We start from the raw sequence: 288,358 nt of genomic DNA on the forward strand, positions 1-288,358 counted from the left end.
TACACTATTTATTATTAACTATACCAATTAATCATATTTAAATATTATAATTCCTGGCGTGAAATAAGGTAACTGTATCCCACAACGATCTAAATGGTATGAAAAGATTTAAGGCAGATGTCATCCAAATCAGAAGTTATCTTTATAGTCATTACAAAAGTAAGCAAAGGATTTCAGACTGTCCGTACAAATTTGCAGTCAATTACATATCTCCCAAAGCAAATCAGATTAATCTTGTACCGTTGATTAGAAGAAACATCTGGTCCCGGACACGCCGCCTACTTCGCCTTGCCGTTGTTACTTTTATTGTTGGTCATCATCTTCTTGAACTCTTCGAAACTCACGTAGCCGTCCCCGTTGGCATCGATGGGCTTGATCATCCCGGCACAGTCCTCGATGGAGCAGTGCTCCCCGAGGCGCAGAAGGGTCTTCTGGAGCTCCGCCGCCGAGATCTTGCCGTCGTGGTTCTGGTCGTAGAGCTCGAACGCCTCTCTCAGCTCCTTCTCAGCCGAGTGGTAGGGGTCCGCTTCGGCGCTGCAGAAGGCGGCGAACTCTTGGAGGTTGATGTTGCCGTCCTTGTCGGTGTCAATCTCCCCCATCATCCGGGCGACTTCATCGGGCGAGCTTTCGGATCCCAGAGCCTTCAACACGCCACCGAGCTCGCCGGGGGAGATCTTGCCGTCGTTATTGGTGTCGAAGCGGTCGAAAACTTTCTGTACCTCGGCCATATCTTCGAGGTACATTGAGGGCGTGGAAGTGGGAGTGGGATCCGTCGCCATTCTTCCTCAGATTGGCTTTTTCCTTGATTTTTATGAGTTGAGAGAGGGGCGGAGATGAAGAAATAGAGGGGGGGAGGGAAGAGTGGGGGACCTCAAAAGAGAGAAATGCCCACTATGGCTATGGCTACAGTTGAAAAGCAAAGAGAGGAATAAATTTATTTCAACCATTTTTCGGTTATGTCAACACATAGAAGAGGTGCTAAAACATCTCATATATATTAATAGGGTGAATTACACTTCAATTTCTTTTAAAATATAAAATTATATTTTTTTTTAAATAAATTTTAAAATTATATCTACACCTCATTCAAAATTTCTCTATATACGCATTAGAGTTTTTACGAAAAATACTGATATCACGAAGAAAAATACATCAATTTTAATTTTTGCTCATTATTTATCATTTTTATGTATATTTTTGTACTTATAAGGAGATAAATATAATATACATATACTGACTGAGGTTAATATTATTATAATTTTCTTCTTATAAGTATAAAATTATTAAATGAGAATGTTAAGTTAGGGATAAAACTAAAATTTTACGTATTTTTTGCCAATGTAGGCATTTTTTGCCTAAATCATAACAATATGAGATCAGATGTAGATGGTGAGTTTTCGGAAGGAGTGTATGAGTAATTTTGAAACTTCTCTAGAAGAAAGTATTATTTCGTATTTTTAGCGAGCGTCTAAGTATAATTAACTTTATATTAATATTATATCTATGTTATGTTGTATATTAAATCGTTTTCAAATTATAATTCAAGTAATGAATATTTGTAATTTGAAAAAGATTACTACTAAAATTCATTGATATAATGTCAATTTCTAATACAAAAATGTGACAGAAAATTCGACACGTCCAAAAAAGGGTTTTTTAATAGTCCTACTTGACTAGTCAACAAACATATATTATTCTAAAAATAGAATTTTTAATGACATCTTATCTCTGTTCTCTAATTTGTTTTATTATTTATATAAGTCAACTAAGTACTTTATTTCATACTTTGAAAAATCAAGTTGATTGTTTTAAATAGTATCAGAGCATTTAAGACAAATTAATTGTGAAGATAATAGTAAGAAACGTATAAATTGTCTTAAAGCAAGAATTAGTGCAGACCAATTTATGTGTGTAAACACACACCAAGTATGGTTAATTATTTACTATGACCTTATGTTTAGTTAGTACTATTGAAAAAATTAACAATTATTGTAGCCTACTTAAAGGTCGAACATTGTCGTACCCGTGATTTGAGTTTTAGTTATTGTTAAAAGCTTTTAATGGTGCTGAATGTATGTCTTGACCCGTGTGTTGATTCTCTTAATTTTCGTTCTCGATGGAGCTAAACGTATGTGCCGACTTGTGTGTTGATGATTCTCTTAACTTTCGTGTCCGATGGAGCTAAACGTATGTCCTGACCTGTGTGTTGATTTTCTTAATTTTCGTCCCAATGGAGCTGAACGTATATCCTGACCTGTGAGTTGATTCTCTTAATTTTTATTTGGAGTAAATCAGATATAAGGATTCTAATTGATATATGTATATGGCATTGGCACAATCCTCTTTGATGGGTCCGTCAGGTCTCATTTTTGCTTTCCCGTTCATAAAACTAAAAGAAATACTATTGAAAAAACTCCAAATTTTTGAAAAAAAAAAATTAGCGGAATAGATATCCAATAAATAATAATAGTTAAAAATAATTAAATTATTTAAACCACGCGAAAAAAGAAGTTTATAACTAACAAAATGAGGTTCTACAAAAAAATGAGTACATAAACTTTTGTTGAATACTTTTGAAAATACTTCTAAAATAAAAATTAGATACGTTATTTATCTTTATCTCAAAATGTCTACTTTATTTAGATAATAATAACTTAATTTTAGAACAAAAAGAATACTAAGAATAACTTTTTATATTGAATATTTTTGTATATTTGTTATACTCATTTATGGTTTAGCCTATAGTCTTGAAAATTAAATTACTTAAGTACCTGATTATTATTTTGCAAAGTTTATTTTATACTTACGAAAATTGTTTTGTGACAAAATAATAAACAGATTTTTAAAATGTCAAAATCACCATTTGTCTAGTTTTTTACATTCACTTGTTCATCGAACTCTTTTTATTTTGTAATCTGAAAGTACTTATGGCTCATTTTATTTAAGTTTTCTTATTTATCAAACCAAGTTAAAGTTAAATTTATAAATGCATAAAATTACCATATTTATATAATTATATATATATATATAGTAATACATTATAAATGTATATTAATTCTATATTTTTTATTAGTTCATCAGACTTTTTGGTTTTATTAATTGTATATTTGTTTAAGTAAACATGTAAATATATATATATATATATGCTTGTATAAGTTTATTTTTAATTTGGTTTTACAAGTAAGTAAAACTAAAATAAAATGAGCTAGACAAATAATAATTTTGGCATTTTAAAAATCTTTTTAATTTTTGTTTCACAAAGTAATTTTTATAAGGGTAAAATAATTTTTTTAAATTTGAAAAGTAAAGGCTAGAGAGGTTTTTGAAGGTTCGAAAAAAATTATTATTTATTTTTTTTTTAATTTTTTTCTCACTTGAACCATATGAATCCTGCCGTCAACAGATGCATCTTGAACAAATAGATCATATAATAGAAAAAGTGTGAGAATATGTCGACAAAAATGAATAAGTAACCAAAAAAGGAGAAAAAGAAAAAAAGCATGAGAGATAATGTGTGGGAAAAGAGAGAGATAAGAGAAGGCCACAAAGCAGCGAAAATGACATATGAAGTGAGAGAAATTGAGATATATCTATTCTAATTTTAAGAAAAGGAGAAAATAATTATTCAAGAAATATAAGAAAGGAAACATAGATATCTTCTGTATATAACGTGGAAATCGTGTGCCCACCGAAATGTAGTGGCGCTGTGGGTTCCCGACACGTGGTATTATGCCATGCAGACTACTCGGACAAGAAAATTTAATTATTTTATTATTCTTAAAATAAATTATATTTATAATATATACTAAAAGTATGTCAGAGTCATGGATTACATTCGCGACTCGACATTAAAAATATTTTTTTTAGAAAAAAGAGGCATGTCGTGGATCTGTCCACGACATGAATGAATTCATGAATTTTTGTTATGAATGCCATAGGTAAGCATACGAAAAACAGTGTACAGTTGCTTACAACATGATGAAGATATAATCAAGGAAAAGTGGAAGAATTTTTGTTATGAATGCCTCAGGTAAGCACAAATCCACAGAAAAAGACAGATTGGATCAGGGAAAGATAGACATTTTTTAACAAGAAATTCAGCATGCATTTTCTCACATTTCCCAATGGCTAAATAGATGTTTTGCTACAACCATTTTCCTTGATTTCCGAATCCTACGACAAGTGTCCAAACACTAGTACTAAGAATCTCCAAGCTGCAACCTTGCTGCAGATTTTAATATCTGCTTACAAAGGGATGAAAGCAAACATAAGCTAGCATAAATATAAATAAAGGCTAATATACTGTGGAACTTTAGCTAGGTTTCATAAGGAACGGGCTGGCCTTGGAATCTCTCGTCTAGGCTGATTGTGAGATTCTTGTGCCCTATATATCATTATCCCACCCTTCAAAAAGGGTTTTGTCCGCAAGGCAAGAAGTAGAATGAGCAGTCACAAAATCCCCCAATAATTCCCAAGTGGCTTTAGTTTCAAGCTAGCCTTTGTTGAGTACCTGTTGTTGTTGGCAATGATCGGCGACTTTGAATTCTTGCAGGTGCAAGTTAGTGAGGAGGAGGCACAAGATATCCTCCTAATGGGAAATTATGATTACAGGGTGCACCACGGGAAGGTTTAAGTATTGACACATGCAAAAAGTGAAAAGGGGCCATAAAACCGTTTAGCAAGTTTCTAGGAAAGTCGAGATTGAATGGATGTTAGACAGTAAGGTTGACCAGAAAGCCAATCATGGTGCAATTGGAACACTTTATTCCCGCATTGTGGTGCAATAGGAGCACTCGAAGTGTAAGAATAAGTGATCATAAAGCCAATTAAATTGATTATTTGTAATCTATCTAAGCAATTTCTTCTCACTTTGTAATATTGAGTTAAACAAATAACAGTAAGTACTCATTTGGCTTTACTTTGTCGTTTTTACTCCTGCATTTTTCATGCATTGCAACAAAGCCCACAAATCACTAATCAATTAATGAAGTTGAATTACGCATTTGATGGCAACTATAAAGCCAACTTATGAAGGTTGGATCTGAAATGTTCCAAGTCAAAAACGCCGAAAATAGGCATCGAGTGTTCTATTGAGACTTACACTAAATATTACACCCATATGAGGGGTTTTGAATTTCATAGGCGACATACATATGATGTTTATGCAATTTTAATTGATGGTTTACAAATGTTGTCAAACTGACTGAATTGACTCATGGGGGTCGTCATATGGAAGCTGGTGTGCTTGGTTAGTATGACTTAAACTCGTTGGCTACAGTAGTGTGGGTTTAGCCCTCATATTTGAGGATCTACACAGTTCATAAATGGGAAAACTGTATCCAAGGTCTGATAAAAGATGACTCTGTTTTGATATGGTTATTATAATTTTTGTTCCAGTGCAGTAAAAACATGTATGAAGACTGGTAAGTTCCAAGGGGAATTCGTCGCCTATCATGAGATGATGACGATCTCCTATTCGTTGTGCTCCCGGGAGTCTATGGCCACAACTAGTCATCAAGGAGGAAAGTAATTTTCTATGTTGAACAAGTGGAGAAACACAATCAGACTATTAAGCATAGATGTCTAGTTCAGGATGAGAATCGATGACCAATTCCATGCCCTAGACTAAAATCGAGATATGACAGATGGAAGAATCGTTCCCGTATGGCACTTGGTAGCGCTAAAATTCACGCCATTCTCATCTATTCTCTAATCCATAAACCGTTGCTAAATGGTCACCCATGGTGAGGGTGCTTTCAGATTAAGTGTTAATCGAAAGTGATTAATTAAATATGATTAATTAATCTAATGCAAAAATATTTGTCAATGAAATTAAGGGTGAACTTGCAAAGTCACACAAAACACCACTCAAGAAAGTAGTAGAATTTATTATGAATTAATTCTAGAGGAATAAATTAATTTAACGACTTTAAATTAATGCAAAAGATTAAATGATTTTATTTAAATAGGAGAATCCATGTGATGGGAAGCCCAAGATTTAATTAATAAGATTAATTAAATTTGGTTGAGGTTCTATCCATTTAATTGGATCGGATGAATTAATTAATATGAGCAGCAAATTAGAGCTTAGACTTGATAAATTAATGAGATTAAATAAATCGAGTTAGGCTCAATTATTTGATTGAATTAATTAGGCAAAATTGCAAAATTAGTCCTGTATATTAGGGGGGTGGCAAAATTGGTCCCCTAGCTATGAGACTGGCAATTTTAGTCCTTTATGTTTAAAATTTGTAGCAATTTCGGTCCTTCTGGCCAAAAGTGATCGAAAATTAACAAATCAAATTGGGGATTAGGGTTTCGGCGACAAATGGACATTACTACACAGGTAGCATCCTACGTGGATGCTGACGTAATAAAAGAAAGATTAACCATCACCCACCACCACCAAGCCGGTCGCCGGAATTTTTTTTTCGGCGCGTCTCCGGCCACGCGTACCACCACTAAACTCACCATCCTACGCTGATTCCAACCCTATAGCATGTGTTTCAATCAGAGTTCAAACATGCCCCCAATTGTTGATTATAGTCTTATCCTAAAACCTAGATTTATTTTCTTTCTCTTCTCGATTCACCGCCGTCCGACCTACCCACTGTTCGAGACCACCACCAATCAACTCCCCATCCTCCGGCGAGTTGATTGCACCCAAGCCCATCCATTTTCATCAACTATTCGGTCGGTTCTCTTCATTTTTATTTTCGTCACTTTTTCTCCGCGCCCACCATTGATTTTTCCGTCATATCTCCGTCACCAGCGATTATCTGGTTGGCGGACCAACACCTTTGTGTTCGCTCCCCATGGCGCACACATTCCTCCGATCAGTTTCCGTCAACGTTACATCCACGACTTCTCCTTAATGTTTTATTTTAGTGGCAATTTTAGTCCTATATGTTTTAATTTAGTAGCAATTTTGGTCCTTCCGACCAGAATTACCAGTCAGCAGCCATGTAAGATGTCACGTGTTTAAGTAGAGACTAGTTGGCAACTGAAACCCTAAGCCCCAATTTTTCCGGCTAATTTTTGGGTAATTTTGGCCGGAAGGACCAAAATTGTCACTAAATGAAAACATATAGGACTAAAATTGCCAGTTCAGTAGTTGCAGGATTAATTTTGCCACCCCCCTATACTTACAGGACTAATTTTGCAATTTTGCCAATTAATTAATTAGCCTATGGGCTAGGATTTATTTGATGAAATCAAATAAATCCCACTTGGGCTTTGAAATTAATTCTATAGAGACCCAATAGGGTTTAATTTATTTTGAATTAAGCTGAGTAAGCTATATATATATGTAGCCCTAACTTGAATATATATATATATATACTTATATAATATATATATATATATATATGTATATATATATGAGGGTGTAAGGATGAAGGAGTTATTACTTGAATACTTGTAGTACTAGTAGGTAATGTACTATGGGGAAACCCATTATACCTATTTTTTTTACTACACATGCAGTATATACATGTATAATACAACAAGCACATGAGATATTTCTTGTTTGTGCATATACTGTATAGGCTTGTGTATATGTTATTCTGGATATGATACAAAAGACAAAAATCCTCATTATCTCGACAACTCTCTTCTTCCCATCTTTTATCTCTATTCTCTCGTTCTTCTTAAATTAGTTTTAAGTTAGGTCAAGGTTCTCTTAAATTTGATATAGTATGCTAATAGTATAATAAAGTCTCTTATACTACATACGTCTTACGTCTAGTAAGTTCTTTTGTACACCACATTGTGTAGTGAGTGTTCAACATAGAGAAAACTCCATTGATCTTTTCGTGGCATACTGTTGGAGTAGAAAAACTTGAAGAAAGTGTTCAAATCGATAAGATAAAATTTCGTGATTATATTTTCGTCACTCTATGTCACAATAGGCATTTGTTTTGTTTCAAGCTTCCTCTCTACTTGTTGAGTGCCAAACGCCAGGGATTAAGGGACTAATTCTCTTTAATTTAGAATTTAACTATGCTTATTTCATGGTTTGTTTGGAATCCTTGATTGTCGAACCTCTTCCTCTTTCCTTTACCCTCGTCTTGCGGTGTAATAGTACTCAAAGTGCTAGCAATAGTTGACGATGTCTTAGCTTTCTTCCTCTCCTGTTGTCTGGCTACCTTGCCTTTCGCTATTAAGGTCGAACCCTCTTATATTGATACTGATGATGCAGACTTTACAAGTATTATCTCATACTGAACCAACATATTTATCAACTTATGAAAGTCTTTATTCAGCCTATCATGTTAAAGTTAACAATAAATGGGTCAAAGGAGGGATGAAGAAACTGTGGGGTCATGTCGATGTGCGTCTCCTTCTCGAGATCAGCCTCGTGGCCCTTAAGTTTCCCCACAAGGGATAATATCTTGACCCCATGCTCTTGGACAAATGATCCCTCACTCATGTAAGCATTGAAAAATGCAAAGACTCCAAATAATAAGGACTATTTATTTCAACTCCAGTAGTCCAACACAAACCTTGCACTATTGGAGTGGGAGTGGGAGAGTGATGATGCTTTCATTTCCAAGCCCAAGATCCAATACAGCCAAAGCCCAAACGGAGACGAGGCTCCCATTCATTCAACCCAACATGCCCAATACCCTACTCCATGGCAAAATCGCAGACAACAAAGGCTCCAATCCTTCCTACTGCCCGACTGACGAGGCAACGCCCATAACAAAAGGCCCACTCAACAAACCCAAATACCAAAAAATAAATTTATAAGTATCTCTCATTACAAACATGGAAATGCACTTGATCATATTATCAGAAGATTAAAAGTGAATTTGCATCTATCTTCAAGCCACATTGGCAAAAACCGAAACTGACTGTGTACTATACGTAGTAAATTAAGTTACTGTAGTATTTAATTGTTTTATTTTAATAATTAATTTTCCTAGTGTTTAAGAGTAAATTACTGTATTTTCCTAAAAGAATTAACGGACAACAGAGAAGATTTGGTATACTACTATCGAAATGAGATGATCAAGAAGGCAAAGGGATCCGTGGCGCAATGGTAGCGCGTCTGACTCCAGATCAGAAGGTTGCGTGTTCGATTCACGTCGGGTTCAAATCCCCTAACCATTACCCTTGATTTTTGTTGTGCTTACTACTTGGTACTTGAGCAAATCTCAGACGAAGACTCGGACAACTCTGTCCCAAAAAAATAATCATCGAAAAACCATTTCAAACCAAATTCCTAACGAAAATCGACTCTATATATGGGACGATTTTAAATGTCATTCCAAATTTTATGACGCATTTCCAAATTGTTGAAGCCTAGAAAAATGTATGTCCAATAAAACTAACAACGTCCGGAAAGCCGATGGAAAATTGCAATTTCGTTAATCATCTATTGGATGCATTTTTCCACTACTTCTGTGTCCGTCAGAAAACTTTTCTAACGAATTGATTTTCTATTGGTAAACCGTCGGGAATTCCATTGGAGAAATTGTCAGATAGAATAATAATTAAACTTAAATGCACAATAGTATAAATTCTAATACAACTAAAAGTTTCTTATATTATTATGAATGCCAAGTTCCAACCACAACAACATTTAAAGAAAAACGCAATAGAAAGGGAGAGGGAAAAGGGGGGGTTGCTCGGTGATGCCCGGGTGTCACTGTCGGGCATGCCATGCAGGATCAAGGCAGGATGTTAGCATATCGAATGGGCCTCGGACTTATGATGCGGTCCTACTCGGGCAAGGCATAAAAGACGGTCACGACGAAGGCGTGCGCCGAGTGAGCATTGGGCATGAAACGGGTGTTACGGGTGCATGGGGAGCGCCGTAATGTCGAGGCGGAGCAAGGATGCTCCTTGCCATCGAGGAATGCATCGGCGGGTTCCGAAATTGTGGGCGAGACGCATGGTGGCAAACTAACTAGTCGGGTTCGGCTGCTAAGAGACACTAAGGCGTGCGTGCCTAGAACCTCGACGAATATGGGCATTTTGGATAGGCAAGCGCAAGGGTAGTCGATGCCGCGCAGAGATGCGTTCAGTTATCATGCTAGCGAGCTTCAGTGTCGAAGACACGCAACGGACAGTCGGTAAACTCTAAGATGTGCGAAGGCTGGTCGAAGGTTGGGTGTAACCTGAGACACCACACGGGCGAAAAGTATGTTCCGCTGCGAGACAGAAGAGTCCGCCCGTGACAGTTGCTATCAAAGCCCTGATAATCCCGGGCTCTTGAAGGAGAGTTATGCCCAGTTGAAGATCTGGCACATCAGCACTACGTCAGGTAGAGGCGAGTTAGGTTGAGACCGTCAGTTGAGACAAGATCAGACCGAATTATGGCATAGTTGTATTGGTTTGTTGCCATGGGCTTTAAAATGCTTCAGTGAGCCGATTGTGAAACGGTATGATTTTGGGGATGTCTACCACAGAGATTATGTTGGGTAGAGTTTTTTTGTGCCCGTTTGGGCTGCTTCAGAGAGCAAGCGGCTACGGTGCAACTTCGTTATTATTGGTTGGGTGTGTGTCGCAGATATGTTGAGCGAGCTGTCAACCGTGGTCCGAAAAATTTTTTCTGGGCTAAATGATAATCCAATTTTCAGAATTCATCTTGGCGTCCCTGAGCGAGAAGGGGACATGCCAATGCGTCGGGTGGACTGCGAGAGCCACGATTGCGAGATAAGCAACCATGTGTTTGGAACTACCGCAAGTCAGGAGGTGATCAAGGCGTTGAGGCCGTTTCGGGTGGGTGAAATGCCACCTTGTGTGGAGAGTGGTGGATGAAGGGTCACTTCTCGTTCAAGTTTGAGGAATCTTCCAAGGGGAAGTATGAGCTTAATGTTGAGGTGCTAAGGCACAATTGCACATGTGATGCTTGCAACAAGCTACCCTTGGGGGTGTGAGGAATGAATGTTGAGACCCCTTCCTTTTGTGGGTTGTCAGAATGAGCCGTATTTGGCCGAGCAGAATTGTGCGATGAAGTGTTGTTTTGATAGATGATGGTGCGTCTAGAGGAAAAATGGCACGCTTCAAGAACCAAGGGGGATAAGCATCGATTATGTGAAGATATTTATAACAAATCATCAGAGACTTTGCTTATTTAAGACACCTTCAAGATATTTAAGACACCTTCAAGAATTGCTTATTCAAGATCTCCTCAAAGACCTTGATGTTTTATCATCCAAACTAAATATCCAAGGTTTTGGATGGGGATCTCCATACCACCTGCGGGGACCTTGTTTGTCACTATCAAGTACTAACATGTATGGCACACTGCTCAATCCAAATTACATTTAGATAAAGGGTGCACATGAACTCATAAAATTAGACCGACAACTACAAAATATTAGCTCCTCAGTTAAGTACAACTTTTGCTACCCCATTATTACATTTCTCTCTTTGAGAACTCTAATCCTAACACTGACTTGAGCACCGAAAATCCCTCTAACTTGGCCCTCATGCAATCTTCGTTTTAAAGAATTTGCAACATTATAGAGAGATTACATGTGCGATGGGAGTAGAAGAAACCCCATACACTTTACTAAAATACGTTGAACACGCATCACTGTTTTTCTGGAACATATTACCAAATGGCATATCATGCATATGAAACATTTCAACCAAACACAATTATAAATCTTAAATACCTAAATCTTCATAAACAATCCCTTTGTTACATATCACCCCATATCCTATCCATTAAGCAAACTAGGCATCGTATAGCTTTTTTCCGGAGCCTTACTTTTATCCAGGATTATAACTAGACAAACCAAATAGTTAATTATGCATGATAGTATTCTTACGCATGAACACTTGAATCGAATGGAGTCCCAGAAGAAAAGCTTTTTCACATCATAAGATTGACAGAAAAGTTGCGCACATTATGATCCAAGCAAGTCTTTATGGATCACACAAGCTACTAGAAAAACCGTCATTTAATTGGTCTTATCATCGATAGCCAACTTTATTCTACAGAAGCAACTTAATTAGCACAGAACACACAAAATGAACTATTCCCACTATAATACTAGCAGGCATATCTCACGAGAGTTCACTTTTTCTTGGCAATGAACAGACCCCATCTCTGCTCGCCCGATGAACTCCTCACAAGTTTGGCCTTCCAACCTCCAACTATGTCACTGTAGTCCTCCTGCAAAGCAAGAAACGAAAAATAGAACATTTTCAGTGTCAAGATAAAAGAAATAGCAAGTAGAAGACAGGCGAATAAGAACGCACTTCAGAGAAGTCCTGTATGAATGCCTCCTTCTCCTTCTCCACTGCATTTAATTCCTTCTCAAGAACTTTTATGAACTGGAAATAAGAAAGAAACCGTCAATCTTAGCTATTGCAGAAAATACCCATAACTGACACGAAAGAAACAGCCAACGAGCACCTGATCAGTTCGATCTTCAGCAATGACCTCATCAAAACCAGCATCACGAAGCATCTGTAGAAGAGCAAATACATGAAGAACTGGCTATGACAGAATCATAAACATTGGTGAAGCATGCAGAGAATGAACATTTCCAATGTTACCTGGCCGTAAGCCTTGACATCATGTAAATCATATCCCCTTTGCTTAATGTACTCAGCAAATTCAGTAGATGGAGTTCCATCATTTCTGCAGTAGTCACTTATAAGGACTTTGCCTCCTGGCTTCAGCCACTTGTAGAATGATCTAAACAGTGCAGGTTTGTCCTGAAAATAAGTCCAAGGTATTTGTGTTAGCACAGATAGAAGCACATGAAAAGACTGATAAAAACATTTCTAATAATGCATATCCAAGTATAAGGATCTTAAGACAGATTAGGGATCAACAGAAAATCAGTACCCTTGTAAAAATTTACATGGTAAGCTATGAAGATATTACAATAAAAGAAGCTGACAGTAGTCATGTCGTGTGTTTGTGTAAGTGTAACTTTTACAGTCTTCTCTGGTTCCAGAAAAATCAAAGCCCATTAATAGAAGTTAAGAAAAGATACCAAGGAAATATGAGCGAAAAATTCATTTAAATAAGAAATATTTGAACTTGGACTTGAAAAATTAAACAGAACGAACTAGATGGTGAGAAATTAAGTAAGAAAATTACTTGAATATGAAGAATGGTGTCACGACTATAAATCACATCGAATGTGCCATCAGGATATTCTTTCTTGGTACAGTCAGCAACCTCAAATTCAACAGCACACTTGAGACCAATTGCACGTTCAAGAGCAAAAGATATCATATTGACGGAGAGATCAATGCCAACGACATGAACATCATACTTCTCAGCCATGTAGAAATCACCGCCTCCAATGCCACACCCAACATCTAGGACTTTCTGTCCAGGCTGGAGATCCAGTTTAGCTACAAATTCTCTGGTTGTATCTGCTCATAAACAGAAGATCACTCGATGAGAACAAAAGCATAGAAACAAATCTGAATTTCATGAAATCCCATAACCTTATTATAGGATATTTTGGTCAGAAAATGTTCTGTAAATAATCATGCTGATAAGTTCATAAGGATACGGTGCAAAGATCTAAGTTAAAACTTTAATAGAACAGCATCAATGAAGAAACTAGAAAACAACTGGTGACAGGCTCAGCAGAGAGAACACATTATCTGTGATAGTAATTCTTAGCGCACAATTCAGATGTAATTTATCTTCCAGAATTCCTGCTTTTACATTGAACAGCAGTATTTGACAAGCAGAAATGTTAACTCACGCTGTATTAGTGGAGCAAAGTGGTTTATTTTTATGTGCAGTGCGAAAAAAGGCCAGGGGTCAAATCGCGGTAGGAGAAACATACCTATCCCTCCTGTGCTCACGAACCCCTGTCCAAAGACACGCTCATAGCGCAATATGCCACTACTTTTATACTGGACATTATCCAAGAACTTCTGAAATCCTCTGTCATCATCTGAGCCAATCTTTCGCCAGATCCAGCAAATCTGTAAAAACGGCATTCGTACATTATACATAATATTCTTCTGGGTTGATTAGAATTTGAAATAGATATTGACTGTACCCCTCCCTCATTTAATATTAACAAAACCTTACTTTGAGATTCTACCTCTTAAAATGCCCAAACAGCTGTGACAAGATGAGCCACTACCATCACACAATTCACTAAAAACAAAACAAGAAAAGCTTAAAATTTTCTGAAATACCGATAACTTTTTACCCTAAATTGATACTTTTATGATGGATATGAATTGCAATTGCCTTTTCGTATTAATTTCAAGTTAATGTAGATTTAATCCAGTAGGCCCAATTTCATATCAACTTGAAACCCTAAATCCTCACCTACTCCACCCACATATTTGGACGTTATCCTTTTTCATGTAAAGTCCAACAGAAGTGGCAGATGGGTAAATAGCCTAACTTGGAGGGAAGGTTTTAATGTTAGAAAAGAGGTAAATAGTCCATAATTATGTTATGAACAGATCCATGTAACTAGTCCTTTCTTTCTCATTTTTTGATTAAGAAACAGAATTGGAAATGCAGTGAAGGGCAGCAATGCCTCAGTTCTTAAAAAACCCCAATAAAATTACAACCAATTTTGGCAGAGACTTTGACTTAGCCAGACAGGATAGTTTACGATTTAGAGTATTAACACTTTCAACCCCTCTCCTGTCAAAGTTACAATGTAGAAAGCAATCAAGTAATGGCACAGATCTAGATCCGTAGCACCCCAAGCAACTTACAAATAAGTGCGTCAACATTTAACACACTTTCGATTCTGGTGCACTGAATAACAAAGATACAACATGACAAACACTATAAAGGAAAAAAAGAATACAACTTTGTTACCTGATTCTGATTCTTCTTGTTTTTTACGTAAGCTCCGATACATTTGCAACTCATAAGAGAAAGTTCAAATGAATTTCCAGCTTTATCGTAGGAATGACATTCTTTAAACACCTGCACGTTCAAATTGAGGAATCACAATACATAATTGAACAGAACCAAAAAGAATCATCAAAATAAGTATAAGGTGGCTCCATATCAAGATGTAATATGAAGCTCATAATATTTGTCCTGTCTATAAGAAATCAATAACTTTCCTAGAGCATGCAAGTAGAGAGTATGACTGGGCAATAGCAATTGCCAGTGAACAATTTCCAAACTTGACTTAGATCAAAATCAACAAGTCATATTCAGTTTGCCAACTTCACTATTACATGAAAACATAAAATTTCTCGTTTTCCCAAATTCTGAGTTCTTGGACAAAATAACTACTAATATCATAAACTTAAAGAAATAGAGAGATAAATGCACAGCATGTTACATATTTTATGGAGACACTAACATTAGCAAACAATAAGTATAGACACTTGCAAGGATATAATAGCTATGCTATACAAAAATAATGGCTATGTACAAGCCTCAAACCTTGGTATAGTATCTTGGTTCACGGTAATGAGTTGGGTTACTCTTTCGCTTGTGGTCTCCAGACTGATGAAAACATGATTCTCTGAAAAATATGTAGCCACCAACTTTTAACCATTTGACCATTCTCTGGGCAAGGTCCTCAACCTAAGACAGGGAAATAATATAAATTGCTCATTACAGTACAATAAATGAAACATGAAGTGACACGTACATTTGTAAATAATACAAGCCCATGCAATTGGTTTGAAATAGATGAAGACTAGGGATTACCTCCTTGTCTGAAAGGTACATCAACAGCCAGTTTGAAAATATTAAGTCCAAAGATCCTTCTGGAAAGTTCAAATCCGGGGATGTGACATCAGCGCACATAAACTTGACATTCTTATTATGTCCGTTGATAGTCTCATTCTGCAAAGGCATATCAAATAACTACCAGGCAATTTAATATGAAAAAACACCAAAACTCAAAATACCCTGAACAAGGTCACAAACCTTCTTTATTACACTTTCAATAAAGTCCAAAGCCACAAGTTCGCCTGCCTTTTTGGCTAATTCACCAGTGAAACGGCCAATACCTGCTCCAAGCTCTAGAACTGACTTTCCTTCATATGGTGGAAGCAGAGAGAGCACCTAAGCAGATTTATTATAAAGATGGGTTGCATAATTAGGTCTCCATTTCCAGGGAATAAGCATCACCACTCACTTATTGTCCCAAAACAGGTCTTATTTAATAACCAAATTAAAGAGAAAAAAGATAATCATAGTTCCCCAAAAAAGAAAACTATTTTGACAGTTTTACCTAGGGATACAAGGAATTGTACGAGTATGATGGATTTAAAATAGTTAAGATCTGAAAAAAGAAAAAAACTAGCATAATTACAATAAAACAAAATTCCAAAACAAGGTATGTGCTTTAAAGAGATGTGTACCGAAAGACAAACATTTGATAGGTAGTACACAAATACTTAGATAGCTTAAGAGAAAATAAAGATATAACAATAAGCAAGGTAATTTGAAAACTTAATCAGTCATTTATATTTCTTACACGACAGTTTTGCAGACAATTTAACAGTGGGGTACTAAATCGACAACCATAATGTTGGGAATTTAGTGTAGGTCTGGAAAGTTGTGGATTTCATTTTAGGTGATAAATTATTGGAAAGGAGTTAGTTCTTGCTGGCCTGCAATGTATGTCAACTATATAACGATATTTTTTCCAGGTTTGGATGCAAAGGCTAAATTGAACCCATCAAAATCAAGAACAGGTGGAATCGGATAGCTCAATGTCAGATCTAAACCTAGACCAGACAGTGTAAGCATAGATAGAATAGAGTCTTCAGTGAGAAAAACAACTTATATCTTGAGAATACTTATACAAGGAGCAAGATACCTTTGGATTAACATCTTCTCTCTTTATTTACCTTTTTTTTCCCTGTCGATCTTCCTTTGTTTTTCCTGTTCTTCCTCTACCTTTTCATTTCTTTTCTCCTGCATTTATATTCTTTCTTTGCTTTTTGCTTGTTTTTCAGCCTTCTTTTCTTTTTCTTAAACCTACGCCTTACCACCTCAAGCTAGTGCGGTGATACCTTGCTGCCCAACCGTCCCCTTCAACTCCAACTTGACACTGGACCCCAAAGCCTAAATTACCCGTGTGCACAGTATAGGGAAATGCTCGTTCACACACACATATGTATAAATCTATATACATGTAATATAAGTACACTGTACACATGCAGATTTATATAGATGTGTACATATTGTACTTATGCATACACATGTATAAATTTTAATATAGGTATATATAACTTGTTGGTGGTGGCTGTGTCAAATCAGGTGAGGTGATGGTTGTGGTTAGAGTAGGAAATAGATTCGTGATTGATTGAGCTTTCTTATGTTAAGGGCAAATTGGGTTTATAGAGAAATGAAGAGGATGAAAGGTCAATAATAATTTTGAGCATGTTTACTGAAAATAGTAGCAGTCAAAAAGCCCCATGTGCGGATGCTCTGGAGTTCCAGCTGCTTTTAGCTTTTTCTAAGATAAGCAGAAACAAAAAAGTAATAAAACACTCTTCATTTTATGCTTTTAAGCCTAGCTGAGACGCAGCTTTTGGAAAAATTGCAAACACCAGACATATCACGCCAGAACTTACAACATGTCCAAGTCATGGAAGAACTGGTCTCTAAACAACTAATTGGGAGATCACACCATATTTTCACTCAAAACTACTTTTAGCTAGAAGGAACATCCTATTTGACCAAGTAGGCCCTTTATTTTATTTTTGTAAATTGACAAGATAATGAAAATGACACTGAAAGCTAAAAGAAAAGATATGCATAGCACTTTTAGTTAGCATGAACCAAAATATCATCTAAAGCCCTTCATAAACTCCAAACTCAAAAACATGCACTGAATCCTCAAAACATCCAATTAATATGGAGATATCAGGAAAAAGAAAAAAGATCCACCTGATTTTGATGCAAAACCACATAAAAAGTTAAGAAACCATATAGCGTCTCAAGCATAAACGAGAAAACAGTGAAGGTTACATTACATCCTTATACAAATCATAAATAACATGAAATAATCATAAAGGTCTTAGTGTTATTTTTCTGAATTCAACATCAACACACACCAACTACCTAGAAAATTATAAACAACAAAAGGAAAGTTAAATATATCCAATCTTCATGCCGAAGTCAGATAGAAATTAGAATGAGTTTCCATTACCGACTACATAAATGCCGTATACCAAAGACAAAAACCGAAAAAAATCACATACATGAATTCTATACTTATCTCTTATCATATTTCATTTTAACACCAAATAGACGTTTAATCCGTATACCTCAGGCCTTTCTTCTTTGTCAAGATCGCATGCGTTGGAATCAAGCATCATAGCCTCCAGAGTAAGGTCAACGGAATGCTCCATCCAGTAACTCTTTTGAACCTCACGCTCTTGCTCTGCGCATTATATTCTAGAACAATTATTTTTATATTATAAACCGTCCCATTTAATTATTGGGATAATTATATGGTGCACCAGCGGTCTATCTACACAATGTCCGTTTTGGGCAATTACAGAAATCACTAAGAAACAAAAAATGATCTGTGCAAAGATGATATTTGACGTATCATAAGAATATATTCCTAACTTTTCAAAAAGTACGAATAATTTGTGTAAATAAACCAATGTTGGTTTATGTAATTCTCCCTTAATTATATTACATATAGAAAAGCAAGGAAAAATATCAAAACATCTTGAGTTTAGTGAACCTTGATTGGCAGCCATGGCAAAAGGACAATTAGGAACAGCAGTAACAATGCAAGGGGTTTATCTTGGTGAAGATGGACTGCTGACAAAGATGGGATTTCAGAGAGGACTGAAAAATTGGAATGTTTTTCTGCTGGAAGAACTAACAACCCTCAACTGCAATGCGGGATCTTGAAAATGTCCTGGATCTTCTGTTGAAGGATCTCCCCTTTTGCTGCATTAGCTAGACCTAGAAACAGGGCATATATACGCGAAAATACTGGAATAAGATGGTACTTGTTAGAGAAAAAGAGTAAAATGATTGCAGTAGTAATCTGGAGTGATGCTGGTTGTGGTGGTGTTTGTGTGAGGGATGAGAAGAAAGAGGGGCTTATTATAGATGGAGGAGTGGGGAGTGGGGAGTGGGGAAGCGAGAGAGGGGGAGACGGTGAGGTTGGTGAAAACTGCAATTAATAAATAATGATGTGGGCCTGTTCCAAATAATGCACACTTTCACTCTCTCTGTTAACTATCTACTATCTATTTGGATGAGTAGTTGCTATGACTAGTCGGTTTTATGTGTACGTAAAATTCTTTTGTGTTTTAAAAAGTTTGTAATAAAAATTTATCTATTATGATAATAGGTTAAAAGCTTTCTTGAATTTTGTAAAACTCAACTCAATCTTCCCCTCTCCATTAAATCTAACTAACGGTATTAAAATTTTAGAAAATAATGTAATACCTTTATTTAATATATATTATTTCTTATTTTAATGACTGTTTGGATTTATTTTTATCAAATATTAATTGTTAGATTTAATAAATTAATTTCAATCTTTAGATTTTAAAAAATAAAAGGTTTAGATTCAACAAATTATTTAACTTATATTATATATAAATAATTTAAAATTTTAAAAATATATTATTATTATTATATATAAAAAAATGATTATCCCACCCACCCCTTACCTCCTGCTACCCCCCAACCACCCCACCCCCTTAACCCCCACTGCCCCCTCCCCTTCCACCACCCCACCACCATCTCCTTGTGGCGATGCAATTTATTAAAAATCATCGTATTTTTGTAAATTTTTTATCAAATTGAGTGAGAACGGTCTCGTTAGAATCGTCTCAAATAGACAAGACTGATGGTGGTGGTTTGAGATCGAGATTCGATCGGAATAAGATGAATCAATGGCAAACATGTTCGACGATCGTGGCTTGGGCCCAATCTCTCTAATGGACGAAAACTCAAATTGAAGGTAAGAAAATATTCGTCTTGACAAAAGAATTTGAATGGTACCATTGGCCATCGAAAACTCGTTCTAACGGGGCCAAAAACTTAGAAATAAGTTTCCGGCGAAAGAGGGGCGAAATTGTTCATATTTTTTTTTTATTTTTAATTAATTTTAATTATATTAATTAAAATATATTTTAGTTAATTAAGAATATTTTAAATAATTATAAATATTAAATATTTTTAGCTAATTAAGAATAATTATAATAATAATTATTGTAATTAAATATATATTTTAATTAATTAAAAATAACTTTAGATTTAACAATTAACAATTATAAAATTATTTGAATTTAAATATAATTTAATTTAATATTTAATATTAAATAAAAGTAATATAATTTAATATTTTAATTTAAAGTATAAAAAAATACAAAAACAAAGCAAAAATAAAAAAAGCATTTTAATAAAAAAACACCTAAGAAAAAGGTAAAAAACAGTTAAAAAATACCCCTACATGCACAAAAAGCGTGTGTAACGCACCTTCCATTAATTACTAACGAAATGGGTGTTTGTTGCTGAGTTTTACAAAACACATGAGGGTTTTTAACCTATTCTCATATTAGACTGATTTTTTTTGCTGACATTTTAAAACACAGGAGGGTTTTATGCATTTTGTCTGTACGCTTTCACTCTCTCACCTCTCTCTGTTAACTATCTATCATCTATTTGGATTAGTAGTTGTTATGGCTCGTCGTTTTTTTGTGTATATAATAAATAATAATTTATATTTTAAAATATATTAGAAATAATAATAAAATTATAAATTAATACATCATATTTAATAAATAAATAAATAAATAAAATAAAATTAATTTAGGGATATTATAAAAAAAATTTGTCTGGGGGCAATTTTCATATTAATATAAATGGATAGTATAAATCATATACATAATATTCGAATTTGAGTAGCAGTGGTTGAAAATACATAAGGACATTTTTTTGGTAATTTGAAAACTTAGTGTGGCAGTGTAAGTAACCGCTATTTTTAAGTGAAAAAGTGATTTATATATATAGAGAGATAATATATATATATATAGATATTGCTATTAAAGTAGTGTTAATTGCACTTAAACCTCCTCTCAAAATATTAAATTATTTTTTAAAAAATCTAAAATTATATTGATACATCCTCGAAAAAAAATTTATATACGCTCGACTTCTTTTCATTAGGTTTGGACGAAAAATATTGATTTACGTAAAGAAAAATACACAAATATTTTATTTTTCCTTCATTTAACATTCTCATGTATATTTTTATATTCATAAAGGAATAAATATAATATTGACGCACATGGTTGAAGGAGGTCTAGTCCAAGAAGAGAAACAAAGCTTGAGGATCGCCCGACATATTTGCCCTAGCGTGCTCGGAGACCTACTAGCCCAGGACGAAGGCCCAATGTACCCCTAACTCAACCTACGAACGTGGCCCAATAAGGATAACCAGCCCAAGGGCCCACATTGCGTAATTTTCCCATGGCGTACAACTAGCTTGCTAGTTGGTTGCCATATCAAACCACGTTAGCCTTGAGGAGGCAGCTCAAGTAAAGAAGGACTCCTTAGAAACCAGGACTCCTTGACGGCTGAAATTCTATTTCAATGAATGGTCTCCCCCAATAAAAGGATACTCATTGTGGACTTATCCAAAAAATGGATAAAGACAACTAACTGTTTATCCAACCACCCAAACCCCTCTCCCAAAAGATTAAGGCAGGAGGATAGACCCTCGGCTGATGGGAGATGTCCCCTCTATAAATACAGGTTCGATCCCTCAGGCGGGGGGACAGTTCTTTTTTATGCTCCAAGCACTCTTTCAAGCACTCATCGAGCATTCTTTTGTGAATTTGCAGATTGCTTTCGATTTTATCAATATTTTTTTATTCCTTATTATGTTTGTTTATTTTTTTTTGTTGTATCAGATCTTGAATTCAATACTAACTTGGGTGCCAGAGTGCTAACGTGTTGTTTTGCAGGTTTCTTTCCTCAGATTATACATGCTCCACTCCAACTTTAGCAATAGCCTAAGCCAATCGGACTTGTGCTATTTTTGCACACATCAATTAACGTCATCTATGGAACACAGAATTGAAGACGTGAGTAACGATGGAAGCACCCAACAATGCATTGAGCAAGCAGAAGGAAACTGAACCTTTTAAGGAATACTCACAGAGATTCAATGCAGCTACACTGGAGGTGCCCTCAGTGACTCAAGAGGTTAAAGCCAGCGTCTTCTCCCAAGGACTCCTGGATGGGGACTTCTTCAAGTCCCTAGCCAAGAAGCCCGTCTCCAAGTTCGAAGCTCTCCTGGCTCGTGCTGCCAAATACATCAACATAGAGGATGCCCAAGCCTCCAAGAGGGAAAGCCATGGAGAAGGAAGAGGTTCCCTCCTAGAAGCCCCAACTGATTTTCGGATAGGAAGCCACTTTTCGAGAAAGTAAACATTGTGTACACTCCGTTGATTGGCCCCGTAACTCAAGCCTTCATGGCGGTGGAAGAAAAAGGTGTATCTGCGCGCCCCAAGTCCTCTAAGGATGGACCCCATCGTCCCAAATCTAATAAATTTGTCGTTTTTACAATGACTGTGGTCATAGTACGAAAAGATACCGACACCTAAAGAATGAGATCAAACGACTTATTCAAAATGAATATTTGCACGAGTATGTGTGTTGAGAGAAAGCTCGAGGCACAAGTCCATATCGAAAGTAAGAGGCTGATAAGTCAAAGGCGACGAAAGATTCCAACCTAGAGCCCCTCTCAAAGGAGGTGCCCAAGATCATGCTTGGAGGTAGGATCGAAACTAATGACCCCCTGCAAGAGAGTCATATGGATGATCGCAAGAGGGCCTATTTCGGGCGATTCACACCATGCTAGAAAAGTACAAGTAAAGGAGGCACATGATATAATTGTGAGTGAGGTCCTGAATGTGGAAGCATTGGAGGACACCCCTTTCATTCAGTTCGGGTGAGTAGAGCGGTCCGGGCCTAAGGTCTCCCATAATGATGATTTGATCATCACAACACTATTGGCCAATTATGAGATGAGACGGATCTTCATAGATTCAGGCAGCTCAGCAGATATATTATTCGACAAAGCTTATAATCAAATGCAGTTGGGGGACTTCCCCCTGAAAACAGTAAATACCTCCCTGTATAGTTTCGCGGGCGAGGTGGTGCACTTTAAGCTTTAATAATTTTTGATAATTTATAAAAGTGTGATAATTTTTTAATATTAAACTTATTATGGAGTAATTAATTTTATTAATATATTAATAAAATAATTTAATATTTTAATTATTAAAAGGTGTAATTTTATTAAGAGATTCATTTTAAAAAAAAGTTAATAAAATAATTTAACTTAAATTAAAAATTATTATAAATAACAAAATGATTTATTGGGGTCATATTACTCATCTTTATATACATTACTTTAGCACCCTCTCTATCTTTTGGTAATTACAAGAATACCCCTGCGGGCATTCTGTCTTTGCAAAAATTATATTACAATTTGACCAGGTCAATAGAGGCATTTTTCAGTTTTAAAAGCTGTCAGGGTTAGTTTCTGTTATTTTATAAAAAGTAAGGGTAATTTATACATAAAAAAAAAACAATAAGTGAGGGGTGTAAATTTAATCATCCCAATTAAATATTGAGAACTAAAATGAATTTTAGCCCAAACAATACCATTAAAGGATAATTTCACTTAAAAGTTTAAATTATTATAAAGAAAATATAATATAATATTAATACATATCTTCAGCCGTGGATCACATGCTTGTTCCTACAAAAAAGGTTCAGTTAATCTTGGGGGATTTGATCGTGTGGTGCAGATTGATTGAGGGACCAAATAGAGAGCCAACACAAATTTGTATTTTGTACTATGAGACTGTTCTGTCCCACTGGTAAATGTTAGGTGGATGTACTTTTCTATATGGAAATGTTAGGTGGACTTCTTTTACTCTCTGTCCCATGTGTTAGAAAATTTAAAAGACCATTTTTACCTCTTAGCACTCAAAGATTCCGATCGAATTGTTCACGAGGCCTTGTTTGATTGGTGACGTCAAATTTTATAATTAAAATATCATTAGAAAAGTAAATATTATTATTGTCTATATTTTAATTGCTATGGAGTCAAAGTTATGGTAAATAATAATTATTAATTATGATTAAATAAAGTCGATATAGAAACTTATTTTATTTACTATGTAAATAATAATTATTAATCATAATTAAATAAATTCGATAAAAAAACTCACCTTATTCATCACGACGACAACATTCGCCATGGATTTTAGTCACGACAAACGCTTCAGCAACTCTACCAAAAATCAGGCCCAATAAACATTGAGTAGTCATGGTCAGTAACTATTTACTATGGTTATTTCTTTTAAATCATGACAATTAACTTTGGTTGAAAGTTATATTTCTTCTAATATATAGTGAATCGTATTTGAATATATTGAATGATATAATGAATAACATATTATGGGAAAAAAAATTCTGATTGAACGTGGGACATTTTAATTCTCTAATAAATTACTCAATAATATAAACAAATTAGTTAATAAATTATGAAGGCAAATTCTTAAAAAAAAAAAAAAAGAATTTACCCTTAGAAAAGTGAGTAAACAAAAACGTCCTAATACAACGCCGTCGTGGTTTTTTTTATCACAATTTGACGTCACATCCACGTTGATTGATATATATATATTTATATATGTTCTGAGAATTGAAAAATATAATTAAATTAAAATTTGATTCATAGTTTGATGCATACCAATTATAAATTGACAGAATTAAATACAATTTATTTCCATGTGATATTATAAATAAATAATTTATTCTCTTCTGAAAAAAATAGCGACTTATCCCCTATGTTCTAAAAAATAAAGCAAAAAATCCACTCATAGGGTTGCTTGTTTGCACACATTTTTCTATATTTTTGAAATGTTCTTTTTTTTATAAAATGATATTTGCATTATTTACAAACATTTGATTTGATTTGAATCTAAGATCGAAATTTAATTGACTGATCAATGGTCTAAATTTTACTTAATCCAATCAATGGTATAGATTTAATGTACATTTAAATAATATATATTTACATAAAATTTAATTTAAAATATATATGTAATATATTTATACATATAATTTTAATTATATATATAGAGACAGAGGAGAGAGTGAGGGAGGAGGGCTTGAGGGCGGGGGTTGGCAGCGATTGCAACGGGCTGGAGGGAGAGGGCGGCTACTGGAAGGGGGGAATTGGGGGTGGTGACGACGCGGCGACGGGAATTGAGGAAAAGGGAGGCGGGGGCAATGGTGGAAGGGCTGGTGGGTGAGTAAGGGTTGGGGGGAAAGGTTTTGATGGATCCAAGAAATTGTTTGTTTATAGCTACCTACCAAAGAGAAATCAGTCTGTACAGTGTGATAAACCTTGGATTGGGTGAATACTATTTTTCTATTCTGCACACTGTCAGTTTACCTATTTTGCACTTAACTCCCTTACCACTAAATTTGCATAGATGAATTTGAAGTTGTAATGTCCGAACTAAGATTTTTCGATACTTACGTAAGTTCAGAATTAAGATACAAGACTTTGATCCGAGTGTATTTAATACCAGTTTGAGTGTAATAAATATCTTACCATAAATAAAGTATAAATGTCGTATTTATAAGGTAAAAAATGACCACTTTCCTAAGCCACGTGTTGTGATCTCTCGTTTGGTGGTCTCAGGCGGATCAATAGCTTCAATTAAAGACCTGATTTCCTGAGCGGGGTCACTGGAGCAGGTCGGATCTTTGGTATAAACTATAATGAACACTCCTTTGTGGGAGTATTTTCGTCATTTTCTTAATAATAACAATAATTCCGATCAATATTGATAAATTTTAAATTATGTTTTCATGAAGTTATTCAAAATACTTTTTTCAAATCTTTTTACCAATTTCAAAAATTCATCCATCCACACACAACATTAAACAAATAATTGAATTTACTCGTCTTGGACCCTTGGCAAAACTGCATCCTCCCTCATATTCAAGTAAAATTCCTTATATGAAGCGAGGGTAAAATTGTCAAAAGAAAAAGTTAGTGCTAATTGAGGTGCTTTAAACGCAAGATTTGTCATAAAACACTTTTCGTGTGATAGAATTAGGCATAATGAAATTTGATGGAATGATAATAAATCCAATAGTTTATTATATAGTGTTTGATTTGACGTATTATATGTGCGATATCACATTTGATAATATAATACAATGTTTAGTTGGAAAAATACAAAATATAAATAAATATAAAAAGACCACTACGGATATCATTTCTTAAATTATTTTTATTCTAACATTAGAGCTTCTAAATAATTACAAAAGAAAAAAAATCTCTCAATAATTATTGAAATGTAATTTTTAAAATAATAATTCCTATGGAATTTTTTTATTTTTTTTCCACGTTCGTATGAAGCAGAAGTCCAAAATAGACATTCAATAATTTAACAAAAAAAGAGAGAAAAAGGTTTATTTTTTTTCAAAAAAAAATTATAAAAATATTGCAAAAATTCTACTTTTTGAAATTTAATAACTAATCAAAACTCAAGTATTTTTCAAAAATCACCCAAAAAAAGAAAATGAAGTAATGTTTTTTTTTCCTATTATACTTTATTATAAAATTATTATGATTTAAGGTACATTCTTATAAGCATATATGTATTTTACACATAAGGAAAAAGCCAAAGTGGAAAAAAAAATAATTTTCATGAAGAAGTGAAAAATAATTAGCCAATTTAATAATGAGTGAACATATGGATCACAAAAATTATACATTAAGTGGAAGGGCATACAACGAGAAAAAAAAAAAATTAATCCCAACTTAGACTAATTAATGGGATAGTGTATTCCAGTTTTTAAATAGGATATATTATTTCATAAATTAAAATTGTAAGACCGGACTCAGAATTAATACCAAGCTCTAATAATGCAAATTAAATATGTAATTATGCATGATGAACAATCTTATCATGCCTAATCACACGAACCAAATGCGGGCGAATCTGGGCGCGGGTATTTCTATTTTTTGTGGGTTCACACAAATATGCCACTAGAAAAAAAATGACTATTGGTTACCATTTTAATAGCTATGAACTAAAAATCATAGTAAATAATTTTTATTGACCACGGTATTAAAATTGATAAAAACAAACATAGATTTTTCAATAAGAAAAAGTTATTCGGCATAGCTAAAAATCATGGTAATAATATTTGCCATAATTTTTAGCCACCCTCACAAATACCACGGCCAACAACCGTTGCATGGTCATAATCAATGACTATTTGCTACTGTTATTTTATTTTTAATCATGGGTAATGTTGTATTTTTTGTAGTGCGTGAATTAATAAATTCTGAACAGTGTAATCTTATTTTCGAATTAAATTCATTCATGCAATGCAATTTTTTTTTTTTTTTTTAAGATTTGGAAAGCTCAAGAAATTTCATGGGACCCATTTGTGGAGCATATAAACAGCAAAGTAGTCTTAAGAGGAAGAAGAGAAGGCTTGTGTTGTATTGGCTCAAGATTTGACATGTTCTTTGGTCTTATTATAGGGCAGAAATATAAATGAACCACACTATTAATGTATTATTCAAAAGCAAGTAAATATTGAACTAAAATAAATATGGAGATTATAAAAATAGTAAATAAGTTATTAATTAATTATATTTCAATTGTCGTCTTTACAATTACAAATTAATATTTGGGCCATTTATCCTATATTGCGACGTAAACATGACCTAAGTTTATTAAGCTATAACTCCTAATATAAGAAAAACAAAATATGTATTCGCCGTAAATCTCTTTTCTTATTCTTCTAAAAATTTATTTACAAATTACATAATAATTACATAGTAGTAGAAGTGGGGCCGGTGGCAATGGAGGAGGAAGAAGGAAGGGGAGAGGTCAAACAAGGCGGTGGCCATGGAAGAGGAAGAAGGGAGGTGACATGAGAAAACAGGGGTCGGGGAAGAAGGTAGGGTGTGGTGGGCGAGGAAGAAGGAAGGAGGGGGCGGTGGACGACGAGGAGACGGGAAGGAAGAAAGAATGGGGAAAGTGGGGAAGAATGAAGGGGGCAAGGGGTAATTTTACTGATTGTACTGTCGTGCTGATTAGGATGGTGAATTGAGTTATTCAAGTTGAACAGTAATTAGTATAGGACTTGGTCTCCAAATCCCGGCCCCCATCCCTCAAAGTAAACAACCTATTTATTTGTGTAATTCATCTTATTCAAGCTAATCAATTGGAGTGAATTGGGCCTTAATGATTATAATTACAAATATTATGCAGATACAAAAAAATTATAAGTATTATAAAAGAATACCAAAAGATATATGCACTCATACATAATAATTACAATACTTTGCGTACTTTGTCGGAGTTGTAGAGAGGTTTTCTCTCTTTGAAAATTGAATTTGGATTAACTTAGCTTTTATTAACATAAATTGTGTTAGGGTCATAAATCTGTCTGATTCTTGCCTGGAAGCTCAATATGCTAAATCAACTCCATGCAGGGTTTTCCAATTCACCCCCTAAACAGGGGTGTAAATTGCATCATTTCATAAAATATAATGGGATCAATTGTTAATTTTTTTTTTATAAAAAGATAATTTAATCATTTACAATATCATATGGGATAAATTACACTATACCCAAAAAAAAATATCCGATCATAATGTTTCATTGGGAACAGGAAAAGCAAATGTAGAATAGAACTTATGCGAGAATTATTTTTGCAAACCAAAAATTAGTTGATGTAAGAAATCAGAAAAATGATGTCTTCAGTTAAGTAATACCGGCAACGCATATGACGTTACCAAAGAGTGAGGATCCTCACGACATTTGCAGAAAGTGATAGCTGAGGTATTGGTTACCTACCAAAGAATGTTACTTAGTAAAAAGCCTACTTTCCCCATAGCTGGAAGTCATACGTATGTTGTGTTTATTCTTGATATATCGAAAGGCCTTTTCTTGTTATTTTACAAAGTGACAGGGAATAAAAGGGGAGCTTGTGATCTAAACACACTTCACGAACCAAAAAATCTCTCTTCTTCTCAATTATCCAAAGTCCCCTCTATTCTGATGATTCTGAGGGAATATTTAGAAGGGAGAAATGTAATTTACCCTTTGTGATATGAAATGAGAAAAAAATCTAATGTGAAACGTGTTTTGAAAAATGAAGCAAATTAGGCTCTTATATAAATTATTGATAAATTAATCCAAATTATAGCCTATTGTTTTCAAGCCCAATAAAAGCCCTTATTCATTCTTACAAAAAAAAGGCCTTCAGGACACACTACAAGACATACAACAAATCCGCAGTGACTCAAGTCGAAAACTCTCTAGCATAACAAAGTGTTACAACCATGAGGTTTCACATCATCCTTGGCATCAAAATATTGAGGAACTAATTGTTGGATTTATTAATCCAATAATGTTGGATCATTAATCCAACATTGGGCTTATATGTAAAATAATTATATATTATGGACTATCGAAGTTTAGGCCCAATAAAGTGATCAAATAAGGTTTCAGAAATTTGAGTCTTAATGTATCTGATAGGATGTGGGGTTTTAATAAGTAAAAACTTATGGTAATTTTAATTTTAGTTATGGGCTGAAATTGAAATACTTATTATTATAGATATATGTCAAGTCCTCATATCACACGGTACTTCATTATATCTTTTGACATCCCATTATCAGAGAAATTAGATATAAAAGAAAATAAAGGAAACTCTGTGAAAACGTATTGATTTGGAATATTACTGACACGATTCCATTGAGATTCCTAGGGCTATGCATTCAGGTATGCTTCCGCATTTACGTTCATCGTATTTCTTAATAATTTAGCATGATCAGTTTTAGGATTGATAGTGATTGTTGTTTCACTAATAAATATTTAAAATTCTAACACTAATGTCATATTTCAAGGTGATCCATAGTTTGATCCATAAAGCCCGAAGAGATTACATATCAAGTTTTTAAGAACAAACTTCCAACCCTTAAATCCCAATTCAAAAAGAGGAATTAGAGGACAATCGCCACTTCCCAAAAATTGTAACCTTTTTATTTACATTCATAAAAAATTTTATTTGTCCATACTTTTTTAGTCCCGCAATTCTTTTTCATAGACCCGAAATTTGTATTAACATGTCCTATATATTTGTGCACCAATTGGCACAAGGCATATGAGGTCTATCGTCAATGATCTTGAAGATGGCAATGGACATGTTCATGATTCTATCAGAACAACAAGACGAGTCTGATCCGAATATGTGCATCAACATATTTTTATTGCATATAATCATTTCAACCCACATTATGTGTATATAAGTAGAGTAATATTTTTGTACACATAGTTTATATTGTGAGGTTAATTATATCTTATTTCCTACTATAAGAAAATAGAATCTAAGTACAACTCAAAAGTTGGAAGTTCTTACATGCTTTTGGTGCAGCTTTTGTACCAAAGATTCCAACTCTTACAAACCTAAAGCCAAATGATGTAAAGATTTGCTATTCGCCGGACAGAATATTTGCATAGATAAACGAGAATGCATCATGTAGCCCACCTCTTCCATCCTCAATTGTAATTTGATTTTTTATATTTCATATTTTATTTTAAAATTATTGATATTTTTTAGATTCGGTAAAATTCTACAAATATTTCCTGTATTTTATAAAATTATAATTATATCCCCTAAGGGTGTAAGTGTAATATTTTTTAGAAAGTATTTATATAAGTTTTGCTTTTGAATAGGATGTGTAGTTGTAATTACAACTATAGCCTCAAGAAGTATAACTGTAATTTAACAAAAAATAGAGAGTATTTGTATATTTTGATTTAATTTTAAAAGGTGTCAACGTAAATTACTCTTTTTTTTTATATCGTATGCTCATGTAAGAAAAATCCAAAACTACTTGATTCATAACACTCATCTATGACATAGAATATAAATATACATTAAAATAAAATACACCAAACATTATCTTAAAAGAAAATAGAGAACCATACTTTCTATTTCTTCTTGCAAGCATTAGTTAATTTCTTAAAACAAAAATAAAATAATACAGCGATCCACTATAAATATCATTTTACAACTTTTACTACAAAAACTAGCGATTGATACGCACTCGATTGCCTCTCTTATGATTAGACCTTAAAAATCTTTACCGTCTGCAATAATACAAACTTCCAACGAGTTTTTCACCTTCGTTTACCTATCAAATGATCGATTCCACCTTCATAGCCCCAACAAAATGTAGTAGACTAGTGTTATGGGCAATGCGATCAACATTCCGAAAATGACACTACCATATAAAAATCATAGATTATAATTAATTCAAAAATCGAAGTACATGAATTTTATTCGAAAAAATATACATAAATAGCTATATATATATATGCAAATATATTCTTACCCTGTACTGAGAATATCCGGATGGACGTTGTACTCCTTGGCGAAAACAAAGGGGACTATTCCCTGAGGCAGAGCAGCCTGTTTGCCAACGCCAACACCATCAATATTTTCAATGCGAATCTTTTATCACATTTTTATAAACAATGTCACATTAATAAGTAATTGGTATGTGATTATGTGTTCGGTTTTAGATTTAAAAAATATGATTAAATTAAATTAAACATTGAAAGTAGAGCCGTATACAATACACGCACAATAAAAAAAATAAACATATAGTCTACATTGCAACAACCACAACTTAAAATTTATGGTAAATCAATACTATCTACCACAATCAAATAAGATCAATACAAAAAAAAAAATAAATTTTGACCATGATTAATGAATATTTCCCGTAGTTTTAATTATAACCAAAACATATGTTACGATTTTTAGTTGCGACTAATGTTTTGGGCTCGTAGAAGACAACAGGTTAATAGCCATTGTGGGGCCATAGTTAATTACTGAGAAAATTGCAATATTGGTCCCAAAGTATAACGTGGTTTATAATATTATTCCCATACTTTCTAAAACAGCCGATATTAGTCCGATTTTAGGAAAACATTGCAAAGTTGGTCCCAAATTCAAATTTGCAAACTTTACAACATTTTTCTAAAATGTGGAATTGATATTGCAACGATGATACTAATATGGCAACATTTTCTGATATGTCGAACGAATATTTACAATACCAAAAGACATAAAATTAATACTGCAAACCACCTTATATTTTAGAATCAGAATTATAAATTTTTCGTTAAATAATATTTTATACACCTTTTTATTTTAATCATAATAATTAATCATCATCACTTTTTTAATTTTTTTTTTCTAGATTTCCGTTGACTGTGAAATTGTCGTGTTGTGTTTGAAAGTAATTGACAGTACATTCCTTTTCTAAATTGATAATGATAATTAGTGTGGGTGTTTGTGTTTTTTTCAAATTATAAGCCAAAAGAAGTTAGATTCACGTGTTGGCTGTCATGTGTTGGTATTTTTTAGTGAGATTCTCAGGGGAATATTTTTAATAATTATTTTAAAATTATTACTTGAAATAAATTAATAATATTTGATATAATTGAAATATTGGAGAAAGTAAAAGTGACCTGAACAATAGCAACGCGGAGGAGAACGCCACGAAGGCCAACAGCAATGGAAGCAGCAGCCATGACAGCTGGTCCTGTAAGGAATCTCACAGCCATAGCAAAAGCTGCCACGGAATTACCACATGCTATGATCCTCGGCTGCAATGCCATGAACAGACCTGCAGTACGTACTCAACCAGTCAACATATCAAATCCCCAACATCAGCATGCACCTCTCATCATCATCATCATCACTACCGCATGTTTATACTGTCTATAATATTTTTCTTTTTCTTTTTTTTTTGGTACATTATATCCACACTCTTTATAATTAAATTTAATTATACAAATATGTTTTATCATTTATAAAATTATAAATATATTATTAAAATTATAATTGTAATTATAAATATTCCTTCTATTCAATGACGAACTCTTATACAAATACCCATAAAATATATTATACTAACACTCTTTCTGGGATTTGTTTATAATTTTATAAAAGATAAAATGCGTTTTTATAATTAAACCTAACTATAACAGAAAAAAATTAATATAATTTACTTTTTTTAATGTTAATTATAATTAAACCCTCTATAAAAATGCAAAATTACACTTTCTCTCGTAGAAAAATTGAAATTACACTCAACAGTCCCTTCGAAAATTTTTCATTTACACCTGACCCCATTTCTATTAGGGTTTGGACGACAAATATTGAAGTTAGCAAAAAATATTTGAAATTTTTTTTATTTTGTCCCTCATTTAGTATTTCTCATGTATATTATTGTACTTTTAAAGAGATAAATAAAATATATATAGAGTAAGGTTAACATCACTTCAAATTTTTTATAAATATAAAATTATACATGATAATGTTGAATGAAGGATAAAAATTAAATTTTTCTTTTTTTTTTTGCTAATAATGTCAGTATTTTTTTGTCTAAATCCTAACAAAATGAAAAAAAAAATGTAAACAATAAATTTTTCAAAGAGAGTGTAAGTATCATTTCAATTTTTTTTAAAATAAGTGTAATTTCACATATTTACAGGGATTTTACATATAATTTACCCTTTTTTTTTAAGCAGAAAAAGGGAAATAAAGAGGGAGACATGCATCATGAATCTCAACTTTGGCTTTAATATAGGCGTGCTTTGCTTTTACCATTTTTCACGCTCATATATAATAATTAAAAGCGGGGTTTAATGATGATGATTAATGTCATTTAAAGAACACAGTTGTCAAGGGAAATTCTACTTGGAAAAATTTCGATTAAACTTAAATTAATTATATGATAAATATAATATACTTACTGTATAATTAGTGTACAGTTTAAAAAAAAATATAACAAATCATATCACACTTACTCTGTAGTTGATTTAATTTAACTAAACTTGGTTCGAATAAGAATCTTAACCAATTGTCAATTGTTCCTAGAAAACTCCCCCAACAACAATTCTTCGACACAAGTTGTGGGATGTACCTACATTTATTTATTTACTGTGTATAACACGATATTTCAGGGAATATTGGGTGCAATATTTCAGGGAATATTGCGACTAGTTTAATTAAGTGTATTTTTTAATAATTTAAACAAATTCCGACAACTTTTGTTTTTAATGTAATTTTTAAAAAAATATATACGAAAAAGTAACAATTGAGATAAAAAAAATGAATACAAACATTTCTAGCGAGAATATTAAAAACAGACATGTTTTCATTTTCATCAATGTTTCAAAAAAAGAAAAAAAAAAAGCTGAAAGTGAAACCAAACAAGATAAAAATTTTCAAATATATTCTTTAGAATTTATATTGCATACGATAATTTTTTTAAATAAATCAAAAAATTAAAACTTTTTAATTTTTTTTTATAAAAAATAAAGAGTTGCTAACTTACTATCAAAAAATTTAACAAATTACTTTTAAATTCATTACAAAACTAACGTATTCTGAAATCTTTCATCTTATTTTTTATTCAAATATTTTTAAAATAAATAGTTTATAAGATTTAAAAGTATTTTTGTAAGATATACGAATTCATAAAATATTTGGAATAAATTTACCTAAATATAAGAAATAATGGTTGTGAGGAAGAAGAGAAGAGAAGAGAACTGACCAAGGCTAAACATGGCCATGCCAAGTCCCGCATCAGACAGTATAGAAATGGATTTTGCTATTATAGCAGGCATCTCAACATGCCACCTGCAAACACCCAACATGCACATTTCGTCAATCTATCAAAATTAATTACATACATTTGCCTCAATTAACTCTGTCTTTCCATTTTTCTTTTTCGAAAAAATTATAATTTTACTCCTAAAATATACAGTGGTTTTTAATATTAATCCCGTAATTTTCAACGTTAGTTTCGAAGTTTAGAAAAACGTTGCAAAGTTAATTCTATCTTTGTAATATTAGTCCCACAGTTTGAAAGATTGTTGCAAAGTTTTAGTCCCAAATGTTGCAATATTATTATAGTTTGCAACGTTTTCCTAAAGTGTAGGACCAATACTGACTATTTCAGAAAGTATGGGACTAATATTGCAATCCATCCTATACTTTCGAACCAAAATTGTAATTTCTTTAAAAAATGTGTATTTGATTAATATTTATTTTTCTCTCTCTTCTCGACTTCCACATCCCTTTTTCTTCTCACACTCTTTTTTCAATAATTTTTCATAGCTTTCTTCTATTTTCAATATTTTTATTTATCCAAACAAACATATATATATATATATATCTAAAATAATACTTTTTAAAAAAAATTAATATTAATTATACAAACACATTTGAGCGTGTCACATATACTAATTTATAACTGCGAAAATTTAAAATAAAGAAGAGAATGTATACCATGAATATCTTATTTTATCAATTCTTTTTATAAATCTCATATATATATATATATTAATATATAAAAAATACAAATATTTTAATTTAAATAATATTTGAAAGAACTATGCGGGGGGTTTACCTGAAGGAAACAAGAGACCAAGTGAGGCCAAGTAAGCTGGAGTAGGTGTTGGGGTTTCTGATGAGTTTCCTCCAAACCATTATCAAAATAAGCCTTGTCATTACACTTGCTGGAGGCATTGCTTTCCCATTCCCATTCCCTTTCTTCTCCCCTTCATTCTCTCTCTTTCTAAAGCTCAAGTCCTCTCTCTCCATATACTCTTCTTCATTCTCTCTATGCCCCTCCACTACATAACAACAAAAAACAAACCCCATTAATCAACAAAACAGATTCAAATTTGTCAACTTGTTCTATTATAAGGATAATTTTATCAAGAAAAATGAAATTATTTTCGACGCATTAGGAATAGCTAATACCGTATTGGAGGACAGGACTGTTAATTCTTGATTTACCGAAATATGTATTTTTAAATTTAAATCATACCTATTATGGATACAGGAAGTGACTTGAAAATGCCCATTCTATTTCTCTTCCGACCCTACATACCAATAAAACCTCTAAATAGGGTAAATTCTAACCCGAACAGGGATTGGTCGAACCTAAACCATTTATATGGCATGTGCAACACACTTGCCATATTAGTGTGCAGTTCAGAGAAAGTGACCAATAACATAACAAGCGTATTATACTTGCTCTATGATTGATTTGGTTCAGCCAAACCTAGTTTGGGTAAAAAAAATTTCCTAAATAGTTGTAAGATTTATAGTTAAATCCAATTTCTCTCTTTGTATCATAAGGGTGGTATGAAAAATACCCCTAATTCTGAAAATTCTATCTAAATAGACAAAAATAGCGTTATACCTGTTATTTTTTTAATAAAAAATCCGGTATATATCATTTTGGGTCCTATAAATTAGAATTTAGTAAACCAACATAAAAAATTTAAAGAATATATTGCTTAATTTTACTTAAGTTGAGAAAAATAAATAAGACATCAATCAAAAGTATAGTATTCATATTGGGAATACACTTGCAAGAATATTTCAAATTTGAAAGTTTAAATAAAAAATGTTTAAAAATATCAAAGGGAAAAAAAGAAAAAAGGAAAACAATCACAATTCAACAATTTTTCTTCGTCACCTCTATGCCCCTCCATAAAAGAATTCAACAACAATAAAAATAAAATAAAATGGCATTCATCAACAAAACAATATTCAAGTTAATTGCGTTTTATTTATGAAAAATACCAATAATTATAAATTTAGCTATGGTAAAAATTTGGACTATTTAAAAATAAAAATGAAAAGTAGTAAACATGCTGAAATTGAAGTGCTTAAAAATATAATATAAATTTAAAAATTTAGATTATCAATAAAAATAATAATATTTTGAACTTATCTTTTTAGAGGTAATTACAAGAGACTTTCTTAAAGATTTATCATAATTAAAAATACTTATTTGTTGTTTGAAAAATTACATATTCCGAATTACAAATACCCTCGTAACAGCTCATTAGAAAGGTCTTTGTTAGGGTATTTATAATTTTTCAAATATAGAATAGTATTTATAATTAAGATAAATATTAAAGGAGCCTCTATTAATTTATCCTATTTTTATTAAAATTTTTAATAATATCATAAAATATACTTAGACAAACAGTCCTTTATGGAAAGACAAACTGAAAACAGAGAATTAGAGCAAAAAGAAAAAGAGATAAGTAGCTAAGTTGGCACCTTTGGCAGGAGAAAGAGCGACTCTGACTTCCTTGCCATTAGCAGCATGGTGTTCCGAAGCTCCGTAGTCATGGCCTCCGAAGACATCCGAAACAGGAGAGGCACTTGAGCTCCAAACAAACATGTGAAGATCTTTCCCCCCGCCTTCCTCGCCGCTCTTGTGCTGCGCATTTTGCTTCTTCGCCAGTTTGGATGCAGCTGTGGGTGAAAACATACCAGGATTGGGTGCTGGGTAATGGTTTGGATAGAATCTTGATTTGTTCCCAGTTTCCTCCTCGAAGTTGGAGGGCCTTGGAGTTGGCCCTCTTGATGCTGAGAGCCCATAAACGTCGTTTGCGCCGAAGTTTGAATTCCTTCCACCCCCCATCATGGAGTAGAAGTCTGTGTGGTTGAAGCTGGACCCTCTTGGAGTAGGGTTTCTTGAGGACTGGAGGGAGTAAATCTCTGCGTTGGTGAGGTTCGATGCCCTCGGAGTGTTTGATGAAAAGCCTTTTGAGAAGATGTCGGATCTTGAGGCATTGGATTTCCTCACAGTCACATGGAGTTTCCCATCTTCTTTGATTTCTGCTTCAGTCTCGAGAGGCTGCCTCCCGTCCAGGGACATCACATCAGAGTCAACATGGATGGAGACAATAGAGCCTGCTGTGTCTGGAAACTGCTCAGAAATCAACATCCTTGCTCCTCTGAACTCAAACATGAACAGCATCAGGGTGTACCAAATGATGCATTGAAGAACAACAATTTGCACCATTAGATCACCGGAGAACTCCCCATACATTCCCTTCAACAAAGGGATGCCCATAACTAGAGTGTTTGGGAGAGTTGAGAGTGAGAAAAGTGTGATTGTCCATTCCAAGCAACCCCTTTTGCTCAAGTTAGCCCACACCGCTAAAACTGCAAGAACAATGAGCTTCTGAAGAGTGTCAGCAGCAATGAACCTGAAGTTCATAGTGTAAGGATCATTTTTAGCAATAAAGTGGAAAGAAAGAAGAGGGACAGCAAATAGCGCCACAAAGCGGTTGATGCCTGAGCACTGATCTGGTGTGAAAATTTTCCACCACTTCACCGAGCCGTAGGCTAATGTCATGGCCACATAGAGTGGCACCATTGCAGTCATAACATGGTAAAAATCAGACAAAGTTATCATCTTTGCCTAGTTTCTTGAGAAGCCCAGATCAAGAAAACAAGCACAGAAGATGAAATATGACTGAAAGTTGAAGGAAACAGAAGTTTTTCCTTAATTCTTTTCCTCTCTTGTTTGAAGATGACGAGTAGGTTAAGGGGCATGCGCTTTGGTTTATGGGGTTGTGAGTATTTAGCAGTAGAACAATTCTTTATTGGGCTATACTGATGCAGAATGCAGCTTTGAGAGTTGCAAGGCAGCGCTTGCAGTCCCCAAAGCAAAGGGGGTGGGGGAGTTTACTAATTATATTTCACTTGCTTTGTTCTTTTCCTCCTCGAAAGACAGAGTGGTGGGTATGTGTGTGTGTGTTAATATGATAATGAGTTGCTATGTGGCTTATATAAAGTTTGGGAAAAGGGAATTTGGTTGGAGGTGGAGTTCGTAGTGTGTGTGCGTTCGTCTTCCTTGAAGCAGCCTTTTAGTGCTCTTCCCTTCTTTTCCATCAACTTTCTTTCTCCCTTCACTTTTGGGCTTGTGGGCTGAAGATCGGCTACGCCTCTACTTATATATGTAGTAGTTCAGTATGTAGGACGGATTTACACAAATTAATTTGACGTTACGGTTAAGTAGATGTAGGTAAGTTTATAACTGTAATTTCATTCAAATCATAGTAACTACCAACATTTTTTTCGGGGATAATTATCTTTCCTACCCTGAGGTTTGGTATAATTATATGTAAAATTTTTGTGATTTAAAAAATTACATTTAGAACTCTGAGTTTTGCTTTCGTCTAACAAATAAGTACATTTATTAGTCAAAATTAACTGAATTTGCTTATATTAATAAAAAAGGAGAACAAAAATTGATATTTACTATCGATTGACTTATTACTAATTTATTGCAGGTCAAACAATTTTTTCGACTAAACTACTCTTATAACATTGAATGCATTAACGCATAAAAATGCATAAGGGTAATTTGATCATAAAAAGATTTATTTGATATACAATAAATTATTAATTATTTTTTTTTAGTTTTTCGTTAATATCAACAAACCTCAAGGATGCTAGATGTAATTTTTCAAATTATAGGGGGTTTACGTGTAATTACACCAAACATCATAGAAGATGAGTGTAATTATCGTTGTTTTATTGATTCTTATTTTCTTTAAAGTATAAGTAAATTACAAGGGGCCCTCCTAAGGTTTGCTTTAATTACAAATACATTCTCGTTGTTTGAAAAATTATAAATACTCTCTTGAAATAAAAAAATATCCTAATAAGTATACTCCTACAATAAGTTGTAACAAGGAGTATTTGTTATGGTATTGTAATTTCAATAGGGTATTTTTAATTTTTCAAACAATGAGTAGATATTTTAATTATGGCAAATCTCAAAAGAGCCTATTGTAATTTACCCTAAAAATATTTGTATGGTTTACCGTCATGTGGTTTAATGAAAAAATTTTACCCAAATCGAGTTTGACCGAACCAAACCAATTGCAGAACAAGTATAATACACATCTCATGCTATTAACCACTTTCACTAAATTGTACATCAATAATACGCTAAATATATCTAAAAAAAATTATACGATAAATATATTATAATTACCATATAATTAATTTAAATTAAACTAAACTCGACTAAAATTTTCGATAACATAATCTAAGTAACACTTGCCACCCTATACTTCATAAACAAGCAATTACCCCTTTCACATTGTCGGTGAATGGAGCCGACTTCTAGCATGCTAGTTTTGGAGTTAATTACCATTTTGTGACATATATTTTAAGAGTGTTTTGTAAAAATAGTTCTATACTTTTATAAATAGTCGTTTTTGGTCTTATATCTTAAATTTTTATTGTATTTTTTATTTTATTTTTGAAATTTAGATAAATTGACTATATGTAAAGCACATCGTTGTGATCGTTAAGCGATCGACTGTTAAAGGGTAGTGTATATTTAGTTTAAGAGGGTGGAGAGGTGCAGACGTTGTCCTCTCTAGCAAGTCTATCACCCGTACTTTCTCATTCGATCTATCAGAAAAAAATAAATAAATAAATAAAAACCTTTCTCAACTAAGACACAGGGCAAATATTTGTAAGATATATGTAATGTGAGATATATAGTAAATATAAGAGTAAATTACAACAATCTCCCATGACATTTTATATAATTACGAATACCCTCTAATTGTTTGAAAAATTACAAATACCTCCCTGATATTTGATGAAATTATATATTCATTTGGATGGATGTATGAAGTTGTTTGTATATTTTTTTTTTAAACAAAATTAAAAGTTGGTAAAAGAAATCGAGCGGAGTGCATAAATTTTTTTCAAAAAACTATAAAAAAAAATTATCCACTTAGTCAATACAAAAACTCATAAAATTTTAAAAATCACGTAAAACTATAATACTTAGTCCATAAGGGCATTTTGGTCAGTTTACTATAAAAAATGGATGAAAACCTAACGAAAACTAACAGAACGGGCTAATTGTTAGACGACTGTTAAAATCAGGGGGTCATTTTTCAAACAATGAGTGAGATTCGTAATTATACCAAACTTCGGGAGAAGTCGTTGTAATTTATCCTAAATTTAATTTCAAAACGACATGAAGTGTTTATTTTTATAATTAGAGCTAATTTTAGAAAACGTCAAAATTATTTTATTATAAGAAGAAAGAAATTTAAAAGGGGATTTCGAAGTAGTAAAGTAAAATTGATGAAACACCAAACATGATGTTGTTTAATTAGGACTCATTATTGGTGGAATATAATGAGGCATGGGTAGAAATGCATCTCATGCTTTCTTAATTGTCATCATTTTTTGTGATCATGTTTTTTTTTTTTTGAATTTATTTTGATATTCTAATTTCAAAGGATTTTTAAATTTTTCGATTCTAATTTTAAACTATATTTTATTAAATATTGATGGATATATACTTATGATTTTAGAAATGATAAGGAATATTGGGTGTTTGTGTAATAAATCTAACATGATGGGGTTTCGATGTAATTTATATTTTTTTTCAAATGGATCGATCAAATTACATAATTTGTTGTTGAGTAAATTAGATTGACATCCCTTGAGATGAGGTCTAATAACAAACACATTCGACCTTTGTAAAATTATAACTACACCCCGTAAGACGTGTTTGTTTGAACTTTTGCTACTAATCAGGAATATACTTATAGATACAACTATAATTTTGATGGGTGTATTTATAATTTTATAAAAAATATAGGGTATATATGTACTTAAATCTAATTTATGAGGGTATCAATATAATTGAACAATATTAAGATTAGCTCAAGAGATTCTAAATTGAACATAATATATATATTTATATTATATTATTTTAAAATTGAAGTACTTTATTAAAATTATTTAAATTTATGATTTTTCTTATAAAATAATAAATTAAATCAAATAAAAATTTCTAATAAAAGATTTATAACTAGAACAAGAAATAGTTAAGACTACTTAATGAAATTGAATAATAATTTGACTAATAAGTTTACAATAATATAAAGCCAAAAGACACTTAAAATAATCATTGGAAAAAAAAATCAGTAAAGAGCATTAATAAATTAATGTACTAAAAATTTCGAAGTAGGAAAATAAAGATAAAAGCTTTTTTAGTTTCAAAAGAATAAAAAATATATTAGAATAGTCTACTTAGAAGAATAAAATAAAAATTAAAATAATCCATTATAAAAAAAAAAAACAATTGGCCCTGCTGGACTAGCCTAGGACCAGGCGGCCCTAGGCCACTAGGTTGAGCTTGTCCCAAGTATTAACATATAAAATTCGTCCAAGACTCGCCCAATTTCAATTGGATTTGGACCAAACAAATTCTCTTTTTTTATTGGGCCAATCCGATTCTAAATTGAACTGACCTAACGTGGCCCCACTCGATGTGCATCTTGAGTTGAAAGCGTCAAATTTACCTATATAGAAAGCCTCAAAAGCCAAATTCACTGTTCAACTCGACGAGTGCAATTTAACTCGCGTTGTAAAAGGTTTTTATGATTTTCTAAACAAACAACAATACATCGATTCAATTAATAAATTAAAAAGTAAATTACAATAAATTCGTATTAAGTGAGACAAATATGCATTATAATAAATTTACATTAAGTGAGATAATACAAATATTCACACATTTGGTGGAACTCGAACTTATTCATGAAATTCCAATTTTAACCACTAAGACGAAGACATCACTATTAAAAGTTTCCGTGATCATCGAAATAGTTAAAATGAACCTTTTAATAAGAAATTTAAAAACCTAAAAGTTTTAAGCTGGTGAAAAAGCGAATTTTTGTATGACTTTTTCGTCCTATCTACTCTTTATATATTATGAAAATACCTCATCCCAGTAATGACTAAAATCTACCTACTTATTAGATAGTCAGATAATTTTCAAAATAAATTGGTAATACACTAACTTTTTTATCAAACACTTCCACATCAGCTATTTTGTTGCTTATAGTTATTATTTCCAACCACTCAGCTTTTACATCTTAATCACTTATTCACTTTCATTATTATTATTATTATTATTATTTTTAAATTAAGCACTTATGAAAAAGTATAAATTTTACAAACACCCTCTAATGCGGTTTGACGAAATCAGTCCTGTTAAAAAAAACCCTATTGTTACACGTAATATTTTTCAGACTAGAAGATTTATATTATGATGGGATAAAAAATACTACGAATTCCATGTAACGGGATTAAAATAATTGATTTTTTTTTAAGTAGAATTAATTTCCTCATACTCTAAATTGTGGTACTAAAAATGTGTTATGAGATGAAAAAAAAAAAAAAAAGACATATAGAGCCCCTTAAACAAGTCATGACTGTGAAGGCTAATATATTTTCGACGTACTCTTAGATATCGAATGGGAAAAATATAAGCAATATTTGTAATATTATAAATGAGCAAATTACCCCTTATATATATATAAAAAAATAATTTATCTTCTTGTATTTTCTAAAATACAATAATTTACTTTTCTGTATTTTTTTAAAATAAAATAATTTACCTTCTAAGACAGTGAATAAATAGTTCTACTTTAAAAAATACAATAGATAAATTACAATATATTTTTTATAAAAAAATAATTTAGTCATTTATAATATTATAAGGGATAAATTACCATTGACAAGATAGATATAAAATTGAATATCCATAAACATGTGAAAAATTGATGATTTGCGGCTAAGAGTAGGTTGACAGGTATGATACAAATTGTCCACCAAAGTGAGGAACAAGAATGAAAACCACAGAGGGACAGCATTGCATGCTTTCATTTGAATCACCGAAAAGGAATACAATACACAACCCACTACTTATTCGGGTCAAATCCATGTTATAATCCATTTTGTATGTATTGGGTGTACATATATATATATATATACAGTAAAATCTCTATAAATTAATACTTTATAAATTAATAAACTCTCTAAAATAATAAAATCCTCCGGTCCCGACTTGGGCCTTTGTAAAAAATCATCAAATTCGATAAGATAATAAAATAATAATTTTTCAGAAAATTCCTTTATAAATATTAGGTCCCATTAAAACTCTAAATTAATAATTCATAAATATTACAATTATAAATATTATGATAATTTACTAAAATATGAAATCTGTAATGCTTTACGCATTTGATCATTCATGGATGATTTTGCGATGCCTTTTAGATGAGAAGACATGGTTGGGTGTTATGAACTATTTTATTATCATATTGAGATTTATGTAGTATATGTTTCATTCATCATGCATGAATATATTTAATTGGTTATAATAGTTATTTAAGTGCAATGAATTAATATAAACATGTATATTTAAGTAATTCCAATGAATTGATACATGTGTCTATGAATATAATAGTTCATTGTTGCATGAATATAATCAATGAAACATATATGAATTTATTTATTTTCAATACATATGTACTAAATTTGCTGAATTTAAAAAGTCTCTCTTTTAATTAATAAAATATTAATTTATCGATAATTTAATATCTCTCTAAATTAATAAAATTTCATGGTCCCAAAGTTATTAATTTATAGAGGTTTTACTGTATATGGGGTAAAATATATTTTGTCGACTGAATTATTTTTGATGTAATAATTATCTTTCTAAATTAATAAATATAATATTTATATTTTTAGTCAGACAAAAATGCTCCTCATGTCTTGACAATTATATGATTTTTTATATATTTTAGTATTTTACACATTATATTATTTTTTTAATAAATCAAGAATTTTAATTAAAAATGGAGAATAAATTAATATACATAATGGTACATAATAAATATGATATAACCAACAACTCATATATTTTTTTTTATTAAAAAAATTGACAAATATGTATGCTTAATCAAAAGTTCAATATTTCAATAAATAAATATATGTTATAATATTTTTTCAAGAAAATATATTCAGAAAAACGATATGTAATTACTTATTTCTATCCGAAAGAATAAATAGTTAATAACTTGATTTTATAACCAAATTAATAAAAACTTTTTATGACTGTTTTTGTGTAATTATTGTACTAATTCATTACATAACTTTGAATCTGTAAAATATAACAAAACTCGAACTATTTAATTCACTGGTTATAATTTACTTTATTATAATTAAAAGATACTATTTTCTAATTAAACTTAAAATACAAAATTGTATAAAAAAAATCTTTGAACTCTCTATATATATAATATAAGGACAATATTATCTAAAAATTTAATTTTAGGGGGTAATGTTATAATTTATAATTTTCGAGAGTAAATATTATATTAAGAATAATTTAGGAGAGCAAAATATTTTTACCATATATATATATATAATTACAATATATTTCTTATTTTCAAAAAATAAATTCTACGATAATCATTTAATACGAAAAATAGTAACAAACCCAAAGCCCCGTTTTACATTGTATTTGGGGCCCTATTATATCATAATAGTACAAAAATTCAATTTTACCCTGTAATTAAGTAATTAAGTATTTGCTTAGACCATATTTGTTTTGTAGGGCTTAATAGATGAGTGGTAGATAAATTGCATTATTAAATGAGGTACATTGGGTGATAGGTTGTAAATAGTTTGTGATAATTTAATTTTATATTTACTTCAATGGTTAAAGTTTGAGATAAATTTATGATTTTTCAAAAATATCCCATAATAAGATAAAGTCCACAGAATTATATTTTTAGTCCCACATGATAAGGGATCGACATTTCTAGTTCCTTGCTTTTTACGAAATTATAAAGAATGTTGTAAAAATTGAACACATGTAGTTCTATACTAATTTTACCATTAAAAAACTAACAGCAGGTGCATTCTTGCACACGCCTATTAGTCGAAAGTGGCATTGACGTTGGTAAAAATTATGGTTCTAAATGGATTCAATTTTTGATAATCTATGAAGTAAGAGACTAAAAATGTCGACCCCTATTCTCGCTATTATCCATGGAAATGAATATTATACAAGGGAAATAGTTTTTTCCTACAAAGAGAAGAAAGAATTCGAGCAGTCAACTTATACAAATCAGTCTAATAAAAAAGAAAAGAAAGAAAGGTTGCAGGCAAAATGTCAAAAACTTGATGACTAAGATCAGAGGCTGCCTTTTCAGCAAAAATATCTTTTATAGTACTAGCTAGTATCTTGTGTAATAATATTACATCTTGGCTTCTTTGAACCTAGTTTGTTTTCCAACCATGGACATGAAGATTCACCAGATTCTTGCTGGGTAGTGGTGGAGGTCTGTCTGTCGTAATATTACATTAGGAGCATAGAATCAGTTTCAATATTTATATGTTTTTTTCAATATCTTGTTGTGCACCAATTTTGATACCATTCTAATGCCAATAGTTTTAGCAAAGTCTGAGACGAAATTATCTTTCCAATTACGGATTATACCCACAGGTCCCCTATGCGCCATCAATAATACCAATAGTTTTAGCAAAGCCCGTGACAGATTTATCTTTCCGATCACGGATTAGACCACCGGTACAGTCTGTCTGGATTAGCTTTGGATGTGCCATCAATACGCAGTTTGAAGAATGGCATAGGGGGTGGGGAATTATATGGCACTATACAAAGAGTGTAGTGTTTTATATAAGATCCGCGTATAATCTCACATGTAATGCCCATGCCATGCCAACCCCGGGCATCATCTTCAGCACACAGTCTGAGTCTCAGACTCAGATTGCAGGTTGGAAGAGCATTTGGAACGCAAAAGACCCGAGTAAGGTAAGTTAAATTAATTTAAGACTTGGAAAGTAGTTATCAGGACGCTTTTGGGATTACAAAAATTTAGTGCGGCAGTGTCAAAACTGCCGCACCTCTTTTCTTTATAATAGTATAGATACACGCCAAACAATTACAGAACCATTCAAGAATAGTAATACAAGATCGTCACTCTGTGATTATGATAATAGGAGGCCTGAAGTTGCCCTTCTTACAATCTAAGTAGTGAATCTAGTACATTTACGCCACGATTCCAAGGAATACCTGTAAATTTTACCTACTGAAAGAAATCCCTTGGAAATACGGAGCTAAACTCCAAGATAACAAGAAGCAGCAGCACGTTGTCTATAAACCTTTAGAGCCCGGAAGCTCAATCCACTGCAGTTGAATTTCGACTTCACCACACTCGACGTTTTTCAATCGGAGACACATGTCTTGCACCACCCGTCCATCTTTCCAGACCACAGTACTCTCTTCAGAGAGGCAATTGTTCCTTGAAGGTTGTATTTTGGTGATTACTGTACCATCTGGAAGTCCCTCAAGTTTCATCCTCACCGCTTCGATAAATGGTTCAATGTCGAACTGAGCCTCTCCCATCTTGTCATCTTTGCTGAATGTGTCGTGGTCGAACACAGTCTGAAATCATACCACCGAGGAGCAAGCACACCACAGTTACTAATCTCCATAGAGATCATAGAACAATATAGCAGAATTAGAAAGATCAAATGATAACGCCGCATGTTGCTATTTTCCTCAACATAGTCTTCTTTCAAAGATCGACAGTTCATTACATCATTCGGTACAATCACATTAAAAGAATGACCAAATGCATTAGACATATACCTACATTCATGAGACCCGTTAACATACAATCTCTTGACTGTGAGCCCTCAATCTTACCATAATGGAAAATATTTAAAATGATTTTGGAAAAAAGAAGAGTACTGCCAAGAAACACATTGCCACGTGATCAGACTGATGTCTAAATGAAATAAATTCTTATAATTTCAACTCGTCTCATCATCTCCTCATTCGATTAAAACCTTCACAACTAGCTCAAACTGCCAGCCTGAGAAAGTATGGAAGGAGACAGAATTTATGACCCCAATGTTTTCGAACATGCATTGTTTGTCCAGAATGCTGTGAAAACCACTATAACATTTTTGGGTACAACAAATAAAAACCTCATTTATTTAGTACTAAAACTCAGAAAAACAAAAATAGCAGGAGTGAATTTCTCCAAATTCCAAATGGTGGAATTTCTTTACGTGAATTGATTTAGAATCAGAAAAAGAAATCGTAACGGAACACAGGTAGAGATTACTACTTTCCAAGCTTCGGAAAGCAGATATCTGGCATTTGCGGCCGATAGAACCAGAAAAGCATTAACACATGAGACAATTTCGTTTCACTCGTTTTTAACCCATAGGATCCAAAGAATGACAATGCAGAAGCGACAATTCTATACATAGCCTCACCAGAGAAATTGGGCGACCGGGATCTGAAACAGAAAGTGTCAAGTCTTCATTCCATTCAGGATTAACATCCTTTCTGATAACACGGGTCTTCAACTTCTGCACCAAGAAAGTGTTTTCTCGATTAAGATTTGATTAATCGCAAAGGCCAATTCGGAAGTTGCAACTTGCAAAGCAGGTACATAGTGAATAAAATGAGAAAAGTCAATAGCTATGCTCTCCCAAACTGATTGCTCCATTGGATAAAAAAAGAAAAAGAAGAAGAAGAAAAGAGCTCTACGACGTCCTTGTTAGATGAAAAACAGAAGTTCCTATGAAGAATTATGCTGTAGAATTTCCAGTTGCTGATAGTGAAAAGTGGGAAGTGATAACTGGAAGCAAAAACAAGACGTTCCGTTGGCTACTAATATATGCTTTTGCAGCTCAAGCTTCAATGCTAATACCGTTAGAATTTCAATTTTCTTTGTTAGGTGAACTCATAGCTGCCTAATTTGATCATCGAAATGGTTACTTTCAAGAACGAAAATGGTTTGGAAGGGCATTTGATTGGTATCAATTGACCATATTAAACCAATTGATAATCTTAGCATCGTTAGTGACTTGTAAGATTCGAGATAAATATATCTTCAATAGATTTAAGGGATCATCTGCAAATATTCATCATCATAAATCCGGCCTATCTAACAACAAAACTGATACTGTATAACAAAAACATCAATTAAAGCATTCCATTTCGACTGAAAAGATGACGTTTCAATGCTTTAATTACACAGAATATATAAAATCCAGTGGAAAATCTCTAAAGATGCATCATTCATGAAGCAAATTTTGAAGAAAACAGAAATCAGTCCGCCCCCATCTTCACCAATACACATCAGAAAAGTAAAAGAGAAAAAAGAAAACAACCCAGAAAAGAACTAAATGCGGAAGATATCCCAATGATAACTGATAATCAAGAAACAGAAATTGTTTGAAAACAAAAACAGACATAATTAGTGAAGGATAGGAAAACATTTCAGAGCAAAGCAAAATGCGAACATACAAGGAATTAAATCTAAGGAAACACAAACGTTGACCCACCTAATGTTATAAAGATCATCATTCAAAAGGCATAAGGACCAAACCTTCTCAAAGAAATCAAGAATACAGCATATCACATAAAACACAAGAACAGGCAGGAATGCCAAATGCCATAGATTATACACATGAAGAAGATGATCAAGAACCCAATTAAAACTCACCGGAACAATTAACATTACCAAACGGAAAAGCAAAAATGACGAGAACCCACATAAAAAACCTCGACAAAAACAAGATATAGGTAACCAAAAACATAAAACATGCAGGCAATAACACCAAGAGCCACATATGTGTGTGTGTGTGCGCCTGTCTCTCTTTCTCTCAACAAGAGAAGAAATGTGGGAAAACAAGAACCTGCTTTCCCATCTTGATAACAACGTATGGATCACTGCTGCGGACATCACGAACAGCAAGATTGATGCCTCTCTTGACCCGAATCCTCAGCAGCCCCAAAAGATTATCCATTACAGAAGTAGAAGCAGCACTTTCTGATTATCAGGTGGGTGGCAAGAAATTTTTCCTTCAATTTTATAGTCACAACTTACCTTCCCCTCCCTTGAGATTAAAATAATATTCCACCCCAGGTGGGGTCCCACCTCTACATATACAAGAATGAACAACTCTCCTAATTTCTTGTATCCCTTTTATTATTTTGTGGGTCTCTTTCTTCAGGACACCCTTTTGCCAAAGTCAAAATTTCTTCTTGATTCTCTCTGCACAAAATAGAAAATTGTAGTATCAGGCCGTTAACACTATATTTGGGACCCACAATTGATGCTGCTCCGTAGGACCCCATTGAAGGGAATCTTTTAACCTGTCAAGCATGCATCTCATGTCTTATAAAATCAAAGTCACACATCACACACAAAGTCACGAAACTACGAAGTTATGAACCTAATCAATTTTGATACGCGAGGATTTTTTCTTTTTTTATTAAGTTTTTTATTATCATTTGTCTTATTTAACTTTCCATCTTCCATACATGCCACCATAACGTGCTGTGTTATCTTTTAAATATATATCTCACTATTATTATTATTTAATAATTAAATAATAATAAATTTTAAAAAAGGATAGATATTTCATCAATAAATAGTGAGACTGAAAAAAAAGTGGTCTCTATGAAAACTACTTTTATAACATTTGCATCGATACTATATATTTATTTTTTATTGACGTTTGTTTCTTGTGTATTTGCAGACACTCAAGATGCTCAATGAATTGGTTAGACCAGAATCGGATTGGCCCAAATTAAAGAGCAGACTCGTTTGGCCCAAGTCCCCCCCCCCACTCCCGGGCTAGTCCCAAGTATTAATTCATTGCACCAGCTCGGTCCAGTGGCCTAAGATCAAGTTTATTGGGCCAATTTCTTTTCTTTTAATAATGAAAGGTTTATAATTTTTTTTATTCTTTTATGTTGACTTTTTAAATATGTCTTTATACTTTTGAAACTCTAAAATTTTATCTTCATTGTTCTACTCTAAATTTTTTTTGTACATTTAACACTCTTTGTTTATTTTCTTCAAAGTTTATTAGTCATTTTTGGACTTGTTATTTCATAAATTTACTATTATAAACTTATTAGTCAAATTATTATTAAATTCATTATATTGTCTAACTTTTTTCTAGTTATAAGTTTTTTTTGATTTAATTTATTTAAAAAACAATCATAAATTTAATAAGGGTTCAAAAGAACACCTCAATTTCATAAAAGAATAAATAAAATATGCACAATTAGGCTTGGTCCAGGCCTCAACTGCGTGGGTCTATGGGTTGGGCCTGGGTTTAAAAATGGATCTAATAGAACACATTTAAAGACCCAACACCATCCCAAGATCGGTCATAACTAGTAGTAGGTTAGTCCTAGGCCAAACTTTTTCGGACCGATCCATGCTAAACCTGGGCTGACTTGATCGGACCCACTGTGCAGCTAGAGCAGTCACCAAATTGAGGGTGAGTGATGATGATTTGTCTACATCTTCAAGTTTTCTTCTCTTTTCAGACTTTTTCTTTCTCTATCTTTAAAGGTATTTTCCTTCATTAATGAATATTTCATGTTATCCTTCCTTCCTTCAATAAAAAAACTATATGCAATCTTTTTCCCTTCCTAGTTTTCTTTTACCATGTTCTCGATTGATAGCATTGATGAGAGAGCTATAAAATATGCCATATTAGACTTAGGCCATATTCCTGTGAGAAGTGGTTACTTCATAATCCCTTCTCTTATCACTAGTAGGCCATATTCTAGGTTCATGTATTTCTCTACCCTTACTAGTATGTCATGGAAGTGGCAATCATGCTTCTTAGCCAATCATTGAAAGAGAGGTTCGACTGTGAATCCCTACGTGAGAGCGTTGATTAGCACCTCCTAGTAGGTAGTTGAGACTTCTAGAATGGAGTTGTTGAAATATTGGACATATGCCCTCAAAGTCTCATTCTCTTCCTGTTTTACCGCAAAAAGGTTGATAATTGATTTTCGATATTTCTTGCTACTAGTGAACTGGTACATAAAAAGAAAGCTAAACTCTACAAAAAAAATGTATTGACCCAGTTGGGAGCTGGTCTAACCATTGTTGGATAGAGTCAGTTAGCGTAGTATGAAGTCCGTTGCATTTAAAACTATTAGTATACTTGTGCAACAAGGTTGCATTCTCAATCTTATGGATGTGCTCAACAGGATCTGTGATGCCATTGTAAGTAGGTATGTGGAGCCGTCCTAAAGTGAGCAGGGTGCTGCTCTTCATGATGCATGCGCTGAAAAGTATACCACATTCCAATAGCAGGGTTGGTGGAGTTCCACCAATTCCTCCTACGAGAACGTCAGATTTATGGATGTTCCTAGTTGGCCCTCTCCTTGCTAGTGGTAGGTCCACCCTACTGTAGCACAAGTAATTGGTTCCTCAGCTCCTAACTCTCCTTGAGTGCTGAGTTTCTCCTACTGAGATGATTGTCTTGCTCTGCTGGCAAGGGAGCCCTGAAGGGTTGAGTTGATGGTCTCAAAGATGAATTGGCAGAGCTGTTCATAGAAGAGCGAGTTGGCGGCAGCAGGCAGGGCTGTTGAATCAAGAGCCCGAGTGGGGTGTTGAGATCTCCAGTGTCTATTTTGTAGGTGGAACTGCAAAACCTGGCTCAGCAAGGAAGGAAGTGTTTCCTTCAGACCAGTTATCGTCACCCCTATTGTTTGATATAACCATTTCTCACGTCTCTAGCTGAGATTTCCCACAGAGGGCGCCAATAATGAGTATTGGATTCCAATAGCACCACAATAATTGAACAATCTTAAAGGAAAATCCTAAGGTCAAAGGAGGACTAACTTGCAAAATATGGGCTAACACTATACTATTTAAGTCAGTAATGAATTTACTGGAAGAATAGTCAGAAAACTTGGAATAATGTAAGCATATCAATAATATAATTGAAGTGGCTTAACAAAGTATTGAGATAAACTGAAAAAAATCATGTGGAGTGCAAAACAATGAAAACAACTTGTTGAAAATCGAGAGAAAAGAGTGTTAGGGAAGGAATAACACTCGATGTTATGTGATTGCACATTGACCTCTATGAGTATGCCGATGGAGAGAAAACTCTAAAAGTGGTTGTAGCTTGTGATACACAATTGGAAAGTTGCATGAGTTAGAATAAGGCCTGCTCGGTTATTTAGTGGAGTTTGTCTCCTTTGCTTTAGGTTTGAGAAAGAATGTATGAGGCAGTATCGTCATATTGTAAAAACGTAAACACCGTTAGATGTATTTAACGGGTAAGAGAACAGTGAGCTATGTTTGAGATAACAAAGAGGGTTTTTAGCTAAATTTTCAAAACATAAGGCGTTTTCTACTATTCGGTCTTTTTTCTCTTTTTCTTTTCTTTTTGGGTAAATTACAATTACCCCTCATGAGTTTGACATAATTATAAATATCACTTCATTATTCGAGACATTATAAATACCTCATGATTTAATATTTATTTAACAACAAGGTCACTAGTTTTCTATCTAATTTTTTTGTTCAATTGGCCAAAATACAATTTTAAATAATAAATTATAATTTTATTTATAAGTTAATATTCATTATAGATTATTTGTTTTATCCATGCTTAAATATTGTTATTTATTTTCAAACAATTTTTTTAATTTTGAAAACTTTTTAATAAAAATAAGGGTAAGATACACTTTGTCCCAGAATTATCACTGATGTAAAGGGATAATATCCACTTCTACTCATAATTAATCTTGACTTGGCAGAGGTATTTGTAAATTTATCTTTTTTGGTTACAAGATTAAGACTTCCATTTTCCACTCTCCATAACTCACAACTAAAACCCTAATCTAAAACCTCACAGATTTCTCGTGGTCCGAAGAGCTAGAGGAGATAAGAACTAAAAATGGCATCTTCAAGGTTGTTCACTCTTCTAGGGCCCTCAATTCTACGCAGTTCCCGCAATGTTTCTCCGATGCTATCCCTTAAATTCAATACATTCTGCCTTCTTCCTCCCCGGCCCTTCAAGCAATTCAGTTCCTCCGCGCTGACATTCGATTCCGGTGATTCTATTCTCACTAGTGATGATTCTTCTGCAGTCTCTGTTCACCCCTGGCCTGAATGGGTTAATTTTATTGACCGGCTGAAGGCCAAAGGATACATTACTCAAAATGCGGCGGCTTTGGAAAATGGTGGAAGTGATGAAGAAGGGGTAGTTGCTTACACAGACATGAAGTTCGTTAAGGACGCGTGTCTGAGCTTCGGACGTGACCGTTTTGACATTTTCAAGTACTGACATTGCACCTTCTTACTTCTCGTTTACCAGTATTTATTATTAATTTTCTTGGTGAACTTGTTAAATGAAGCGTGTTTTTATGTATAGAGAACGTTTAGTTAATTTTTGTACTTCTGTATGCTTTTTCTTTTGCCTTGAGGGGAAGTCTCTTTGGATTTAAGTTGGGTTCATTTGCAATTTTACTATTGTCTTGGATAAGTGTAATTGCTAAATACTGATCATCTTCCTGAAGAAAATTATGATACTCGTACTGGGGCTCATCAACGGTTACGTTATGATTCCAAAGAGTACAAGAATTGAGAATACTTGGTGCTGCTATTTTGCCATTATTTATGAGATGAGCTGATAATTTGATTTTCTATATAAGCTACAGTTAAATTCACCTTACCCCTTGTACTATTGAATTAATATCGGTTACCCTCTTCTATTAAAACCTTCAAACACTGCAGCCTAGATAGACCGAGATATCCTTAATATCAGTAGAAGGATACACCCACTTTAAACTCTTTATTATTTGTATATCAACCTTTTTCCATCACAATCAAATAAATATGACCAATTTGAACACCAAATTTACTTGAAACATGAGTACTGAGTAATTTTAAACTTATGAGGTGATGTATGAAATGTGAATTCTTAAGAACTTTTTAAAAGGTCTCATTTTGCTTGGACATACTTCTAGACTTTTTACTTTTGTAACTTTTTGCATATTTTGAACTTCTTTTATTTCTTTTCAACTTTTTGAATTTTTGTTTCGTAGAAAAGACCAAGTTTAAGTGTAAATCATGTGAAGGAAATAGAACAAAAGTGATATAGTAGCATGGCGCAGTGTAAAACTGTTATGTGCTTATACTTTCCATGTTCATGTTCAGTAAAATTTAGATAACTTCATTGATGTTTTGGTTGTTAAAAATTGTCTTATCTTTCGATCTTTCCTTAAGAATTCATAATTCTTGAATATTTTCCTGGTTGGGGTCTTGACTTCTTTTCTAGAGCTTCATCATTTGAAGTTTCCTATACATATATTTAATATAACAGATATATTTATTTTAATTTGTTTGCATTAAACTTTACTAATAATTTTGTGTTTGTTTAAACTAATACAAAGCCAAAATATACCTTATTAAATTAGTCATCATGTGTAATTACATTTTTAGTTGATATATTTGGTTGTGCAATATGTTTTCTCCTTAAGAATTCATTGGGAAATTGTATCTGTCTAGACTTACAAATATTCTTTTTTGTTTGTTTTTTGTATGAATGATCATGTTTAGTTTTTATATGGTTTCTTGCTAGTACTATGTAAATATATTTATTTAAACTTATGTGAAATGAAAATGACACATCTTTTTGATTAGCTTATTTGTTGAATAACATTTGAGGTCAAATTGGTTGATATTTGATAATGGAGAGGGCAAAAACCTATATAGACTGTAGATAGAGGGTGAAGTGAGTTTGTTCTTTTACCAAAGGGACAACGGTGCTTTGTCCATGCAGCTGAACATTTTTAAGATTGAGGGGATAGGTAAAACTTTTATGTGTGTGGGAGGTGATTGTTACCAACCCTTTAGCATGGGTTCAAGTTCATTTTAACCCTATACTTTATATTTAGGAGAGAATTGGAGATACTACTAAATACAATGTGTGATGTTCGTCCGACAAATTTCAAGGAAATTTTGCAGAAAAGACGATCCTGAAGTCCACGTGTTAATGCAAAAATTGATTGATTAATTCTGCAAGATTAGTATGTTGGATGACATGACTTCGAAGAGGTGCTACATCATTGTCAAGTATATTGATCTGTATGATTCGAGATTTATATATTTGTATTGTAGGTCATTGTCCAGACAAGATATTCAAACGATTGTAGAGAAAGGTTGTCCTAGTCTATTCAGAAAGGCAGTGAACTCAGCGAAAAGGTTGAGAGCATATCTAGGACTTGACGAAGGAGACGTGAGTTTAGCTTTGATGTCATGTATACTTTATTTATAATTGGTGATGAAATGGCTTACACATTTTTATAATATGATACATCATGTGATTTGATTAACTGCAGGTTTGCGGTTCGTGTGATCTCCGTGGATCATGTGATAGAGCATATATTATGCTAAATGACTCTGAAGCTGCTGCACGTACAGTAGATGTAGTTCGTATAATATTACTCTATGCCTTGGATCCCCTTCTTATTTCTGGTGAAAATAAGCTTCCAGGTCACGTGCTTGTTGAATCATCTGCAAGGAAATTGCTCTCAGAGTTGATTGAGCTTGGCGACACACCTCCTGACCCTGATCTTCCAAAGCCTGTTGCCGTGACTTCTCAAAGAAGGAAGCAGTCTGTTGATTTATTGGACAATGAAACCTCAAAAAATGTGGACATGAAGCCAGGAGATTGGGTGTGTGCCAAGTAAGGAAGAAACAATATGTTGTGGTTTTCTTTTGTCCATTCTTAAAATTGCATTGGAGTAATTATTTCTTTTTCACATAAAGTTTAAACTGCATAGTCTTACTTTTATTCATGGATACATTCATCTAGAGTTGCAGGTTTTTAGTTGTGGCGGACATTGTCCATTTCACCTGGGTATTAAGCAGAATTGTGGGTTTCAAAGGCTGAGACTGTTACTGTGATACGTACATATGCAACATCATTATATTAACAAACATATGTACATTATATCTGATGCTTAACTTTCTGTTTGATGATATGTGTATCTTCAATTATCTGTTGGTTGAACTGTGTCAATGACTCCTACTTTTGCCTGACAACTTTCTGAGCAATTTCCAAGATTTCTTATTTACTGCAACTTCATGAACTTTGGGAGAAACAGACAATACCATAATTGTAGATGTGATGCACCTAGAGCTCATGTGTTCATTGGTGAAATGAAAAGGGGAGATTGTTTTTTCCTGGGTACCATAATTTTCTTATGTATCCTGAAGATTTTGTGGAACTTCCCCTTAAATGTAAAATGCATTTCTGGTACGGTAGAAAAACATCATATATTTATTGTGTAAGTGGTGCAGTCTTTATTAACTGCTGGCAGTTTAAATAATCAATTGAACATGAAGTCTGGTTTGGAATTTCTACGATGGCCTTTAGACCAGGTCCTTGTCCTGGAGGCCAGAAACCTGTATTAATGAACATGAGCTGTTTGATAAGTTTTAAACTGGTTTGTCTATGGGCTTCATGTTCTGGTCTATGAGACGGCTTGTCCTTATTAAGTGATTTGATCTGGAACTAGTGACTATTGTGTTCTAAAGATAAAGCTTTAGTATCAGGATTACCCCGAGAACAGCAATTTTTAGAAGAGAAAGAAAGGAAATATGAGAACAAGTAGGGGAAGTTATGGATCATTCAATGTGTTGAAGAGTTTATGAGAACCAGCACTTTAAGTTGAGCAGCTTGCTAACTGCTTACCCTCACCACCCCCAGTTCAAATGGGAGGAAGGTGGATTGTGCATGCTTAAAGACACACCGGCACAAATTAACTATAAGAAAACACGTAACTGTCTCTTTATCTGTTCTTTGCAGATGCTAAGCTTACCAATTGGAACTAAATGATGTCTTATTGTATCTATTAGATTTTATCTAACTTGGGGTTTTTTGGAACAAATGAAGTACAAAGACAAATTGCCAATCTAAAAGAAAAATTAAATGATAAATGATTGTTACCAACATATGTAAGAAATGGATGTCTGTAAGTGGTTCTTCATGCAGTATGTAGCAGTTGAGAAGGATTTCTCCTTCAGAGAGATGACAAGTTGAACACCAGATAAATTGTTTAGGTTTGAACCTTTTGTTTTCAACTTTATTGGTTCATACATAATGTTCTTTGCATTGTATGTAATAAGAGCAGCCTATGCTACGCTTCAAAATCCTTGACCTAGATGTTACATGTATTTTTATGACCTGATTTAGTTGTTAATCACGACCAGTATTCATTTGTGCTCCATAAAATGGTCTTCCTAAGTCAGTTTTCTTGTGGTATCATGTGCAGTTTCGCAAATGGTGTGTCTTCTCTTTGTGCATAAATTGTATCCATATAATGTTGACGAAGAAACTTATGTTGCACATAATAAAGAGGAATTCAGAATTCCTTTGATAGTATGGTGTTGGGCTTCTAACCTGCAGTTGTAAATATGATATTTCGATGTTATTTGAATCCTTTCTTGCAGTTCGTACATCTGTTTCTAATATGTTGATGGCTAACATTTTTTATTCTTCATCAACAACTTCCAAGTCTCTTGTATTTGTTAGGAGTGTTGACAACAATGTGAAACTTTTCTGCACTTTTTTCTGGTCAAAGCTTCATTTTTCAATAAATCCTTATTGCCCACTGCTGACTTTTCTACAAGTTTCTCAAACAATAAGTGGATTTTTTTTTTCACCTCTGTATTATACCTGTTCAACTTCTTAGAGATGTATCACTTAATGGGTAAACCTTCTATTCTGAAGAGTTATCATTTATATATATACTAAAATGCATTGTCTTTGCAATAATTTACTCAACAAATTCTTCTTTAGTAATATTTTGATATGTTTTATGAATTAAGTATGATTTTATGCATATCCAATTTGCTACAGGTGCAAATTTATGAACTTCTCCAGAAATATAAGATGCCTAAAATGTAAAGCAGAGGGACCAAATCGCGTACCTGTTGATGGAGTTGAAAAGAAAAAGGGGGATTGGGACTGCCCTCAGTAAGTTGAATAAATTTCAGTTGCTGGTGTTCAAATGACAGGATAGCCGTCCTTTCATAATAGGAACTAACACTCGTGAGATTCAAATTTTTACATATAATATAGCTTGACCTTTGCATTTCATTATTACTAAAGTAATAAATTCTTTACAGATTATTAGTTAATTTATAATCAATTAATTAGCAAAACAACAATTAATCAATTATGTAAAAAAATAAAATCACTAATTATTTTGTTATTCATACTCCAATAAAAATTTTACATAAGGAAACAAGAGAGCAGATGGTAAGTAACCAAATATAAGAAAACCAAAAAAAATTCTTTTAATGTTAAAAACTAAGATATATTGTTTAATATATGAAAAAATTGCTCATTTGGTTAACCTTAATTATCATTCTCTTTGTTTCATATGAAAACACTGCAACTTGGAAATATTTCAATATTGAAAAGGTATATTATTATTTGAAAATATACTTCAACTAAAAACTAGTAAAATAATTAAAGAAAATATAGGTCCTTGATAACTAAACAAATGAATGAAATTTAAATCTGGTGAAATTAATATTTAAAACCTGAGTTATATAACAATATCAAATTCACTCATTTCATATGGAAAGGTCCTTTACTACTTTTGTCCAAAACTATTTGTCAAACTATGAACTATCCACGAGTTATATTGCTTTTACCTATTTGCATGAAGACGCACGCATTTTCTAAAATTGAATTGTTTTTGTTTTGTTTTTTGTGGGGGTGAAAATGTTAAGGCAATTGCTTTTCTTTTTTTCATGAAGACACAACATTTTGAAATGGGAGGCAATTTGAGTACTAGCAGTCATAGTTATAATTATTCAAAGTATATGGATGGTTTCTGTAATTTGATAATTTTCAGTTGTGTTAATGTGATTGTTGCTTATTTTAGTGTAATGTCATGCAGATGTGCATGCTGATTGTAGATCATTGCTTCTAATCTTAGTTGTATAATTATCTGCTCTTTCTTCTGATGACCTCCCATCTTCTTGGCCTTTAGGTGTTCCTATATGAATTTTGCAAGCAACAGGCAGTGTTTCCGCTGCCAAGGGCCACGGCCCCAGAGACAACTAAAACCTGGGGATTGGGAGTGCCCCAGGTAAGTTACATAGCTTTTGTGGCTGGTTTTGCAAATCAATTTAATATTTTCTGACTGATTAAACTTCAGTAACAATTACACATTGTTTTCTACTTGCAGTTGTGATTTTATGAATTTTAGTCGTAATACTGTCTGCAAAAGATGCAATCTCGATCGCCCTCAAGAGTCTACATTCCAGATTAACGAACATACTTGGAGGAAGCCTTATTAAGTTGCTTACTTTATAAGTCAAACCTTTTAAGTTGCCTATGAAATTATGCTTGCACAGGAGTGGGAACTCAAATATTTGAAGATCGATTGGCGTGAAGTGGAAGGATGATAAATTGGGTGATTTGACTTGGTTTTGAGCTGATTTTCGGGTAGAGGTTTTCTGTGTAATATTTCTTTTGAATTTGCTTGTTCTTACACTGTATCTTTCTTGAAGGAATTTAGTTTACTATGGGAAAACGTTTCGTCGTATGAGAAAGATATAAATAATTGTAGGTAATAGTATGGAATTTTGAAGCCGCTCTTGGCTAGGTCCAGTGCCGCAAGTAACTACTTGGGATTTGTACAGCCATAGGTTCAGAATTCTGCAGTGCTAAAGTGGTACTCGGGGTTCATCTTGACCACAGTCTCGTATCACTGCTATTCTAAGGCCATGTTTACTAGTCATTTTGGGATAATGTTGAATTATATTAGTTGATGATAATTTTGGTGATTGGTTGGGATGAGACTAATATAAAACACTTTTAACTAGTACAAAATCACTTTGATTTGTTGTGGTTGATTGTTACAGGCACTTGTTTCCTAGATTGGGGATTATTATTGATTAACATCTTCTTTCACTGTTTTGCCCCCTATATCAGACAAAGCAGGTTTTCGTTGCTGTCTACTCAACGTTTTCTTCTTTTAACAATCTCACTGTTTGTTTTTTTTTTGATTGAGTAAATTGCATATCAGCTCCTTGTGAAATACGAAATTTGCTCAAACACTTATCTGTGTTAGATAAATAGTCTAAAAAAAAGGGCCCGTTAAGTTTAACACCTTACAGAGAACCCCCTCCTTCATGAATAACGGAGAGTGAGGAGTTATTCGCCCAAATTGAGAGTTCATCTATTTTCTCATTAAATAGCGTCGCCCTCGCCCCTGGAATGGAGGGCGTCGGCGGAATTTATAGAGGGCCAGGCAAGACAGTGTTGGGGTGAAGGCGAGATGAGGTTTTGCCTTCGCCCCTGCCCCAGAAAGGGGGTGATGGCCGCTGTCCTTGCCAAATATGTGTATGTGTGTATAATATTTGATATATATTTATATATATATATATGTTGAATATACTTAAAATACATATTTGTATATTTAACTATATATTATACTGATTTATTTGTATTATATTTCACATATTTATATATTTATATGTATTAAACATATAATATTTATGTAAATGTAGTATTTAGTTTAATTTTTTCTTTCATTTATGCATGACTTATTAATTTATATTAATAAACTTTGTATTTTATACATATTTATTATTTATTTAATAATATATATTGTACATGTAATAAATATTCAAAATAATGATAATATATAACAAATGAGGGCAAATAGTCAATTAAATATATATATATATATATATTAATAGTGTAAGTGATAGTTAATGGAAAGAGCAAGTGAGCAATATTCTAAAAGCAAGGGGTCTTTTAGGTCACTTAATTATTATAAGAGGGGGTTTTGCAGAAAAATAAAAACACTGGGAATTTTATGCAATTTTTCCTTTATAATTCTTCATTTGGGCTGAAGAAGACGGCAACTGATTCTGCCGCATATATTTGAAAATGTTATAGTATCGTTTCAACCTGCAGGCAGCATCGACATTTTCATTTGGTTCTTCTTTATTTGTGCAATTCTATATTTTGAACATTAGTTTACCAAATATTTTTTTCTTCAGGTTTCGCTTAAATCACCGACATTGAAATAACAAGTGTCATGAGAAGTCTAATTGAAAAACGATAATATTAAATAAATTTTAATATCATAGCAATGTCTTGTTTATGCTGAGGATAATGTTTTATATATATATATATATATATTATTGTATTTAACACCATGGTAGATAATTTTGATTTTTTTTTAGTTGAAATTTTTGCCAAAGTTAGGAGTCCTACCTCTGGATTAACTAGAAGGGTTAAAGGTAATTTTCGTCCTCTAACTATAGGCTATTCTCATTTTAGTTCCGTAAGTTTATTGGATGGAGAAGTTGATGTGGCGCAGACGTGGTGCCCAAATGGAAATTAAAAAAAAAAAGCTGACTGATGTGGATTTTTAATCCACGTCAGCTGCTGATATGGATTTAAAGGGAAAAGAAGCACAAATAGACGGGAAATCAAAGTCGCGAAATCACCCACCAGTCGCTGCCACCTTCTCTCTTCAATTCCGCCGCCGTTACTTGGGATTTCTGGCCACCACATATACCATTCGATTCCCCATAGCAAGGAGAACAAAACCCCTCAACCAATTTTGAGATCCGACCACGACAGCGACTGGGTTTTGAAATTGACTGCCGCGGACAATTCCCGTCGATTCGCCGGCGACCGGACGACCCACGATCGCGAATTGGTACCATTGGATTCGTCTCCTCATTGTTGTTCTAATGGGACTAGTCTCATCCATTTTCATCAACTAGGTGCAAAGATCCATCGTTTTGAAGATCTCGGTCGTCGTCCGCCACGACTGCACCTTCTGCCGGCGTTTTCTCCTTCGTTTGAATGAACCACCGGCTCGGAAGACCATCGTTGAACGCCTCTCGTTCTAGCGAATCTTTTGAGACCAGTCCCATCGATTTTGGTCACCTCTGTGAAAAGATCCGACAAAAGCCGTCCTCCGCCTTTGCGATGGTCGCACGCTCGATTCTCCACCGTATGACAGCGGGTTTCAAGCAGAGAACCACCACTGAACTCGCCCTATAATGGCGGGCCTTCCTCTCTGATCAGGAGTGGCCACTGGAGCCTCGATGGAGTCAGCTTCCTTGGAAGCTAACACGGTCAACTCAGCCAACTCGACTGAGTTGACTTACCCGATCATGCAACAGGAATAGCAACAACGCAAACAGCTGACGTGGATTTTTAATCCACGTCAGTTAGTTTTTTTTTTTTAATTTTTATTTGGGTGCCACGTATGCGCCATGTCTACGCCACATCAACTTCTCTAGCCAATCACGATCCAGCCCCCAATTTAAAAAGTCACGTGCCTCGCATGTGACTTTTTCCGGCGACCCACGCATTTTTCCGACCAAATTTGTACTAAAATTAAGATTTTTCAGTTTTACGGGACCAAAATGAAATCCTAGTAACTTACTGGACTAAAACGAGAATGGCATATAGTTAAGAGACTAAAATTACCTAAAACCCTTAACTAGAATTTTCATTGGTTATTTGAAAAATTGTTCTTCATTTTGTCGTACTTCAGCTCTGCGGTCCCATTCCCTTATATCCAACACCTCTATATGCGGACAAGATGATGTCCTTATTGATATAGCCATTATCACACAAACAAAATTACCCACGAGTTTAATGAAGAAATTGTATCAAATGTGAAGTTTACCCCATTTCTTTTCAACACATGTATTGAGATTTTCTTTAGATTAAAACCATTTACAAATTAGTACTGTTAATATGTTAGGACTGCTGATGGCATCCTGTAATATAGACTGCCAGCAACACTACCTTCTCATCTCGTGAGTATGTAGATAAATTGCATGTTTAAATTGCAAACACCAACATATTGACAGTGATATCTTCTCCGCCTCTGGGACCCTAACATCAATTAATGTATGTTCCATCAAAGACCCAGTGATAATAATTTGAAACCATACATGATTATTTCATTTTCAATGGTTTGACTCCGAAATTCTATAAACTGATATTAAAAGTAATAATAACGTCACCAATAACAATTAATCACAATTAGAATCGTTTGGGCTACATTAAGCCGAATACAATTTGTTTTTTTAGAATATAATAAGGGTTGTAACACCTGAATTTGAACTCAAGACAGTCTTCTTTAACAAGGAGAGTGATGTCAACTCAACTAATTGATCAATAGTAGCACAGTGCAATTATTGCCATCATCCTAAAATTGTTTCAAGATTTACATTGTTTAAAGATATCCATTTATACCAAACGTACATTAAAAAGAAATAATTATGATCTCCTCAAAGCAGGAGTAGAAGTTGTTGGGGAAAAACACAAAAACAGGTACACGAGTGCAAGTATAGTAATTTGGTTTGAAGTGTAGAATATTAAAATAGGGAAAAAAGTAGTGACAACCAAATTATGTAATGGTAAGTAGGTGAAAATTATCTTTGATTGCATTTGAATTGATGGATTTGAAGTTAAAGTTCAAAATTTCTGATGGTAAGTCCTTTAGACTTGTTTGGTTTTTATATTACAATGGATGATATCGCTAGAGAGAAGCACGACGTATTGCACGTAATTCATATTATCTCAATAAAATTATTATATTATAATAATATAAACTAATTGTCTTTCTTATTTTTCTTCTTTTTTTTTTCCCTAAATTTGTATATCTAAAAATAAAATTTTAAAAAAATAATTTTGATATCATATAATATGCGGGCCCAAGAAGACGTGAAGATCAGATAATTAAAGCTGGGTAGAGGTTTCAGAAGTGTATGCGGCCCCAGGGGAGAAGGAACCTCTGCCTAAGCTCCCTAGCATGGTTCTTGAGGGAACTGTGCTGTAATGAAGGACAACATATTTCCGTAGAAGAAGATGAGTCGACACCCACCGGGGTGCCCAGGTGGCCGCACATGCAGATGGCAGAAGAGCATTTACCCACATGGAGGCAGGAGGGCCACGTAATCGCTGACTCGGCCCAAAAATTTAGGACGAACTCGAACATCTTTAGGAATTTGGGGTAATTCTATGTGAAGGCGCATATCCCTCAACAGAAGCAATTTTTAGGATTTTTCTCCAAATTCTCTAAAGACCTATCCAGGATAACTGTCTACCCGAATCCCAAGGGAGCTATACTTCTTCAAAGAAAAGGGGACTACGACTGTAAAAACAAGCATCGTCCTTTTGGTAATGGTTAACGAATTTCTACAGCACATATACACACATAGCACTCATCTTTATGATCACTTGCTATTATACCATCCTATATCGCTCTATTTCTACGCAATTTCTATTTTTCATAATAGTTTATTTGGGCGTCGGAGTGCTTAATGTATTTTTGCAGGTTCTAGTTTCAAGATTTGTGAAAAAGAAGGCCAAAAGATGTCAAGTCGAATACAACCGCAAAGAGCAACTTTTTGCTCGCATTAAGTGGCGGCATTTGCAAAAAAATACCAAACTAAGATGTGAGATCAATAGAAGCACAAAATAATGGAATGGTGAAGCAGAAGGCTATTGATGCCTCAAGGGAAGACACTCCTGCTTTGCAGGTGGTACCAGGAGCACCTGTGGCCCCAGCGTATTGTGCATTTGGAGGTTCTCTTAGCCCCACCAAACCAGTGGATTCCCGTACAATAATACCTCATCAGACACTTTCTTGAGGAGGTTGTCCCCGCGGTTGTTGGAGACCATGCAACAGATGATTGACTTGGTAGTACGAGTGCAGCTGCCAGCCATACCTCAAGTGCCTCTCGCCGCTGAAGGGAGATATGCCCCCCACCCCCCAAAGTGCCACTAGGCCACCCCCTCAAAGAGCAAAGACTACACCTCAACCACAAGAAGAGATCCTGCATCGATAGGTAGCTCATCTAGAGTGTTTGCACAAGGTACTTCAGGATATACAATATCGAAAGTTGGGTGTTCAGTTGGAGGAGCAAGGTGGCATCCTTTTCAATGAGGAAGTCATGGCTAATGAGCTTCCTCCCAACTGCAGAACCCCGACTATAGCGGAGTAGAATTCGTGAATGCAACTCTCTTACATCATTATACTGATGGGATAAAATGTCAGGTTCTTGTCACCACATTCTCCTAAGTGGCCCAGCAATGATTTAACCAATTTCACCTTGGCTCAATCAGGAGCTTTCAGGTGTTCCGTTCTCTATTCCTACACCAATTTGCCAGCAGTAAACGGCAGAAGATGGCTTTGAGCCTCTTCGCTATCCGATAGAAGGAATCAGAGCCTTTGAGGGACTACTTGCAACACTTCAATACCGTCGTTTTGGAGGTCCCTCGACAACCCTAAAAGTTAAAGGCAACACATTTTCCCAGGGGTTGTTAGATAAAAATCCCTGGCCAAGAAACCAGCTTCAGATGTTAACAACCTCTTGGCGTGAATGAAAAAGTACATCAACATGGAAGAAGCTCAATGTAACACCCCTTACTTTTTATATTAATATTAGTATCGTTTCTAACAAATTAATTTAATATTATACCCTTAAGATTTTTTTCCGCATATTCCTAGTAAAGGTTAATTACTGAGAGTTATTTGAGCTAATTTATATAAAAAAAATAAATTATATGAGACTTGGTTGTTTATTTTTTTAGAGTTAGACATTAGAAATTAAATAGAAAATATGTTCTGGGGTATTATTCAGAAGTATCAAAATTATTAGGGATTAAACTAAAATCTTATAAAGTTTTTGCGATTAAATTAAAACAAAAGTTGTGATGACCTCTGTACATATTACCAAATCGAACACCGTCAAGAAGAAAAAAATAATAATAACAAAATGTAATACAAGACATGACAAGGAATTTATGGAGCAATAAAACTATTGGTGAACTCCCATTTCGAAAAATAAAGGAGTGTTTGCGAAACTTTTTACTTTTAGAAAAGTAATTTTTGTAAAAAAATATTAAAAGTTGTAGCAAAATCAAAAGTTAATAGTGTTTGTAAAAAAGTGCAAAACAGATAAACTAAATTGAATAGTGCTTCGGGAAAATCACTTATACACAAACTTAATTTATTAAAGACCATTTTATCTTCATGTCATAAGAATATTCAATTTTTGCATATATTTGTACTTATTGTTTGTCAATAATAATTATCTTCTCATAAATAATAAATTTTATTTCGATTAGTATATTTCATATTTAAATTTGTAAAAATATTAATAAAAAAGTGAATGTTTTATTTAATAATGTTCATACTAAGTAATATAACTATTGATTCACACAGAATAATTGAACTTTTATGATTGAAAAAAATTAATTAATCATAGCCACTTAGTTTATATTAGTTAATGATATAGGAATAATAAAATTAGACAATATAGCAAATAAAACAACAAAAATCTGAAATATTAAATATGTGAATTAAAGTATAAATTTGATTATTATTAAATTATTCAAATTATTTAAAAATTTCAACAAACTTTAGATATCATCTTAAAAAGAAATTAAAAATAATAAAATTGAATTAGAATTATTATATAAATGTAAAGTAGGAAAAAATAAAATTGAATTTGTTCACAAAAAAACCAAAACAACTATAAGCACCCTTAATATGCTTCTAACTTTAACGTTTTTCTTGACAGTTTTAGAAGCAGAAATCGGCATCTCAAATACCATAAAAGTGTTTTTTAAGAGATAAAAATTGAAAAGCGATTCTCCTAAACTGTCCTAAATCCCGTTTCTTATTTAAGTGCAAAGGTGCACTCTAAATCATCATGCTTTAAAGCAAGAAAGGGAGACTAATATCTTGTTCAAGAAGTGCATATCTCTCTAAAACAAGACCGACCAGAGATACGGCCAACAAAATATAATTGCTCCTTCAACAAAACAAAGGCCACAGAATTCCTTGACAGTCTTAAAAAATTCCAGTCCTGGGCATATAATAAATGATAAGTTACCAATATTACTATCCCTTTAACTATACCACCTTCTCCTGCAGTAAATTTATAATAAATCAATGAAGGATAATAATAAATTTTCCATCAGCATCATGCAAACAAATCCATTATCACATCATGCAAACAAATTCCATGAGTTTTACATAAACAAACACCACCATTTATAATTTCTTGAATCATAGAAAATCTACTTATAACATCGCCAAAATTTAGGAAAAAACAATGTAATCATCCCTTATTTATCGTATTCAAATAGACACAAATACTCCAGACACTTATTCTAAAAAAAATACATTAGCCCCATTCCGATGACCAGTCAGAATGCACCAAAATCATGAGCTCTTAATACTTCCCGGTCCAACTTAACACAGGTATGCTCTGAAACTATTTTGAGCATTGAAAGTGACGAGCAAAACAAAGTACTATAAAAATCTGATTCTTTCTCATTTGTTAGTTTTTGTTCATTTGTACAAATGATAAATGTGTCCTTATCTGCCAGATTACATTGCATCTATAACAAAAATTCTACATTTGTTTCCATCTCGTTGAAAGCCTTCTATTTACCACATGGATGCAGATTACTCTTTTAACCAAGCTCATGAATATCACACACTATACATCTTCCTGCAGACAAATCTCAACTCTTGGAAAGAGAAGACACATCCCTCTCTACATGGAAAAGGCAAAAAGTAGTGATTGATGAGGTCACATAACTAGAGGTGCAGCCTGCTCAACAGGCTGCTGCGGGGGCACCATGTCACCAGCAACAGCATGTCTCCTCTGCCGCTCCCGTAGGTAAAGAACGGTAAGGAGGCAGAGGAAAAGCGTCAGAATTGTTGCATTTCCTTCCTCCATTATCACATCCTCCACCCAAGCCTCCACTTTCGGATAAACTTCAGGAAGTGAGTCGATCATATCAACCTACACCCAATGAAGTTAATAAACAAATATCAGGCAGATCCAAAGAACTACCATCCTTAATGTTCAAATTTCCTCTAAAATAAACCACACAACCCACAATGCTGAAAAAAGGTCAAATTCATTAGAGAAAAACAAAAGCCGCTGCGTATTCACACATATCACATGTATGCAAACATTGGAACTGTAAACTTTAGTTAGCCCCAGCATTGTCATAAAAATACTGGACTAACTCAAGTAGCATCACCATAGTCTCTTAAGGTAAACTGTTTCAAATTGGGACCCAAATTCGTAGTCTCAGCAAAAACTAAAAAACTAAAGTTCTGTTTCACAGATATGTTTGTAAGCTATGTCATTACATCAAACAGTTCTGTCCAGAAAGGGGAAAAATAAGAAAGGTTCTTTCTGCTCATATGGCATGAGGGCATTTAGCCAGTAAATATCAGTTTTACTACAAATAGACAACATGATCATGACAAATAGGAATCTCCCTTGCAAAGAGTTTAACATCCATAATATTAGAACTGGCAATATAAGGGCCTGTTTGATATAGATTATCATTCTGATTAGTTTCAAAGTCGAAAGCATTACTAGTTTGACACTGAGCCACAATTAAAAAGAACTCTTCCAAGACTCGAATATTAAGAAATAAAAATCATAACAGATAATTGAGAAAAGGCAAAATCATGATTTAACCAAAATGCATTAAAAACTAAAAATGTAGCAGGATAGGGAAAATTTGAGAGAATATAGGTCAGTAAACTGTCATTTTATCTGATAAAAAATGACTTCAAGAAATTGAATTAATCACAATTAATTAAAGATGAAATATGATCTCAATGAAGCAGCCCCTAAAATCATGGCAAACCCTGTCCCCGGAATATATTTGGCAAGTCCAGAAGGTAAATTATCCATATCCTTTCACAGATAAAGGTTCACCCCCTCATCACAAAATAAAAATATAGAAACAAAGTAACACAAGGAAAGAGTTGAGGTGAACCTTCAGACATCACCTCCAACTTACACACAGAAACTCATGCGAAGCAGAGTATCTTTCTCCAAACATCAGACATAGAACAAGGGAAAAATGTCGAACCAATTCCATCATGTCATACCACATTTTCAAGCATTAAACAAAGAAACATAAAGGCATATTCACCTAAAAGTAACACAGACAAAAACTAACAGATGCAACACAAGAAGATACACTCACAAGGAAACTGTTGGCATAATTTCTTCGTAACCACAAGCTGGCAAGGGCTAGTGATACAGGTAACTTTGCAGCAGGATCAACTGCTAGGGCTTGATCATAGTAACGTTTGGCAAGGTGTAGATCCAATGGTAGCCCTTGCCCATGCTCATGCATGTATCCAAGGTTGAACATGGCTTGCGCATTGGACTGGGATTTAGCATGCATGTATGCCTCAGCTGCACGATCATAATCACGTTCTGTCCCCTACATAGTAGAAGAGCAAGAGAAGTTAAGTGTAGATGAACTCTTCAACAGCAATGTCTGAAAAAGGTTTATCATCAGAACAAGAAGCTTATGTGTTTCACATCATCAACGAAGGAAACCATATCAAGGACATATTTAGAATGGTCAATGCAGGTAACATACCCGACCATAGTAATATGCATCTCCTATCAGCAAAGCAGCATGTTCATTACCCTGCTCAGAAGCTTTCCACCACAAGGCATGCACACGCTGATGCCTCTCAGCATCAGTGCAGAGTCCAGACTCCCCCATGCACATGCTACGTTCCCCATATTTGTCAAGAATCCAGGCAGCATTACTTTGTGCCACCTCATACCCTATCTCTGCCATTCTTGAATACAAAAGGAATGACTTGCCAATATCACCTTTCAGATATGCCTCTAATGCCCATCTAGACAAGGAACTCCATGGTCCACGCTCCGCCACTAGTTTATATAGTGCTGTTGCCTAAAATGAAGTGAACCAAATGATCAGCAGATTGATGAATAATATATCCTTAAAATATCAAAATTCATAAAAGGCAAAATGCCAAGCACCAATCAGGATTAACAGAACACCCCACCAAAAATAGGAAGCAATGAGATAGAAAGAACAATCTGAAGATGAAAACAATCAGAGTGACATCTTGCAATAAGTTAATGATACAAACATACTATCCACAATTGTCCAAGCAGAGAGTTGGGCTAAAAGGGCAGCCCATAATTAATCACTCAGAGTGATAGAAAATATTCAAGTATGAGCAATGGTAATTTTTCATTTTTGAGAAAAGCTATGAGAATAAGAAAATACAGACTTACCATAGGCAGATTTTTCTTGAGCCCCACTCCAGTATGAAACATCTTTGCTAATTGGTAGAATGCTTTTGGTTGGCCTGCATTAGCAGCCAGCGCAAAGTAGTTGGTCGCTATTTTCAAGTCCCGCTTCACCCCAAGTCCCTTGAGATACATCACCCCCAGGTTGTAGAACCCACCAGGTTCTTCATTGTCGGCAGCTTTCTCAAAGTATTCTTTTGCCTGTGACAGAATAGATATCATCAGGCCATGCTTAACATGTCATACCATTTTAAAGACTGGAATATCTGAAAAATATAGAGGAAAAGAAATAGTGAGAAAAAAATAACATAGTACATGGAAAATTAATAGAGAACCAAAGAGCAAGAAAGAAGCAGGGAGAGGAAAGGTAACCAATATGAGCCAAAAGAAAATGATACCTTAGTGTAGTTCTTTTTCTCCACTCCATAACCCTTTACATATAAATATCCCATGCCATTGTAGGCTGAATAAAGTTCTTGTCGCGATGCAAGCGTAAGCCATTCTAGAGCCTTAGAATAGTTCCTTTCAACCCCAGCACCTCTTGCATATATCTCTCCAAGAAGTTCCATTGCCCTAGCCTCACCCTTCTCTACTGCCTTCGAGAACCACCGCAGTGCCTTACCATGATCACGCCTCAGACCTCTCAAACCAAAGTAATAAAATATTCCAATTTTATACATAGCTCCTGCATTCCCTTTTTGTGCCTGGTATTCCAGAATCTGGAAATCTTCATCCTCCTCACCTCTGGACTTTCTAAGAGCTTCTTTATTCTCCTCTGCACCATTGTGGATTCTAATTGGTTCAATCACAGGTGAATCTTTTGAGATAAGGAAACTATTCACCGCCACCTCTGCCAATTCAGCATACAGCTTAACTGCTTTGTCATGCATCTGCACCAAAAAAACATAGATCAACAACATGACAAATACATCAAACAATTAGCTCCTTATGAATTTGTTTCAATAGCTCTTTCCTGCCTTGGACTCAGCAGAATAGTCACCAAGTAGTAAGTAGTTATTTGATTTAAGTATCTTTCTTTCCTTTTTCCCTCTTCTCTCCATAATCTTGTCTCATTCATTATTTGCTTTCTTCCTTAAGAGCTAAATCCTGTTTCCATCAATGGATAACTAGCTCCATGACTTAATTCCTGCATGTCCTTAAGCTTTGTCAAACAAATTTTTCAAATGAAAAGTAAGATCTATTCAATTATAAATTCTACTTTATCTAATGACTCCATTGGCAGATAAAAAAATGTGAATATTTGATAGAACCAATTGCAGAAATGTAATTAACAAGGATTCTCCATTTTACAGGGAGAATACAACTGAATACATTCTTACTTTGGGGCAAAGCAAAGATCTATATGCTTCCAAGTTCCACAACCTATAGATAGGACGACTTCAAAGTAATTTGTTATCCCGTCACAGCAAGACAACTTATCCGAACTTCTCCAGTTCGAAGAATAGTTAAAATTTGTTTATCCATCGTCAAGTGATAACAACTATGGAACTATAGCAATAGACATGGGCTTACTTATTTTAATACTATATTGAAAAATTGCAAAACCCATGTGTTTTTCAAACCTTTACAAAATTAAGACAAGTCTTTACTTCAAGTAACTTCTTGCCATGTCTCATTTTTTATTTTTTCAAAAATTGCTTGGGCTTGTTACTAAGTAACAACCCCAAGCAATTTTCCTTTTTTTTTCTCTTTTAGCTCATAATTTTTTTTAAACTGGTTATCTAATAATTGGATAATAGATTTTTAATCATATAAATAAATAACATTTGATAATATACCTTTAATTATGTAAATAAAGAACTAGTTATAATATAAATAAATAAATATTATCAAATTACTAAATAACTGGTTTTAAAAAATTAACTTAAAAGCAAAAACTTAAAGAAGAAAAAAAGAGAAAATTGCTAGGAGAGTCCAAGAGTGGCAACTCCAAATCTTACTTGGAGACTCGGAGTAACAACTCCAAATCATTCTTAAAAAATAAAAAATGGCAAGCCGTTACTTGAAATGACGACTTGCCTTAATTTTGTAAAAGTTTGAAAACCACGTGGGGGTTGCAATTTCGTATATAATATTAGACACGCCAATGCAGTAAATCTATCTCAAGAACAGATATTCTAAACATTGATTTTGCAATCACCTTTGTCTTTCACATTTCTAAAATCTCATGTGTGCATCAGCACCTAAAAACAGAAAAGAAAATGTATCATAGTACTCCCCGACCTAGTCTTCTTAAAACCTTTTATGAGTACAAATAAGAACCATTATGTGATATGTAGAATTTATGCTCCACCCAAAATAGAACCTTTTCTCATAAGCAATAACCCAGTTTAAGTAATGATGTGACCAGTGTCCCTGAATAACTCTCATGATTACCTTACAAGGGAAAAATGTAAAGATACCAAATCTTCATTTTTCAATTCTGACTCAATTTTTTTGGCAATAAAGTAGCATAATCCAAATTGAGGAGACCCTCAATCGGGACATAAAAATATCTAACAAGATATAACATGAGACTTGTAAGGCAATATATCTCCAATTAATACCGTGATTATTTGATAATTTCTTGTCATTAATCATTGTACATATTACTTGATCCTCAATTCAATATCTATGGTATTCTATTTCATGCATGTAAAAGACACAAGGGTAAATTATGCCTAATTAGGGGCACATTTGTTAACTCATACAATATGGTTTGTATTTGTTGATGTGTGTAGAACAAGGTTATTAAAGGTGAGCAATAACAGAACACTCATGCCTAGTGCCTTTTTGGACAAGTCACGGTTCTTGAATATCATACACACCTTGGCTACACCTAGTGCACCTGATCAAGAGAGGTGGTTCCTGACCTTTGACCATCTCTGCCTTCTTCCTTTCATTTTTCCTATCCTCTTCCTTCATGATATTTTCCTTATCTTCGCTCTTCCTCTTGTTCTTTTTCCATAATTCTCCCCTCTATTCATGTTAGTCTTCTTCTTCAGCACCAGACATGCCAAATGGATTAAAGATATGGGTCTTTCCTCGTCTTCTTTTTTCTTTCTTCTTCATTTCTTCATTTCTGTTTTCAGTTTTGGCTTTTTCTTCATTTTTTGGCCAAAGTCAGTTGCAACTTGAACACTCCATAAATATGTCAAGAAATCTACTAAAATACTCAAAACATTCTATAGTTGAGTGATAAAATCTACAGATTTTCAATAACAATGTTCCAAAACAAGTGGAATTTTCTGCCTTAATTATACTCCGATAGCAATTTCCAAAATATGATGCAAATGTGCTGAGACTAAGAAAATTTCGGGGATTAAGTAGTCAACTAATATACCTACACTATTTATTAAGTGGGAGTATCATAGAATAACTACCTTGGTATGCATCTTAAGGTATTGACTAAATTAACTCCATATGAAGAGAAATATCTCTAAAATTTTGTCATACCTCTCTCTTTTATAATGTATTGGATATTTAGGCTCTCTATTTTTCCTCCAACCTATAACTCTTCATTTTTCTCCAACTTTACTTCATTATATTTTTTTCTAAAACCATATTTTTCAAATAACTAACTCAAACAAGAGCAACTGAATAATGAAACAAATACTTATGACACAAAACTAAGTACCTCTTTTTAATTTAATGCGGCACACACATCTAATCTGTCACTACTGCTAGTTGTATTTATGTACTAAAATTCATGAAATTTATCTCTTTAAGTGTTAGATTTATTATATTACATGAATAATATACAATGTGAACATGTATATTTTGAGCCTTATAACAATAAAGCCACGGGCAAGCGCTTTGTGTGTCGGCACTCATGATACTTTAGTGCCTCGATGTACCTTGGCATTTAAAAACTTGGTTTAGATTAATCAACACTAAAAAGCAATTTGCATTTCATCCTCAGCCAAGTTCCTTGTCCGCTGTAAATGAAATTATAATCTATATTTCACTTCCCAAATGTAGTGCTTCATAATTTCTGAACGAATATCATTTATGGAAAGCACAACCTCATATCAACTTCAACACAAGAGTTATGAGCACATCAAAATAAATTCAGTTTTCCCAATAATGGCTGCTTCTAATGTCTCATATTCCATGGCTGTCTAAATTGTGAAATACTCTATTCAAGGTTAGCATCAGGAAATAAAACAATTTTCATACATGACACTCGTCACACTCCTAGAATTATTAAGGGCACACCACCAGGAGAAAAGACATTTCAATCTCCTTAGATTACAGGGGAAAAAAAACAATCTCCGATAACGAAAGGCAACCAATGCAAAAGTAATTATGCTGATGACACCATACTATGCTCGCAAAGAATTAAGCAATTAACTTAACGTCCACAAACTTACTTCTTGCCGATAGAAAGTGTAAGCTAGGGCCATCTTCGACTGCATATTCCCACCTTGTGCCGCAAAGTAATGATGCAAAAACGCCTTCCCTTCACTCCTTTCCCTCCCAATTCCCATACTAAACAAAAATCCCATCACCGACTGCCCGTGTGGCTGGCCCACCGCGGCCGCCGCCTCGATCTCGGCCACCGCCTCTTCCATAACCCTGAAATCCCCTCTGCTCGCCGCCTCCACCATCTTTCTCACCCCATTGTAATAAATAACCTCATTATCATCACTTGGATTAGGGTTTTTGAAATTCAGATCAGGTTCGAAGAGTGGGGACCAGGAACCCGGGTCGAGGACAGAGTCAGGCTTTGATTCGGACTCCGGAAAGTCGTCGAAATCGGCGACGTCTTCGGCCGGGGAGGGGTGATTGGGTACGGCGGCAGGGTCGGACAAGTCGTCTTGGGAGAAAACAAGGACGAAGGGGCGTGCGAGAGATGGACGGGGTAGAAGGGCTAGAAGCAGTAGAGCGCAGCTCAGATGGTGGATTCCCCGTTGGAGCATTTCCGGCCTCAGACTTGTACACTTCTCGCTCTCGAATTTGTTCGTCGCCGAAATCGAAAATGGCGACCGACATGAGATCAGACTTATATGTAATGTTTCTGCCACGTCAATGGCGACACATCCACCATTTGGAATTTGCCACGTCAACAGTTGGAGTTATTTTAGGGATAATTATTTTACAAAAAAAATTAAAAAATTAACTCAGTCATCTCAAGCTAAAATTTTTTAGTAGAAATTACTAAAAATTCGAAAGATTGTCATAATAAATTAATTAATTTAAATATTAAAAACTTTTCACTGTATACTTTTTAAAAATAAATTAATTATATATATATTTTTAACCCAAATTTGGTTAAAAATACAAATATAAGACATACTTATTTTATATTTTATCTTGATTTGTTCATGTTGCATATTTTAATTTTATAAAAAATCGATAATATATATAATAAAAAATATATATTTATATATTACCATATCAGTATGATATCATGTCCTAATTTTTTTATATTTTTCATATCACTGTGTCCATATCCGTGTCCATGCTTTGTAAAAAACATCTAATCAAATTAATGGGTATTTTCAATACTAACTACTCATCATTTAATACCGTCATATTAATTACAAGGGAGAAGATCTATATATCAATAGAATTTTTCTTTTTTGATATACATTGGTAAAAATTATTAACTTATAAAGATAAAAATATAATTTATTATATAGGAAGCATACACTAAACATATAGAACCCACCACACCATATAATTTACAACACTACTATAAATATTAAAATATTAATTTTTTATGCAAGTGACTATTCATTGATTGAGACCCCATTTTCTTGAAAGGAGCACCACATTCTGAAATAGCAATTCACCTGGTGCTCAATATTGTCGAGGTAAAATTCTCTATTTTATCTCTTAGTAGAAAAATCTTAACCATATCATTCTTCATTTGTTCATTGGGTTTCATAATGTCATGTACATGTTTAAGTATGTTCGGCGGCGAAGTCAGAAATTTGACTTAGTCCTGTCAAAATTTTATAAATATTGCAAACTTATTCAAAAAATAAATTATTATAATTTATGATTACAAGTTAAAATATATATTGTGAGATAAATACAACTAATTCCTATCACTATTACTCCGAGAATGGGGGCAAATTGAAAAATCAAAAACTATATTTATATCAATTATAATCATAAATTTCATAAATAATTTTTATGTTTAAACCTGTTTATTTGTTCTGAGATATTTAGATTAAATAATATAAAGAAAATATAAATATAAAAGTAATAGAAATTCTGGGTATATTACAACCCGATGTTGAGAAAATCACGAAATTGAACAAACTTTTTTTGTACAAGAGAAATTGTGATTTTCTTTTCCTTATACAACAGCCGCTCGCGTGTTAATGAGAAAGATTAGATGACAATTTATATTTTCTTGTACAAACATGACTTGGGCTACAATAAATTTATTTTGATTTTTCTCCTTATGCACATCCGATTTTTACGTCTTAATTTTATTTATTTATTTGAATATATTAATTAATGGGCTAAAAACATACAATAATTGATGGGCTTATGAAAAAAAGTTCAAGAGCTTAGTCTAAGCTAAGCCATGTCAAATAAGCCAACTTTACATATATATCTTATTAAAAAAAAAAACCCTAATGGACGTATAGCCCAAAATGTAGCCCAAGGCCAAGCCCACTCGGGCTCGCCCCTAATTATGTTTCCACGCATGGAAGAATAATGTATGTTGGTCGACATTCTTGTCGTGGAATCAATGAGTGGAAACTTTTGGAGTAGTGTTAGGAGGAATCATCCTACAAGTTTGAAAAATTTCGCATGGAATATGACCGCATCTATTGAGAAAATTGGACAAAATGCTTTTTTAGTATCGGTAGAATTTGTTTTGATACCACAACTATGCACGTGTGGCTTTTAATTTCATAAAATTTATAATCACATTTGTTCATATTTGTTGGACACATGAGCGAAACATTTGAGAACTGTGAACTTCTTGCAGTTGAATGCCATCCTCAACTTATGCCTAAAGTTATCGTAGTAGATGATTATGTGGAAAGTCGGGATGAAGACGTGGTTGTTGTTTTACAAGAGAATAATGAAAAACAAGTCGATGGCACTGACATAGAGGATTCAGAAACACAACATGCTTATGTTGCTTCTAGCATGGTGGTTCGTGAAGGAGAAAGAGAAAGATATGGCTTCTAATGGACTATTAGGGACTGCCTTTAAGAACTCACAGACCCATGCATAGTCTATCTTTGAGCAGGCTTGAGTTACCGCATCAGAATAGAGAGGCTTTCCGACCCCATAGGCCATCGCACTGAGGCTATCTTCCATCCAATACTCAACCGGTAGATTGTGGAGCTTAACCCAAACTGGCATGAGTTGGTGTTGCTGCCTTTGCAACATCATTCTTGGTTTCACTTTTGCAACAAATAGGTTGCCGGCCCTGGAATATCCAAGGGCTGCCCTCAATAGCCTCCTTCATTGCCGCCACCAACTTAAACCCAAAGAAATAAAACCCGACCGACGGTGCCACCACCGATCGTAACCCGGTCCATGTATTGCGTACATACGCCTTAAGAGGAGGGAAGTACAATTTTGGACAAACAAAATAGCCTATCGCAGTAACATGCCACTGTCTAGCCCCTTTTTCTACCATTACTGACTATCGTAACACTATTCTCAACCTCAGTAACCACATACCTCGTCGAAGCCCTCAACAAAGGATCGATTCGTATAAGAGGTATCCAACTTCACCGAACCACGCCAATAAATATCTCTGAAGTATCACGCGGACCACAATCAATCATCTTTTATGTTCAAACTCACTTTGTTCTTAATAAATTTCTTTCCAGTTTTAGCATTTCAACTTATACTAAAGATATAACATTAACATTATTCAATATCATTATTGTATGTGTGACTTCAGTTTGCATGCAACACAACAAAAGGAAAGCATGGAAAAAATATACATTTTAATATTACTTTAGTTTTCATTGAACTAAGTTTTCATTAATATATTTATGAAATAGACAATATTTTATTATTTTTTTTACATGATCCATTGAGGGACAAAAGAGAAATAAGTTTTGGAAAGTAAACTATATTACTTCTTATTCGAAATCTTTCATTTAAAATAATATGAACATTTCAAATATTAAAAATGACATTTTAATTTTAACAATTTTTTAAGTTAAGTTAAAGTTGCAAAACTAATATTTCTCATTATTTTTATCTTTTCAAGAAATTAACTGAGATACATAAAATTTTGGGTAAATTACAACGATCTCCCCTAAGATCGACATAATTACGAATACCTTCTCGTTGTTTGAAAACTTATCAATATCCCCCTTATTGTAACGGTTGTTAAAAAATTAACTCAACCTGTTAGGTTTTTATCCATTTTGCGGTGAACTAACCAAAACGCCCTTGTGGATTAAAAATAATAATCTTATTTTATTTTTTAAATTTTTTGATCTTTTTATGGACTAATGGATAATTTTTTTAAAAAAATCATCCACCAAATTCGATTTTTTTATAAGTTTTAATTTTTCTTAAAAAAGTAAAATATATAGTGAGGATAAAGTTGACAATTTCATCCTCCGTTCAAGAATCATATAATTTCATCAAACATCAAGGGGGTATTTATAATTTTCAAACAATAAAAATATTAGTAATTATGACAAACCTCAAAAGAAGTCGTTGTAATTTACCCTAAAATTTTCAAACCTATTCGTACTTTTATAATAGTATATATATATTTTCTGAAGTATATATTTCTAAAATACATATTTTCTAAAGTATATATTTTCTAAAGATGTTGATAAGAGGTATATATTTTCTAAAGTACATGCATCAAGAGATGTAAAACTTAATTAGGAATATTCACACAGTTATATATATAATATAATATAATATATATAGATATAGATATAAATATTATTCTTAAAAATATATTTTTAATATTTTAAAAAGAGTAAATCAAGTCTAGTTCCTCCAACCCCTGGACCAAATCTGTAACGAGTTGGCTCCCATGTAAATAAATAAATAAAATAACAAAAAAAAATTGAATTTTGGCAAACCTACCCAAATTTGACCCATTGTCATCCCTAAGGGTGTGTTTAGTTGGGCAAGAAAATAGAAGTATAAGAGAAATGGAAGTAAAAATAAATGTATAAAAAATAATTTTGTGTTTGATTGGGGAAAGAGATGTCGGTGAAGTAAAACTCGATGTACATGAAATCCTTCCGGAGTCTAAATTTTTTTCCATCCAAAATTGAGCAAAAAAATGAAAGTATAAGGCCCAAAAGACAAAAAACTTCAATTTTTATTTTTATTTACTCTATTACTCATATATATCTATATATATAATTTTCCTCCATAATTATTTTTGGTATCAACAAAGGCACTGATGTTTTTGAACTCGAATTATTTAGTTGACATTGTTAGCAATTTTTATCTTATTTAAACTAACAGTTTAAAATAAATAAATAATACTCATTTTGATGAATATTTTTATTAATAAAAAATATTCTTATTTTTATTTGATAAAATATTTTTATTTATAAAGTTTTAAAACATTTTATATACCAAAATTATATTAGTATAATATTAATTTATTTATTTTCTAAAACAAAATGAAGAGAATGGTTATTCAGTAAAATTACAAAATTAGTCTTTTTTTCTCAATCTGTTTTCCTTGTACCGAACAAGAGAAAATATTTGAAATTTACTTTATTTCCAATAATTCCAAACAACATGAAGGAAAATTCTAATTCATAGGCTTTAGTAGCAGGTTTGTTTATGCTGTAGCAGTACGCAGGAAATGCAATTATAAACAGGATCTCTTCCGTATCTGAGAACACATTACCATGAAAAAATGCAAGCACACAAGCAATATACGCGGCAAAAATGCAAGACGAGGAGGAAATAATACTAGCGAACGTGTAATTTATCATCCCGAAAGAAAATGGGACAACTTAATAGGGTAGGCAAGAGTTGCAGTTCAAGATGTTTATTAGTTTCACTCAACCTACATAAGAAAGTAGTTGGCCAAATCCAAGTTGGAACCAAGAGATCGACGATATTGTTAAGATAGACATTTGTTGTTATTTACCATAAAAGGCGAAAAATATACCCTACTCAGCTGAAAACTCAAACAACATGCTGTGCTTGTATGTCCCGCCTGGTTGAACAACAACAGACGGAAAGTTTGGTTGGTTGATGGCATTAGGAAATCCCTGCGTCTCTAGACACGCAGCAGATTGCTTTCCATATTGGACACCACCTTTACCGACGATTCCATTTACATAGTTTGCAGTGTAAAACTGCATACCAGGAGCGTTGGTCCATAAATTCAGGGTTCTTGAGCTAGTTGGATCCTTCAATTTCGCAGCATGCTTCAGGCCTGATTTTTCGTCTCCACAGTCAAGCACGTAATTATGGTCATATCCAAGGCCGACCTCCTGGATGCGACTACCAATCTTACTTTCAGTGGTGAAGTCAAATGGAGTGCCTTTAACAGGCATGATCTCACCAGTAGGGACGGTGTTCTGATCTACAGGAGTGATATGATTTGCCCATATCTGAATCGTATGGTCAAGAATGCTCCCTGAATCATGACCTGCTAAGTTCCAGTAAGTGTGTTGCGCTAAACTGATCGGTGTTGGCTTATTTTCTGGCACGCCTTCCATGTCAAGTCTCATTGTTGTCTTAGAAGTAAGGGTATAAGTTGCAGTGAAAGAAACATCACCTGGATAGCCTGGTTTTGACAATCAAAATAAGAGGTCATAATATACATGTATGACATCAGAAAGACCTAGTGTCCTTGTGCTAATAAGTGATGTAATTGAGTACCTTCTTCTCCATCACGACTACGATATTTAAAGGTAATAGATGGATTATCGCCCTGCTTATATTCAGCAACTTCCCAGATGACCTTATCATATCCCTTGTGCCCGCCTTTAGGGACATAAGTTCGGAAGAGGTCAGATAAAAAGTAAAGATAGTTGAAAATTCTCAGGTACATCATGCACTATTAGAAAAATGCATAAGCATGCTTTTCGAAGATGCAGCTTTTTCTTCTTATTTTTCAGTGCATCTTAGTCAACAGTAAAGCAAAATGCATCTCCACCTTCTTTGAGCAAGTGTAAGGAACAAATAACAGTTCAACAGTCAAGAAGATATTACATTTTTATAGAAAACAGAAGCAGTGAAGAAGAGGGGATTGGAGCGGATAAGACAAAGCAATGGAGATATAGAATTCTGATAAGAGATAATCCACTTAGATAAGAGTCATCATGTGAAAATGACAAAAGAAAGGACCTCAGAGAAAAAGATGCTCACTCGAGTATTCACACTTCATAGTGAAACATCACACTATTCATGCATGCAAACAAAGCACTGCCTAGACAGCATGAGAAACTAACTGGTTGTGCAAAGTCATTCGATTATAGGTAAAGAGGCTCGCATTGATTTTAAAACTTACAAACCTTTTTCCTAGAAGTAAAGACCAATTTCCAATATATAAGCCAAATTAACTCCTAGATCTGAGCTCTTGTCGGTAACACGAGGTAGTAATGGCACATAGGCTTGGCAGCTGGGACACTAAAACACTGGGAATTATAGTGATTAAAGATAGGAAAGACTTTCAAGAAGAAACAAGATAGTGCAGGTTTAAGAAAAAGACAGAGTACATTGTTTCAAGAAGTGAACATTATTCTCAGTTTATTTCTTGCCTTAATTTTCAGCTTTAGTAAAAAGTTGGAAGACCATATTCTCAGTTCTTGAAGCAGTCTAAAACATTAAAAGAAGTTTCCCCACAATGTTTTGCAGCATCATCAAAGATATTCCGCTTGGGTGATTCAGGCAGCTGTTCATTGTGGTTGCTTGACCATTCTTTTCTCAAACGAACTTCACCAATCCACACCAAAGATGCATAAGAACCATACAACACTACGACGTGAATAAAGTAACCGTAAGAACCCTGATCAAATTAGTGAGATATTTTCATGAGTAGGAAAAAGACTCAAGAAGACAAATCAATTTCCTTCCACTAATTACATGCAAAAGAAATTTTTACTTCTGAAATCCTCAACTCTTTTCATTTTTACTACATATGATACGACAAAGGGAAACTGATGCAAAGTCAAAATGTAGATCACCAAAGATCCAAGAAACATTACACCCACAATCAAGAAAACTTTATTGCCTAAATGACATGAATACATAATAAAGATTTCACAAAATATATACTAAAGGATTTCAGAAAATCTTCAGTAGTATACCATGGAGACTGTTTGGTGGCTTGTTGATAGGCAAAGCGTACTCCACACCATTGAGTGTGAACTTCCCATCTTTGATCCTGTTTGCCACTCTACCCACAATGCATCCAAAATAAGGAGCAGCACCTTTCTGCACACAAAGCACTCAAAACATATTACAAAATTATAGAACAAACAGATCCTTAAAAAGGCATAAATCCTTCACAGCAACCCCAAGATTCAATGTTTCCATCGTTAGAACACAAAATCAAGGCTAAATTCAAAATGGGTTTTTAACACTATTTAACTGTAGAACTATCACTCACCATATATGGCTCAAGAGTGTCAAATCCAAGAACAACATCAGCCAATTTCCCTTCAAAAATGAGTAAATAAACAATCATATAAGCATATTTACACTTAAATCCAAAGAGAGGGAGAGAACTTGTTGATGAATGCGGTAGATAATTTTACCATCTTTGTCTGGCACAAGCAAGGAGGTGATGGTGCAACCATAATTGGAGACTTTGACTTGCATGGTGCCATTGTTGAGTTCAAAGATCTTCGCCTCAGCCATTGAATTGCTGACAAACTTTCCCTTTTTGTTTCTCAATGGTCCCTTGTCGAAAGAGATAGAAATGGAGGAGAGGGAGGGGATGGGGTTGTAGTTTTTGTAGTGCGTCAGCAATGGGCCAAAGGGATTTAACAGATAAGAACGGTGTTAAGATCTGATTAATTTCTTGATTTGGAGTTTGGCGTCCCGCATCCTCTCCTTAAATTTGTTATCTACTATTACGAGGTCAATTACACTTTTCAAACAAATCAGTCACGTTTACCACTACATAAATTTTATAATTAATAATTATATTCATCACAATAATTAATTTTTTCTATAAAATGCAATTAATTACGTCATTCATTTAATATAAATTAAAAATTTAATCAAATTTATCAATAATTTTAAAGGTAAATTAATTAACACCCCCTAAATTTACGTCCAAATATATAAACACACCATGTCTTTACGAAATTACATGGTAAACCCCCTCATGGGTGTTAGGATATGATTGGTACCAGAAAATACGTTAGGAATGGAATAAAAGTTTTTAAACTTATTTCAAATACATGTGATACGTATCAAAAATTTGGCCATGCCACACGAATTGAAGAATTTTTTAGAGTGATGTGTACGGATGTGTTAGCAAGTTATATGACATGTCCTCCCAACCGTATGGTGACGTGTTCGGTTGAAATGGGCATAATTCTTGGGTCTGTCAGTTCAGTAAAGTAATAAGTAAGTTTTTTCCTGCTGATGGACTTTATCCATCCTGCTGGTGGGCCCTTATTCATCCTGTTGATAAGCCAACTAGACTAGTATGTCTAGCTTGTGGCCTTAGCCTAATAATTTGAGGAATACCAACATCTTTATATGCATTTACCAAATTATAAGTTATTAACATCTTTATATGCATTTACCAAATATTACTAATAAGTATAAATATTATATAATAACATATATACTATATATTGTTGTATTCTATATTTTTTATATATATGTTAAATATGTAAATAATAAGTATTTATTTAAAACTTTAAATATATGAAAACATCCAACAATGTATATTATAAATTTATAATTAATTTAATAGTTTTAAATAATATTTCTTATGTATTGAGACATTGCCTAACTATTCTTTTTCTTAATTTTTAAATTTCATAATTTACAAAAAATATAAATAATATTTAAAAAGTTTTGATTTAATTATTTTTTCATTCATTTGGTATATGAAATATAAGAATGATATACAAAAATCACTTCGTTACTACTTTTATCCCATTTCTAAGTTTATTCTTTTCCCTCTAAATTCATTCTTACATACCAATCACCCCCTTAATATAATGTATCCTATGGGATTTTTGTTTAAACTTTTATCACTGAATAAAGGCATACATGTAATTATAATTACAACCTCAAAAAGTATAACTGTAATTTTTCAAACGACAAAAATTTTATATATTTAAACATATTCTTAAAGGGTGATAATGTAATTTAACTTAATTTTAAACAACAAAAAGTACATTCAAAGGAAGCAATATCCTATAATACTTCAATTTTAGCACTTTATTAAGATTTAAGGGCCGTTTACTTCTGCATGCACGAAAAATGTTGTTTAGGACCTGAATGGATTATTTGTAGTGATGCCCCCAACATAAATTCTTCCAAGCCTAACTGTCAATTCAGCCCAAATCTAAAACAAATGGGCAGCCTCCAAACCACTCAACCCAACAGGCTCAAACCTTGTTGGGCCAAGCATAATTTCTAGGCAACAAGAGCTTCAGGTCTATCCGCCAGTTTAACTACCCTACTGATGCGCAATACCCACAAACAGGGCCCATATCGACCACTACTGTTAAAATAGATAACTAGAAGGCTAATTAAGTTGGTTGTTTTATAATTTATTCATCAAACTTTTTTAAGTAATATTGAATAAAGATGAATGAAATGCATATTTGGCCAACTTTGTTGTGTATTTAATTGCTTTATAATTATTATAACTACATGTAATGGAAAAAGCCCTTAGGAAACTAATCAATGAAGTGTGCATATGATGGAACTCATGAATCCAACTTATGAAGGCTGGTTTGAAACATTTCAAGTCGAGAGTCTCAAGAAAGGGTATCAAGTGTTCTATTAAAATTTACACTAATGAATATATCCATATGATGAGTATCGCATTTTATTGGCAAAAAGTTGTCAAGTCGACTAAACTGATTCGCAAGGAGTTGTCATATGGAAGTCCAAGTGGCATATCTGCATGACTTGAACTTCTCGGTTCCAATAGGGAATTAACCCTTAAACTTGAAGATTCACAGTAGCCTCCTGCGTGGAATGGTTGTATCTTGGTCTTGAGAAAAGTGATTCTGTTTCTAGGTGGTCACTATAAGCCAGGTTCCAATTGTGTCGAACCAAGTAGGGTGGCTAGTGAGCTCCAGGGTAGGATTCATCGTCTATCATGAGATGATAACAATCTCTTGTGTTTTCTGTATTGTGTCTAACCCCATTAAGATTGTAGCCACAACTGTCGGTCAAATAGAAAAAGGTGTTTTCAATGCGGATTTAAGGAGTGACACGAATTAGAGTTAATACACAGATGTCTGGTCCAAAATGAGAATCGATATTTAATTCAATTTCCTAAACTAAGACTATAGATGGATGATGAAAGAATCGTATTTGTATGCACTTGGGAAATAACAGTTCATGCTATCTTCACATATTCTCTACTGCTATAAATTGTTGCTAGACGACTATCCATGGTAACAGATACTTTTAGATTAAATGTTAATTAGAAATAATTAATTAAACATGATTTAATTAATCTAGTGTAAAATGTTTACCAATTAAATTGTGTATTGACACAATCAAAGTCTCGTTGAAGGTAATATGGAGTTACACACAAATCACTATGAATATAATAAAATCAATTAATGAATTAATTTTAGAATAAATACATAAATTTGAAATGTTCAAATTAATTCTAGAGAGTTAAATGAGGGATAAATGCATTTTTGGTCCTCAAATATAGTCACTAATGCGATTTTGGTCCTCAAACAATTTAAGGTTGTAATTTTGATCCTCAAACTTTAACTTTTTTTGCACTTTTGTCCCTTTCATTAATTTTTCCGTTAAACTTAATGAAAATTTGATTTAAAGTAGAAAAACTGCTATTTTCCTCCCATTTTGTGATGTTTTCAAACTGTAATCCAATACATCAATTTTTTTTATTTTTCTTCAAACTTTAAAAGAGAATAAACCAAAAAAAATAAATTTATGCAACAAATTTTCTAAAACGTTTGATTTAGAACTGGTAAGCACTTGGAGCTTCCAACCTGAATTCCGTGGAAGCAAATCCATAGGTATGGTGTGGATGAAGTTGATGAGATTTCCAGTAATCTCTGCATGGAAAAAATGAAGAAATGAAGAACGTTTGTAGTCGGTGTTCAAATTTGGGACCCTAAATCCCAATTAATTTTTAATTCCTTTTTGTTTTTGAATCTAGCCACATTTAGTATTTGTTCTAATAAGTGCTGAATGACTGGAAAAAGGGATTTGATCACTTTGGTTTAATTATTTATAATTTTATTTTTTATCGATTTTGATTTTTTGGACCATACTGTACCTTTTAGTGGCATTAAAGCCCGATTCAACATTTTGTGGCTTGGTTGGATCCATGTGTTTTAACATGATAAATTATGGTGTAAATGTATATATGGCATGTTTTTTAATATGTGATGTTATAAATGCAATGTGAATTTATTTATGTGATAAATAAATTAAGATAATCACAAATACTGTTATACAATTAATTATATTTTGTTGGGTTCGAGGCATGTGGGCCTTTTTATTTCTCTTTTCCTATCGTTTTTAGTCTTGAAATAATAAGGCGTTTTTTCCTTTCTCCATTATACTTCCCCAACTTCTAATTAGAGTTTCTATAGTTCTGTGAGTGTAGCATTGAGGTGGAGTTTTATTTTTTAAAAAGTATAAAGAAGGCCTAATTCATGAGACGGATTCCAAAGTAGGTTCATAGATACGAAGCCCGTTCATGGATACGAAGCCCACAAGGAGGAGCCATAAGAGGAATGGAGAGCTCTCCTGGAGCATTCTAGCAAAAGACCTCCGGGATGTGCAGCACCGACTCCTTAGAGTCTCGTTAGAGGAACATGGAGGTATCCCTTTCAATGAAGCAGTCTTGGCACTCTACCAATTGCCGACTGTACGAATGTATTAAACATTAAAAAACTAGAAAATGGCACTCTTCATATTTACAAAAGGCGATTAATGACACCTCTACACCAATTCTTTGTTAAGTCGAAAATTCCGTTCAACTAATAAGATAACTAACTTATTCGATTTTTTAAACTTTATATTACCTGATAAATTAGATTTTTTTCTTAATATAATATATTAATTTATATCTTTTAGTTTTATTTATACATAAAAAATTATTTATTATATACACACAAAAATGACGTGCCACAGCGATTAATTGGGTTGAAAAGTGCAGCACTAAGATTTGAATGGTAAGGCCAAAATTCACCAACTAATAAAATTCAATTTCAATTAAATTCATATAAATAAAGTATTATGGGAGTGAACTACAAGAGATAAAAACAAAATTTGCAGTAAAAAAGAAAAAAAGAAAAAGGCAACAATTACTTAGAACTTTATTGAACAAATCAAAATTTTAAATATTATTATTATTTTAATATATATTATAACCTAGATACGTGATCAAAGTAATAATATCTATTTATGTAAAACATCTGCTATAAGTCAAATTAGCCCTAAATTATAGGTACAAATTCATTTAGAATAGCAAATAATTGGAGTTGAGTTAAACACATTATTATCAAATTTATTTAAATTACAGTTAAGTTTCAAAAATTACATTTGACTTTGATTTGATTATTGATCTAATTGAGTTCAGACGAATTTTAATTGAATCAAACATAAACCGAATTTGAATAATTTAATATTCTTAAAAATATATTTTCACTAATCAAATTGAGTTTGAACTGAACTCGAAAATTTATTGAACAAAAGTTTTTGTTAATTTTAATAAATTGAGTTCAAACGAGATTTTATCGATCAATTTGAATCACGTGTAGAATAATTTAATTTATTTTTCAACCATAAATTCATTACGGATGCTTTATGTGATTTTATTTATGGAAACATTTACATCTATGCTTTTAGAAATAACATTTTCATGTTTATACTTTGAAGAGAAAAAAACACAAATATATAAACAATCTAACATTTAAGAAGTTACAATTCCACTAAAATGAATAAAAACACTTAACAACATCCATGTCCATCAATTTAAGAAGATAAATAAGAAACAATTTTCTGATCCGAAATATTGTGTAATTAAATTATCATATTACCTCACCAACTCAAATAAATAAAGTACATTATTTACCTGCTAAATTATAGTAGATTAGTACTTGTCACATTTGCTTAGAAATATTAGAATGGTTGTATATAATAAAAATATATAACAAGGGTTAATTACACTTAGACCTCCTCTAAAAATTCTTTCTTTATACCTGACACATTATGTTAGAATGTGGATAAAAAATGTTAATAACTATAAAATTATTACATGGGAATGTTAAATGAAGGGCAAAATTGAAACTTTATGAAACTTTTTTGCTAACGTTGGCATTTTTCATTCAAACTCTAACAAAAAGAGGTTAAGTGTAGGCAGTGAATTTTCGGAGGAGGTGTAAGTATAATTTTACAACTTTTTCAGGAGAAAGTGTAATTCCATATTTCCAGAGAAGGTATAAGTGTAATTAACCCGATATAACAATTAGGATCATGATACTAATACGTGCTACATCCAAACATATATTTTTTCACATGCATAATACATGATATTTTTTCTATCGGTTATATGAATCTACCGTTACCTGTTGTATAAAGCATTGAATATTTCGCTACGTAATGTTTGGTTCTTCAAACTTGATGACTGAAATTGACTTAGTGCGATAAGTTGCATAATCTCAGGTCATTACAATAGAGAAAGGGAATGAATTTGCTGCCGGAGAAACAATGCAGACTTTATTTTGTTTAACAGAAATGTAGCGAAGAACACATAAAGCCAACCGCTGATAGTTCATGGAAATATTCGACAAGGTCCACAATGATCGTACCTATGTATAGAACGTCAGCAGTGTATCGGAAAAGAAGAGAGAAATGTGAGCAAACCAGGGTGTGGACCGGTGATTTCACCGTCAGTGTTGTTAATATGCTTTCCCAGCTGAGCCAAAGAGTTGCATCTTCTCAGCAACAACAGCTTTCATGGCTTCCTTTGCTGATTGCATGACGTGGACGAGATCTTTATGGGTGTTCGTTAAAGAGTCCATATAAGCCCTGCGGACCTCAGTGTTCACATTGAATTTCCGTACTCCAAGCTTTATACATTCCTGTTTGTGTGGCGGTCGAGCAGTTAAATTCAGATGATGAAGCTCGCATGCATTTAGCAGTAAAGTTATAGGCTCCAAAAGTAAGACTTTAGGAACTTATAGAATCCAAAAGTAAGATTGTAGCAGCTTATAAGTTCCTTTAGAAAAAAAGTAAGGAGCAACGTAATATTAAAATCTCAAAAATTCCCTTCAAGTTTGATCATAAGATCTTATATGTTTCATGTCATATTTTATGCAAACACTCAAAAGTTTATTTTTAAAATAAGATCAAACAGTGTACATTTTATTAAGATATATGAGTTTATAAGATATTTTAAATAAATTTAGCCAAACAACGCGGAAGCTTCAATGGTTATATGCAGGAATCTATCAGCAAAGTGTTGTTACCTCGATGATATCCTTTGGCAAGCCAGAAGCGCCATGAAGAACGAGGTAAACTCCTTTCCTTAAACACAAATCATACAGATCCTGGAAAGGAGAAAAATTATAACAATCTAGAATCTGCCCCTTGTTGAATATGATAACAGGTCGCCAATCTTTACTCATAAAGGAGTGTATAGAAAGAATAAGATTACATGACAATGGAACCATCAACAGAAGATACCATGAATCACCTGAGTCACTTAGCAAGACTACAGATGCTGCAAAACTTGAATAAATTCAAGGAACTCAAGGAGAAATATCAGAGAATCAACCATATCTTTGAGATGACTAGAAATTAGTAGGAAATAACACTTTGACTGAGCCAAGCAAAAGTCTACCAAACATAAGAGTCTTTCACATATTAAGAGGCAGTTTGCAAAAGGAAGTAATCATTTACAGCCAGCAAGAATGATTAGAGTGGAAATTGAGCTACTGTCCCTCTGATTAGGCAGATCAACTTATCATTCTGATGCATTTACAACAGCAAAAAGTGGACATGTGTTTAAGTTCAAAATATTCAAGAGGTTACAAAGACAACCTGTTTGATACCTAAATTAATAATCCCTGACAGAATATAATGATTAAAAACCATTGGTCACTGTCCCATCCCTCTAAATTGGTTAGAGACAACTGCACGTTTTCAAGTCTGTTCATTGTTAGAGATATTATGCAAGATTCATATATTAAATCATTGATTTGCAGATATACTAATTGAGTGTAACTCCAGAATGATGAAGATGCAAGGGCTAAAGGGGGTTGGTTGTTTATGCTCGTAGAATGTGATTGCTTCTGAGAATTTATTTCATTTCTAAGACTGCAAAGTATACTGTGTGTGTTCAATTGCAAATCAGCTGTTGGCTTAGCAGAAAGTTTTTGTAGCTAGACTATGGCACATATGATGGGCCATAACTGTTTCTTATTCAGACCTAAATCTTTTTTATGAAACACATTAGACCGTGTCCAGGGGGACAGGGCAGGGAGTTTCCACAAGGTTTAAGCCTCCAAATTAGCCATCCTTGCAGATAAAGATGGACCAACTGACCAAGTAGTTGCTTTATATAGTGACATGGTGCCTGATTTAAGTGTTTGCCAAAGATTAACCATGCATTTGCATAATGTCCTAAGCCTGCAATGTTAGCTAACGAAAGCAGCCAAACCTCCACAGACTAGAATCTATAACAAGTTAATATCTTTTCCCTGTAGTAGCTAACTTAAAAGAGATATTACAGGAAGAAAATGCTTGAGATCTAGATATTTAACCTTAAGCAAATCAAGTCTTAGATTTGGGCCACTTGCAGGGTATTTTCCATGAACATTTCCAACGCAAACAGCCAAAGCATCTATACCCGTTGCATCAATGAACTCATGAGCCTGAAATTTAAAATAGGCAATCGTTTTTAGTATGCAATAGAAGACCATTCAACAAGCTAGAGGAAGGATTCCTTTTTAATTTTTCTTTCATCTGGATCTACTGAACCTGGTTGACATCAGTTAGTCTCGCTTCGTAATCTTCCACAGTCAAGTCATCTTCTGTCCCAGACAATCTTCCCAGCTCAGCTTCCACCATTAACTTTTTTGAATGTGCTAAGACTGAAATGTACTTAGTGTATGCAACATTTTCCTCAAAAGGTAGGTGTGAACCATCAACCATGAGTGAGTCAAATCCCTGCCATTATTGGATTTTCACATTCCAAAACAACATATCACACATATGTAAGGTGCTTCTCCAAAAGGGTAGCACAGGGCAGGCATATCTCTGTTGACATAAGAAAATTTTGTACAATTAGAAAACGGAACAGAGAACACTTGGAAGTAGAAGCTTACCAATTCCAGATTTTCCAGCAATTCTTGCTTGACACTTCCATGGTCAAAGTGAACTGTAATAGGAACCTGTCATAGAAGTTACCAGTTTACCATTTGGAAAGTCCACAGAAAAACTTAGCATTGATAAAGTACAAATTTTACATAAATTCCATGTCAAAAATCCATCTCTCAGATAACTATTCAAAAGAGGTGGCTGTTACAGTCTATCTGTCAGAAATTAATACTTCTAAGTATAGGGGACAAGGAATGGTTGCTACATGGATCAATACAATTACAAGTATAATATTACGAATCAGAACAAAATATTGATATGATTAAATGAATACTGAATGGAGCTGCAAGGACGCAAAGACAAGAAGATTTGGCCCTTCATAAGTTTAACTGGTAATTTGGCAGATAGCGTCCCACAAAAGACATGGCACCAAGATATGGTTTCTGCAGTTCTGTATTCATTATAGAAATTTGAGAAGGATCTCTGGATTCAACAGATTAATATAGTAGTGAAGATACTTGACCAATGTGATACTAGTGGTAAAAGACCATCTTGACCAATAATAGTAAGAATTTCTCTAACAATAATACTTGGGATAACACTGAAAAAATGTAATGCACTATATGCCATTTATTTAATTTAGACAAAGTTTTTCCAAATTCTCGAGCGCCACTTACACTTGCTTGTTCAGCAGCAGAGATACAGCAGGCTACCAAAGGGACCCCTCCTTGCTTCAGGGCACTAGGATGGATCTGGTCATAGGAATAAAACCAATATATTGTCAAACTATTTTTTCAGTAGAAGTTAGTTGAAGTTTTGATCTACATATAGCCAAAAGAAACTGACACAAACTTATGATCATAAGAGAACTTGAATTAGTTGCATTTTACTTGCCACATAAAAGCTAGCTGCAGTAACTGGCCATTGCTAGCTCCAACTCTTGTTTGTGTCAATGTTGCATTATTCTGTCCAAAATTTCTACGTATCTGGCTACTATACCATAGATAAGTATAGTTCGAAAACAATTTTTTGTAATTCTGAAGTAAGTTCTGGTGGAGTATGTCAACTCATATCCATGAAATTGCCATTGAAGAAGACTACATATAAGAACAGGGAAGTTGATCTATCTGAATCTAATAGTGACTAGACCTGATATCTTATTTGCAGTAGAAGTGTTTAGTCAGATTGTGAATAAGCCTAAATCTATATATTAGGAAGCTACTGTCAGGATTATGAAACGCATCAAAAGTGTTCCTGGTAAACGCTTATTCTTCCAGAAGCATGGACATTTTGAAGATTGAAGCTTATTCTAATACTAATTATGTGAATTCGAGATAATAGAAAATCGACCTCCAGTTGTTAGACCTTTGTTCGAGGGAATCTAGTAACCTGGTGCAGTACGAAGCAAACTATAGTTGCTAGATCTAGTGTAAAAGTTGAATAAGGGCTATGACACACACAACTACAGAGATGCTATGGTTAAAGAATTCACAGATAGAATTGGGTTTTGGTAATAAAAAACCATTGTCTATGTATTTGCAATCAAGGAGCAATTCAAATCGCTAGCTGTCCCATCTTTCAGGAGAGAAGTAAACATATAGGATTAGTTGCTGCTTTATTTGCAAAACATTGATGAGCCAGAAAATTATTACTCCATTTACTCCTTCAAAACAGGTTGCAGAAGTCTTCACCAAAGCTTTAATGGAAAAGCTATCAGAGCTTTGTAACAAGCTGATCATGGTTGCATTATGCTCCAACTCGAGGGACAGTTTTAGAATATATAATTGCCTGCGTTACTCCATTATTTTCAGTATGTAGATCAATAGTTTCTTTACCGGTTATCTGTATTTCAACTCAATCTCCATACTCTATATTTGAGCTTGGGTTCTTGAATAAATTAAGCCATTTGTTTTTCCATTGAACAGTTTAATCCTGAAAAAGATACCACTCTTTCAGTCTGTCAGGGAACCATACATATGTTCACACAATAATGCTTAAAACAAACACCGATTTTCAACATGCCATATAATATTAGCTCAGAGCTCTGCATGCATATTGGATGCCAGAACATCTTTGTAGAAGATGGATGGATATTAAAACTTTCAAAATGTGACTAAAACAAAAGCAGACCTGCAAGATAGCAGGACTTTCTTGTTCCTCTGCTGCAGCAACAACTGCCTCAACTCCTTCCAGATTGTAGACATTAAAGGCTCCAACAGCATATCCACCATTTTCTGCATTCTTTTATATGTAACAAATTGTCAGTGTTTGATGCAAAGGAGACTGGAACCACTCTAGATGAATATATCTTACAAGAAGAAGTTCCTTAGTTGAAGGCCTGCTTGGACGCGCCCAGCGTTTCACGACTTCGGCAACAGCTTTACTGTCACCGACATTTCCTAAGAGTTGACTGTTTTAGGTCAATGATGAAATATTAAAACATATAGCAGGAATTAATGATGTGGTTTCCAATTACTCACCAGGAAAAACAATATAGGGAACGCCTGGATGTCGGCTTTCAGGACCAAGCTGCCACAAGGGTACCCCAGCCATAGCTTGGCCCACTACTTCCGCTCGTTTTGCTCCTAGAGCTTTTGTCGCAAGGTCTGAAGAGGTAATTCCACCCTATAATAGAATGTGTCTTTACTATTGACCTATATGGATACCATTTCTCTCTCGAAAGAAATCTATATAAATTGATAGTAAACTGGTAAACACAGCAAATCAACGTCATTAAAGAAGATTCAGGGACAGTAAATGGTGAACTGTGCATAATCACAAAATATAAGCATACAAAGACATAGATTCAAGATTAGAATAATTGCAGTGCCTCAAAGAAACGAATATAAATATATATTGAAGTCTAAGATAGTACTAATTTGACCAATATGAGATAGAATTGAAGCACAATCATAAAAATATTTTAATAGACAAAGAAGTAACAGAAATATCATTGTCTTTATAAGGTGAATCTCGTGAAGCATAAGGTGTATGAAGCCATGAACTGCTGGAACTTGCAAATCTATCAAACACGGCTCAAAACACAAAGGGTTGGAGAAAGGGACATACATGTGCGAGATCACATTACAAGGCATGAAATAGCAATTTCAAAGGCCACAGAATTTAATTTAATAGGGAAGTAGGCTACCGGACATGCTAAGGATTCCAGGAGTTATTACTGTAGGCAAAGGGTGCATGTGTGTATGTGTGTCTGGAGTGGAGACAATTGTTCCTTTGTTTCCCAACCCAGTTTGGAATTTTTGTTGCTGAAACCATGTTCCTTTTGTTGTAGGATTAATTTTGAATAGAACGAAAAAAGCACCAGAAGATATGTGTAGCAAACTTAGCCTCTATTAAGTGTATGCTGGGAAAAATATTTTTTCATCAAATATAATATAGTCCAAGTATCTTCTAACTTCTCCTCACATTCCAATATGGACTGTTGCATCCCTTCACTTAAATGGCACTCTATAGGTGACAGAATATTCAGCAATTGGACTCTTCAGATGAAATATAAAACTCAGTCACTGAACTGAGAAATAAAGTCCATAAATGTGAAAGCACAAACATATGCTATTTAATCCTGTAAGCTAGATCCGCCAACCCATACACAGATAAACTGATGCAGGGTAGGAATAAAGAAATGTTGCATTAAGTGTCATAGTAAAGAGGGCATCTAGGACCTTTCTGTAGAGCATATTGTTTAAGAAATGTGGGAGCACTACACAGGCCTCGATACATCCAGGAATTACCTTTGCAAGGATGTAACGTGGTCTTGTACTTATACGGCGCACTATTTCCACAAGTGCAGAGCTTACTTTGAAGTTGATCTCTAAACTTTCGGAAGCAGCTGTTCACACGTAGAGGTTTGTTAGCAGTATCTAAAGATAGAAAAAATAATTGAGATTGCTATGCCGTGCCTCACAATTAGAAATGAAGAAATCATAAACTTCAATGAAAAGGACTCACTTTTTCCTACAACAAGTTGTCGACTAGTCATTACAAGAGTGTCTTTCCCACTTTTTATGTATACATCAGCAACCTCGGCAGTGTGATTGATCTCTTCCTCTCTTTCTTCTACTGATTTTAGGGCAATTTTGTCAACAGAAACCTGTAGAAAGAATGTGAGTACAAGATACAAGTATTAAATTGAAAACACATCTCACACTCTCATTCTTTTATTTATAGTTTCCACTTTTCTTAACTTAATTGTACTTCACACCAGAAAAAAATCCAGAATACCTCAATCTGTTTCAAAGCATGACCTCTTTGCGATAGTAGCTCTTCAACCTGCAGGTAACCCCAAACTTTGCTCACATGGAAAACTCAAGGCTTGTAAATTCCTTCATTATGTTAGCAACTCAAACCTGTTTCGTTGTTTTGGGAACATAAGAACCCACAACTATAAGTCCACCAATAACCTTCCTGGATATCCGCAGATCACTGGGCAGCAATGGAGCTTTTGGTATAATTCCAACTCGAGCAGAAACAAAACTAGCCGCACTGCGGCACAGGAAGCTCTTGCCCTTCAGTTCCGCCTATAAGGGAGGGAATGCAGGCTAATTAAAATTAGCCTTCATTATTGCAAATATAGCTGTGATTTAATCCTTTCGAGCAGAGTACATAAAAGGAAAAAGATGAACCTGAATCATCCCTGCGGCAAATACCGCCATGTCTCTTTCACTAGCAGCATTAACTATACATGTAGACCCCTGTTTCAGTCAATAGCATATAAGCTGAGATGAAAGTGATTTGGAAACAATGCAACAAAGCATTTTCAATTGTTTACATTGAACAATGTAAACCCTTAAGTGTTAACTACTTTTCTTGGTTGACCCCACAGAGAAAGAGCTAGCGTATTGATGACCTGGAGCAAGATCCCTTATCTTTAGGGAAAGATAAAAGAAATAAACAGTACCAGTAGGCTGTATCAAGTGTTGATACAAATCCTTGCCAAAATGTAAAATACTGAGTTTTGTTATCGGTAACATTACTCTTGTTAGTTTAGAATATTTCCTATTATTCTTAGTTAAAATATAGACATGCTCAGATCCCACTGTTGTCATGTCAACGTACTGGGAAGCACTTAAGGAAGATTTTCGGATTGCTAAGCTTATAATTATCCTTGATAACATGGTGATCAAGTTTATTATTTTGTAATGAAATGACTGTTGCTCCTCATAAGCTAGTGAGTAGCCTTCATAGATCAATTAAGTCCTTAAATCCCGCTCTCACGCGCATACACACCCTCGCGAAAAAAAACAACCTATCCTCCAGCATATGTGCACTTGTTCTAACATGTCTTTGAATATACTCTTGATTAACAGGACAAGTATTAGTATAATTCCTTGCATAAGTTTATCTTCAAGAGCCATTGCTAGGTTCTGATATAACATTTAAAAAATTTAAAGCTGCTATACCACAAATTTGAGACAAAAAATTTTTTTCTCCTCATTATCTATCTATCCACCCCTGCATTGGTCCCTCCTCCATATGCCACTTGGGACCAAATGAGAAGAATAACCGGAAAGATTGAATTGACAAGAAGTAAAAAGAAAGTTGAAAGCATTACCCATTGACTATAAACCTTCTCAATTAGTGCTCTATTAATCTGTACCTTTTTCAAGCTGCAGAGAAGTTCACAAACAGCTCTAGGTCCACCCTTTCTTAGTAGTTGGATAGAAATGGATGCAATACTGCTTGCTGGTATGCGACCGCTCGTTTTCTCCTCCACCCACTGAAGTCTCAAACAAACAGCTTATTAAACTCTTAGTTAAAACATGTTTAACTTGCTATTGATTTCATAAATATTATAAGAAGTACTAAACCTCCCGCAGATTAGAAGATTTATAGCCAAACGAAGCATCTTTTGCAAACTCTGTTTCACCTGCAGGGATGAGCCTGCAGATACTATGCTTCTCAGACTATGTTAATTCTTTGACAATATTATGTAGCATAAGTGACAGAATAATGCCTTTCAGAATCTGCAACATAGTGTATGTCTCCAATAGTGTAGCGGCCGCCTTGTAAAAAGAAGGGGCAAATTATCCACACATCCACCTCACCAATTACAGAAATAGCTGCATCTGCTTCCTAGACATATAAAAAAGCATACCATCAAGCATTTGAAAAAATATAGAGGTTCAAAAGTAATTAACTCTGCATGATCATGTCCTTGCCTCTGGGAAATGACCTCGTAATGTTGAATCCCCCCTCAGAACCACAGTGTAATCAGTGTTCTCCACTGTCTTTGAAGCAGCAGACAAGTTACGGCAGATCTCCGTTATTAGAGCACTAGCCTGTACCACAGCTCTAATTAGTAATCACAGATATCACATGGACCAACTGACCTGCTTGAGAAAAACTGACTTCCATCTATTAACAGGGAAAGAAAAACAAAATGTGAAAATAGTTCAACTACTTCACCTTCTCAGAACTTAGTGATCGTGAATTTGTCAAAATGAAAAAGCATTTACGCTTTTTCCTGAACTGTGCAACAAGTGACTCGATACTCCTGAAATTAAAGCAAAAAGTCATTGACCAGTTTATTCACATAACGAAATCTGACCTTTTGTCACATTATAGACTAAGTTGGCCTTTTTCCCCCCATTCTTTTTGCTTTGCCTTTCTCTTTCCATCATTAAACCCTAGATCCAGTGGAACCTTAGATATTCAATGGGTAATAGATCTTATGTGGATTGCAGAGCATCTTTTTGTTAAAAGAGACTTCAACATCAACAAGCGTGAAACTAATGCAAGACCTAGAAAATCCATTCTCCGTGAATACTGCAGACTGAAAACTCATCAGGAGGAATCAAATATGAATTTCTCTTGATCCGGTCCTTAAGTACTCGTCCATCTCTTCTTCCTTCTTTATATTTTTTTCCATGTCCCAGTACAACTGATTCATTTGTCACATGAACCAAATCAACGATTTTGGTCAAGAGATTCTTACCCCATATTTCTAGGTTTTGAAATGTGGAAAAAAATAATACAGCTATTCCTCCACTGTGGAGGACATGGTATAAAGTAGATAAGCATATTATACTTGATGCATGGATGCTTCATCTTAACTAATGCAAATCCAATTACCAGACTGTAGGAAAAGACCCAAAGATTCATGTCTATATCACTTGTTATACTCAGTCAACTGGACTAGCATGGAATATTGGGAATAGAATGGTTGATCTGAATTGGCCTACACCACTTTGATCAAATGAGATGTAAATGATCTTTCAATGCGACAAACTTACAAATTCAAGTTCCTCTAGTTAATATTATTCAAGACAGAGCCTAGCCAAAAGTGCTACAGTTGAAGTGCTGTGATTCCATTTATCATTATAGGTTTAGAAGACATCATTTAGTCACATTTCTGGAATCCCAGAATTGTCCTCCACCAATCTTATAGTCCACGCAAAATCTGGCTTTCGTTCCTCCCTGATCAACTATTTAAGACAAACACAAATAGATTATACATAATAAGATTAGCTGTTCATTCTTTCATAGACATATTATTCTTACTACAACTTGTTAGTATTATATTCATTTGTCCTATTGAAGGACCCGATCATTGTCCACTTACATGAAGGATACTTAACATAAGAAGTGAGTAGACTCACCATTCTGTCAACACTACAATGTCATGAACTGTTTGAGTGCCAGTTGGGTCGTCATCCAAAACAACCAATGTTTTTGAAATTTTTTGGGTAAGGCTAATTATATCATCGATAGGATCGGTCGGCCACTCGGGCGGAAGAGAGCGAAGTACAGATTCTTTATTCAAAGCATGGGGCTTTCCTTCAACTTTGACTCCTGTAAGTGTCTCATAAACCTGTAGAACTATTGCAGTTTAGAGAAACAAACCAAAAAAGTAGTTGGCATTACTGCTTGCATGGCCATATAATTAAATCAGTAGAACTTTCAAATGGTAAGGCAGGTAATTTAACTAAACTTAAAAGTAGAATCAGGAGCCAAACCTTTACTACAGCAGAATCATCTATTCGGCCCCACCCAGCAGCTGAACCTGATCCACAAAACTTCCTAAGTTGCATTAAATTCGTCATCTAAGGTCACAAGATGGATCATGTACTTCATGCAGTTCAATTTCTACAACTAAACACTGTACGATATATATGCTTTGCCCAGGGCCTAACATTTTCAGCTAGTGTCCATCTAATGCTGAAAAGATAATCAACAGTTGCAAAGCTGGTAATTCATTTATCAAGTTCAGGTGAGACTAGTATGCAACCACTTCTATCACATTTTTTAGGCTGCTCAGGCAAATGATATCAAGACTTCTGGATCGAGTTACCCAAATCCATCTCCATTCCCTAATTTTCAAGGTTGTCATTTCTGGCCTCAGAGAATGGATTATTCCATGAAATGGAATCATTGCATACATGCTTGACACTTTGACATTGTCCATTATGAAACGACTTTTTGTTTGTACTAGCAAAATGAACAAGCATTGCATCTGTCGCAAATAACTTTTTAAAAATATTAAGTCTTATATATGTAATATAATTTAAGATATTTTGATTATTGTGACTGAAAAATATAAATAAATGACAATAAATTTCAGTAGTATTGCTAGTGCTTTTAGGAATCTAGATTAATATATTTTTTTATTTTCTATGGCAATATTTGTATTCTTCTTCCACATAATTCATGGATATTCTTATCCTAATACAACAATGCATTACATAATTATTTTAGAAGTATAATTGAGAATTAAAAATTTATGTAGTCGACACATTTTATACTTATTTTAAATTTTCCTTAGAAATGGCTGTACTCTATGTTCCAGCCTTGATTCATATGTAAACAGATGTATTGCATGTATAGATATAAAAGTACTACAATTAGCATAACTGGTCATTAATTATGGGTATGAGATTAAACTTGTAGGTACCACTACAATGCAGATGGAGCGAGTACCACTACCATGCAATGGAACTTGTCATCAATCAAAATGATAGGGAAAAAATATATGAACCTAAAAACTAAGCTCATTCTTCCCACCTGACAAGAACAGTTGATGTGCAATATTTGACACATGAAGTGGAACCTTGCGAGATGCACATTCACGAGAAACAATGCCCTGTAAAAGAATTATGCTCATATAAACTTGCATACAAACTGTACATAAGCCAGAAACAGAAACCTTTCAGGCGAAATCATAAAACAGCATGCTGTGGTACATATTGGTCTTACCAGATCCTTCACGAAGATATCAAGTGCAGATAATGGTGTATAATCACTCTCTACCATATGTGGACCACGATTCTCAAACATCCTGAGGCAGATAAACCACTTGCAAATTGTTTCAATTTGAGAATAACTTCTATTATAATAAGGAAATTAAATGCCTGAAACTGTATATGAACAATAATATTGGTCAATTTCCAATATAATGACGTGTATGGCATAAAGTCGGATCCAGACTGATCTTGAAACGAGCCCAGAAATCATACATATTGAGAAGGATAAAAGACTTTTCTGCAGGACTCTAATTTGAGGTTATTGACTACAGATTAAGCTTTACAAGCAATTTTTCTGGAAGCTGAAGCTGAGGACGAGACTAGCAAGCATGTAAGCAAACTTCCTTCAATCACGAGCACACATGTCTAACAACAATTTTAGTTGTGCATATGCAAGTTGAAAGTCAAGGTAAGTGTGATATTCTTTCCTTTAAAAAAGGCAACACAAGATCCCTATCCTTCTACTCTAACAGTGGAAAATCCACCTAGCAAAAGCTAGACTTGTACAGAACTTTCACCAATATCTGCATTGCACATAAGAAAACCCAGAAGCAGAAATCAAATAAAAAAACCTGGAGTAAGAGCAACATTTTCAAAATCCTCCTAATAGAGGATTGCTGTGTTTTGAAGTGCGTCAGACGTACCATGATGTTCCAGCACTATTTGTAATGACATCAAATAACAATCTTGTATTAAGACCCAATCGAGCCCCGAATGCCAATGCCTCTGCTGCTGATGCAATATGAACTCCAGCAAGCAGTTGATTGATCATTTTTACACCACTTGAGAACATTATATGAAAGAAATGTAATAAGCATTTAGTATGAAAAGAAACTAAGAATAAGAATAATAATTGTACCTTAAGAAAATCAACAAATATGTACACTATTACGCATTTATGCTAAGAAAGTCCCTATGATTTCTTGAAAAGCTGAAGGAGGAAAAACCAAGTTTCTAACTTAGATATACCTTCCAGCTCCACAACCTCCATTTATGATATAAAGCTTCTCACTTAATGCTGCACCGACAAAACAAATAACTTCAGTTTTAAAATGACATTCTAGAATTGACGAACCAAAATCTACCACTCCTTCATCTTTTTCAAGCACATTTCATCAACCTGAAAGGATTTGACCAGCGTGTTCCAGTGCTTCATCTGCACCTGATGCCATTATCTGAAATAAACATTTATATTTTCAGTTGCCATTCAAGGAACATCAACCCAGTATACAAGGCAACCATTCAAGGTCATTTTTTCCTCCATATCAAGATATGAATAAAGATTAATATTCATACAGTAAGTGTTCCATCGGCAGCTCTCTTCACACCACCAGAGACAGGAGCATCCACCAACTTCAAATTCTTTTGTTCATCTGTAAAAGATAGAGATGGTCACAATGACATAAGTACAGATAGAAACAATATGCTGTTTCCTTGAGTTATTGGAGATGACCAAGTTCGATCAACCAAAATTCAGAAGTTGAATCAAACTCTCTTAGACACTGTTTATTTTAAATCTCGCCTGATACATTAATAAAGTATGAAAGCAGCTACAAGGAATTTCAGGTCTTATTTACTGGCAAACACTTTCGTCTGCTCTTAAAAGTGATCAGTGTTTTTTTCTAATTTATAGTATAATGTGAAATAAACAGGACCTTGCTCTTGGAACTACTATTAATATTTTACTATATTTCATTTAATTGACATCGAACCACTTCTATTAGGACCGCGGTTCTCATGGCTCCTGTTTGCCAGCCTCTTGATACATCTTTCAGAAAAGAAATTCCATTTGAACAGCAAACATCTAACTCTACATACTTCCTGTTAAAAGTGGAACTCATCTACTGCCAACTTTTTAAGCAATGACAATCCAGCGGAAGAACATAAAAAATTTAAGTGCCATAACATTAATTCAAAGACGAATAGGAGAAGAAAGCAATGGCTGCAATGGAATTACCACCTTGTAAACTTCAGGTCACATTAGTATTAGCAACAAAAACACACTCAACCTGTATGCCACCTTCAGCATCATTATTACTACGACTCAATCATCTTTAATTTTGTCATCACCTCTAGCAACACAACACCCAAACTCATGATAACTGCCATTGCCAAACACAATCTTAATCCCAGCTCTACAATGCACGCTTTAATCAGCAGAACTCAATCGTGACACCTCTTTCCACCCAAGACCAACTAATGCCTAGACTCCACGCCCTTCTTTTGTATATTCTTACAATTTCTCAACTGTCCCATTATTCTAGATTACTATAGGCAATTTGTGCTGTTAGATTAGTTGACCTCTTTATACTGTAACTTAGAATCTACTCAGGCTGAAAAGGTAAACATGGTCGCACTAGCTTGGTTTCAGAGTCAAAAATCAAATGGAAAAATCCAAGCTAAACCCTTCTGTAAAAATCACCAAATAGTGAGTTTCAGACCTGAAACTCGCCATATGAAAATAAGACAGCCGCCATATCAAGTGCCAAAATTAATATTGACAAACGTTCCATTTTAGATGTCAATTTATAATATATAACTGGACATGGATGGTTTTACAGCTTTTGCACCATATACAGTCAAAATTTAAACAGCATCAGCAACACAACTTTTGAACTAGTACTAATCTTTTATGCAGGGAGAGCCTCCACATGACCTTTACCTTGAGCAACAAAGCTTTTCATGCTCTATACCAAGAGTAAAAGTATTGCCCCAGCTGAGCCAGCAATGTTGGCACCAAAACTTAGCATCAATGGCGACCAAACATTTTCTTATTGTAAAAGCATTTAATGAATTTTGTTGTCTACGGGCTAAATGTGCAGCCAAAACATAGTCACCATCCAATAGCTAGCAGCATATTTTTCAGGATCTCATGGCTCTCGTCGAGGATAGTTGGCCTAATATGCATTTAACACTTCTAACTTTTGCACTAATTTTTTGCATAATAACATTGTTGCTGATTGCCCTTCTATTGGATTGAAAGGAAAATTTGCCTTTTTATCACTTCCAGTGCATCAATTTAGATGACTTCAACTTGATTCTTGAAAAATCAACTTATGTACAGTCGACACTATTACATCTGAAACAGAGATAAATTTTCTACACATGAAAATTTTCAGAAAGTATTTCAAGTCCACCAAGGTTTTTAGAGTTCACCAAAACATAAATAAACACATATAGACATATTGTATATACACACATGCATAACCAGGCATGCTTGCATATTAATAAGTTAATAGATATCATCTTGGTGCTTCAGATCTTTCAATCTCTACTTGGTCATTAACCTACCATCAAACAGGTAACTCTAAAGAAGGTTTGCAAGGCCTTCTTGAGCATGTGATCAGAACCACATATATTTGGGGGGAAAAAAATAAAAATTACAATCAATCAGGAAAAATTGTGTGCTTATTGAGTATATGTCACCAAACTTCAACTTAAAATCCAAATCATTTTTTCATCGCTTGGAAGGATGCAGTATAATCCATTCACTGAAAGGATAACATAGGAAATATGATAGGACCTACTTTGCAACCTTCGCTCTAGCTGGCTGACAAATGCTGGAGATACAGTCGACGAGAGGATAATAGATGCTCCAGATGGAAGGGCTGCAACTTCAACAGACAAGTCAGTCCTGTTCATTTTATATATAAGAACCAAAGACTCATACCTGCCACCGCGCCATTATCCCCATATAGAACACTTTCAGCTTGGTATTCATTTGTCACCATTATGACCAATACATCCACATCTGGAGATAATGATATGTTAGCCATAGAAAAGTTGAAGTATTCCTGCTCACAGCCATCAAAGGGTATTCTAATAAGATAATATAAGAAACCATTTTTGTTAATAGAAAGCTTGTGTCCAGAATATTTGGAACCTCACTGACTCGTGTTTTGGCATGCCAATATGATGAAGGATTTCTTTGGGGAACAAATAAAGTTGTAACCTTTAGATTACACTTCCATTATCCTTGAAATGAAATTGAGAATGATGTAATGGTGGATGGTAGTCACTTAGGTTGCCATGTTTACAAGAAAGAAAGTGTCTCCAGGTAATTATGTATCTTGCATGCCACATTAGTATGAATACAGAGGAGAAGCCATTATACAGAATGTTAAAGAATGGCAATTAGCAACATTTTCTGAGAAATTAATGCTTCATGCTTGCAGCAGTTCCCCTCATTGAGTAGCGGATTTACCTTTGCATACTTCAGCTGGACTGCTCCCTGCAATTCCACCTTCACTTTCAAATCGGGAAACGGTTGGTTTATACACCTACTCACCAAAGATGAAATATCATTAGTAACTAATCTCTACTTACTATAGAAAATTTTTTAATTTAAAAACTTTAAAATATAAAAAATTACAAGTTATCGAACTTTTACTTAAATTAAAAATGAGTACAATAAATAGAAAATGAATACTGATCTAAGAAATAAAAAGTTCTTCTAATGTTAAAAATTTAAAATAATGGGTATGAGATAAAATTTGAATTTTAAACTTATAATACAATAATCAATCTCATTAACAAATGAAAATTTTGTAAATTAATTGAAAGAGTAATTCCAAGTATTGTTTTATTTAACTAGCACATAATAAGATACACAATAGAAAGTAGTAACTAATTTCTTTTAATACAAAAATCTTAATTGGAAAATGTTTCAAGATTAAAAAGTATAATATTATCAAATTTTGACTTAAACTAAAAATTGAAATAATGAATAAAAGTATATTTACTTTAATTAAAGTCAATTTAATAGGAAACAGACATCCCTTTTCATGTTTCGTACTTACAGATACACCACCTAGGGGCATTATGGTCCATAAAAGGATGAAGGATGAAGAACAGGCAACACGGACAAAGATGAATTTTTAAAGCAACTTTTGGCTGATGTATAATATAAAAATAATTATAACTAAAACATATTTAATATATTTAATGTATAATTACATATAAATATATGGTTATACTCATACATATAATATAGAAAAAGTATTAGTTTGATAATATATATGTATTTTTATGTTTATCTATATGTATATCACATTGCATGCATGTTCAAATACTAGCATATATGCATGTTACAAATTTTTGTTGTATACTATTTATATATAAATATATAGTTTATAGTTTTGTATTATATATATTTTTATACTATGAAGAAATATATTTTGTATTTTTCATGTAGTCAAAAGTTCTTGTTATAGTTTTTCAAAATTTTCATATATTTTATATTTGTTGAATAAATAGATGTTGTATATTATATATATATATATATATTCATATTTTTATATTTAGGATAAATTACATCTACACCCGCTAAAGTTTGCCCTTATTACTAATTATAAATACATCCATGTCACATTAAAAATTACAGTTATCCCACCTAAGGTTTATCCCCCAGCTCACATGTAACTTATCCATCCAGTGAGGTTTTGGCTGGTGACCAATTGCATCACCAACGCAATCTTTGATGATTATCATCCAATAAAGAAAGGAAAGATGAGACAGAACACATAGAGAGAAGAATATACAAGAGCGCACTAAATGAAAAAAAATGACATTGGACGATAAAGAGAAGTTATGCACCGAGGCCGAAGATAATCGCAAGGTCAACGACCAACGATGAGGATTTGAATGGGCAAACTCATGAAGAGAGAAAAGTGAATTGAAGGGCAAGAGACTAGATACGAGAATGAGGGTTTGTTTAGGACAGCAACAGTGTGATAGCTATGTTTGGATGTCAATTCTTGAAATTTCACCAAGAGTCTTTTTGGTCTTTTCTTTTTTGTACTTGCACTTGCACACTTCACGCACTGTAAGGTTTTCCAGACCACAAATGGTGCAATTGTAAATTTCAGTCTAAAAGGGAGTGTATTTGTAATGAGGGCAACACTCAAAGAGTGGGTACGTAATTTACCCTTTTATTTATTATATATTTATAAACATTCTTATATATCTTATAACATGTCAAATTTGAAGCATTAAATTTCAAATGAACGAAACATAAACTAATGATTTATATCAATAAAAATATCGATCATTACAAATATTACAAAGACCCCTTGTATTGTTTATTAATTACAAATACTCCCATTTCAAATACAAGAAACTTACAATTAAGTTTAGAGGGCATTTTTTGTCGATAAAAATTTGTCAAAATTGGTCACATATTGAGGGAAATTACATAATTTTTTTGTTGGAAACCTAACAAAAGGAGACAAATGTAAGATGGAGCAAATCTCAAATAGTTTAAATGTAATTCTGATCTAACAAGGAGCTTTTGCAGGGGATGTGTAATTTACCCTCTAAGTTTTAGGGTGTAAGCAAATTGTATCTTTACCATTATCACCTTAATCTCAATACTATATTTTTGCGGTCGAGCTCTTGAATTAAGACTTTTTTTGTATGAGCATGAAAGAGGAAGTTATCAGTTGTGTAGAAAAGGTAATAATAAGACATCCTAAGCATAAACCTGGACATATGGTAACAGAACTACTTGAAATGTGGAATGAAGAATATTTTCATTTTATCCCGATAAGTTTTTCTGGCCTGAGCAAGGATTATAAGAAGAATGTCCCGGGAGTTGAAGACTTACATCATAACCAAGAACAGTGAAATTTGATTTCAGTAAATGTGTTGCCATGCCAAATCCCATTGCTCCTAACCCAATAAATCCAATTCGCTTTACAGTTTTTGACTTGGTAGATAATTTACTGGCCAGTTCCTCTGGATTGTAAGCTTTGGCATTGGCTGCATCTATGATGTTCACTCCAGATAACTTTTCCCAGACCTGTTCACAAATTTGTAGTTGAGATAAGTGACACGAGGTCTGAGAAAAGAAGATTGGAAGAACATCAAGAAGTTCTAATATTATTTTACTTTGAGAAATGCAGTATCCTCACCATCCTTCACACCATGTGAATATCCTGTTAAAAAGACAAAGAAGCTAAGCAAAAATCAGATTGCCTTAGGCCACAGGTAATTGTTGCCTAACACATCATAGTGCGAGTCTAAACTAACTTTAACTTAAGATATGTATGCCATACCTGCAAGGATTTGTTGGTGAGCAACAGTTAAAAGTGGAAGAGGAAATATTAGTGTTTTTGCCATCTCCAAAACTATTCCCTTAAACACACATGAAAGTTAATTAGAACTAAATGAAGTTCGGAAAATCAAAGGAAGCCAAGCAACACCAAACATCAGGATGATGGTAAAGTATAATCATCCAGGATGTGTATAACCAAAGATTCTTAGTTCTATTGGTGAATTTCTTATTCATTCATATTTGGGCTAGAAAGATGAGAAAACTTGAATGAAGGTGTTGAACCAGTCTCAAAATTCTCGTTGATTCAGCATGGAGTGGAATACCAATCCTTTTATGCCATATCAAAATCAAGGTTAAAATTAGCAAGCCTTCTGTCAATTAACTGAAACTATGCACTTCTAGGAGCAGATACAATTGTTTCAAAAATGAAATTATTGAATTTTCAATTTTATGTTTGTTCCCCTATATTCTGGATCTAGCAATAGCATTCAATAGTTTCAGGTTTCAAAGAGAATCTATGACAGTTTAAACAGTTGCATAAATTGCAGAATTGAAGAAAATCAAAAGCCAAATATCTTTCCTGAGGAAGCACCCTTCTCTCTTCTTTCTTAAATCTAACTATTCCAAGTTACTGTTCACAGTTCCGTAAGAAAGCCCTAAAATTCTTCTCCCTGAATCTATTTCAAGCTTCAAATTTTTAGCCAGCTTTGACCCATCATGAACCCCAAATTAAGATGCTTAAAATTTTAGATTATTCAGTCACGAAGATTTATAAAAATGCACTCAAACTCTTGTTCTTCCACCACCAGTTGCAGGAAAGTATTCATGATATACTAGTACAAACGACACTTTCACGACTTAAGATCTTTACCCTACTTTCTTTTCAACTGACTATAACTATTATGATATTTACCCTACTTTCTTGTTTACTGATTAAAACTCTCTATTTCGTTAATGTTCCAGCTACAACTCCTTATTAAATCCATCCTAAATCTAACACTTCTACTCCATCAGACACTAAAACTTCATTAAGGTATGCTTCATCTCCCAAACTTTATAAGTGGGATGAATAACTTCCCAAAACTGAATATCAGTTGTTTGAAATAGGAATAGACAAATATTGTCCTGAGTGGAAAGCAAAAGTTTCATAAACCTTTTTTCGCATCCTCTGTCCCCCCCCCCCTCTCTGTACACATCCGTGTAAGTGAATGCGAGATGAAAGAAAACAGGTACATTATGTTAAGTAATATAAAGAACACTACTTCCACAAGTTAAGGTTCAGGAAACAGTTCTAGTTAAGTGTTCCATCAAGTCATGGAAGGCAATTGAATAATAAGAAACAACATGAGATAGAAGAGAAATCATCACATCTAGAACAACGTGGAGAAACATCAATATGAAATACAATATGAACCATTGCGTCTAACTTTGCAGTGGCAGTGCCAGAATACCACCGCATTCTATATAGTCTGATATCTTACCAAGTTCTGGTTGAAAGCACTGAGGAGATGATGAGTGGATTGGTTACCCCTTAACAAATGGGGAACATAATTTTTGAAAACCCTGCAAAACATTGGAAAGATTGGAAAAAAAAAAAGACACTAAACCAATTAGGTCAGGCTGTCACGCCCAATCATTGAAAAAATTTACTGTATTGTAACTTCAAATAAACAAGGATAGATACTGATACTCTCTCTAGGATTTGTTGTAAATATAGGTCAACCTCTCAGGTTTATATAATATATCAAGTACCCGTAATTGTTGTGTCTGGCAATTAAACCTAGACACTAAATCAGTATCTATCCTAGCCACTTAGCGTTATATCCCTGGTCTAATTTCTTTCCCACGAAATACGCATTATATACCTATTCTTACAGCAAGGACATAGAAAACCATAACTTACTGAACAATCTCCAGAAAAGCCAAGTGTTAGCCTCAATATAAATTGCAATCTTATCAACATTCACAATAAGACGTTAACCACTAGAACTCAGTTTGCATCTAAGATCAATAAAGCGTTCTGTTCCATCTTGCTCCTGAACCTCCATCACTTTGTTTTTAACGCTACACTAGTTAATGCCAACAAGTCAAGAATTATTCTGAAAGCTTCATAACAGATGATATTCATATGCTTAGAGTATGGCACTGTGAACTATATAAGTCCACCAAATAAGTTTTAAATGTTAAGCAAAATGATAAGATAGAAACAAGTTAGAGTCACATGTTCAGATTAATCTAGTTCAGAATGCTACTCAAGATGACTATGTAAACATGTAAATCATCCATAAAAGGATGCAGACAAGTAGCAGTTGCAGCTTAATTTTCTACACAAAGTGACACCAATCCATCAAAAGAGAACGAGACGATCAAATAAGTTCGTTCCTGCATGATGCTCGAAAGGATTTATATGGTTATAACAAAAGAAAATGGAGCAATCATATCTTAGCTACCATGAATTTCCAGCTGCATTAGAGATGATATCGTATATTATCCTGGGATGAATTCCAGCTTGAGCACCAAGAGACATGGCTTCAAGTGAAGCTACAAAGTGAATTTCTTCAAGAAGCTCAATTACCATTTTACTTTTGCTGCAAGGAAACCAGAAAAAGTAAAGTGTTGAGGATCATGTGATTCTCAACATCAAGAAACACAGCATCGCATGCAATCTATCAATAAACTGTGAGCATTTTCTATTTTTGGTTGCTCTATCAATTGATCTGTGCAAATTGAATGTGGAACCTGTACTTTATTGCATGAGTATATAACAAACATGGACTTTTTACCCTAATTAGAAGCTAATTGTCTATGAACATGAAAAAGTTCTTGTTTTTAACAGGGTATGGAGATCTATGAGCCAAGAAGATAGCACACCTGCCTGCACCTATATCACCCTCAAATAAAAAAAGTTTATCTCCCATGGCTGCCACAGAGCAAAAGTTGAACTCAGCAGTGTGAACAATAAATATAACATATAATTTCCGAGTAATCTGCAAACAGGAATTGCTTAAAAAGAAACGAAAAGAGAAGGAAAGTGGACCAGAAAGAAAGGGTTGCGCCCTAGAGATAGATTCCGCTTGTCCAGATGAAATAATCTGAAAGATCAATGACAAAACCAAAGAAAAAAGAATTTTCCATGTGAGGGCATGGACAGCAAGATAAATTTAATATATAAAACATCATAATCCCACAGTTTTACCATGACTTTTCCATTCAAAACTTCAGACACTGCCTTTGAAGCATGCATATCAACAATGATTTCCATCTGATAATCCTCTGCAAGTACATGTGAAACTATGTGATTTGGGGGAAAGTAAAATAGGCATACACAACATACAGCAACGGGTCCTTGTCATCCACACAATTCCATCTTCAAGTAGAGACCTTTATTTCCTTCCCCAATCTCCATGGATGGGGGTAAATAATACCAATAATTTCACATATGTGCAATTCAAATTGTTGAATTTCTAGGTTCATTTATCACTCAAAATATTATAGATGAAATATAAAATGATAATAAAACTAGGGTTGGCGTGCCTGCATGGGGAGATAAACATAGAATAAAGGAGATGAAATGAAATGGTAATATAGAAACTTCGGACTTCAGAGCAATATGATGCATGTGCGTAAGGATTACGAAATGTACCGTGCTTAATTATAATGAAACACAGAAAATATAGGCAAAACATGGCTATGCCAAGACAGATTGGGAGCAAGCATGCAACTGGAGAAGAAAATTAGTATAACATGACAATTAGAAGCTATATAACTCATTTGTTTTAATAATATCAAATAAACCATTGGATTTAATGATTATACTTATCCTCACAGCAGGTAGTTCTCCCATTTCTCTGTATATAACCTCATGATATGTGGTTTTCCAGTAATTCAGACCAGATACAATTGGATAATTGATAAATAAGATACTGAAATCTCACTCATTCCATGTAATATCTACAATCATCACATAAACTAACCTCGTAATCAAATTTTTGGGAAAAAAGAAAACACTTTTGTACACTAAGGCAGTCACCATCCTAATATTCTAACATACTTTGAACAAAATGGAGAAAGCATTTGACAAAATGCAAACTAAACTTAACTATGCTCATTTCGTGATGGTCCAATAGGATTAGTGAAAGATCCAAAAGCAAACTTAAATAGGAGTTGTAAAATAGATTTTTCATGTAAATAAATGGTTCTTTCTTAGTCCCATAAAAAATGTGTCTCCTCAATTTCAAATGAATGCAATGGTAAGGTTTAGATCGACCAAGCACATTAGCCACCTTAACGATGTAGTTGGAACTGAGATCTAAAGATAAAAAGTTTTGGTTGATTTCGCTGCATAAACATAATATGGTTTTTATACGTAAACAAATTAATATGAAGTTTCAAAAGGAAATTTTCTTGAATGTGAGTTGTGAAACAATACCTATTTTGTTTTGAAATGAGAGTGTCTATCACAGTAAGACAGAAAATATTAGCATGCATATGCATACTCGTGACAACAGAATCTGCTTGGAAATTACAAACTAGGCAGCACAGATATATTTTCCATAGAACAAATATTTATGGACAACATTTCATTCATTTAGAAGAATAATAAGCTAATAAACCGAAACTTGCCCGTAAGAGTTTTCTCCAGCTTCTGTAAATGTGCAGGGAGTATGGTTGAATGAACAATGATGATTACATCTTTCGGCAATCCTGGAAATTCAGGGGGCGGGGGAGGAGACATTAGTACACTTCAAACGCAAGGAGTCACAAGTAATAAAGAATCTCCATTTCGCAAGCCTGAGAAGACCTCTTAGAACACCCTTATCAGCAAAAAAGAGGTCATTTATTTGATCAACATGAGATACAAGTATGACCAAAGCATTAACACCTGCATGCCCAAACAAAAAAAAAAATGTCAAATGTCAACAAGGAATACGCACGAGATAGATATCAGATATTTAAGCTATTAAGCCTCAAACTAACAAACAGAAGAGCAGTCTGCTCCATTTGAACCCCAGCAGAATAGGTTTAAATAACTAGCTTATAACACAATTTTAATTAAGGAATGTCCTTGTCACAAATTCTTTTCTGAGGGTCTTCAAAAGTAAGAGCATCTATGCAATATGAATGGATTTTCCAGGTATAAACCAACAAACAACATTAAATACAAGGACCTTCCATTTCTTGATCTCCTTTTTACATTTACATCTTGTGTTTGTCCTTTCGTTTTGTTCCTGTTACTTTGGACATGGTCAAGCTAGTCTATTTACAGCAAGAACATATCCAATTTACTATATCTACTTGTTTTCAACTGTACAATTATTATAGGTACATACCGCGTCGTAAGATGGAACATCATAGAATCAATGAGGAAAAAAACAAAGTTTTGCCAGCTACTGATGCAAAACAATTTGGTATGATACTTAAACCACTTCAAGTTCAGTTTTATTTCAACAACAAGAAAAATGATAACAGGAACCCTGCAAAAGGTAGATATATCTTCACCTTGCCCTGACTCCATCAGATTGGTACACCTTTTACCTCCTTGTTTTGAGAAATCATCCAACAGTTGACCGGATGCCTGCAATGTATAAGTTTCAAGCACAAGTCAGCAATGTATAAGTTTAAAGCACAAGTCAGACAAACAGAGAAACAAAGTAAAACAAAGTCCGGAACCTAAATATTAAATTATTTCAGGTACTTTTACATGAATGCCAGAATTTTGACAAGAAAATTGGCTGCGGATGTATTCTTGAAGTGGGTCTCATAAGCTTTGCAGTCTAAATGGATGCCGATGCCCTGTATGTTCATCCAGGACATATAATTTTATGTTCATTATGCATAGGAAAAGTGCTTAACATCTTTTAAGGTGGTATTGCTTTTGTCGTATCATTTCTTTCCGTAGATTTATTTTGCTAAGTCCTTTATATCACATAGAATATCAAATATATTCCAGTATCACATATATAATTCTGGACTCAGAATCAACTGCCAAAGCAGACCACCACAATGAATGCGCCAAGGATCATAAATTCGAGAACATCATAATAGCATTGGCAGCTAATAATGTGCAATGGCCGTTCATCCATGCATAAAGTTGCATCTACCTATATAAATTTACATGGAATCAATACCCAATTTTGTTTTCACAAGTAAGAACTGGCTCTTGACTTGAGCTCATGATCTCGTGGGTGTGGATCTTCACTACTCTTGACTTGATTCCCTCAATAAATATGGTTAGCAATTGTTTTCACCTCAAAACTTCACCAGGATTGAAGTTCACTGATTAACTCTACCAGTAGCAACAAACATACTGATGCAACTTGTCTTTTCTTTGATACCAGACATATTTCCAGTTTAGCAGAACAAGACATGACAAAGAAGAACACCACAAAAATGACAAAACAGAGAAATAAAGAGGAAGACCATACGTTGACCATCTTGATCAGACTTTCCATCTTCAGTTCTTCTCAGATAATAAGCAAAACACAAGACTTGTACATATGAAAAAAAAAAAAAAAGAAATGATAATTCTGAAATGGGCAAACCTCAAATGCCTGAACTGCATACCCAGACTGCAGAAGAGAGGCAGCTAGTTTCAAGGAGACCTCGTCCAAACCCACAAACCCCACTGCAGTCCGAGCCATTTCTTGCAGAAATTCTTGCAGGAGTAGCAAAATCTTCTCAGAAAGGGGTTATGTATTTGAATGCGTATCAACTTTTCCCTTCTCTCACTCTAAACCACAAGATAAGATTTTTCTTGAAAAAGGAATCGTGCTGACGCAATTCGGAGTGTACGAGTACAAAGCAGGTGGCGATGTAATCACTCTACCTGTTACTACTGCTTGCTACTATTAAAATAGTGGGGAAGAGTTGGCACAGCGATGGTGCTTACTTTTCACATGGATGAATTAATGCAGAAATCAGAGACTTAAAATAATAACTCTCCTTCAACCTGATTGAATCTTTTCTTATCTGATTGATTGATGATCGTCACTGCGGTCGGAAGTATTACCTCACGTGGCTCTTATTCTTGAATTGTTCCACCTGTAGTTTCCATCAAATTGTACTATACTTTCTCCCATTTTTGGAAATTTATACCTTTTCTGAAAGTGTTTGATTTTAATAAAAATGGACAAATGATCAAATGTAAAAATTGCGAAGTTGGAAAGTAATAATCATAAGTAGAAAACCTTTGTAGAAGAGTTTGGTTTAAAGGTTGGTGTATTATCAATTTACTTGTTAAATTATCTAACTATTTTGGCAAGTGGATAAATTTTACGTGAAATTTTAGTTTAAATCCTACTCGATCAAATTTAAACTAATTATATAGTAAGTGTAATATACTTATAGTATGATTTGTGCATTTCACAGGACACGTGTATTACACTTATTTTGAAATTGATTTGGTACTAGACGTAGTTCGAGCACAAATTTACCAAATTTTAATCATTGTGGGGAGTAATTTTTGCAAATTATACGAGGGGGTATTATGCTATTTTTTCTTAATTTTCATGCTTTTTTTTATGCATTTCACTTTCTTGGGCGATACATTCCTTTCACTCAGAATATCCCAAAAAACCTCATTGGTACTCATATTATCGGGTTCGGGATGGGTCCGGGTTCTAAAATATTGGACCCGATCGGGTTCGGGCGGGTTACGAGTTTTATATTAGAACATCTCCAATCTATTTTTTAGTACTTTTTATTATTTATTTATTCATATATAATATATTATTAATAAATATTATAGATAAATTTTTAAATAAATAAATAAATAAACTACCAGGACCTGATCAGATCGATTTAGAACTCGAAATACTCGATCCGAATGTCCACCCTAAAAACAAGTGTGTCATTGGCAACAAGATGAGAAACTCTCAAGGCATTCCTTGCCACATCTACTCCATGAATCTCCCCCACGCTTCTCTATCTTATAGAAGACAATTAAATGCATCTGCACATAGCATAAATAGACAAGGGGAAAGAGATCTCCTCCATGGATTTCTCTCCCCAAGCAAAGAAAATCGAATTACAAACCATTAAGTATTAAGGAATAGGTAACTGAAAAATCACACTTTAGAAACATGATTGATTATAGAATTTTAACTTAGACAATAATACCTAAATATAAATCCACCTTATTATACGCCTTATTCATATCAAATTTTATTGGCCGGTGAACCTTTCCGTCGTCGATTCGCCGTCATCGAAGCGCCTCTTGATCGCGGACCACCACCATTTAAACCTAAAAAAATAATTTAACTCAAAAATCACTAATACATTATCAGTAGATAATAGAATGAAGAAAAGTTTCTACGTATTAGCAATTGTTTTAGATGCAAGTTTGAAAGTAACGTCATACAAACTAATAAATCGAAATTGAGACATAATTGAAGTGTTTTTGCATTTATATATTTTTTCTTATTTTTAATATTAAACTATTTCATTTTGCATTTTATTTGCTTCTGTTTTAAATAATACTATATTTTTAAATAATAATTACTTTATATTTTATCAAGAACTGCAATAATTTCATAAAATAAAAGAGACAAATCTTCTCGTTCAAACCTACTCAATTTATATTTTATATTATACATTTGAATAAATTACGAGGAACTCTTTTGAAATTTGCCATAACGACAAATATTTTTTCGTTGTTTAAAAAATTATAAATACCTTATAAAATTATAAACATGCTAACAAGTACTCGTCGTGACATCTAATTGTAAGGAATATTTATTATAATATTCATAATTTTAAAAATATATTTATAATTTTTTAAATAATAAAAGATTATTTATAATTGAAACAAATGTCAAAACAACTCCTCCTAATTTACCCTATACTGTATATTTTAAAAATATGCACGCAGAAGGAGTAGGTAATCTCATCCGAGGGGTCATTTAAGTCTTCACTGGGCAGCAGAGGAGGAGAGTGGGGATTGAGGGACAAAAATGGATGCTGTGGCCGTGTTAGGTGGAGCAACTCCGACTCCCTATGCTTCTTCCTCACTGGCTAGAAATGGCCGCTTATCCCACAGACCCACCCGCAGGCTTAATCTACGCACCACCCACCTCGCCGCTTTCCAACCTTCGTCAACTCTCTTCACGTATTCCCTATCTCGTCCGTATGCTTCCAAGAACCTCCACAAAGCCCACATCTTCCTTCCCCACTTAGTTGCTTCAATGGTATTGTAACTTCAATTTTTTTTTCCATGGTTTTTCAAGAATTCTTTTCCTATTGTTCGTTTACTTCCGTCGTTGTGTTTCTTGTTTGTACAGGAAGATGTGGAAGAGAGTTATATTATGATTAAGCCAGACGGGGTTCAGCGTGGGCTTGTAAGATTTCATTTGTTAATCAATAATGTGATTGAATTAGTTGTAAAGTTGAGTTGTTGGCGAATTTTCTGTATTCATGACTTATTACATTGTTTTGTTTTTTTTTTTTGGCTTTTCTCCTTTTATTTTGGTTGTTTTTTTTGGTAGGTTGGAGAGATAATTTCCAGGTTTGAGAAAAAGGGGTTTAAGTTGAAAGGATTGAAGCTCTTCCAGTGCCCCAAAGAACTAGCACAGGTCTGTTTTTTTTTTTTTTTTTTTTTTTGAGAATTTAGTTGAATATTTACTTGCTTAGTAATGTTTTTTCTTTTTCATGGATTTTGAGAAGGGTCGGGCTGAATCATGTTTGGCAATTGTGTTAAATTTTGATAATGTATTTCTATCTTTCTTCTTTAGTTCATTTTTCATTGCTTTGAGCACCGAATTTATACATGGTTGCAGGAGCATTATAAAGATTTGCAGTCCAAACCATTTTTCCCCAAACTGATTGACTACATTACATCCGGTCCTGTTGTTTGTATGGTATGCTTCCCCTAACTTATGATTGTCTTTTCAGTCAACTCGTGACTGTCGTAAATTATACTCTTATCTTCTTATTTCTTGACTTGTTTCTTACAAATGTGTTATAATGTCTCTTGGCAAGGCCTGGGAGGGTGTCGGAGTTGTTGCCTCGGCCCGGAAGTTAATTGGAGCAACAAATCCACTTAATGCAGAGCCAGGCACTATTAGAGGAGATCTTGCTGTTCAAACTGGAAGGTCAAAACTTATCTTACAGACATGCTTTCGTCATTACTTCTGCATCACAGCAGAAATCCATGGACTTAAATTGATTATTTTTTTCTTTTCAATTATTGCGTCTCAAGATTTTATGCTATTATATGGCAGGAATGTGGTTCATGGGAGTGACAGTCCTGATAACGGCAAAAGGGAAATAGGTAAAAGTTCATAACTTCTTTGTTGAATGGTGGGTTTTTTGGAATCATATGTATGAGGTTGTGAAGGATCAGACATTGGAGTTCTATGGTAACATCTTGATGTACTACTTGGAATTTAACACACAAAGAATAAGCAAAAACTGGTGGAAATCTAAATTCATTTGGAATCTTTGATTACATCTCCAGAAAAAGAAATGAACAAGACTTGGACAGTAAAATGAAATCTATATTTGCACAAACATATGTAGCAAGAAGATGCATGAATTAAAGATCATGCATTAGGAAAAAACTCTAGGTGATGATGCCTCTTGAATATGTAATGCTCTTGTTTGTATACTCTTTTGACAAAAAGTGACGGCATAGTGAAATCCTGAAGAGGGTTCCCTTCTTTTTGAAACCTCAAAACCCGCAGATGATACTTCCTACTTTGTACAACTTTTAGGGATTTGTACCATGAATATGATATATTGTGACTACACAAAGTGTTTATATTATGGAACTTTGTTCATAATACATCCCTTGTCACAACTGATTTGTATTTACTTTCTTGCTGAAGCTCTGTGGTTCAAAGAAGGAGAACTATGCGAGTGGACTCCAGTTCTAGAGCCATGGCTGAAGGAATAATCTTCTTATGTTGCAACTGTTAGTTTGGGCCACCTCAAATGCAGTTCGTACTTCATTTTTGTATTCTAACTTATGAGAAATGTAACGACGCTGTTTAATTTTCTGACTTCTGTCATTTGCATTCTACCATGGTTAAAGAAATTGTTTATTCTTTATTTGTGAATCACTGATATTTTTTTTTCTATCTGTTAATTGATTAGGGCTCACATGAAAGGTGTATTCCAACTAGAGTACAACCATCTCTCTTAAAAGGCATATGGTAAAAGAATGTTGTGTTTTCTTCTTTTTGGGTTTCAAGAAAATTGGGTTAGGAAATGCTTGTATGAAAACTAAATTAAGTTAGTTGATTGAAACGGATAGATAAAAGTTTGTTTGAATTCAATTTATTCAACTTAATAAATCAAACTCAAATAAATATTTTTGTTCGATAAGCTTTGAAGTTCAATATAAATTTGATTCGATTAGTATAAAAATATTAAAATGTATTTTAAAAAATATTAAATTGGTCGAATTTAATTCATGTTTGATTCCACGTTTGTTTGAACTCGATTAGAGCAATAACACAAATTCTCAAGCTTAATATTAATTCAAACAAATTTAAATAATAATATATTCAACTTGACTCGAATTATTTAGAGCCCTGCATGATTATTGTTTATAAAGTAGATTTCATCAGGCATGTATTCTATCTGTTTCCTTGTGATACTCAGATAGATTCAATTAACATTAGAAACTGAGATTTGTTTTTATCTCAAACGAGTATTATTAATTTGCTTTTCCTCATTTATCTATTTCAGTTTTCTACCCTCCCACTCAAATTCCAGATACAAACATAACTTTGCCCTAAATGGTCCTCCCTGTGATGGACAAATTTGAGCAACTTCTGAGAAGCTGAAATTACATTGATTGAGCTATAACTATTGAAAGAATAAATTGATCCTGAGAAAAAGAGTGAATAACAACTTGATTCTCTGGGAAGGAACATCACTAAAAAAACAGAGAACATCAACTAAACAAAAACTGAAGAACCCACAAACATTATAGTTACAACATGATCAAGCCGTGGATAACAATTATGAATTGTGAAGATGAAAACATACTAACCCTTCCACAACAGGGGGGTACAGTCCACAACTTAAATGCTCAACCAAGTTAGAGAAACTGATTCCAGTTCTGTCTTCAGGCACTTGTTTACTGTCAACAGGTAGACATAGATCACCCACTGGAAGAAGAAGAATAGCCGCTCTCTATAGCCATCTCCTCTTTGTCATTTGAGCTCTGTGCATGCTGAGACTGAGAACTCTTATATTTCGAGAAGAAATAAAGAATAGACATATTCCTGTTCCCTTGAGCCTTTAAGGGGCCAGTGGATTGGAAACAAGGTATGGAGTTTGGGAAAGAATCAGTGGAGCAACAATCTGCATCAGAAGACACAGCCTCCTCCGGTGAACTAGTTGCCATGTTAGTACAATCTGGATCCGTCCTAGCAGAGTCCTCAGGGTTACACCTTGGATTACAATGGGAGCCTTGTTTAAGTTTCATGAGGGTGGATTCTACAGCAATTGGAACAAAAGAAGATAAAAGGTTATTTCCAACCAATATAATGCGCATATCTTAACATACCAACAATGTACAAAACTCCAAAATGATCTTGCACTAATTACTACTACTGAAGAATGACTTCTACTGACTATCCCTTATTCATTCTCAGATTATTCCAATAATATTAGTTGATATGTATCTGGATCAGTCTTTTCAGTATGAGAATAAACATTACCTATTATCATTTGAGTTCACATGCATACGAATAATATTCAAAATAACATATTTGTATATCTTTCCTACCATGACATTATTGATTAAATGGAGATATCTTCATTGAAATAGGATAATATTGGCAACAATGTCCAATAATCCCGTGTTGTCTTGGATATTATATTGTATAATAACACTTATGTTTACAGAGACTTGCTTTACGATATGATATAGCATAAATGCTTATTGGCATACTTACTATTGTGAACATCTATTGCATATTTAAGTTTGTCAACAACATTGTTTAAGTTTTTAAGTAGGATTAGTTATGCCTTCTATCCTAAGTCCCCAAACCTTTTGAAAATTACTCTAATCCCCTCTATTTGGGTCAAACAAACGTGGTAAAGTGTCCATTTTACCTTTAGTTTAAAATTTTATAAATAATTACATAATAAATTTATAAATGACCATTGTGCCCCTAGTTGTATTTGTAATGCTTGTATTTTGGGAGGGGTGAATTTCTCAGAGTTATATATTTGGGATGTCTATAAGGTCAATTTTTTCAAACTTTTTACGCAATGCTGAAATATTAGAATGTGAAATCTTTATACATATTACTAATTTAGCCAAAAAAATATTCTAATATTTATGATCAAAGAAAAGCAAAAATAATAAAGACATCCTTTAGTAATATCCTTATTACTTTAGCCTTATGTGATAGTAATACCAAACCAAATACGACTAGTGGGGTCCTAAGCTAACCCTTGCTAAACCTCAAAAATTTTGATGGCATAATGCCTTCAAATCCTTCTAAGTTCTAACTATTATTCTACTACAACAATTCGTACTAAAGTTATTCCTACGTTGTGTTAATTCCATCCAAAAGAATAATTCTAATAGGTTACTCCTTAAACATATTCTGGTACAATATTTAATGCACATACATCCAAGACGTAGCAAACATTTTGAAACAATACCTATTGAACATTTCAACAGAACTGCAACTTTGAACAACACAAGTTACCCTCTTTTTGAGTCTTTAACCCAACACAAAGCTTCAGGTCTACATCATTCAACCAAAGAAGCAAATATAAGCTCATAAATCTTTCTGTCCTACTCCTACACACATTGTGCAAAACCATCTCATATTGTTGCATTGTCTTATAAATTGTACTGGCTGATTGTTTCTGGATGCACTTCTTATCGGCCATGGACCACAACAATTTACAGAAACTTGTTTACATGTACTAAAATGAGGACATTAGGCGGCACTGTTTTCTTCAATTACCAAAAGACAACCACATAAAACTTCAAAATTACGGTATGTTGCAAGAATCGAGATGCAACCCCCACCCCTCAAATGAAAAAAAAAGAAAGGAAAATTGCTGCATTTACAATTCCAAATCCTTCATAAAGCATAACTTAGAACAGCAACACAAACACAGAGAAGAAAATACCATCAGTACACCTAATTACAGTAACAAAATTCTCCCACTTCATGACAATCTCTCGAATAATTTCTAGAAGACACAGAATCCCCAATATATCTTTAAGAAGACTGTTAGTTCGGAACTCGTCCAAAATCTAATCATTTTAGCTTTCTATAACAAATTTGTTTTACATATCCATTTTACATGGGAATTTATCCATTTCCCCCAAATTATCACCATAAATTTGTTAATCTTAGAAACCCAAACAGCAGAAACCCTAACTATTCACTCCACAAAATCTCTTATAACCCCCTGAATTCTACAGTGCGGAACTGAATCGCACCTATTGCAAAGAAGAAAAATAAGAGTACACTAAATACACAGCAAACCAAGGCAGAAAAAGGAATAGAATTAGCTTCGTCAATGACGTAAAATTCTACCTAATTCATCAATTAACATCAAATAATAAAAGGTGCAGAAAAAATTACCATATATGGAGAGAGAGTCGTGCTTGATGATCTTGGAATTTGGTCTTTCCATCTCCAGTAGTTCCAATGAGCCCATCGGCGATGCTCTCACTCTCCCCAGCATCCTTCTAGAGTGTCAACGAAAGTTTACCGACTTTGAAATTTATATTTGTTTTCGAACATTAGAGTTGCTACAATTAACGCGGCAAATTGGACTCCAAATACTAGGAGCGCGGGAACGATGACAATTCATTGGTTGTACTCGACCCGTAGGGGAAAAACACCACGGTCTTTCCGACAAATTTTTGTCCTAAGCCGCGATTTGCATTATTAGTTTCATATTTTTCAAAATAGTTACTATTAATCTCATATTTTAAAAAAATATTGTAAAGTTAGTTATGTTATAAAAAATTTACAAAGTTTGGGGCTAACTTCGCAATTACTGGGACTAATTTTAGGATTAATTTTGTAATAATTTTTTAAGGTGTGGGAATAACTTTGTAACATTTTCTTAAATTGGGACTAATATTGATTATTTTAAAAAGTATGTGATTGATATTGCAAACCACTATATACTCTGGGATCAAAATTGTAATTTTCTGAAAAAATAACAATGAAATCTGACTCCAGAATATTAAAATTTATTAATATATTAATATTAAAAAATTCTTTTCCATAACAGTTTACTAGTTAGCTTTTAGATGAGATAGTCGTTTAACATAGTGTTAGAGTCATGTAAGACAATAGATCTTGAGTTCAAATCTCATTGTCATCCATTTATGGAAGAAGCGCTTCACGTGTAAGAATTGCATATGAGGGGTACATGTTAAAATATAAATATTAAATTATTTTCTTCTTTAACTTTTTAAAATTTAAGATTTGGGGGTTTAACAATATTCACATCTAATTATTTATCAAATGCTCAAGCCACTAGAAAAAAAATGACTATTGGCTATAATTTTAGGAGGAGAAAATTATTTGTTATATCTTTTAAGTTTGCCTGTTATTAATTTTAGTCCGTTAAGTTAACGTATTTTAGTTTTAGTCCTGTAATTCTTAGAAATGTGTAATTTTAGTCATCTGACCCAATTTCAGATAATTTTACCCCTAATTAGTTTTTTAAGGAGCAAATTTAGTCCATTTCAATTTATTTTGCATCTCATAACTAATCTTACATAGAAGGTATCAATTTATGGAAACTTAGTTTTATTTCGGAAACATATTAGACCTCTAAGAGGATTAGGGTGGACTATTAAATTTTATCATCAAAAGCGCAAAAGAGTCCTAAATTAGGCGGAAGGATAAAATCTACACAAAATTGATAGATAAAGGACTAAATCTAATATTTCCAAAGTAAAAGGATCAAAAGAAATTTGAGTTAAAGTTATAGGACGAAAGTTCTCTTTTTTTCTTTTAATAGCTATGGACTAAAAACCATGGTAAATCAGTTTTATTGACAACATTTAAATAAAATCGTTGCAAAAACATAAATCTTTTATTAAAAAAAAGTTATTTGTCATGACTAAAGTCATAATAAAAATATTTGCCATGACTTTTAGTTATTGCAAATATTTTAGTCACCCTCTCAGATATCACGACCAACAACCATGATCGTAGTCAATGACTATTTGCTACGATTTTTAAATTTTAATTATAATAATTAATCGTAATTAAATATTGTTTTTTTTTTAATTAGTCATGTTTACTTATAGGGATGAGATTATCAAGGAATAGATCAACGCATGATAAAATGGCGAATAAGTGGAGATAGGATAAAAGAATACTTTGTTAACTTGGTGGGACAATATTTGGGGGCTAATGTGACATTATTGAGTCCAACACCATAAGTTGTTCTTTTTTTTTGTCTTTTTTTTTTTTGTTTTTTGGGATAAAATTGTGAATTCTCAATTATACTCTATAATAAAACAAAAATTTTAGTCAAATGTCACCTCACTCTACCAACATCCAGTCCTCAAATAAGCTATAAGTGGAATAAAATTAAATAAAATATGGGGCTTAATTTTTCTTAATATTGGGGCTATATTTTTTCCGACTTTATATAGTTGATTTTCCCATATATTCAAAAGGATTACATACTTTAAATAGTTTTTTTCTAGCTTATGTCGTTGTTGGATATACAATTTACATTATTTAGTATTTGTGAATATAATTATTGCACTTGTTCAATTATTAAATCATGTCTTATCGTTTCATCTCCAACAGAGGTTGCCTCGTACAATATTTTTACTCATATCCTAAAGTTGGCCATTTACCAACTTCAAGGGAATGCTAAGTTTTAAGGCAACATTCTTGACGAGGATCTCGAGTTTCGTCTATGGAGACGTTGCCTTGAGGAATACTTTTGCTTATGTCTCAGAATTGATCCTTTACCAACTTCAAGGGGATGCAAAGTTTTCGGAGCAAGTTTTCTGATAGGGATGAAGTTTTGCTTATGGGGACATTGTCTTGAGGGATACTTTTCTTCATATCTCGGAGATGGTCTTTTACCAACTTTAAGGGGATGCGAAGTTTTTTGGGCAATATTCTTGACCGGGATCACAATGAAGTACGTCAATGGGTCCTAGGGCAACAACGACTTTTGCCTCTACTAAAACTGCGATTTTTACATCTAGGATCCTCCTGAAACTTCAGGAATTTCTACGTCTAATTTGATTTCATTGTTGAGACTATAACAAGAAATTAAACTTCATTACTTAGAGTTCACATTAGAAAGTTTTAGGAAAATCAAAAGGTGAGAAGGATGTATTGATCTCTTATTCGAGCTTTCTTCTATTACTAGTGAATAGCCAAAATGGGACCTTTTTGTGCCGTGCGAACTTATTGTTACTATTTCCTGACGAGAGTCTCTTCCTGTTGCCACCATAGAAATCATGAGATAACTCATGCGGTATGAAGATTATCATCATGAAGAGCATGAGTTGACATAAACTCTCGAGGTGGCCCACTCGCCCCTTGGTCAAATTGGCACGCTCGTAGATATTGGTTGGCATATTCCTTCAAGTGCCCCCACTGAATCAATTTTTTTTATTTTGTTTTGGAGGTGATGATATTCTTCAGTTGTATGCCCCCAGTCATGATGGAAGTGACAATATTTTACGAACATTTGCCTCTTGGGATTATCTTTCATTTGTCTTCGTCATTGGTAAATCAATCTTTATTGTTCCACCACTATCAATATTTCCCCTCTCGTGGCATTCAAGGGGGTGTAGTGTATGAACCCAATGAGACGTAAGTGTAGGTGTTCCTCCTTCTTCTTCAGTTCCTTCTCCTCCTCTCTACCCTTCCTCTTAACATTGGAGGTAGGGTCCCTCGCCTTTAACTCTTCAATTTTGATATACTTCTGCCATTGTAGGAGCAATTCTTCTGAAGTGCTAACGGGCTTTCTGGTATGGATTCTTGAAACCTTTCGAGAAGCAAGTTTTGTTGGATGATGTTGGTCAAGAACTTGTGGTTGACGTGTAGCACCTCATGTATTGCCTCGACAAATCTTTAGATGTGGTATCTCAATATATAACTCGTTTTCCTTCTAGGCTATGGTGAAAAAGTATGCAACAGTTCTTGGGACTTTCTTGTTATGGAGAAGTGATGCAAAAAACGTTGAGTCAATTGCTCGAGGCAGGAGATGGTTCCAGCGGGCAGTTGGTTAAACCATGTAAGAGCAGGCTTCGAGTGCATAGTTTGAAAGACTTTGCAGTAAGTGATATCACTCAAAGTTGTACGAATTAATCTTAACATAGAATTTGTTCAAGTTTTCTTGCGAATCTCCTGTTCCTTCATATTCGGAAAGGTTTGATATTTTCACGCTGATTGAAAGTGCCTCAACTAAGATGGTGGGGAGAAATGGCTGTGTTTTAGTGGATATACGGCCAAGAAGGATCCTGCACTTCGCTTGAGGCAAGGGTGTGGAGGGTTGTCGAGATCAAGGGGGATCTTGATCTTGGTTTTGAGCAACTTTAGGCCGATAGGCCCTGCTATTTACCTCTTCCCACCTCTGTTTAGCCCCATAGAAGTCGAGGATGATTCTCAATTTCGATGAGGAGAAGGAGGGGGTGGGTTCACGGGGTGGTTAGCTGTGAATTGGGCTACTGCTTCTGCAACAGCTAGAGTGGATGCATCACGTATCAAAGTTAATAAGGCTTCTTGCATCAATTGTATTATTGTCTCTTAAGGTGGAACACCCAAAAAAGGTGATTCTCTCTGGAGTGGAAGCGTGGCTAGCTCATGGGGCAGTATGGCTATATTCCACAAGTAGGGCTTGTTCATGGGGGTGGTGGGGCTTGCTCACGGGGTGGAGGGCGACACCATTAGTTGGGGCTTGCTCACGGGATGGTAGGGCAACCCCATGAGTTGTATATATTATATGGTTTAAGTGTAGAAAATTACTTTTATACCCTAATAAATAATAAATACTACTAATAAATATTCACTAAGTTAGAAACTTGTCAGAATAAGGTAATTGGAAAATAAACTTTATTTGTATAAAATATAATCTAAGAAAATATTATTATTAAGTAAAAACTGACCAAATGCACTCATTCCATCAAGTAGAAACAAAAAATGGAATTAGTGGAAGTGATATGCAGCTCGAATCAGTTCAAGTTTTGATATAAGCAATGCAGAGAGAGAGAGAAAGAGGGACATATGGATTGAAAGCATGCACAGTTAGCCTTGACCAATACTAAGAAACAAGACGCAGACGTCGACACCGTACAGAATGGAAGGGCATCGACGACTTTCAGTTCTTCCCACACGGAGAAAACAATAAAGGGTTGGCAGATTTTGTGACATAGAAAGGGTAAGCAGAGATGTGAAGAGAGATTAAGGAGCCGTGAGGTAAGCACAGAGCGAACTATTCTTTCGCCTTTTACTAAAGAATACCGTGTACTTTCCTCATTCAACGGCATACTCTAATTTTTGGAGGGTTTGAAACTGTAATAGGTTTTGGCCCCAGCAATGTATGTTGGAAGTTTTGCTACTCTTAATAATTTATTTGATATCAAGTCTGCGCAGCAACAGAGAAGAGAAAAATTGCTGCAACGAAAGTTAGAAATGGAAGCTGATTGCAGCAGGCACATAAATAGAAATCAAATGTGATTGCTTGAATCATACATATTTATAGAATCAACAAGAGATTAACCAATAATTAAGTGGAAACTGAACCTCGAAATCAAATGTCTGATTCTGCTCTCCCACATCGGAATGGAACATAGAATACGGAAGGACCGTGGCTGCTACAAAAGATTAAGGTCTGTCATCAAGCTAATCATACCTTTCTCGGCCTTTTGGCTAAGATCAAGTGTAGTATCTGTTCTTATCAGTTTAATATCTGATACGTGGATTATTGATCCACATGATATTAAATTAATTGTTCTAGGGGGAGAGCCCGTCAAGGCAGCTTGCTGCTGGGGCTCTCAAGTGTCGCCTTGGCGTTGCACTGTTGCCTTGGCCTGGCGCACCCCAACAATTCCAGTCCTCTACTTTTATTCTCTTACTTAAATGCGTTTGAGCCTTCACAAAATTGGGCATGAATGTCAATGAGATCTTTCACTTATTCATTTTTCACCACACCTACTTTGTATAGCTTAAACATGGGGAAAAATTGGTATTGCAAATAAACAAATTACCCTCTTATGAAAATATAAATAGGAATTTATCTTTTTGTATTTTTTAAAATATAATAATTTACCCCCCTATGATTTTTAAAATGAAGCAATTTACCTCTTAATTATATTTACCTCCTTGTATAGAGATGTAAATTGCTATATTTTTTTTCATAAAGGCTAATGTGCTCATTTTCAATATCAAATGGGGATAAATTGCTATTCACCGCTTAAACAAGTATATATAATTAGGAAAGTGCAATGTTTTAAATCCTCATTGCATCCCACATCGATGAGCAATGTTTGAGTAGTAGGAGAGAAGTGGATATTAGCCAAAGAATTCACAAGTTGAAATATACTTACCTGGACGTGGTTGATGGGCGATCAAAAAGGCCCATGGCCTAGGCTTGTGACCTCCATTGCACTTGGGAGGGATGCTTACCTAAGGTCTGCCTGAATGGTGGAGCCTACGTCGTAATTTGTGGTAGCGGGGGCTTGCGTTCGCGCAGCCCCTAACCCCCAAATCATAGTATTAAACATGTGTTGTTTTTATTTGAATTGTTTCTTCTTGCTCTTTGTGATAAGATTAGAAAAATGAATTTAGTTTAATGAAATTTAGAAAATGACTTCTGTTATTAACCTTCTCAATCAATATCAAAACTTATTATGGTCATTAATTAATTTTTACACATCTACTTGCCTACTACCCATAGCTTGTAATTATGTTTTGTGTTAATGCAAATAAAAACCTATGGATTTGTAACCATATACTAACACTACAAAAAAAGATAATTATTTGGAATTGGTTTTGATTGGAAATTTTTTTATGGAAAACATATCCATCATAATTTTATTATGGATTTGTTACAGATTTGTAAAGCCGTCCAACAAGTTGTCTGATTACTACAAAAAAAAGACGGAATTTATATATATGTTTTATATTTTTAATAATAATAATGTAGAAATAGGTATAGAAAATGATGCTTAAGATTTATAGGTTTTTATTTGCATAACACAAAACATAATTACAAGTTATGGGTAGCAGGCTAGATTTGGTGTAAAAATTAATTAATAACCAAAATAAGTTTTGATATTGATTGAGAAGGTTAATAACAGAAGTCATTTTCTAAATTTCATTAAACTAAATTCATTTTTCTAATCCTATCACAAAGAGCAACAAGAAACAATTCAAATAAAAACAACACATGTTTAATACTATGATTTGGGGATTAGGGGCTGCGCGAACGCAAGCCCCCACTACCACAAATTATGACGTAGGCTCCACCATTCAGGCAGACCTTAGGCAAGCACCCCTCCGAAGTGCAATGGAGGTCACAAACCTAGGCCATGGGCCTTCTTGATCGCCCATCAACCCCGTCCAGGTAAGTATATTTCAACCTGTGATTCCTTTGACTAATATTCACATTCTCCTACTACTCACACATTGCTCATCGATGTGGGATGCAACAAGGATTTAAAACATTGCACTTTTCTAATGATGTATACATGTATAAGTTATACAAAGGAGTTGTGTAGAAAAATAAATAAGTGAAAGATCCCGTTGACATTCATGCTTTGATTTTGTGGAGACTCAAATGCATTTTAGTAAATTGCTTCATTTTAAAAATTATAAGGGGGTAAATTTTTATATTTAAAAAATATAGAAAGGTAAATTCCTATTTATATTTTCATAAGAGGGTAATTTGTTTATTTGCAATATCACAAGAGGGTAAATTTTCCCCATGTTTACAAAGTAGTTGTGGTGAAAAATGAATAAGTGAAAGATCTCATTGACATTCATGCCCAATTTTGTGAAGGCTCAATCGCATTTTAGTAAGAGAATAAAAGTAGAGGACTGGAATTGTTGGGGTGCGCCAGGCCAAGGCAATAGTGCAACGCCAAGGCGACACTTGAGAGCCCCAGCAGCAAGCTGCCTTGATGGGCTCTCCCCCTAGAACAATTAATTTAATATCATGTGGATCAATGATCCACGTATCAGATATTAAACTGATAAGAACAGATACTACACTTGATCTTAGCCAAAAGGCCGAGAAAGGTATGATTAGTTCGATGACAGACCCTAATCTTTTATAGCAGCCACAACGACAGCCCTTCCGTATTCTAAGTTCCATTCCAATGTGGGAGATCGGAATCAGATCATATCCAATTTTGGAGTTCATCGCTTTCCTCGTATATACATTTATATATAGATATATGATCCAGGCAAGCAATCACATTTGATTTCTATTTATTTGCTGCTGCAAAATCAGTTCCCATTTCTACTATATATGTTGCAGCATTTTTTCTCTTCTCTGTTGCTGGGCAGACTTGATACCAAATAAATTAGGGACAGTTACACTCCTTTTTCTTGCGGTTTGGTGGAATTATATATAAATCTATTATTGTTTGAGAAATTACATCTAACGCCTCTGAAGTTTGCTCCCGTCTAACAAATAAGTTCCCCCATTAGTCAAAATATACCGAATTTGCTGCTATTAACAAAGAAATCGAAAAAGAATCTACATTTTAACCATAACTGACTTATTACTAACTTATTGTAGGTTAAATAATTTTTTTATGACATAATTGTTACTCTCATATGTCTACACGCGTTAATGTATGTAAAAAGATATGCACGTGTTGCCATTTTTAGCCTTGAAACTTAAGAGAGTTGGCAATTTTTGTCATGCGCAAATTGATTTAAAGGACTAAAATTATAATTTAACTAGGTCGTGTGCAAGTTACATGCAATTTTTACGTAAAATTAGATAAAAATAAAAAGAAGACTACCAAAATTATGGAATATCTACTGAATTACAAAATCAATTTGTTTAGAACAAAAAAATATTACTCTTCTTCAATTACAATTTTCCCTCAAATCTACTTAATTGCATGCTAAATAGATTAAAGCAATTCAGTCGAGACTCCAAAACGAGAACATGTGTATTTCGTTTTTTCTAGTCATTTCTCCAGAAGACCATACAAACAAATAAAGCTAAATACTGCTGGAAAATGTCTTGAAACATTGTACCAATTTATTGCAGAACCCAACAAGGAGTGGCAGCCGGAAACCCCATGTGAACAACATTATTAGACATGCATGTGCTTTTGATCCATCCATCATATGTTTGAAATTCAGTTTACATACATTGTTTTAATTACTACCCCTTTCCTTTGTTTCCTATAATCTAAGCTCAATCTTATATTTTCTTAATGTTGGGGGTAGTTGATGCATGTATTTCCAAGACAAGGATGCCAAGATTTGGTTGCTTTCTACTTTTCATCATAGGATATCAAAATATGTATAGGCTACTAGGAAGTGCATTAGCCATCGAGTAGTATAATAAATATTGATCACATGAGGATTTAAATGAAATAATTATCGAAACTATGACTAATCTATAATTATTTGGATCGATGATCGAGAATCGATCGACGGATTATGACTACGAAAAATAACTACTAAAGAGAGCAAGATAAACAAAAGTGTTGGAGAAGATTCGATAATGAGAAAGATGTTAAGGCTATAGGCCCACCTAATTGATTCAATGAATGCGAAATTTACAGATTAATCTAACGTGCAAGTGTTTTCATATATCGAGGTTTTTTCCAAGTTAATTCGATACGTACACTCTCTCGAGCTATACAAAACCTATTATCATCAAGGAAATAGTGGATATCTCTAATCTAAAACTCGTGACAATAATGTATTAAGATTTATGAATAACCTACGCAACCGGATGAATCACGCCTATGTGTGCCAACATATCGCTCAATCCACACCACAAATTACCGTATCCATTATGTCGAATCCCCCTTACAGGTCATCAACATAATTAAATAAATTCAAGAGATGATCATCAGACTCTCAAATTATAAGAATTATGAAAACAAACTTGTGGATTAATCCGGAAAAAAAAATGCTTAGAACATTATCTCAATAGGCTTCCCAAAAGTCTTAGCAAAATTGAATAAGAATTTTTCCCTGATCTTTTTATTTTTTGGAATTTTCTCATTTTTCCATTTGTTCCCATCAACTTCCACAAATCATTCTTATCTTTTTCTCCATGTGTTTTTTTCATAGGGACTGGAGATTGCGCATTTAAATCATATATTGAGTGCATTATAATTTAATAGGATAATCAGTGTCGACTCTACGAATAGTCCACGCCTCCGTAAACAACAACTTACAAGTAAAATTATGTAAAAACAAAATAAAGAGAAAATTAAACCAAAATCAGCTTATATTTCACAACAAAACAAGGCGCTTATTAAACTTGCAGGAAATTGAACAGACTGAACAAATTATACAAGAAAAAAATGGCTAATAAGATCCTACTAAACTAAATTAATACCCATTAATAGCTAGCTAGAGAAAATGAATTAACCAAATAAAAGGGGGATTAATGTTGATAATTAAGAGATGAATTAGGGAGAAGGTGGGGTGCAGGCGATGCAAGCCAGCAAAAGAATAGCAGCAGAAACTCCATCTTCTTCAAGATTGGAAGTGCTTCTCTTGAATTTGGTGCTTTTGCCTTTGTTGCAATGTGCTATCTGCTTCTGGAGCTGCTGCTGATAACTCTCTCTCCCTTTCATTACTTCTTGCTGTCTCTCCTTCATCGCTGCTTCCACCTTAGATACCATTCTCTCTGTGTGTGTGTGTGTGTATATATATATATGTGTGTGTGTGTGTGAGAGAGAGAGAGAGGAAGTAGCTGTTGCATGGAAAAACCATATGTGTGTGTATTTTTGTCCTCTATTTATAGGCAGTGCAGTGTTGGAGGGATTGGGTTCAAATGTGCAATCCTTTGTTTTTGTCTTTTTTCATGCCCATTTTTATATTAAAGAAGGGAAAGGGTTTGTAGTAGATTTTGAAGTTACGTATGTAGGTGACTACCTTTTTTCAAGTTTAAATTATGACAACTAAAGTTGGACTACTATACTATATAAATAAACTTATAGGACAACTTGTCTTTTTTATTTTTTTTTCATTTTACTTTATTTGATTTTGGGTTTTTTTCTTTTTTATTTAAATATTCAAACACTATTTTTTTCCTAATAAAATAAATACTTTGCTAACTTTTGACCCAAAAAACAATATCGAATTAGATTTTTTTATTTCAAATCTGATTGTGTATTATATTCAAATTAAATGTGTATACGCTGTGTGTATAAAGATTATATCATTTATTTTACTACAGTGAAATTTTAAATATGTGGTGTGTATTTGTTAAGATTCGAAATAAAAAATTCAACTTGCAAGAAAACGGTAACTCATATGGTCGTTCAAATTTTGGTATTGAAGTCACAAACCATTCGCTAATGATGTTTTACTCTAGTGATTAAGGCTGAGATTTTACGAATAAGTTTGAGATTATGGGTTCAAGTTCCACCGGACATGTAAGTATTTATCTCACTTTATGTGAACTTATTGCAATTTATTTCAATGGTGCTTAGTTCCATCGATGTATTAATCGGACAAAATTATAAATTAAAATTTGGCTTAAAACTGAATCACTTCTATGATATTAGTGACATAATATTTGGTAATAATTTTAAAGTTGTTGCTAAAAATATATATTAAATGATAGTAACTTTGATTTTATCATAATATAATCAATAGTGATAAAAAAAAAAAAAAAAAGTATTGTAACTTTAAACTCTTGGCAATTTTAGTCTTTTTTCAGGTCAATTTAACCGGAAAATTTTAATGTGATTTGCGCATAGCCCAATTAAATTGTTATTTTAATCCTGTAAAATAGGGATAGTTGATATTTTTGATCTTGTATGAATTGATTTACAGGATAAAAATTACAATTTAATTCATTTATATGCAAGTCGCATACAATTTTACAATCAATTTAAGAACTAATTAAAATTATCAAAATTTTAAAATTACGAGACTAAATTGCGGTTTCCCAAACAATCCGTAGCATACTTATACTATTAATGTTAATGACAAAACAAATATATTAGCAACTATCCGATAATTACATTGTCACTATATATATGTCGCTAATCAATTAAATTTCAAAACTTTATATATACGTAAATGTTTTATCATACTAATTATTATTTTACATAAATTTCGCCACGATAAAAAATTATAAAAATCATTATATTGATTAAAAAAATCTTATCACTTAATAATAATTTAAAATTGTCACTTATTTTTTTAGTGGAATTCAAATAATTATATAGATATCATAGAGAGTAAAATCTAAAATGCATTGCTTGGGGAACATCTAATCAGTAGAATTACCGTTGGAAAGATATAAACAGATTGCATTCAAATTCTGAAGTTTCACGGGTAAATAATGATGTCCAAACTTTATTCACTGTCTGTCAAACATTGGCAAGTTCCTCATCTTTCAACATAAAGTTGCCAAAAGGATGTAGTTGAAATAGGAGAGATCTTGTGGGGATAATAATTGCAAATTTTTTCTTTTTTTTTTAACTGGCTGCACATTATCTCTTAATATATATGATAAATATTTTTTTACGTTTTAAATATATTATAAATAAATATAAAATATATAAATCAACACTTCACATTTCAGGGTAATAAAAAAAAGGACAAAAAGAAAGAAAGAAATAAATGAAATCAACAACTTAAGGGAAGCATCGGCACAACCAAGAAAATGGTGTAGTAGTATCACAAACCGCCATTTGAGGACTCCGGCAATGACTGTAAAATGATGGGTTTAGGACCGGGGTATAGGATTATGATGTGCCAAAAAAAAATGAAAACTTTCTGTCTTATATAACAACAAACATGCCAGAGGGGTGGGTGTTGAGGGTGAAACAGCGGAGTCACTGGAAAGGGATCTTGGACTGCCCGTTAAAACTATTGGCGGAGTTCTCAAATTGCACAAAAATTAAAAATTAATGTCCTAAATTACCATCTTCAGAACTGGATGCCCTTGTAATGCCCTCGTCCCTGTCCCTGCCTAATATGTTGATCAAAGTGCAATTTAGCCTAATTTCAAAAATAAATAAAAATTATTATAAATATTAATCAATCGTCATTCAACAATGACTATTAACCATTATTTTAGCAATGTGGTTCAGAAGATCAACCATGATTGAATTATAACAAATGGTTTGGTCGTAATAAATATGTTCATAATAATATTTCAATTATATCTAAAATTATGACAAATATTGATTATTAATACTGAATAATAATACAATAACTTAAATATTTTTATTAATTTGTCTGGTCGTGATATAATATTGATTTATCATATTTTTTAAGTCATTATCATTGCAGTGTTGAAAATAATTATTTTTTTATAGTATAAAATTTAAATACAGCTACAAGATTCTGAGCATTCTTCCAATTTTAGTCCATGTCTTCTACAGTTACTCTTAAGTGTCCAAAAACACACAAGAAAGAAACCATGCATGTGCGAGGCCATGTGAACATGTTCAGCCCTCTTCCTACGCTCACTTTCCCTTCTTATATGATTATATATCCATTTGAAGGACTCGTTTGGTTGGTTACTTTATATTTATATAGGTTAATAAAATGATGTCCTATAACTTTTGGCACAATACGATCAATTATATGGCAAATACAATATATTTATCGTGTGATTGGTATAAAGTTTATGAAAAGTGACCAATCATATATCCAACTGAACTTAATTTGGTGTATGAATTTTCCTTGCATGGGGAAATTCTAATCCAAATCGGTTTAGCCGGACCTGAATCAATTATATGCCAAATACAATATACTTGTTGTGTGATTATTCTTATCCAATTAGGTTCGGCCAGACCAATCAATGACAGAGCAAGTGTGGTACACTTGCCATATGATTGATCATTTTTCATGAACTGTACATCAATCACACAGTAAGTGTATTACATTTTCATATAATTGATTCGGGTCTGAATTAAAATTTTCTGACATGCAAGTGGTGATTTGCTACTCATCAAGTATTCGGTTGGCTGGAAATTGTCTCGAATGTTTTCGTAGCGGCAATCCAAAGGGTGTTTGAGTGAGTTTATAAGTTTTTTAAAATATTTTATACCATGTCCTAAAGTGTCTGAAATTTTTTCTAGACAACGAGCTCACAAAATCCAAAAATATGATACTACGAGCTTATAAATTCGTGTAAGAAAAGTAAAAATTCTCAACTTATTTTAGAGATCGTAACAAAATTTTTAAATTAATTACAAATTTGATATTTTATAATTGTTATTATTTTTTTATCCAAATGTTTTAATAGTTTTTTTTTAAATAAAATTTAACATCTTATAATCTTTTTTTAGAAAAAAAAAACATCTTATACAATATATGATCTTATAAAATTTTATAAATAAGTTTAGACGAATACTCTCTTAGTCCGGGGAAGCCAAATAGACATAATGCATATAAATTAATATAGGATGACAAATATTTATATGAGTTTAGTATAATATGTAACGTTATTTAAATTATATTGATATATTGATTTAATCCATATATTATTTAATTTATTAAAATATTAATATAATTATCATTTAAAATAATTATATTATTTAATTTATTAAAATATCTCATTTCTGACAATTACTTTGGAAACCAAACAAAAAGACCAACATCTGTAGGAACTGAAAGAGACAAAGGAATGGGTTTGGACTTTGGAGTGAGAGAGCTTCATTATTGTAGGCATGGAGGGGCCATTACTTTAGAAAATGGTGTGTTGGCATTTCTAGCAACAACCCACATTTCATGGTTTGACCATAAAAACAATTGACAGGGACATTTTCTGGATTTGTATATAGGAAATGTTATTGCATGCGTTTCCTGTGAATATATTAAAAAAAAAAATAGTTTGAAATGCAGAAAAATTATTACTATCAAATATGTATACATAATCAATATCTATGAGGGCGAATTACAACCACTTTTTATAAGGTCCGGTATAATTACAAATACCTCATCGTTGCATGGAAAGTTACGAATATTCCCCTTATTTTAATATTATCTAACAACTAGACCATTTCATTAGTCTTCGTTTAATGTTTGTGGTGAACCACAAAAAATACCCTTTTGAATTCTGAAATATAATTTCGTATATTTATTAGGATTTTCTAAATAAGTGTATGAACTAATATGCTCTATAGATATTTACTTCACCCACCCTCATTTTTCTGGTTACGTTTTTCCAAATATTTTATTTATAAAAAAAAATCAGCAAGTGTAAAATAATAATATTTATCTCAGCATCTGTAGGCTACATAATTATTTTTCATTTGAGGGGTATTTGTAGCTTTCCACAGCGAAGACGTATTCACAATCCTACTAAATTTTAAGGAAAGTAGCCGTAATTTACCCCCAACTATTACAGTAGACCTACAACTACGATTAAAACAGACAAACACCCACACAACACATTAAAGTAACTCAAATTCATCACTTTTTAATTACGGCGTTTCAACTTCACCAACTAAATTAGGCCCCATCCGCTTCTTAGGACTTGTAATATTCCTATAGTCAAACAAGCTGTTATGTAATATAATTTAAAATCATCAAAGTAATAAGAAAGTAGTGTGACACCTAAACACAAGTGAGGGTTGGACTGGATCTTTGTCCTCTCATGCAGGCATATAAACCTAGGATACTCCAACAACCCTAAATTTCCTTAGTTGTTAGCTGGCTCTATCATTGGCTACATTCATGATGTCTTTATCAATAATTTCATGACTTCGGGAGAAAGAGAATAATTTCAAAATTGTTATTATAAATATATAATAAGTGACAATAATTTTAATTTCGTCACTGCACAATTATTATAATGACAAGAATTGTCGATTACATTGTCGCTGTAGATAATAAGTAAGAAATGGATAGTGACAACAGAATATAATGATAATATTTTATTTATTGTCACTAGATCGGCATTATATATGTGTCTTGTTACTTGTTTTTAGTGACTACTTTATGCACTATTTATTATCATTGATTCTTACTTAGAGCAATTTTTATAAAATTATAATTACTATTAATATTTATTATTGGGAAAAAATAAGAATTATTGTCATTAAATATATATAATTTCTTACAGTATTAAAATTAGCATTTTATCTTTTTTTTCTTGCTAATTTTTCCTTAAAAAAAGAAAAAGAATTCGGCTGTGAATTAGGTTGGAAGGCTTGAGAACACTAGCATGGGATACCAAAGAAACAACAAATGAAAACTGATTTATTTATATGAAAATACAAGAAAAGCTTGTAAGCGCTATAAAAATATAATATTTAATAATGATTAATTATCATGATTAACAATAAATAGTTATATCAAATAGTTATTGACTACGATCACGTAATGGTTGTTGATCGTGATTTTTGCGATGGTGGCTAAAACATTCACCATAACTCAAATATTTTTTTTACCACGGCTTTAATTTAGATGTAACAAATAATTTTTTCATCGTGGAAAAGATAGTTTTTTGCATCAATTTTATTTAATCGTGATTCATAATAATTATTTATCATGTTTTTTAGCCATAACCATTAATATTGTAGTCAATAGTAATTTTTTTTCTAGTCACATATATTATTATAGCATATATTTGTCATTTTTGCATATATCTTTTTGCACAATATCTAATCATACTCGGAACATATTTACGATTAGCTTATTTGTTACAGAGAAATGTGAATATTAATTGCCTGTGCCTTTCCTTTTCCAATTTGAGATCGACCCCTCAAATTTTACAGCATAATACAGTAGAACGTGTATAAATTTATACTCAATAAATTCGGCTCAATGTGGTAGCATCGCCCTTTATAATAATCAAGACTGGTAAGTCTATCAATCCACACAGTTGTCCATGTACCAATAGAAGATTTGATAGCTACCGCGGCCCCCTGCTTCTTCAGACAGAATCCAGGTTGAGGAGTTACTCGTTGCACAATTTCATAATGTTCCTAGCTAACGATCCGAGGTTGAAACTAATGACCCACCGCTGGATAGATACTTTTGGTAGCTAATCCTCTTGATAGTATGGTAGTAGCATCTAAATGTGCAAATGACGTAGCAGGATCAGGACTATGGCTGGACTTTTATGAAAAAAAAAAGAAAAGCCCCTTATCGGATTTGAACCGATGAGTTACGCCCCACGACGGATTTACAGGTTGTACTTTTTTCGTAGAAATAAATTTCAACAAGGAGTTTCTAGATCGAAATGAAGCCCTAGACAAAAAAAAAAACTATTTCTTTGAATATACTTGAAACAAAGACTCGATGTGTAATTTGAAAGCCATATTTTAACCCCGGACATTTTCGGAATGCCGTCGGGTTAATCTAGAACAGAAAGTCCAATCCTTGAATCTCCAAAATTGTCTAAGTGGAAATTACTTTCTTATCACTCAATGTTAATAACATCTATAAAATAATAATTTTTCTCAATTCCGATTTGCGTCCAAGGTCTAAATTAATAACTCAGATAAACTAATAAGATAATATTTTTTGGAAGACCCTTATATAAATTTATGATCCCTCGATATTATACATTAATAATTCTATAAAATTACATATAACTATGAAAACTTAGTAAAATATGATCTATTGTTGTTTGCTTTATCTTAAAATTTAAATTTAATTGTATTTCATCTCTAACTCTCCTTACTACATCGAAAAAGCTCCAATATTGCATTCTCATACTGCGCAAAAAAAAAAGTTGTAAAGAGTTATTTATTCTATAAGTGCTTACTTCCGTATAATTGGTTGCAAATGTATTTTATTCGTGAAAAATAATATAGATTAGTTGAATCGAAAAAAATCTCTTTAAATCAATAAATAATAATTTATTAATTAATCAATACCTCTTTAAATTTACATTATTCCGATATTATTAATTTGTTGAGGTTTTACTTTGCCACAAAATACAAATAGAAAAAGATGAAAAATTCGAAGGATGTCTGCTGCAAGTCCCGAGCAATAAAGCAAAATAACTCTGAATTTCTTAAGGCTGGAAAACATTTTGAAGGTTTATACGTTGGGCTTTATCAAGATTGGGCTGGACAAAATAGCACACGGCCTATTTCTTCCTTGGGACTGTCAAAATGTGAAATAGGCCCACGGCCTGTTTCTTCCTTTAGGGATTGTTTGTTTGTATTTTTATTTTCAATTTTCGATGGAAAATATGTACTTTCAATTTTAGAATTTATCGTAATTTATTCCTCCATGTTTTTTAAAATAAAGTATTTTACTTCCTTGTTTGAGGAGGTAACTTGCTTTATTCTGAAAAACATAGCGAGTCAATTGTTGTATTTTTAAAAATATGGAGACGTAAACTGCTATTTTTTTTATTGGGGGTAATTTGCTAATTTACAATATCATAGGAGGATTGATTGCAATTTTTCCTTCAATTTATACAATTTTTTGTTTGAAATGAGAATAAATTTGAATTAATTAATAAAATTGTGTTTTATGTTGATATATAATATTAAATCAATATAATTTTAATAAAATACGTATAAAATTTCCACCCAAAGAGCCCATCTTGTGGGGTTGGCATTATAATCTATACTATTTATTGAACGAGATTTTTTTAGGGTGTATTTAGTTTGACGGATTGAAATTCAACAAAAGCAATTTAAAAAAATATTTGTAAATGATTCCATTTAAAATAAATTTGAAATTCAACAATATTCAATAAAACATAATTCAAAATTAAAATAAAAAAATTTTAAATCCTTAAAACACATTCTTAGAATTTGTTATTAAAATTTGAAATTCATAATTTCAAATTCTTCGATTCAAATCCATTTAGGGTAATTATCTTTGATAGCTATGTAAGTTGACTAAAATGCATTTACTTACACTTATTTCATTTACAAACACCAGCCCTTATTTAAATAGTTATGTAATAATTTTCTATTCATGTATTTTAAATCAACTTATTTTATCAATTTTGATAAATTGTTTATTATATAAATAATTTCAAATTTTAATTATAAAAATAGCTGAAATTATATAATCTAAAACTTAAAGTTAAAGGAATTATTAAGTATAGAAATACAAAAGTTTATTGAATATAAAAATGCATTTAAGTTTTTATACTAACTAATTACCTAAAAGAATAAGTGAGTCTTTTGGATAAAACTAAAATATAATAGAGTTATCTAAATTTAAATAAAAAATAACAAATAATTTCACGATGTGGCAAAATAAAATCTAAAAGAGACTGCCATAAGATAACATTGTGTACTTCAAAATAAATAAAAAAAAATTATAAAAATTTTAAATTTTAAAATTGAATGAGTAATTCACAAATAGTTCAAAATTCAAAGTTATGATGATCCGTATTTATAAATTTGAAAAAGATATTATTAGGTATCAAATGAAATTTAGATTATACTAATAAGTAACTATCTAAAATAAATTTGTGAATCTTTATGATATAGATATAAATACACTTCTCTAAATCTAAATAAAAAAATAAGTAAGATAAAATTAAAAGAAATTATCTGTAGCACCCTAACGACATTACGACTATGTCCATCCTAAATATCATACTTAAAATAATCCTATATATATATAAATACACACATAATCTAGAGACAATATACACACATAATCCCAATGTTATAACTACACAATCAACCCATAAGATTATATATATGTATATATAATATATATGCACGTATCAAACTCCACAAAGTAAACTATCATAAGTAGTTTCCACACTGTCCACATTTTTAATTCCTCTTTATACATTCAAAATGTAATATATTTTTTTAACTGACGTACGAGGAGAAAACTGCATACTGGCTCTACCTGACTGAATGCACAACTTGGACCTAGTTCTCTTGAGTAGATACAGCAAAATCTACACTTGAAAAATATTAGCGGAGGAATGCGCCTACAACTCAGTAAGCAAATAACTGGCACTATCTTTACATGTACATCAAATGTAGTCCGGATAAAACAAGATGAGCAATATACGTAAAGTATAATCATTTTAGTTTCAACACGAGTAAAATTTATCTAATACGCAGTCAACTCATAACAAAACAACCAATTAAACCCATCCTTTCCTGGTTTGCTTACCAGAATGTGATATAGTGTTTTTCTCCACCAACTCAACCTCACCGTTCATTATATAAGTGAATCCCCTTGACACGCCGCATAGGCTCATCAATCTCATTTCTATCATAGCTCTTTTCGTATCACATTATAACTCTTTTCACATCGCATCATAGCTCTTTTTTTTTTTTTTTCTCCATTTTGCCACATAGGCTATTAAACAACATCAAAGGGTATTCACATTACAGTTATATTCAATTTCCATCACTCTTTAGTTTCCACATATCATCGTTCTTATAAGCAACCAGTAATGCAAAACCGTATATTAAAATATTTTCATTTACAAGTATAAAAAAGACACCATTTAGCCAATGTGATACTTCAATGCACTTTCTCATTTCACTTTCACAGCATAGTCACTTAAATTGAATAATCAACCGCCTATATGATTTCATATAAATCAGTTTCAGCACGAGTCACAAACATATATAAAAGTAATACCACAAAGAAAGGAAACATATATGGATAATACTAATTATTTACTTACCTCGATCTTACAACGCTTTACCAGCAAATAATGAGTTGTTCAATACTCTGTTGTATCCCCGAATCCAATAATTATATTGCATATAATTAATATATTGAGAATAACATAATTTTAAAATATAATATTTAATATTATTCGTATAGTTTCTGATTATCCTTTGATATTTTATTTCTATTGAAATATAAATTTTCGTTCCATTTCTCCTGATGAATAATTAGACAATCTAAGCTTTCTAAAGATATTTATAATTTATCAATTAATTCGTAAAAACTTATTTTATTAAACCCCTTATCTGCTTATAGGTACAATTCTTAACAACAATTATAACTTAACTCATTTCAAAAACCTCTCTGCTCCTGGGAAAGCCAAACAATCGTAAGACAACCAGTAAGAAGTCTCATCCACTGTATCATACGCCTTTCACAAGTCCACCTCTACTGCACAACGTGGTGGCAGGCGTTGTTGCTTATAACCTGTAAATAAATCTTGTGCTAGCAAACTATTATTCTCAATCGATCTACCCGACACAAACGCATTCTATGAGGGACTAATCAAAGCATCCAATACCACACGCAACCATTGTACTATAATTTTCGTAATCACCTTGTATAGTACATTACAACAGGAAATAGGTCGAAATTCAGCCACAGTAGACAGATTGTGTACCTTAGGAATGAGGGCAAGTATAGTGGCATTAACTTATTATAGAAATTTGCCAGTACGAAAGAAGTTCAGGGTGGCTTGAATTACTTCCAGCCATACAACCGACCAAGCCGCTTTAAAGAACCCCAAGATACAGCTATCAGGGCTTATCCTCAGCAATATCGAAAACCGCCAACTTGACCTCCGCAAGGGTGATCGGTCAGATAAGTTCACTTGCCTCAGTAGGGGATAATATGTGATGTGCCCACAGCTGTAGGACCCTAGGTCAATAAATTCCGACCTCCTAGTTAGTTAGATTTAGCGGAGAGAAATGATTGAGCCAATTTAAAAAACAAAGAAGAATTTTTCGTCAATTTTTTAAATAGAAGAAGATTTTTAGCGAATCGTTAAAAAATTAAAAAATTTGTGCATATTTTTAGGCTTTTAGAAAAAACGGTTGAGCGATATCATTGTTAAATAATTTAAATGAATGAGTTAAATAAATGTAGTTATGATTCAAAGTATAGACCGTACTTTTTAACCGTTTAAGGTAGGCCCGTTCTCTTCCTCAGCAATGAGAAGACGACAAGAGCGGCTGTAGTGGTGGGGTGAGAAAGTGTCCACCACTCCAAAGAAGGCGATCTGAGCCGTCCAATGGCTGAGAATCTTCCAGAACACAGTGGTAGGAGATATCTTATTTGAGTCTGAATTATTATTATCAACTTTTCACGCGCACCAAGGGCTTATCAGTACATGGTCAGTTCAAAATCTACGGTCGATAGTGTCTTCTCCAATCTTAACCACAAACCCCAACGAATCATGGTGCATACACCGAATACATAATAAAACTTTTGCCCTCTCTTTTATATCCAAAACCCCTAGGACGGCGCTTCTACTCACTTCTCCACTCACAGATTCTCTCTCTCTAAGTCTAGGACCCTTGTTTTTCTCCACCGTCTTGAAAGAAATGGGTAATTTGCTTTTTATTTTAATTTTTGATTTTTGGTTTGGTTACTGCCTTTTGCTTTTGTGTCTAATTACTGATTTTTTTCCTCTGCTGCAGCCAAGATTAAGATCGGAATCAATGGTACTAGATCTGATCTCCACCCTTATGATTACGATACTTTTGGTGATGTGTAATGATTGTTGATTAGTTATGGAAAATTAAAATATTTACTGCTTGTTTGATGAAGGATTTGGAAGAATTGGACGATTGGTGGCTAGGGTGGCTCTGCAAAGAGACGATGTTGAGCTTGTTGCAGTCAATGATCCCTTCATCTCCGTTGACTACATGGTACTCTTATGATCCATTTTTGGCCGTTACTTGTTAGTTCTTTTCTGCCTTTTGTGAATGGTTTTTGCTTGCTTTTTTTTATGGTGTATGAGATGTACCTTTGAAATCTTAAACTGAAAAGTTGACACCTATGTGTTTATGTTTGTTGGCTAATGATTCGTGATCTCACTTTTCTCTAGTTAAAAAATTACGAATATAAGTTGGTTTTCTTGCACGTGTTTACAGTTTTTGTTTATAGTACTTGATGGAAACAGCTGTCTTTTGAAACGGGGTGTTATCAAGTTGCTTTATGCTCATGCTTACTGGTGTTATTTCTTTCTTCCAAAATGTAATAAAAGAGAACGATAAGTTTGAAATACCAGTAAGTTCTTAATCAAATGGGTTAAATGCAATTTACCCCTATGTGAACATTGGGGTATGCTTAAAAACCTTCTCTGGGGGAGAATACTCTGCGATCCTATGTAGAGTTATTTAATCTTGGTATTAACATTCTCTGTGAAGAATACTTATTTATTGTTTGTGTTGTGTTGCTATAGACCTACATGTTCAAGTATGACAGTGTTCACGGCCAGTGGAAGCACCATGAGCTGAAGGTTAAGGATGAGAAAACCCTTCTCTTTGGCGAGAAGCCTGTGGCTGTTTTCGGTTATAGGTACAACTTTTAGCTTTAACTAATCACAGCATTATATGTTTTCATGAATTGGCGTGATATATGATTTAAATGTTGACCTTTTCCACTTGGTTGGCAACAAAAGGAACCCAGAGGAGATTCCATGGGGAGAGACTGGTGCAGAATACATTGTGGAGTCAACTGGGGTTTTCACCGACAAGGACAAGGCTGCAGCACATCTGAAGGTTTGGCATCAGTGCATAATCAAGATATTGAAATTTTGCTTCTCTGTTGTTTGATTATTACTGCATCTACATTATTGTCTTCAATGAATGTTATTTTGTGTTCATAAGATAATTTTTCCCTGGAGGCTGGACTGTATTTTATCGACTGTATTTGAGTTGATTACATTTTTTTTGTTCAAACAGGAAAATTGTGGAGGTGTGAATTCTGTAATCATATTTTGTTGAGCCTTTTTTCTTTTGCATAGTGGAAGATATATTATTGCTTTAGATGGAGGACTTGTATTGTCTTTTTGGATGAGTGTTTTTTGGATGTTTATTTGCGGGAAATGGAAAATGTTATCTACATACTTCTGCTTGCCATTTATGGGTCATTTTCTTCTCCAAATGATGTAATAGTATGTTGCAAATTAGTAAAAGAGATACTACTGAGGCATTATGTATCAGAGGATAACTTCTTACACTTTCTTTGTCCATGCAACTGAATATTTTTTAACATAAGATGCAGAAAGTAAATTCAATTAATATGCAAAGTATACATTCGATTAAGTTCTGTTTGCTCCTATGTTCACTTATTAAACTCTTCTATTGCTGCATCACCAGGGTGGTGCAAAGAAGGTTGTTATTTCTGCACCAAGCAAGGATGCACCAATGTTTGTTGTTGGTGTAAATGAGAAGACTTATACACCAGATCTCAACATTGTTTCTAATGCTAGCTGTACCACAAACTGCCTTGCTCCTTTGGCAAAGGTGATCACTGGAGCTTATCATATCTTATTGTTTATGTTTTGAAATGTCTCTTATAGGTCTATATTGCTTCCACTTGCAGGTTATTAATGATAAGTTTGGTATTGTCGAGGGTCTTATGACCACAGTCCACTCTATTACTGGTAGGTGTAGTTCTATCTACTATCTCAAACTTAATCTTTGTGTCAATGTTGATTATGTGTTGTATTACTCAGCCACTCAAAAGACTGTTGATGGACCATCCGCCAAGGACTGGAGGGGTGGAAGAGCAGCTTCATTCAACATTATCCCCAGCAGTACCGGAGCAGCAAAGGTACTTAACCTTTTATAGGAAACTTGTGCAGTTCACTATGTCCTCTTTGTCCCCTGGAGTGCGATAGTCCTGATACAATGCCTGATATTCTGTTTGTCTTTACTTCCAAGGCTGTTGGCAAAGTTCTTCCTGCTCTGAATGGAAAATTGACTGGAATGGCTTTCCGTGTCCCAACGGTTGATGTATCTGTTGTTGATCTTACTGTAAGATTGGAGAAGGCGGCGTCTTATGAAGAAATTAAGGCAGCTATCAAGTACGGACAACATTTTCTATCAATTAATATACAGCTTTTAGCTTCTGGCACTTTATTTGTTCTGCTGGTTTTGTTATTTCATTTGAGAAGGTTTTATTGGATGCTAGCTGGAAGTGAACTTGGGAAATTTGATAATCTTTGGGCTTTTTTGGTAGGGCGGAGTCGGAGGGAAGCTTGAAAGGAATCTTAGGTTACACTGAAGACGATGTGGTATCCACCGACTTTGTGGGTGACAACAGGTGAGCTGATGTTGGGGCAGTGCATTATATACGTGTCTGGGCAGCATTGGCTGCTCATACAGTTGTTTTGGAGCTCATTGTCTGGGATGTTACTGCAATGACTTCGAATAAATTTATTGAAAGTAAATGCTAATAGAATTGGTTTGTTGGAATCAGGTCAAGTATTTTCGACGCCAAGGCAGGAATTGCTTTGAATGACAAGTTTGTTAAGATTGTTTCGTGGTATGACAATGAATGGGGTTACAGGTAATTCTGATGCATCTCTAATTCTAGGAAAATTGTGTCACTTTGCCAAGGTTCTTTGGCTGATTCAAAGTTTATTTTGCAGCTCACGTGTGATCGATTTGATCAAGCATATTGCCTCTGTTCAGTAATTTGGTGTGACCTGCAGTGCTCAAGACGTTGGAGCATTTGCTATTGTGGTTTTGTGAAACTCTAGTTAGAATAATGTGCACTCTGTGGGCGACTACTTATTAGAGTGTGGCTTGTTATCGGATTCGGATTTACATCTTATGGGACGTAGGCTACAGCCATGTTTTGAAGAGTTTTATGTGAACAATATTTTCAAATTCTCTTGTACTGATGTGTAATAATATTAGGTCTTGGTCTTTTTGGCCTTTCTTTGCCTAAGGTCAAATGCTTAAATTAAAAACTTGCTGCTGGTACATTCTTGACCCCTATATGGTCTGAAGAGGCAAAGTAAAACTTTTGGCCATTTGGGTTTCGGACTGGTCATGATTACAGCAAGTAGCAATCAGTGGGTCCTTAATGACTTTCCCCGTATCATATAGTGGGCATTGAGGTTGTTGGCTTGTCCCAAAATCCTTTATGACATTTGTATCATATCTCAACTACACTTGTGTGCTAGCTAGTCTCAAAGTGGGTATCGCAACAAGACAGCACTAAAATCAATTCAATTGACGGTCAGGATTACGATGGCAGGGTACGGTTGGGGGCAGGTTGGTGTTGCTGCCTTTTACCTCCTGTATTAGAGTAAAGATAATTGTGGGTGTGTTGAGGTGAAGGTAGTCCTTGAAGCTGCTATATCAGCCTATCATCCTAATAATAGAGTGGTTCTGTGTAGCTTTGAGGATTCCATTGGGTCCGGAATTGTAGTATGTTTATTGGGTGCTCGTATTGTCAGCGTGTTGCTTCCCACCTACTCATTAATAGCCAACCCATACAAAAGGAGTAGATGGGTCTTGGGTTTGGTCTGCCAATCTTTCTGTTTGAATGCTGGTAGTTGAACGTTCATGTCACTATTTACCCAACTAACGGGGTAGACTTTTGAGTCGAGTAGTGTGGGTTTGGATACTTTCGGTATTGAAATTTTAGGTATTTTCTGATTTGACTTCTAGGGGTTCGGGTGCCCAAAGATTGGGGCCAATTTTATGTATCCTTGTCTTATGTTGATGTAACCCATATTTTTTGGAAGTGCATCTTTTGAAAAATTAAGACAAACAGGTCCAGGACTCTGTTGAGTTCTACCTATTTGCCATTATCACATTATATTGGTAATTACTAATTAGGGTACCCAGGAGAAGTAACAGTTAAGCGATTAAATTTCATATTTTTGATATAGGGATAATTACATTCTCTTTTCTTAAGGTTGGGTATAATTATACATAAATCTTCTGTAGTTTGAGAAATTATATTTAACACTCTTGACGTTTGCTTAACAAATAAATTTTTCTGTTAATAAAAATTTATCGAATTTGTTGATATTAGTAAAAAGAAGAGGTACTTATATTCTTCTTTCTTGAGGTTTCGTACAATTACAGTAGGCTCTCATAGTTTGGCAAATTACATCCAGTATCCTGATGTTTGTTTTCATCTAATATGTAAGTCCTTTCATTAAAGTCTCTTCGTTAGTAAAAATTTATCGAATTTGCTGATATCAACGAAAGAACTAGAAAGAAATCCATCTGAACTCTCGATTGACTTATTGCCAGTTAAATATATTCTTTTACGATCAAATTACTCCAATATCTTTTAACGCGTTAATTCATGTAGGGTATATTTTCACCGTTATATGGGTACTTTAATCTGAAAAAAATTTATTTAATCTGCAACGATTTAGTAATAAGTCAACCAAGATAAATATTAAATTTTTTTTTTGTTAATATCAATAAATCTGGTGAATTTTGACTAAAGAAAATTTATTTGTTAGACGAAAGTAAATTTCAAAAGACCTAGATGTAATTTTTCAAACGACATGAAATTTCTGTATAATTATTCTAATTTAAGAAGATGAGAGTGTAATTATCCCTTAAATATAAAACAAAAAAAACTGATAGTAAGATCAAAGAATATCCAAATTAAGCACTATCAATTAGATGTATAAAAAATTAAACATTTGATGAGTTGATTTTACAACTGGGAGAAAGATTTTATGGAAGCGGGGAAGTTGCAAGTTTGGAAGAGGAGAATTTGTTGGGTACTTAGTCCACTATTTTATATATGTTTTCATCCAAACACAGGGAAATTTCTCATGAATCTTGATCTTGTTTAAACAATTCTCATTGTGATTGCTTGAAATATGAAATATTCTTAAAATGATTTAACATAATTTGCAAACTCGATTGAATTGGGACCTAACACGACGGTCTGCGTTTCCTATAAATAGAGATTCGGGTAAAAAAAATTTTAGATAAAGATGTCAAATTATAGGATTACGAAATCCAGCTTTATTACACTCGAGGCGAAACCAAAGCCTCCGAAAGAGGCGGCGAGAGCTGATTCGAAGAAGAAGCTCGAAGCTAACATCTTGAGAAAGCAAGGAGCTACCGGTTCAAGACCCGACTGAAAGTCTATTTGTAAGTCAAGAGAACCAATTGAGCCGAGCATTCCTGAGTTTATGAAGGAATGCAGTAAGGCTCTACTATCCCCTATGGACTATGAGCTATGAGTTCTGAGTTGACCTGTTGGTTTAGTAGATTTTTCAAGAGTTTTATCTCTTCTATAATAGTGCTCTCGATTGTCTTATAGCTTTATGATATTTTGAATTTAGAACCAATTCGTGCTCGAACTTCTTATTTATAATACGAAGCAATTTGTAGTCCTAATGAATGTATAAATAAAATATGATTTTAACATTTAGAGGCGAAGAAATGCATATATAAATTTACATAAAAATATTTTCTTAATTTTTCATTTTTTCATTTCACAACTTCCACATCTCTTTTTTTTTTCTTATTTTTTCATACTTTTTAATATTTCATTAATCTCATTAATATTTTAAAATAATAATATTTTCTAAAAATTTTAAATTGATTATTTTTATTTTTTTTAAAAAATTTCATTTCAAATTATTTCCCATCTTCGATGCATACGCGAAGCTATCCACTAACTCTCTCGCTAAAACCCATTTTCCCATAAACATTCCTTTTCTCTTTCTGCTAGTGGTCAAAATTCAAAATTTGATCACCAGAAAGCCCTAACGTATGCATTCGGAATGAGTTCTGTATATTTATGTAGGTGAAAGTTTTCAGTCAATTGATCATCACAAGTTAAGAAACGATGGCGACATCGGCGTTCAAATCAACGACCAAGAGGGCTTCTGTTGACGCCTCCAGTTCCGAGCATTCCGGGAGTGCCAGCAGCTCTCTCCGCCGCTCACGGAGTCTAAGCCGATTCTCCCGGCCCATCCAGGCCCAGCCGGACGATATACTACCGAACTACAACAAGAACGAGGCAAGGGAAAAGTTCGTGGACACTAAGAGGAGGCCGACGACGCAGTTCTCTGAGATCAGTTTGGATGATCTCGCGCTCGAGTTCTTCTCATCTTCTTCTTCGAGGAATGAGAATGGGAGCGACGGGGGAGTAGGGGATAGGAAGGAGCGAGAGGGGCGCTCGGTTTCTCGGCGTGGGGAAATAGGGCGGTGGGCGAGTGATACGGCTTCTTCGAGGAGGCGGGGGCGTTCGGTGTCGAGGAGCCGTGGAGATGTTTCTTTGAGTAGCTCCGTCTCCAGGACCAAAAATGTCAGTTTGTCTGATGCCGGTTCACGGAGGCGAAGGTCGCTATCGGTGGCTCGGTATCAACTTAGCGACTCTGAGGTGAGTTTGATTTCTCATTTGTTATTCTTTGGGAAACAATTGTGCTCGTATTACTTAGTGTGCAAAAGCACATCTAAGTGTTTGAGAGCATAGAAACACTGCAGCAAGAACTTACCTGATGGCAGTAAAAAGCAGTAAAAATTATATTTTAATATCGCAAATTCTTTTTAATAGATTTCATCATTTTTAATCGAAAAAACAAAGAATAGGAAATAGGAATAATTACTCTCGTCTTGGTGTAATTATACGTAGATCTCATATAGTTTGAAAAAATACATGCAGTATTCCTGAGGTTTGCTTTTGTCTAATAAATAAGTCCTTCTGTTAGTGAAATTTTTCTTATTTGATGATATTAACAAAAAGATCAAGTAAAAATTCACATTTAACCTCAATTGGCTTATTACTGATTTATTGCATGTGAAATAAATCTTTGTATGATCAAATTATAATTATACATCTCCATATATTAATACATTTGAGGGGTTATATTTTCACTGTTATAAGGGTAGTTTAGTTAGGAAGAATTTGTTTGGTCTGCAATACTAACATAGTTCATATTAGTATCAACAAATTTGGTAAATTTTGACTAACAAAGAGATTTATTTGTTAAACAGAAGTTAACTTCAGGCTACTAGATGTAATTTTTACAAGGGATTTTACTTGTAATTATACCGAACCTCGGAGGAGAGGAGTGTAATTTTCCCTAGACCTAGAGAATATTATGCAAGATGAAAATTAATAAAATTTACACAAAAGGATTCAAAATATACTTTAGATTGTTAAATTACATTGGCCCTTAGGTTATAAAAACCATGAACTATGTTGTTGTATTTGAGACACATAGGATACTCCTCATGTCATGTTTGAAGCATATCCAACTCCCCCCCCCCCCCCCCCCCCCAACTTTTGGTATCTTCGTTGTCCTTCCTGAATCCAAGCATTGGTGTCTGGGGAGTTTTTGGTACCGTAAAGGGATTGTTTTTACGATATTCATGCATTATAGGTTAGACTATTCATTTGCAACTTTAATGGTTGATTTAGTTCTTTATTCGATTTAGACATATTCTCTCTCCTGCTCTCTCAAAGACTGAATTCCCTATTTTCAGTTTGGAGTAAGGTTTAGATGTGAGGTAGTAGAAAGTGAATATTTTGGCATATTTTTAGTTTTGTCAATGAGAAGCACTGGTTTGGAGCTACTAGTGTTATTTATAACTTCATTTTTTGAGTTTGAGGGTAGTTTAGAAAGAAAACTTTCATTTTAGAAATGACTAGTTATTGGGAATCTCTAACTTCTAGGCACTTTTTTGGAGAAAGATTATGACTTTGAGTGCCCTAAACTATTCTCTATAGTTTGCGTATATGACCTACAGGTGAAGTATGTTCGCGCATGTATGCAAGCCACACAGAGCTTACTGTATCTTTTAGGTGGCAAGCACAGTTTACGACTCCCACCTACCACCACCCCAAATCTAGAGTTAAGTGATTGGGTAGGCAAGGATGTGCTTATTAAGAAAATTAAGATTACTCATCAAAGGCAAATTAAACTTTTACCTACCATAGCAAGCGAAATAAATAACTAAAGGACAAAAGAGCATATTCTATTCTACCTAATAATATCTTCCCCTCTGCTCAAGAATATAACAAGTTCAATACATTTTACAATGTTGCTTGTACTTTCCAGAGCACCAATAGCTGCATACATTTCTACTCAGGCAACCCTCCTAGAGAATTTTAAATGCCTCATTCTGTAAGAGGAATGGGTATGTTCTCATATTTTTTTGTTCTAGGATCGAGGCAAACAAGTAGTTAGGGATTTTATCTTCTTTTTTTGTAATTTTCTTATACTTTCTTTAAAAAAAATAAGTTAAATGCGCCGCTTGTACTGCACCAGGAGCAAACCAAACACCATTTTACAAAAATGCTGCTGAGCAAGCTATGGCGCGCCTTTCATAGTTATTAAAGGCGCAAAAAAAAGCTTGCCATGGTGCAAGGCGCGGGAGGCACAAGCCCGACGCCATTTTTAGAAAATGGAGTTGGGCTTCGCTATGGTGGCGGCAAAGGGCGTCTTTTGCAAGTAATGAAAGAAAACTGTGCCAAGCCTAGTTTGTTTTCAAAGACTGGGCTTCGCCTAGTTCAAATAAAGGGTGAAGCAGTGGGGGTTGTGATGGCAGAGGGTGGCTACAGGGGCAAAGAGGCATGGAGCGGGGCGAGGCTTCAGGCGCCGCGAAGGAGGGTGTGAGACAGCCAACGGCGTGGGTGGGGGATGTGCGAAGGCTGCACCGGCGCTAGGGTCGGTTGCAATGTTGATGTGGGACTTCGGCGGCAGCGCAGAACTAGGGTTTTCGGAGATCTTGTCTCTCTCTTTGGTTCTTTTTTCCATTTGAAAGGAGAAAAAATAAAATAAAAAAGGAATATAAATTTAAAAGAAAGTAACAGAAAAATGTTGTGTTTGCTAAACCTTTTAACTTATATTGTTTTAAAGAAAGTAACACAAAAATAAAAAAGAAACTTAAAAGGAATCGAAAATCCCTCACTAGTTTCTTTACATATATTTTTTTTATGCTATAATGATTATTATAGTTTCTAGTATTAATTATTTGAGCAATATTGACGTTAAAAGATATTAATATATGAAAATATAATTTATATATGCAAATATATACCGTGCTTTAAAAAGGCAGGCTGCACCGTGCGCCATAGCTCCAGGGATCCTTTGCGCCGTGCGCCTTTAACAACTATGGCGCCTTTTGTAACTATGTGCCTGTTATAATGTTATTCTTCTGTAGCTCAATTTGGACACAATTCTTTAGTTTTTGCTTGAGCTCGGTCCCAAACTCACTGCTTGAGCCCAGCCATAAATTTTGAGTGTGTTATTATATTTTGAATAAACCCAAAGCATTGAAGACCTAGCTTCATAACTTGGTCTAGCTGAGATTAGCCTGAGTTGTTTTTCCATGGTTTTTGGGAAATGTCAATTAAAATAATTGGGCTTTGGTTGTTGATGCTCTATTCACTATTCTTGTCTGGAAAATAAGCCAAAACAAGGAGCACATACAAATGCATGTTCATGTACAGAGAACAGAAGTATTAATGTAACTGATTATTCTAGTACTTTGTTCAGTAAAGACAGAATTGTGGTTCTTTCAAGTTAAACTTTGAGCTGTCATTGGCATTCGTTACAGAGTGAGGTGGATCATTCTTGGAATTCAACCAATCATGCTAACTTGAAGGCTCCTAGGAATGGGAATCGTCAATTGCCTTTGGCACCAAAAGCAACAGCTTCAAGCAATCGAACTCTGGGTAGAACTTGGAGCCATAAAGATCTCTCTATTTTACATGATGGATACTCTGTAAGATCTGCATCTTGTCTATGATGTGTGTATTTGTCATTTTTGTTTGTAAATATGCTTGTATTTGTGGCAGTCACTGAATGCTTTGTTTGAAATTTGATAAAGATGGTGGTCACAATTTTTTCACCATCTGTCTTTTACTTTTTTACCCCTCCATCATGTTTATAAATCATGTTGAGCTTAGACAGAACTCATTCAAAAATGTATGTTATATGATGACTTTACTTTTGAACCTCGCAGAGCCACTCGTCCGCCCTTACTGATGATGAATCGAAGAGTAGTCGTCTCAGGAACAATGGATTTGAGAAGATAATCCGAGCAGTTCATGCTCAAAAGAAGGTTGATTTATTTTTTGTTTATATTTTTAATAATTCATGCGTAGTAGTGCCATGGATTTTTTCATTAAGAGGCAAACTGTTAAAGTTCTTTATCCCATTTTTATCTCTCCTGTGCATTCTTTCTTGCTTTTCAGGCTGAGCACCCTAGTGAGGATGTTGCAAGTGGTGAACTGTATGAAGTGATGAGGAAAGAACTCAGATATGCTGTTGAAGAGATCCGAACTGAACTAAATCAAGTACGTTGAAACTGATTGGTTTGCTGAAACAGTTATATTACATATGGTGGTAAAACATAAGTTTTTGTGATTTTTGTACTACTTGTTTATGCACAGGCAATGGGTAGAAGCCAGACAGCTTTAACTAGTTGCTTGGAATCAGACAAATCTGAGTCTTTTCAGGACTTTCCAAGAACCAAAAAAAATTATTCTACGGAGTTGGAACTGGTGGGTGTTCTGCTTCTTGAATCAAAGTCTTCCCATCTCATCAGGTTCTGTAGATTATATTAGTTCTCTCTCTCTCTCTCTCTTTCTCTCATAAACTTAGGGCTTTTGGCAGAAGTTGATTCTTCAAATCTAGTGGATTGACTAGTATATCCACGACACAGATTATTTTCACCAATCTATAGTTTTTCAATAAAAGCAAATTGTTACTATGCCTTAATTTGCTTACTTTAGCAATCCACAATTTCTTCTGTTTCCTTGTCTAGTTTTACGGGCCTCAGCTTGTTGTATTGCAGGTCTTTGGGTTGCCTGTTTGTATGAAAGAGAATTACATAACAAGCTTTTGCTTTTATTTTTATTTAAGGCAAAATAACATGAATTAACTTGTTAAAATGAAACTTCGTACTAATGTTGGGATGCCTTTAATGCGGGTTCACATATGGAGTCCATTATTCTCTGAAACTTCAAGTCCAATTGAATGGTTCTCTAGTTATATTCAATAAGAAATGTGAATGAACATACAAAACTTTGACCATAGCACATTGTAAATTATACACAGTTTATATTTGTTGCGGATGTTTGATTAGTTTTTGTTGACCTGGGATCTGAGTTGTTGAGGATTTAAAATTCATTTTAGTTTAGGTAGCACTTGAATCTGGGATACTTCAAGATTGGACTTTCTATTGGACCCTTTGAATTAATGTTCCGAATCCTCTAGATATTGTTTTACCATACAGCTTGCTCGAATTATTTCGAACTTTCTTGATTCATCATTTCATATTTTTGAGACTAATAACCTTGTGTACATAGTCCTAAGATGTGAAATCTCTCACAAATATGCAGTTGGAGAAGCACAAAGAAGATCTTCACGCTCAAATGTTGCGTGGGGAACGAGGACGGGGAGTCTCTAAAATGGTCAAAGAACATCCTGATTCAAGGAATTCAGCTGTAGCAGAGAAGCCATCACGAGCTAGAAAGGTTTATATTACTTTAAAGTTGTCAAATATGTTACTCAAATGTCATTCTTTAGTTGAAATGTTGCTGTAGGTTCTTACCATATCCGCACCCAAAAATTAACCTACTGATATGAGTACTCTACTCCATGGGTAGAGGATCCAGCCCTATCCTAAATCCATGAAATTGAATGAGTGGATATGGGTAGGTTTAATACCCTAAAATGCCCACGGGAATGGTAAAGGCTTAATACACTAGAATACCCATAGGTATTGACATAGTCTAATTCTTTGAAATGTTCATTTTTTCGGTCAATTTAAAATTACTGAATTTATAAACTTTTAGTAAATCGATCGATTAGATTTACTTAATATCTTAAAAACTTTTAAATGGTATATAATCATTTTAGTGCGTACTTTATTTATATTGATTATGTATTGATGTTTGACCAAAATTTCATCATTGATTTTGTAATAACTGAAAATTAACTTTATGATAAATTTATGAAACCTTAACTTGATAATTTTGGAAAAAATACGAAAGGAACTTAGATTAGTTAATTTTGACTAATATATGGAATATAGAAAACTTTTTTGAACTCAAATTCAAATAGATAAGACATTTATGCGAAAGTTAGAAATATTGTCGTAATCAACTTAGTCTATTGTACCAATCCTTAAATATTGTTCTTCTTTTAATCTTATCTCGATTTTGTTATAAACTAATATTGGTCCAGCATTCGGATAAATTTTAAGATCATTATTTTAAGTTTTTAATTAATTAATTAATTAATATTGGTCCGTCGTAATTATTATTTAAATTTGAATTCATTGATCATCAATTTGCACTAGTTGAAAATTTAAATAATTAGTTTTATTTGATTGATTTGCGGGGGGGGGGGGGGGTTCATGAAATGCTACTCATAAGTTAATTTAGTAACATATTCTTGTAATATCATTATAAAAAACACATAAAAAAATTGCATTGTTCATTTTAAGAAATTTCATTGTTTGACTTCAACGTAATTTCAAAATTTGAGAAATTTATTTTTGAAATATATTGTAGAAGAAAAAAATGAACGGGTAACACTCAAATGTCACCTGATTTTTTTGGATAGTAAGGCCCAATGGTTATTCATCGGGTAGGGTATGAAGAAATCACTATAGGTATTTATTGCGAATGGGTGCCGGTAGAGCGATACCCGTCCATTCACAAGCCTAGTTGAAATGTGAGTGCTCTATTGATAGTTTTATAATGTTGTGATAACTCTGCTATTTGGTGTCACAGAGGAGTAGCGACAAACATAGGATGTCAAAAAGATTGACTGAGGAAGCGGAAAAGTACTTTGAGGATTTCATTTCTAATGTTGAGGATACGGACATATCTTCTTTTGATGGAGAAAGAAGTGATGGAAGTTCGACTCTAGGAGGAACTATGAGGCCAAGAGATTCTACTGTAAGAATGGTTGAACCTTACAAGAGCCCAACTGGATCTACTTCTTGTCCTGGTGAAATGGATGGTATTATTTTGCCTTGGTTGCAGTGTGAGCCAGGTACTGATGGTTCTCTCTCAGCCAATACCAAGGCACAGACTCCTATCACTCCGAAATCACTTCAATGGGTTCCGGAAAAGGTTAATTTCTCCTACTCCAACCCTTTAATATGTTTGATATTCCGAAAAGTTACCAATTGTTTTTAGGGTAAATTATAGGTATCTCTCTTGAGGTTTGGTATAATTACGAATATCCCTTCGGTATTTGAGAAATTACAAATATTCTCCTTGTGGAAATTACTATTTTATGCTTGTTGAAATCATTAAAAAACAAAAAAAAAGTTTGAGATAATGTAAAAAAAATTGAGGGTGGGTAAAATAAATAATCACGGTTTCTATTCTTGTTTCAACTAGATTTCTCTTGAACAGGGTGCTTTGTAAATGTTCCAAGTTACGAGTTTATTGTTACAAACTCAAGTATTACTGGGTCTTTTTGGTTGTTGACAAAGCACGCCTGGTTTCTTTTCTTTTCATTTAGTTGTGTTCTGCAGGAATACCTGTTTTACGGATGTGTAAAGATTTTGCCAAACATGGTGTTTTTTTCACAGGACATCTTCTCGTTTCACGACCCAAGTAATCATTCCACCAGCAGTTGCGCTAGTTGGAGCCCAAGTCTCCTCAGCAGTCTTACTGATATAAACACATGCCAAACCAGACAATCACACATTGACTGCTCGTCTTGCTATGATGTGGACGACTACATTAAACTTCGGAATAATGAGGAACTTCTGTTTGAAATGTATAGAGAAAGGAGCAGAATCAATTCAGGTGGTCTTTTGCTTTGTACCAGTGTACTTTAGTGATTCCAAAGTTTTTGTAGATTTACATTGGAACCTTTCTGTTATATAGACCTTCTATTCTCAGACAGCAGGTAAAGCCAAGGAAATTATTGCAAGTTTGTTCATCAGTCGTCGCATGACAAACGCATGGAACTAGTTTATCAATCTGGATTGCAACACCACAGGACCATAGACTAGTGCTACTACGACAAGTCTGGTTTAGCAATGGCAGGCACACGACTCCACGATAAACACCAGACTTTAGTTTCCTGCTGGCGATATCCATTGGAAAGTCGAAGTTTCAAAAATTTTCCAGGAGAAATCAACGCTGTCATTAAGTTGATCCTCACTGAATTTGACCTTCCTTTATTTGTAGTGTGGATTAATTAAGTTCATCAAAGAGAATTGACTAAAACATTTTTTAGTACATCAATTATATCGTCAAAGAGAATCCACGAAAGTAATCTTTCAACAGCAGTGAGGTGAAAAGCTGTGAATTCAGAAAGATGATCAGCAGCGTCAATTTAATGAATCACTATAATATGCAAAAACAACGTGCCAAGACTTCAACAGGAAGTACGAAAAAATTGTTTTTTGTAGGTCCACCAGACCAATCAAATTTAAAGTTTTTCTATGTACAGCTTGAAAAATCCTGATCATTCACTGCCTGCTCAACCCCTGCCTACTCCTTGTGAATCACCTCCCATCGTTCAGCATCCCCTGTGACAAAAAGATGCTGGAAAGGCACATTTACACGCTTTTCTAACATGCGTTGAGCATGGTGAGCAAACTTGGAAGGTAGCTCCTCAAGTACCCCGAAGATCCTCCAAACAAACACAAAAACCTTTGTGGCTACATGATTTTGTTAGTCACCATCACACTTCTCCTTCGCATTCTCCTAGCTTTACATACACATCCTTTGTGGCTTTTTTGTCAGTTTTGCAAGATCCATGCTCCTTTATAGAGGCTGTTAAGCACCCTGAATGGAGAGCAGCCATGGAAGTTGAGATTCTTGCATTGGAGAAAAACAAGACCTGGACATTAACCCCCCTCCCAGCTGGGAAAACATACTATTGGGTGCAAGTGGGTGTTCAATATGAAGCTACGGGCTGATGGCAGTGTGGAGAGGTATAAGGCTTGTTTGGTTTCCAAGGGATACAACCAAGTTGAAGGCATTAATTACACAGAAAGCTTATCTCCAGTGGCAAAGGCAGTGACCGTGCTATTGTTTCTTACACTTGCAGCTGCAAAGGGTTGGGCATTGCAACAAGTTGATGTCAATAATGCCTTCCTCCATGGCTATCTACATGAGGACTTCTACATGACACCCCCTGCTGGTTATCGAGTCGCCTCATATTTGGTTTGTAAGTTAGAAAGGTCCTTGTATGGTTTGAAGCAAGCTTCTCATCAATGGAATGTGGAGTTCACTATGAAGCTTCAGGACTTTGATTTCCATTAGTCGGCACATGATCACTGCTTGTTTACTTTACGTACTGCCCATGGTTTGTTAGCTCTTTGGCTCTATGTCGATGATATACTTCTTAAAGGACGTAAACGACTACCTTCATGCTCTGTTTACCATCAAAGACATAGGTGACGCCAGATACTTTCTGGGATTGGAGATTGCTCGTAATTCTGATGGTATTTACTAAGCTCAGACCAAGTATGTCCTCAACATCATTTCAGACACTGGCCTACAGCAAGCTAAATATGTTTCCACACCCTTTCCACAAGGCCTCAGATTATGCGCTGATACTGCGCTTTACTCCTGACCCCTGACTTTTACAAGCGCTTGGTGGGTCGCTTATTGTATCTGGGGTTTACTCGCCTTGACATTTCCCACAGTGTTCAGCAGCTGAGTCCAGTTCTGAATAATCCTTGTGAGGGTCATTGGAATGTAGCCCTTCATGTGGTGAGGTACCTCAAGGGCTGTCCTTCGTTAGGTTTATTTCCCTCTACTGCTAACTCTCTGGTTCTTCAAGGTTACTGTGATGCAGACTGGGTTTCTTGCTCTGATTCACGATGCTCCTTGACTGGTTTTTGCATTTTCCTTGGCAATGCTCCCATCTCCTGGAAAACTAAAGAGCAGTCTACTGAATCTCGCCCTACTGCAGAGGCAAAATACCGCAGTCTAGCTGTTATATAGTCTGCAAACTGCATTGGTTTTCCTTTCTCCTGCAAGACTTTGGCATTTATCTCACCCTGCGCATCAATCTCTTTTGTGACAATAAGGCTGCCCTCCACATTCTTGCCAACCCTGTTTTTCATGAGTGCACCAAACATGTTGAGATTGACTATCATCTCGTTCTTGATGCTTATAAAGAAGGTTTCGTTGCTCCTGTTCTCGTTCGAAGCTCTGGTCAATTTGCAAATATGTTCACCAAGCATCTCCCTCTAAAATTGTTCAGCTTTTTTCTCTCCAAGTTGGGCCTTGTTTCTTTCGCCCCCAGTCCCACTTGTAGGGGGGCTGTTGGATTATCTCCTGTTGCTGGCATGGACACTGAAGCTGAGGATGAAAGACTTCCAGTTGCAGCTCGAACAAAGACGACTTGCTGGACCAAGGCTGAAGAAAAGCGCGTTTCATTTGTCGACTTCGGCTTCTTATCTTTGTATTTTTCCTAGTGAGCACGTACAGTCATCTATTCAGCTTATAACTGGGCCATGTGTTCTAGTTAGCAGTTGAGAGTTAGTTGGCATTTAGGCGGTGGATTCTGTTATTTAAAACTTAATCTTCTTTCTTGAGTTGTACAGTTTTTTTTACCCAATTTTCTCCAATGAGAGCATCAGCAATTTTCACGTCTTCCTCACACACAAAACACAACTTCCCAATTTGTTTTTTCCACAAAGGGGGCTGGAGGAGGAAGAACCTTCTCTCGGGCGGCGGGGGAGAGAAAGGGGTGTTTTAATAATTTTTAGTTGTAGCAAATATTTCGTCCTTGTTTGCAAAAACAACTATTAATATAGCTGTTGAGTAATCATAATTAATTAATATATTAGTCATATATAATTTTTTTACTTTTAATCATAATTAAAATCAATACTTCTTGTAATGTGAGATTTTTTTAAAAAATAGGAAACCAAAATTGAGGTACTAAAATAAAACAAAAATATTAGAAAAAATTGAGGGTTTGAAGTAAACTACTCGGGTGATGATAGACCTATTTAGAGGCAGTACGGAATTCCCACCTATGGGGGAGTGAAAGCTTGTGATTTCACACTGACGTAAGAATTCCAGGACTACTAAACAACCTCTTAAGTACTCAGTCTTAATTTTGACGTTTTCAGTTTGAAGAGGAAACAAACTCTCCTCACCCCCCCCTCTCTCTCCCCCTATATATACTCTCCCTACTGATCCACTTAACTGATCCCAACACCTCTTTCACATTCTCAGCACTTTAGGTCGATCCACTTTGCACACGCAGCCGAAACAAGTGATTAGCAATGGACGTCGATCAGAGTAATAATGTGGTGGTTGAATCCAAGAACGAGAAAGATCTGAATGACTGGCTTCCCGTCACGTCGTCCAGGAAAGGGAAGTGGTGGTATTCTGCCTTCCACAACATTACGGCTATGGTTGGTGCCGGCGTTCTCGGCCTCCCCTACGCTATGTCTGAACTCGGATGGTACGTAAGTACGTGTGTTAGAGACGCACATATATACATGCATACTTTTAGATTTTCTGAAAACGTTCGAGTATTTGTTAGACGTCTACTTCATTGTTACCTACTCTCTTTACCTTATGTATTAATGTTGAAAAATTGTTGCGAATAGGAATTTCTTAATTGATCATACCATTGTTGAAGGGGGTTAGAAAAAGACTAATAGGCAATAAAAACCTTGTGAAAAGATATATAAGGGTGTTTTGTTGTTTTTTTGCATTATCCTTCTTTTTTCTTTTTCAATTTAGGGGTGTTTTATGAGAAATTTTTGCTTGGATTTGGCTCTAACAAATTCGAATCAGTTATATGACAAGTGTAATACACTTATCATGTGGTTTGTGTGTACACTTCAAGAAAAGTGATCAATCACAAAGTAAGTGTATCACATTTGTTTTGTAATTGGATTGGTTCAGTCGAATTAGGTCCGAACAAGAATTTTTTCCATGTTTTATACCCAATTGTTAGTGTTTTCACAAAATTGCTTAAATTTTTCCATTGTTTAAGGCCAACTATAGATTAATAATCAATGATATATGCATATATATAGGGGTCCAGGAGTTACAGTGATGGTACTATCGTGGATCATCACGCTCTACACGTTATGGCAAATGGTGGAGATGCATGAGGCGGTGGCGGGGAAGAGGTTCGACCGGTACCACGAGCTGGGGCAGCACGCGTTCGGGGAGAAGCTGGGGCTGTGGCTGGTGGTGCCGCAGCAGCTGATGGTGGAAGTAGGCGTCAACATAGTGTACATGGTCACCGGCGGCAAATCCCTCAAGAAAATCCACGACATGCTCCGCCCCCACCAACCCATGAGGCTCTCCTACTTCACCGTCATCTTTGGCTCTGTCCACTTTTTCCTCTCTCATCTTCCCAACTTCAACTCCATCACCGTCATTTCTCTTGCTGCTGCAGTCATGTCCATCAGGTACCACCCATCACACTTGTAATTCATCTTCTTCTCATATATATGCATATTTGATTTCATGGGGTTGAATGCAATTTAATCCGTCGTATCTGAAATGAGCAAAAAATCTGAATGAAAATCGATCCATTGTTTCCACAGTTACTCCACCATAGGATGGGTGGCCTCTTTGCACAAAGGGATTTCACCGGAAGTAACGTACTTGCCCAGGGCATCAACCAGCTCAGGAAGAGTGTTTGAATTTCTAAGTGCATTAGGAGATGTGGCTTTTGCCTTTGCTGGTCACAATGTTGTCTTGGAAATTCAGGCAACCATTCCTTCCACTCCTGAAAACCCCTCCAAGAAGCCCATGTGGAAAGGTGTCGTCATCGCTTATATCGTCGTCGCCCTCTGCTACTTCCCTGTCGCCTTCGTCGGCTATGCTATTTTTGGAAACACGGTCGACGACAATATTCTTATGTCGCTCCAGAAACCGGCCTGGCTTATCATTGCGGCCAACATGTTCGTAGTCGTCCATGTCATTGGCAGCTATCAGGTACGTACGTAAGATTAGTAATTACTAGCAGCATCGATACACTCGACTTACATACTTACATTTACTTTATATTAGCAGTCCAAACACATTCGATGTATGCATATAATAAAATAAGAACAAATATTAATTAATTATGATCAAAATTAAATTTTTAGTACATACTATTTGTTTTTTATAGTTTTAAATTATAGTGATTTATAATTGCGGGCAAAATTTCAGGTGTTCGCAATGCCAGTGTTTGACATGGTGGAATCGTACTTAGTAAAGCAGATGAAATTCAAGCCTTCTCGATTACTTCGTATAGTTACACGTACCTCTTATGTTGGTAAGAATTAATTATCCTTTGTTTCTTTTTTTGTTTTTTGGCAACTTCATTTAATTTAATTATGAGGAACTATATAATACGAGAAAAATTCTAATTGAAATTGGGTTTTGGTCAAATTTGAATCGATTATATGACAATTATAATATATTTGTTATGTAATTAATATACAGTTACATGACTTGTATGATTGATTTGATTCGACCATACCTAATTTGCATAATTCTACTTCTACTATTTATATTGAATTATTAAGAGAGATAAGCCTCTTCTCGTGTAATCTATCTATCAAGTCTGAAAATTTATTTTTTAATATTTACTTTTATTTCTTTGTTCGTCACGTAATTTGTCATTCTCCCACTTTTATGTAGAAAAAATTGTACTCTTTTTATACTTCAAAATCCTTTATTGTAAATAAAAAAATATTATTAAAAATCTCCATAAAATATAATATTTTGCTCGTCACAAATTCAAATATATATATTTTAATTTATTTTTATGATGATATGCATTTAATCTGTAAAAAGAATGTGTGTTATGCAAAACCATCGAGCGTGGCTTTGTTGCTGCTCGGGATTAACCATCTATACGTGCAGCTCTGACGATGCTGCTGGGAGTTTCATTCCCTTTCTTCGGCGGACTTCTCAGCTTCTTTGGAGGTTTTGCCTTTGCTCCCACTTCATACTATGTAAGTTACTCATCGTCACCCTTTATCCGGGGCGAGACAATTTAAAATCTTTTGAATTTAGAATTATTTCGACGAATTCAAATATGATATGTTATTAGAAATTTAAAACTTCTTATCTCAAATTAAAAAATAACCTGATTGGATTTCATAATTTTCGTAATCGGAACATTATTTGACCTATTTTCGTCGTTGCAGCTCCCTTGTATAATGTGGCTCGCGATCCACAAACCTAGAAGATTTAGCTTGTCCTGGTTTGCCAATTGGGTACGTTACCAATTTTCGGTCAAATTCTCTGTCTCACACAACATATATATAAAAGGGCAAATTACATCGACACCCCCTTAATTTAGGTCTAATTACATAAACATTCCCTCATACTTTATAAAATTACAAGTGCATCCCTTAAGGAAAAACTTACATTTGAGGCACATTACATCGACACTTTCTAAGGGGATGTGTTTGTAATTTTATAAAAAATTCGAGATATTTATATAATTAGATCTAATTTTGAGGAATGTCAATGTGATTAATGTGTTGGTCTAATTTTTGCATGTATTGTGAATGTAATTGATGTGCAGACATGCATTGTGCTGGGTGTCCTGCTGATGGTTTTGGCGCCTATTGGTGCACTGAGGCAGATCATATTGCAAGCTAGAGGCTACAAATTCTTCTCTTGATTTAATAGGAGACTGATCACCACCACTAATACTTTGGTATATATATAGGTTTTTTCTTTTTTTTTTCTTTATATTAATTAATAAATAATTACTATCCGTGTCGTGGGTAATTAAGTCTAGACTTCTTACTTGTACAGACTTGTCACGAAGTAATTGTTTATTTGTTAACTTACGTTGATACCTCGTTCATGAGGTTAAGTTCAATTACACAAACGCTTTTTCTTTTGTAAATTTACAAGTGCAATTTGTTGGGAATTGTAGTTGTAATTACAAACATACATCATATTCAGTTGAAAAAGTTTGCGCATCCTATAAAGTTTAACCCTGAAATTTATAATATTTGATTTTGATTTTGATTTTTTATCTAAAATTTTGTATCAAGAGTAGCTAGATCAAACATTTTGGGAGAGAACAAGTATATATAATAAATGAATAATACTATCAATCGAAAAACACTCGATGGATATGTATTTTTTAAATTATTAAATATATATATAATTAAATGAAGAAGATGAAAAATGAAATAAATACTCGAGCATAAATTGATAAATTGAATTAACATTAAATTTGAATGAATAAATATTTTGCTAGTAAAGTCAAATGATTAAAAGGGATAATAATTATTTTGTGAAGAATGCAAATATATTTATTAAGGATATTTTAGTCAATACATCATTTTGCTTGCTAAAAAAGTTATTTTAGGTGTCTCCGTTTAATAAATAGTTCTAGCTGCCGAAGTGACTCGATGTGAATACATATTTTATATTTTTATTATTTTTATTTAATTATATTGAAGAGAAGAAAAATAAAGAAGATAGAGGTTCAGAATTGATAATTTTAAATAAGGATGAACAAAATATTTATAATATAAAAATTTGAAAAGATTGTTCTTTTGTGTAAAAATAAATACCTCTCAATGTATTTTGATAAATATATATTTTGTGAATCAATAGTGAAATTCCTCACACTCAATAAATAACACGGATAGTTATCCATATTAAGGTTGAGATCCCATAAATAAGTTCGAAATTATCAATGAGGCGTAGCTCAATCAGCGTGCGATGTTGTTCCATATAGTAGATGTTATCTATTGTAATAGTAGGCATTGTTGATTTCATTTACTTGATATTGTTGATCATAGTATGATTATCGTAATTGGGGAAATAACATTTTGGTCCCATAAATTAGGTTTGTTTTACTTTTGGTTCCATTCATTACGAGATTAATACTTTTAGTCTCGTAACTTACATAAATTAATACTTTCGCTCCTCATCCACTTTTTTGTCTACAATTTAACGACGTCGCACGTGCCTATCATGTGGTCGTCAAGTATTTTTGGCTGGAGAGAAAATCGATATATTTTTCAGCTTGGGATCATTTTTGGAGAAAATTATAATTACATTTGACGGAAAAATAAATCTCGAAGAAAAATAGAGCAAAAAATATAGCGATTTTTGTCTTATCTCACAAAAAATGAATCACATTCTTCCCATATTTCTATAAGTTGGAGTCAAGTAGAAGCATCACAAAGAATCATGTCTTTCACAATTGATTCAAGTAGGCCAATTGAAGCACTCATATGCTACAGTTGGAAAAAAGGGTCAATTTTTTGCTCGAATAAAAAGTATTTAATGGCAACGTGCTCGGCATGTGGCTTACATCGTTAAATTGCAAATAGTAAAGTGCATGAGAACCAGAAGTATTAATTTTTGTAAGATATGACACTAAAAGTATTAATCCCATAATGAATGAGATCAAAAGAAACATAAACCTAACTTATGAAATTAAAAATACTATTTTTCCTAATTGTCTTTGTTAAGTATTTATGCTTGACAAAAATAATCGTAATCGAGTTATTTCAATTAATAATAATTCACTGTTTCAAATAAAAAAAACTTCAAAATTATGTTTGAGTTAATGCGATTTTGTCTGATTTTATGTTAGTTTATTATAATTTATTTACACCATTTAAAAAAGAAAAGAAAAAGCATAGATAGATAAGGCAGTGTAAGAAGAGAAGGGAAAATTAGGGGAAGCCGAAATTGTTAACTAACAAAACTAACTTTATCCATTATAGAAACCCCATCCGAAGGGTCCTCTCCCAAAACCCCAAAATGCAAACTCTCCAAACCCTTTCCCTCTTCACAACCTTCCTTCCTCTTCCTTCAAAACCCCTCCTTAAACCCCCAATTGCCCACAAATTCCATTTCCCAAGCAAACCCTTCAAACCACATCTTCCCCGTCCCCTTCTCCTGCCCTCCTACTCCTCCGACGAGTACCCGGTCGGAGATGATGATGCATTTCTCTCATCATTCGGCCCCAAGGAGAAAGAATCTGAAGAGGAAGCTCGAAGGCGCAACTGGATTGAAAGGGGATGGGCGCCGTGGGAAGAGATTCTCACTCCGGAAGCCGATTTCGCCAGGAAGTCTCTCAATGAAGGTGAAGAAGTGCCCCTTCAATCGCCTGAAGCAATTGAGGCTTTCAGAATGCTGAGTCCCAAGTACCGGAAGGAGAAAATTGCAGAAATGGGGCTCACAGAAGATGAGTATTACGCAAAGCAGTTTGAGATTAAAGGAGAAATTCCCGAGCCGTTGGAGACTTTGTGGAGTGCGCCGTTGGTGTTAGGCCTGGTGCCTCCCAGGGATTGGCCGCCGAGAGGGTGGGAGGTGGACAAGGAGGAATTGGAGTTCATTCGCGGTGCACATAAGCTGCATTCTGCTGTGAGAGTGGATTATGAGAATTTGGAGGAAAATGTGGAGAAGGGGACGAGGGCTGAGGATATGTGCTTGGAGAGGTATAAGGTGTTCTTGAAACAATATCATGAGTGGGTAGATGCGAATAGAGATCAGCTGGAAGAGGAATCCTATAAGGTTACTTCTGGACTGTGTGGTTTCTGAACGTGATTAGTTGTTGTCCGTGCTTTTTCGTCTGTGTGAGTGTGGCTGTCAGTGGTTTGATTATAGCATGGAGCAATGTGATTTATTGAGTACCTCACGATGTTTTTCTGGAAGCGTTCCTACAGAGACTGACTAAAATTCATCTATGCGTATTCAATTGGAATAGATTGAGTAAATTTCAAATGTGTGAGCCTAATTCATGGACAAGAAACATTGAAATTGATTTGTGCTCATTTATTCAGTGACGACAATGTTGAAGTCGTTGTCAAGTATTATTCTGCAATTGGCATCTTCTTGATAGAATTAATCTTGCTAAAGAGTAACTGTGCACCTGATAGGAAGTAACATTTTTATCTCCTACTCTCTTGCTCTCTTTCTCTTCCTGTCTCCCTCTTTCTTTCTATCTATCTCTCTCACTCTTGCTCAATATATATATATATATATGTATGCTTGTGTTTGTGTGTGTGTGGAAGAAAATATGCCTATATGGAAACTTAAAAACTGGTATTTTCTTACATGTGCAGCATGACCAAGATTATTATCCTGGCAGGAGGAAAAGGGGAAAGGATTATAAAGAGGAAATGGTAAGAAGAATGCTATAACTTTTTATCCTTATCCCTTTTAATATAATTTCACTTCTTAATATCTAGGTTGGCGAACTACATTTTCTGGAAATCAATTTGCATGATTAGATGATCTGACTATTCCTTTTTCCTGTGATTTTTGGGGCCTGCAGTATGAGCTTCCATTCTATTACCCAGGACAAGTAAGTTTATTGTTCACGTTTCTTCTCTTCCTTTAGTTTTCATTTCCATTATTGAAAATGTTCTCATTGCTTTCTTTCTGATTTCGATGTGGACATGTATCTCATTACTCAATTGAAAAATACAAACAAACAAGTGACTTTTATTACCTGGCTGTAAAGTACGAAATATGGTGCTCCAAATTTTCATTTCCTTGTATCTTCCTTATTTCAAAATATTGGTTTCTCTCTCCTTTATAAATAATCAAGTGAAAATGTACCCTCTTATTTCTGTTATTTTCTTTAGTCAGTCAATTGCTTTTTATCATATCCTAACATGTTGCCTCAATTTTTGTGCTGCTATCAGCATTTGACATTATATTCTAGCTTTCTAAATTCTATCATTACCAAATGAATCTAGATTTCTCTACAGCTTTCTCTATCTTTCTGCTGGCTTCATTCAGATGCTTGGTGCCAAACTATGCTAATTGTCTCAATGCACCTCACTTATGATGTAACATCTGTGGAAATTTTATATAATGAAGGAAAAAGAATTCTAATATTTCTCCAGGTGTCAGCTACTTTCCTCTGTCTGTGTAGGTATCCCGTATCTGTGGTTTGATTTTCGTATTATAAAGTTGCTACATTTCTTCGTCAGACCTACAAGTTCATGAGAAGATCTTCATATTTGTCTTTCCTAGGAATGAAGTACCATTAACGGGAACTCTGTGTTTTTTTGTTTTCCTTTTTTCCCCCCAGATATGTGCAGGTAAAGTAACTGCTGTGCATCTTTATCAAGGAGCATTTGTTGACATTGGGGGCGTCCACGATGGGTATGCATTATTCTTATGCCAATATACTTATATTTGACTGAGTCTTCAATTGTTTAAACAAGCGTTTGAAATAATCTCTGTTTTAGGTTGAGTCTGTAAGTGCCATTTCTGATCATTCAATGGACACTTTAACTCTTAGTTTAAGTAATGATATGTTCAATTAGGAAGTGGTTTTTACCTTACCTTACCTTTAGAAATGGCCGAATTCCTTGAATAGCTCATATCTAGAGTGGTAAGAAATGGTACCGGTGATAGTGTTTCATATCCTGGTAATATCCAATTTGTATGATTTCATAGTACATTGAATATACGTACCAGAAATAAGGTCACTGATAGATTTCATGTAGCTGAAACTGAACTGTATGGCCAAATAGGAGAAATATAAATAGACCAATTACTTTTTGCATTTGAAAATCAAGCGTCCTGCTAGATCATTCAGGTTAATGGGATATGAATTTCTAATTCATGTATTTGATTGATTTATTATAATTTTATCACTTAATCTTGTTAAAAGGTTTTAGAATTAAAAGCCAAAATGATTTGTGTAAGAAAAACTAGTCTCATATGTTTTAAAGGGACTAAATTGATGATGTGGAGATAATTGAATTTATAAATTACTATACATAAATGATCTACCTAAGAAATCCTTTATCAACTGGAAGTAATTGAGTCATCTGAATAGCCTGGGCCTATTAGTTTTGATATTTATATCATTTTACCATAATTTGTAAGGACAAGATAAAGAAATGTCCGTTTCCACTTCCTACTCATTCAAGATGTCATTAGTTTTCTGTCATTAATTATTCACTTTATGTACTAGCATGGTAAAAAAGTTTATTTTTATTGCCATCTCTGATGTAATATGATAATCTATATTACTTGTCATAATTGGTTTAAGTGCTTGTGTGTCATATTTTAAGCTTGTTTTCCTATCCATTCTCTGTTGTGTGATTCTCCAGCGCAAGAATCTGGATGTTTACCTATTGCTGAGCTGGTTATGGTTTTAATCCTTATGAGATGGATCTTTGTACCAAAGCCATGGTGGCTAGCAACTTGAATTAAACTGTAGTGGTTGCACCTGGTCTACAGATTCCCAATAACCTGCATTGTTCTAGATGCTATTATATTTTTTATGTATGCTGAATGAGATTTCTGTTATTCTTGGCGTGGTAAGAATAGTATCATTAGGTACAGAACATGATGACTTTCATCATTGTGATTCTCGAAGTTGTCATATCTCGCTAGATTTAAGATACGGAGTAAAGAAGGGATTGCAATGCATCTCTGGTAACTAATAACTAAGGTTTATCAGTTGAAATGGAGAAGTTCAGATGGACAATTTTCTCTCCCCTTTTGAAAACTAACCATCCTGTTTGAACCTTTTGGTGATTTGAATCTTAAATCTATAATTCATATTACATTCTCGATTTGAGAAAATTCTACTATTTATTGAAATAATTTTTGTATTCAAGTGCATAAATGGATGAACGAACACAGCCAAGGAAAACCATCATCTTGATGCGAAAAGTTCAAAAATGATGTTCACTTTATAGATGGAGTATAAATGGTAATTGGAAGATCAAACAAATATACGGAGTTAAAAGGTAATTTATAAAAAATGATGCAGTGTGAAAATAATCTTTTTCTATTTGCATCCATGATTAGTAGAGAAAAGTGAAAAGGAAAAGGGAAAGGAAAAATGCAAGTGGTTTTGATCGAGTTTTGTATTTAGCCAATAGGTTTGAAGTTTAAAAATTTTAAATGCAGATAAATACAGTAAATAGATGAAATGAAATAAGTTTGTAATCAGATTACAAGTCCATTTGTTGAAACCAAACAGGGGGAAATGTTTCTATAGTGTTTCCTCTCACGAAACGAGATGTAGATGGGGCATTATCAACATAAAGTTGGAAAGTTCCTTCATATACATTACCATGGTGATAATGATCTAGCTTGGTTGTTGTGCTTGTCTGACAAGGTAACAAGTGTCAATATCATCAGAGGACTGTTTATTATGCATCTGAAAATAGGATTGCTGCTCGCTAGTTATTTCCGAACTGATATGTGTATACACATCCATTAATACCATCAAGTTGAACCAATACCAGAGGTCCACAACTAGGTATTGTGTTGTCTCTTATCTAGACACTTGAATAGTAAATAGGTCACTTTTTAATTGCATCGAGATGCAAATGGTCATTAATAATACATTCATCAGAAAGAGTACTAAGTTGCTTTCATTTGAACATGTTACTTTATTTGTATTGTCCCAAAGTCATCGGTCCAATTCTTTTCCGGGAAGTCCAAAACCTTTGCTAAAATGGAACCTTTTCCCCCAAAAGTACCCTTCCAATTAAAGTAATGATGGGACAACAACGAAATCTCAATCACTACTTTTAGCCTTTAGGAACAATGGTGTGAAACTACTCAAAACTTGCACTTATTCAACTCTCATTTAAACTATGTGTGTGGTCTAATTGAACCCAAATTCTAGGAAGAGGGAGCGTGGTTGTCCAAGCTATGTATTCAGTGTGTACCTCTGAAAGTTGGCTAGTTATTTTTTTAAATCATCATAGCCTGGCATCTCATCCATACAGTCAATCATTCTTGCACTGCCTCCTGATGGATGGAATTACCATTTGATTATTTCTTTAAGTGTTAGAGCTTGTACAGTACTATATTCTACTGGAGCACCTGGATTTATAGATGCATACCATGGTGAACTTTTGAAATTTTTTGATTCTGTCTGCTTTTGTCTAATTTTCAATAGCTATTTCCTTTTTGTGTAAACCGATTGTAAAGTAGTTTAATGCGTTTCAGGTGGGTTCCTATTAAGCGTAATGACTGGTATTGGATCCGACATCACATCAAAGTTGGTATGCACGTTTATGTTGAAATTTTGGTAAGTCATGTATAGCTGTGATTAATGTTTTACATATATTGCCATTAGATCTTAATTCTGCTCTTTGCTTTTCACTTGTGTGTCATTTTCTTGTGTGATCAAGAATTTCATGTAGATAGTTCAACAGCAACTAGTCCTTGAAAAGTGGAAGTACATGGAAGGATTCTGCTTTTCCCTTTCTTAAACTAAACAAAGGATTGAGTGGGAAAAAGGTTGATAAAAATCTCAAAAGCATGCTTTGGATGCAGAGGTAAAACCTCAAATAAGAAGTGGCAAAAGCTCTTTGGCTGTAAAGAACTTCTGGAATACTGGTCAATGTAGTGAATGTGTAGATGCTTAAAATAATGAATGACCAATATGGTGGATTTCAGTTTTCTGACATTGATGAAGCACTAAATTCACAGGTTAGAAAGCATTCTAATACCAGTATTGCTGTTGAATCTTGAGGAGCAGCTCAACAGGCCTTGGATGATCTGACATGTAGTTCCCAGAAGTTTAACTGAATCACATTATTTGATGATTGGTCTCACTAATTAATCTCTATTAGTAACAAGTTGATGGGTGGGTTGGTTGACTTATGGAGATAAACTAGAGAATGTTTCAAACACCCAGTACAATAATTGGTTTTATGGCATAACATTCTGGGAAACTTTTAATCGGCTCTTAATTTTCTTTAAACTGTCAACCTTTTCCTGATCAATGTTGAGTTGATGTTTTCTATAATTTCCTCCATTTTCAGGCAAAACGAGATCCTTATCGCTTTCGATTTCCTATAGAGCTACGATTTGTCAATCCCAATATAGATCACCTGATGTAAGTTTTCCAGACTTCTCATACTTACAGTGTGGAGACGCTATCTTTCTCCCCTAGTATAGTTCCATGCTTTATCACTAAGCGTCTCTTTCATATTGTAGGTCTAGAACGTTTCTTTATGTGAATCTGTAATGTCTGCGTGCTTGATAAAAATACTATAAACTCCAACACTTATTTACCGGATCATTGATTTCGTACATTCTGATGTTTTGCTTCCAGCTTCAATAGATTTGAGTTTCCCCCAATATTTCACCGAGACGAGGATACTAATCCAGATGAATTGCGTGTGAGTAAATTCTTCTCTGCAGGACATCAAGCTTCAGTTTTGTTTTGAATTTGTTCTACTGATATTTTTTATGAATTATTTCCTAATTTTATTAAATTTTGCATTAAAATATGAAAGAATCTTAAATAGAAATATTTACTATAAGTATTAACGATATAAAAATTTTAGTATACATTTACTTTAAATATCAACTAGTATATTAGTTAAAACATGTGACAAATTTATGTTAAAACTTTAATGTTGAATGTACTTTAAAGGTTTCGTTGTGAGAATGAGGTCAAGAAAGTTACCTTACTGGTCATATACCAGTAATGAAGTACTGGCTCGTCAACATCACCCAATTAAATCTACAAAATGCGTTGCATGTTTCATATCTCAGATCGTGTAACTTTAGTAGATGGAATGATAATAAACACCTAGGTGATCTAGCTTCTAGTATTATATGAATAGAAACTACCATCAAGACATGTTTTTAACCAGTGACGTATTGTGCTTGGTTTAGTAGATATGTTCTTTTTGATTATTTAGGGAGATATGAATGTATCTATTAATATACATCTTTTAGCTTGTTTTTTTGTACAAAAGAAACTTGAGGCTTTTAAGTATCCCAAGGACCATATCTCCTTTTTCGTCTTAAATTATTTCTAGTTTCTTACTCGTTCATAAAAGATCTCATATAATCTGGAGCTACAAGAGTGCTTCAGTTTTATATCAATAGTATTTTCTGAAACATGCATTGTCTTTTTGCTCCCTTTTTTAAGCGTGATTGTCGAAGACCTCCCGTTCCTAGAAAAGATCCTGGAATCAAATGGGAAGAGGAACCTTTATTATCAAATCACCCATACGTTGATAAGGTACTCTTATTGGAGATCTATTTATTTTAGTAGTCTAATTCAATTATTTGCAAGGTATGTCGTCCTTCCATTGCTCATGTGGTCCATTATGAAGTATTTCACGTAGCAGTGATATAACGCACATTATGGTGTCAATATCTAATATATGCAACCTTTAAATTTTCTTTTTACTGAGGCATATCTTCTTACAATTTCTTTGTTCCATCGCCTTAGTTTTTATCTTTTGAAATTAAGGAGCACCGCAGTAATTTTGCCATGATGTCCAAGAACCACACTTTTAAAGTCAACTTAAAGTTTTCAGATATAACAAGAAGCATATTTTTCGTGAGTGATATTAAGAAGAGATAATGATCCAAATTTTTATATATAAATCTATGTCTTACACCTGAATTTGCATATGGACATTTTCAGCTTGGTTTTATACATATAAGTGTTTCCAAATCTTTGAGTAGTGTATTCTTTTATTAGGATAAATACAAGGGTTCTTACAGTAAAATGAAACGATGTGAAGAGATGTAAATGTGAGAAACCTTAGAGGAGGTCCCAGTAATTTGGACAAACTTCATGAGATGTTTGTGTAATTTTAAACAAAGGTTAAATATTAAAATTGCAAGGGCTCCCTAATGGTATCTGTAACTACCCATTCATTTTATATGAGAAAACACCTGACCATTTCTCGCCATGTTTACATTTATATAATATACAATAGATCAAACATACCAAAATTAAAAGCCATTAAAGTATCTGTTGAGAAAATCACAGATATGATTGGTTTATCAAAAGTATCCCTAAGTGGCTAAGCCTTGTCGGTAGCATATAGCAACTACTCATCTTGCACTTAGAAGAGTTGCAGCATGAAGCTTCATCTTTAATCATGTAACAGTGAAGAAATAAAATGTTCTAAGGTCAAATAAAAGATTTGCCGTAAATTTATGTTTAAGGTTCTGATGAAACATCATCTGCAGCCAAATTGTCTAGGGAGCTTCAGGCAGAGGAAAACCCAATATTTGTTGAATCTGGCCCATCTCTTTTGACTGTTGAAAATTTTCCAAATACTGATTTCTTTTACTGAATTAATTAAGAATGCCACTTAGTAATATTATAGATGTAATTTCAAACTTTCCATTAATTAGAAAATATTAGATCTCAATGAAAGTTACTTGAAATTGGGTCTGACAGGGGAATTAGTCTAAATGTGGGTTAACTTAAGGGGATGTTTCTGTAAATTTGGGCATACACCAAGTGGTTTAGAACTTTTCGCTCCCAAAATAATTATACCAAAGGTATAAAAACCAATTGGTGTTACATGTAAGATGACAATATATATTCCAGGAGATGGATGTAAGTTTATAAACGTTAAAGGATGTACCTTTCATTAGGTCATTTTTGGTGAAGGTTTATGCGAGTATCCCTGAGGGTTATTTGGTCAAAAGAAATTGTCAAAATCAATCAACAAGAGGACAAAAATGGATATTTTTTATTGTTTTTTCTTTGGTGCCATTGTTTTTCCATCAAAAGTCAGGAGCTCCTGAAGTGTTGGCTACTATCCAAACCTCAGTATAGACATGTATGTACGCAAACCCAGGGAGGTGTATGTAGTTATCCTATAAAACAAAACTTCATCTTAAGAAACTGATAAATTATAGTCTTCAAATAAGAAGTCATTTGTGGCTTAGCTTTTCTTCATTTTAAACCCATACAATAATTTTCTTGGTTGCTGTCAGACTTTCAGTGGGTTTTATTTATTTAATACGGAAACCCTGGGTTTTATAACTTGTTGAATTCTTCAGGAAAAGACAATAAAACATAAGTGACAAATGACCACTGTCAAGTTTAATGCTAAAACTCAGAAGTTTTTTGAATCCAATGTTTAAAAACGTACTCGCACTTGGCACCTCTACTTGAACAAGTGTACTAACACAAGAGCCTACACTTTTTCACTGTAGTTTTCTGATACATACCTTGGAGCCTTGTATTCAGGTTTCTCAAAGTGACCTCTGAAGTGAAAAATCTAGGTTAACTAGTAGTAAACCACTTTGGCACCCTAAAGTTGGCAAAAAAAATTGTGGATTTATTGAATCAAAATGATTATTCCATTTTGAGGGCATGCAATAATTTACCGTTTTTAGTACTTTCTCAGCATCATTGCTCTAGATCATTTTGATGTTGTTAAAGACAACCTCACAGCAAGGTCTGGTTAATGCATAGCTGATCCTGGAAATGAGAGAATATTTATATGTTTCCTTACTAATAATTGGAGAAAAAATTGTAAGACAATTGGTTTCTGGTATTGTCAACTTATATGTGCACGGGACTTGTTGATGAATCACTTATCAGTAAAATCTGAGAGACGAGATTCTGCGAGCAAAGTAAGATTTATCTTCTTAGTCATTCTTATGGGGTTCTTTATATTAAATATCTCAAAGATGTTATAGGTACTCCATACTCCTAACCCCTTTTGAGTTGCCACTGGTTGGACTTCCAAATTTCCATATATCAAGCATTTGCTGCTCTTGCACCCTATGCACATACAACGCTTACCTGTAACCTAATCTGATGTTTTTAACTAAATTCTTTTGTATCCTTATTGACATGTGTTCTCCTTTCAGTCGTAACTGTTATCTGTTCAAATATCTACTTGTTTTTTCATGTCTCCCTGACATAATTGTACAGAGTTATCATTACCGAGTGGAACATGTTGAACCATGTTAAACTCACTTCCTCTTCACCAAATTCAGCAATCTCTGTTTTGCGAATCAGTTTTTTATTGATTTATTAAGCTAAAAGCTTGATACACTCCCAAATGCCCAATTACTAGACATAGCCTCAATTTCATTTGGCTAATAGATATCAATCTTGTAGTTTTTTTATGTTCAACAACTTTACGAATTGGAAACCAAGGTCCATTTTAGTTGTAACTTATGGGAGTTTCAGTCCTTTAGTTACGTTAGTCACACAGTCCGTTTGCCCTTACTTGGCTTTCAACGCTACCTCAGTTATTCTATATGTTTGTTTGCAGCTATGGCAGATACATAATGCTGAACAGATGATTTTGGATGATATGGAGGCCAATCCTAATAAATATAAAGGCAAGAAATTAACAGAATTGACTGATGAAGAAGAAGTTGATGAAGAGAACAGTGTAGAGTATGGAAAAGCCTATTATAAGAAAACTCTACTTCCGAAAATGACTTTGGTAATGAATTTTCTTTTGGTTTATTCTTGTGTGGTTGTGCTTCTGGATAATCGACGTGACATTTATCATACCCAACTGGCAGAAAATTAGCGTTAAAGAACTTGAATTGGAAGCTGCACTTGCTGAACGTCAGGTTTGTGGATTCTCTGAAATTCTATGAGTATGTGTTATTTTTTGTTTAAGGCAAAATGTAAAATAGTCTCATTAATGAAGAAAAAACTTCTCATGGCACCATTCGAGGATTTTTCACTTTTTGGTTATCAGATTAAGCACATGGTGCAGGAAATAAGAAAAGGAATAGGATCAGCATCTTATTCTGGCCTGTTACGTCCGTACACTTGTTAGATTGTTCAACTATCTTGCTTGTTTTTCAGTTATCATTGGTTGGAAGAGACGAAATGTGGCTAGGGTCTCCAGTGACTCTATGAGTTCTAATATCTTCTTTCTTGATTATCAAGTTGGATGACTGACATAAGACTCGCTTGGTGCTATAGTAACCAAATTTACAAAAAGCTACACAAGTTGTGATGATATAAGACTAGCTTTGTGCTCATATGAGGGACCTTCTTCCTTTTGTTCAGCATTGAGTAATTTTGTTGTAGACATGGTATACAGGCTGTGCTCATTTTTCATCTCTTACTGGAGCACAACATAATGATCCTGTCTCTGATTTGGTCCTGAAGCATACTAATTTGCATTAGATTCACAGTTTGACTGATCATTCCTTTCTGTAATCTAAATGTGTGGTTTAGATCTTTTGTGCGCCATATGGGCACTCCTATGTTAATTTAAGTGATGGAAATGCCACTATTGAATGTTCATTTCTGCTTTATTTCAGCTCCACAGTAAGCTAAGGAAAGAAGCTGAAGGAAGAGGAGAGGCATACAAAATCACTAAGCTAAGGCGAAATGAGGAAATGGATGAATATGATCTTATCCATTGGCGCCGATCCTTTGAAGAAAGAGAAGCTCTCCTCCGAGATATAAGCTGGTATATTTCATTTATGCGAACTGTCTTTCAAATTTATTCTAATTATTGACTGAGTTTTAAGTGTATTACCTACAGGAACATATAGTCCTCTTGGTCTTTTCCACTTGGATTTACCTCTTTTGGTGCTAAATTATAGTTTTCCTACTTTCTGACAATTTGAAATGCTAAACTTGGAAATCTGTTTTCTTTCAACATAAATAGTCGATCAGCAATACGCCTCTTACTTCAGTACCTCAATCAAACCATAGAAGGTATAACTCTTGCAGAATCTGTCATTCCATCCCCCTGGCTTTTAGCTCTTCTCCGAACTTCACATACATTTGTTACCTTCAATAAGATGGAAGGTGAAATTATGGAATTGTAAATACTTCCCAACAAACTACTTCTATGTTTTGTTTCATTTTGGTTTTGCACTAAGGCATTGATGATCAAAAGACATTCTTATATCTACTATCCTGTATTAAGTCCTATCTTTTTTCCTTTCCCTGGTCATCTTCCATTATGTAATACATTCTCTAACTTTAGCAACTGACATTGCTGCTTTGACTACTTATACTGTGGCTCTCATATTTTGTGGTTGATTCAGCTTATTATGCAAATAAGCATGATTTAATTATAGATCTCTTGTACAAATGCTTACTGTAGCCTCTCACGACTGTCACGTTGTCTCCATAGATGTAACTAAATTGACATTCTTTGTGCTTAAACATTTTGATACTAATCATTTAGATTTAACTTGCAGCCGCCAGGCACTTGGGCTTCCATTAGAAGAGCCTGGTAGATACGTAGACCCGAGCTTCTTTGGGAAGGACCAATATGACCCAGATAGTCCCTTGTATCGCTACGACTACTGGGGGGAGCCAAAGAATTCTGAGAAGAGCAAGCAAGAACGCATGACTGATGCCCACAACAAATCCATCGTAGGAAAGGGCACCGTTTGGTATGAAATGTCGTATGAAGATGCCATCAAGCAGCAAATGGAGAGGGAAGCTCTTGGAATCAAGCCTAAACAGTATGATGAAGATGATTCAGAAACGGATGGAGATGAAGACGATGATGATGACGACTTTGATTACAGCATTCTGGGCTCTCCAAGTGCTAATGTATCCAACCAGCCTCATGTTAATGGCACCGAGTCTCCAAGAATGTCTGATGAAGGAATGTTTGAGGATTAGTTTAGAGCCACACTCCATATCATGAGAAAGAAATACCTTTTTGTAGGTGTACAGGATGGGATTATAGATAGTCTATAGAGAACGCTATTTCTTGAGCATTCCCGTGTTTATGCATCTGACTTTTGCTTTGCATTTACCTTGGATGAATAACTATATAAGATGAAAGTGAAGTAAATAAGTTTTCTTCTGGATCAAATACTGGTTTCAATTTTCAAATGCTGGAAAGGTGGAGTCTGCCTAAACATTACATTGTCTTGACTCATTGATTGCAAATACAATTAAGGGTATGCAGCTTCATATGTGTTAATTTCACCTTACCCCCTTATCTATATATATGTGCATCTATATAGGCAAAGTTTTGTTTTTTGTCTTGTAAGTATAGGAGCTCTTCTTCAAATGCTACAACAAGAAAGTCAACACTAATTAGAATGGATCGAGGGCAGTGCAAGTAGTGATAAGGACATAAAAAAGTAACACTTGTTGTTTGTTTTTCACTAATTAATTCTTTTTTATTTAGAGATCTTCTAAAAGTTGCTGGAGGACCGATAGCTCTAGGCACCCGTCATGAGCAAGAGCTTCTTGCTTCTTCAGCAGGCTCTGTGGCTTAGACCGGGCAACAACTATGGATCTCGATAGTCTGCAATCGAAATAAGGTCCATGTATTCGGTCTGGGCACAGAGGCGCGCGTCGACTGTGGGACCATCATAGAGGACCGCATCACCGCCACAATCACTGCCACAAACTCAAGATTTAGATACTGTTGAACTGAAGGACCGTGAATCGAGGATGGAAAGATGATGATGAATATGATGACGCACTTACCCATTCCTCCAACGCTGAGCCTCCCCAGCCTCTAGTAGATAAGCCAACCACAACTAAGGAGCTCGGTGATGAGCAAGACCTGGAAGCCGCTTTAGATTAGAATTTTTTTAATGTAATTTGTATTTTGGTACTATTTTTTAATTCATATATATTAATTCTACTTTTTTAATATTTAATTGCACTCCAATTTATTTAATATTTCTTTATAGGATTTAGAATAAAATAAATTTATAAATTCAAATTCAAATAAAGTATTACAATAAGAAGTATTAATTTTAATTGTCAAAATTAATTTTGAAAAAATTAATTTAAAATAAAATAAATTTAAATTAATTCATCAAAATACTAAAAATGAAATTAATTTAAAAGTAAAATATAAAAAATTAAATAAATTCAAATAATTCAAATATAAAAAAAAATGAGATAAAAAATAATTTTTAGAAAATATATATTTCGTGGCGGATTTTGACACAAATTTTGTAACAAGATATAAATAAAAAAATCATCTGAAAAAACAAAATCCCTGCAAAAAAGGCACATAATACGCACGGCAGATTCTACAAAAATCGTCTCAAAATATACCGTGGCAAAATGAGACACAATAGATGTAAGAAAAAACCGTCTCAATATATGCCGCAGCGAAATGCGTCTTAATTTTGCCCCGTCCATTGGGTGTTTTTGAAGGAAAACAGTCAGAAAAGTTTTGACAAGTTTGAGACAGAGTTCATGAGAAAAGGCGTTGCATAACTAAAAAATGTATCCGTTCCAAACTTTGCAACACAGATCATGCAAATATGTTTGAACTATTATCCACCCATCGAACAACATTTGGGATGATCTAAAAATACATCACAAGTCTGCATCAAATTTGTGACGAATTTGTTTCGTCCGTCACAAAAGATTTTCCAACACTACCGACAAGGGCGGCTATTTGCCTGTCAGAAACTCGTTCAAAAAGACATAAACTCGTTGAAAATTAATTCATTCCTGTTTCAAATAATTATTCCCATTTCTTAGCTCCCATTAAGATTGCACAAATTCTATATTTATTGCCCAAAATGTCTTTTTGGACATTGGGAGTAAAACTCTTTTTTTTTTTTTTTTTATAATAATTACTATCGAACATCAAACTTTTTACTTCTATTTTTTGTAATAATATCCGTCCAACATCAATTTTTTATTTTTAATTTTTCATACTTCTTGAAAAACAATAAAATTTCAAGTAAATTTACTATTTCCACCTCACAGTTCAGAAATTATATAATTATATTACATAATTATTTCAGACCTCACGGGAATACGATGTAATTTACCTAAAACCAATCATACATTTATTAACCATGTATGTATAAAATGATTCATATGACATCTCTTGTTGAGAATGTGATAGAGCAAATCGTTTCCACCGCAACATAAAAGACCATCTACGCATAGGAAAGATCTCAACTGTATTAAAACCGGACATTATGATTTATTTGCAGCAAACAGTAGAGCACACACATAAACAAACAGGTGATACAGTGGAGTAGAAATCACAACGTAGGAAATTGATCTCCCAGGCATGAAATTGTTTAGAGCCTGGAGGATCCCTTGGGATGATGGATCACAATATGGTTGTAGGCATCAAGGGTCAGAAAATCATCCAACACTGGTGTTGTGCATTGCCTTGTGAAAATCTTGCATGCCTCTTTGTACATTCCCTTCTGGAATTTATCCTTCCCAACCTCTCTCTCAATCCTCCTCATTTCCTCTTCAACGACTCTCCCGAAGAGGTCTCGAGTCACCTTCACGCCGAGGCCGTCTCCATCCAATTCCACACCATATTTCAGCCATTGCCAGTTCTGCACTCGGCTTATTTCAGCTGTTGCAGCGTCCTCCATGAGGTTGTAGAGGGGAACAGATCCAGAGCCGGTGAGCCATGCAGCCACGTACTGGATGCCAACCCTTGTGTTGAGGCGGAGGCCGTCCATGGTCCGTACGCCCCTTGGGATCTGGAGGAGGTCTTCCTCAGTCAGGTTGGCTGCGTCTTCACGTTTCACGGACTGGATTTGGTTGGCTTTGTTGCCCATGTTGTTGTTGAAGACTTCCATGATAGCTGGGATTAGTCCAGGGTGTGCTGCCCAAGTCCCGTCATGCCCTGCTCTCACTTCTCTCAGTTTATCCTTCCTAACCAAATCTAGAGCTGCCTCATTTGCTTTCGGATCATCCCTTATAGGAATCTGAGCCGCCTGTTGAAACAAGTCATCAAAGTTTTTTATCAACAAGAAGTCAAGAATATGATATGCTCCATCCAAACCAATATTACTAACAGCTCCGTGCCGCTCAGAGTTTGTTTCTAATCTGGGAATATCATAAATACTCCGTATACAACTAACCCAAAGGCTGCAAGAGAAGAGCTTGATTATACCGAGTTCCTGTGTAAATTCTTGAACATCTACACAACATACTTCCTACTAATCTGTGATGCATAACTTATCCATATCGGTTGATTTAGCAGCTAAGTACATTGCTATCGAGGGACAGTGAGTTGAAAATTCTTAAATGCAAATAGTACATCTACAAAGTTAAAATGTCCATGTATGTACAATAGTAACGATACGTACCATTCCTCCCATGGCATGGACTCCGCGCCTGTGACAGGTCCTAATGAGCAAGTCAGAGTAACTTCTCATGAAATGCTGAGTCATGCCAACGAGAACTCTGTCAGGCAGAAGGCGATCAGGGTGAGCCTGGAACGTCTTGACGTAGCTGAAAATGTAATCCCATCTACCACAGTTCAAGCCAACCGAATGATCTCTAAGCTCGTACAGAATTTCATCCATTTGAAACACTGCAGGAAGAGTTTCAATCAGCACAGTGGCTCTTATGCTCCCCTTTTCTATTCCAGCCATTCTTTCTGCCCTCTCAAACACACTGTTCCATATCCTAGCTTCTCTGTCCAAATTCCATGCACTCGTTAGTTTTCCTTAGTTCATGTAAATATAATAATTTAGAGTTATCAAAACATTGAACTCTATCATACCTCGAGTGTTCCATTTTCGGGAGGTAGAAAAAGGGCCCGAAGCCTTCCCCTTGAGTCTTGCGAAACGCTGACCAATTGTGGAAGAAATAGAGGCCAAAGTCGACCAGGCAACCGGTGGCGGGCTCACCGTCAATGAAGATGTGAGCCTCCGGCAGGTGCCAGCCTCTGGGGCGGACGAAAAGCTTAGCCGTCTGTTCATTAAGCTTGTAAACTCTATTTCTGGCCTTGTCATGGAAGCTTATATTCCCATTAACAGCATCCCTTAAGTTCACTTGTCCTCGCATCAGGTTCTCCCAACTTGGTGAGAGTGCATCCTCAAAATCAGCCTGTAACATTGTCAATTTCAGGTTCCATTTTATGTGCTTCATGATATTCTTTAATGCAAACCTCCTTTGATATTACATATGAGTAAATTACCGCTTTACGAACCAAAAAAATAGCACTTTTCCCCTCTTAGAGGTAAATTACTTCATTTTTTATATCATAAGCCATAAATTACTGCATTTGAAAAAGCATAAAGAGCTAAATTGCTATTTTTTTAGGGGGTAATTTGCTCATTTGCGATGCGACCAATTTTAATTGCTTGCATTTGTCTTATTCCAATCATATGGGACAGATTTATTTTCATCTGAACTACTCCAACATAAGTTGCCTAATAATATCCCTTGCCTCTTGAAAGGGAGTCAGATAAATCAAGTATTTTATTTTCATAATAATACCATCAATATCTTTAGATTCTCAATAGTAGATAGTCAAAATTATTAGGATATCTATCTTTATTTTAAAAAAGTACAATTTAATGTATTTTAGTTTATCTTTATTTATTTCATATTAGTATAATATATAAAATAAATCTATCAAAGGTACAGAAAACCCACGTACATATCCCTATTTTTCTTTCTCTATCTAAAAAAATAAGGAAAAATACCTTTAAAAAAAAGATAAACAGTGCCCAAACTTTTGAAAACAACAATCTTAGCATAAAAAGAAGATAAAATATGCATGATTACTATTAAACATTAATCTAATGTAAGAATTTAATTAATAAAAATATACAGTTTAGTTGACATAATTATACGAAACTCCCATCAGAATAACACGAACTCACAGTACTTAGAAACCTCAAAGAAGATTTTGACTTAGGAATGACAGTGAATCGTCACTACAGATTGAATCATCATTGTGTTTCATATTCGCACTCTACGATCAAAGCATACGAGTTCCGGCCACTCATGATAGTCTTATGTACGTACCATGAAAACTTTGGCTCCAGAATTGAGTGCATTAATGATCATCTTCCTCTCCACCGGCCCCGTGATTTCCACCCGCCGATCAGCCACCGCGGGGGGCGGCGCTGCGCAAACCCACTCCCCTTCTCTGACGTACTTTGTGGCCGGATCAAATCCCGGCAGCGCCCCATTGTTGTACCTCATCTTAGCCTCCTTTCTGCACTCCATTGCATACTTGATATGGCTCCTGAACTCCCTCTGCAGACCAGCCACAAACTGGACAGCATCCTTGGTCAGAATTCTTGCAAAGTCCGGGTCATATCTTCCCCTGATGTCGACACCCTCAGGCACGTCGTACCCCACAACACCTTTCATTTCCTTGGAAGGAGCTTCAAGAAAGGTCTCAAAACCCACCATTTTGACGATCAAGAACTTTTTCTTCTTGATACACTGTAAAATAATGAAGAAGGTGGGGAGGCGAGCGAATTATATAAAGAGGTGGGGTGGGGGGCATGGGATAGGCATGAAAATTGTTATCGGTATGGTCTAAGAATAGAGAAACGATGAATTGGAGTGATGTGCGTCAGCTTGTTTGGTATAGTGATGATAATGTTAAGAGATATGGGCTTTGGTTTTGAATAATGTGCCTGCCTCGGGAGCTGCAGTATGTTGGGGGTCTGTGCCAAGTGTCTCGCCAATACATTATTATGGGTGGATTTCTTGATTGATAATATTGGACTTGTTGCAAGATAGGGAATGGGGAAAATTAATATTGTGTTTGAATTTGTGTTTTAGTGTTTTGTTCTGTATTTTGAAAATAGATAGAAAAAAATTGAGATAAGTAAATATGTGTTTAAAATAGATGATATATTTGTATTTGTATTTTGGGATAATTTAAAATATTTTTAAATAAGTGGTGTAAGTTTGATGTTGGAATTTGGGAGACAAAAATCACTGTTCATTGTCAAATCATTATATTTGTATATATTTTTATATATAAATATGTATATATATAAATATTTTATATTTAATGTTGTATTTTTTAGAGACAAAGATTACTGTTTATTATCAAATCATGTCTGTTTTATATTATATATATATTATATATAGAAAGTTGAAAAACAGAAAAACACGCGGTGTAAAAACACAAAAATAAAATTGAGTGTGTTTTATTTTATTTCGAAAAATGCGAAGATACGAATTCAAACACATAGTCCCATAGATACGATGTGTTACATTTTTATTCTTATAATTTACGAGTTTAGTATATTTGGCCTTTTAAGATAAATATAATATTTTTAGTTTAATAAGATAAAATTTTGATATATTTGGTCTGATAAGATAAAAAATGTGCCGCATTTGATCCCATAAGATGTAAACAACTTTATATTTTATGGGAAAATCTGCCACAACTTTATATACTATGGGACCAAATGTGTTACAAGTTTATCTTATAAGACCAACAATACTATAATACTTATCATATGGGACTAAACACGATAAATCTATAAATTGTGGGATCAAAAATACAATTTTTTCTTAGAAATAGGTTTATTTATATATATCATAATAAAAATAAAAATTTACAATTACACCATAATTTGGATATAGTTGTAAGAATAGAGTGAATTGCTAATACTACTAAGTACTAACAACTCAATTTTTTTCTTCTTAAAAATGCATGAATCGTTACACTTTTTAAAATTTTTTTCACTTAATCATATTTAATAATAATAAGTATGAGTATAAAATAATTAAAAATTTAATTTATTAATTATAATAACTAATAATTGTGTTTATTAATTTTCATTTAATTTTTTTATAACTAAAAAATATTATTAGATATTTAAGTAATTTTTAACTAATAAATTCAAAGTTTACATACAAATAAAAAAGTATAAGAACAAAAGAATTATAAAATTTGTGATAATAACAAATTTAATAATGTCAGTCAGTTCTACAAGTGTACTGTTGAAGCTGTCATCGAGGTCTTCTTCTTTTCTGTGCTACTGGTTCTGTTGGTTTGTTTTGCTCTCGATTATCATACTCAATATAAATATCCAATCAATTTGATCATGTTTTAAAACTCCACTCTATTGAATTACAATATGCACCAAATAATAAAAATTAGATTACTAAAATTAGTGGGCCATGTATAGATAATACAAAATTATTTTGGATGCCAATAGAATGATAAGTGACAAATGTGGTATTGGGCCATGTAAAATTACCTCGGGTGGCAATGGAGTGATATGTGACTTTTCAACCTTTCATGGCGGAACAATATTAGGATGAATTTTAATTGGTCCACGATATTACTTTTCGTGTCTCAACACGTGCGAATTGACAACAAACTACCCTAATTCAAACTTTTGTAGGTGGTAAAAATTAATTAAATATTTAATATATATATATATATATATTTATATGGTTAAAATAAAGAGATAAATTATACTCCCATTCTCTGAAGTTTGGTGGATTTACACATATCGTGTGATTTGAAAAATTGTATCTACCTTTGATGTTTGCTCTAATCTGTCAAATAAATATCTTCATTAGTTAAAATTCATCAATTAGCTGATATTAACAAAAATAATCAGAAAAAAAATCCATATTTGTCCCCGATTCGCTTATATTAGTCCGTATAAAATATAGGGCACATATATTAGTCCGTATAAAATTAGGGTTTAATGTAATTTACTCCCTTGTGATATGTAAAATGAATAAAAAATTATGTGAAAAAAGAATTAGTAAATTACCCTCCTAGAAAAAGTTTGATTTTCCGCTATAGTTAATTACTATAGAGTACAAGAAGAAAATCGTAATACAAATCAACTACGGCTTTGGAACGGTCATGAGTCGTAGTTTCTGTAAGTGTGACCAAAACATTGATTATGTCAAAAAATCATGGCAAATGTTGATGACAAAATAGTTTTTTAGTCCATAAAATAAGGGTAGGGTTTGTTTTAGTACCATAACTATGCAGATATCGCTTTTAGTCAAGTAAAACTCATAATAATGTATTTTTTTAGTTCCAAAAAGTCATCTGTGTTTGATTTTGGAACTAAAAAGACGTTGTTTGAGACTAAAAAGACGTTCTAATTTTGGGACTAAGAAGTCTCAAAATCACATTTTTGGGACTAAAAAGGCGTGATTTTGAGTTTTATGTGACTAAAAGCGTCACCTGCCATAGTTATGATACCAAAAAAAAATTCTACCCTTATTTTATGGGACGAAAAAGTAGTTACTCCCAAATATTGATTGATTGTGTAAAAATTTAAATTTTTTACTTTGATTTTATTTAACTGTAGTTAATAGTATTGATTTATCACAGTTTTTAAACCACGGTTATTTATAGTATAACGAAAACTCAATTTTTTTATATTAACCCCTATGTTTTGAAATATTAAGCAAATTACCTCCTATAAATGGTTTAGATAGGGGATAATTTGCTAATTTTTTTTCCATAGGGGTTCTTTTACTCATTTTTCATATCACATGGGGGTAAATTGCATTTTTCCCTATAAAATTATAACTCAAGATCTTAAAAGACATTTCGGTCAGTTCATCATAAAATTTGACGAATACTTAAAGGAGATTAACAGAATACGCTCGTTGTTAAAATTATATGAGTATTTGTAATTTTTTAAATCTCAAAGAGACATTTATAATTATGTCAAGTTTAAAATAGGTGACTATAATTTATTCTATTATTTAATATTTTCACACTTAATTTATAAAATAAAAAAGTAAAATAAATGATGAGTAAGTATGACATGATGGTAAAGAGCACCAACTTTGGTAATCTCAGTTTCATCCAAAAATTTGATGCTTTAAATCTACTTAATTCATCCAAAATTTCATTATCGATATGTATATACACAACAAGCGATCGTAGTGACTGATGCAGAGAAGTGTACCACGAAAATAAGAACCACCCAAAAATAGAAAAATAAAAAAGAAATTAAAAGGACGAAAACACGAAAATTATTTATCAGTTTATTGATGAAAATAAATTGAAACGAACATTACTGATCTAAAATTTTAGCTTTTAAATTATTTAAATTAAAAATTATAAGCAGCTATTTACTAATTTCTATAATTTATTGAGAAATTAATTGTAAATATTAATTTTCTACACATTCCAATCTCACCTTTTTCTCCACTTTCACTTTTAAACAATCTTAATTTTCACTTTTGTTTAACTTATAAAAATATGAAAATAGGGTAAGTTGCATGGGTTGTCCTAAAATTTACCGCAATCATAATTATCCCCTTATTATTTAAAAAATTACAAATATCCTCATTAAAATTAATGATTTTCTCACAAATACCTTCTCATTACAGCACACTGTAGGAAGTAGTTGTTAGACAACAACTAATTCTAAAAAAATTTATAATTTTTTAAATAATAATAAAATATTTATAATTATAATAAATTTTAGAAAAATACATTGTAATTTATCTTAAAAATTAATGCAAACACCCCATTATAAACTAAACATATCTCAAATGTACATCCTTCAATTTCCTTAGTGATTCAGGAAACCAACTACTCCAGTATAGGCCATCAACATCTCCACCGCGCCCATACATACATATATATGTAGATGCATACGTTCATAAATCTATGTATATTGAACATCACAAGAAACTTGGTAGTAGCTAGCAACCATGGCTACTACTCTTCCGATTTCATTCTTTAGCAATCTCACCATCTCCATCCTCCTCTCTTCCATCCTCTACCAAGCCACTGCCGAAGTAGATGATTTTCTGGTCGAACTGAACCAATCAAAGCCCATTAAAGAAAAACTCAGCCATTTTCGTGTATACCTTCACGATATCGTCAGTGGTCGGGTCCCCACAGCAGTACAAGTCGTCAAGCCGCGCACCCCCTATAGCTTCGGACAGATTAACATGATGGACGACCCACTAACCCTAGGGCCCGAACCGAGCTCCAAACTTGTTGGAAAAGCACAAGGGTTATACGCATCGGCCTCTCAAGAAGAGCTTGGTCTATTAATGACCATGAACTTTGTGTTGATGGCAGGAAAGTATAACGGTAGCACGATCACAGTGGTAGGGAGAAATGCTGCTTTCCATAAGGTGAGGGAGATGCCGGTGATTGGAGGAAGTGGGCTTTTTCGGTTTGCTCGTGGCTACGCTCAGGCCAGAACGCATACACTTGATCTTAAGACGGGAGATGCCACAGTTGAGTATAATGTTTATGTGATGCATATTGAATAATTCCTAGTTTTGTTTGTTTGAATTTTTGCATAAAAGAATAACTATGTGGGCTAGCTACATTTTTATGCAATATTTTCTTCCTATAATTGCTTATAATAAATTTGAATGATGGGGCCTCGTTTATGTTTGTGTAAGGAGAAATGGACGACTGATGAATATATTATTATAAGTGTGATGTAATTATTTAATACTAATTATTTTTTGTTCACTAATTTGGATTGGGGTCCGTTTATAAAGACAATAAAAATATATATAAATTTGATGTGGGGATCTTTACACACCCTACTACAGATATTTATAATATAATAAGACGTTAGAATTGACGGAAATTAACTCTCAAAAGTACCCTGGAATTAAGGACGGACCTTGAAGCATTCAGGATATAAGTGATATTTGAACGTCTCTGGAGACCTCTGAGCATTGAAAACAAAATGTCAAAATAGTACTGCTAGTGCTGCGCGCACTTTTCAGAGTGACAGTTTTGATCTCCTGGACCACTTCCTGTCATTATCCACCGGATATGTACGACCCGTTGCGCCCTGTGATCATGGTTAGATTTAAGGGTGTATATGAAATTGTACAATCCACCAGCACATATAAATATGGCTCTCCACCTCCGGCTTCTAAGTAACTTGAGCGTCTGGGAACCATCGTTGGAATCCCATCCGGCTTTGTTATAGCATGTTTCTCTCTTGTAGGTTATCCTGGTTTTTTGGAGTACGTTCATACATCTGCTCCGAACACCTTCGGTACCCTCTGGAGTTAGCAGATACCTTGATTATTTCTGTGATACAACAAATTTAACTATATTGAATTAGGTAAATGATGTAATATGCAAATACGTATTAATTTATCTAAAACACTATTATTTGTATTTTTTTTTCATCTTGTTGTGGATATTGTGCGATTTATGTTTATAATTATATTTTCAAAATAATTTTACATAGAGAATATCAATATGATGATTTCATATAATAATGAAATAAAATTTAAGAAATTAGAAAAGTTGTACCTATGAAAAATTACGATACTTGTCGTTTCCATAAAGCACCCAACATGCAGTTTTTAATGGCTAATTGTGACTCCAAGATAAAACTCCATTAACTCTTATCAATGTCTCATTACGTGTGCACAACTACAAGTAGATTAAAAACCAATTCACAGTCACGTCGCCAAAACTCCTAAACAGTTGTTGGAGGTAAAAGTATTGATAAATCTCATATGAAAACTTTAACTCAATGTCAATGTGTTGAATGAACAAAGGTAGTGGCCCTATATAGTTATAAAGATTTTGACTGTTATAAAACATAAAATGCCTAGTAAAAACTCATAATGTTATAATAGTTCAAATTACAAATAGGCCACACAAATATATAAAATATGATGGTCAAATACTTATTAAATCTTATAAAAATACAATCAAATCATTATGATAATGGGGCCATAAACTTCGATTGAAAATTAAATTAATCTGGAACATTAGCTTAAAATTATACTACACGGAATAAATGCAATTTTCGTCTCGTACTATTTATAATTTTGCATTTTAGTCCTTTATCATTTTATGATTGAAAATAGTTCCTGTAACATTTTCATTTTACATGCATGATTTTGGTCCTTATGCTACCGGAATTTGCAAATATTGTTAGAAAACAGCATGTTCCCCACACTTGCTTTTTTAATTTCGGGCTTTTGTTTCTATTTGGTCAATTTAACCGACCAAAATCATGAAAATTAAAGTTAGACGACATATTTACTACTCTAAAAATATATAAAAAAAAAAACCTAAAAATCAATATGTAAAAAACAAGAACCATAACTTTGCTTTCATGATAGCAGAAATTGATCAACGAGAACAAAGCTCAAATTAATATAAGCACGTCTAGGATACATATTTTTTTTCCGACAACATTTGCAAACTTCTGCGATTGAAAAACAAAAATGATGAAAAATAAAAAAATTATAGTACTTACTTGCTATTCTAAAAGGATAAAATACTAAATACCAAAATGCAAAAAATACCGGATGAAAACTGCATTTAAGCCTATACTACACAACATAAAGTTGAGTTCTAAATCAAGATTATTAGAAATCCATATTGTTTTGAGTTGCCAACCCCAACCCCAACAAAAAGAAAGAAAGAACATATGAATTCTTGACAACTTTTCCATACGGGATCTCTCCAAAATTTCCGTTTATACACACAGGAACATTGTAAAGTCGGTCATGGGATCTTGTTTTTGGACTGAATTAGTCGGGGAGTTGTTCAATTTCCCATTCTCCAACTCTTCCTCTTCAGCAACATTTTACACCTTCTTTCTTGGATTTTGCTGGGATTATTACCGGTATATGTCATTCAGAAACCTTGTGCCAAGCAATTTAGATCCGATCAGGCTGTAGTGCAGAACAGTGGAGACTTAGTACATGGGAAGAAGAACACAGATACCAGCAAGGACTTAGGAAAAAACGAGATCACTTTTCAAACTTAAATTATCGGGAAAACAACAGAAATTAAGGCTACATTTTCCGTCTCGTGTATTTCAAATGGATCTGAGACTATGGGTTAGTACATCATGCAAGAATAGTAATATATGTGACTGATGAATCTGCATGAGCACAAAATCTCAAGCCAAAGGTTCTGAGTTTTCGCTACAATGATCACGATTTAAAAATTATGGTGGATCAAATACTATTAACTACAGCAAAAAAATTAAATTTTTACTATATTTAATCAATAGTCGTTATGGTTTTTAGTCATAGCCAAAATATTTGCCACACCTGCAGAATCGACGGCTAATGGCAGTTGTGAAACCTTGATTGATTTGTATTTGCTATAGTTTTCTTGTTAATAGTTGAGTGACAAAAGAAACTAAACACTTAGGGGCTTTCCTTTTTACTACTCTCATTAACAACTAAAGCTAGAGCATGCAGAGATATATGAAGAGCACTTAGAACAGAAGGCATAAGCAGATGCGACAGTGTTTTGTGCTAAGGATCTATATACTCTTTACCTTTTGGTGGAAGAAAAACTGCAAGTGCAAAAAACAATCAGCGAAGGGTCTAGCTTTCCTCAAGAATAGAAACTAACTTGAAGAGACTCATTTCCCTGGTTCTGTTGTTCCTCCAGTATTTCCTTTGCTGAATCCACGGCCGAGGAGCTACAGCTTCGCAACTCGATTAGTTCAAGTGTTAGTATTTCACCTAGATCAGTTGGGATCCTTTCTAGTCTCGAGCAATTTTCAAGGCGGAGGTGCTCAAGCCTTGGGAAATTTGTGCTTTCGGCTTTCCAACACTCCAGGTCTGTGGTGTGAATTGCCAGGTATTTGAGTTGAGAGAATTCTCCTACAACTGGTTGCCACTCTCTACCAGAGAACGCATACCATAATAGTTTGAGCACTTCAAGATTGGGGCAAGGAACCAACAACGGTCATGTGGTCCCATGGAAATCGACAATCTGATAAAGTCAGCTTCTTCAGCGTTCGAGGGAAAGCAAATATGGGCGTTGGGACGTTGCAGGACACAGAACGGCGATAACTGAAGCGCAGTTTTTCAAGTTGACGTAAGTGGACAAGATTGTTGAGGCCATAGTCAGATCTTCTTGCAAGGGTGACAGCGCCATAATAAACGTTCAGTTTCTTCAGCTTTTGCATCATTCTGACCGCCTTCTTGCTGAAGTTGAAGTTTGTTATGTAAGAAAGAGTTTGTAGGTTCACAAGACAAGGAGTTCTCCTGTCAAAGTTTAGGCTTGAAGGATCGGCTAAGAAGCTCGTGTAGAACACGCTAATGTTGCTTAATTGTGGCATTTTCCATATTTCAACTGGGATGCAAAATGCATCTATGAACGGTCTAAGTGACGGCCCTCTATGAACAATTAAGGTCTGAAGATGATGAAGTTTCAGTATTGATGAAGGAAATGTGCAATAACCCCTGCAGTTTAGGGTGAAAGCGATGTACCTCAGATGGACTAGTTGTAAAATTTCGAGAGGCAACTCGTCAAAATATACTCTAGCGGCATCCAGGACCTTCAGCAGCCTGAAATGGAAATGGAAATATGACAATGCGCTGCCATAGGGACAGAAGTATAGAAGTGAACGGGCAGGTGAGTCGAGCAAGTCGTCATCATCATCCACAACATCAGTATGAATACTCAATCGACGCTGAATCTTTAGGCTATCTGGAAAACCGTTGGTATACCTCTCCGTGACATGATCAAGAAACTTCTCTTCTCTAGCTTTCCTCACACAGAGGTCCCTTAAAATATCATGAAGACTACATGTTTTGATCCTTCCGTTGTACTTCCATTTGTGAACTAGTATAAGACTTCTGTTAGCAAGATCCTCTATGCAGTCATCTGCAATCTCTTGAAAACTTTTATGACTGACAGGTCTTAGGAATCCCTCAGCTGCCCATAACTTACTGAGCTGGGATACACGGATCTGGTAGTCTTCCGGGAAAACTCCCAAATATAGGAAACATGCTCTCAGGTGATGAGGCAAGTGGTTATAACTCAAAGAGAATATCTTTGATAATTGCTCCTCATATCTGGTAGCTGCCATATTTAAATTTTCAGCAATATTTTCCCCAATATTCTTCCAGTGATCTATTCTGTTTTTGTCTTCCGCAAGGAGTCCTGCAACCAAACAGATAGCAAGTGGAAGTCCCCTGCAACTTTGTGCAATTTTCTTTCCCATATTTTCTAACTGAGGAGGGCAACTTTTCCCTGGAAACAGAATTTCAGTGAGCAGTATCCAACTCTGATAATGATCAAGAAGTCGCAACTGATGAATTGGGGGGCAGGAGTTGGCATAAACAGCAAGTTCCGACAGTCTAGTAGTCAACAAAACTCGACTACCATTAACATCATCTGGAAAAAAATTTCTCATCTCACTCCAAGCCTTGGTATCCCACATATCATCCAACACAACGAGATACCTTCTGCGTTTTAAGCATTTGTGTAGATGCACAGCTAATTTTGTATTGCTTTCTTGATCCATGTCGTCACCTAACATTTTCATGCTACCAAGAAGGCCTAGTAGGATATCGCGAACATGGTAGTTCTGCGACACAGTCATCCAGGCCCGTATGTCGAAGTAGTACCCAAGAGATGCATCATCAAAGATGTTTTTAGCTAGCGTAGTCTTACCAATTCCTCCCATCCCAACAATTGAGATGGTTTGGAGTTGAGACGATCCGCCACAAAGCCGAGCCTTTATTTGCATCAAGTCATCATCCAATCCCACCATCCTGACTTTGCTGCTGTTGGCACGTTGGGATGAACTAATAGGAGAAGCAGCACTGCGTTGGCAGTCATAGACTCTGCAGCTGTTCATATACATCATCACCTCTTCCACAATCAAATCAATTTCCTGTAATACCAACTGCAAATCTTGATCATGATGGCGTGCAGGAATCATGTTGTTGAGGGCAGAAATCATTTGCTTCGGAAGCCTCCATTCTCCAGGACTTGCTGATTCTGAAACAAACTGATTCGAAATTCGAGATTCAATCATATCTGCTGCTTTGTACGCTGCGTCTCTGATCCGAATTTCCAAACTCTCAACTGTTTCACCACCATTTTGTGAATATTCTTCAAGAAAAATCTGACAGAAAGTAATGTTTCCCCGAAGATCTTTAACCTTTTGTTCCTCAACTAGGCTCATGCTCAAGTATTCATCAAGATTCAGGATCTGCTCTAGTATTTCGCCTACTGAAATCAGAGCAGCATAAGCCATTCTTCATATATCGCTCAAACTTCAGCTAATCTTTTGACTGGATTCAGCAGACAATCTTTGAACAAGAAGAGCAAGAGAGAGAGAGATTAATTAAATCAAACTTCAACTCATGACCTCAAACTTGTTTATCCAACTCCTCGTTCACTAAATCAAAACATCATCAATGTAAACACAAATCTTTAACTAGCAGTTTTTCTAGGAAAGAAATTAATATTCAAGTCGTCCTACTTAAGGCCATGACAAACTCTTCCCGCCTACTTCGTATATTTTAATGTTGTTTTCGTATATTTTAATGTTGTTTTCGTATATTTTAATGTTTGTAGCTGCGGAATCTAAGAGAAACACCTTGACCAGCCCCTTTGATGTTGTGTCATTTATTAGTTTAATTAAGTTGTAATTTGATACAACACTAACATGCAGACACATAATTTTTTTTAAATAGGAGCGATAAATTATTATTATTAATTAAAATAAATTAATTACAATTATTCATATCATATATCAATATATAACAAATTATTACAATAGTTCTGCTGTGCAATAATATCAAATACATTAAATCATACCAACACCTACAATTTACATTGTTTTTGTCTTTATTAGATATTGATACTTATAAAAACAATTATAATCGAGTTATTTCAATTAATATACTAATTGATCATTTTAAATAAAAAATAAAAATAAAAGAACCATAAGAAAAACCTGAAAGATGAAAAAAAAAACCTAAAAGAAAAACCATAATAAAAAAATTAGGGTAAATTACAATTGACTATCCTAAGATTTGCCATAATTACAATTATTTTCTTATTATTCGAAAAATTACGAATACCCCCACAAGAATTAACAATTGTTGGATAAATACCTGTTCATGAAAACACATTCTAAGAAACAGTTGTTAGACAACAACTAATTCCAGAGGGTATTAATAATTTTTCAAATAACGATAAGGTATTTGTAATTATGACAAATTTCAGGAGAGCACGTTGTAATTTATCATAAAAATTAATGCAAACACCCCCATTATAATAGGTATAGACACTACAAAAAAATAAAAAAATGAGTGACGAAAAAGAATCAGTGATAATTTTAATATTGTTACTAATTATATATATATTTAGTAACAAGAATGTTTATTTTGTCACAATAATAATTTTTATGATTTTAATAATTACTGTTATTTTGTAAAAATTATTTTTAGCAAGACCTAGTGACAAAATACTGTGCCCAAAGTTCTCACTAAAACAATCAGTAACTCATCTATAGTGATCTAGTGACAACAAATAATAGTTGTCATTCTATTAAGTTGCCACTATAGTTGTGTCACTAATTGTATCCAGTGACACTTTTGTATACAATTTTTGTCACTAATAATTATATAGTGACAAGATCAAAATTATTATCACTTAATATATATCTTTAGTGACAACTTTAAAACAGTCACTTGATAACTTGTCACTAATACTATATTTTCTTGTGGTAAGCACCACCACCTACTATTCAGTAGAAACAACAGACATATTACTCAGTAGAAATAATATTTCCACGAATAAAACAGGGTTCAGACCTATAACCTCTAACGTCAATGGGTCTAAATTTCGCCAATTAAATTATGCCATATAAAATTAATCCTTTAAATTAAAAATTTACACGTCTTGTTCACTAATTATTGTACATGGTTTTGTATTAAAATCAATTTCGCAAAAGTAAAAATAGTGTTTCTATAAAAGACTATGTAATAACATAGTAAAATTGAAGTTTTTTACATTCTGATTTATAAAAATAAAAATTCTAATTTGGAAAACCCGAATTTCGTCCATGTCAACCGATTTTGGCGAATTATAAAATTCTCTATTTGCTAAAACTTATAAAATTATGGGTTATAATTTGCCACCAATACAGCTAAAGTTCTAAATTACAGTCCCCCCACTCCCTCGATATACAGGGCAATAAATACAATTTAACCTATCTAAATATAACACAATATCTAGTATAGAGAAGACAATATTGATCAAAATTAATTTTGAATTTGATCTGACAATTAAAAGAATTGGCAATTTGGGGACAATCCTAATTGAAATTCATAAATTAGCTAGATAAATGTATGTGTTGTGCATATAATTCGTAAATTTTCTGTCAATTTATAAATTTTTAGCCAAACTTGATACCAAATTCTCCTATACCTAACGAATAAAAATTGCAATTTTTGTCAATATTCAATTATGGAAGCTGAACACAATGCAAACTCTAGTCTTTGGTTAGCAGTTTTTCTAGCAAAGAAATATAGAATTAGAGTTTAAAAGAAAACAACAGATAATATAAAAATAGTCCTATTTCAGGTCGTAACTGGGGGCTTATGGATGGCCCTCATCAGCTCTTTCCACCCACTTCATATACTTTATGTTAGTAGTAGAGTGGAAAATTGAGACCAAATTGAGTTTGGTCGAATTTAAATTAATTATACAATAAATAATTTGTATATAATTTAAAAAAAATGATCAATTTGGAGCGTGGGTGTTATCATTTAATACAACACTAACATCTTATTAGTTGGGATTTAATGTCATATATTCCCTGTGGACGAAAAATTATAATTTACGTCTCACAACTTATTTTATTTGAATCAGGTGCATATCAACCATAGATAACATCAATTTTTAAATTATCAATTAACGTTAGATGCTAAAAAGTTGTTTAAAAACTCAGTCAATTAGGTCAATTTTTCATTATGACCTGTTAAAATTTGGAGGTGACAAGAAATAGGATAAATACAACATGCACTTTTGTAGTTTATTATAATTATAAATATCTCATTGTTTTTGAAAGTTATAAATATTCTCTTGAAATTACAAATACTCTAATAAATACTTTTTGTCATAGCCTATTGTGGGGGAGTATTTGCTAGGGTATTTGTAACTTTTCAAAAACTGAGAAAGTATTTGTAATTACGATAAATCTCATGAAGAGAGCCCGTTGTAATTCGATCATCCTTTTGATTGCAAATTTTTCGAGCTTGTGTTTTCTTCAGATAATTAATTTTATGATACTGGATATAATGGATTATACTATTACATGGGATTTATATTATGTAATGTATGGATGGATGATCACGGAGCCCATGACTCTTGTATGTTTATATTTATGGTTTGGGATCATATGCCTTGTAAAGTTTTCTTCTCTCTCTCTCTCGTTTCTTGACTCAAAATAATAAGGCTTGCTATCTTCCTCATTATATACTCCCACGACTTCTGATCGGGTTCTCTTTTCAGTTGTAATGAGAGTAATGTAGGACTTTTTTGGTGAGTTTTTTTATTTTAAAACAAGCTCATAGAGAAAAAAAACACACGAAGAATATTATCATGTACACAACGGTGCACAACCTTTGATAAGCCACTGGTAAAACTATTACGACACCACGTGGCGTTAGGCCTAATTATACAAATACCTTCTGTCCTTTACAAAATTGCAAGTACAATTCATGTCCGATAGTACGTAACAGGCTCTCCTTTCTCTCCATCAAGTCAAGCCAGCTATTAAACTTGCAAAACTTCTACTTAAGATTTTTTATAGGGTTGCACAAAAAACTAATGTATTTTGAATAATAAAAATGAGAAAGCATTGCCCGTATTAATTTTATTTAAATTAATATTTAATTATTATTCAATATTTTGTTGTACCATTGTTAATTTTTCTTTCTTAATTTCTCGATGATATCATACCTGAAGGCACCCTAAATTCTAGTCATCAGATCTTAAGCATGAAGAATCATAATTAATTTTATGCATATTTTGAAAATATATATCTCTGCTTAATTTTGCCATTGTATTGAACAATTAATGTTGATGGCAAAAAACAGTAGAATTCTAGCTAGATGGCTTTATTGCAAAGATCATGAGTACATAATTAAGGTTAATGATGCATAACCATTTCAAACAAAATTGGTTTTTCTCAGAGACAAAATAGTACGAACAATCCAAGGAACAAGGAACACAACGACGAACCATCCACGAGCTGCAAATTCTATGTTAAATTCCTTGTAATATAGTATATGTTAATTAAAAGACCACCTCGTTTAAAACCTCTAATTGTTAGAGAAGAGAATGTTTTTAATATTAATTCTTTTAATACGTCCCTTCACATGCAAATCTTGCTTGCAAAGCATTTTTATTTTATAAATGAATGACTGGGTTTCGAACCTAATATTTCTTGAGCTTGACTTTGATACAGTGTTAGACGGTAAAATTGTTTAAAAATTTAAATTCTTTTAGAGAAAAATTATTTAATATTAATAATTCTCGTAAAGAAATCAAATGTGTTTTACACGGAAAGGCTAATTATGGTTTGTCTCACCTATTTAAATCAAGTTTTCTTGAGTGTTGCTTTTCATCGACGAGGATATATGGATATGTCTTTTGTTCACCACATTGCGGTTGCCTAATTGTGCTTTTGGGACTTATCCCACTTGAAGGAGAAGTCGACCAAAAACATGGTCAATCGGGTAGTCAATATTGCAGAAGCCAGCATCGTTTATCATAGGGGCCTCCTTGATCAGCATGTACAAGAAGAAGAAGGCAGACATTTTACTGTGCTCTTAAGCCCGTGTGCTTACCATTGTCCAGTCCTATATGGGTCGAAATGATATTTTTTTTAAGGTTTTTGTTTCAGTACTATGTAAATGTTATGATATCTAATGCACCATTTTCTTCAACTCAGTCTTTCAACCATATTCATGCAGTACTTAGTGACAGTTTTTATAAGATTCTCGATACCCTGTCTCGAGATCCTTAACTTGAAACTTTGAAACAAATCATGAAAAATTGCTTTCATAACTGTTAACCTATGAGCAACCCAACTCTATTGGTTTAACCTTTCAATTTATGGGAATTTATTATGACATTGAAATGTCATTCAATATAAATAGTAAGCACAACAAAACACTTGTGCCAATGACGAATACTTACTCTATTCATTTGAATAATATTACTTTAACATAGATTTAGGAATAATTTTCAAAACAACCAATTTAATTGACTTGTGATCACCTATTTTAACATTTTTTTTTGTCCAAACAAACAATGAGAAATCCTTTTAATGCAAAACCTCTTGTGCATTTTAAGTGGCGCATCCCACACTGCTATTCCATAGTAAATATATATATTATATATATATATCGGAATTAATCCATAAAGGGTAAAACTTATATTATTGCAACCAAATCAAAAAAGAACTGTTATTGCTATTATTTGGACCTAAACTAAATTACTTTCCACCACCCTAAGTATCAAGATTTTTTTAATAAATGAGTTATAATTCCATCATAAATTTTTATTACCAATTAATATACATTAATTTTAATTATATCATCAATATGTATCACTATAACTAAATAATAAACTAATAACTATTATTAAAGTAAATAATTACATATATTGATTCAGCTCAAATTTATAATCTCTTAATTATGGAGCTCAATTTCGTCAAAAAAATTAAAATAGAAGTGATGAAACTAAAATAAAAAATAGCAAAATAAAATAATATGGAGGATATTGAATTTCATAAGGGATTAGAGTTAATAAATGAAAGCTTAATCCAACCAAAAAACAACAACCATAGATAAATTAATTAAAGCGTAATCCTCATCCATAATTAATTAATCTAACGACCCAAAGAGAGGGCAGCCGTTGTATCAAGCCTCCATGCAAACCCTCCACGCCCCATTCTCCACACATCGCACGGCACCGTTTGCGAGTTCTTCTCCTTCCCGCACGTGACCACCCTCACCCGGCACGTGAAACCCGCGCAACCCATCGGCAGCTCCGCCACCTTCTCCTCCTCCTCCACCACCTGCGCCACCACTTCCTCCTCCTCTCCCGCCCCCACCATCCTCTTGTACGCAGAGTTTATCCACCTCACCCTGTTCTGGCCGTCCGCTACAAACCCTGGACACGCGTCGGCATGCAAACTCATCACCTTCTCCTCGTCTGTACGCCCTAGGCTGTACCACCCGTAACAATCCGCCACCCACGTCTCCGTCACGGATTCCACCATAACCCAAGAGTCCACCACCACCCGCCGGCCCATCGCCACCGTCGGAGCCTGCAACCTCACGTGACCCACCCCCGAACCCACGTGACCATCATCTCCAAAGCTCAGCCACAGAGGAAAACCCTCTTTCGACTGTCTCTTCGGATTCAAGTCAGGGTTCTCCGGAAGTAACGGAAGCGTTTTACCAATCTCATCTCCATCAGAAACCGATCCGCCGGAGCGACTTTTCCTCGGTGAAGTATTTTTCCTTCTGCTACGACCCCTCTTCACATTACTACCCGTAGCACCACACCTTCTTTTCCCACGCCCAGTTCTGACAGAGGGGACGCCTCTTTCCGACGTGGAGGAGTCGGCGGAAAGAGAGCCACCACCTGCGGCTGGTTTCGGAGCTATGGGACGAAATCTCTGCATTATCCTGTCCACCTTAGACACATCGTACCCGCCACCAGCGTATCTTGCTATACAGCACCCTCCTCCTGCCCTTCGGTCCATTAGTATGTTCTCTGACTAACTCTGCAACCATCCAAAAATGAGAAAACAACTCACACCCAAGAACTGGATAACCAGTGGAGGTTGATTTATACAGCATGGGCAGGAGGTGCTGGCACGAGCGAAGAGTGTGTTTCAATGTTAACGCGTGTGAGAGAGGTGGTTGGAGGTGGAGGTAGCCAATGAGAGGAGGTAGGGGGAGCTGCCAATGAGAAGGGGGTGAGTGGCGCGTAGGGGTCTACGGTCGGGACCTCATATACGGCGGTGGAACTTCCAGAATGAGGTGTGCGTGTTCGAATGAGATTTGAAGTGTGAGCGGGTTCATGTGGGACTGCGCCACGTGGGTGGGTGGATGATGTGGGAGTTAGAAACTTTCAGAGTCTTGTTTGGCTTCAAAGGCAAAGTAGAGAACAGTAGATGACATTGGGTGTGATTGTTTGTGATAATTTCCTGGAAAAGGATAGCCGTCGTCACCTATATTGCCATATATTCATGGCCATCTTAATTGTTTGGATAATTGCAACAATTTTTTGTTGAATATTGATTTAAATATAGAATCTTTTTTTTTTTATTTAAATTAGGTCCGATTGAAATAAATTTAATTTTATAGCTTGCAAATGTTTTATAAATATTATGTGATGAATTATTTTTTTTGTATATTTTATATGAGAAGTATATTATACCTGCTACATAATAGATTTTAATTTGATTAAATTTAATCTAAATTAGAATTTTCTTATAGATAGACAGTTTTAATTTTTTTTTAAAAGAAAACCACATCAACTTTTTTAGCTTTTATTGTCATTTACTATATCTAATCATTAGTTTCATTGACAAAATTTGAGAATATCAACATCAAAGTTGAAAAATTACATAAATCTCCTTCAAATATTTTCTTTCAAATATATTCATGCGTAAGCGAATTTCAATTTCACTACAAGAATTGAAGAATCTTCAGAAAAAAATTTAAAATTAATGGGAGACCAATCTACAAAACAAAAATTAGCATTCTGATTCTTAAGTTAATAAAATTTGACTGAAAGAAATGAAGGAAAAACTTAAAATGATATGAGGATAATGTTAAAGTACGATGATAAGAGTGATATAATTCGTGTGGAGTACAAAATGTGAGCCAAAAGTAGCTGCAAAATCAAGAGAAAGATAAGAGTTTGAGTGTGTGAATAGATGTTACCAAGTGATTGCGTAGAACTTCTATATATGGACCTTTGTAGAGCAGAATTCAGAGAGTAGTTAAGGTGAATTCGATGCCACTGGATAGCTGTACAAGTTAGCTAAATAACAGAAAAACAATCTTACAATTTGTACTTATCTTGAAAAAGTTATGATAGTTTGACTGAATCTTGCCCAGTTTGTCCGAATATTTGGGGTGTCGGTCAGCTACTGGTCATCAGTAAGCTTGCCACCAAACCGCTGGGAGTTTGCTATAGATATTTTAAAGTGAAGTGTAGCAATATGAATGATGTGTCCGCTTAGTAGTTTGATGATGTGGCGGGCTGATGATGGGCTTGCCCTGGGTCTATTAATTTAATTGAAAAATAATTTTCTTATTTACCTGCTCGTGAGCCAGCCAATTTAATACCAATTTGATAGAAGGGTATGCCTTAAACCAATACAAAAAACGTAGTGGTGGCATCATCATATATATTGATCCTTGGAGATTTTAAATTTTATTATATCTACTTATCCTATTAATGTTAATTTGTCGTCATCTTATAAGGGAAATATTATTTTCAGTTCTACATGCATAATAGGGTTGTCGCTTTTAGCTCAAACTTATCAAAATATCTAATATACTAAAAGATGTCGCAAATCTCATTTATTTTACAACACCTTGGGAGCTAATGAAATCATTTTAGTAAAATTTAATTATCTTAATTCCCGAGGGATTGCACCAAAAATTCCAGACACAGTTCGAAAAGGTTAAATCTTTGATGATTCCATCATATATGATTGATTTGCGAAAACTTTTGGATAGGTATCCTACATCTGCACCAAATTTTTTCTAGTTAAAGAATCTCTTTCTAGTTGCTTTGAAACAATTAGGAGATTCTCCAGAAGAAATATGGACTTCTTGCGGCAACATACTTGGTCCCGCTTATGGAGTTAAATCAATACATTCTAAAAAGAAATATTTGAATATCAATCTCATTAATATGATCGATCTCATGCCAAATCCCATCAATCAAATCACTTTTTTGAGAAATACGAGACACCTAAGTCATACAAGTAAAGAGATCGTAAAAATTATAATTTATGTTCCATAGCTTACACCGTTTGCGATTTTGATTCCACTATTTTACCCTTCACCACATTAATTCCATAAGTGTCAAAAAAATTGTAATTTATGTCCCGCTCATTTTTCATTAGATTCTTGATGGAAGGAACGCGTGTTAACTTAACCAACGTTTGACTGCAATAGTTTGGAAAATAGCTATTTACGTCCCACAACTTACAGTGTAATGGAACCAAAATCACAAATGGTGTAAGTTATGGGACGTAAATTGTAATTTCATAATATTGCAGTCAAACGTTAGTTAAGTTAACGGAGCACGTTCATCCTTTCGTCAAGAATCTAATGGAAAATATGAGTGGGATGTAAATTGCAATTTTTTTCTACACTTATGGGATTGAATGTGGTGAGGGGTAAAACAATGAGATTAAAATCACAACAGTGTAAGTTGTAGGACATAAATTGCAATTTTTCACACTATTGCAGTCAAACGTTGTCATTGTCTAGATCAAAGAGAATTGACTTCTCTTGTGGGAAGGTGTATGACAGAATTTATCAGCTTTGTAAAGCCAAAAATCGGCTAGGGTTTAGTTAGTTAAGAGGTAGGAGAGTATGGATAAGCTAAGTGAGTCCTAGTGTGTTGAGACTAGGTTAAAACACTTATCAACTCTCTAAAGTTTTGCTTCTTGTCTTGCTAGAACAAGAAGGAAGTGATCCTCAATAATTGGAGTGGACACCTTTGGAGAATCTCAACACAAAAATCTTGTGGTCAACGAATCCGGTTGTAGAGGAGTCAACACAAGAAGCAGAACGAAGAAACAACAATGGTGAGGTTTCAGTTTATTTTCTATAATCCCTCGATTTTCTTTCAATTCTTGGCATGTATTTGTTATTTTATACACCAAACGTTCAAAACAGATCAAGAGTACACTTCCACACTTTTTGGGCCGATCCGCTTCCTTCAGGTATATATATATATATATATATATAGGTTTTTAATTGATTTTTAGTCTTATAATTATAATTATTTGACACTTGAATCCTATAATTTATGAGGTTTGCAAAATAGCCCTTCACCTTTCTTAATTTCTCAATTTTAGGATAAAATTTTACCAGCATTTCACAGCCGCCTGAATTGATGAAACTTTCCAACCAACTTTGAGATTCCAACCAAATTTTTCAAAAAATCGCAAAGTTTAGAAAGGTGGAGGACTATTTCCAACTCTTATAGGACCAAAATATTAAAAAAATAATAATAATGACATAACTAAAAATACAATGAAACTTATATAAAAATCTTTACGTTCCCAAAGTTTAATTAACTAAATGTAAAAGTTTATCCGAACATAAATTTCAAATGAATTCGGACATACCACCCATAAGCATCTGTACACCACACATTAATTCATTACATTTTATTTAATCAATGATGTTAGATTAAGAAGGGGAAGAAGATGGGATAACTACAGCAGAAAAGTAAGACCTCTGTTCTTGATATTGTCACTCTCTCTTGCTTCCCAAATTTAGATAAGGACCTGTCTCTTCCCCCATTATTTAAAACTCATGCATCCAATCCAATCATGTTTCAACACTTCACTCCAACTAATTAATAGATATGGTCTCATTTTCTTTTTTAATTCTTTTGTTGTTTGGTTACAAAATTTTATTTTGCTATAATAATAGGTTTCATGGTGTTACTAGTAATTATTGTGATGAGATAAGAAATATCATTTAGTATGATACTTTTAGTTATAATTTTATAATTATCACTAAATATTATTTTTTTGTTACACAGTGACATAGGTCAGAATTAAATCTATTTATCAATGGGCGGGCAATACCAGGCCCACGTGTATTATAATAGCTAACACTCAAATTCGGACGCAATATATTTATATTAGATCTAAACTCGAACTGATGATACTTGTTGAAATAAATATTTTGGATATGGACTGTAAAATATCATAGGATGAGTAAAATTTAATACTCTCTAAACTTCATATTCATCTGTACGTTACTTTAAATCATTGAATTTATAATTTTTTAATAAATCAATCTACCAGTTTTACTTGTCATTTAAAATTCTCAAATTGGCTACACATGTATTATTAATCTTTATTTATTTTTTTTACGTATTTGATGATGTTTTAAAAAACTTTACCAGAGCTTTTTAGTATTATATTCATAGTGACAACTCTAAATTAAGTTAGACTTTAAAAAGTGAACAAATACGTAAGAAATTTAAATGAGTGAAGCTCAATAATATGTGGAACTGATAAAATTACTTGAATTTGCATTCTAAAAATCTTACGAAATGAAAGTTGAATGTATTTTTAAATGGATTAAAAATTGTATTCTAACATTAAAATGTGTTTTTCACACTTATCTGTTTTTTTTTTCTTCAATTTTTGTTCCTATATCAAATATATGCCGATTATGTAATTAATTAATAACGGTGTACTATTTAAAAAAAATTAAGATCATTATATATATATATTTCAACAATATTTAATTTACACATGCCAAGAAACTAAAAAGTTTTTAATTTATTTTATCGATCACAAGTTCATAAAATATTATTAATAAATTCTAGTTTTACAAAACTTTATCATTTGATTATTGATGTAAAATTAATTCTTGAGAAATTTTATTTTCTCAAACTTATTATAAAAAAGTAACACAAAATGTAATGGATATAGATCCAAATCTGACCCAATTATTTGCAGTATAACAAGGATAAGGAAGAAAATGCAATTTATCCTAATGTGATATGAGAAATGAACAAAAAAAAAATCCTGTGAAAAATAAAATAATAAATTAATTACCCCCTCTGTGTTGAAAATGGAGCAATCACCCTCCTAGTTAAACCATTGATGGGTGGTAATTTGCTTTATTTTTTGCAACACATGAGGATAATTTACTAATTCTTTTTTTACATGAGAATATTTGCTATTTCACATATTACAAGGAAATAAATTGCATTTAACCCTAAAAATAAGATTCAACAAATATTTTACAAGTACCGTCTAAATAACGTATATAATAACAACTATACGTATTTAGTGAATATGAGTCTAGTTGGAATAACATGTCACCTATTGACAGCAATCAAGATTGTTGTCTCAATCTTCTTAATAATTTGATCTTTGGTTTGGATAGGGAACGAAGGATGTGGGCTTTTGCCACGTGTTGAAGTGGGCAATTAAAAGGTTGGACTTATTTTTTCCATGAGAAGGCGTACGTCTAAAGAAACTGGCGGAAGGAGTGCTGCATGCTTTTATGGGGACAGAACTACCAACTTTTGGACGTGTTATTCTGTGCTACTTACATGCCTAAGATGCCAAACCTTGGCCGCACTTGAACATGCTTTTTTCACTCAAAAATTATACTTGTATGATTTGGATGCACAATTTCATTTCTTCAAAATATATATATATATATACAATTTTAGTCCTGTAATTGATAGGGATGATATTTTTAATTTCGCATGAATTGATTTTTGTAATTTAATACTGTAACTTTAAAAGTGGGCAATTTTCATCATTTTGGCTAGGATATCGTATGTGACTTGCACATGACGTAATTAAATTGCAATTTAGTCCTGTAACTTAGAGGGTATTGGCATTTTTAATCGTATAACCTGGAAGAGTTGGCAATTTTGGTCTTGTATGAATTTATTTATATGACTAAAATTGTAAGTAAATTACAATATAACGAAAAAGAACTAAAATTGCTATAATAATAAAGTTATAGAATTAAATTATAAAAATTAATTTGTACAGGATGAATAAATACCAATCTAAAGTTCCAATTTTCACTTTAATTTCATTATAGATTTAGGAATGGACATAAGATGGTAAGACGTTTGTTTGCTCAAGTTGATTGTTGACACATGCAGATAATTATGTGATTGAATTTATTTCGTTATAAGTTGATTACATCAATCCAAAAAAAGAATAAAATTTGGGGCGGATAGAATGACCGTTCCAAAGCCAGCTTTTAGTAGGAATGTTTATTGGAATTATCAAGAAATGGAATTACACTGCTGACATCATTCCTTTTATATTCTATCCTTCAGTTTTGGAATGGCAGGTCCGTTACTATAATCGTTCTAATTATTTTGTTATAAGTTGTGTTCCTATTATCGTGCTGAAATTAGAAAGATAAAATATTATAATACAGTTTAGAACGCTTTTGCAACCATTGAAATGGCCATGCTTTTAGTGGTATTATGTAATCTTTGATCAATAATGATTATAAATATAGTTACATTTGTACAATAATTGTACGAGTAGTACAAATATATTGGAAAATATTATCTAATTACCAAATAACTATAAGGGTAAATTACAACTACTATATCCCTTGAGGTTTGACATAATTACATATATCCCTTTGTTATTTGAAAAATTATACATATCCCCTGCAAATGAAAAATAATTATCTATTCCCTAAACAGTGAAGTGGACATTACTATTTTACTCTTATTTTTTTAAAAAATAAAAAATTTAGTTTAGAAAATATAAAAAAATTAAGGGTGGGCAAAATAAATAATCTATAGGGAATATTAGTTCATAAAAATATTTTAAGAATTTATAAAATATATGTAAAATTATAATTTATAATCCAAAAGAGGATTTTGGCTAGTTCACTACAAAAATTGGATGGAAACCTTACGGAATGAGCTCGTTGTTGGACGGACGTTAAAATTAAAAAGGTATTTGTAATTTTTCAAACAACGAGGAAATATTTATAATTATCTCAAATCTCAATAAAGGTGATTTTACTTTACCCTAATTATAATACTTCCCCAAATAATTGATAAAGCATCTCTTCATTGTTGTTGTTGTAATTGTATATAGCACTATACAGATATTTATTAGCATTCAAATGCAACATATAAGCTACTTGAAAGTTTATACTTATATAATTGTGTGGATTATCATCTATCATATTCCAAATATTCGATCTCAACATCTGATTAAAAAATCCGATTATTAGATATAATCAAACTGACACTAATCTAATTGCATTGAAGTTCGACATACATCGGAATAACAAGTCTATTAGTTGCGAGTAATTTGTTACAGAATTTGTGATAGAATTTGAAACAGCCAAGCTAAGGCATCCAAATGTCTCTAATCCGTCTCCAATTCAAAATGCAACTTGTGAAATGACGTTGTTTCTATCAGGGAGGAACGTTCCGTCACTAATTCAGTCCCAATTTTTGCCATGGATATTGGTCCCAATTAAATTATTTAATTTTCATGAATCACTTCTGTTTTAATTATTAAAATAAACTGACACATGAATCAATTAATTTAACACTTAACTAATTGATCCCTTCCACAAATTTATTTTAATAATTAATTTATGTAGTTCTATCACGGATTTCTGTGGAACTTTTTAGGCTCATTATTTAGCTAAATTTAGGTTTGTATCACTCGGCAAAACGCGGTCAAAAGTTCATATCTTCGTCTAGATAAATTCAAATCACAAACCAATTATTTTATTATTTAGCTGACACGTGCAGCTTTTCTAACTGTATATGGCTTTCCCTAACCGCTTATTGGACCTTGCTTATGGTACCTATAATTGACACTCTGTGCAGTCATTGTTCCACTATACAACCATTCAAGGTAGGAAAAAATTCTAGTTCGGATCAAGTTTGATCGAACCAAACTAATCATAGAGCAAGTGTGATACATTTACTATGTGATTGGACATTTTTTTTAATTGTACACCAATCACACGACAAGTATATTTCACTTACCATATAATTAATTCACGTTTGGCTGAAAGGTCCAGACTAGAATTTACCAGGTAGGTAAAGCATCAAATTACTCATACCATACGTAATAATTCGTTTAAAACTTCAACATAAAAGTCATATAGAGGTAGAATGGTGCATACATAGATTTTGCTACTTACATAAGACTAATATCAAGAGAAAAAGGAACATATATAGATAAAACTAGTCATTTAATTGTCTTGATCTTACAGTGATTTAATTAGTACATAGAAAGTTCTTCAATCCTTTACCGTATTCCCATGACTTATTATAAGTTATAATGCGTATAATAAATATATCGAGAATGACGTAATTTTTAAATAAAATATTAAATAGTACTCATGCTTTTGCCGCTATCTTTTCATATTTTATTTCTATTAAAATTCAAATTTTCGTTTCATTTCCTTCTAAATAACTTGACAACATAATCTTCCCAATTTATTTTGTTAAATCCCTCATATTCTTAAAGTTGTTGTTCTTGATAACATATCTAAATTAAGTTATTTCAAAAATCTTATATTTTATTTTAATAAATATAATACTTTTCAAATATCACTTTCTAAAGTATTTTTCAAACATAAATTTTTTAGTATTTCTATGAATTTTTCATCAATACCTTACCTTTCTTGGAATTAATTAACCACCTCTACATATAGTCAAATATGTGGTTAATAAATATTAAGTTGGACAAATCAATTATATTTAATTAATCGGCTATATCATCCTTAATTCAGATGAGATATTTAACCAATTATAAATAAATAATTAAATTTGTCAAATATTCAATTAAACATTAAATCGAATGAAGTTGGCGTTTAAGAAATTTATTCATCACGTAACACGTTGATATCCCTATTTACTTGTAGTTTATTTTTTCTTTAAGTAAGAACAATAAACTATTATAATTGAAATAAATTGATTACAATCATTCATGTCGGATATCAATCATTACAAATCATACTCTAGTTAATAATATCAAATAAACGAAATATAACCAACTTCTACTATTCAGTAACACAACATCCCACGCAAAAATTTGAACCCATAACTTTTAAAATCATGGGGCCTCAATTTTGCCAACTGAGCTAGGTCTCATTTATTGGAATTGAAGATAACTGAAATATTTTTCCCATCTTTATTTTAAGTTGAGAAAAAACAAAAAATTGACAAAACTAAGGTTTTTAGGGAATAACAAATGGTTTCAGATTCTCCTGATTAATTAAAAGCAATGATATCAAAAGTCAATAACATCATAAACGGAAATTCAGTTAAATTTTATGGAATTATATATGGGTCATTAAAACTAACGTTTCCATCAGTCAGGATGGCCGAGTGGTCTAAGGCGCCAGACTCAAGTTCTGGTCTTCGTAAGAGGGCGTGGGTTCAAATCCCACTTCTGACAGTGGACACTTTTTTTCTTTCTTCACTCCAAATTCACTTTTATGAGATGCAACAATTTGATTAAAAAAAATTATATTTTTATAGTATACTTAATTTGTTTTGCAATCGCTCATTTTGCTCCCATTTTGTTCATTCAATACCATTTTTTTTTATTTGTTTATGGAACATATAATTTATGTGTTAACTATAATATTTTTTTGAATTTATTTAATTTGTATTTATCTCTTTTTAAAGAATAAAAAGTATTGCAAATCCACAACAAACAATAAAAGAAATCTCAAGTCAAAGTATAAAAGAAAATTTTTCCCAAATAATTAATAATGTTAAAATTTTACTGAGTTGCCCGTTATACCCTTCTTATAATAGCAATTGATTTTCAATAGTTAAAAAAGGGTCCAAATCTCAAGTAATTTAAAATATATTTTCATTTATACATATACACATCATACATATTTTATACACTACCCACATATAGTATAATTGATGTGTACCAGAGTCCAATAGCACCATAAATGTTGAAGGATTTTCAATGAAATCCTAGGATTAAAGGAGGACAAATCTACAAAATAGAAGTCAGTAGTTTAATGCTTAAATCAGTATTGAAATTACTGAACAAACAATATGAAAATTTGAAAAAATATAAGAAAAATGGCATAATAATGAAGGTGGAATGATAAGATATTGAGATGAACTGATAATGATAGTGTGGAGTGCCAAAATGGTGCCAAGAATTCGCTTAAATTGAGAGAAAAAAGAGTTCGTAAGAGTGAGTGATATTTGCTCCTTAAATGACTACACAAATGGCTTTTATTTATAGGCAGTTGCGGAGCAGGATTTGGGAAATCGTTAGGGCAAATCGTATACCACGGAAAATTGCATATGTAAGCTTACGAACAAAAGAATCATATTGAGATTTGGACTTATCTAGGGGAAGATATAATCTTCTGAACGAGCCTTGCCTAGCCAACCTGAGAATTTGGGAATCCGTTTACCTACTACTCGGCAAGTTGACTTCAATAGAGTTAGGTGAAATTTGTTAAAGATTCTTTTAGATGTTAGGAATGCTTGTGATATAAAATCATTGTTGTCCATTTAGTCACCTTGCTGGAGTAGAAGAGAATATTCTGCCCTTGTTGATTCAATAGGGAAGATCATTTTGAGCTGTCTAGGTATATCTTGTTGTGTTGTTGCGAGAAATTCATGTTGTGTTGCATTGATGTACCCAGTTGTGCTAGGAGTAATTGTTTTTTCTGTGCTTGTGGATTTGATGGGATATGTTGCATGAGCTTTTATGAGTTGGTTTGTTCAGCGGTGCAGTGTACGACTTGCTTATGGAGTAATGCAAGGCCAAACCTGTTGTGGGTCAATTATTCCATAGGGAAGGTTGGAGTTTGCTAGCAACTCCATAGGCCGAAGCCCATTAGCACAAGCACATGTTGGAGCCCATCAATCAGAGCATAGCCTGGAACCCGTCCGCAAGGACATAGGTTGGAGCCCACAAGTGAGGACATAGGCCGAAATTCGTCAATGAGGAGCAAGTTCATAGGTGGTAAGCTATTAGTAGCTAAGCAATTTATATTCAGGTCATCATAATAGTAAGTAAATAGAATTTTTTGGATAACATAACAATGAAGTCCATCATAAAAGAAATATGGATACATCCACCATAAACATAGTTATAAAAACATAGGGTAACCGTGCTACCATAGCATAGAATTTCTAGTTTTCCTGATCAAGGAATAAAATTCTTTCAAATGCCCTGCTCAAATTAATCTTTTTATTTCATTAAACAACTTGAAACAATCATTGATATCATGACCATACTCATTATGGAATTGACATAACTAGTTAGACATAGGCTTGGTAGGTCCATCGCGGGCCTTCTTAGGCGATCTCAGCAAATCTTTTTCCTCAATGGTCTTGAACACCTTCGTGGGGCTTGCATTTAAGGAGGTGTAGTGCCCTTGATTGGGAAAAAAATGGTGTGACCCCCTCATTCGACTTGGATCTGGGTCTCTTAAGCATACTAACATCATGTCTTATGTCTTTTTTTGTTCATACTCCATTATTGTTTCATTTATTGAGTTTTCTCCAAATTCACATACTTTTCAGCTCAGGCCAACAAGTTATCAAAGCTAGTCGCTGGTTTTTTATCCAATGACTCGAAAAAGGCTATGACTCTTAGTCCTTGTGTGAAAACGCTAATTAGTACCTCCTGGTGGGCAATTAGGACCTCAAGGACGATCTTATTGAAACGTTGTATATATATCCTTAGGGTTTCTTTTCCTTCTGTTTTATTCCAAAGAGGTTTATAGCCGTTTTTTGGTATTTTTTATTGCTCACAAACTGATGCACAAAGAGTGAAGTAAATTCTGCATAGGAGTGTATTGAATGAGGTGAGGTAGCTAGTCGAACCACTACTAGGGTAGATTCAATTAGTGTAGTAAGAAAAACTTGACATTTTATACCATCAAAATACCTGTATAGTAGCGGAACATTTTCAAACTTAAGGATGTGTTTAGTAGGATCGATTGTACCATTATAAAATGGTAAACCTGTTGGTGCTCTGAAATAAGCAAGGAGTTCTTCAACCATCACCTTTTTGCTGAAGGGAATTCCTTGCTTCAAGTGAGGAGTCTTCCACTTTACCTACTGACGAAGATACAATATCTCTTGTATAAGGGTCAACCCTCGAGGGATACCTTGTTGGTCCCTCCTTTACTAGTGGGATCAGCAGAGTGAAGTCCATCGTGCTAGAGCACAACAGAAGCTGGTCCGTTATGTCATCCTTGGGCATCGAGTGTCTCCAGGTGTGGCATCTGTCCTAGTCCTCCTTGTTTGTCAAATATATCATATGTGGTGTTTGCCCCTGCCCCGTTGTAACTCGTAGAAGAAGGATATCCTCGAAACGCTGAGCTAATTGCAGTACCAATGGGCCTACTGAGTTGCTAACAGGAGAGGGAATTGACAACAATAAGTAAAGGCATTTGACCTGCTCTCGGGCTTGTAATAGGAGTAGGAAGATTTCGGAGGATTGTGCTAACATCAATATCAATGAACCTATTGAGTTGTTCATAGAAGAGCAGAGCAACGATAGTAGGTAAAACCTAAGGGTGATAAAAAAAATTAATATTGCCCAAATCAAACTATTTTTTATAATTTATCTTTCAAACTGCAATTCTAAAGAGTAAAACTACAGCGCACTATTGGTTTGGTTTTATATTAGAACTTAAATAAACTGCCAAAATTTGAACTAAACTGCTAAATATATAATTAATTTTTTAAACATATATATAATAATTTGATAAAATAAATAGTTATTTAAAAGAATTTCATGAAACCAAACCAATAGCTTTATGAAACCGCTGATGACAATTCAATTTTAAAATAGCTTTAGGAAAATCAAGGACAAAATGCATAAAACCCCCTTGTGTTTTAAAAAGTCTGCAAAAAAAAATCTCATGTTATGAGAATAGGCTAAAAGCCCCCCTTGTGTTTTATAAAACTCAGCAACAAACACCCCTTCCATTAGTAATTAACGAAAGGTGCATTACACGCGCTCTTTGTGCATGTGAGGGTATTTTTTTAACTATTTTTTACCTTTTTTTTTTACTAAAATGCTCTTTCTTTATTTTTGTTTTTTTTTGTATTTTTTTTTTATAATTTAAGTTGAAATGTTAAATTATATTTAATTTATTCAATACTAAATATTAAATTAAATAATATTTAAATTCAAATAATTTTATAATTGTTAATTGTTAAATTTAAAATTATTTTTAATTAATTAAAATATATATTTAATTACAATAATTATTATTATAATTATTCTTAATGAGCTAAAAAATTTAAATATTATAATTATTTAAAATATTTTTAATTAACTAAAACATATTTTAATTAATATAATTAAAATTAATTAAAAATTAAAAAAAAATAAAACTGAACAATTTCGTTTCTTTTTTGCCGGAAACTCAGAAATAAGTTTCCGGCGCCGTTCGGACGAGTTTTTGACGCCAATGGTACCATTCGAATCATCTCTTCAAGATGAACATTTTCATATCTTCAATTTGAGTTTTCGTCAATCAGAGAGACTGGGTTCAAGCCACGACCGCCGAACATGTTTGCCGTCGATTCGTCTCCATCAGGTCCATTCTCTATCTCAGACAACCACCATCAGACTCGTTTCTTCAAGAAAATTTCAGCTTTACTCAATTTGATAAAAAAAATTATGGAGATACAAAGATTTTAATAAACTGCGCTGTCACGATGAGATAGGGGGGCAGCGAGGGGCAAAGGGGTGGGTTCGGGTAGTTAGTTTTTTTTTATACATAATAATAATATATTTTTAAAATTTTATATTATTTATATATAATATAAGTTACATACTTTGTTGAATTTAGACCTATTATTTTTTTTAAAAATCTAATGGTTGAGATTAATTGATTAGATCTAACGATCAATATTAGATCAAAAAGATCCAATGATCATTAAAATAAAAAATAATATATATTAAGTAATGGTATAACGGTTATTTTCTAAAAATTAACACTGTTGGTTGGATTTAACGGAGATGGGGCAATTGAGCTAAGTTTTACAAAACACATAGGACCTTTTACCCTATTCTCTTAATAGAAGGATATTTTTTTGCATACTTTTTAAAATACATGAGGGTTTTATGCATTTTGTCCGAAAAATCAAAACACACTGTGAGCACCCCTAGTAAGACTGATTAATCGGTAGTGGGAATAGGAATATTGGGAACTACCAAGGTCTGATCCTGAGGTGGTGCTTGGATCCAGTTGCCACAGGGAGGGAAGTCTTTCCTTTAAAGGAGCCATTATCACATCCATTGTCATAGTTGGTAATTTCTCACACTTTTAGCTCAAGTTTCCCATGAACAGCGCCAATGATGCGTATTAGAGCCCAGTAGTACTACAAGGATCAAAGGATCCCCAGTGAAATTTTAAAATTAAAGGAGAACTAACTTACAAAATAGACTAAGCACTCTGATGCTTAAAGTAGTAAACTAAATAATATTTAAATTTAATCAATAATATATAATTTATTAAAATATATATAAATATAAAAAAAGAGGACAAATCGATCATTTATATACTTAAAATTAACCAAAAAAATGACCCAAACGAAGCTTTCACACAGGAGGAATATGCCAAATACTCCCCATCTATTTCTAAAAAAGATGAATTCTTTTTACTATATTTTAAATAATACAGAGAAGCTTTTTACGTATAAACATAACACAGAAAGATTTTGCGTCGTTTTACCAAAACAAAGAGGAATGTTATGCAATTTATTCAAAAAAAATAATAATATAATAATATAGTAATAGAGAGAAAACAAGATGCATGAAAAATATAAAGAAATATCTATTAAAAAATAGTACAAGTGTAAATTCCAACTCTAACGTCCCCTCTCTCTCTCTCTCTCAAAAGTGTTATCTTTTTTTTTAAAAATATATATCCAATTTTTCTAGTTTTTGATTTCATTACTTGTCTATCTAAGGTTTTCGCTTTTTCTTGCGATTTTTTCCAACCCTAGGGTTTCATTTGAAACGGGTCGGACCCACACTGGACGCAAGCACACGATTCCACCTCTTACAGCGTTGCTCTCTTTCTGCTTTCGAGATCTAAGCTTTCCTGATTGGGGGTTGCTTTCACGATATTTCGGCTGTGGGGTTGGGTTCTGCTGTCATTTTCGCGAATCAGACAAAAAAGCTTAAGTAATTTTGAGTTGGATTTAAGGTCTGGGGTTGGAGTATTGCTGGAGTTTTGAGGTTTTACTGGATTGAGTTTTGGTTTGGTCTTTAATTTGTTGGCTTGAATTGTAAGTAATTTGGAGGGGAAAATGGTAGAATTATCTATTTATGCCGACGGCAAAAGGCTTTTGCGAAGATGTATGTTATGTTTCTTTGGTGTGGTGGAATTGAGGTGTGTGGGGATGATTCGCATTTTCTGATCGGGCGCTTAACGAGGTAATGGTCTTGAAATTCTTCTAAAAGTTGATTTCTTTTATGATCACTGGAGAAGGTTTTGATATGTGCAGAATTTGGGGTTTGAATTTATGGCACCAACCATTCCAATAGATTTCACAGGACAGAGGGAATCTAAGAACTTCTCGATCTCGAAGACGCGGTTGGGCAATGTGATGGGGAAAACAAGAAAAGTTTCAAAGGGGTATTCCACTGGTTTCGTGCCGGATTATCGTCATGCCGTGGAGTCAGTGGCTGAATCAGAAGGTTTTGGGAGCTCAGGTCGTCTTGGTATAGAATTGACAGCGTCCGACGAATCTTCTGCTCTTAAAAGGAAATGCATTAACCTGAATGTGGGTGGTTACGATATATATGTGCCAATGCGTACCTTCTCCTTGTCTAAGATGTCACAATCGGATAGGAGGGATTTGGAAATGCGGTTGAAAAGTGAGCTTGAACAAGTTAGGATGTTTCAGAGGAAGATAGCTTCTCTGGATGCCCTGACACTTCCACCCACTAATCAGACTTCTAGTTACGATAATGGCTCGAACAGACATGCTATGGCGGAAAGTTTTCCAGTGTCCATGAATGATGTTGCTATGGTGCCGGGAAGGAAAAAGTGCCCTCCTGGAAGAAATGGGCCCCGTACTAAAGGTGGGGCTGTGGCAGGTAGGAGGACCGAGTCATTAAAACAGGGTCTGCCGCAGAGTAACAATTTTGTGATGTTAATGAAACAGTGTGAGGCTCTGTTAACTCGATTGATGACCCATCAGCATGCTTGGATCTTCAGTGAGCCAGTTGATATCGTAAAGCATAAAATACCTGACTACTTTAATGTTATTAAGCATCCTATGGATTTGGGTACAGTAAAAAAAAAGTTATTTTCAGGTCAGTATTCGAGTCCAATGGGGTTTGCTGCAGATGTGAGGCTCACCTTCAAAAATGCATTGACTTACAACCCAGCTGGACATGATGTCCATGTCATGGCTGAGGTTATGAGTAAATTTTTTGAAACAAGATGGAAACCTATTGAAAAGAAAATTCCAATCACTGCAGATGAACCTACAGCCTCAAAGTCTAGTGTCATTGTAGAACCTGAAAGCGCTTATGTACCTCCCACTAAGAAGCAGAAAACTGCTTCTATAGAAAACAAGGTCAACCAAGAATGTGGTAAACGAGGAATGAATGATTTTGAGAAGCAAAAACTGAGTGCAGAGTTGGAGGCCTCATTGGCGGAACTGCCCGACAGTATAATAGATTTTCTTAAACAGAGTACTTTGAATGGCAGTAGTCAAGTAAGTGAGGATGAGATTGAAATTGACATTGACACTCTTAATGATGATACCCTATTTACATTACGAAAACTTCTTGATGATTATCTACTGAAGAAGGAAAAAAGTCAAGCAAAACAGAAGCCTTCTGAAATTGAGGTACATCTGTACAATTTAATGTATGAACAAGTTTATATATCTATTAACCATCTCTTTATGTGATACATATTGTTATATATGAATGTGAATACTGGTTTTCTTGCAGGTACATGATAAGTCAGGGTTTAGCAATTTATCGGCACTGAATTGCAGAGGTAATATACTTCACTTCCTGCAAATAAAGTTGCATTGAAGGTGGACTCAGTTTTCATTATTCCTCAGTTTGGCATCTGATTAGTTTCTTTTCCTTCACTTTCTCGAAAAACTAATCAGATCATGAGCCAGTTGATGAGGATGTGGATATTGGTGGAGATGATCCACCACCTATCTCCAGTTCTATACCAGTGAAAGTTGACAAAGATGCTACCCAGAGGAACAGTAGTTGCAGCAGTTCGAGTAGCTCCAGCAGTGAGTCAGGCTCCTCTTCCAGCGGTTCGTGCTATTATGATTTTTTGATGCAAACTTTTCTCACACTATTTTTGTTTCAATACACGGAGCTCTTTATGATGTCATGGGAACATTATTTACGTAAATTTCTTTGGATGCTAAGGTTCCATGTGATTGGGATTGAGATCTAGATCATGTTCTTGTGTGTTCATGCAAAAAATCATTATAAAACTTGATTAATCCACTTTCTTGTTATGTTTGTCTCGTCTATCATTCCTTGGACCTGAAATGGTCAGCTTCTTATGTCAGTACGGTAATGCCAAACATCCCAAAACGATATTAAGGGGTTTCAGCTTCATCTCTGCTTCATGCAGTTGTCTAGGTGTAGGCATAGAGAAATAGTTTGAAGACTTAATTTCACATGAAAACTCTCTGAGATATTGAGAGAATCATGCTATAAAATTTTCTTGGACAGACGAGTTGGGAATTTATTGCTCAATCACTAATTTGTGTTAGCATCCACAATAAGAAATGGTTATTCACATAGAATAAGTAAATTTTTATGATCACAATTGTGGTCTTACTTACCATGAATTTCTCAATATGGGTTAACAGTATCTTTTGGAGCTTATTAGATATTAAAATAAAATTTGAATAAACTACGAATCTTGTGAGAGATTCTCTATTATGCACAATGAGCTATAGCACGTGGTCCTGAGAGTTTTTATTTTCTTGTTCCAATATAGGAAATGGTTTGGTTGTTTTCTGAAAATGATTATTCTCTAAATATATGGAGACAAACTAGTTTAATGTAATCAAAGCATTGCACACTCCTGTGGTTAGGAACTCCTTTGAACTTTTTCGCTAGAAGATATCAGATATCCTGTCTATGTTTTTCACCCCTCTTGGTAAAGTACTTCTATTTAATTCTGTAATGTATTACTTGATATTAAGCCGGAAACAGTGTCATGCTCATCATAAGGCGGGGAATTATTCTTAGTGTCTTATGAAATAGCTTTATGTCTTTAGCTTTAAATGTAGTCAAATCCTTTACCTTCATGTCTCAGCAATGTTTCCCATCAATCCTTTCGGATATCTCTCTGGTCTTAACATGTCAGACTACTTGATTGCCTGTTGTACTTTGAGATCACCATTTCACATGCCAACTCCTGAAAATAATCTGTAAACATATGGTATGTGTATGTGTGTATTCCTTTTTCTGTATACAATCTCATCTTGGAATTTCATGCTTCATCTATCCTTTAACATAAAGCTAAAGCTTAAGGGTAAAGGAAATATTAGGTATCAGGGATTGAACTTTTTTCCTTTCATTTAATCTGTATATTTTGGCATCTGGGTATCTCATGCTTCATTTTCCGTTGAGCTCTAACGGGAGAATTTGAACAATTTTGAGGGATCTGAAACTGTAAAAAGTATAAAGGTGTATCTGTTATGGATACAGAGAGAATAGAGTGTTTAAAGTTACAATTAATAGATGCCAATGTTGATATCAGTTTATGTCCATACCATGTTTGACAGATTGGTACTTTTCAGATATGTAAAGGGCATATCAGTTTAGAATGTGGAGAAAATGTAGTAGTAAATTTTGCAGCTTATTTAATGTCAGATTTGTACTATCATATGCCTATCATATTCCACACAATATTTATTTCTAATTCAATATTTAAATAAATGAAACATGCAATAGTTGACTTATCAAATCATTAACTGATGAATTATGCTGGAAATTCTTGAGAATTAATGTTACTCGAATCACAGGGGCTAGTAATTGTGGATGTGCCCATATTGTACTAGAAGTTAGAAATATTAAGATCAACGATTTAGCAAGTTTTGTGAGTGTTACTGATGCATTAATTATGGCCTCGTCACCTATTCTTGTCAAGTTTCTTTCACCCCACATGTAAAGGAATTGGAAATATTGGAATGCTATCTTCATATTATGTCCTTTATTTTCATGAAGGAAAAAAGATTCATATCATAAAATAGATCATTAACAGATTGATTACACTCAACGTTCTTGAGAAAAATGTGTCTCCGTATCATAGGAACTAGTAATTGTTGATGTCACATGTTGCATCCTAAGTTACCGTATTATGTTCGAGCATTTGACCTCAATGCATGTTGCGCATGCAGTAATTATGTGCTGGCATCCTAGGCTACCCCCTAAAGGAATTGGAAATATTGGAGTAAATTGCATAGATTTTCTCCCATATTTCCATGAAGGAAAAAGGCTCCTAACATTTATAATTGAACAATATTATATAACAATCCTAAGATTTCTAGTCCCAATAATATTATCGAATGTAAGGAAACTACAATTTAGTAGTACCTTTTGAATTTAAGCAAGACATAGGGGTCTTATGATTTTCAGGTTTTCCTTTGGATTCATTTTTCCTCATCTTACTCAATAAGAGAGGAAAAGAGAGTAAGGGATTGGTATTATAGTTCAAGACTTTGTCTTGGCTGTCATAATTACATTTAAGAATTGGGATACGGAATTCTTTTAGGGTCAATGGAGTATAAGGTTCTTGTGGCATGTCCGTGTGCGTCTAGCTAGATTGTATGCTTGACATGATGTTGGCTGGAGAGACTTTTCATGTTCTGTTACTAACCTCCATGGCTTGTCTCTGCCCCACTTTTCACTCCCTCTATATGGAGATGGCACTTTTGGGCACTTATCGATACGTCAGTGTGGATCTTTGGACTTGGGTCATGGAACTAGAACTTTAGATCCCCATCGCAATTGCTTGAACGTCAAATTATCCTGCAGAACTATGATTCAATGTAGTAGTCAGTATCCATATGGAAACCTATATCTGATATTACAGCTGTTGATGCTGCGTACTATGCAGCTGGCAAGCCTCAACATGGAGGTTGCAGGTGAAGTAATGAAAGTGGATGGAAAACGAAATAAAAAAGAAAAAGAAAAGAAAAAAAAAAACAAGAAACAGGAGGTGGTGCAAAGGAAGCCCTATTGCTGGCACTCAAGAAGAAAGAAATTGTTGAAGAGAGAAATTAGGAGATATAGAAAATTTAAAAAAGAAAACAAAAAAGAGCGAGAGAAGAAGAGAAGGAAGAAATTGGGGAAGCAAGAAAGAAAACAAAATAATGTCAGAGAAAGAAGGAAAAGAGAATGACAAAAGAAGAGGATGGAACGCGGTGAAGGAAGGGATGCCCGTGCCCTTGAAGATGAAGTTAATAAACAAGGAAAAGAATTAGAGGAAGGGGGATAAGAAAAAAGAGCTGCAGTAAGCTGGATTAAAATACTTAACTTTCATATATCATTGGTAGATTGGATAATCTTATATTTTATTCCTTTTAATCGTATGTTGTAGATTTAACAAAAAAGTGATAGCTGTATATTTAAATTAGTCATATAATCATATTTATATATCTTTTTTCTCATAATATAGATTTAGTAATATATTGTATTCCTAATCCTAAATAAGTATTATTAGTTTTATGTTGGAACAAACATAAATAGGAAATACTACATAGGGGAATTGTGAAGAAACTTGAAGAAAGAAAATCTTCAATTATTACCAAAACAAAGAAATTTTATTGAAAAGGGAAAATCCTTAATTAGATAATCTCGGAAGAAAATAAAGATAACATTCCGTAAAGATTTAGGTTCACTAATCACTGATTCACTATAACATTAGTCCTTAAGTTTTATGTATTACCAAGGATATCCTTGCCCCTAAAAGAGTAAGAGGAAGTTAAAAGGATAGCATTTTCTGTCCACATCCTGATGGAACTGCCAAACTGGGAGATGGATAAACAACATGGATTTGGCATTAGGGTTTTGGTAAATTTAAAGGAGGGAAGGGTATACTTAGCTACTACAACTTGGTTTCTAGTGTAGGTTGATGTAATTAAAACTTTTGGTTCCTGTGAGGTGAGAGTTAAGCTGCCACGGTGTTGTATGTTAAGCTCATGATTGATGATTCATGCTCATCTATTCTATCTAGTTGAGAACTAGAGTGCTTTAATTCTTATCATTTACAAAGATTTATGCATTCTAAGAAAAAGGACCATTTGAAACTCTGTAGTGATGCTGTCTAATTATTTTTGCTTTCTGTTTACACAGATTCAGATTCAAGAGGTTCTGATGTCGGCAAGAATTCAGTTCCTGTAAATACTGTAAATGTATGGAAAATTTTGTGTTGGTTCTTTTCTTTATCTATCCTCTTCCCCTACCTTTTTTCTCCCCCCCCCCCCCTGCTGGTTCACTGTTCTGTATCTGCAATGGAAATCCCTTTTGAATTTTTTCTACGTATATGAATCTTGAAATTTTGTGCTCGGACTGCATGAATCCAGGAAACCAAAACTCCTAGAATAGAGCAGAAGGCAAGAGATGGAGGCGATCGAAACAGTGGAGGTTAGATGCTTGTGGGTTTGACATAAATTATATAAATGGTGCCCGTTTAAATTCAACTTAGAATAAATATTTGGGTAAACCATCAAAGAAAATGTGTGCTATTAACTGTGCAACATCATTTCACCAACTTGCTGTAATATTTTTAGGGGAGAGTGGTCTACCAGACAGGGAAGTCTCCCCCGAAAAGCTTTACCGTGCAGCTTTATTGAGAGGCCGGTTTGCTGACATAATTATCAAAGCCCAAGAGAATACCATTGGAAAAGTATGCAACTTTCTTTTCTTGTGAAATTACAGAAACTTAATTGCAATCGTCCCCGGCAATGGTCGAGTGTTGTGATAAATGAAAACTTTCAGGGAGAAAGCCCAGATTTTGAGAAACTAAAGCTTGAGAAAGAGGAGCTCGAAAGGCGAAGAAGAGAAGGTTTGTGTTTACTGTAATTATTCATATTATACTAATTTAGTTTACTTGATCGGTGCATGGAATGCATGTTACTTTTTAACTTCCACATGAAATGATGGTGTGCGCTTTGTGTACCAGAGAAAGCTCGCTTGCAAGCAGAGGCTCGAGCTGCAGAAGAATCTAGAAGAAAAGCTGAAGAAGAAGCTGCAGCAGAAGCCAAGAGGAAAAGAGAACTTGAAAGGGAAGCGGCACGTCAGGCTCTGCAGAAGGTAAACTTGGAATTGGTTTAAATAAACTGAAGTTATGTTATCCCTGCTCGTTGCTTAAGCATTACGATGTTCCCAACAGATGGAGAAGACTGTTGAGATCAATGAGAATAACCAGTTTATGGAAGATCTAGAAATGTTTAGGGGTGCTCCAGATGAGCATATATTCATAGAAGAGGGAAGCCCTGAAAATTCTCCAAACGGTCTTGGTAGTTTCAAATTTCCGGCAAGTAGTAATCCATTGGAGCAACTTGGATTATACATGAAGAACGAAGAGGAGGAAGAGGAGGAAGAAGTTGAACCTCAAAGCGTTCCAGATGCATCAAATGATCTAGAAGGAGACAGTGATTGATTAATCCTTTCCAATTTTCAGGAGGGTGCGAAGTATACTGAAAACTAGTCCTGAAAATGTTCCTGTCAATTTAGAAAACCATCGCCAATTTTTCCTTGGCTCTCTGAATAGATCCATACGTTCAGCTGATTAGGCCCCTGCAGGGGAATTAAGTCCTGCCAGTTTGTAATGCCGATCGAAACCGACTTTTCCTGTATCTTTGTAGATGAATTCGGAGTTTGCTGTTGATTAGGGGCAGCAGTTTTTTTGGTGCATGTCATTTGTGAGCAAAGGTACATGCAGTTTATATGGAAATTCCATTTCTGTGATGTATGTGTTTTCTCTAGCGTTCTGTGTATGAGGATTTTGGAGCCAACACAAAGATTGATGCCTGTACGCCTGCTTTCTGTGATGTTTGGTAGGTGGGGTCCAAAATAGATTAGGTTTAAATAGGTTTGAATGAATTAATGAGTTGAAAATGAATTGTGTTGTGAACAGGTTGGGTCAATTGTAACCATATCCTATATTTAATATTTAAAAAATTCAAAATTTTAGATAATAATAAGGTGATAATATTTTGTAACAACTTATAGCATTATATGGTTAAATTTGTGTTATTCATTTTCTTTAAAATAATCATGTACTTTAAAGATTTTTCTATAAGTACTTGTACAATTAATTTTTCTAATATTGTTTGGTTAATTGAATTGTAACCTTTCAATCATAACAATAATAATTATTTGTCTATATTAATTGCATATGATAGTTCATTATCAATTATTAATTAATATTGATATTTGATATGTTCATTGAAACTTATAATATAATTGTTGCTATAAATTTATTATGCCAAAAAAAAAAAAAAAGAATTTTACACATGAATTGCAAGCTTTGATTATAAGATCTTTCACTCTCTTTTATTTTCATTAATTGGAAACATATTAATTTACTAAATATATTTTGAGAAATTTGTCTCATAAAAAATGCAAAAGTTAGAATGTAGGAGTAGTTAGTGATATATAACAAAATGAAATAAATTAAAATAATTAAATCATGTGTTGGGCCCATTAAAGAACAATTACCAATTCATATAAGACCCATGGTACAATAAAATTTAATTAAGTTAAACTAAAATGACTTAATATGTTTTGGTAAATTTGTTTGTTATAAAAAAATGTGAAAAAATTTGGAAAATATGGAAGTAGTTAGTAATATGTAGTCAACTTGATCAATAATAAATTTAATTAATTAAACCATGGATTGGACTCATTTAAAATCCATCACTAATCCACCTGAACTTCATCATCAACCCATATAGAACTCAAGATATAATAAAAAATTTAATTAAATTCAACACATTTAATAAAATACAAGCCATATTGAACTCATGATTATACTAATATATTTAATCAACTCTATTATATTATTAAAATTATTTTTTATTTCATTAATTGAAAATTAATCATGAAAAATCTATCTTTTAGGACCCATAATCTATTTAAATTTACTTAAACAAAATTATACTGAGCTTAAACCTAACCCAAAATTAAGGAAATTGGGTTGAAACTAGGGGTGACAAATGGACGGATTTTGGGCCCTTCTGCTCCTTGAAACTAAAGTCTCCTGCCAATAAGGCCTAGCTCAATTAGCGAAATTGAGGCCCCATAATTTTAGAAGTTAAGGATTCAAGCCCCACCTTACGCGTGGGATGTTGTTTCTAATGTAATAGTATGTATGATTAAATATTATTTTTTTATTATTGACCAGAACATGATTGTTGTAACGATTGAAATCTAACAGGAATAATTATAATCAATATATTTCAATTAATAATAGTTTATCGTTCTTACTTAAAAAAAAAATAAAGTCTCCCACATATACAAAGGATTTTTTGGCAAACCTTGCCTGTTCAGCTACATCTCTCACACTCATCTCAAAAGATGAGATGAAAGGTAGGATTTCAGGTATTCTGCACTTGGATTCTCTATGCGCTCCTCCTCCCCACTACTCCTCATCTGTATATTTGCTTCTGTTGCACTGTGCTGACTATAATTTAATTTTATTACCAATAAATAATTAGTATCTCCTCTCTTAAAATAATATATAGCTCATATTCTATTAATCATCAATTATATATTTATAGGAGATAAAAATGTATTTAGATTATGGATTTAATGAATTTGTTCATTATTATTATATAATTCAAACAATTATTATAATGTGGATGTTGGTTTGTTGGTATTCCTCTCAATTATTATAGAGTAAATTGCAATTGCCTCCCTTGAGATTTGACATAATTACAAATACCATTTTGTTGTTTAAAAAATTACAAATACTTTCCTCAAATGAAAAATAATTATGTATCACCGAAACAGTGAAGTGGATATTACTATTTTACCTTTGTTAAATTCTTTTAGAAAATAAAATAAGTATTTGAAAAATGTAAAAAATTTGACGATAGGTAAAACAAATAATCTAGAGGGAATATTAGTTCAACAAAATTATTTGAAAAATTATAAAATATATATATCTAATTATAACATATAATTCAAAAGGGCATTTTGGTCAGTTTATCACAAAAATTGGATGAAAACATAATGAAATAGGCTCGCTGTTAGACGAACGTTAAAATTAAGGGGGTATTTGTTATTTTTTTTAAATAACGAATAAATATTTATAATTATATCAAATCTAAAAAAGGTGATTGTACTTTACCCGTTATTATATGAAATGTTTTGGATTCAGCTTCACATTGCAATAATATTTGAAAAAAAATGCATTACCTTTCTTTTCTTTTTAATTGTTTATACTTCTATTCTATGGGTTGAACCCATAATCAATCCATATTAGGCCTATTAAGAATCTATATTCAACCCATATCAAACATTATTTTATTTAAATCCCATCATAGCAACCCATTATAAGTTAATGATAATTATTTTTATACATAAATCTCATGGTTTGAAAATTTATATTCAGTATTCACAAAATTTGCATCCGTCTAATAAATAGATCCCTCCGTTGACATATTAATTGAATTTTCTTTATTTTAACGAAAAAACTGAATGAAAATTGATATTTACCCTCAATTGACATATTACCAACTTATTGCAAGTCAAATAAATTTTTTCTGACTAAAATACTTTTATAACAGTGAAAATTTATCTCGGCACACGCATTAACGTGTGAAAATGTATAAGAGTAATTTGATCATAGTAAAATTTTATCTAAATTTTTTTTTTTTGTATCAACAAATTCGATAAATTTTAACTAATGGAGAGACTTATTTGTAGACAAAAGCAAATCTCAAAAATACCCAATGTAAGTTTTCAAACCACATAAAAAACTACTCGTAATTACATAAAACCTCAAAACAAGATAATTATAACAAATCCAACCCAATTGAGAACTAGTTGAATTGAATTGAACCCACGTTGGCCCCTAATTAAAACAATGAATTTCCTATACTAGCTCCTCTAGAATAGATTGTCGAGGAGTGCTCGTCATCTGGTCTTTTGAGGCACTTATGGCCGGAATTTTCTAGAGAAACCATTACAAACAACTAAAGAGTAAACAGCCCTCTACATCATATTCAACTATGCAAACTATTTAAATTCATCATTGTAAGATATACTCTACTTAAAAACAAAAGGATAGATATAATATTAGAAATGCTGTGCCTATTATTTTAATTTCTGAATAATAATAATAATAAAGCCCTTACGAATGTTTTACTCAACAGATATCAATACCCAACTGGTGCTAAGCAGATTATGAAACTTAGGTACAGTTGCTGGGCTTGGAGTTAGAGAGACTGAAAGAGGGAGGGCAGAAATGAATAAATAATTACCAAAAACATCTATAGCATTACACTGAGTGTTGCACCTCTGGTATGTATCGGAGGCACCGTTTACAAACATACAAACAGCAGAAGTCTGGTCAAAATGCTATAATAGAGATCTTACAGTTGAGGCCGTAAGAATTGGTCCAGCATTGTCATTTTGAGGGCATTTCAATCGATGTAACCAAGCTGCATCACTAATCCATGAAAACAAAACTTATTCGCACTTCCAGCAAATCTGCGAATCGTGGAGTATCCTACCTCTGATTTGTAACCAGGCCAAACAGGCTCAATCCGAGCAGCAAAAAGAGTATATGGCTAATACTTCTGATATAAGTTATTCTTCAAGATGTTAAATAGAGTAATTTAAACTATTAGCTATGACATTAAATAAAAAACACAATATAACGATGGTAGGATATGCATTTTAGCCACCCTACAGGAAAAGGGGTGTTAAAGGATGATGAGACAGAAATTCTGCTGCACACAGATATTGAAAGTGTCCATGGAAGTTATTTGACGGTGATGGTAATGGTCTTCCCGAGAACAAAGAAAACCAGGGAGAGCTCAATAAAGAAGATTGTGTTAATGAGCATCCGATCAACAACCCATCCGAAGATGGTGAATCCACCAGTGTTGGACTGCACATATGTTACTGCAAAAGGAAGTGGCGCAGTGTGAGGCATCTGATTAAAATTTTATAATGGAAACGAACAAAAGTAAATTTGGCAAGACGTGATCTGGGACAGAAAATTATTATCATGAGCAATAATTAGATAAGGAAGAGACTTGATGAGCAGCATGATAACACATGAAATAATGCAACTAATTTATCTAACTTCTTTTGTTGCATCTAGATCATTCCTTGTCAAGAGTGGAGAACAGAACAAGATATAAGAAAAGCAAAAACAAATCACTTAAGCTTAGAACATTAGTATCAACTCTAAGAAGTTGAAATATTTAAAGCCCCAAATTTCCTTTTCTCTAAATGAAACATACTGCCACCAATGTTTAAGTTATGATCACTCAAATCACTTATCTTACTTTGACTTTGCTAATACACTAGCCAACAAAAGAAGCCCATCTAATAGTTCGAATCAGTGATATGTACTCCCCAAAACAAGCAGTTGATACTGTAACCATAGTTCACAAGGAAAAGAATATAGAACTTCCAGGAATTTCATCAAAACACTAATCAAGAACCCTTTTTTATGACAGTACACATACACAGAATCTGAAGTGATCAAACTTAGACATGGAAATACACCCAAATGTTTGCCATATGCTCATGATCCCAAAGACTTGGATGGAAAAAACCAACTGTCAAAGACAGTTTGAATATGCCTGTGACATGATAATCATGACTCTCTGTTTAATATAGCATGCACAGTACCTATGGGCTAAAGTGCAGCAAGTTTATAACATGCTTGAATGAAATTACAACTGAAATATGAAACACCAGAGGAATAGATTTAGGTAGCAAAATCTATTATCTGCTCGTCATTTTACTCTAAATATGCAGTAGCATACAACCAATTTCCAGTACCACAATGCCAGAAATTTTGAAGATGTACTCTTTCTAGAATAATCTTATGGTGGGCGATGACTCTTCTAAAATATTTCATGTTAAATACTCCTCATTATGAGGTTGAATGGGTAAATAGCTAACCCATTCATGTGAGGAAAACCATAATAGCTGGAAGTTAGGGCTTATATATCGAAGTATATATGAGTGTCATGGTTGCTTGAGACTGAGACTTGGCCACGAGAAGAAACTTTAAATCATGCAGTTTAGAAACTTATAAGATAATGTTCATACCAAAGGCTTGCCTCCTGTGATATGATGATGTAGTAGAGGTAACTTGTGCATATGTGGGCAAGGGCATGTAATCAGATGACTCCAAATCACTTTCTGAATAATTTACGGATAATGGGCGAGGACAGAATTCAGCATTTCCACCATTGTCTATAAGGCCAGATCCCGAAGCATCATTAGAATTGCAAGTAACCAATGCATGCCATCTGCTAGCTATTGAACCAAGACTCTGGGCTCTGTGTGATATCTTTGCTGCTGCACTCAGACAGAGAACAATTCCAACTAATTGAACAATAGATAGCACCTGCACATAGTAGTAAGTTAGAAAATCAATGAGTCATATTTCTTATTGAAGTACAATGACTGGAAAAATGCCGTGCTTATATGATCAGCTTATATAATGCCGAGCTTATATGATCAGCTTATATATTGCCTTCATTCATGCAGACAAACAGGGACCGGCTAAGCACTAAGATATTGACATTTGGATGGCCCCTAAAACGGTGATATACATATCCGATATATGTATGGAAATCAAAATTACTTTGAAAATCTGCATACTACTAGAAATCTATTGATGGCCAGCCATTCCTTTGCCAAACACTTATACAGAAACCTCATTAAGTCCAGAAATTTAAATAATGTGATCGAATTAACATTAGCATGATTTCAGTTACCTATTACAGTGTCATGATATTCTGTCAAAGTAATGGGGTACTTACTGCAAAATCACCTCCATTTATGAAATTGATGATACTCTGATTCTCTGTTGTCTGCAATAATGTCATAATTTGAGTAACTGTAACGATTAAGAACTCCAGAAGAAGAAAGATACGGAACCTGTGACTTATCTTTGATAAGTCATAGGTCAGATTCATGTGCTCCTCAATGTAAACTGAGACGTCCAAATCTCGCTCCAGAACTTTCCCATAATTCTCGAAGTGTATTATTTGCAGATTTCCAACCAAATTGAATAAAGCACATCCAGATAGAAAGACCAGTGTTGTATATGACCAAGATAAAAGACAAGCAAAAAACAAGATGACAGACAACCACCAAGAACCCTGATGCAGATACATCAAACGAGTAACCTCCCGTGCCGCCTTCAATAGAAAGCAAATCCCAAACCATGAAGCCAGCAAGCAGTAAAAGACCTGAACAACATCGAGGATGAATTAAACTAACATTCCAAGATTATCATCTGTGAAACATGGCATCCATATTGGCTATCATCCTCTCAACCAAATAAAACCGCAGTCAAAATTCTAGACCAGCATTCATGAAAAAGATCACTGAAAAACTTAGAAGAAACAAATCTTTCTTTCTCTCTACTTTTAACAACAAGATCATAGGTTCTGTGACAAGTATTCAACATGCTACTTATTAGTTCATCACGAGGCACAATAATACAATATCAGTTCCTTGCAATAATCACCAAATAATACTAACTGCCCGGAATAAGTAATTATATTAAGCTCGAAAAGAACCAAAAAAAAAAAAAGGGAAATTTGACGCGAATTTGTACGACAAAAAGTAAGCCATTTACGTGTACTGGGCACAACAGATGCAAATGATTCTTCACCTAAACTAATAGTACTGTTCGCATCTTAAAAACTCTTACTCGAATCTTCTGAATATATTGCTTGCGGAACTGCGTCATGTGACCGTGGCATCTATCAACGAAGAGCGCCTTCCGGATACCATACTTGCGCAGATTCCGCGACAAGCAGAGAAGAGAAACTGCGGCCACTACGGCCCGCGCGACGAGGATTTCAAGCTCGAAAGTCTCGATCTCGAACTTCTCGCAGCCAGGGCACCTAGAGAACTCGAGGGCGAAGAGGGGCAGCGCGACGGCAAGTAGGAAGAAGGCCAGCCAGGAGAGTGTAGCCCGGATGAAAGTGTGCTGGCAGTAACCGAGGAGTCCAAGGAAGCTTTCCAGAGTCGACAAGGATTGCTCCAGCTCCGGGTCGGAGTCGCCGGCGAGCGGGAGCTGATGCGACGCCATAGAAGTACAAGTGAGTTATGCGCGATGTACAATGTCCGATGAAGTAGGAAGTATGTATGAGAGAGTGTGTACAGAGAAAAGAGTAAAATTGAGGAAAAGAAAGGAAGAATGTAGAGAGAGAGAATTTTTAATGTACGTGTCGTTGGAGATCGACAAGTCAAAAGTGGAGTGGGGGAATACCGGTGGAGAGTCCAAGTTAGGGACCGTTTGGCATACCAGATTTTAAAGCCACGCGGCTTCTGTATTAAATTTTTTATTTTAAATTTTTATTTAATATATATATATATATTATACGTATAAAAATTATGCTAATTATTTTATTATTATTATTATTATTTGATTGAATTATTAGAGAGCAATTGCATTTAGGACAAGCTGCAACACGTGGCCTAAAGTTTTTAATTGTAATGAGTCCGAGGCATTCCACAAGTTCTCTGTCAACTTTCCCAGAAATGCGGGCGTACCCTTTCTCAACCCTCCCTCCGACACCTTTGCTTCTTCTTTCCCTCTTTTATATAATTTCTTTTTGTAGTTTAAAAAATTATATCTAGCACTTTTAAAATTTGCTTCTATTTTGTCTAATAAATAATGTCTTTTCGTTAGTCAAAATTTATCGAATTTGCTAGTATTAACAAAAGAATAGGGAAAAGTTCTATATTTACCTCTGATCGACTTGTTACTGATTTATTGTAAGTCAAATAAAATTTTTTTATGATCAAATTACGCTCGTATGTCTCCACGAGTTAATGCATGTGAGAAGGTATATTTTCACCGTTATGCAAATAATTTAGTTGGAAAAAAAATGTTTGATCTGTAATAAGTCAATAAAGGTTATATATTAACTTTCATTCATTTTTTTTATTAATATTAACAAATTCAGTTAATTTTGACTAATTGAGGAATTTATTTGTTAGACGTACAAACCTCAAACTGCTAGATATATTATTCTAAATCACAGGAGGTGTACGTGTGGTTGAATTAAACATGAGAGAAGGAGAGTTTAATAAACCTAATAACAATAACAACAACAACAACAATAATAATAATAATATCAAAAGTAGAACCTTTATAAATTAATATTCGATAAATTAATAATTTTTTAGAATAATAATTTTTTTCGGTCCTAACTTGGGCCCAAGATCTAAATTAATAATTTCGATAAATTAATAAAATAATAATATTCTAGAAGACCGTTACATAAATCTATGGTCACTTCAATATTATAAATTAATAATTCTATAAAATTATAAATATAACTAGGACAATTTAGTAAAATATGATTCTATTATTGTTTGTTTCTTCTTAAAACTTAAATTTTTAGGTGTATTTCATCTCTAACTTTTCTTACTGCATCCAAAAGCTCTGATATTGTGTTCTCATCTATCACAAGTATATATGTTTTATTTAAAAAAAATAATGTAGGATCATTGAAATAAGAAAAATCTCTTCAAATTAATAAATTATTAATTTATCGATTAATTAATACTTTTTTAAATTAATAAAATTACATGCTCCCCACATTATTAATTCATATACATTTTATAATAATAATAATAATAATGAAATGATTTTGTTAGATCTAAATCTGTTTAACCCGTTAATTAAACACTAATTCTGACCCCAAAAAACAAAATAAATAAATAAATCATAGATCCAAAATGAGACAAGCTGTCCTACTTCCAATGAATTAAATGAGTGAACTTTCACGATGGAAATCAAACAAAAGATTGAGAGAGAGAGAGAGAGAGAGAGAGAGAGGGTGAAGGAAAAATGGTATATTTAGTTTGCCGGTACTTTATTTTTTATTTAAAAATTTATAGACTTAATACATTTCCTTCCATAAAATAAAAAATAAAATTTTTTTAGTTCTATAAAATAAAGATTGTGACATATTTAATTTTATAGGATAAAAAATTATAGCATTTTTGGATTCAAATGAAATAATTTTTTTAGTCTATAAAATTAAATATACTAAGCCTATATATAAATTATAAAGCTAAAATTGCAATATTCATGTCGGATCAAAAATACAATTTTCCGTTTAGGTGCATGAGAAGACTTTAAAAGAAATATGTAATAATGTTGTTAATTTTACTTCATATATGTTGAAAGTGAAAAAAGTAAAAAAAAAAAAGAAAAAGGGGGTAATTTTTTTTATTTATCGACAGTTATTTTTATTGAATGAATATAATTTAGAAACAATATTTTATTAAAATTATACTCTTTTAATTTTATATATCATATTTACTTTGTTTAAAAGTATAAAAGTATTACTAAGGTACTCTTGCAAATAATTTAGAAGAAATTATGAATGAAGGGTACAAATGGAGAATCGTAGAAGAGAATGTAAGTATAATTTTAAAATTTATTTGAGAAAAAGTGTAATTTCACTTTTTTAAAGAAAAAGTCTAAATATAATTAATTCGGGTTTAATGCAATTTATTTTTTATGATATTACAAATAAAGTAAATTATCCCCGTGAAAAAATAATAGCAATTTAACCCCTGTATTTTTTTAAAATGAGACAACAAATTACTTCATTTTTAAAAACACAGGGGGTAAATTGCTGTATTTTTAAAAATACATAGAAATAAATTGTCTCTATTTTTTCATAAGAGAATAGGTTACTGATTTATAATATCACAACAAAATTACTTGCATTTTCTTCTAATTAATTTTAATTTTTAAAAATAATAAAATTATAAATTCACAGAAAATAAAACGAATACTCACACGTAGCATAAATCAAACTCGTATGAGCTATTTTTGTATACTATTATCCAACTTTTTATGTTTGTTTTTTGTAATATGGGTTATAATAATGCCATTTGTCATTATGGGAATGGTTGTAAGAATGTCTGTTTAATTGGCTTTCAATAAAAATGGATCATTATAAGGGATCCTACTCAACGTGAGTTATCTTGCACCTGTCCCCGCTTTTGTACTTGAATTCGAGTTAATTATGTTGACTTAGATTGCATCTAATAATATTAAATTACATATGTATGTAAGATTGAATCTCATGATTACAATTTGATAATCCGATATATAAATTTAACCTTAATTATTTAGAGTTCTCTTAATTAAATTAGTATATATATATATATATATATTGTATTACTATAGATAGAGAGTGACGTTGCAAAAGCGGGATCAATTGGATTTGTATTAATGGGGTGCAATTTAAGATTGAGGTTATTAAGAACTTGTTCGAAAGTAATTCCGATTCTCTTGAGATTTTAGTAGGCTAACCTCATTCATGCTCAAAGTGATGATTTCGGGGGTCATCTGTAGCCCTTCAGTCTAGGCTTCATTGTCGTATTATGGATGTTGAAAATTATAATAGTGTCTTGAATTTCGAGGAGTTTAACCTTTTAAGAAACAAGATTGATCCATCCTTTGATTTAGAGTACTATCTTCGGGGGGTGGAGGACCCAATTACTCCTGGTTTCTTTAATATTTACTCCTCTTTTTTCTCCTTGGGGTTCTGTCTTCCTTCTCATCCTCTTTGGACAGATATCATTAAGTGGTTTGGTGTATGTGTTATTATTCTATTCGATAGTCAATCTTAACTATTTTTAGATAGTCAAATTTTCTTTTTTATTTGTGATTTTGAATTCACATGACATTTGAAATTCTTTTTGTTTCACTTCTATATTTTCTATCCTATATATTTCTAATCTTATATTTCTTTCGAATTATTTAATTAGTTATAACTAATCAAACAATCCTCGGCTTTCATTCGTAAAAGGGTAAGTTAAGAAAAAAAAAAAAAAGAATCGACCGTTCAAGTATCCCAAATTGCATGGGAAAAATGGCAGGAAGAGAAACATCTATATGGGGTATATATCAATCTATATTGAATTGCCGATACAGAAATGATAAAATCCAATTTGATTGGATCAAATATGGGTTTCCTATTTCCTATAGGTAAGAAAGAAAATACTTTTTTCAAGATAGTAATCGCTATCTAATAAATTCAAGGGTTCCAGTATAAATGAAAGAAAAAAGAAATGATATCATAATAAGATCCTAATCTCAAAACAAAAGGAAGGGGGATATGGCGAAATCGGTAGACGCACACTTCACTCCAAACTCTTTTACTTATTTCAAGGGGTTTCTTTATTGTTTTAGAAAGCTCGACTTGCCCCTCTCTATCGAGTCCCTCTATACTCTTTTTTATTAGGAAGATAGTCAATGACTCCTTCATTTTTCTTTTTTATTCTTGAAATGGTTGCAAATTTTTTGGAGTGTTTCTTCCTAGCCATGATATTCGTATGTCCTTTGTACGAGTAGGTTTGTTCGACCAAATGCTTGATGTGAAAACTTTGCTTCATCTAGTATTTGTTATTATCAATTTGTTTGTTTGTTCTAAAACTTGTTGCTATTGTTGTTGTATGTTGTGACTCATATCGTGAATCATCGTTTTCTCCTTTGCTTGATTTTGTCTTGCTTCTTATTTTGATTCAGCAAATGAAAGTTTTGCTGCAAGAAATCCAACATTTCAAGGCTGAACGTGAACATGAGTAGCGTGACTGTGACTCGTGGGTCTGTCCTCCTCTTGCGTCAAGGAAGGAAAGTGAGAAGCGTCGCTTACCTCCTCCTCTCTCACGCCCTCGCGATTCTCATAATGGCCAAAGGTGTTCTGGTAAAGAGGGTTGTGTCACGTCACCTAGTTCAACCAAGAGGCCTTGTGAATATGACACTGTTGATGCCCCCATGGCACAACATTGGATAGGGGCTTTTCTCTTTTGAGATTAATCATGACGAGGGAGTTTCTTCATTTTGGGATACCTCGGATTTTGACCTCGCACATGAGAAGTTGCGCAGCCTTATGTGTGAGTATGACATCCTGGTGTGTAGCTCTCTTTCTAATCGCACTATTACTCACTTCTATATAGTAAGTCTGTTAGGGTAAGTTTCCTCTTTATCTTTCTTGTTAATTTTTATATAGTCTCTTACTTTATTTTATGACTTTATTTTTCTTCCTCGTGTTCCTATATTGCTACTTTGCAAAAATTATTGTTCAGTGCTTTAGTTTTATGACAAGGAGTTGAAGCAGTTCCAGACCACTCTTGAACAGGGGAAGAAAGAGCTAGATTGTTGCTAATAGCAACTCAAGGAAGTGCCGAGGGCCAGAGCAGATAGAAGGATCGTTACAACCGCAAGGTCGTTTTTGGCTAATGCTTCCTCAAGTCAGAAGCGGGAAATATTTACTTGAGTGTGTTTGGAGCGACTTCAAGGAGAAGTATGAAGATTTTGATGAGCTTGAGAGTGCCATAGTGCTGAGGGCATGATATCTATGAGTAAGCCATTAGGCAGTGCCTCTCCAAGTTGAGGGAGTGTGGTCGCTTTGTGGGGGAGGATTTCATATGTTTTTATTCCAGGGTGGCCAATGAGGACAGTATCGAGGAGGGCCAGGTGGAGGTTGTGGACAAACCACTTACTAAGGAGGTGCATGCTGATAATGGGTCGACAGGGGTGGTATCCTTCGTCGAGCTTGACGTATTTGATTGCTTTTATTACCATACTATTTTTTCTTTGTGAACGGGACAGTTGATTGTTATTTTCTAGTTTTTTTTTTTTACTTTACTTATTATGCATTTATCTTTAAGACTTCTTAGAAGTCCTTTGAATCATATTAGCATGTGTTTCTCTAGGAATTTCTTAAACCTCCTTCAATTGTATTCATGCATTTACCATTGAAACTTCTTAGGAGTTCCTCTAATTAAATACATGCACTTATTCTTGGAAACTTCTTAGGAGTTCCTACAGCAAGATTTATGAATTTTATTCTTATGAACTTCTTAGGAGTTCCTTCAATGTATTTCTCTTTGGAAACTTTTTAGGAGTTGTTTTAATTGTATTTATTGCTCTGTGGCATTACTTTATGCGCCTCTTGGGAGGTAGCTTTTGGGGCCTTTGTAAATTATTCATCTGGGGATGCTCATTATGGGTTCCCTAGAAAGATTCTTATTTTGTTCGAGAAACATATCATTAACAAAAATAATGATAGTGAGAAGGTGGGTTGCCATGATCCACATATTCTTTTAAATATCCTCATTGGATTAATTTCTCAACCTCGTTTATTAAATGGTAGCAGTCTTTTGTGCTATGATTGTGATTTTTATGAAAACAATAATATTTTGTCCTCTTTCAATCTTTTGCGATTCTCCCTTATGGGGGAGGGCACTAAAGTATTCCATGTTGTTCTGTCACGATGAGAATCTCAATGCGGCGAGCATTCAATGGGGTATATCAGGTCAAATTGGTGGGTAGTATGTGTTTCCATTTTTTGGCTCTTCTCATTCATTTAAGAGCCTAAGTGGCCTTCTTCCACAAACCTCCATTTGGAGGGGATTGCACACCTACACTAGAGGTTTCTCCAATTTGGATGTATTTTTTTCCTTGCACTAGGAGTTTGTCTAATGTAGTGGGGCATTTTCCGGCTATAGATTCACGAAACCTTCCCTATGCAAATTCTGTTGCATGATGCTCCCTAGGAGCTCCTAGTTGATGTGAGGTACTTCCAAGATGGTTGCGGAGAATCTTTGTACGTAGTCCTGTAGGATCTCCTTCTCTCCTTAGAGTATGATGAATATGTATGATGTAGTCTTTGGATACCAACAAATCCACTTTTGCTAAGAATTGGTCCAAGTGATCCTGCGGGCCCTTAGTCCCGTCATCTCATGGAGGTTTGGAATGTTGATTCCCAGTTGAATGGCCTTTAAGATGTGAGGTTCAAAAGGATTGCCCTTGGGAGGGGCTAGGTCTACGGGAAGATCCTGGGAGTTTTTTGTACTCTTAGGGGTTGTGGGTGTGATATACTGGGTGGGCGATTGCCCTCGAAGCTGCCTGAGCTAAGGCATCTTCGATTATTTTTCGAAGGGCCACGTGCATGATATGAAAGCATGGAGGAGGGAGGTTGCTCTTGCTCTCCGTGCCATTCTTGTCCTTTGTTGTCTTTGCCCCCCCCCCCCCATGGGTTTTGGATTTCCTCTCGTGGGGTTTGCTCGAAGATCCATCCAAGCTTGCCTAGGTTCGGGTTCCCATTTTTCACTCTCCATTTAGTATCCATCTTCAAGTGTGGAATCGCCTCTTCCCACAGATGATGCCAACTGTTGCATCACTTCTTCAAGTGTTAATATGACTTGATTTCTCGATTTTACATCTCCAGTTGGCCACTTTTCGGGGTTGGTATGGAGTGACTATATTATATGTTACTCCAAATTTTCTTAGGGAGAGTCTTAAATTGTAGTTAGAAGAAATACAGACTTCTACTACTAATAATAGCCATTAGGATACCAAAAATAGGACTGATAATCTTTATGAATAACTTGATTGCCGTCTTGGAATTGCTACTTGGAGATGCGATAGCTTCTACCCAAATAGGCTACCTCAATAATTTCTTGCAATTGCTCCAGCGGGACGGATAGTAGCCTGCTGGACAAAGTGTTTGAGAAGGTGCTGTTGTGGGCCAGATATATGGGATCACATGGTTAAATGTGCCTTTGCCTCTTAGGCCGTGGGTGCCAATGGTACTCCACAAGCAAGACAACAATGTCCACATGCCACCATCTCCGAGAAATAGAAAATGGCATTTTGGACAAATCTGCATGCTATCCATGACAAGCTTATTTCTTTCATGCGATAATCTCCACATAACTACAGTACCCAATCTGAATTGACCATCATCAAGATTGTCATACAGAAATTGAATCAAGTTTTGAACCGACCCAACCAATTAAAAATAGAGGCACAAGGAATCTCTGGTAACGCCCATATCAGTCTAGCAAAAGTGCAATTGAGGAATAGGTGTTCAAGATCTTCAATATGTGACTGGCAAAATGGGCAGGACGGTTCCATCTCCACTCCTTGTCGTATCAGGTTCAGTGCAATAGGGAATGCATTTTTGCAAGCCTCCAAACAAAAATCTGAAATATATTGGGGATCTTGCAATTCCAAAGGAAATTCCATGTCAATCCGGATTCGCTGTTCGAAGATGAATCTGATTCATTGTTACTCCTCTTTTGAAGGTTTCTTTGAACATAGTAAGCACTCCTAACTGAGAAGAGTCCATTCTTCGAGTAGCGCCATACTAATACATCTTGTATTATACAATATTATCCAACAAGTACACTTTTCATATTCAACTAAACCAAACAAATAGGAATCGAAGTATTTGTTTTTACGAAAAAGAGAATAACATCTGCAATGGTCTTCAAATAGAATACCCACTTGATTAACCTATTAAAAAACGATAGAACCAAACAAGAAAAGATGAAATCACGGTTCAATTTTGGTTTTTGAGTACTAGAATTTTCGAAATAGCTAGATCCCTTATTTCGTATTTGGAAGCATAAGTAAGTTCACTTAAGTAAAAAGTAAAATGATTGATATATATGAGGATAATTTTGTTCATTCAACGATATTACTGAGTTATACCAATGAAGGAGGTGGTCAAAATCTTATTAAAAAGTTAAGGGGGTAGATTCCCCTTTTGTTTCAATTCTAGAGGGTTTTTCACCCTTTAAATGTTCACCGGGGTAAAATACTATTAACCCATTATAAAGAGGATAAATTTTTATTTCTTAAATTAGTTTTCGGGACATTTCAATTTTAGACCTGCCATTTCTTTGTAAATCTCAAGTTTTTCTTTTTTTTTTTCTTTTTTTATGTGTATAATAAAATAGATATATTTTAATTTACGTATCTCGTAAGAGGATTGTTAATCCAATCATGCCTTTTTCATTTACATTAGATTTTAGAATTTAGAAGAAAAGACCGTAGCTTACTTTTCAAATATTTTGACTTTACTTCATATGATCTATGGGAAATAACTTAAAAATCTTGACAAGTGAGCGATGGATGCAAATTTGATTCCTCGTTCTTGACTTGACGTGCGTCCAATTCTTACCATCCTATTGAAAATTTATTACTTTTATTGAATTTTATGTACGTTTGAAATGGACCTACTCATGAATATATTGTTTAACTAATTTAATATAAAAAGTATAATAATAGAAAAATACAATCTTAGTTATATATTTTGGTAGTCTTTTCAGGATGTCGACATAAATAAACTTAATTACAACAAAATAAGATAATAGAGCGCAATATTCAAACATGTAATCATTAGTAAATTGATATTTTTACTTCTAATAAAGCTTGCACAAAGTTACATGCCCAAAATGCTACGGTTATTGTGAAAAACTATTTATTCGATGATTATGTAGGAAAAAATTACAATTAATAAAAGAAATTAGGATTATCGATAAGTATTTTCAATAAATATATGCACCTCATTCTAAAATAATGTCCATTTCATTTGATAATAACTTTGTGTATTATTATTACTATAATTATTATTTGGAAGGGATCATATAATTATCTTTTGAATTTATATATCGTATAGGAAAAAGTATTATTTTAGTTCGCTAAGTATGCCTAATTTTAATTTTAGTCCGATAATTATGTCCATTTTTGTTTAAATCCAGTAACTTACGAAATTGCTTACTTTTAGTCTTCTGACAGATTTTTGGACAATTTTACCCCTATACAACTTTTGAAAGACAGTTTTAATCCATATGCACTCATAGGGGTAAAATTATCCGAAAATCTGCTAGATGACTAAAAGTAAACAATTTCGTAAGTTGCTGGACCTAAACAAAAATGAGCATAGTTACCAGAGTAAAATTAAAATTAGACATATTTAGCGGACTAAAATAATATTTTTCCCTATAGTATATATATTTATATATACAAAAGTTATCTAGATAACACGCTCTCTCTCACCCCAAAAAAAGAAAAAAAAATCGTAAACATGTATTGACCCCGTTGATTTATGTAAACTTAAGAATAGAATTATGTGAAAAATAAAAGTCATCATACGATTTTCAAAAGGGGAGAATATTTATATCATAAAGACCATAATTCTCAACCCGATATTCAATACAAAACCTTAAAATTTTCTCCTGAAAGTTCAAGACTTATTGGTTCAAAATCTTAATGAAACATTTATTGCATGTTTATAGTACTAGGAGCAGCTAAATAGAATCTTTTCTTTTTTATTCCTTGGTTGTTATGTAAGAATAATACTAGAGTCATACGTTATAATATACGAACACTTTAAAAAATTATTTGATACGGTGTTTGACATGTGTTGGACATGGATATGTGTCGAACACGGTATTCGTGTGTTCAAAAATATAAAATAAAAAAAAAATGAACACGGCGTCGGACTCGCCTATTGATATGTCTAACACGTTTAGGGTTTTTTTTCATAATTTTAAAAAAAATTGGGTTTTTTTTTCAAAGAAAAGACTTTTAGGCTTAATAAAAGAGGAAAAAAATTGATTCACCCCTCTCAAACTAAAAGTTTTGGGATGAAATTATTAAAAAATTTTAGAGATAGTCATGATGATTTAATTAATTTGGATATATTATAAATTTTTTATTGCGTTTATTTTTAAATAAACTGATTATGTATAGTTTTTAAGCCACTTTTGATTAAAAATTTAAATATAAAACATGCTTATGTTATGTTTTATTTTTATAATTTTCATATTTTATATTTTAATTTTATATAAAATTGAGAATATATATAATAAAAATATATTATATAACCGTGCCATGTCTCAATTTTTAAACTTACCATGTTGGCATATTCGTGTTGCTGTGTTTGTGTCCGTATTCATGTATCATATGTGACATGTTTTTTCAACTCTTCTATTTGGTTCACTTAAATATATATGTGGTCGGACTAAAATAATATTTTATTACAATAATTTTACCTTTATTTGTACTCACTAGCACAAAAACACATTCAAACCAATAGGTAATATATTTAATTATTATCTTTAACTCCAATATAATTAAACACCCAAATGTATATTTACATAATTATATAAAAGAATTAAAAGTATTTTAATCTACAACCAAATACATTGATAATAAAAAATTAGGAAAAAATGCAGGTAACATTGTAAATGAGTAAATTATTCTTCAATTAAAAATAAAAAATAGTAATTAGCTTCCTTTATTTTTACAATTTAATCAATACCTAATTAACTTAGATCTTGTGAATTCAAAATATTTTTTACGGTAAATCACAACAACCTCTCTTGAAGTTTGATATAATTACGAATTTTCTTTCATTATTTGACAACTTACAAATCCCCCCTAATGTTTGATGAAATTATATAATCCTTAGATGGAGGTATGAAATTGTAAACTTTGCCCTTATTTTATTTTTTATTTTTTTAGAAAATTAAAAACTTATAAAAAACTCTAATGGGGTGGATGAAAAAAATTTAAAATTAAGAAAAAAATATCCACTTAGTCTGTAAAAAGTTTAAAAAATAAATAAAATTTATAATTTTTAGTCTACAAGGATATTTTTGTCGACTCACCACAAAAAATAGATGAGAACCTAACGGATTGGGCTAATTGTTAGTCAACAGCAAAAATTAGGGAGGTACTGATAATTTCTCAAATAATAAAGAGGTATTCATAACCATATCAAATTTCAAGAGAGGTAGTTATAATTTATCCTATTTTTTATTGGTGTTGATATACTTAAAAGTACAATTAGATGTGTGTCTGGTACATGAGTTCTAACATACCCTCGTGATGAGCTTTGAATCACAAGTCTTTGCACTAAGGTTGATTAAAAAAAGAACAAGACAAGTGAATTATCAAGTTTTAATGTCTCTAGCCTTTGAATCAAAAGCATGTGGCTTTGTACTTTTCTTGATTATAAAGTGTGACAACTTTTGTGTCCAATAGTTAATGTTCCAATGGGCGGAAATAGAGGAGTTGGCATGTGCTTTGACTGCCACAACTCTTAATATAAATTCAATTTAATTAAAATTCCTAACACTAGTAGGAGGGTCCGTTCCATCTTTTCCAACTCCGATGCTACCCCCAGGGACGACCTCTAGAAGAGCAAACGGGCATCCTTCTAAGAATAAGTCCTGCCCCGTGGCAGGCATCCCCCTCAGCAAATAAATCATTATATACCTGCTTCCCTCAAGGAGTACTTTTTATTTTAATAATTTTGGAGATTTACTTTACCCCTTTCAATGTGTTGACATATGTTTGCTTGTAGGGATTTCACAAAGAAGACATCTCTATCATAAAAAGCCCTATCTTTCACACAAACACCCTAGCCCTTCTTCGGTCAGGCACTTAGGTCCTTCCTTGGGGACTCGTAAGCTCTGTCTCGTATAGACACCTAAGCCCTCTTTCGCAAGGGCATCTAAGCAATGCTTCCAGTAGACACCCTATTCTTCTTTCGGTGAGGTTCCTAAATCTTGCTCCGAAAAGGGCCATCTCTCTCAAAAAAGTCAAGACACAATAAATTTGCTCCATGCAATATCTATTCGTGATATATATATATGTATTTCTTATTTAACATTCTCTTGCAGAAAAATAAAGCCCTACATCGAAGTAGGCACAAAAAACACCCATTAAGCCTTCCTACATGGAGACACTCTCCTAAAAGGTCCTGCCCATACAGGCACAAAGTAAGTTTTTCTTATTCTAAATATGCTTATGCTAATTATATTCTTTATAGGAGTTCATAAAAAAATTTATTTTTTGGACCCGATCTTTGAAGATTTCTACTCTAATAAGTGTCAAAATCTCCACTTATTAGAGTGGGGGACTATTGATGTGAATAAAAATAGGTTGGCCCAAAAAGGCCAAAACGATCCAAAAGGAAGAAAGAAACAAGAGGCCCGTAATATCCTAGGAGGTCCAAAAATACTTGATAGGCGGTCTTGGCAAGTGCCTCCAAAAAAATAGACAAGCAAACAACCTTGGCGGATGCCCCCTAAAAAGTGGATAGGCAGGTGACCCTCAGAAAATAGATTGGCAAAGAAGGAGGTTTGTTTCCTCAAAGATCGGCCCAAGAGGGAGGGTTGCTAGGCTCGGCCCAAGGAGGAGCTCCCGACACCAGGGTCCATCCAAAGATTAAGCCCATTGAGCTCAACCTAAGTAGAAGGCCCAGCTGAATGATCCAGTACGAGGGCTTGATGCTCTTTTCCTAGCCCAACCTAGGAAGGCGCCCTCTAGAAGCTGGATTCTTCACCCTAAGAAGATTCCTTGCAAAGTAGGAGTCCTCAAAGAGAAGGAGTCATCTCTCATCCAGTAACTTGCTGCTCAAGAAGCGGATAAGAAAAAGTCTTATCTCCAAATCCCGCCTTTTTCGTTGAATGTTCGGATCCTCCTCATCAAATACACCCCCTTAGACTCTTGCCATAGAAGGACTCTTATTTTATAAATACAGGGAGTACCCACCAACGAATCCTCCCCCTTCCACCATCGGAAAAGCTCTCTTGCTGCTACTTTACTCTCTTAAAATTCGTGTTCTTGCCTACAAAGTTCTCATTTCTCTTATCATTTCTCATTATAGTCTATCTATATACTTATTTATTTTTAAATCCGAAACTAACTTAAAAATCAGAATGCTAAATATTTATTTTGCAGATCCTCTTTCTCAAGACCTTTCACTCAATTAGTCCAAATTCGATATCAAGATCCAAAGACTTTGGATTCATGCTAAAATCACACGCATCACTATTACTAATACATAAAACCACATATTTATGAACTCATAAAACAAAATAATAATGGATAATAGAATAACATTAAAAATAAAGGAAAGAAAAAATAATAATTCACTAGCTTATGATCCCCTTTATCTGTTTGTTGCGAAATGTCACATATTTCATAACCTCATGAAACAAAAATTGATAGTAAAAAAAAAAATACAAAGCAATGTAAAAATTTTCGATCTTTCATGATCGCATAAAACAAAAATTGATAATACAAAAATTAAAAAGCGATGAAAAAAAGTTTGAACATAAGAAATTTCTTAAACTCATAAAAAATGACAATATATTTTATGAACTTATGAAATAAAATAACTAATAATATAATTTTATTTAAAAATATAAATAAATATAAATTAAACACAGATAATTTTAAGTAACACAAAAATTATATATTTCATGAAGTCATAGAAAAAAATTGATAATAAAAAAGTACAAAGTAATGAAAAAAATTTTGATCTTTCATGATCTCATGAATAAAAATTAATAGTAAAAATTCTAAAAAAACAAATTCGAACATAAGAAATTTCATAAATTTATAAAAAATGATAATATATTCCTGAACTCATGAAACAAAATAACTAATAATATCAAATTATTTGAAAGATAGATAAATACAAATCAATAAAAATCATTATAATTAATACAAATATCATATATTTAACAAATTCATGAAATAAAAATTGATAATAAAAAAAAAACAATGAAATCTATTTTGATCTTTCATGATATCCTAAAACAAAAATTGATGATAAAAAAATTAAAAATAAAGAAATAAAGTTAAAAAATAAGAGATTTCAACTTACAAAAAATGATAATATATTCATAAACGAATGATATAAAATAACCTATAATATAGAAATAAAACAAGTAACCAATAAAAATTAATAACAAAAAAAAAATAAAATAAAATAAAAAGCAATGAGTTTCCTTTAACTGTATAACAATCACACGTAAGTATATTACACTTGTAATATAATTGATTCAAATTTGATTAAATCAGGTACGGACTAGAATTTTTTATTAGACATTAGTACCCTTTATGTCATACTAGTAATTTGCGGCACATTTTATACGTATGTAATTTCTATAAATATCATTTAAAATAAAATATTTAAAGATTTTATTATTTAATAAAGTATATATAATAAATAATAAATTAATATTAAATTTAACAAAATTAGGAAACAAAAAAAGATGAATAAAAATTAAAAAAAATTATTGAAAAATAATAGGACAGGTGGGAGTCAGATGAAAAATGAAAAAAAACTATGAAAAATATAAAAATAGACCAAAAAGGGAGATACATCAAAAAAGTGTTCTTCCTTAATATACCTTTTTATCTCTCTCACGTCTCTCTCTAATCTCTCGTAGTATCTTCAAATTTATCTCTTTATTTCACACGTTTTTAGTTTTCAACCATTATTCTAATTTATTTAATTACAAATTGTGTATTTATTTCTATTTTATTCTTTTATATAATTAATTATCTATACCTTATTATTACTTGAGAGCACATTTTTTTTATGATTTGTTATTTTTTTTTAAAAAAATATCAACAATTTTTTATTTTTATTTTTAATTTTTTTCTTTTCTCAACTTCCAATTTTCTCTCTCTCCCTCAACTTCCATGTTTCTTTTTCTTCCGCCACTTTGTTTGTATAACTACTTACAACCTCTATCTTTTTAATATTTTTTATTTATTTAACTAAAATATATATTTTAAAAAAAATAAAATTTATATTATTTATATTTTAAATTAATTCCACAGACATTTGAGTGTGTCACACACACTAATTATATATACATGTGCATGTGCGTGTGTGTAAATATAAATATAGTTTTCTCTTTGCTACAATATATTACATATATATTTAGGACAAAATGCAAGCTAGCATAAGCAAATTATCCCTTTATGAAAAAAATAACAATTTACTCCTGTATTTTCAAAATGCGGCAATTTATCCTCCAATATTGTTCAAATTGCTTTTTTTTTTTCATGGGGTTAGCTTTTTTTTTTTTTTTTCATAGGAAGGTAATTTACTCATTTGCAATATCATAATGAGGTAAATTTCGTTAAACCACATACCATATATATTTAAAAAAAATTTGTTCATAATTAAGTTAAATACATATTCTTAAAAGAACACACCATGCGTTACACTTGGCTTGGAGGCCTCATAGGATCCACAGCCAGTTATTCATGATCAAACCACAAACACAAAAAAGATAGAAAAATAAAAGAGCAAAACAGTACATAATTCACCTTATAACTTATGATTCACCATATGATCGGAGCATTAACTTTACTTTTCCGTCAATTTCAGCCTCTTCTCAGACTCGCTTTCCTCAACATCTGTTATTTGCCTCTTTTGGCCACCCCAAAGCTTCTTCCTCACTAAGAACTTAGTGAACCACATTGCTGAAAGTTTCGGGTATCGTGTAAGATTATTCATGAAATCGATATATATGAGTCCAAATCTAACTGTGTATCCTTCTGACCATTCAAAATTATCGCACCATGACCATACGTAGTAACCCCTTACGTCCACGGGGTTCTCTGGGCTGCAATTGCCATAAAAATCAATATGACGAGCAATATTTAAAAACTTATAATAAGGATAGTAATGGAAAAATTACATTTTTCTTCCCACGAGACAGGAGAGTCTGTACTTTTGGTCATTTGCTGTTATGCAAATTTTAAAATGATCCCGAATTGGATTTCAACATTTGTAGAAAAGTATACGGAAGAATCACGTATTCTGCGCGAGGCCGTTATTTTTTGACGAAAAGTGGCTTTTGGGACTAAATATGCCGAAATACTCAATTTTGGGACCAAAAGTGTAGAGCCTCCTAATAAGTGGGTCGAAAAATGCGATTTTGTCGCAACATTTTTTGTCCCACAAGATATTGGGTTCTAATATTTAGATACCAATATTTCAATTTTTTCGGCATATTTAGTGGCGAAGAACCACTTTTCATTGCAAAAATAATGGACCTAGTGTAGGACACGTGATTTTGCCGTATATTTCTATACAAAAATTGAGTTGTGAGATGTGTCGAAAAAACATTTTAAAATTCAAGTGAAAATACTACTTTGCGATATTAATTATTTGAAACATTAAATTTGAGTAGGAAGAAATAAAGTTTGATATATATATATATATATATATATATCCTAATTTCGAGAGCACAAATTCATTAACTTTAGTAATAAGTTATACGTAGAAATTCTCAACAAGATTTTCAAGTTTAGACAGAGTACGTAGTTTGTGTAAGGACTCACTCGTGCATTGCTTTCAGGACATTCGCAAGATGATCTTGGTGATACTTCACCCTCACTGGGTCCACACAAGCATCAGAAGCAGTAAGCTTGTAATCACTCTTTTCATCCACCCCTGACAAAAATAATTGCTAACATTACCAAAAATATTTCAAAGCAACTTGCCAAATCAAAAGGTAATAAAGTAGCAATACACTTGCCATGTGATTGGTGAATAGTTTAGGAAAAGTGACCAATCACATAACAATTATAATACACTTACTCTGTGATAGGTTTGGTTGAACCAAACTTAGTTTGAGTAAGAATTTTTTCGTTAATTAGCAATCTACTACGTACCATTCTCTGTGATATATATAGGCGGCAAGGGCTTGTATGTCTTATTTGTATATAAAAGAAGATCCTTAATTCCCCAAGGAACTATGCGCAACCACGATGAACCAGCCTAAATACCAAGAAAGAAACAAATTAATTTATGACGGGAAAAACAAACGAAAAGGGCGAAAAAATTAAACATTATTTGAATAACTAAAATGAGGATCTTACCACGGGTCCGATTGGTATTTTATCTCGATAACCTATAGACAATATTGTCGATTATAAGAGCACCTCAAATTAATTCCAAAACTAAAAAAAAAAAAAAAAAAACTTAGAAGGTTGTGGTGTATAAGGTTGTCTAGAACATACTATGAAATTTTACATGCATATCTCTGTAGTAGCCCTCTTCAGCTTTGGGATGAGGATCATTAGTGACATAGGTAGCTGTATAGTAGTTCAATCCCAGGAAATCAATGGTTCCTTTGAGCTTTTCGGATTCCTCATGTGTAAATGGAGCTAGATTTTCGGCAGGAACATATTTTATCATATATTTCGGATAACGTCCTTTAACTATAGGCTCCAAATACCTGCAACAGTTGATGGAATCGAATATTAAGAAACGATATATGGGATTTAACACAATTTACACTATAAAATTTATAACATTTAACTACGATTAATTGCAATGGTGAATACCTAAAAGCCAGAGCAAATGTTCGGACCATTCAGCTCTTAGTCATAGCAAAAAAAAATTTATGGTGGAAAAGTTAGTTTTTTATACCGGTTTTATCTAATCGTAGTTAATAGTGATTATTTACCATGACTTTTAACTATAGCCATTAATATTGTAGCTAATCGCAAGTTTTTTTCCAGTGTTACCCTCCTGTCTAGGGAGGTAAATTGCTCAATTTTTTAAAAGACACATGAGGATAAACTGCTATTTTTCTTTATAGAGGTGTAATATGCACATTTATAATATCACAGAAGGCTAAATTTAATTTTTCCGGTATATATATATATATATGCTTCAAAAAGTAAAACTAGGTGAATCAGCTGCATGTACTGCAATATATATCTTCATAAGAGGATTACAACATGCATGCTTGCTTACCATCCCAACAGAAAATCGAGAGCTCTTTGTTGAGCTTCTATATCCTTTTCCTTTTTTCTGTGTAGGGGCTGGCACCAGAAGCAGCAAAGCACTATACCTATCTTTCCTTTTTGATGTTCCTATAATTAAAGTTTTCCAATAAGCCAAAAAAGAGAAGGTTAGTTCAGAAACTTTTATACATGGAGGCAGGAACAATATTGGTCTGATCTAGACATTGGGTCAGATCAATTATTCAATTATAGAGAAAGTGTATGATTTATTGTACCCTTTTTTACTTAATAAAAATTACCTTTATCGAAAAAGAGTAAGTGTATGATTGGTCACATTCTCTAAATTGTACATTAATTACATGATAAGTGTATAGTATTTATTGTCATGTGATTGGTTCAGATTTGATCGAGTCGGGTCGTGGAAAGAATGTCCCTATGCGGGCATAATAATTAAATAGTATTCTTAACGAATAAAATAAATATATAAAGATTTAATTGTACTTTTAATCCTGTAATTATATTCTTTAATTTAACATTTTAGTTCTGTAACTTACTAGAGTCGTAATTATAAAATTGGTCCTTCACATTTTTCAATTTCACAATTTTAGGACAAATTTGGCCGGAGAGTGACGTCACAATTCCAGCTAATTTTGTCCTAAAATCACGAAATTGTGACCCTTTCATAATAACCATAACAAACAGGATTTAAAATACAATTAAACCACCATTTATATATATATGTAATATATTCAAGGATAAATCGCAACAGGTTCTTTTGAAGCTTATCGTAATTACAAATATCTTCTCATTATTTAAAAAATTACAAATACCCTCCTGAAACGACAAATACCCTCTTGTGATAGCCCATTGTAGGGGGTACGTATTTGTTAGGATATTTTATAATTCAGGAGGGTATTTATAGTTTTTAAACAACAAGAGAGTGTAAGTATAACAAATTTCAGAAGAGTCCATTATAATTTACACGCATAATATACAACAAAGATGCATGAACTAACCTGAAATTTGTCTCTGTATGTGTGCACTGCTGCAGAATGAGCAAGGAGCATATTTCTTGCAGCAGTATACGCATGTTTGGGGTCATATGAGCTTATGGAACCATAAAGGTTCGGATTGTTAATATTACTGCTCTTGAATGTGGATATGAGCTGCATTGGCTCATAAACAACACCTGTAGTAGGAGGAACATTAGTTGCAGCTGTGGATTCAGTTGATGATGATCGTAAAAGTGAAGTAAAAACCGAGCGAACATGTGATGGAGTAGAACTCAAATCCACATTTATTGGAGCTTGATCAGAAACAAAAACTCCTGATTCATCTGGAGCTAAGGCTGAAAGGTAAGCTGAAGTAGGAGCTTGACCGGGTGGAAAAGTACCGGAAGCATATCCGTTAATACAATAGGTCGATGGCTCGTTTACTGTGGTCCAGAATTTCACCCGATCACCGAATTCCCAGAAACATAACTCGGCATATTCACGAAAATCTTGCCTGTTCCCAGAGGAAATTTCATGCTACACCACTAATTTTTAAGGTAAGTTACAGTTACCTCCTTTTGAGGTCTAGCATAATTACAAATGTATTTTCGTTGTTTGAACAATTAAAATTTAATATCTGTCTAACAACGAGTCCATTCCGTTAGATTTTTATTCCAATTTTTATGGTAAACTGACCAAAATACCCTTTTGAATTATAATTCATGATTTTACACATTTTTAGGAATTTCTAAAATATTTTTATGAAATAGCATGCTCTATGAATTATTTATTTTACTCACCCTCAATCTTTTTTTTAATATTTTGTTAAATACTATTTTAGAAACAATTCAACTAGAATAAAGTTGTAACTTCCACCTAACCGTTTAGAAACTACAAATAATTTTTCATTTGAAGAGGGTATTTATAATTTTCAAATAATAAAAATATTTATAATTATGTTAAATATCAGAAAAAGTAGCTCTAATATACCCTAACTTTTCATGTACTAATAAAACAAAAGATTGCAGACTTGATTAATAAGTTCACTTACACAATTTTTTTGCTTAAGAATCCACCATACTCTTCTTGTAGTGCAGCAGGTAAATCAAAATGAAAAATAGTCACAAAAGGTTCAAGGCCTGCATGTTAATTAGAATCAAGATTATAAAAACATATAATTCTTGTCCAAATTAGAATAAGTCGAAATAAATCAATCACATATTAAGTATATTTACTCGCACTTGTTATGTGATTGATCACTTTTCTTTAATTGTACACTAATCTTTTGATAATATATTACACTTGTAATATAATAGATTTAGGTTTGATAAAACTCGATTTGATTAAAATTTTTCTATGTGTAGACACAATAATTGCCGACACTAGAAAAAATATTGAGTTTTTCCTACACAATAAATGACTAAAATCATGGTAAATCAATACTATTAACTACGGTTAAACAAAACCAAAGCAAAAACTTAAATTTTTACCATGGATAAAGTTTTGGCCACACTTGCAGAAACAACGGGTAATGGCCATTGCGAAACCGTGATTGATTTATTTGCTATAATTTTCTTCTTTTAACTATAGTAATTAACCATAGCTGAAAATTAATTTTTTTCTACTGCGAAAAGATTGCACAAAAAAAGAGTTGCATATTTTAGTCAAACCATGTTCAATGACTGTGTCGATAACGGTATTATAGTAGTCGATTCCTTCCCTGTTAATTCCAGCACAACACCTCCCACCTAATAAGATGAGTACAACACAACTAATAATAATTAATAAAATGTATATATACATTTAGGAAGTTTTATTTTTCGAGACACCAAAAATAACGCTATATACCCGGTAAAATTCTTGACCATGAAATTGAAAATCTGTAGGATTGAAACCCCATTTTCTTCATCATCTTAATATCTTCCTGCCAGAAAATTAATTAAATATGAGTATATTTGGAGTATTCTATGTATAAATTATATACAATCATCGGAAGAAAATTTACTATTAATTAGATACAATTTTATAGGCTATGGACTGAAATCATGGTAAATAATTATTATAAATCACAATTTGACATTATCAATTCAAAAACTTAGATTATCCACCATAAAAACTATTTTTGCCATGGCTATAATGAGTCATAGTGAATGTTTTTGCAATAATTTTTATTCATGATAAATATTTGGCAAAATTACAAAATTACTCCTGTATGTTTGGGGGTTGCAAAATTGATCCCGTATTTATGAGACTGGCAATTTTAGTCCTTTATGTTTAAAATTTGTAGGAATTTTGGTCCTTTCGGCCAAAAGTGACCGAAAATTAACAAATCAAATTGGGGATTAGGATTTCGGCAACAAATAGACATTACTACACAGGTAATATCCTACGTGGACGCTGACGTGACAAAAAAGGTTAACCATTAGCCACCACCAAGCCGGTCGCCGTAATTTTTTTTCTGGCGCATCTCCGGCCACGCGTACCACCACTAAACTCGCCATCCTACGCTGATTCCAACTCTATAGCATGTATTTCAATCGGAGTTCAAACATGCCCCCAATTGTTGATTATAGTCTTATCCTAAAATCTAGATTTATTTTCTTTCTCTTCTCAATTCACCGCCGTCCGACCTACCCACTATTCGAGACCACCACCAATCAACTCCCCATCCTCCGGAGAGTTGATTGCACCCAAGCCCATCCATTTTCATCAAATTATTCGGTCGGTTCTCTTCGTTTTTATTTTCGCCACTTTTTCCGTGCCCACCATTGATTTTTCCGTCACCAGCGATCATCTCGCTGGCGGACCAACACCCTTGTGTTCGCTCCCATGGCGCACATATCCCTCCGATCAGTTTCCGTCAACGGTACATCCACGTCATGGCATCAACCCCAATTTTAGTCCTATATGTTTTAATTTAATAGCAATGTTGGTCCTTCCGACTAGAATTAACAGTCAGCAGCTACGTAAGATGCCACGTGTTTATGTTGAGACCAGTTGGCAACTGGAACCTTAAGCCCCAATTTATCCGGCTAATTTTTGGGTAATTTTGGCCGAAATGACCAAAATTGCCACTGAATGAAAAAGTATAGGACTAAAATTGCCAGTTCAGTAGTTACAGGACTAATTTTGTCACCCCCTATACTTACAAGACTAATTTTACAATTTTTCCTAAGTATTTTAACTATATTTACAAAAACCACAGTCAATAATTATTACGTCGACATAGTTCGTAATTATATTCTACGACTATTTATTTGAATTATCACAATTAACCAAAATAAATGTTAATTTTCTTATAGTGAATCCATTGAACTCTAAAGAGAGTTAAAATTACCCTGAATCTGGCATACATGTCGGTAGCCACATTTCCATTGGATCCACCAGAAATTCTTCCTGTCGCTCAAAATCATTTCATTTTAATTATCAGCTATAATTTGTAATCAAACAACTTGCATGCATGCACGTTATATATACATATATATATGGAGAGAGAAAGAGAGCAAGGGAGAAGAGAGAGAGAGACCAGGAGTCTTGAGGGTAAAAGTGTCCCAGATGCTAGGTCCTCTGCCACCTCTTGCAGCAGCACCTTCAACCTGAATTTAACATATTTGATTAGAAAAACAAAAAGATTATGACAAAATCTAGTCATTTTTTCATTCATAATTACAATATTATAACATGAAAAACGCTAAATGAGAGATAAAATTTAAAATTTATACAATTGTGTTTTCTAACGTTGGTATTTTTCGTTCAAATCCTATTAAAAAAGGTTGGGGTGAACAGTGAAAGTTCAGAAGGACGGTAAGTGGAATCTCATAGCGTTTTAGGTGGAAAGTATAATTTCGTACTTTTAAAAGGATTTAAGTATAATTTATCCTTTTCGTATATATATATATATATATATACATACATACATACATACATATATTAAAGCCAAATGCATATGAGGAGCAGATTGGCATATGTTGTGGATTGGGAATTAAACCTGATAAGCACCAGTAGCAGTTCCGAACATAAAATTCGGAGGAAAATCGTTGCAAGTGATGTGGCTGTTGTCTTCATTGAGCAGATCCGCATCTGCTGCTGGACTGTCGACCACTGCGAGGCTGTTTTGCTCCATTTCAGGCTATGTCGAATGCAGCAAATTACTAAGTTTTAAGCCTATCTATCAACCTCTCCCTGTATATAGACAGAATTCTTGTTCTCATAATTGATATATAATAAATTGTAGAATAAATTCCAACGACCTCCTTAACGTTTGATATAATTATAAATATTTTTTCGTTATTTAAAAAATTATAAATATCCTTCTTATATTTGATGAAATTATGTAATCTTTGGATGGAGGTACGAAATTATCAACTTTGCTATTACTATATTTTTTTTATTTTTTTAAATAAGAATTTATAAAAAAATCGAACGAGATGGATGAAAAATCTTAAAAATTATAAAAAAATATCCACTTGGTCCATAAAAAAATAAATAAAATTATAATTTTTAATTCCTCAAGGTTAATGGATGGAAACCTAACGGATTGAGCTAATTGTTAGAAGACCGTTAAAATCAGCGAGGTATTGATAGTTTTTCAAATAACAATGGAGTTTTCGTAATTATGCCAAACCTCAAAAAACATTGTTGTAAGTTACCCTAAATTGTATTCATAACACCACAAGAAATAGAAAAAATAGTGACCAATTTTAATCTTTCTAATAATTATATATATTTAGTGAAAAGATTTTTTGTTTTTGTCAATTTTAAAGTTTTAATATATAGTGATAGATTATTTTATGAAAATTTTAATTATCAAGATTAGTGACAAAAAACATTATACTGATAATAATCACTTACTGTCATTATAAATGTAGCACTCATTATTTACAGTGACAACTTATTCACAATTCTTGTCATTAATAATTATATAATGACAAAATAAAATTACTATCACTGAAAATATATTTTTTGTCACAATTTTATAATTATTAGTTAATATCTTGTAGTTAATATTATTTCTTTTTGTAGCGTAAAAATACAAAATATCTAAACATTCAGTTTGATTGAGCTTCGATGAATCGTCATATATATATATATATTGGAGAGAAAATAAAAGAAGGAAATGGAGGGAGGGTGGGTGGGTTGGGGTGTTGGGAATTTGGTATATAAGTAAGAGTAATGAACTATAATTGATTGAAATAAATTAATTATAATTATCGATCAATATCTAATAAAAATCATTACAACAATTATAATGTTGATTAAATTAACACTTATTATTACGGCAAACAATACGTGATCATAACTTGATCAAACCAATACCTACTATTACAATAAATAATATCTACTACGCAGTAGAAACAATATCTCACACAAATTGCGAGACATAGACTCATAAACTCTAAAATTATGAAGTCTCAATTTCGCCAATTGAATTGAATGTGATTGACGGGTGTATTGGAATTTGGTGATTGCAACAGTACCATGAGATCAGGGCCACACATGATTTCTTCATCTGATCCTCACCATTTCCACAACAGGTCTCTGCTCATTGCTCACCTTATCTGCATTATCTATTCCTGTTCTCTTATTCAAATAGAACTTATCCAAATCATACGGACGACCCACTCTTTTATTACTCTCATTTGTATATTTTCCATTTTAGGTGCTAGAATTTAAATTATATAAAACAAAATGGGGTAGTTTTAAATTATTTTCTTTCTAAATAATACCTGTAAATTTAAGAAAAGAAAATGAAATAATATTAAAATATGATAATAGCCTCCAAAACCCTTCTTAGACTAAAAGCCCAAGAAAATGTCATCAAGCAACCCGGCACCATCCGCCGACTGATCCAAGAGTAGAGAGGTAAGGCCCACAAGTTTACTTTCTGTTTCACTAAATTGGTAAGCCTAAGGAACAATCTCATTCTAGCCGTATATGTCATCATATAGTTGGACGAACACGTCATACAACTTGCCCACATGTTAAGACATGTCATCCTAAAATATCTCTAAATGGCTTTTAATAGATTAAACCAGCTAGTAATATACAGATAATCACTTTTTAGATTTTCAGACAGACCTGATAAGACTTAATCAACTTGATGTATCAGTCTATTTAAATCCAAATCATGCATAGATAGTTAGTTGATTTAAAGAATTTTCAAATGGTATTGGACTCTCTACAACAAACTCTAGTGCTATGTTTTGTATATTTTTATAAATAGAGGCATTGTGCAGTTATTTATAACATTATTCCTCACTCTCATACTCTTATTTATTCTCTCAATTCCCCTATGTAATTTTTGAAATGCAGTTTTAGTCCATATGCACTCATAGGGTAAAATTATCTGAAAATCTGTTAGAGGACTAAAAGTAAGCAATTTCATAAGTTACTAGACCTAAAAAAAATGGACATAGTTATCGGACTAAAAATTAAAATTAGGCATACTTAGCGGACTAAAACAATACTTTTCCCTATACAAAAGTGTCTTAAGTATTTGTTTCTCATTTTGAAAAGACACTCATACCCTTACGTAAGTAGTTTTTCTAATAATAAATCGAAACTAATTATAAAAGAATAAATTCTGTAAAAAAAAAAAAAAAGGAACAATTTAATAGTCCTAGTATTTCAAACTACTTAAACAATGCTAAATATATCTTAGGTAGTTGAGAGAAATTAGAATTATTAAATGATTTTTCTTTTTATTAGAACTTTGTCGATTTATATCTAACTTTTATTTATTATTAAAGAATAATTTAAGCAAGGGTACAAATATCTTTCTTACAAATATATAAATTCAACATATTTGATGTATTGATTGTTGCACGAAGATGGAGGGAGAAATATGTTATCAATGCTGCTTATTGTAATCTTTTGTCATCTCTTATGTATCATATTTGGCAAGAACGGAATCGACGGAGGTATCAAGAGTTGGTTCGCGATGCAGTGTCCCTTGCTCGGATTATTCTTGATGAGCTTAGACTCCGTATACTTAGTGCTAAACTACCTCATAGCATTAGTAATATCGCCTTGTATAAAGTATGGCAGATACCATAGCCTATTTAAATTGCCATTTGATTTGTACACTCTATACTTTTCCTTTACTTAATGAAATTTACCATTACCGAAAAAAAAAAATATAAATTCAAAAGTTTTAATAAAAGATTAATATAATATTGATAACAATTCTAGAGTGGTCGATGATGTTCCCTTATAAAACTTTATCACAATTTTGAATTTAAAAAGCATGACAGCTATCAGTTCATAGTATTTTATAGTTGAGAGATGGTCAAATGAAATATTTCTTACAAATTTATAAATTCAAAAATTTTAATTAAAAGATTAATATCATATTTACTTATAAAATTTAGTATTACAAAATTGTCATTTAGAAAGTTACAAAAAAGTAATAGTAAAGGGAAAGAAGACTCAACTTATTGATTTATTCTATAAAGAGTCAATCATAATTCAGTTGAAATAAATTAATTATATTTTTATTCGAAGTGCATTAATATAATTTGTAAATCTTATATTAGACAAGTAAGAATACTAATTAAATATGCTAAGTAAACCCTACTTTAACAAAATTCTAATGCAAGTGCTCTGACCATATAATTGATTAGAAAATATGAAATTATATAAAAGTACCAAGTTTAATTAGAATAAAATAGAGACTGGTTAATGGACATAGATCGAGCTACAAGAAAATGGAGAAGGCAACACGTTATTAATCTGGGCTTATCGTGCTACTGGCTTCATGTGTGTATCATATTTGAAAGGAACAGAACTTGAGACGTTTTGAGCAGTCAGAGTAAGAACCGACCGCACTTGCTGGACTCATTGTGGAAGAGGTTAGACAGATGATTCTTAGTGCTTCTTTAGCTCGCTCTGTTAGTTCTTGTGCGTTATATAGACTTTGGCGTATTCCTTAGCATATCGAGGGAGACGCCACTCATTTAGCACCGTTGTACTGTACGATTGTATTATTTATTTAATGAAAATTACATTTACCTAAAAAAATTATAAATTCTATAGAGTATTTCGAAATATATAATGAGCAAGAAATGAATTCACCGTTAATTAATTTTCAAATGTTTTAATTTAAGTCATTTATGTATATGGAACTAAAGAATAGAACATATTGATAAAGTACTTTCTCTTATATATGGATTATTTTTCTTAAAAGTAACGAACAATTAGCTATATCAATAAATTTCAAAATATTTTAAAAAAAAAAAAGATATCATCAACAAAAGAAAAAAATATTATTTATAATTAATATTACTAAAATAAGGTAATTAATCTCTATAAAATTAAAAATAAACATTGATAAGAATTAAAAGTAAGGTTTTAAAAATAACTATGCACTAACATATTAGTTGTAGACTAAATTTCAATTGTATACTATGGTGAGAACTATATTTATCTTTAGAATATATTTATAAAATAAATAAGTTAATGTATGTCAACAAAAGTATATAAGTATTAAGAATAAAACTAGTTATTATCAACGACATAATATATCATACACAAAAATAATATAATAAAATATATCATACACAAAAATAATATAATAAAGATAAATAAATAAAATATATCATACACAGAAATAATATAATAAAATAAATAAAATTAAAGACATAGCAAATAGCCAAAAAAAATCTACAATAAAATATGATCAATTTTATTACATTGGAGTTTTTAAAAAATCCAAAAATAAGAGACATTGACTACTTAATTTTATCTTAATATTGGATTTTCTTTATTTTTGCTTTCGCACTAGTTTATTCCAACACAAGATCATCAAATATAATAAGGGTAAATGCTAGTCTCCTAAATTTTCGTTTAGAATCATTTTAGTCCCTCAAGTTTATTTCTTGACTTTAACATCCCTAAATTTTAACTTTTGCCTCAATTTGGTCCCTCCGACCAATTTTCGGCAAAAATATAGTTGGAGCTTGACTTTTTGGAAGGTAAAATGGGCTATTTAAACTTGATTTTATCATTTTAGTTCCTTAAGTTTGTCGAATTTGTCAAATTAGTCCTTTTTTAAAAAGAAAATTCCTTCTCTTATATTTTTATATGGTACTTATATGAAAAATAAATTCTTTAAACTCTTGTGAATATAATAATAAAATATTACTAAATTAAAATAAAATAGTCTCTCTCTTTATAGAATTTTTTTATGGATTTTTAAGAGGTTATTATAGAATTTTTTTCTATAAAATGGAACTATATATTTAGAAAACCTCTAAAGATGAATTACATATATATGAAATCCACCAAAATCTAGTTAAAATAATCTATCAATTTTTCATTCAAAAATTCAAATATTTAATAAATATTATTAAGGTTTAACTTTTTTAAACTTATCTTTAACTCTTAAAATAAAAAAAATTACTGACTTAGTTTTTTTTTAATTATATTTTCATATTAGATAAGTTTAATTAATTTTATTCATAATTTTTTTTTAAACTACTAAAAAAAGAGACTATTTATTTTAAATTAAAGCAATATATTATTATTATTATATTGATAAGAGTTCAAAATTTCTATTATTCACATAAGATTATTATTATTATTATATTGATAAGATATTTTGTAGAGATAGAGAGAGAAAAACAAAGATAAATAAGCATGTGTTAGAGATAGTGTGTATATTTGGATTTATTTTTGGAGATAATATAAAATAAATACGGTATGTTTGATGTTGTTTAGTGGGAGACAAAAACTACTGTTCATTGTCAGATCAGGTCTCTTTTATGTATATGTATGAATATGTATATAATTTTTTTAGTTGTAGGGGCTATAATTAGTATAGATTTATTTTGGCCAAAAACAAATGAGGTACTATTTTAAAACATCTCAAAACACCACCAAAACCTCCAAAGCAAATTAAGGCAAACATTTACCATGTTTTGACCTTTCTCAAAGATGGGCCAAAAATGAAACCACACACTAATTCCATCAAGTGAGATCCACCGGCACCGGCCCAAAATAATTTTTTAAAGCACAATTTATCCTCAATCTTATTTTTATTTTTGGTGTTTTGAAATCATAACAAAAAAATAGTAATAATTAAAATCTAAAATTTCTAATTGAAAAAAGAAAACTATGAAAGCATTTTTTTTTTATTTCATGGTATTTTTTTCAAATTAATGGCATGATAGTAATTTGAAGAATAAATTTTCACACATTAATTCAATACTTCATCCAATAAAATAAACAAAGTATTACATAATCTTATTACACTATATATCCTAAATTTTATCATTTATTAATTTATACCACTTTAGTCCCATCCAGCAAAATAAATCAGGCTTCTTAGTATTTTGCAAAAATACATTTTTCAGAGAATTTAACTTTCGAAAATAGTATCTGTGAGTTAGCCCAATTTTTCAATGTAAACATGAGCTTACAGTATCGACAAAAAATACATTTTTTCCCCACAACATAAATTTCATTACCTATGACCTATCCAATTTTGCCCAATCAGATTTAATAAAAATGCCTTAAATCTCTACTTCCCAAAAATAATGATTATTTATTAAATTAAAGTTAGGCCCAGAAAATTGACACAATGTTGATGTTAAATGGTCTGGTGGGTCTTGTAGCCAATCTGAGTGACCAATTTTACCTTTTGGGTACCCCATTAAGGTGGGATTAAATATTGCTTTTAATTATAGTTAATTTCTATGATTGAAAATAAAAAATTATAGCGAATATTAGTTAATTACTGTCACATATAGCCGTTATTTCTGAAAATGATGTTAAAATATTTGCTGCAGCTAATACTATGGTAAATATTTTGGTTATAATTAAGACCATAACAATTTTGATTAATCGAGAATAAAATTTAATTTTTTGCATTGATAGTATTAATTTATTATGATATTTAAACTATGATGATTTGTGGTGTAAAAAGTAATTAATTTTTATAGTGAACGGATCAAATTTTTGCACGTGAAATATAAATTTGATCTACTCAATTGCAGGTGCAAACGTCCTCGTAATAATTCTTGAAACTTTATAGTTGCTCTTCACTGGGTTTAATGATACTGTTTAGAAAAAATACAATTTACCTCTCTGTTGTATGAGAAACAAGCAAAAAGCTCTATGTGAAAAAAAAAAACCAACAAAATATCTTTTGTGTTTATAAAATGAAGCATATTACCCCTTGTTTCTATTTTATTCATAACCGGAGAGATATTTTAATTTATATTTAAAAATTCAAAAAAAAATTGATACTTTTTAGAAAAAATACAATTCACTCCCCCCCCAATATGAGAAACAAGCAAAAAACCCAGTGTAATTGAGGATGGGTAATGGCAATGGCCCCATATTACGGATATTCATTGTCCACAGATCCTCCATACTCTCCCACATATCCATGGGGGCATTGACCGTATTTCTTGGCGATCATAAATTGGACCTTTGACATCGGCTACACTACTCTAGGTTTTCAGAATTATGGGTATTAAGGTAGGTTGGTATTCACTACTCTTGTGCCCCTTCAAGATTCCTCGACATACGTTTATCCTCTGGCTCGCCATCATTGAAAAGCTTTCTACAGTTGACAAGCCTTGGCTATCTCACTTCAGTACCATTTGTGTCTTGTGTAACGACGGGGCTACTGAAACACACAATCACCTTTTCTTTCATTGCCCCTACTCAAGACACTGCTTGAGGGTGATCGGCGCATCCTGCGTTTTGACTGACTCCACCTGACTGGACTACTGACATTCTGTGGGCAGCAAAAAGGTGGCGAGAAAGTATTGTATCTCGGCTTCTTATCGTATACTATTGAACTCTCTTTTACACCACATATGGCACAAGCGCAATTTTCGATGATTTGATGGAGGAATACGTGAGATACCTTCCATAGGAAAACTTATTATTGAAGATGTCCGACAACGGATACTTAGTGTTGATTTACCCCCTTCTATTAGCACTTGTGCACTTTTTCGTTTACGGCAGATCCCTTGGCCTGTCAAGGTGACTGTCTAGCTTTTCATATTGTATTGTACCGATGTACTAACATTTATTTAATGAAATTTACATTATCGAAAAAAAAAAATCAGTGTAAAGCAAAAAAAAAATCAAATTATTTACTGTATTTTGGAAAACAAAGCAAATTACTCTCCTATTTCTATCTTATTTATATCGGCATAGATATTTTAGTTTATATTTAAAAATTCAAAAAAATGTTGATACTTTTTCTTTTTAGGTAAAAAATTGACACTTTTACTATATAATGGATGATGATCTTCATATCCTTTTCCTTGTTTTTCAAAGGCAAATAAACACACCATATTTGAGTGATTGGTTGTGAGAAAGTGAAGATCCGATGGTCCTCTTTCCGTAACAGCCAGAGGATGACAATAATTAATAATTCATGCATTAATTAGCAACAAAGTACTCTCCTGCAATTTCACCTGTATTCTTTAATGTTCTTCTACTATTCCAACCTAATATTTCGTACCAATCTTTAATTTGCCATAAATTTGGACCACTCCACATTTGGTTGTTCTTGTCAACGGTGACTGTCACAAAACATTAAAAATATATATATAAAAAATACTCTAATTGTATAAAAGAAAAACATAACATTTATATCTGTATGTGCTATTTATTAAATACGAACGCCTTAAAAAGAAATTAAATTTGGTTCACAGTACGAATTTCATGACTAAAATTGATTATATATTATTTATCCGCTTTATTAATGATATAATTGTTGTGGTTTTGATAAGTTATTTATTTTATTTATTTTTACAAATACCCACATTTTTATTACACTTTTTTTTATGGCATTTTAACTTTCTAAAAAAATTATTTTACCTTTCTTGAACTTATATTATGGCTCCATTTCATTTCTCGTTCATTATTACAATCATTAACGTGCAAAATAACGATTCCAATATTTTTAATTAAATTCCACAGCTAACGTTTAAAAAAGGGATAATTACACCCTCCTTTTCTTGAGGTTTGGTGTAATTATATGTAGATCTTCTGCTGTTTGGAAAATTATCTCTAGTACTTGAAGTTTGCTTTCGTTTAACCAATAAGTCCATTCATTAGTCAAAATTCACTGAATTTGTTGATATTAACAAGAGAATTTAATAAAAACTGATATTTATTTTCGATTGACTTATACTGACTCACCGCAGGTCAAACAATTTTTTTTCTGAATAATTACCCTTATAACGGTGAAGATATACCTAATCACATGCATTAACGTGTGAAGAAGTATAAGGGTAATTTGATTATAAAAAGATTTATTTGACCTGCATTAAATCAGTAATAAGTTAGCTGGGAGTACATATACATTTTTATCATATATTTTTTTGTTAATATCAGCAAATTCAATATTTTTTTTTAATTAACAAGAGAACTTATTTGTTAGACGAAAGTAAATATCATGAATACATATAATTTACCACTCATCATTTCTTATCTTCGATTAATTTCATTTTTTTTCCAACTACTATGTATTTGACTACTTAAGAATGAATTCCCCTAATTAAATAAAGCTCATTAACAAAAAAGAATTTCTCAAATTTTACTATGTTTATATTTAAATGCAAAAAAAAAAAAAAAACATTGGGAAAAACTAATTTATCATCGATATGGCCTACCATACCACATCTAGATAACGTTTGTGTTGAAAATATAGGCGTCTTTTGCAAAGCTAGAATTGCACAATAAATGTAAGGTGATAGCGACGGAGAAATTCTTTCACAATATATATTAATACCCTATATTTGGTTTTATTTTTGACTTATTTTGGTATATTCTGTGGAGATAGAGAGAGAAAAATAAAGATAAATAAGTATGTGTTAGAGATAGTGTGTATGTTTGGATTTATTTTTGAAAATAATATAAAACAAGTATGGTATGTTTGATCTTGTTTAGTGGGAGACAAAAACTACTGTTTATTGTCAAATGATCATGTCTCTTCTATATATATTTATATATATGTATGAATATGTATATAATTTTTTTAGTTGTAGGGCATATAATTAGTGTAGACTTATTTTGACAAAAAATAAATGATGCATTGTTTCAAAACATCACCAAAACTTCCAAAACAAATCAAAGCAAAACATGTCGGAGATGAGCCAAAAAATAAAATCAAACACTATGATTATGCTTTTGTGATGATGGATCTGCAATAATTATTTAATTTGCTCATCTTCTTTTTCATTCTCATCAGCTTTTCATACGCATTCAAATGATTGATCGTTCCACATTCCGATCAATAATTCGACTTTCAATAATTGTCTTAATTTTTCCAAGACTTTGCATTGCATTTCCATGTGCCTTATATATATATATATATATATATATATATATATAGAAACGATAATTACATTATATTCTCTGAATATCATTTAATATTTTTTATATTCTTCTATAATATTCCGGATGCATTATACTGTAGTTGATGTATGATTGTTACTATTGGTCGATTCTTGATTATGTGATTGTTGCATGATTAACCACCGTTGGTTTGTTCATTTACATGAAATCTCTTACGCGTATGTATAAACAAAATAATTAACTATATTAATAAGCTGGAAATCCGTTCCTCGCCACCTACTTGTTCTAGGAGATAATTCAATTAGATCGTGCGTTCGATCGTTGGCCTTATTGTATGAGTTAACAGTACCATCTTGAATTAAGAGTTCTAACTGCATTTTATAAGCATATCATGCTAAATTCTACTCCAATATTGTTACAAGGCCGTTTATAAAAACGGCAAACACAAAGAATTCAGGTGCGAGTGGTACTCTTTCGTTGAATTTGATGAGGAGATAGTGAAACTTAATATTCTTTAGGCGAAGAAGTGCCCTCATAACTCCGATTCTATAAATCTCAGTTAAAGTCGCGACAAATAAATTGCGCTCTTGTTGGCTCAGCCCTTTGAAATCACAATGTTTTTTCTGTAAGAGTTTCAAAATGAATATATATATATATATATATACACACACACACAAGTTGAATGGCGATTGAAGCCATTTCATGAAGATGTAGGAGTCCCGATCATTAGTAATTAATTTTGACGATTTCGACAATCATTTAAAATCATAATAAATAGTAATTAACTATAGTTTCGCAACGGCTATTGATTGCTCACTAAACAGGCAAAACTAAAGCATTAGCCATAGCTAAAGCCATGTCAAATGCTCTAGCTATAATTAAATTTATAACAAATACACTGACTATAGCTAAGATCAAGATAAATACGAATTAGACTGTACGCAAAAGTTAAATTTTTTTTATATTAATTTATTTCATCATAGTTAAAAAAACTAACTTATTATAAATTTCAAAACATACTCGTTGATAATGTAGGGAACAATCGATTTTTTTATGGCGTAGACTTGAATTCAAATTTGAAATATTTCAAAAAGATCCATCCATCTTATAATCTTATAAATTACAAAAGAGAACTTTTTGGGCTTGAAAGAATAATTACACCTTAGAATTTAGACAACTTTAGTTTGAAATCTCTTTTGTACAAATTTAGAGGGTTGTAAGCTTATGTTGTGGAGATTCTTGTCCGAACATGCTTTTGCAGCAAATCAACAAAGTTACCCCCATAAACAAAGCTGGAATGTATTCTATATTAGAGCCAAGCTGGATCCTCATGGGGTGAAGCTTTTCCAGAGGTCCTAGTGGCACTATAATTTCCATTTTGCCCTTGTATTATTATCATAATATCACTGTTATTATGGGATAATTACGCTCATCTCTCCTAAAATTTGATGTAGTTACACATAGTTCTCTGTAGTTTAGAAAATTACATCTAGCAATCCTGAGCTTTGTTTCTGTCTAATAAATAAGTCCATCAGTTAGTCAAAATTCACCAAATTTGCTGATATTAACAAGAAAAGTTAGAAAAAAATCTATATTAAAATTAGAAATAAAATAATCGCATCATCGCACATCAATTTGGTGAAGTTGGTGATATCGACAAATTTTCAGTCATTTTTTTTAGTTAATATCAGTAAATTTGGTGAATTTTGATCAGAGGAGAAACTTATTTGTTAGACGTAATCAAACCTCAAATGTAATTTTTCAAACCACAATAGGTCTACGTAATTACACCAGACCTTAGGGGAAAGGGAGTGTCATTATCCCTAAATATTAGTACTTGTAATAAATTATAATTAATCACAATTATGATACCTCAATTTCACCCCCTCAAACGAGTATTACAATTTCTATTTCAAATTTTATTGTAATTTTTATTGCATAATATATGCATATCAAATTTATATAAAAAAATATTTTATACACATAATATATATATATATATATTTATGAAATATGATACATTTTAAAATTACAACTCAATCCACTCAAATTGCTCTTTATTAGCTAGGAAAAAACATTATTAATTAAAGGGTAAGGTTAGAATCCTAAGTACACATATTTAAAGTACTACTTAAAAATAATTTTACAACTAGAAATAAAATTGTCGTCAGTAAGTACATATACCTTAACCAATATGGACAAAAGTCAAATTCTGATGCTCCCAATTGTGTATTTTATTTTTCAAACAAGATAATTAAGGTTAAGTCCATTTCAAATTTTTCATAAATTTTTCTATTTTATAAGATATTTTAAAATTTTAAAGATATTAAATTTTATTTTAAATTAAGTTTTTAATATATTTGAATAAATAAAATATCAGAATTGATAAATATTATATAGTTTGAAATAATAAGTTCCTTATAATTTAAAATTATGTAATAGGTATTTTTTTTTAATATTTGGGGGAAAAAAACGTTAACTATGAAAAGTGATATTAACAAAATAGTGATGGTGTTTTTGTCGTATTGTTATAATTAATAGTTTAAAATATTTATAAAATAAGTTGGGTTAAGCTTTTTTTTTTTTTTAAGAGTTTATAAACGAATAACAATTTATTCTGGATTTTTATAAGTGTCTTTTCTTAAAAAATTATCAAATATTTTCAATTTTTTCCAATGTTTGATACGTGTGTGTTCAATTTTTTAATTTTTTTTATGAAAATAAAATATGTTTGAAATAATTGATAAGATTTTATTATATGACGTTAATAATATCAAATCAATATATTTTTTATTTGACAAAAATAATAATTAATACCTTTTATCACGTAAATAAAGTTGATAGTTATATTTTTTCTTGATTCGAAATTATTAATCATGTCATGTCAAATCATTATGAAAAAAAATATATTGTTAGTTTGAAATTAATGATTGAAAATTTTTTATATATAGGTAAAATATATATATAAAAAAAAAAGTAACGATTTTTATGAGAGTGATAGTAACCGTTCCTAACAAAAATGCGCGTAAACAAATATATTATTATTATTATTATTATTATAAAAAATAAAAATTTGAAAATAGAAATAAACCAAAGGAATCTAGTCAATCACCCTCTAAATATCATACCAAAATCATAAAAAATAATCAACTTAATATAAAAAAAAAATAATAGAGAACTCAGTACCCAAGAACTCAGGACATTCATACAGTGCCAGTGATGGGCAGTTCCCCATTGCTCAATATAATAGAACTGTTAAAACAATATTCCATTTAAATAATCGCCCACTGACACATTCATGCAGCCTTCACTCTCCAATTCTCACAGTTGTATGTAGACAACCATAAATTACATCAACCTCCAACTTGTTGCTTTTTTTAACCTATGACTGAAAATCCTACTCCATTATTGTCTATCAATATCTTCCAATTCTCAAGAAAAAACACCACGTGCCACCACTGATATTATACTCCTTCAACCATCACTCCTTCACATTTCCCAGCAAAAATTCCTGCATTTTTCTAGTTCTACTTCATTTTTTCTTGGCTTTGGTTTCCTGTTCATTAATTTCTCAAACAGGGATTTCGATAGTGTTTATTGCTGTTTTAGTATGTTCCACTTTGCCACCTTCTTGAATTTTTCATCTGGAATTCTTCTTTCTTGATGATCTGAATCTTGTATCAGTGTTCTTTCAGCATTTTCTTTGTGGGTTTTGGAGAAAATGTCATTTTCATGAAGCTATTCTGAGCCTCTAGTCTTGTTGAAATAGTTGCAGAAACTAAGCATCAAAACTCATGGAAATTTCAATAATCTTTATGTTACTATGTGTATGTTGGAGTTTGCTGATCTGGGATACACATGAGCTGCAATCCTCCCAAACCCAAGTGCTTTTGCAGCTAAGAAAGCAATTAGAGTACCCAAAACCATTAGACTATTGGCTGAATCCTGGCATTGATCTCTGTTTTGCCTCTTCTCCACAAGTGAACATCACGTGCTCGAACAATTTCGTCACTGAGATCAGGATATTTGGTGATAAGCAGTCAAGGGATGGTAATTTTGATGGATTTCCAGTTCCTTACAAGACCCTGTCACAGAATTTCTCAATGGATTCACTTGTAGCAACCTTGTCAAGGCTAAATAGCTTAAGGGTTCTGAGTTTGGTGTCATTGGGCATTTGGGGTCCAATTCCTGACAAGATTCATCGGCTGCAGTCTCTTGCACGCTTGGATTTGAGTTGGAACTTTCTGTACGGCTCTGTTCCTCAGACACTTCCAAGAATCATGAACCTTCAGATTCTTAAATTGGATGGGAATTTCTTGAATGGTACTCTCCCTGGTTGGTTTGATTCGTTTTCTGATCTTACAAGTTTAAGTCTTAGTAACAACAGGTTTACTGGTCCATTACCATCTTCTATGCAAAGATTTGCCTCGTTAACAGATATTAATTTGTCCAACAATGGAATCTCTGGCAAGTTGCTGGATCTCAGTAGCTTATCGAGCTTGCGTTGGCTGGATTTGAGCAACAATAAGTTGGATTCTGAGCTTCCGAATATGCCGAATGGAGTTGTTGCAGTTTTACTTAGCAACAACTCTTTCTCTGGGAGAATCCCTGAGCAATACGGCAAGCTGAATCAGCTTCAGCAACTTGACCTATCGTTCAATGCTCTTAAAGAAATGGCCCCTGCTGGAATTTTTGCATTGCCTAGTATCAGCTCACTTAACTTGGCATCGAATGAGTTGTCAGGGTCACTACCAATGCGTTTGAGTTGCGGTAGTAAGCTTGAAACGGTCGATATCTCTAATAATAGGTTGAGAGGTCTCTTGCCGTCCTGCTTGAGCTCTAACGTGAGAAGTCGGGTCATTAAGTTTGGTGGGAATTGCTTGTCGATCGATCTAAGAAATCAACATCCAGAGGCATATTGTGTGGAGAACACCCAAGAGAATAAGAAATCTCGCCAAAAGAATGTGTGGATATTAGTAGGTGTCATTGGTGGAATTGCTGTAGTTATGGTGTTATTGGCTTTTGGATTTCTTGTATTATGTCGGCAATATTGTCCTCGAGGGGCATCAGAGCAGCACTTACTGCACAAGGCGGTGCAAGATAACTCTGCCACAGGGTTCACGGCTGAGATTATAACGAATGCCAGTATGTTCTTCTATTTGCCTTAAAAGTCCAGTCCTGATCTTTTGCTAGCTTTCTTCACATTCTGAAGATATACTGTATTTATTCTCCAGGGTATATTTCTGATGCAGCAAAGTTAGGCTCGCAAGGCACTCCAGCTCATCGCTCGTTTTCACTAGATGAGTTAAAGGCAGCTACCAACAACTTCGACAAGTCGGCCTTGATGGGTGAAGGGTCAACTGGAAAGGTACAAACTTTGAAGACAGCTATTGTATATTGATGCTTCATTTTGCTCTTTAAATGGCCAGCTTGTAAATTGAGTTCCCTTGATTTTTTTGGCTGTGATATCATACTTGTTGAGTTATTTTATTCGCACTTAGGTTGTGAAACAGACCGACTTTAGCTGATAAATGCATGACTAAGTTCTTAATGAAGAAACTCTGGTGGTGATTAATTTCTTCCTGCAAACAATGATCGACCTGTTGGCTGTATCAATGTTTATAAATATCGAGCCTCGTGAATTTTACATCATTTCTTTTGTCCTCAGATATACAAAGGAAGACTGGAAGATGGGGTGCAGGTAGCAATACGGTGCTTGACGGTGTCGAGAAGATATACAATCCGGAATCTGAAACTCAGACTGGATTTGTTGGCTAAGCTTCGGCATCCTCATCTTGTCTGCTTCTTGGGGCACTGCATTGAGATTGAAAGAAAAGATGTATCTGGTGCTAACAAGGTCTATCTTATTTACGAATATGTACCAAACGGCAACTATCGAGCTCATCTTTCTGGTGAGGATTCCATAGAAAATAACTCATTTTAATATCTGATCACCTGGGAACTAGCAGCTTTAGAGGGTGTATTGGGTGAGCTAATAAGCACTTTAAGACATTTTATAAGATGTTTTATGTGTTATTATGATGTTGAGGAATGTTTGGTAAACTCTTTAGGAAAAGAACTTATAATATCCAAAAATAAGATGTTAGGAGCTTATAAGTTTCTTTAGAAAAAGTGACGAATTCCTACCTTATAAGTTTCATCTTCGTTTTTTTATTCAAACACTTCAAGAACTTATTTTTAAATATCTTATAAGATGTATGTGCTTATAAGATTTCTTAGCTTAGCCAAATACCCTCTTACTCATCACAAGTTCTTTCTGCATTTGATGAAACAGCTTTCTCATGAATGCTGTGATTTCTAATAACTAATACTTTGCTGCATCAATCTCTCAGAATCTAGTACAGAGAAGGTGCTCAAATGGTCTGATAGACTAGCCATTCTAATTGGAATTGCCAAGGCCGTTCATTTTCTGCACACTGGAATTATTCCGGGTTTTTACAGCAACCGGTTGAAGGCGAACAACATCTTGCTAAATGAGCATCGGATGGGAAAACTGAGTGACTATGGATTGTCAGTTGTAGCTCAAGAGGTCGACAGGGACAAAGTACGCATTCCACTACACACATCCACTAGTTGGTAGATGATATTAAACTATTGCAAACTGTTAACTCTCTTCTCCTGTTGTCTTGTTTTCTAGGAAGAAGATGGTCTTAAATCATGGTAAGAATACCCTTTGACCAGAAATCGATGCAATAACGAGTAGTCGGTAGAAACTTTACAAGCTTTTGGGATGTGGCGATATTACCAAGCAAAACTATTACCGTGCCAGTATGATTTCGGCTATGTCCATGCACAATTAACATACTGCACGTCTATATTTGCAGGCAAATGAAGAGCCTAGAGGATGATATTTACAGCTTTGGGTTTATATTACTAGAGTCACTTATCGGGCCTTCAGTTCATGCAAGAAAGGAGTCGTTTCTGCTTAACGAAATGGTAGATTACAAATAAGATCAACTTATGCATTCAACTTTTTCCATTTGGTTATACTGTGAAGCACATTCTCCTTTTCATTCATCTCCTCTCATATTCTAGTTCTCTCCAAGTTATAATAGACAGGGATAACCAACTTTAAACGGCTTTGGTAGCACAATCTGATAACCGGTTTCCACAATTTACAGGTTTCTTTAGGGAATCCAGATGGCCAGAAGCGAATACTTGACACAATGGTGCTGGCATCTGCTTCTCAAGAATCGCTTTCAATCGTAGTATCCCTAACAATCAATTGCATTTCGCCCGAGTCGTCAACCCGTCCGTCCTTTGAAGACATTCTTTGGAATTTGCAGTATGCAGCTCAAGTGCAGGCAACAGCAGATGGTGATCAGAGATCTGGGAAAACAATACGATCCCCTTAACTTTTTTCTCATCTGTATCGATATGCAGCTGCGAATACGGAATCTTTTGCATCTAGTCTTCGGAATGTTAAAATGGCCTGGACGCCTAGTCAACTGTAAATCATGTCTATCTGCATACGTCCATGCTTAAATCACACTAAGTATGATTTTTTGTTGTTGAATTGTGTATATTATTGATAGAACAACCTATCACCTTCCTCTTGAGCGCAGAATGCATATATCTTTCAGTAAATCACTGCAGATTGAATCTTCTTTGAAGTTCTATTGCATCTTATATCTCGATTCAAATATAGGAACTTTGCAGTTTTGGCCCCAAAGTATAGGATGATTTGCAATATCAGTCTCATACTTCTTGAAATAGTCAATATTAGTCCCACGCTTAGGAAAACGTTGTAAAATTAGTCTCACCGTAAAAGATTTGCAATGTTTGGGGCTCGCTTTGTGATACTAATTTTGCAATATTCTTCGAAGGTATGGGACTAATGTTGACTGTTTTAAGAAGTATGAGATTAATATTACAAATCATTAAACATTTTGGAATCGAAATTGCAATTTTTTTGTAATTATCGATTTCAAAAATGAAAAGTGGTACCAAAGAAATGTCCTTTAAGTGAAATTTTGGTTATTAATCGAGGCTTTCTAAATAATGCAAGTTGAGGGACTACAATGCAAAATTACACTTCTTTAGATATTAGGGGGATAAATTGCATAAAACCCCCATATGGTTTCAAAACTTAGCTAGAGCTCTCCTATATTAAAAAATAAGTAAAAAACTCCTTTGCTTTTTAAAATATCTCTTCTTATAAGCAAGTTTCATGCTGTTAAATTTTGTACTGAATTGCTCGTTATACCCTTTTTATAATAACCATTATTCTTCAATTATCAAGAAATGAACTACCTAAATTTTAATAATTTAATATATATTTTTTATTTATATATGATTATATACGACACTTATATTATACATACGATATCCATATAATACATATATATATATATATATAAATGGGCGACGAAGCTGTCACCCATATTGTTTTGGGCGACGTCGCTATCAACACACATAAAGGGGTGACGGCGACATCGCCCTGTTGCTGTTGGGTGACTTGGATTTGAGCGACGGGGCGACATCTTCCCTAGCGCCAAGGGAAGAAGAAGGGGCGACCTCCATCGGCAATGAGGCAGCCAATGGAAAAGAAGAAGTTAAAAAGAAAAATTAAGTAAAAAAATATTTAATTTTACAAAATTTTAAATAATAAAAAATATTAATACTTTAGTTTAAATATATTTTGATAAGTAATATATTTATTTAAACTAAAAATTTAATTTTATCTTATATATCAAAAAAAGAAATAAAATAATATAGAAAGGTGTAAGAAAAGAAACCCACTCGCATTTTAGGCATGTGACATGCACTTTTCATTAAATTCTAATGAAGAGGAAGTATTTTATTGTCTGGTGGATGCAACTGACCCATTTCATTTGGTACAAACGAACATTCACCCAAAACAAGCAGAACGAGAGAGGCATCTGATGCTTTGATTTGGAAGATGGGAGATGGGAATCACAGTATGTGGGGCCATTTACCACTTCTGGTAAGAGCCAACTCCAAAGAATCGGTGGAGTACATACTCCAAGCCCTCTGGCGGACCCGCCGAACCGGCCTCGACGCCGCCGACCGACAGATATTCCGGGATATACTTCAGCTCCCCAACGATTCTGATCTCGACCCTGTGAGCAAACTGTAACCCCCTATTCTGATTCGCTTCCCCCCTGTCCCATCTATATATGATCCTGGTAATTGTCTATTGTATAGCGCTTTATTTGGGGCCTGATAACTGTTTCTTTTCTGGGTTGTCTATGGTTTTCGGGGTCCTTGTTATTAGTTGCAGTTAGAATATAGTTGTATTCGAATTGAGGCATCGTATACAACCATCTCATGCGTTAGTGTGCTCGACTCAGCACATTGCATAATCCTATGGCCTATGTGTGCAGCTTTGAGCTTTCTAGACAAAATAGTGCAGGTGCAGGTGATATGTACTGTACTAGTCTAATTGAAGGCTTCTACCTGCTACATAGTGGTGCAACCATTTTGAATTGTCCACCGCAATAGCGTTAACTTGAAATAATTCTTGTAACAATTTCATATTCCTATGTGGCTCAAAGGTATATAATATGGTGCGTAATATTGTTTCTGCAGCTATTAGTATGCCTACGAGTACTGATACGGAGGTCTGTTTACGACAATGTAAATAAAGATGAGATTCAGAAATTGTTCCCTGCTGAAGTCCTGCCTGAATTGCAGAGATTGTTGACACTTCTACTGCAAAAGTTCCAAAAGGAGTGGCGAGAGGATATATCAAAAGATCAGGTGAAATGTTGTACTTTTAATGATAGAGAGAAACATAACAATTTTTTTTTTCCAATGAATATTTGTCTAAAACTACTCATTACTTAATTCATTCTATCTATTTTTATTTTTCTATGTTCGTTCTGTTAGGTTGTCTTGCCCCGGTTGAAGTCAATGACATGGAACATGGCAAATCAAAATGTGGAAAGAACAGAGCCTACAGCAGTTATTAATTTGAAGGTATTCTCATCTTTTTCATTAAATGAACTTTTCAGTTGTCGAATATGTTTTTTTATCTAAAGTTCTGTTTTCTGCAGCTTCACAGTGATGTTCAGCCAAACTTGGGTGAAAGGGATGTCAAGTTCCAATTGGCAAAAGATACTATGGAAATGATGTTGAAATCCATGTATTGTATAAGAGACCAGTTGTCAGAATCTGTAAGTCTTAGTCTCGTGATTGCAGTTGCTACTTCTTGTTTATATTGCTGGCTAAAGTGAAATTTTATGACCCCCTCTTTTTATTATGTCTATCTTGTTAGGGTGAAATGCCAGACAGACACATGGTTCAGAATTCTAATGTGGTTTAAGGTTCAATCTTCTGCTAATATAAAGGTATAAAAGTAACTCTTTTCTTTGCGTCTGATTATCTGGAACTGACCCGGAACATCTATGGTCTTGCCGATATGGGTTCCGTGCTTTTCATATCCCCTTTATCATGTAGTTACTTCTAAATAATTTTATATGATATTGAGAAACCTGCTGCTTGTAATCGTTAATATCTGGGTTTTATGAATATTCCCTTGATGCACTAAGGTCGCCAACCAATCTGTTGCATTCTTGTCTGCTTGTGTAGTGTCTCTCCTGTTTCTCAAGTTTATGTAGTTTGGTTCGTAGTTGCTGCATGCAATTACATTGACAGGACTTTGAACTGTTTTGCTTTTTCCACTTAATTGCTTCCAACTTGATTATGTACCTTTTCCTTATGTGTGATGAGCAGGAAAGAGGCCTACTTGATGCTTGCTTACAAGTCCTATTTGTGGTAGAGCGGGTGGGAGTTCTCATTGGCAAAAAGTGGATAGGCTATTAGCAATGGCACTAGCTATCAAGTATAAACATATCGTTCCCAAGAGGATTTGATGAAATAAGTCCCAAAACTATAACTAGTCCCTAATTATTTGTATGATTGAGATTTTAGAGATGAATTACTACTACAGAGAAAATAAATTTTTTTCAGAAAAGTCAAGTTGGAGAACTTCAATAATAGATGAGATGCTAATGCTATAGTTAACCTAATTAATTCAATGAATATAATATTAACAAATTAATCTATCAAAACATTTATTTTCATAAACAAGGTTTTTTCCAAGTTAATGTGATATACTTTCTTAAGTTATACTTAATCTATTAATTTTTTAGAAATTAGTGGATCTCTCTCGTATCTAATTCTCGAGACAATAATGCATTAAGTTCTACGAAAAACCAATTCACTTAGATGAATCATGCCTACGTATCTCTAAATATCATTCAATTCACACCATGAATTGACGTGTCTGTCATGCAGAATTCCTTCTCAGTTCATCAATATAATTTGAATAACTCAATAGGTGATCAAGCTCTTAATCTTAAGAAAAACACAATGACTCATGGACATATTTAAAATAAAGCTGTTGAGTAATAAGAAAAATGTTCTAACTCATTATCTCAATTAGGCGTCCAAATAGCCTTAGTAAATAGAAACTTAATTCATGATGTAACAATAAAAAAGAAAGAAAGAAAAACTAAGAAAACTCATTGCATAGAAATCTGGCTTGAACGAATTTCACTTGCTTTGCCAGAATATCTTCTCCAAAAATGCATTGTTTCTTGCCTTGTGTTCTGCATTTTCTCATTCTCTAAAAGAGATCGTTACTATGTTTTTTTCTTCCCCTTTTATATTTCTCTTCCTAGGGTTCCTCTGTTGAGTGGAAGAAAATGAAACAACTCTACTTAAAGTTGAACTCTTCGTTTTTTCTTCAAGATTCCTTTCATTTCCAAATATCTAATCTAATAAAAGGAGATAATTACATCAAACTAGGTCCCACATATTCTTTTTTCTCCGGCACTTATTGGTCTCTCATCTATTTTCTCCAGTAATTCTTGTCTAATAATCTGCGGTCACAACTTAACTTATATTCACTTCTGGGGTCCATTCTTCTGATAACCTGTGGTAAGTTGGCAGAGATTCTGTTAATTCCCTACGATTCCTCCAAGCCCTTTTTTCATCAAGAAGGTCTTCTTTCCTTCCAAGCTCCGTGTCATTCATAGAAACACCTAAAACTCCACAAAAATTACTAACGACAAGCATTATGTGCTCAAAATTAGGGAAAGTAGTAGGAAGTAAACCATATAACTTTATGTTATTAGAATCATCAATAAACACTTGAAGCAAGAAATGTTAAATGCATTACGTCACGCTAGTGATGTCCTATAATTCATTAAACCCAAAGACCATCCTTTTTCTAAAATCTTTTTACCAACCTTACCTAAAGCCCCATTACAACTCGAAAAAGAGTTTGATTCTTGCATCAAATTCACTATTTACCGGTGGAGATGTGATATAGGAGCAAAACCTATAGTAAAATTTTGTCATGTTATGACTTGAGAGTTCTTGTTTGCCCTTAAACACTTTGAGCAGATCCAAAGAGAGGGTGTTAACTCTCGTTGCATTTGATTAAAAAGATTATTGAGATAATTGCTCTATTGTGTGGCTTGTGTGAATTTGTACTATGAAGTCTATTCCTAACTTGCAATATGATGGTGAATTCGTGATGATATGTTGGTTTAAGTTGAAAAGGGGTGGATAGAAAAGAAAGGGGGCACATATATGAAGGATGTGATGAACTTGAATTGTTGTATGCTTGAGGACAAGCATAGCATAGGTGTTGGGAAATTTGATAACATGATTCTATATGGTTTATTAACTATTGGCTTGTGTTTGTTGATTGTTATGGGTTTTTAGGTGCTATGAATGTAATGAAGCTTGGAAGGAAAGGAAACTTTTCTACGAGAAAAGATGTTGGGAGGAATTGCAAGGAATTAAGAGAATTGTTGCCAACTTAATCCGTGCCCATGGGTATCTGAAAAACATTCCCAAGAAGTGAATATAACTTAGCCATGACCATAGGTTATTGGATGAGCGCTGCCGGCAAAAATAGATGAGAGACCTAATAATTGCTGGAGAAAAAGGAATATGTGCAACCTAGTTTGATGTGTTAAAGGGGAAGAAAAAACATTAGGAATGATCTTTTTTGGAAAAGTAGAAAGCGTAGCATGCAAGAGGAAAAGCAAAGGAAATTCTTGGAGAAGATAATCTAGCAACACAAGTACATTCCTTCAGGCTAGATTTCATTTTTTTGATGTTTACTTCATGAACTAAATATTTGCTAAGACTGTTGGGAAGCCTAATTGACACAATGAGTTGAATATTTTCTTATTAATGCACAATTTTATTTTCATGTCTATGAGTAATTGTGCTTTTTCATATGATTTCAGAGTTTGATCACATCTTGAGTTATTTAGATTATGTTGATGAACTGAGAAGAGATTATGCATTCAATTTATACCATGAATAAGTATAATGTATTGTTGGACTTGGTTATTGCTTGATGATCAAATCATCAAAGTAGCATTCATCCTCCAACCATTGTGAAATTGGGTCTCCCCAGGTGAATTATTGCACGGATCAGGTCAGGTATGGATTGCCATGATGAGTGGGGATCAGTTCGCCTAGGTCCATATAAGATTAAACTCTAGCCTATATGTCCTCCCTCCACTAGTAAAAAATCCACCCTCATCCGCCACTTGAGGACACTTCCTGTAGCATTCATCCTCCAACCATTGTGAAATTGGGTCTCCCCAGGTGAATTATTGCACGGATCAGGTCAGGTATGGATTGCCATGATGAGTGGGGATCAGTTCGCCTAGGTCCATATAAGATTAAACTCTAGCCTATATGTCCTCCCTCCACTAGTAAAAAATCCACCCTCATCCGCCACTTGAGGACACTTCCTCAACTCTTCCTCCATCCAAATAGAAATCTAGTGCTTCTTCATCAAGGTAAAATCTAACTTGATTAGAGTTGTCATATGTAAGGCGAACTATGCCCTTCTTGAAGAACTTACTATGTTATATACTTAGTTGGGTGTCGCATAACAACATTGTTAATATGTTAATACAACTTATACTACGTTCTGGTGGCAGGTGCTGCTTGTTCAATCCTGCTCCTCAGCACATATTGAGCCTGCAAAGATCAAAGACGTCTGATCATTGGGAGTTACGGGTTGTCGCTCTTGACCTGTTATGTTTAAGATCATAGTAGATGCTGGCGCTACGTCACAGAAATGTCTTCTTTCTGGATGCCAGCAACATTTTTCGAGGATATTAGCTTTTGCAAATTCTGCCTCTGTATCCTTATTGATTCTGCACTTTAATTAGGTATATTTGGCATCTAATGGAGAAGGCAAGTCATCAGTTGTCACCACACCAGTTGCTAGTTGTCGAATTAGCTTTTTCTCACTATTGGATGTTTCATTCTTGTTCTTTTTCTTTGTTTTGGCCCAACAATTTATGCCTATGTGTTTTTCTAAAATGAAACAATTTACCTTTTTAGATGGGGAGGTAAATTGCTTCATTTTAACAAGCACATGAGGTAAATTGTTATTTTTTCTATAGGAGGGTTATTTGCTCATTTACAATATCACATCGGAGTAAATTGGATTATACCATATATATTATTAATTATGATAAGGTAATTCTTGAGTTGCTTATAATATATATACATATGTTTATAATTAGGTAAAAAATATTGAGACAAGTGAGGAGGTTGGTATATGAGAAGACCCCGCATGTGAATATACGAGTAAGTAAGACTTTGAGGACGGTGTTTAGATTTTCTTAATTGGGCTAAGGATCAGCATACGCACATGGATTGCTAGAAGATTAGCTGCCTGCATCGTGAGTGCAAGAACCGTAGGTTCAAAACACCAAACACCGAGTGAGGTTATGTTCAATTTAAGTATGAAGGGGTTTGTTAGGGGATACCACAATAAATGTATTGCTGATGGAGGCTCATTCGTGAAGGAATGCTATGATAATCCGCCCGCATTGCTTCCTACTCCAACTCCTGCTGCACCTGACATAGCAATGCACGGTGGTTATTATGAGCCCACAGCAGGGCTCGATGAGACTATTACATTAGGATTTTTTTTGTTTTTATTTTATTAATTTGTTAAATATACACCCTTTACACATTTGCTCATATATACAGACTGACTTTCTAACTTGAAAAACAATCAACTTCTTTATTAAAATAAAGAGTTAAATGCCAGGCAAAATTGTAAAATTATTAGTCCAATAAGTATCAAATTGGCAATTCTAATTCTGTAAGTTTTAATTTAGTGGCATTTTTAGTTATTCTGACAAAAAAATGACTGGATATTAGTCGGACAAATTGGGAATTAAAATTTTTAACTTCTGCCAACTGGACTCAACTAAACACGTGGCATCCTACATGGATGCTAGGTCGGGGCGAGAAACTAGGCACCAACTTCCATGACTCCTCACTCTCTGGTTGTGCCTTCTTCTGTGCTTCTTTTACATTCAAAGCCTGCAACTTCAAGGGGTAATTTGCTTTCTTTTCTAAAGTACATTAGATCACAAAAAATACTTTACTCATTTATCGTATTACAGGAGATAAATTTTTGCATTTTTCCCTTACAATAAGATATAAGAGTCACGTTGTTACGTTTTCTTAGTGAAGTGCGTACTATATGGTGTTTTCACAACGATATAAATGCACTCAGCCCTAAAGAAAAATGTCCAATACCGAATCATTACCGACTAAAAGATTCTGAGTTGCTCCACTTGAAATGATGTTGATCAGAACTAAGACTTAGATGAGCCATCTGCTCTATAATGCATCATTTTTCACTGGTAATTTTGCATATAATTGGTTGGTGTGATATCACAGCCAGCCCAGCTATGAACATGAAATATTATCCCAACCAGCAGTTGCTTTTGCTGTATCTTTGAATATGACAGATACTTCATCTGATGGCTGAGACCCAAAAAGCAGAAGACAAAGGTCAGTTGGGTAGCTGGTTGATTTGGGTGGATGTCATGACCAATATCACTAATCCAAGAGGTGATGTTAATTGTGATGGAGGGCGGGCCAAAGTTTTACATCAGGAAGACAAAACCTGCTCCTTCACTTCAAATGTAGTCCACTTCGTTTGATTCAAACTTTAATAGATTTTCATCAACTTGGAGTAGTTATTGTACACAAAACTGATATTTTGTGGAATTTCAGTATAAAGGTGATTTAGATGTTAGTTTGAAGATGCATAAAGATGAATAAAGTAATCAATGTAATGGCTATTTCCACAACGACCACTTTGCTCATTGCAAGGTTGTCGCGATGACCGTTGCTAGTGTCATATATAACTGCTATTTCTCTACAACTAATTTTTGCCTGTTGTCCGTCGCAAATTCCTCTACTTGTACTGCTTTAATTTTATTTGTATTCGCTCTTTTGAATTATTAACCCCCCCCCTACCCCACACACACACTTTATCTCTCTCTAATTTTCCAGTATATTATATAAATATCACCATCGTCGTGTACTGTAGTTGATCTCTGTGTTGAGTTTGGGAGAGGTGGATCGTGATTGACAAGATTATAATTGAAACATATTTTGTTCAGTGCAGTTTAGTTATTATTTTTAATTTATATATTTTGATATAAATTATTATTAATGGTAATTAATTAATTTATACCTTGGAATTTATCTGTATTTATATAGTGACATGCAATTAATTATATATATCGAATATTGCATGATAATATGTGAGTTTTACTTTGTTTAAGACATATGTCCTTATGTGCATGTATACTATTTATATATATTAGTATTTTGTGGCACGTGTGTATATTTCTATAAAAATCATTAAAAATAAAATATTTATTATTTAATAAAGTGCATATAAAATAATAAGTTAATATTAAATTTATAAAAAGATAGTGACAAAAAATAAATGAAAATTAATAAAAAAGAATAACTATTGAAAGATAATGAACGAATGGGAACTACACGAGTGGTCGGAAAGTTAATAAATAAAACTAAATATTAAAATTAACATACCAAAATAATTGAGACATCAATTCACCCCACTTCAATTTTATATAGTACAGGTATATATCGGTAGTCATCATGTAAAGACAAATAGGGAGAGAGATGTATGACAAGACTTACCGAGAAATATGGGTATTAGGCAGGATTATGAAGATGGTGTTGGGCTTCCATTAAATAGGCCAAGTGTTAAAATGCACATATGAACAGCGAGAAAATTGAATGCCTTTGCCGAAATTACAAAAATAAAAGGCTCAAAACTAGGGATGAGGTTATGCAAATATGGGAACATTTTACGTATTGTTAAACTAGAAAGCATGAACTCAGTTAAAGTGCCACAAAAAGGCCCAAATGCCATCCTCAGCAACAACGAGTAACAATGGCAATAAAAACTTTAGTAGTACCTATAATTTAACTCTATGACGCAAAGGAGCTCTAACCCGTATTTATTCAAATACTCCTTATATTCATCAGAAGTTTTAAATATATATATATATATATATATATTACCATTGCCTTGCTATCTCAGTTAAAATGAATAAATCAACACTAAAAAAAAGATGCGGGATTTGAGGAGGGTTTAGGCACAATTTTTTCAGAATGTGGAACAGTTATTAATTAAAAAAATTTAATTTGAACTGGGTTTAGGAACGGTTTATTATCCATTGTTACAGACGTCGTTCTTAAAATGTAGGAACGGATGGTGAAAGACCATTTCAGTTGTTGTGACAAGTTGATGGCAATTGTTCCTCATATTGTATTAGAATAGTAAAAAGTATTTTTTTCAATTGGAACGGTTCGGATAACTTTTGTAACTATTATTTATTTTATTTCGGATTATTTTTTAAACGGTCTTTGTAATAATCATTCCTTAATTTTGGAACTGTTGAACACGACTAATAGGGAGGGGGCGAAGGAGGTTTGGAACCCTAAACCCCTGAGGTGTTGATCGCTGGGCTGGTTCCCTGTCCCCGATAAATAACGAAAAGATTGATTGGTTTATCGCATTCATTCATGAAAGCACTTGCCTCTCTTTGCTAGGCCTTTACTTTTTATTTAAAATAGAAGAGAGGTAGTCGCACCAGGTTTGGAACCCTAAACCCCTGAGGTGTTGATCGCTCGACCCCGACAGGTCAATCTCTTGTCATTGCTATTTTGTGCGCGAAGGGTTGCCCATGCTTTTCAAACGTCACGCATTTTTTAGGTCATTAGTCAACAGCTCCCTGGTCAGCGAAATAGGGGTGACTTCATATTGTTTCTTGACACACCTATCTTTCTTTGAGGGAAATCCTCTCCACGTTCAGGTGGATGCCGCGCAAGGAAACTCGGAGAAAGGTGTGCCTTGCTTCCTAACATCACCAAGAGACTGTTTGCAACGCGGGAAGGGCCTAGCTCCAATGATGGATACTACTTATTAGTTGATCGAGGTGAAGGCATCTAGTCCAATCGCATCCGAGACATCTCGATTAGCATATTCGAAGTTTACAAGGAATCACCAACTACCTTAAAAGGCAGTTGAGCAAAGAAATGAATCAAGACAAAACACCCAAATCTATGTCAATTTTACCTGCTCCAAGTGTCAATTTCAGCTCCTCGGCTTCAGTTGAGATTGGTTCACAATCAATCCCTATGCGAACTTCAACTGGTCTGGGCATAAGTCCAGACTCTCGGTCTGATTAGGCCTCTGCTGGAACTGCCCTCTCTATGTTTTGATCGGCTAACCCTCTTAGAATAAGTGATCAGAAAATCAATTGGATGGCTACTATTCGTCAATCTTTATCAAAGTAATATAATGATGAATAAAGTAAGTATTCATCAATGGCTTAAGTGTTTGTTGTGCTTATTACTGATGTTAAATGGCATTTCAATATCACAACAAATGGCCACAGATCAAATGGTTAAACCCATGGAGTTGGGTTGTGCATAGGTTGACATCTATAAAATCAATTTTGAGGGTCAATTTGAAAAATTTTAAGTTGAGGACCTCGAGATAGGGCATCGAGAGTCTTATAGAAACTTGCACTAAGTATTGCAGTGCCGTGTTTCATCGACAGGGGATGTAGGTCATCCATGCAATTTTGATGAGTTGGTTGACAAGATAGTCGACGGACTGAATTGATTCGCAGAAATGGTCATATGGAAGATTTGTAGGTTTGATCGATATGACTGAAATTTTTAATTTTGATAGTACAGAATCAGTCCCCAGACTTGAGAATCATGCAGTCGCATGCATACGAAGACTGTATCTTATATTTGGCGATAGATGACTGTATCGTGAGATATGGTCATTATAAGTTTTGTCTAATGCAGTCAAAGTATATAACAAGAACGGTAGATTTCAAGAAAGAATTGCCCCATATCAATATATGATAGGGAGATCTCATATGCATTCTAAGATGGTTTAGACTCTTCAAGTCTATGGTCATAGCGATAGATTGAGCTGGAAGGAATTTCTTATATCAATTAATAGAGTAAACACATCTCGAATACGAAATGTAGATGCCTAGTCGAGGATGAAAATCGAAGCCAAATTCTATTCCCTAGACTAAGGTCTGCAAATGGTTGACATAAAGACTGTACCTGCATGGAACTCGGAGCCTAAATGTTCACGCTATTATTCTCCTAATCTCTAATGCCACGGACTGTTCATAGATGGTCACCTAAGTAACAAACATTTCTGGTTATGAAATAATCAAAATTAATTAATTAAATTAGGTTTAATTAATAAAGTTAGTCACACGCCCAAGTCTAATTAAAATGTAAACTAAGAGTCATACACAAATCACAAAAAGTGATGGAATTAATTTGAAATTTATAAGGGATAACCAATTGGATGTATAGTTCAAAATTTAATTAATTAGATTAATTTGATTTTGAACTTAGCTTCTTAAAGTAATGAGATTAATTTAAATCATGCTTGGACTAATTAATTTAGTTGCACTAATTAAGTAGGCTTGTCTAATTAATAAATTGGATTCATAAATTAGTAAAGATTGGCTAGAAATAATTAGTCAGAACTAATTATGATTTGGACTTGAATGATAAATTAAATTTATTAATTAAGTATATTTGGATTTGTGTATATTTAATTGGATTAAATACTCATGAATTTTATGTTGGATATTCTATTTAATTGAATTAAATAATAGCTCCAAAAGATTAAGTATTGAGCTTGATTTAATTTATTGGACAAATTAAAATAAGCCCGATCTAAATATTCAACCTCAACTGGTTTTGGAAAATACCAAGTCAAAGGTTCCTATTTTGGGAAAAGATGTAGCTAAGTGGGCTCTTTGGAAGAGTCCCACATGACCGATAATGCACATCTTCTATATGTTTTGTGGAGATTAGTTGAGTAAAGCTTAATTAACCAGATCTTTTGAACAATACACAACACTAGCACACAAACCTCTCTCTCCTTGACCTAGGGCTTGCTGATACTTCTCCCTTCAGCCTTGATCACGAAAATCCTCCTAAACAATCTCCATGCTATGTGATCTTCTTGGTTTGGAATCAAGTGAAAGACTATGAAGATCGACAATGTGTTAATTGATAGTGCGGATTTTTCTTTTTATCTCTTTCTGGATTCATTTCTTGCCAGCACAAGAGTGGATCTCACCTTTATAGTGTGGTGTGGACACCTTTAGAGGATCTCTATGTGGGAATCTGTCATGCACAGATCTCGGGAAGGAACAACACATTGCAGATTAAAGAAAACGACAAGGGATAATGTTTTCTTTTAAGTATCCCAATCTCATTTTCTCCTTATCCTAGATCATAGATCTAGTATTTTTTATTTATTCTCTAAGATCTATATGTCGATAGCCCGGAACGTTCAAGGAAACATTCCTTGAACTAAACTAATTTAACTTAATCAACTCTCAACTTAAAAGCTTCAATTAAACTAATTTCACTTATTTTTTTAAACTTGTTTTTTTGTGTTACTTAACTCTCAACTTAATAGCTTGAACTCAACGATTAAACTTGTTTGAGTTTTACACGGTGAGTTTAAATTGACAACAAATTGTCGTTGCAATTTTACAATACTTTTCATTGCAAATGCCGATTGCAAACAAAAATCGATTTGGCAACAAAATTTTCACGCACTTTGTCAAGAATATAATCTCGCAAAAGTTATTACAAAATATAAAAGTCAAAACTTTTAGCAACACAATTTGTCATAGATAAATAACCGTGGCAAGAATTTGCCACCACCAAAAAATCCATCCAAATCAAAGTAGTGTTTTTTCTGCAGTGAGAGACCACCAAATTGGGAGGATTCAAGTAATTAGAGAAGGGTTGTGGTAGTGTAAGCATTTGAAGTGCTACTTTTTGAGAAGCATATATGGGGTTGAATGGACCATATAGATTTCAGCACTCTCCATCACTTTGATGTCAACTACACATTATTAATAATT

General features: G+C 33.4%; 23 protein-coding genes, 1 long non-coding RNA gene, 7 other non-coding genes and 1 pseudogene across 41 annotated transcripts; 15 read left to right on the forward strand and 17 right to left on the reverse strand.

Annotated features, from left to right (window-relative positions):
- Window positions 1–120: 120 nt before the first annotated feature.
- LOC105158066 (calcium-binding allergen Ole e 8) lies at window positions 121–964 on the reverse strand. The gene has a single exon (XM_011074692.3). The coding sequence runs from the start codon at window positions 777–779 to the stop codon at window positions 279–281; it is 501 nt and encodes a 166-aa protein (XP_011072994.1). The 5' UTR covers window positions 780–964; the 3' UTR covers window positions 121–278.
- An 8,062-nt stretch (window positions 965–9,026) lies between these two features.
- Window positions 9,027–9,098, forward strand: TRNAW-CCA (transfer RNA tryptophan (anticodon CCA)). The gene has a single exon. It is a non-coding gene; the product is annotated as a tRNA-Trp (tRNA).
- Window positions 9,099–11,806: 2,708 nt separating this feature from the next.
- On the reverse strand, window positions 11,807–19,064 carry LOC105158067 (phosphoethanolamine N-methyltransferase 1). Of its 3 annotated transcripts, none has more exons than XM_088878829.1 (12): window positions 18,639–19,064; window positions 18,211–18,326; window positions 15,857–15,994; window positions 15,635–15,772; window positions 15,365–15,508; window positions 14,783–14,893; window positions 13,695–13,920; window positions 13,073–13,353; window positions 12,520–12,681; window positions 12,377–12,430; window positions 12,220–12,294; window positions 11,807–12,133 (listed from the first exon to the last, which is right to left on the reverse strand). In XM_088878829.1, exons 1-12 carry the CDS (start codon window positions 18,652–18,654, stop codon window positions 12,035–12,037), a joined length of 1,560 nt encoding a protein of 519 aa, XP_088734955.1. In that variant the 5' UTR covers window positions 18,655–19,064; the 3' UTR covers window positions 11,807–12,034. The 3 variants fall into 3 exon arrangements, with proteins under 3 accessions (XP_088734955.1, XP_011072995.1, XP_088734956.1); XM_011074693.3 differs by having other exon boundaries at window positions 13,779–13,920; window positions 18,639–19,061; XM_088878830.1 differs by lacking the exons at window positions 18,211–18,326; window positions 18,639–19,064 and adding an exon at window positions 16,786–17,377.
- An 11,879-nt stretch (window positions 19,065–30,943) lies between these two features.
- LOC105158068 (putative auxin efflux carrier component 1c) lies at window positions 30,944–38,758 on the reverse strand. Its single transcript, XM_011074694.3, has 6 exons — window positions 37,148–38,758; window positions 35,475–35,700; window positions 34,617–34,702; window positions 32,524–32,681; window positions 31,380–31,456; window positions 30,944–31,268 (listed from the first exon to the last, which is right to left on the reverse strand). Exons 1-6 carry the CDS (start codon window positions 38,292–38,294, stop codon window positions 31,202–31,204), a joined length of 1,761 nt encoding a protein of 586 aa, XP_011072996.1. The 5' UTR covers window positions 38,295–38,758; the 3' UTR covers window positions 30,944–31,201.
- A 7,848-nt stretch (window positions 38,759–46,606) lies between these two features.
- Window positions 46,607–49,735, reverse strand: LOC105158069 (protein C2-DOMAIN ABA-RELATED 4). The gene is made up of 3 exons (XM_011074695.3): window positions 49,460–49,735; window positions 48,029–48,124; window positions 46,607–47,186 (listed from the first exon to the last, which is right to left on the reverse strand). Exons 1-3 carry the CDS (start codon window positions 49,568–49,570, stop codon window positions 46,896–46,898), a joined length of 498 nt encoding a protein of 165 aa, XP_011072997.1. The 5' UTR covers window positions 49,571–49,735; the 3' UTR covers window positions 46,607–46,895.
- Window positions 49,736–53,357: 3,622 nt separating this feature from the next.
- Window positions 53,358–60,445, forward strand: LOC105158070 (zinc finger (Ran-binding) family protein). The gene is made up of 6 exons (XM_011074696.3): window positions 53,358–53,868; window positions 55,711–55,828; window positions 55,932–56,278; window positions 58,457–58,573; window positions 59,601–59,699; window positions 59,799–60,445. The coding sequence occupies exons 1-6, from the start codon at window positions 53,486–53,488 to the stop codon at window positions 59,908–59,910; spliced, it is 1,176 nt and encodes a 391-aa protein (XP_011072998.1). The 5' UTR covers window positions 53,358–53,485; the 3' UTR covers window positions 59,911–60,445.
- A 7,475-nt stretch (window positions 60,446–67,920) lies between these two features.
- EBS5 (HCP-like superfamily protein) lies at window positions 67,921–75,714 on the reverse strand. The gene is made up of 6 exons (XM_011074697.3): window positions 75,099–75,714; window positions 71,124–71,615; window positions 70,711–70,926; window positions 70,037–70,360; window positions 69,632–69,874; window positions 67,921–68,421 (listed from the first exon to the last, which is right to left on the reverse strand). The coding sequence occupies exons 1-6, from the start codon at window positions 75,645–75,647 to the stop codon at window positions 68,206–68,208; spliced, it is 2,040 nt and encodes a 679-aa protein (XP_011072999.2). The 5' UTR covers window positions 75,648–75,714; the 3' UTR covers window positions 67,921–68,205.
- A 4,895-nt stretch (window positions 75,715–80,609) lies between these two features.
- Window positions 80,610–83,646, reverse strand: LOC105158072 (Galactose mutarotase-like superfamily protein). Its single transcript, XM_011074698.3, has 5 exons — window positions 83,421–83,646; window positions 83,273–83,322; window positions 82,971–83,097; window positions 81,541–81,645; window positions 80,610–81,445 (listed from the first exon to the last, which is right to left on the reverse strand). The coding sequence occupies exons 1-5, from the start codon at window positions 83,521–83,523 to the stop codon at window positions 80,823–80,825; spliced, it is 1,008 nt and encodes a 335-aa protein (XP_011073000.1). The 5' UTR covers window positions 83,524–83,646; the 3' UTR covers window positions 80,610–80,822.
- A 5,814-nt stretch (window positions 83,647–89,460) lies between these two features.
- On the reverse strand, window positions 89,461–115,558 carry LOC105158074 (ketose-bisphosphate aldolase class-II family protein). 2 transcript variants are annotated; one of them, XM_020692241.2, is made up of 43 exons: window positions 115,319–115,558; window positions 115,035–115,222; window positions 113,992–114,067; window positions 113,294–113,374; window positions 113,116–113,196; window positions 111,689–111,765; window positions 111,530–111,584; window positions 111,364–111,412; window positions 110,943–111,080; window positions 109,974–110,055; window positions 108,494–108,572; window positions 108,327–108,373; window positions 108,043–108,237; window positions 105,643–105,718; window positions 105,109–105,189; window positions 104,966–105,046; window positions 102,735–102,811; window positions 102,559–102,613; window positions 102,408–102,456; window positions 102,083–102,220; window positions 101,392–101,473; window positions 101,200–101,278; window positions 100,155–100,201; window positions 99,798–100,009; window positions 98,605–98,692; window positions 98,358–98,477; window positions 98,153–98,271; window positions 98,007–98,079; window positions 97,796–97,915; window positions 96,822–96,890; window positions 96,546–96,716; window positions 96,421–96,468; window positions 96,148–96,289; window positions 95,931–96,028; window positions 94,659–94,803; window positions 94,492–94,577; window positions 94,309–94,419; window positions 92,856–92,930; window positions 92,187–92,252; window positions 91,840–92,028; window positions 91,623–91,733; window positions 90,327–90,407; window positions 89,461–89,939 (listed from the first exon to the last, which is right to left on the reverse strand). In XM_020692241.2, exons 2-43 carry the CDS (start codon window positions 115,131–115,133, stop codon window positions 89,757–89,759), a joined length of 4,131 nt encoding a protein of 1,376 aa, XP_020547900.1. In that variant the 5' UTR covers window positions 115,134–115,222; window positions 115,319–115,558; the 3' UTR covers window positions 89,461–89,756. The 2 variants fall into 2 exon arrangements, with proteins under 2 accessions (XP_020547900.1, XP_020547901.1); XM_020692242.2 differs by having other exon boundaries at window positions 115,057–115,557.
- A 1,801-nt stretch (window positions 115,559–117,359) lies between these two features.
- On the forward strand, window positions 117,360–119,546 carry NDPK2 (nucleoside diphosphate kinase 2). The gene is made up of 7 exons (XM_011074700.3): window positions 117,360–117,677; window positions 117,771–117,827; window positions 117,975–118,061; window positions 118,266–118,346; window positions 118,468–118,580; window positions 118,710–118,759; window positions 119,316–119,546. Exons 1-7 carry the CDS (start codon window positions 117,444–117,446, stop codon window positions 119,381–119,383), a joined length of 690 nt encoding a protein of 229 aa, XP_011073002.1. The 5' UTR covers window positions 117,360–117,443; the 3' UTR covers window positions 119,384–119,546.
- A 743-nt stretch (window positions 119,547–120,289) lies between these two features.
- LOC105158076 (uncharacterized) lies at window positions 120,290–123,329 on the reverse strand. Its single transcript, XM_011074701.3, has 2 exons — window positions 123,057–123,329; window positions 120,290–120,936 (listed from the first exon to the last, which is right to left on the reverse strand). Exons 1-2 carry the CDS (start codon window positions 123,157–123,159, stop codon window positions 120,599–120,601), a joined length of 441 nt encoding a protein of 146 aa, XP_011073003.1. The 5' UTR covers window positions 123,160–123,329; the 3' UTR covers window positions 120,290–120,598.
- A 4,551-nt stretch (window positions 123,330–127,880) lies between these two features.
- Window positions 127,881–127,998, forward strand: LOC148788772 (U5 spliceosomal RNA). The gene has a single exon (XR_016065015.1). It is a non-coding gene; the product is annotated as a U5 spliceosomal RNA (small nuclear RNA).
- A 323-nt stretch (window positions 127,999–128,321) lies between these two features.
- On the forward strand, window positions 128,322–128,517 carry LOC148788773 (U2 spliceosomal RNA). Its single transcript, XR_016065018.1, has one exon. It is a non-coding gene; the product is annotated as a U2 spliceosomal RNA (small nuclear RNA).
- A 494-nt stretch (window positions 128,518–129,011) lies between these two features.
- Window positions 129,012–129,172, forward strand: LOC148788774 (U1 spliceosomal RNA). The gene has a single exon (XR_016065040.1). It is a non-coding gene; the product is annotated as a U1 spliceosomal RNA (small nuclear RNA).
- A 713-nt stretch (window positions 129,173–129,885) lies between these two features.
- LOC148788775 (U1 spliceosomal RNA) lies at window positions 129,886–130,046 on the reverse strand. The gene has a single exon (XR_016065020.1). It is a non-coding gene; the product is annotated as a U1 spliceosomal RNA (small nuclear RNA).
- Window positions 130,047–130,520: 474 nt separating this feature from the next.
- LOC148788776 (U2 spliceosomal RNA) lies at window positions 130,521–130,716 on the reverse strand. The gene has a single exon (XR_016065017.1). It is a non-coding gene; the product is annotated as a U2 spliceosomal RNA (small nuclear RNA).
- Window positions 130,717–132,882: 2,166 nt separating this feature from the next.
- LOC105158077 (uncharacterized) lies at window positions 132,883–133,381 on the reverse strand. The gene has a single exon (XM_011074703.3). The coding sequence runs from the start codon at window positions 133,298–133,300 to the stop codon at window positions 133,085–133,087; it is 216 nt and encodes a 71-aa protein (XP_011073005.1). The 5' UTR covers window positions 133,301–133,381; the 3' UTR covers window positions 132,883–133,084.
- An 11,301-nt stretch (window positions 133,382–144,682) lies between these two features.
- LOC105158078 (glyceraldehyde-3-phosphate dehydrogenase, cytosolic) lies at window positions 144,683–148,183 on the forward strand. Of its 2 annotated transcripts, XM_011074704.3 has the most exons (12): window positions 144,686–144,839; window positions 144,932–144,955; window positions 145,062–145,162; window positions 145,699–145,814; window positions 145,918–146,017; window positions 146,618–146,764; window positions 146,844–146,904; window positions 146,977–147,074; window positions 147,185–147,327; window positions 147,483–147,566; window positions 147,723–147,812; window positions 147,895–148,183. In XM_011074704.3, the coding sequence occupies exons 1-12, from the start codon at window positions 144,836–144,838 to the stop codon at window positions 147,938–147,940; spliced, it is 1,014 nt and encodes a 337-aa protein (XP_011073006.1). In that variant the 5' UTR covers window positions 144,686–144,835; the 3' UTR covers window positions 147,941–148,183. The 2 variants fall into 2 exon arrangements, with proteins under 2 accessions (XP_088734517.1, XP_011073006.1); XM_088878391.1 differs by having other exon boundaries at window positions 144,683–144,839; window positions 146,844–147,074.
- A 2,722-nt stretch (window positions 148,184–150,905) lies between these two features.
- Window positions 150,906–159,159, forward strand: LOC105158079 (uncharacterized). 2 transcript variants are annotated; one of them, XM_011074706.3, is made up of 9 exons: window positions 150,906–151,622; window positions 154,805–154,972; window positions 155,213–155,311; window positions 155,445–155,546; window positions 155,643–155,753; window positions 156,594–156,728; window positions 157,992–158,336; window positions 158,804–159,023; window positions 159,120–159,159. In XM_011074706.3, the coding sequence occupies exons 1-9, from the start codon at window positions 151,086–151,088 to the stop codon at window positions 159,128–159,130; spliced, it is 1,728 nt and encodes a 575-aa protein (XP_011073008.1). In that variant the 5' UTR covers window positions 150,906–151,085; the 3' UTR covers window positions 159,131–159,159. The 2 variants fall into 2 exon arrangements, with proteins under 2 accessions (XP_011073008.1, XP_011073007.1); XM_011074705.3 differs by having other exon boundaries at window positions 158,804–159,159.
- A 3,430-nt stretch (window positions 159,160–162,589) lies between these two features.
- On the forward strand, window positions 162,590–165,840 carry LOC105158124 (lysine histidine transporter 2). Its single transcript, XM_020692782.2, has 7 exons — window positions 162,590–162,657; window positions 163,241–163,621; window positions 163,760–164,153; window positions 164,373–164,478; window positions 165,072–165,163; window positions 165,359–165,427; window positions 165,742–165,840. Exons 1-7 carry the CDS (start codon window positions 162,605–162,607, stop codon window positions 165,838–165,840), a joined length of 1,194 nt encoding a protein of 397 aa, XP_020548441.2. The 5' UTR covers window positions 162,590–162,604.
- Window positions 165,841–167,915: 2,075 nt separating this feature from the next.
- PDE312 (Nucleic acid-binding, OB-fold-like protein) lies at window positions 167,916–180,724 on the forward strand. Its single transcript, XM_011074707.3, has 12 exons — window positions 167,916–168,710; window positions 169,262–169,321; window positions 169,474–169,503; window positions 170,239–170,312; window positions 173,133–173,214; window positions 173,954–174,027; window positions 174,247–174,313; window positions 175,075–175,167; window positions 178,187–178,363; window positions 178,446–178,496; window positions 179,202–179,353; window positions 180,096–180,724. The coding sequence occupies exons 1-12, from the start codon at window positions 167,955–167,957 to the stop codon at window positions 180,526–180,528; spliced, it is 2,049 nt and encodes a 682-aa protein (XP_011073009.1). The 5' UTR covers window positions 167,916–167,954; the 3' UTR covers window positions 180,529–180,724.
- Window positions 180,725–180,925: 201 nt separating this feature from the next.
- Window positions 180,926–181,554, reverse strand: LOC110011757 (uncharacterized). Its single transcript, XR_002286837.2, has 2 exons — window positions 181,351–181,554; window positions 180,926–181,260 (listed from the first exon to the last, which is right to left on the reverse strand). It is a non-coding gene; the product is annotated as an uncharacterized LOC110011757 (long non-coding RNA).
- Window positions 181,555–182,797: 1,243 nt separating this feature from the next.
- On the reverse strand, window positions 182,798–186,176 carry MLS (malate synthase). Its single transcript, XM_011074708.3, has 4 exons — window positions 185,626–186,176; window positions 184,373–184,698; window positions 183,954–184,284; window positions 182,798–183,578 (listed from the first exon to the last, which is right to left on the reverse strand). The coding sequence occupies exons 1-4, from the start codon at window positions 186,016–186,018 to the stop codon at window positions 182,922–182,924; spliced, it is 1,707 nt and encodes a 568-aa protein (XP_011073010.2). The 5' UTR covers window positions 186,019–186,176; the 3' UTR covers window positions 182,798–182,921.
- Window positions 186,177–190,194: 4,018 nt separating this feature from the next.
- Window positions 190,195–190,991, forward strand: LOC105158125 (dirigent protein 22 pseudogene; annotated as a pseudogene).
- Window positions 190,992–192,690: 1,699 nt separating this feature from the next.
- Window positions 192,691–196,713, reverse strand: LOC105158126 (putative late blight resistance protein homolog R1A-3). The gene is given in 3 exon segments (XM_011074764.3): window positions 192,691–193,242; window positions 193,860–194,258; window positions 194,260–196,713. Coding segments are annotated over 2 exon segments (2,661 nt in total). The 5' UTR covers window positions 196,581–196,713; the 3' UTR covers window positions 192,691–193,242; window positions 193,860–193,918.
- A 5,394-nt stretch (window positions 196,714–202,107) lies between these two features.
- Window positions 202,108–203,358, reverse strand: LOC105158082 (uncharacterized). Its single transcript, XM_011074709.3, has one exon. The coding sequence runs from the start codon at window positions 203,115–203,117 to the stop codon at window positions 202,236–202,238; it is 882 nt and encodes a 293-aa protein (XP_011073011.1). The 5' UTR covers window positions 203,118–203,358; the 3' UTR covers window positions 202,108–202,235.
- Window positions 203,359–212,474: 9,116 nt separating this feature from the next.
- Window positions 212,475–212,558, forward strand: TRNAL-CAA (transfer RNA leucine (anticodon CAA)). Its single transcript has one exon. It is a non-coding gene; the product is annotated as a tRNA-Leu (tRNA).
- Window positions 212,559–218,048: 5,490 nt separating this feature from the next.
- On the forward strand, window positions 218,049–226,091 carry LOC105158083 (transcription factor GTE10). 3 transcript variants are annotated; one of them, XM_011074711.3, is made up of 10 exons: window positions 218,049–218,549; window positions 218,621–219,976; window positions 220,083–220,131; window positions 220,250–220,408; window positions 224,475–224,533; window positions 224,705–224,765; window positions 224,912–225,027; window positions 225,120–225,186; window positions 225,304–225,434; window positions 225,514–226,091. In XM_011074711.3, the coding sequence occupies exons 2-10, from the start codon at window positions 218,639–218,641 to the stop codon at window positions 225,781–225,783; spliced, it is 2,250 nt and encodes a 749-aa protein (XP_011073013.1). In that variant the 5' UTR covers window positions 218,049–218,549; window positions 218,621–218,638; the 3' UTR covers window positions 225,784–226,091. The 3 variants fall into 3 exon arrangements, with proteins under 3 accessions (XP_011073013.1, XP_088734923.1, XP_011073012.1); XM_088878797.1 differs by having other exon boundaries at window positions 218,661–219,976; XM_011074710.3 differs by having other exon boundaries at window positions 218,049–219,976.
- Window positions 226,092–229,597: 3,506 nt separating this feature from the next.
- Window positions 229,598–233,623, reverse strand: LOC105158085 (uncharacterized). Its single transcript, XM_011074714.3, has 4 exons — window positions 233,041–233,623; window positions 232,142–232,573; window positions 231,423–231,723; window positions 229,598–230,258 (listed from the first exon to the last, which is right to left on the reverse strand). The coding sequence occupies exons 1-4, from the start codon at window positions 233,422–233,424 to the stop codon at window positions 230,116–230,118; spliced, it is 1,260 nt and encodes a 419-aa protein (XP_011073016.1). The 5' UTR covers window positions 233,425–233,623; the 3' UTR covers window positions 229,598–230,115.
- Window positions 233,624–249,111: 15,488 nt separating this feature from the next.
- On the reverse strand, window positions 249,112–256,960 carry LOC105158127 (raucaffricine-O-beta-D-glucosidase). Of its 2 annotated transcripts, XM_020692442.2 has the most exons (13): window positions 256,720–256,959; window positions 256,258–256,327; window positions 256,069–256,127; window positions 254,580–254,655; window positions 254,402–254,479; window positions 253,783–253,870; window positions 252,756–253,245; window positions 251,750–251,868; window positions 251,008–251,225; window positions 250,867–250,898; window positions 250,660–250,765; window positions 250,327–250,438; window positions 249,112–249,605 (listed from the first exon to the last, which is right to left on the reverse strand). In XM_020692442.2, the coding sequence occupies exons 1-13, from the start codon at window positions 256,852–256,854 to the stop codon at window positions 249,347–249,349; spliced, it is 1,842 nt and encodes a 613-aa protein (XP_020548101.2). In that variant the 5' UTR covers window positions 256,855–256,959; the 3' UTR covers window positions 249,112–249,346. The 2 variants fall into 2 exon arrangements, with proteins under 2 accessions (XP_020548101.2, XP_088734401.1); XM_088878275.1 differs by lacking the exon at window positions 253,783–253,870 and having other exon boundaries at window positions 252,756–252,928; window positions 256,720–256,960.
- A 13,395-nt stretch (window positions 256,961–270,355) lies between these two features.
- Window positions 270,356–274,661, forward strand: LOC105158086 (putative inactive leucine-rich repeat receptor-like protein kinase At3g03770). The gene is made up of 7 exons (XM_011074716.3): window positions 270,356–272,198; window positions 272,288–272,421; window positions 272,722–272,965; window positions 273,407–273,618; window positions 273,712–273,734; window positions 273,899–274,010; window positions 274,196–274,661. The coding sequence occupies exons 1-7, from the start codon at window positions 270,848–270,850 to the stop codon at window positions 274,427–274,429; spliced, it is 2,310 nt and encodes a 769-aa protein (XP_011073018.1). The 5' UTR covers window positions 270,356–270,847; the 3' UTR covers window positions 274,430–274,661.
- Window positions 274,662–275,873: 1,212 nt separating this feature from the next.
- LOC105158087 (uncharacterized) lies at window positions 275,874–281,294 on the forward strand. 3 transcript variants are annotated; one of them, XR_016064791.1, is made up of 7 exons: window positions 275,874–276,159; window positions 276,627–276,797; window positions 276,927–277,016; window positions 277,094–277,213; window positions 277,315–277,387; window positions 277,773–280,870; window positions 281,015–281,294. XR_016064791.1 is itself a non-coding variant. In XM_011074718.3 (6 exons), the coding sequence occupies exons 1-5, from the start codon at window positions 275,977–275,979 to the stop codon at window positions 277,360–277,362; spliced, it is 612 nt and encodes a 203-aa protein (XP_011073020.1). In that variant the 5' UTR covers window positions 275,874–275,976; the 3' UTR covers window positions 277,363–277,387; window positions 281,015–281,294. The 3 variants fall into 3 exon arrangements, 2 of the variants coding, with proteins under 2 accessions (XP_011073020.1, XP_088735029.1); XM_011074718.3 differs by lacking the exon at window positions 277,773–280,870; XM_088878903.1 differs by lacking the exon at window positions 281,015–281,294 and having other exon boundaries at window positions 280,480–281,008.
- The last annotated feature ends 7,064 nt before the right edge of the window (window positions 281,295–288,358 follow it).

Source organism: Sesamum indicum, linkage group LG3 (assembly GCF_026168435.1).
Source record: "Sesamum indicum cultivar Baizhima isolate 11 linkage group LG3, ASM2616843v1, whole genome shotgun sequence".
Classification (NCBI taxonomy): domain Eukaryota; kingdom Viridiplantae; phylum Streptophyta; class Magnoliopsida; order Lamiales; family Pedaliaceae; genus Sesamum; species Sesamum indicum.

What these genes read in the sequence shown, in the direction of transcription:
- LOC105158087 (XM_011074718.3), top strand. Translation starts at nt 275,977, where the DNA reads ATGGGAGATGGGAATCACAGTATGTGGGGCCATTTACCACTTCTGGTA. An exon ending in AGGATATATCAAAAGATCAG is followed by an intron (nt 276,798 to 276,926) that starts GTGAAATGTTGT and finishes TCGTTCTGTTAG; the next exon opens with GTTGTCTTGCCCCGGTTGAA. An exon ending in CAGCAGTTATTAATTTGAAG is followed by an intron (nt 277,017 to 277,093) that starts GTATTCTCATCT and finishes TGTTTTCTGCAG; the next exon opens with CTTCACAGTGATGTTCAGCC.
- LOC105158082 (XM_011074709.3), bottom strand. Translation starts at nt 203,117, where the DNA reads ATGGACCGAAGGGCAGGAGGAGGGTGCTGTATAGCAAGATACGCTGGT.
- LOC105158079 (XM_011074705.3), top strand. Translation starts at nt 151,086, where the DNA reads ATGGCGACATCGGCGTTCAAATCAACGACCAAGAGGGCTTCTGTTGAC. An exon ending in ATCAACTTAGCGACTCTGAG is followed by an intron (nt 151,623 to 154,804) that starts GTGAGTTTGATT and finishes CATTCGTTACAG; the next exon opens with AGTGAGGTGGATCATTCTTG. An exon ending in TTTTACATGATGGATACTCT is followed by an intron (nt 154,973 to 155,212) that starts GTAAGATCTGCA and finishes TGAACCTCGCAG; the next exon opens with AGCCACTCGTCCGCCCTTAC.
- LOC105158083 (XM_011074710.3), top strand. Translation starts at nt 218,639, where the DNA reads ATGGCACCAACCATTCCAATAGATTTCACAGGACAGAGGGAATCTAAG. An exon ending in AGAAGCCTTCTGAAATTGAG is followed by an intron (nt 219,977 to 220,082) that starts GTACATCTGTAC and finishes GTTTTCTTGCAG; the next exon opens with GTACATGATAAGTCAGGGTT. An exon ending in CGAAAGGCGAAGAAGAGAAG is followed by an intron (nt 225,187 to 225,303) that starts GTTTGTGTTTAC and finishes TTTGTGTACCAG; the next exon opens with AGAAAGCTCGCTTGCAAGCA.
- LOC105158067 (XM_088878829.1), bottom strand. An exon ending in CTTTGCTCCACTAATACAGC is followed by an intron (nt 13,354 to 13,694) that starts GTGAGTTAACAT and finishes GTTTATGAGCAG; the next exon opens with ATACAACCAGAGAATTTGTA. An exon ending in ACACCATTCTTCATATTCAA is followed by an intron (nt 12,682 to 13,072) that starts GTAATTTTCTTA and finishes ACTTATTTTCAG; the next exon opens with GACAAACCTGCACTGTTTAG.
- LOC105158074 (XM_020692241.2), bottom strand. Translation starts at nt 115,133, where the DNA reads ATGGCTCGGACTGCAGTGGGGTTTGTGGGTTTGGACGAGGTCTCCTTG. An exon ending in GGTGATATAGGTGCAGGCAG is followed by an intron (nt 111,081 to 111,363) that starts GTGTGCTATCTT and finishes GTTTCCTTGCAG; the next exon opens with CAAAAGTAAAATGGTAATTG. An exon ending in GGATAATGGCGCGGTGGCAG is followed by an intron (nt 105,047 to 105,108) that starts GTATGAGTCTTT and finishes TTGAAGTTGCAG; the next exon opens with CCCTTCCATCTGGAGCATCT.
- LOC105158124 (XM_020692782.2), top strand. Translation starts at nt 162,605, where the DNA reads ATGGTTGGTGCCGGCGTTCTCGGCCTCCCCTACGCTATGTCTGAACTC. An exon ending in ATGTCATTGGCAGCTATCAG is followed by an intron (nt 164,154 to 164,372) that starts GTACGTACGTAA and finishes GCAAAATTTCAG; the next exon opens with GTGTTCGCAATGCCAGTGTT. An exon ending in TGTCCTGGTTTGCCAATTGG is followed by an intron (nt 165,428 to 165,741) that starts GTACGTTACCAA and finishes ATTGATGTGCAG; the next exon opens with ACATGCATTGTGCTGGGTGT.
- MLS (XM_011074708.3), bottom strand. Translation starts at nt 186,018, where the DNA reads ATGGTGGGTTTTGAGACCTTTCTTGAAGCTCCTTCCAAGGAAATGAAA. An exon ending in CTGGAGCCAAAGTTTTCATG is followed by an intron (nt 184,699 to 185,625) that starts GTACGTACATAA and finishes ACAATGTTACAG; the next exon opens with GCTGATTTTGAGGATGCACT. An exon ending in TCCATGCCATGGGAGGAATG is followed by an intron (nt 183,579 to 183,953) that starts GTACGTATCGTT and finishes TTGTTTCAACAG; the next exon opens with GCGGCTCAGATTCCTATAAG.
- LOC105158076 (XM_011074701.3), bottom strand. Translation starts at nt 123,159, where the DNA reads ATGCTGGGGAGAGTGAGAGCATCGCCGATGGGCTCATTGGAACTACTG. An exon ending in CGACTCTCTCTCCATATATG is followed by an intron (nt 120,937 to 123,056) that starts GTAATTTTTTCT and finishes CAATTGCTGTAG; the next exon opens with AATCCACCCTCATGAAACTT.
- EBS5 (XM_011074697.3), bottom strand. Translation starts at nt 75,647, where the DNA reads ATGCTCCAACGGGGAATCCACCATCTGAGCTGCGCTCTACTGCTTCTA. An exon ending in AGAAAAAGAACTACACTAAG is followed by an intron (nt 70,927 to 71,123) that starts GTATCATTTTCT and finishes ATTCTGTCACAG; the next exon opens with GCAAAAGAATACTTTGAGAA. An exon ending in TCAAGAAAAATCTGCCTATG is followed by an intron (nt 70,361 to 70,710) that starts GTAAGTCTGTAT and finishes ACTTCATTTTAG; the next exon opens with GCAACAGCACTATATAAACT.
- LOC105158066 (XM_011074692.3), bottom strand. Translation starts at nt 779, where the DNA reads ATGGCGACGGATCCCACTCCCACTTCCACGCCCTCAATGTACCTCGAA.
- LOC105158068 (XM_011074694.3), bottom strand. Translation starts at nt 38,294, where the DNA reads ATGATAACTTTGTCTGATTTTTACCATGTTATGACTGCAATGGTGCCA. An exon ending in CGCTCTTTCTCCTGCCAAAG is followed by an intron (nt 35,701 to 37,147) that starts GTGCCAACTTAG and finishes GTTGTTATGTAG; the next exon opens with TGGAGGGGCATAGAGAGAAT. An exon ending in CATGGCCATGTTTAGCCTTG is followed by an intron (nt 32,682 to 34,616) that starts GTCAGTTCTCTT and finishes TACGTACTGCAG; the next exon opens with GTCTGTTCATGGCATTGCAG.
- LOC105158085 (XM_011074714.3), bottom strand. Translation starts at nt 233,424, where the DNA reads ATGGCGTCGCATCAGCTCCCGCTCGCCGGCGACTCCGACCCGGAGCTG. An exon ending in AATATATTCAGAAGATTCGA is followed by an intron (nt 232,574 to 233,040) that starts GTAAGAGTTTTT and finishes GATGTTGTTCAG; the next exon opens with GTCTTTTACTGCTTGCTGGC. An exon ending in TAAATGGAGGTGATTTTGCA is followed by an intron (nt 231,724 to 232,141) that starts GTAAGTACCCCA and finishes TACTATGTGCAG; the next exon opens with GTGCTATCTATTGTTCAATT.
- LOC105158086 (XM_011074716.3), top strand. Translation starts at nt 270,848, where the DNA reads ATGGAAATTTCAATAATCTTTATGTTACTATGTGTATGTTGGAGTTTG. An exon ending in GTGAAGGGTCAACTGGAAAG is followed by an intron (nt 272,422 to 272,721) that starts GTACAAACTTTG and finishes TTTTGTCCTCAG; the next exon opens with ATATACAAAGGAAGACTGGA. An exon ending in CTATCGAGCTCATCTTTCTG is followed by an intron (nt 272,966 to 273,406) that starts GTGAGGATTCCA and finishes TCAATCTCTCAG; the next exon opens with AATCTAGTACAGAGAAGGTG.
- PDE312 (XM_011074707.3), top strand. Translation starts at nt 167,955, where the DNA reads ATGCAAACTCTCCAAACCCTTTCCCTCTTCACAACCTTCCTTCCTCTT. An exon ending in CATTCTATTACCCAGGACAA is followed by an intron (nt 169,504 to 170,238) that starts GTAAGTTTATTG and finishes TTTTCCCCCCAG; the next exon opens with ATATGTGCAGGTAAAGTAAC. An exon ending in CTCCTCCGAGATATAAGCTG is followed by an intron (nt 179,354 to 180,095) that starts GTATATTTCATT and finishes TTTAACTTGCAG; the next exon opens with CCGCCAGGCACTTGGGCTTC.
- LOC105158070 (XM_011074696.3), top strand. Translation starts at nt 53,486, where the DNA reads ATGGCATCTTCAAGGTTGTTCACTCTTCTAGGGCCCTCAATTCTACGC. An exon ending in GACCGTTTTGACATTTTCAA is followed by an intron (nt 53,869 to 55,710) that starts GTACTGACATTG and finishes TTTGTATTGTAG; the next exon opens with GTCATTGTCCAGACAAGATA. An exon ending in TAGGACTTGACGAAGGAGAC is followed by an intron (nt 55,829 to 55,931) that starts GTGAGTTTAGCT and finishes GATTAACTGCAG; the next exon opens with GTTTGCGGTTCGTGTGATCT.
- NDPK2 (XM_011074700.3), top strand. Translation starts at nt 117,444, where the DNA reads ATGGATGCTGTGGCCGTGTTAGGTGGAGCAACTCCGACTCCCTATGCT. An exon ending in CCCACTTAGTTGCTTCAATG is followed by an intron (nt 117,678 to 117,770) that starts GTATTGTAACTT and finishes TTGTTTGTACAG; the next exon opens with GAAGATGTGGAAGAGAGTTA. An exon ending in CCGGTCCTGTTGTTTGTATG is followed by an intron (nt 118,347 to 118,467) that starts GTATGCTTCCCC and finishes TCTCTTGGCAAG; the next exon opens with GCCTGGGAGGGTGTCGGAGT.
- LOC105158077 (XM_011074703.3), bottom strand. Translation starts at nt 133,300, where the DNA reads ATGGTATCTAAGGTGGAAGCAGCGATGAAGGAGAGACAGCAAGAAGTA.
- LOC105158072 (XM_011074698.3), bottom strand. Translation starts at nt 83,523, where the DNA reads ATGGCTGAGGCGAAGATCTTTGAACTCAACAATGGCACCATGCAAGTC. An exon ending in GCCACCAAACAGTCTCCATG is followed by an intron (nt 81,646 to 82,970) that starts GTATACTACTGA and finishes ATGTCCCTAAAG; the next exon opens with GCGGGCACAAGGGATATGAT. An exon ending in TAGTCGTGATGGAGAAGAAG is followed by an intron (nt 81,446 to 81,540) that starts GTACTCAATTAC and finishes TGTCAAAACCAG; the next exon opens with GCTATCCAGGTGATGTTTCT.
- LOC105158078 (XM_088878391.1), top strand. An exon ending in GCCTTGCTCCTTTGGCAAAG is followed by an intron (nt 146,765 to 146,843) that starts GTGATCACTGGA and finishes TTCCACTTGCAG; the next exon opens with GTTATTAATGATAAGTTTGG. An exon ending in GACTTTGTGGGTGACAACAG is followed by an intron (nt 147,567 to 147,722) that starts GTGAGCTGATGT and finishes TGTTGGAATCAG; the next exon opens with GTCAAGTATTTTCGACGCCA.
- LOC105158127 (XM_020692442.2), bottom strand. Translation starts at nt 256,854, where the DNA reads ATGGAGCAAAACAGCCTCGCAGTGGTCGACAGTCCAGCAGCAGATGCG. An exon ending in CGACACAGTCATTGAACATG is followed by an intron (nt 253,871 to 254,401) that starts GTTTGACTAAAA and finishes ATTAACATGCAG; the next exon opens with GCCTTGAACCTTTTGTGACT. An exon ending in CTCGATTTTCTGTTGGGATG is followed by an intron (nt 251,226 to 251,749) that starts GTAAGCAAGCAT and finishes CAACTGTTGCAG; the next exon opens with GTATTTGGAGCCTATAGTTA.
- LOC105158069 (XM_011074695.3), bottom strand. Translation starts at nt 49,570, where the DNA reads ATGGATAATCTTTTGGGGCTGCTGAGGATTCGGGTCAAGAGAGGCATC. An exon ending in TTATCAAGATGGGAAAGCAG is followed by an intron (nt 48,125 to 49,459) that starts GTTCTTGTTTTC and finishes TTCTTGGTGCAG; the next exon opens with AAGTTGAAGACCCGTGTTAT. An exon ending in CCGGTCGCCCAATTTCTCTG is followed by an intron (nt 47,187 to 48,028) that starts GTGAGGCTATGT and finishes GTATGATTTCAG; the next exon opens with ACTGTGTTCGACCACGACAC.